Consider the following 245,226-nt stretch of genomic DNA (forward strand, 5'->3'; position numbering starts at 1 on the left):
AAACTATTATTAACTACTGTGCTGCTTATATTCATTAAGAAAAAATTTCAAATTTAAGAGGGTTATATAAACATGATTATGAGACAGTTGAAGCATAGTAAGAACACACATAGTTCCTTTAAACTGGTTAAAGTCTTCAGCCATGGATGAATTACATCCATGGGTATAAAACATAGTACTAGCTGTGAAAGATAGAAGCTGCAGTTAAATTATTATCACTTAATTGACCCTTTAATCCTGAGGTTGATATCCTATTTCAAGGTGTTTTTTTCACTTTGCCTCTTTAAATCAGAAAATAAAAATAAGATTTCTATGTAAGCAGTTGACATTTTTGTTAACTTAGGCACTTCCTCTCCTTAAAAAAAAATGAGCTACATGTTAAACACTCTTCAGTAGTTTTTATTTGACTTCTAGGATACTACTTTATACTATTGGCCAGATTTCTTTTTAATGATTATTCTTCATTTATTTTTAATAATTTCAGTATTCTCTCATTAGCAATGAATTTTGTGATATGTCCCCCATTACCCTCATATTTATGAGAATTAAAGAGTTTTATTTATACTTGCAAGAAAGTACTTTTAAAAACTTTTAAACAATGCATATTACTTTAAAATCATGAATCCTCTGTTGACTGTCTTCTTTTTGTTTTTGAAGGCTGAAATTAACTTTATGTATTGTTTATACTTTCAGTGCTAAGATTGTTAAGGTCGAGGTGTAAAATTTTTAAGTGATGTGTCTTGTTTACAATGTCCTGTGGTCCATTACCAAAGCATTTGAGAGGAACCACATAATTATGGTCTTAGGGGTTGTCCTATAAATATTCTAATTTTGTTCCATTTCCCTACTATCCTTGTCAATAGAATGGCTAAATATCATCTTTCTCTTTTCGTTTTTATTTCTTTTAAAGGACTTATAAGGCTGTCAACAAAAATGGATTAATTTTGTACTTCTGTCATCATAAAATGTTCAGTCCTAACAGAATTATCCTTGAATTGTAACTCATACTTTCACTGTGCAAAAAATTTACTGAGAGATAATGTGCCAACAAATTATTCTAGTCTTAGCAAATCTTTAAAAGTAAATTTCCTGGTTCATGTGGAGTGCTACAGAGCACTGAAGAAGTATGTATATGGTAAAGTAACTTGCCCAGATGCAACTTTTAATGTGTATTACGTGTCTCAATCTAATAATCTGTACTTAGAGTATCAAATCACTCTAACACTGAATCATCTCCAAGTATTATTACCCAATAAAAGCAGTAGTCTGTAAAAAAAAAAAAAACATAGTACTAGGTGATGTAATGACAGAATCATTGTCAGTAATTTTGAGAAATGGAGAAGAACACAAGACTTGCCAGAAGACTGAAGATGCACAGATGTTTCCATTTTCAAAACATAAAAAAATAGATTGCAGAAGCTAAAGGCTAATAAGCATGATACTGAAAGCTGGTAAAATTATAGAAGAGATAAAGCATATATTTTATCAACATCTTTTCAAATGATCACTAGAAGAAAAAATAATTTTTTCACCAAAATTATTAAATTACACACCTGAAAATGGCTAACATAGATCCTGAATGACTGGGACTAGAAAATATCTTTTTTAAAGTAAAACAACCTCATACCTTTCTCTGGGAAATCATACAATGGGAAGAAAGAAAATAAATGAAGTAAAAAATAATGGCATCCAAACAAAATTATTTTTAAAATATCATATGTAATTCTACACTTAAAAAATGGAAAATCTTGATGAAAGGTACTAATCTCAAATTATAAAAATTGATGTCTCCTCTGTGCATGGTAAGTCTAGTGACGCCAAGTATAGACTAAGAAATACCCAGAAGTTGAATATATGAGTTTGGAGACCAGGGAAGAGTTAGGGCTAGTTATATGAATCTGGGACTAGTCAGTGCATTTGTGGTATTTAAATCCATGAGACTGGAAGAGATCACCTAGGAAGTGAGTATGGACAGAGAAGACCAACAACTGTAGAAATTCTCTTTTTATTATTTCCATCTTCACAGTGAAATAATAATCAAAGTCATGGGCTTGAGTGGAAGGAGAGGAGAAGGAGTGTTGGAGGTTTGTGGAAAGAGGAGGGAAGCATAAAATAGTTGAAGAGTAGACCTGTGAATATAGAGGGATTAGGAGGCAGCCCTGATGGCTTAGGAGTGATCGGTGGCCATAAATTTAAAGCAAAATCAGCAGAAGGATCAGGAAAAGAAACAAGAATTATTGAAATAACTGAGGAAAACTTTCAGTGTTAGAATTGAATCTGCCAAGTTAAAATGCCAAAGGCCAAGAAAAATAGAGACCAACGTCTATACATGCTGTCAGGACATTTTAAATTTTTAGATATTTAAAAAAATATTGCTAGCAGGACTTCCCTGGTGGTGCAGTGAATAGGACTACTCTGCCCTCCCAATGCAGGGGGCCTGGGTTCGACCCCTGGTCAGGGAACTAGATCCCACATGCATGCCGCAACTAAGAGTTCACATGCCACAACTAAGGAGGCGGCAAGCCGCAACAAAGGAGCACACATGCCGCAACTAAGACCTGGCACAACCAAATAAATAAATAAATAAATATTTTAAAAAAGTATTTCTAGTAATCAGTCAACAAAACAAGTTATATTTCAAGGAACAAGAATCATGCTGACCTCATATTTCCCTGAAGAAGCAATGGAATAACATATAGAGTTAAAGTTGTATACCAGGAAATTTTTAGTTCCAAGAAATAGAAAATGCAACACAACTAATATAAACAATAAAGCAGATTTATTATCTAACATAAGAATTTCTAAATTGGCTCTGAGATTGGTTCATTTAGTAGTTTAAGGATCTAAGTTCTTTCCATCATTCTTTGCCAAGCTCAGGGGGATCAGTCTTGCCCTGAGTTAATCATCCTCTTGTTCATAAGGTGGTCCTGAAGTTCCAGGCATTACATGTAGACATGACAACATCAAGCAGAAGAAGAATCTCACTGGTTAGTGTTGTGTCACATACCCATTCCTAAGCCAATCACTTATAAGGGCAATGCAGTTGGCTTAGTATCGTGCGTGACTGGGTGGAGAACGATAGATTACCCAAACAAAACCAGAGTTCTCTTAACAAGGAAGAAGGAGAAATGGCTATTGGGTAGGCAACGAACAGTGCCTCTTTCATGAGAGGGAGAAAATATTGAAAATATTTTGAATATATGAAAATATTTCATGAGAGGGAGAAAAACCCGAAAATAAAAAACCCACTTAAAAGGCACTAAAAGGCTTCCCTGGTGGCACAGTGGTTAAGAATCCATCTGTCATTGCAGCAGACATGGGTTCAAGCCCTGGTCCGGGAAGATCCCACATGCCACGGAGCAACTAAGCCCGTGTGCCACAACTACTGAGCCTGTGCTCTAGAGCCCGTGAGCCACAACTACTGAAGCCCGCGCGCCTAGAGCCCGTGCTCCACAACAAGAGAAGCCACCGCAATGAGAAGCCCGCACACCGCAACAAAGAGTAGTCCCCACTCACCACAACTAGAGAAAGCCCACGCACAGCAACGAAGACCCAACGCAGCCAAAAATAAATAAATAAAAAAATTTAAAAACCCAACCCACTAAACTATGAGTTTTTATGAGGACATATTCTCAGACATAAAAATACTTCGAAAAACTATACTACCCATATACCTGTCCTGAAATTTTTTCTTGAAAATATTGCAGATGACTGAGAGAAGAATCAAAACAACTCAAAAAGGGGAAATCATGTTATGAAAGAGCTGGTAATCAAGTAAAACAAAGTTAAGTCTAATTACTTGTTTTTGATAAGTATCTCTGCAAATTATATTAAAAACCAAAGGCTTAAATGACATTTAAGCTGCTACCTGAAAACAATATTTAGACAGGTGAAGAATTGGGAGAAGAGCATTACAGAGAGAAGGAACAACATGGGAACATTTCTTTAAGGCTGGAGATAAACACAAGTTAGATGAGGCAGGAGTCAGATTGTGCTGAGTCTCATGAGCCATGTTAGGGATTTGGAGTTTTATTTTAAGTATATTGAAAATCGGTGATATATTTTAAGTAGAGGAATGACATATCTGCATTCTATTTTAAGAAGATCATTCTGGTTGCTCTTTAAAACAGCAGATGGGAGGCAGGGCAAGGATGGAAACTGAGAGGCTATTGAAGGTAAGAAATCATATTGCTTGGACTGGGAAGAAGTGTAAATAAAAATGGTAAGCAATTGATAAATTGGAAATATGTGTAGAGAGACTCAATAGGACAAGCTGATGGATTGCATGTATATGAGGATAAGTTGAGGGAGATTGGAGAAACAAAGATCCAAACTTTTGGCTGAGTGGGTGGTAGTGCCATTTACTAAAATGAGAGATACCAAAAGATTATCATGTTGCATCTTAACGTGGGGAGAAGAGAAAGGGAAAGGGGGACCAAGAGCTCTATTTTGAACATTGTAAGTGTGAGATGCCTATGAAACATCCAAGTGAAGATGTTAAGAAGTTCAGAATAGTGGTCTGAGCGGGAGATATATTTTTGGAAGTCTTGGCATATAGAGATATTTAAAACTACAGTAAATGAATGACATTACCTAAGAAAAGAAAAATGAAATTCCAGCACACAAAGGTTGGATAGAGAATAAGAAAATAAAGGAGATATAAAAGAAACAAGCAATGAATTAAGAGGAAAACCAAGACAGTGTTGGAATCATGGAAGCCAAGAGCAAGAAGGGAGTATTCAGTTGTGTCAAAAATTGCAAAAAGTCTCATAAGTTGAAGACATGCACATTTTCATTAGATATAGCAACATAGATGCTAATGATAACAAAAACAGTTTCAGTTGACTAGTGTTGGTGGGGGTGGAACTTCAGGTTGCAGTGGAATTGAGAATAAAGAGAATGTGAGGAAGTGGAGACAGCTTGTTTTAGATAACTCTTCTGAGAAGTCTGGCCATGAAGAAGATTGGAACAATATCTTGGAGATAGACTGGAGAGACACAAAGGCTCAAGAGAAGTTTTTTGTTTTTTAATTTAAGGATGGGAGATACAAGTATATATTTTTTTAAAGATGTATTATTTATTTATTTTTGGCTGCATTGGGTCTTAGTTGCTGGCACGCGGGATCTTCATTGAGGCATGTGGGCAGGATCTTTCGTTGTGGCCCACAGGCTCTTTGTTGCTACGTGCGGGCTTCTATCTAGTTGTGGCATGTGCTGTCTCTCTTCTCTAGTTGTGGCGTGCGGGTTTTCTCTTCTCTAGTTGTGGCGCGCAGGCTCCAGGGCACGTGGGCTCAGTAGTTGTGGTGTGCGGGCTTAGTTGCCCCATGACATGTGGGATCTTAGTTCCCTGACCAGGGATTGAACCCTTGTCCCCTGCATTGTAAGGAGGATTTTTTTTACCACTGGACCACCAGGGAAGTCCCCACAAGTATATGTTTGAATGCTGATAAATGATCTGATAGTAAGAGTTTGAAGATGTGAGGGAGATGGGGTTTAATTGAAGGAGTGTCTTCAGAAGACTTTAAACCCATCATTAGATTGAGAGAATGGAATTTTGGTATTTTCACCAGTCAACATAGTTATTGAGTGCTATGTGCCAAGCTCGGTTCCAGGCACCAGTGCTGTGAGAATGAAGAAGACAGCCAATAAACCTGCCCTCAAAGATTGTAATTTCTAGTGTGGAAGAATGAAAACATGTAAACAAGCAAATGAATATACAAGATTATTTTGAATATTGATAATTGCTATAAAGCAGTCAAGAGAGAGTCCATGTGTTAGAGCCAGACCATGCTCTGCAAGCCTCCGTATATTATCCATCAGCCAAAATCAAATGGGGGCTTCCAAGTCTTATGGGATCCAGGCAAGACTCCACTTCTCTTTCCTTTAAGACTCATAGCCTCACCACTGCCTTTATCTCTGGGACCAAAAGAACAAACATCCTTATACCCTTGATCCCTATTTATGTCATTCATCACAAGCCATGGTCTCCTTACACATCCCTCACTCTCCAGCCATTAATCCCTATACTGATCTGTACATCACCTTTCCTGATTGAATCTTCCATCCCTCTCCAGCACCCAAAACCTTTCCCCCGTGAGTCCTTCTGGAACTCAATTATCAGCAAAATCACATTTCCTTAATGTCTCCTTTAAATATTCCTTTTACTGACTTTATCTTACTGAAACCCGTCTCTCTCCTAAGGCCCCTGCTTCAGGTAGTGGCAGTTTTTCCTTCCACAGTCTTCATATCACAGAACCTGGAGGTGGGGTAGGTGTTCTGTAATTTATTAATGTTTCCAGAACATTTTCCCTCCCTCCTCTTTTGAAAAACAGTCACCTTTGAATCTTGTACCATCAGACCACAGCATCCATTACCCACTCTTGTTGACGTTACCTTCCAACCCCACAGTTTACTCCTCCTTGATCCTTGAACATTTTAGCTCCTGGATCACTTCACTCTCTCTAAGACTCCTCCTGTCATTAATCTTGGGGATTTTAAGATTCTCACTGATGAATCATCCAACGCCCTGCCCTCTCAGTTCTTTGGTCTCCCCACTTCCAATGACATTGCTTTTCACTCTTTGTTAGCTATGCATTCCTAAAATCATTTTATTAATAGATCTTTCATTACCATTAATTAACCTCTACATAATCTCAATTTCAAACATCCTATCCTCCAATCTCTACCTTATTTCTAGAATCCCAACTCCAAACACCCTTCAGTACTATTGGGATCTACAATCCATTGATCCTACCACTATTTTATCATATCTTACCCTCTCATATCCTTACTTCTCTCTCTCTACTCAGGTATTATGGGTTGAATTGTGTCCTTTCTAAAGATATGTTGAAGTCCTAGTACTCCCCAGTACCTGTGAATGTGATCTTATTTTAATACAGGGGCTTTGCAGATGTAATCAAGTTAAGATGAGGTCATTAGCGTGGGCCTTAATCCAATATGACTGTTGTACTTATAAAAAGAGGAAAATCTGAACACTGACACACAAAGGGAAGACAGCCATGCAACAACAGAGGTAGAGATCTGAATTACGCTACCGCAAACCAAGGAATGCCTGGAGCTACCAGAAGCTAGAAGAGGTGCATGGCCCTGCCAACACCTTGATTGCACACTTCTAACCTCCAGAACTGTGAGACAATACATTTCTGTTATTTTAAAGCACTCAGTTTGTGGTGTTTTGTTACAGAAGCCCTATGAAACCAATAACCCGGGTTAAACTATTGATATATATGGTCAGATGATGACATCATGATAAAAGTTATTAAATGGCCTAATGATGAAATCATTCCCGTGCATACACTCTGAGTTCCCTTGCCTTTCTCTTACTTTATTGTACTTGGCTAAACAATAAACCCTGGTTAAATCCCATTTTCAGCTTTCTTCATGACCACAGTTGCACAGTAAAACGTGGCTTAAGAAAAACACGCAACCATGTTGATCGATCTTACTTAAAACACATGGTGATTAAATGCAACTGGACCTGAATGGTGCTTGCAATCATATTGTCTTTCTCTACTCCATTCATTCTTTCTCCTATAAAACTATTTCAGGGACTTCCCTGGTGGTCCAGTGGTTAAGAATCTGCCTTCCAATGCAGGGGATGTGGGTTCGATCCCTGGTCGGGGAACTAAGATCCCACATGCCGCAGGGCAACTAAACCTGTGGGCCACAACTAGAGAGCCTGCATGCCGCAACTACTGAGCCCTCGCACTCTGGAGCCCGCACACCACAACTAGAGAGAAGCCCAAGAGCCGCAATGAAGACCCAATGCAGCCAAATAAATAAATAAATCTTAAAAAAAATAAAAAAAAAAAAAACTATTTCATATCTCTCTCTCAAAATCTCCAATAACTTCTCCCTAATCCTCATTCTTAGTAAATGTCCTCGCTATTACAATAACCTTCATAAGAAAATTTCCACAAGCTCCCATGACATCATCTCATCTATGTGAGTTTGTCCCCATGTTCTTTGCCTTCTATCCATGCTCTTGGCTAAAACCAGCCTTTCCCTTTACACAATATACTATCCCCTCTTCCCTAATTAAAGAAATTGCTCTAAAAATGTCCTTTCCCTCCTCTATCATAAAACTTTCCCTCCCTACCAGATCATTTCTATTAGCTATTATTTCTCCCTTCTTAAAAAAACTAATCAACCACCACTTTTTCTTCCACTTCTCTTCCAGCCATAGCCCTCTCTATCTCCTTTTCTCCACAAAATAACATTTATTTCAGTTTGCCATGACAGTTGCAGTTTACACTTAATTATTTAATTAAATCTTGGTTTAATTATTAATAGTGCCCTTTTCAAATGTGTTCCAGTTTGGATTGTAAATTACATAGCTAGCTTACCTTTTGATGTAAAACTCCTTGAAAGTGTTGTCTGTGCTCATTCTATCCAATGTTTCACCTTTCATTCTCTCTTGTGCCCCATTTCAAAAAGGTCTTGTCCACACTACTCCACTGAAGCTGTTTTCAAGGTCACCAGACATGTCCTTATCCTTAAATCTGATTGTCAGTTTTCACTCCTCACCTTTTTGAGCTTTGAGCAGCATTTAACATAGCCAACCATTCCCTCCTTCTTAAACAATTTCTTCATTTGGCTTTTAGGGCACCACTTTCCGGTTTTCCTTCTGTCACTGCTTCTTGGTCTCCTGTCCTGGTTCTTCCTCACCTCTCTGAACTCTGAACAGTGGATTGGCAAACAGCTCAGTCTTTAAACTTCTTCTGCTTTTTATCTATAATCATACCCTCCTTACTCTTCTCCCAAGCTACTTAGGGAAGGAACTAAAACCCATCTCACGTCCCCCACAACACACACTCAGAGTAAAGAGATGATCAAGCCACAGTAGGTGGTTCTTAACTTTGTGTAAGGAAGAGAGTTATCTTCAGGGATTGCATTTTGCTGAATATGGGTGTGCATCACAGCTGAATGGTTCAGGAGCAGAGAAGCTGAACACTCCACTAGGCATCTTGTTGTTGTTATTTGTGGGCGACAGTTACTTTATTATAGAAGAAACAGATGTAATAAAACAATAAGTTATTATACAATGACAACATCACCATTTTAAAATCTCTAATGAAATAATGGATATAGGCAGGGACCACCAATCACTACTAAAGCCATTAGGTGAAAAGTCGATAAGAAAGTATAAATTTGAGAGATTAGGCTAAGAGAATTTGAATCCACTAAGGAAAGTAAGTATCACTAAAAGTGGGGTAAACAGACTTTATGTGCATTTGCTGTGATATAATATGAAGTATACAGGGCCACCTATAAAACATTCTTGCCAAAAAGAAAAAGAAAAGAAAAAAAATAAAAACAAGGACCTGAATTCAAGCAAGACTCTAGCTCTGACTTCCAGTTTTCTGGTTTATTTTTTTAAATCTTTATTGGACTATAATTGCTTCACAATGGTGTGTTAGTTTCCGCTGTATAGCAAAGTGAATCAGCTATACATACACATATATCCCCATATCTCCTCCCTCTTGTGTCTCCCTCGCACCCTCCCTATCCCACCCCTCTGGGTGGTCACAAAGCACTGAGCTGATCTCCATGTGCTATGCGGCCGCCTCCCACAGCTATCCATTCCACACTTGGTAGTGTACATATGTCCATGCCACACTATCACTTCATCCCAGCCTACACTTCCCCCTCCCCGTGTCCTCAAGTCCATTCTCTACATCTGTGTTTTTATTCCTGTTCAGCCCCAAGGTTCTTCAGCACCATTTTTTTTTTAGATTCCATATATATGTGTTAGCATATGGTGTTTGTTTTTCTCTTTCTGACTTACTTCACTCTGTATGACAGACTCTAGGTCCATCCACCTCACTACAAATAACTCAATTTTGTTTCTTTTTATGGCTGAGTAATATTCCATTGTATATATGTGCCACATCTTCTTTATCCATTCATCTGTTGATGGACACTGAGGTTGCTTCCATGTCCTGGTTATTGTAAACAGAGCTGCAATGAACACTGTGGTACATGACTCTTTTTGAATTACAGTTTTCTCAGGCTATACGCCCAGTAGTGGTATTGCTGGGTCGTATGGTAGTTCTATCTTTAGTTTTTTAAGGAACCGCCATAATGTTCTCCATAGTGGCTGTATCAATTTACATTCCCACCAACAGTGCAAAAGGGTTCCCTTTTCTCCACACCCTCTCCAGCATTTATTCTTTGTAGATTTTTTGATGATAGCCATTCTGACTGGTGTGAGGTGATACCTCATTGTAGTTTTGATTTGCATTTCTCTAATGATTAGTGATGTTGAGCAATCTTTCATGTGTTTGTTGGCAACCTGTATGTCTTCTTTGGAGAAATGTCTATTTAGCTCTTCTGTCCATTTTTCAATTGGGCTGTTTTTTTTTTTTTTTGATATTGAGCTGCATGAGACGCTTGTAAATTTTGGAGATTAATCCTTTGTCTGTTGCTTCATTTGCAAATATTTTCTCCCATTCTGAGGGCTGTCTTTTCATCTTGCTTATGGTTTCCTTTGCTGCACAAAAGCTTTTAAGTTTCATTAGGCCCCATTTGTTTATTTTTGTTTTTATTTCCATTTCTCTAGGAGGTGGGTCAAAAAGGATCTTGCTGTGATTTATGTCATAGAGTGTTCTGCCTATGTTTTCCTCTAAGAGTTTGATGGTGTCTGGCCTTACATTTAGGTCTTTAATCCATTTTGAGTTTATTTTTGTGTATGGTGTTAGGGAGTGTTGTAACTTCATTCTTTTACATGTAGCTGTCCAGTTTTCCCAGCACCACTTATTGAATAGGCTGTGCTTTCTCCTTTGTATACTCTTGCCTCCTTTATCAAAGATAAGGTGACCATAGGTGTGTGGGTTTATCTCTGGGCTTTCTATCCTGTTCCATTGATCTATATTTCTGTTTTTGTGCCAGTACCATACTGTCTTGATTACTGTAGCTTTGTAGTATAGTCTGAAGTCTGGGAGCCTGATTCCTCCAGCTCCGTTTTTCTTTCTCAAGATTGCTTTGGCTATTCGAGGTCTATTGTGTTTCCATACAAACTGTGACATTTTTGTTCTAGTTCTGTGAAAAATGTCATTGGTTGTTTGATAGGGCTTGCATTGAATATGCAGATTACTCTGGGTAGTATAGTCTTTTTCACAATGTTGATTCTTCCGATCCAGAACATGATATATCTCTCCATCTGTTTGTATCATCTTTAATCTCTTTCATCAGTGTCTTATAGTTGTCTGCATACAGGTCTTTTGTCTCCTTAGGTAGGTTTATTCCTATGTATTTTATTCTTTTTGTTGCAGTGGTAAATGGGAGTGTTTCCTTAATTTCTCTTTCAGATTTTTCATCATCAGTGTATAGGAATGCAAGAGATTTCTCTGCATTAATTTGTATCCTGGTACTTTACTAAATTCATTGATTAGCTCTAGTAGTTTTCTGGTAACATCTTTAGGATTCTCTATGTATGGTATCATGTCATCTGCCGACAGTGACAGTTTTACTTCTTCTTTTGCAATTTGGATTCCTTTTATTTCTTTTTCTTCTCTGATTGCTGTGACTAAAACTTCCGAAACTATGTTGAATAATAGTGGTGAGAGTGGACAACCTTGTCTTGTTCCTGATCTTAGAGGAAATGGTTTCAGTTTTTGACCATTGAGAACGATGTTGGCTGTGGGTTTCTCATATATGGCCTTTATTATGTTGAGGTAAGTTCCCTCTATGCCTACTTTCTGGAGGGTTTTTATCATAAATGGGTGTTGAATTTTGTCGAAAGCTTTTTCTGCATCTATTGAGATGATCCTATGGTTTTTCTCCTTCAATTTGTTAATATGGTGTGTATCACATTGATTGATTTGCATATATTGAAGAATCCCTGCATTCCTGGGATAAACCCCACTTTATCATGGTGTATGATCCTTTTAATGTGCTGTTGGATTCTGTTTGCTAGTATTTTGTTGAGGATTTTTGCATCTATGTTCATCAGTGATATTGGCCTGTACTTTTCTTTCTTTGTGACATCTTTGTCTGGTTTTGATATCAGGGTGATGGTGGCCTCAGAGAATGAGTTTGGGAGTTTTCCTCCCTCTGCTATATTTTGGAAGAGTTTGAGAAGGACAGGTGTTAGCTCTTCTCTAAATGTTGGGTAGAATTCGCCTGTGAAGCCATCTGGTCCTGTGCTTTTGTTTGCTGGAATATTTTTAATCACAGTTTCGATTTCAGTGCTTGTGATTGGTCTGTTTATATTTTCTATTTCGTCCTGGTTCAGTCTTGGAAGGTTGTGGTTTTCTAAGAATTTGTTCATTTCTTCCAGGTTGTCCATTTTACAGGCATATAGTTGCTTGTAGTAATCTCTCATGATCCTTTGTATTTCTGCAGTGTCAGTTGTTACTTCTCCTTTTTCATTTCTAATTCTATTGATTTGAGTCTTCTCCCTTTTTTTCTTGAAGAGTCTGGCTAATGGTTTATCAAAATTTTTAATCTTCTACAAGAAGGAGCTTTTAGTTTTATTTATCTTTGCTATTGTATCCTTAATTTTTTTTCATTTATTTCTGATCTGGTCTTTGATTTCTTTCCTTCTGCTAACTTTGGGGTTTTTTTGTTCTTCTTTAATTGCTCTACGTATAAGGTTAGGTTATTTGAGATGTTTCTTATTTCTGAAGGTAGGATTGTATTGCTATAAACTTCCCTCTTAGAACTGCTTTTGCTGCATCCCATAGGTTTTGGTTCGTCACGTTTTCATAGTCATTTGTTTCTAGGTATTTTTTGATTTACTCTGATTTTTTCGGTGATCTCTTGGTTATTAAGTAGTGTATTGTTTAGCCTCCATGTGCTTTTATTTTTTACAAATATTTTCCGGTAATTGATATCTAGTCTCATAGCGTTGGGGTCGGAAAAGATACTTGATACGATTTCAATTTTCTTAAATTTACCAAGGCTTGATTTGTGTCCCAAGATATGATCTATCCTGGAGAATGTTCCATGAGCACTTGAGAAGAAAGTGTATTCTGTTGTTTTTGGATGGAATATCCTATAAATATCTATTGAGTCCATCTTGTTTAATGTATCATTTAAAGCTTGTGTTTCCTTATTTATTTTCATTTTGGATGATCTGTCCATTGGTGAAAGTGGCGTGTTAAAGTCCCCTACTATGATTGTGATAACTGTCGATTTTCCCTTTTATGGCTGTTAGCATTTCCCTTATGTATTGAGGTGCTCCTATGTTGGGTGCATAAATATTTACAATTGTTATATTCTTCTTGGATTGATCCCTTGATCATTATGTAGTGTCCTTCTTTGTCTCTTGTAGTAGTCTTTATTTTAAAGTCTATTTTGTCTGATATAAGAATTCCTACTCCAGCTTTCTTTTGATTTCCATTTGCATGGAATATCTTATTCCATCCCCTCACTTTCAGTCTGTATGTGTCCCTAAGTCTGAAGTGGGTCTCTTGTAGACAGAATATATACGGGTCTTGTTTTTGTATCCATTCAGTCAGTCTATGTCTTTTGGTTGGAGCATTTAATCCATCTACATTTAAGGTAATTATCGGTATGTATGTTCCTATTACCATTTTCTTAATTGTTTTGGGTTTGTTTTGTAGGTCTTTTCCTTCTCTTGTGTTTCCTGCCTAGAGAAGTTCCTTTAGCATTTGTTGTAAATCTGGTTTGTCGGTGCTGAATTGTCTTAGCTTTTGCTTGTCTGTAAAGGTTTTAATTTCTCCATCAAATCTGAATGAGATCCTTGCTGTGTAGAGTCGTCTTGGTTGTAGGTTTTTCGCTTTCATCACTTTAAATATGTCCTGCCACTGCCTTCTGGCTTGCAGAGTTTTTGCTGAAAGATCAGCTGTTAACCTATGGGGATTCCATTGTATGTTATTTGTTGTTTTTCCCTTGTTGCTTTTAATATTTTTTCTTTGTATTTAATTTTTGATAGCTTAATATGTGTCTTGGCATGTTTCTCCTTGGATTTATCCTGTATGGCACTCTCTGTGCTTCCTGAACTTGATTGACTCTTTCTTTTCCCGTATTAGGTAAGTTTTCACCTATAACCTCTTCAAATATTTTCTCAGTCCCTTTTTCTCTTCTTCTTCTGGGATTCCTATAATTCAAATGTTGGTCTGTTTAATGTTGTGCCAGAGGTCTCTGAGACTGTTCTCAATTCTTTTCTTTCTTTTTTCTTTATTCTGCTCTGCTGTAGTTATTTCCACTATTTTATCTTCCAGGTCACTTATCTGTTCTTCTGCCTCAGTTATTCTATTGATTCCTTCTAGAGAATTTTTAATTTCATTTATTGTGTTGTTCATCAGTTTGTTTGCTCTTTAGTTCTTCTAGGTCCTTGTTAAACGTTTCTTGTATTTTTTCCATTCTATTTCCAAGATTTTGGATCTTTACTATCATTACTCTGAATTCTTTTTCAGGCAGACTGCCTATTTCCTCCTCATTTGTTTGGTATGGTGGGTTTTACCTTGCTCCTTCAACTGCTGCATATTTCTCTGCCTTCCCATTTTGCTTAACTTACTGTGTTTGGGGTCTCCTTTTCACAGGCTGCAGGTTTGTAGTTCCCATTGTTTTTGGTGTCTGTCCCCAGTGGCTAAGGTTGGTTCATTGGGTTGTGTACGCTTCCTGGTGGAGGGGACTAGTGCCTGCGTTCTGGTGGATGAGGCTGGATCTTGCCTTTCTGGTGGGCAGGTCTGCGTCTGGTGGTGTGTATTTGGGTGTCTGTGACCTTATTATGATTTTAGGCAGCCTCTCTGCTAATGGGTGGGGCTGTGTTCCTGTCTTACTAGTTGTTTGGCATAGGGTGTTCAGTACTGTAGCAGCTGGTCGTTGAGTGGAGCTGCGTCTTAGCGTTGAGATGGAGGTCTCTGTGAGAGCTTTCACTGTTTGACATTACATGGAGCTGGGAGGTCTCTGGTAGACCAATATCCTGAGCTCGGCTCTCCCACCTCAGAGGCACAGGCCTGACACCTGGCTGGAGCAGCAAGTCCCTGTCAGCCACATGGCTCAGAAGAAAAAGGAGAAAAATAGAAAGAAAGAAAGAAAAAAACAAAAGAAAATAAAATAATTAAAATAAAAGATAAAAAAATTATTAAAAAGTAATAAGAAAAAGGAAAAGAAAAAAAAAAAAGCAAGAAGACAGCAGCCAAACCAAACAACAACAAATCCACCAATGATAGCAAGGGCTGAAAACTATACTAAAAAAAAAAGAACAAAAAACGAACAGACAGAACCCTAGGACAAATGGTAAAAGCAAAGTTATACAGACAAAATCCCACAAAGAAGCATATACACACACACTCAGAAAAAGAGAAAAAGGAAAAAAAAAAAATATATATATATAGAAAGGAAGAGAGCAACCAAATCAATAAACAAATCTACCCATGATAATAAACTCTAAATACTAAGATAAACATAAAACCAGAAACACATTAGATGCAGAAAGCAAACCACAAGTCTACAGTTGCTCCCAAGCTCGGAGAAATTTCCCTTTCTCTTCTTTGTTCTCACAGCTCCTGGGGTTCAGCTCTGGATTTGGCCCCGCCTCTGCATGTAGGTCACCTGAGGGCATCTGTTCTTCGCTCAGACAGGATGGGGTTAAAGAAGCAGCTGCTTCGGGGGCTCTGGCTCACTCAGGCCGGGGGGAAGAAGGGGTATGGAATGCAGGGCAAGCCTGCAGCAGCAGAGGCCAACATGACATTGCAACAGCCTGAGGTGCGCCGTGTGTTCTGCCGGGGAAGTTGTCCCTGGATCATGGGAACCTGGCAGTGTCGGGCTGCACAGGCTCCCGGAAGCGGAGGTGTGGAGAGTGACCTGTGCTTGCACACAGGCTTTTTGGTGGCTGCAGCAGCAGCCTTAGCATTTCATGCCCATCTCTGGCATCCGTGCTGATAGCCACAGCTCGAGCCCATCTCTGGAGCTCATTTAGGTGGTGCTCTGAATCCCCTCCCCTCCCACACCCTGGATCAGTGGTCTCTTGTCTCTTGGGCAGATCCAGACTTTTTCCTGGACTCCCTCCCGGCTACCTGTGGCGCACTAGCCCCCTTCAGGCTGTGTTCACACAGCCAACCCAAGTCCTTTCCTTGGGATCTGACCTCCGAAGCCCAAGCCTCAGCTCCCAGCCCTCACCCGCCCTAGTGGGTGAGCAGACAAGCCTTTCAGGCTGGTGAGTGCTGGTCGGCACCAGTCCTCTGTGAGGGAATCTCTCCACTTTGCCCTCTGCACCCCTGTTGCTGCACTCTCCTCCATGGCTCCGAAGCTTCCCCCGCCACCCCCCATCTCCGCCAGTGAAGCGGCTTCCTAGTGTGTGGAAACTTTTCCTTCTTCACAGCTCCCTCCCAGAGGTGCAGGTCCCATCCCTATTCTTTTGTCTCTGTTTTCTCTTTTTTCTTTTGCCCTACCCAGGTACGTGGGGAGTTTCTTGCCTTTTGGGAAGTCTGAGGTCTTCTGCCAGCGTTCCGTAGATTTACTGTAGCAGTTTTTCCACATGTAGATGTATTTCTGATGTATTTGTGGGGAGGAAGGTGATCTCCACGTCTTACTCCTCTGCCATCTTGAAGGTCTCTCTCTTTTTTATTTTTAAAATTCTCAGTCTTGATGGTTGTAATTCAGTATTTTGAGTTTTTTGTTACATCAATAAAACAGTTCTCCTAAGTGGTTGCAAGAAGAAGGTTAATCACTTCACTGTACTCTCTTAAACTCCAAAACGCTCAGGTATATTTCTTCACCTAAACAATCAAATATGTCTTCACATAAAAGTGAAGAATTAAAGTCAAGAATAAGAAATTTTACTTACCATTCAATCAGCTTAATATAAGTTATTGGAAAGAATGAATTGACTTTTGATTGGTGACACAAGCAAAATGAAAATAAATCCTAATGTATAAATTATTTACTATTGCCTTTTAATCTAAACGGTTTCAAAATCTTTTAAAACCCCGATTACTCCTCTTGGTGATTTAGTGATACATTTTTTTTTTCTAAGACTAGAAAAAACTATCCTACTATACAAATAGAAAAAAAAGACATTTAGTTGATTTCATATTTCTTAAAATTTATCCCGTAAAAGAGTTTCAAATCCTCAGTCCTACCAGCCCAGTAGTGTGGGCAGCACTTATATTGAATTTCAATATTGTAACATTAACATGAATTTCCCTCCAGTGTACAATGATCTAGTAGATAATATCTAATGGTTTATAAAAATCATCATGCTTACATTTTTGCTTCATGTTACCTTACTTTTTGTGCTTCTCAAAAAAGCAGCAAAAATTTTTTTTAAATGTCAAGTATTATAGTTTAATGAAGAAATCAGTGTTTAAAAACATTACTTCTTTAATGTTTCTATATATATCCTGCATAATTCCAACTTTGAGTATTTTATTCTAAAAGGAAATTGAAACATAGCTCAAAATTTATTCTCTTTAGCATCCCTGGGTGCAAGGTAAAATGAGACTGTTAACACCTTAAGGATTTAGGCACAACTGATCCTGTGTATCAATTTCTCAAAATTGAAAACTATTTCAGCCGCTACGTTTTTGGCCTTATTTCCACTCTGTTTAGCTGACAGGACTGGCAGATCTCAACAGCCACAACACCATATGTTACAATCAAAGCCAGATGACATTCTGGCACTGCAGTGGCTGTATGAATCAATGTGCTAATTTTCTCTTTTGTGATGATTTGTGATAAATCACCTAGAATTTCAGGTATTTAAAATTCAGAAGGACATAATATGGCAAATTTCTCCATTCTCCATCTTTTTCTTTCCCTATGGACTCAAGGAGTCTGCCACTTTTAATAACTACGACCTCCTACTTTTATGCCTATGTTCCATTTCCCCTCAATCCAACTGAGAGGAAGAACTCAATACCTGAAAGACATCTTTGATACCTCATCCATTCATTTTATTATTTCAACAAATTTATTGAGAACCTACTATGTGCCAGGCACTGTATGAGGCACAAGGAATGCAAAGTTGAACAGTGACAACAAAAACACACACAATTCCTGTCCTCATGGAGTTTACAATGTAGAGGGTCTACATTAATCAAAAACATATTAAGTTACAAAGGTGTTCAATGCTAAGTAGTGGTATGTGTTCGTGTGATAATGTATAACAGTGGGTCTTACTCTGGTGAAAGAAATTAGGGAATGCTTCCCTGAGGAAGTGATGAATGAGCTGAGATCCAAAAGACAAATAGGAATTAACTAAGTGATGAAAGTACTTCAAGCCAAAGGAATAGCATGAACAAAGGTTCCTATGGTGGAAGAGGCACCTTGATTCTCACTTATTCCAGACAGTTAAAGTGCAATGAGGGTAGAACACAAAGAAAGTGAAACATGGTGCAAAATGAAACTAAGAAGTAATAATAATAACTAACCTCTATTAAATGCTTTTTAAGGTGATGTGCCAGTCATTGTTTTAATGTTTTGAGACATTAACTTTTTCAACATTCAGAATTATAATATAAATAGTGGTCCTAATACATAATCTCATAGGCAACATAAAATATTTTTGTTTTAATCATAAGAGCAATGAAACGCCATTAATGTGTTTTAAGCTAGAGGTGAAACTGGGGGTAGGTGGGTTGCCTTGATTAAAACTGCACTTCAAAAAAGAGAATTCTCCCTGCCTATAAAAATGAATCAGGAAGGACAGAGCAGCTTAGGAAGACCAGTTAGGAGTCGACTGCAGTAATGCAGGTAAAAAGTGCTGATGGTAGCTTAGATTAGGAAGGTGGTAAGTGAAGAGAAGTAGACAAATTTACAAGGTAAAATAACAGGACGCAGTAGTGAACTGATTTGGGGGTGGGGGGTTGCAGTTAGGGAGAGGAAGGTGTCTAAGAGGAGTTCTAGGTTACCAGCTTGGAAACCAGGGTGATGGTGGTACCTTAGATTGGATACGTTAATAAAAACTTAAAGAGGAAGTTTTAACCCCTGTATTGACAAGTGCTGAATAACAATAACTACAATAAAAATCCAAAAGGAGTTTCTGGTTAATTTTTTCACATATATTTGCCTGCAATCTTATATAGCCATTCTTACATGGCTTAAATAAAAATAATGTTTCATTACAACTAGTGTCACATGGTGATCTTTTGAATTCTAGGATAAAATGAGAAAAGAAAAAAAATACAAGATGCCAAGAAAATGTTGTTCACATACATAAAATTAAAAAGGAAAACACAAATATCATTTTCTTCCCCTGATTATTAACATCTCTGCTAGGGACTTAGCAAAGACATGGCAACTTTATATCTAATTTGTGGTCATTTAAAAACTCTGGTAAGTTTATTACAAGTTGATTCCTATATTTCTCACACAGCTAAAAAGGTTGAGGTTAACTTAAAAAAAATTCTCCCCTTATCTTTTAAATAGTTTGAATAATACACACATCATACACACACACACTTTAAAAGTATTATTATTTATGTTTAAAAGAAAAACAGATAAAAGACCAACAAGTGATTCCTTTCTCCACCTCAGGAAAAATCTGTGAAATAAGGAATAAGATAAAATAAAAGCATATAATTGGGATTTAAGTAAAAAGAGCAGGTTATTGTGGTTTCAGTCAAGTCAGTTGTTCTGTCTGAGCCTTAAGTTTTTTATTTAACTTTTAAAATGTGAATAATACCTACCTCCCAGGTTTGCTGTGGGAATTACATAATGCTTTTGGAAGTGTTTTATTAATTTTAAATCTCTATAAAAATAGTAATCACTATAAATTTTTAAAAGTCTAACAAAGCATACAGAATATTCAGATCCACATTAATTATCATCTCTACTGTTTATATCATTTTCTTGAGAAGGCCAAGTAAATTGAAAATAAGAAAAACATTCAGCATCTGTAACACTAAATAATTATAACACATAAATTTAAAATTCATATAGAGCAAATAGCTCAAGTCTGAGAAACACTGCAAGCTCTGAAGAAGTTAATGTACCATCAATCCTGCTTTTCTATAATAGAGACTGCTTTTGTTGACTATATACCTACAGATCAAAAGTACTCTACTAAGGATATAAGCTATACATTTAAAATATTTAATTAGACCTTTGCTTTTAATCTAAAACTATATAATAGTCTTAGATTAAAATGGTTTAACAGGATTTTTAAAACACTCTGAGGTAAAATAATAACAATTTAACTTGTTCTTTGCTGTATCCTTAGCTCCCAAAACAGGGTCTGTATTTTAAATAATGTTAATTAAAATGGACATTACAGAAAAAAAAAAAAGGCCAGTACCATTTTCAATAAAATCTAAAATCACTCCAACACTTAATGTAAAATGAAACATGTATTTCCTTCCAAGTACTTAGATAGAGGGATGGCTATATAAGTCATGCCAAACAAGCAAAGCACCATAAAGTGTCCGAACATGGTTGAAAATTTGAAAATTTTCAAGTATCTTAAAGAAAGAGCAGTCCAGCTGTTTCATGTTCTATCTTGGTTATATTTATGTTTAAGAATGTGAATTTTAAAATAGACCCCACTTAGTTTAATTCTATCAGAAATATATTTTAAATTGTTAAAAGCCTCTGTTTCTTAAATACTCAAACTTTTATTTCATAATGCATGATTGAGATTCTCTCTCGTGTTGGTTTCAAACTTAAAAATCCCTAGAAAATAGAATTCAAAATTTACCAGTTTTTCTTATTATAGAAGATAATATATATAAGTCACATAGAACTTTAATCAAAACTAGCATTATAAATTTGACATGTGCAAACATCCACCTGTTGTGATACTACAGGAATGGTATGAAATTGTTTTATGTACGTGAAAAGAAAATTCTCTGAAAACATTCCCTTCCTTAAATAGAGGAAAGATGAAGGTAAAGAACTAATATAAATAGTATTAGTTAAAATTCTTACAGTTACAAATGCTGCTAAATTTAGCAGGATAGTTAAATTACTCTTTTACTTCTAATGATAAACGTTTAAAGGAATGTACAAATAATGCTTTTTAAATCAGTTGGCCATATACTCTAATGTCTTGCTTTTTTACAGTTTGTGCTTTTTATTTTAACATTTGTGCCATCTTCTTTGTTGAAAATTATAGCTTCAACTTACACAGTTTACCCATTACTTAAAATGATTCTTTTTCACATTTTCAAGTTACTTCATAAGCGCAGTAGGGTGATGATTTTCTAGAATTTTCAAACCCAGCCATTAGATATTTATTAATTTGATTGGATTTTTTACAGTAATTAAATATAGATTTAAGTACATAATTTTAATAACATTTAAAATGTAAGCCTCCTTTTATTTTACATTAGCCCTAAAAGCATCTGAATCTTTGTAAATAATAGTAAATTATTAACAAATAGTGATAAATAGTGGGAACACATAGATTTTAATTTTTCTTTTTAAAAAATGCCTATAATGTAATATCAAAATTAGGAAATGACATCTTCTATTCATTAGGCAGGTAATTATCTTACAGTATGCGTTGACTTCCCTATATCACACCAGTTTAAAAGAGGGTTAAACCCCAAAACACAAAACAACCAAAAGACTGTAATGCCCGTACCTAGTAATTTCTAAACTGGCTTTGGAATAGTCACCACTTCATCACATTCTATTTCATTTTATTGTCTTTTCATGAAAAGGAAAGTCTTCCACTAATTGGTAACATCACATTATAAATATAACCACCATACTCCAGAGCTATAATTTAAGTTTCTGACTGCCACTCCTGCTATTCAACTGTCATCTTCTTTATGTGATGGAGAAGAGCATCTTTTTCCAAGTGAGCCTCTGCAAGAGCTGTTTTAGCTTTAGCCAATTCCTGTTTAAGAGATTCATTCTCTTCCATGAGCTGAAATGATAAATTTGGAAAATAAGAAAACTTAACCATTTTCAGAAAACACAAACTCTTTATATAGTATCAAAGGTATGACACATGAGTCAGTAAAATTACCCAATGCTGGTGGGGATGCACTTAAGCTGAAAACTGCTTTGAGAAGTTATTTGGAAACACATACCAAGCACTTAAAAATGTCCATAAGTTTTGACCCAGCAATTCAAAACACTAATTAACTTCTAATTTCCAAATCTAATAGTGATTTTGTTTAATTTCAATTTCTCTTAAGATGCTGCTGACCTCACCACTCCTTGTTAAGCCTCTCTCCTCTTTTGCCTTTTATGCTACAGTTCCTTCTTTATCCCTCTCTACCTATGGACTTTTCATCTCTTCCTCAGCTGTTTAAGAACCCTTAAATTTTTCATATTCTATTAAATTCCATAATTGGTCGCCTTCTCTTACCACTGGAGCCACTCTCTTAGATGCTCTCATCTACTCCTGTGGTTCCAATAACTATAGATAGCCTGATCCAGCACAAGCCTCTATCTTGAGCCCCAGACCCACATTCTGAATATCTCATTAGACATTTTCATCTAGATATCAATAGGTCTCCCCTCATTAAGACTTGGTTCAAGCATTTTATCCTCTTAGAACCATTCCCTAACCCCTAACCAGGAAGATGTGATAAAACTTTCTCCACAGGAAAACACATTTACACAGATATATTAAAATAAATTCGTTCAATTTCAAAGAGTTCTCAGACCTTTTAGTACCAGCTTATGAATGCTTGCCTTACAGACCAAGTTGGGTATTTCACTATACTTCCCAAACTCTAGTACATATAACACATGAAACAGTATGTTCTGACTACCATTTACATGCTCCTGTCTTTCCCACTAAACTTTGAGTTTCTTAATAGATAGGGAGTGGTATACTGTTACAATTCTATATCCTTAGCTTAGAGTTGACATCCAACAAATCCTGTTAAACAGGTGAATGAACTCATTCTGTGGTTCTATCATAGAGAATTAAAATTCTGCTGGACAGAATTTTATAACAGCAAAAAATAAGAAGCAACTCAAATATTAACAAATGTTAAGAGGAACCTTTAGAAATGACAATACATCCACACCCATATTAATCTGCCACTAACAACAAATATGAAGCATCGACTATACTTGAATTAAAAAAACAAATAAAATACATATATGAAGCATACATAGCAATACGGAAAATATCTGTTAAACAATGTTAAGTAAAAAAAAAATACAGTTATATACACTAGAATAGTAATTGTTTAGAAAAATTATGGAAAGAGCCTGGGAGGAAAAATTAAAAAATACTGATAACACTGTAGGAGGTTACAATATGTTAGAGTTGTTTTAAAATATTTTTCCAAAGTTCTGAAATATAACAATACTTTTGCAACTTAAAAATAAGACAACAAAATGAATATATCTTCCAAGAAGCCTTCATAGATTCCAGAAACTGGCACTGTCCCACAGTTACTCCTTTATCTTCCATCAGACTACAAGCTCTGTGAAGGCTGGGAATGTCCATACCTTGCTCAACACTGTATCAACAGCATCTAACACAGTGCCTGGCATATAACAAGCACTCAACAAATGTTAAATAAGTAAATAATGTCTGAACTATTTAATATTTATTTTAATTGCTGAAACTGAATGAGAATGAACTAGTTTTTCCATTACCTGTTCCCTAGTAAAGTCAAAGGAGCACTCAGGAAAGTTGACTGACCGAGAAGGCCAAGGAACCTCTGGGCTCGTCTGAGTGGCTTGAGTGACACTGCGTTGTTTTTTCAGATCACACTTTCCACTGGTAAGCAGCACTGAATCACTTTTGACATCTTCTTTCAAATCATTTCTAGAGTTAAGCATCTGAGAATCTAATACAACAAATAAATACTCAGATAACATTTCTAAATACTTGATAAATCTTAAGTTCTCTTGTGAAAAACTAATTTAAAAATGAGTATCTCTATTAGTAGGAAGACATTATGAAACAGAAAAACAATAAAGTCAATAAAAGAAAAAAGCTCATTCATTGAAAAGATGAACAAAATCAAAACCAAAAGCTCATCTGTTGAAAACATGAATAAAATTGATAAAACCTTAGACGGACCAAAAAACAAAAAAGGAAACAAATTACTAGAATCAGAAATGCAAGAGGGGACGTTACTATCAACCTAACAGAAATAAAAATAATTGTAAAGGAAGACAGTGAAGAACTGTATACCAATAAATTAGATAACTTAGATGAAACAGAAAAATTCCTACAAAGACACAAGCTACCAAAATAGACTCAGTAAGAAATAGATGCAAATACAACAGGTAAAGAGATTAAATCAGTAATCAAAAACAATTGATGGTGCTTCAGGTATAGCCAGATACTGGAATTCATATGTTGTCCTCAGGAGTGTCAATTTAGGAACCTGACTCTCTCTACTTCTCAGGTCCACTTTTCTTCTCTTCTGGATTAGTTCAGTCATATGATGGCAAAGGTAGCCTCTGGTGACCCCAAACAAGTAAGTTTTACAGCCTGTGACCCCTTCTCTCTCAGTGACCTTTTCAATTCACAAAAAAAGACTCAGAATGCTTGGGTCACAGTCCATTCATGTATCACTCAGTGTCCCAAGGGCTGAAATCTTTTGATCGGCCCTGCTGGGTCCCATCTCCATTTTTGTGATAGGGTCATATGATTGCTAAGTCCACCAAAATCATGTGCAACAGTCATGATAGAAAGGCAGTTCACCATATCAAATTATATTGAGCAGACAAAAGAGTAATACTGCTCAAAATAATTTTTCCCCTTAAAAAGATTTCCAGAAGGGGTTAGCTAAGTCAAAGAACAAAAATATTTTTTAAAGCTTTTGTTCATATTGCCAAATTACCCTCCATAATGGTTCTATCAATTTTACCCCTATTCTGTATGTATAAAAATGGAGTAGTTCCATCATCATGGATAAATGACATCAAGTTGAGTTTTAGTCTGTTCTTGGGTTCATTATATTACAGTGGTCTCAAATCAGAAACTACTTTTTACAATATTGTCCTGTACTGATTATGTTTTTAGTAGTATTAACTAGGAAAAAAACTACAAAAACTGTTGTATTGGTTCAGACTAGCATACGATTCAGCTTGGCAGTGACTATAAGAGAAATCCTAAAGTACTATGCCATGGAAAAGCCAAATTCTCCACTCTTTCAACCTCAAAAAATTAGTAACACCCCTAAAATTCTACTTGTTTACAAATTTATAACATACTTTTGGTTTTCAAACTTTTAGAGGAGCAAAACTCTTCTTTTAAATGAAATCTGACATAGAATGCTAATATGAACTAAAAAAAAAAAAGCTGAGTTATATAGGCTGTAGTGACGAAAATAGAGGGCCCAAGGCCCATTCTATTTAGCTTATATCTCACTACTCATGGGATCCTAAGAATAATGAAAAAAACACTGACCAAACAATTCTGAAACCCATTTTATTTCAATCACTGGGAAGTGGAATGAGGAGAGAAAAGGGAAGGAGAGGAAAAGAAGAGAAGAGGAAGAAATATGGGAAGAGAAAAAGAAGGAATGAAATAGAGGAGGGAGGAGAGAGAGCTAGAGAGTGGAGGAGACAGAGGAGTGAGGATGGGAAAAGAGGAAGAGGGATGTAGCTGTAACTGGAGATAAAGACGGAGAGTTAGCTGTGAGTCTGTTTTGCATATACACTCATTGGTAGTACCTTTTAGATTCCACATATAAGTGAAATCATCAGTATTTCTTTTTCTCTGACTTATTTCGCTAAGCTTAATATTCTCTAGGTCTACTCATGTTGCTGTAAATGGCAGAATTCATTCTTTTTTATGGTTGAGTAATATTCCACAGTGTGTGTGTTTTTATATATATATATATCTCATATCTTCTTTATCCATTTGGGTTGCTTCCATATCTTGGCTACTGTAAACAGTGCTGCTCTGAACAGAAACAGACTCACAGATACAGAAAACAAACTAGTGGTTACCAAAAGGGAGAAGAAAGCAGGCAGGGGCAAATGAGGAATATGAGACTAAGAGATACAAACTACTAGGTATAAAATAGATTAAAATAGATAAACAACAAGGATATATTGTATAGCACAGAGAAGTATAGGCATTATCTTGTAATAACTTTTAATGGAGTATAATCTATAAAAATACTGAATCACTATACTGTACACCTGAAACTAATATAATATTGTGAATCAACAATACTTCAATTAGGAAACAAAAAGAGGGAGAGATAAGTAGGGAGGAGCAGGTAGGAAGGGAAAAGGAAGAGATAAGAAGGGGAGGAAGGGGGAGGAAGAGGCAGGAAGAAGCAAGTGTAAAGATGGGAGGGACTGGAAAGGGATAGGAAAGGAGAGAACCTGTAACTGACAAGGGTAATTGGAGTCTATTACTATAGAAAGACATATTTCCTTTTATTTACTTTAAAAGAACTTCTTTCTAGTTTTTAAGACAAATTTTGATGAACAAATCCATGCCCCTCATGGATGAAATGTGCATCTTATGACAATGTACATTTTTCCCCTAGCATAGGCTCTGCTAGTTATTTTCTAGATCTTGTACCTTGGACAAGCCATTCAACTTACCTAAACTTTAATTTCTTCATTTGCAAAAAGGAGATGATAAGAATACTTGCCTTAATTATCTCAAAGGGTTATGGTAAGAATTAAGTGTTAATATTTAATGTAAAAAACTTCACAAACTGGAAAGCATTATTCAAATATTAATTGCTGTTAGTACCACAGTTGGTGTTCAATAAATATCTGACTTTAAATCTAGGTTTTAACAGTTCTCTGTTTATTCAGACAGAAGATGTCTATTCATTTATCTTCTCCGAGTGTCATACAGGCACTCTTCCGAGTTTAGGTTTTACACTTTTCTTTAGGTTTAGTAATTTAAAAATTCTTCCCTCATTCCCAGTGAGGAAGTATTATGGCAATGATTCTAAGGCTGTATATGGCAAAGAGCTGCTCATCACAGACCTTTAAATATACAATGCCCCATCCTACCCCCAACATTCCAATATAATCTATTGGGAGGTACTCCCTCACAACACTTTTGCTGAGAGTCAATGTCACAATGGCCACTGTCTCAGATGGGAGTATGCCAGGTCCTAGGTGTGTTGGGTGCAAGACATGTTGAGAGACAGGACACTACTATTAAAAGTAATTAACAATAGATGGCATAGGATATACACACATACCATATATACACACACACACACACACACAACAAACATTTTCCGTCTTTTTCTCTTATAATAGTGTTATTAAGTTACTCAATTAGTCATATTTCACTGGAGCAACAAGAAACTGTAGTATACCTTTTTAATTTTCTGAAAAATTATTTTAACTTTCTCTTTACTGAAAAACTAGTCTTTCCCAAGAAGTGAGGAGTACTATGATAAGTGGCAATAAATAAATAACAAAAAAACACCTATTCCTTCATGATGAACTTTATTTAATCACATCCAGAGCAGCTGCAAGTATACTTCATAGTACACTAAAAGAACAGGAAGGAGTAAAGAAAAATATTAGGTAAGCTGCTATTATCACAGCAACAAACACCTAAAACTAATTTTTGAAACACCTACTAGTCAGATTATTCTGAATGCTCCTGTTTCCTAAATAAATTTGTTTTAAGGGAGAAAAACTCAGCATACCTTAAAATTTCTTTCCTTATTTTTCTTTTTTGGCTGTGCCACGTGGCTTGCAGGATCTCAGTTCCCCGACCAGGGATTGAACCTGGGCCATGCAGTGAAAGCACCGAATCCTAATCACTAGACCACCAGGGAACTCCCATACCTGAAAATTTCTTAAAGAGCTATTTGAGAAAGTAGGGCCATTCAAATTATTTACCCAAAGTGCTTCAAAATTCTAAGAAGCAAATAAAACTGTTAAATACTTGTTTATCATGGCTAATATATTAATTTGAGTCGTATTTATGATACATTATCATACAAGCTTATGTGCGGTACATTAGACTATGTGTTATATTACGTACATCATACACTAAAGACCCTCATACAATTCATTTCCACATGATAAGAAAAATAACATAATGTAATCTGCTTCATGATATTGCTCTTAGGAATACACTGAAATAAAACATGAGACACTCTGTATAAAACAAAGCATACTTGCTTATGCTTAAAACATGTTGTTCTTTCCAGAGACAATGGAAAACTACTTTAAAATAAATTGTCTTAAATTTTATACAATGCTAATATCCTGAATAACACAACAAACTTTTCCATCGTCTCAATGAGCTTTTGAAAGGTACATCAACAATTTACAGGACTTCCCTGGTGGCGCAGTGGTTAAGAAACCACCTGCCAATGCAGGGGACACAGGTTCAAGCCCTGGTCCGGGAAAATCCCACATGCCACAGAGCAACGAGGCCCGTGCACCACAACTACTGAGCCTGTGCTCTAGAGCCTGCGAGCCACAACTACTGAGCCTGCGTGCCACAGCTACTGAAGGCTGCACGCCTAGAGCCTGTGGTCTGCAACAAGAGAAGCCACTGCAATGAGAAGCCCATGCACAGCAATGAAGAGTAGCCCCCACTGGCCACAACTAGAAAAAGCCTGTGCACAGCAACGAAGACCCAACGCAGCCAAAAATAAATAAATAATTTTTTTTAAAAAGTAATGCTTAAAAAGAAAAATTTACATACATGAGTACTGCTGCTAAATTTAAATAATACCCTGAGTTTTGATTCCCACTTAAAGAAAATCTAGGATATGCTTTTCTCTAACATTTCATCACTACCTAAATGGCTTTGCTGAAAAGATCCAAGTGTCACTGTAAAAACATGAAATAAGAAAAATTATATTCCTAAAATGTAAAACATTTGATAAGGAGCAAGAGTTTTCAAAAATGTAAGAAATGAAGTGTATAAAAATGTGACATATTCTGAAAAGATAAATATGTGATTTTTTTTTTTTTTTTTTTTTTTTGGCCACACCGCGGGACATGTGGGATCTTAGTTCCCCGACCAGGGATCGAACCTGTGCCCCCTGCAATGGAAGCGCAGAGTCTTAACCAATGGACCGCCAGGGAAGTCCCTCATATGTGACTTTTTTTTAACCCATACAACTTTAAAGACAAATCCAAATGGAGTTTCCATATTGAAATGATCTTCATGCAAATATATGCCCTTGCTGGACCAGTGATTCACTTTTGCCTTAGCTACTACATTAAAATACAATTCACAATTGGTAAAATATGTATTGATATTTGACTAATTATAAAATATAGATAAGAAATATAGGAGAAAATACAGAGAAAATTTTTTCAAAGCACCTTGATTTTAAATTAGTTTTTACTCATTAAATTGATGTCTGTGTAATTCTTTATTTCTCCATTATGTGTATGCAAGTGGATATTTTTCTTCAGATATTATAAACCTCTCATTTAAAACAAATATTTGTTTTTGCTTTCTTTAGCAAATAGTAATCAATCTCACTCAGTTGCCAATAAATCCCCAAGAATTAGAGCAAGGATTGTTTTAAATTTTGTCAAGTATAGATATTTTATTTGGGACTTCCCTGGTGGCGCAGTGGTTAAGAATCCACCTGCCAATGCAGAGGACACAGATTAGAGCCCTGGTCTGGGAAGATCTCACATGCTGTGGAGCAACTAAGCCCGTGCGCCACAACTACTGAGCCTGTGTGTCACAACTACTGAAGCCCGTGAGCTTAGAGCCCGTGCTCTGCAACGAGAAGCCCACGCACTGCAACGAAGAGTAGCCCCCACACCGCAACGAACACCCAACGCAGCCAAAAATAAAATAAATTAATTAATTTTAAAAATATTTTATTTTCTGCTACATTTTTATGTCAATGACAAACTTCATTGCACTGATATCAGAGAAATGGCCTGCATGAACTCTATGTTTTGGAATCTGTTGATATTTTCTTTGAGACTGAATTAATAGAGAAGTTTTATGGGTATTTGAAATTACCCGTTTGTTGAATTCAAATATATATATATATATATATATATATATATATATATATATACACACACACACATATTTATATTTATGTATCTATATTTGTACTCTGAGAGGCATGTAAAAGTTTCTCTATGATTGTAGCATCTCAATATGATATGATTCCATTTCTCTTTACTTCAAATAGGTTTGCTTTATATTTTTTAGTTATGTTGTTAGATGGATAAAGGTTTATGACTGAGGTATGTTTTGGGGGATCTTTTATCAATATGAAATCTCTCTCTGAGGCCAATGACTTTAAGAGCACCTCAATAAAGAAGATATATAGATGGCAAATCAGCATATGAAAAGATGCATACATCATATGTCATCAGGGAAATGCAAATTAAAACAATAGCATGCCACTACACACCTATGTAGAATGGCCAAAATCCAGAACACTGACAACACCAAATGTTAGTGAGAACATAGAGCAACAAGAAATCTCATCCACAGCTGGTAAGAATGTAAAATAGTACAGTCATTTTCTTACAAAACTAAACGTACTCTTAACCATAAGATCCAGCAATCACACTCCTTGGTATTTACCCAAAGGGGCTGAAAACTTATGTCCACACAAACACCTGCATGTGAATGTGTACAGCAGTTTTATTCATAACTGCCAAAATATGGAAGCAACCAAGATGTCCTTCAGTAGGTGAAATAAACTGTGGAATATTCAGACAATGGAATATTATTTGGCTCTAAAAGGAAATGAGCTATTAAGCCTTGAAAAGATATGGAGAAACCTTAAATCATATAACTAAGTGAAAGAAGCCAATCTGGGACAGCTACATACTGTATGATTCAGGTCTGACTCTGGATATCTCTTGAAGGTAGAGCTGATAGATTTTAGGTGACCTACTATTTTTTACTTCAAAGATCAGGTTTTTAATTTTCAAGGATTTCTAACTGGTTATTTTCCATAAAAGCTTGTTCTTGTTTTGAGTTCAAAATCCTATCATCTGTCTGAGGATATTAATTATATTTCTTTAAAAGTCTCAACTTTTCTTCAGCACTCTGGAGCACTGGAGCACTCTGCTCTGCTTTTTGTGTAAGACAGACCTGCAGTTTTGGGATCTAAAGCATCTGGGAGCAAGAGCCATACAGCAAACCTAACTTCTCACACCTGAGCTATCTTCACCTGAGCTTTTACCATTAATGAAAATGACATTTTGATCTTTCTTGGCCTGACTTCTATGTTTGCTGTAGCTGTTCCCCAGCTCCAGAGAGGAAGGACTCTTCAGTCAAGAGTGCCCCACAAACTGCTTCTACCTCAGCAATAGTCTTCTCTTTCATGGTTTCTGGCTACAGATTTTTCTGGTTCGCCTCTTATCAGTCCCTCACATTTCACCCTCAAGTAGCTACTAACAAAGTGAGGACTAGAACACCTAGGTCTACCAACTCAAGCTCTTTCCACTACTCCACACTACCTTAGAAGACACAGTCCTTACATGAGGAACCTTAGAAATCTTGCTAGAATGGAGATACAAGCACTAAAACAGAACTAAATACATAGCAATATACTATAAGTAACTAATGTATGGAGAATAAGTACTCAAGAATTTTAAGAAGTCACATCAAGTTATAGAGAAGGGTTCGTTGAAAAGGAGAAGCTTGAGATAAACCTGGAAGGACTTCATTCAAAACACATTTGTAGAATAGATACTAAATCAATTGTAGATGAGTTATTCCTGAGCTAGAGGTTCATACATGGATATTTTAACACAATGTCCTCAAAGTGTGCCTAAATCATCTACTACTACATATGCACACACATATAAAATAGTATATAAAAAGTATGAGTGAAAAAAAAAACAATCGGCATACTAATAATGTCAAATTTCAGTTAAATGTTCACTTAAACTGTTTTCATATATACCTCTGATATGAAAAGAGCCATCATCATTTCTCTCTACCACAAGATGATCAATATGAACAGTTACAGGAGCTGGTTCAAGGGATACTGTACTACTACGAGGACTGTCATCCTATGGGAAAGAGAAATAGTATTGGCATGTTGTTATTAAAGTAAAAGATAAAATTAATCATCTTCAATTAATCATTTTCTTAAACACTACTTCAGCCAATAATATTCTTAATGAGTTCGAAATATATCTTTAACATGCTTTAGTTCATACAGTGAGAAAACTGCTCATTTTATTTTGATATTTTCTAATTTCTATGAAAAATCTCTACATTATCACCACAAAGACCAACAAGTTCATATTTCTAGACATGAATCAAAGTCCAGGTAGGCAAAGTGAACATTTGTAACATGAAAATATAAAAATATTTGTTAACATACTTTTAAATTTATTTTTGTGTTAGAAACTTGTATCTTCATTGGCATCACTGTTGCAACAGTTTCATCTTCCAAAAAATGTTGAATATTCATAAGAGAAGATATAAGAAACTCAGTGCTAAAGTTTTCTATATGGCACTGCAGAAAGCCATTCTTTTCTGCAAGCAAAGAGTGTATTACAGCACCAGGCCCACTTTCAAATCTCAGAGTAATCTCAGGAGAGGATTTAGAATGAATTACAGCTTTATGATCTGAAACTGTGAAAAAAGAACAAATAAAAATTATAACTTTGTAGCACTACTCAAAAATGTCACTCTCAATTATTTGTCATTAAGAGGTACTGTCACTTTGTACAATGTTAAAGCAATAATAAACTTTTAATATTTACACTTAATTTATATTTACAGTACATATACCACATGTACCCAACCCTAATTTTCCCAATTTCCATTTTTATAGACAATCTTTCTACTGTAATGATGCTGCCTTGTCTATACTTTTCTAAAATATTTATTTATTTATTTATTTATTTTTGTCTGCGTTGGGTCTTCGATGGTGTGCATGAGCTTTCTCTAGCTGCGGCGAGCAGGGAGCAGGGGCTACTCTTCGTTGTGCTGCGCGGGTTTCTCACTGCAGTGGCTTCTCTTGTTGCGGAGCACGGGCTCTAGGCGTGCAGGCTTCAGTAGCTGTGGCACACAGGCTTAGTTGCTCCACGGCTTGTGGGATCTTCCTGGAGCAGGGCTCGAACCCGTGTCCCCTGCATTGGCAGGCAGATTCTTAACCACTGTGCCACCAGGAAAGCCCTGTCTTGTCTATACTTTTATATATATTTTTATTTTTTGGTAACATGGAAAAACAAGCCATGATATAAATCTGATGATGCATAACTCAGATATTTTGAGTGTTTCTGAGTGTGTACATATCTATACATTTATAATGGACAACTGTCATGAAGAAACAGTCACGGCATTTAAAGTGACTCAAGCCATTTCTCAAGTAGTGACAAAAGCCTAAAGTTTTGTACATTCTTCACTAAAATTGGGCCCTTAAATAACTGGAAAAGCAAATAGAGAAGACACTATTAAAATGTTACTACTAGAAGACAATCTTGAAACTAAAATAATAGCAAAGGAAATATATATATGTTTATGTTTATATTTATATTTACATTTATTTATGCCTTGGCCTTGTTCCAAAAAAGAATTTGAGGTGGCTTACAGAGCTATAAATACTTGAGTTCAAAACAAATTTCTTTAATTTCAATAAACACCCATAGAATATCTTTAAAAATAAAAGTTCCTAGTGGAACTACTAAAGTGAATTGGCCCTCATGGTAACTATTTTGTTTATTTTACATTACCTAGCTCCAAAAAGAATAGGAGAAAACATGCACATGGTATAATCAGATTAAAAAAATAAGTAGGGAATGGAAAAGTAAAGATAGGTGGTAAGATTATTAACTCAAAATACATTATTTAAATTTCTGTGCCAAAGGTAGACCAAAAATAACTTCCTAGCAGCAAAAAGAAAAATACGATCCGTTTCACAATTCATAGAACCCGTGAGTTAAAAACAAACTGTTCTGGAAAGGTGAAGCTGTTTCAGTTATTGAGGGTCAAAGTTATCTGTCCCATGGGCCCTCATAAGAAGACCCCATTTATCAAATTCATGATGTTTAATTTTCCTCAGTATGCATGTGAATACTCTAGTCTTACAGAAGTCAAATGTATATATATTTATGAAGGGGAGAAAGGTGCAAGAAATTAAAGATACGTATATTTATGCACCAGGGATACATCTCCACATGCAACATAAAGTGGAGAGTTGTTTTTAAAACTTTTATTTCAGGTAAAAAATGATATTTAATTAATGTTAGCACTATTTATTAACAATTCAAAATAAATAAATAGTATAGATACTAGAAAAGATCAAAAATACTCCTAGGGAATCCCCTGGTGGTCCAGTGGTTAGGACTCAGTGCTCTCACTTCTGGGGCCTGGGTTCAGTCCCTGGTCGGGGAACTAAGATCCCACAAGCCGCGTGGGACTTAGCTGCCAAAAAAAAAAAAGACTCCCAAAGAATTCTTTAAACAATTAAGAACTCGATATTTCAATTTTTTAAAATAGAAGGTAAAAGAAATGGTCACAAACTGATCATGGTTAGTGTTCTTTCCCGTACCAAGAAAAACAAGAGTTAACTAACTTGTCTAACAGTAAGAGCAATTGAAAACAAACAATTTGGTAAATGTGATTTTATTTTGCCTTTTATCTATCTATATATCTACATATGTCTATCTACACACACACACACACACACACACACACACACACACACACACACACACACTACTCACTCCAGGGAGCTGAGAGCCATAAATAATTTCAAACAAAAAAGAGTATTTAGAACAGAGATAAAACAAAACAAAATTCTCATTAGTCAAAAATCACTCCTGCTTATTACCTTTTATGCCATGAAACTTATATTAAGGTCTTCCTATTAAAGGAATCCAAAGTCCACCCATTATAGAAAAACAAAAACAAACAAAAGCAAAAACAACTTTGCAGTTTTAACTGTTCATGTCAGAGTGACAGTGTATATAAACTGTAGATCAAATACAATCTTTGTTCATATGGCTTATTAATGTTTTAAATGTTCAAGCTAAACTATTTTTTTCTCCTTTTCCCTTTATTCTCTTTCCCTTTCCTTTCTTTCTTGTTATTTTGTTTATTTTTAAACAACCAAGACAGCTGTGAAAAAACAAGGTATTAGACAGCACTGACTGTATAACCCATACATATAAGGCATTTCAAAATGATTTCTTCCGTTAGGAACAATATGAAACAAAGTAATAAGTGGGACATGGTAATAAGTGGGCTATAAAGAGAAGTAAAAAACTGTGCAAAAAAGTGTTTGTGTTGGGCATAGAATAGGGTCTAGCTTTTGAAATTTTACGTTCAATCTTTTTTTGTTGATCTTTCATTGACTACAAAACCTTTCCAACTATATACTTATCTTCCTCCATTTTGTATGCTATTGGGATTTACACTTGCTAATATGAAATTCTTGAATTTTTTTTTAGGAGATACATTGTAAACTGCAAGGCCTACACATAGAAAAAAGCCAGGAGCCAATTTTTTTCTATGATGCTGGTTTATAGACAAATGGCACATTTACTTGCAACTCCAAGGATGTGAGGTGATAGCATACTTATTTAATATCATGCAGGACTATATGTATTTCAACATGTTATATATCAGATATAGCATTCTGTGTACATAGCAAAGAAAAATATTCCAGCTCAGTGACTTTTCAAAAGAACACTGTCATTTAAATTTCTTAGTATAACTATTTTAATAAATTCATTTCTTTAAATAACTGAAAATCGTGAGTGATAATTCCATATAAAGTTTGAGAAAGGGACAGTTTAATGTGGTATTCCTCATCATACACTGTGTATTTTGTCACTTATATCCCTCTATGTCTAAGTGAATGTGTTGATCTTAGAATGAAAAACCATAAGAACAGGATACGTGATTTTACCAAATATCAAGTAACATGCCAGACTCAGGAAATGTTTGCTTATAAGCAAGATAATGGAATACAAAAACTGACACTTATTCTAGTGTGGAACTAACTTTGACCTTTTAGGATTACTTTATCACTCTTTTAATACAGAAAAGATTTTAGTTTTCTCAGACCTATCATCTCAAAGAATGGGACGACTGAAAAAGTAAAAGATGAACTTAACAGCAGAAACAGAAAGAAATGAGGGAGTACCTCTTCAACAGGTTATGTTTCTAATAACTTAAAGTACTTTAGTGAAATATGGTAATCTGAAAGAACAAATCTCTTGCATTATTATAAATAAATGTCATTTTCCTTGAATTCATTTATATCAAAGACAGAATTGCTGATGAGTCATATGGATAAAAAACAAAACAAGTTTAGGCTTCCTTGGTGGCGCAGTGGTTAGGAATCCGCCTGCCAATGCAGGGGACACGGGTTCAAGCCCTGGTCCAGGAAGATCCCACATGCCGCGGAGCAACTAAGACCATGCTCCACTACTGAGCCTGTGAGCCACAACTACTGAAGCCCGCATGCCTAGAGCCCATGCTCCACAACGAGAAGCCACCGCAATGAGAAGCCTGCGCACCACAACGAAGAGTAGCCCCTGCTCGCCACAACTAGAGAAAGCCCCCGCACAGCAACAAAGACTCAACTCAGCCAAAAATTAATTAATTAATTAATTTTTAAAAATTAAATTAAAAAAAAAAGTTTAAATCACATTAAAGTCTTACCTACTGGACGATTACAAAGGTAATGCCGTAGACTGATATTGCCTAACTGATCTGGTGTCACTTGGTCCACTTGAAGACAGATTTCCATATCTTCCCCTCGGATGTCAATTTCTCCATTAACACCAATAATTTTAAACACCACAACTGACATCTAATAAGGATTGCATAAATAATATTAGAATACCAAATAATTCAAAACAAAATTTAGGAAATAACACAGGACACTACTATAACCTCTAAAAATACAACTGTGACTTAATAAACCAAAAATATATTTGTGATCAACAGAAAGCAGTTATTGCACTACAGTGATAAACTTCTACTTCCTTTCTTCCTACTTAGTCAAGAGAATATTTTTTGGTCACAAAGATTAATTATATGACATTTCTGTGTGAAATTATTTTCACTAAAAGCTTAACTTATTTTCTAAGTCATCCATAAGAATATTTCGCTGGGTGAAGATGGCTTAAAATAAACCAGTAACATTTCTTTTGTAGACAGCCCTTCATAAGGACTGACCACCATCTTTACTATCAAACTTTTTCAAAGTGTATTTAAATTGAACTAAAATAAAGATCAAAATATAAAGAATTGAAAAAAGAAACATAGAACCTTCCCTCCTCAATACAAAAAAAAAAAATTAGAAGAGTGAAATTCAGAGAAAAACAATTCAGTAAGAGCAAAGGAAAAATTTCAAGAGTAGAAAGAGCAAAGTAAATCACCCACAATTTAAGTCAATTCATTTTACATATTAATGTCTTTAAATGTGTACATATTGATATGAGATAAAGTTGGTGGCATTTCTCTTCATAGAATGTCTCAAAAGATTACCAGGTCATCATGATTTTCTTGAGCACCCTCTGAATTTGTACTGATGGCATCTGGAGAGGTTTCACCATAATTCTGTAGGTTTGCACTGGCATTTGCCCGATCTGCTGGGCTCTGGTAATTTGTAGTTGAGTTCTTTTTAATACCTGAAATAATACAGAAATAAACTACTAAATTAAAATCAGTTTACACATGGTCCAACAATGTTACATTTATCTAACCAAAACAGACTATTTCTTCAACACTTTGTCAAGCACAGCCATGTTTAAAAGACAATAAGCAAAGAAAAATTAAACTGTGGTTAGTTAGCAAATAATAAGAAATAACTTCCCACAATAAAATGTTAGAGATACTAAACCCTAAACTTAGACGGTATGAAATCTACCACAGCCGACCACAATCTGTGTTCTTCCCATTGCAGGTGTGGTGCTGGTGTTACTAGCAGGTTCCTGGTCAGCCAGTTTTGCCTCCTCTATTCTACCTGACATTCAGTGGTCCCAGTCTGACCACTTCATTTCCCTTTTCAGTATCCTACGGTTCTTCATCTACATGAAGTTAATGCTACTACTGTCAATGTGATTGTTCTCCATCCTTATCAACCTGCCTTAATTTCTCAACATGCTATATTTCAATATTTCTCAAACTGTCTGTGGTAAAGGGCAATTAAAAAAATTTTTTGTGTCCATAACACATCAATACTTTTTAAAAATACCATAAAAATAATTATTGAAAATGAATCGAGAGAAATCAGAAGAACCAAAGACACAAAACAAAGCCTCAATTTTTTTTCACGTCAATCTTGCATGGATTCTGACCTTATTTTTAAAAAAAAGCTAATAATTCTGAATATGATTTCAAGGATTAATTCACTGAATGATACAAGCAATCAAGTTACTCTTTCACTAAATCCTTTTGCTTAAGCAATAGTATTTTACAAAGCTTTACTTTGTTGTTGTTGTTGTTGTTAGAGACATCTTTATTATAAGTCTTCATAACACTTCAGTGCATGCATTATAGAATGAGTATCACTTCCATTCACTGAAACAACACTCTGCTGAATGCAGCCTGCAAGTAGCTGGTTAAAAATTTCTTTTTTTTTAGATGTACATTATAATTTGATATCTGTATACACTACAAACTGATCACCACCAAAAGCCTAGTTTACCATCCATAACCATACAATTGATCCCCTTCATCCATTCTGACCATTCCCCTACCCCCTTACCCTCTGGTAACCACCAATCTGTCTTCTGTATCTATAAGCTTGTTTTTGTTCTGTTTTCATTTGGGTTTTTTAAAAAATATATCTCACATATGAGTGATATCATATAGTATTTGTCTTTCTTTGTAATAATTTCTTATTATATTTACTGCTATATAATTAGGTTCTAACCCAGTGCCTGACAAAACAGTAGGTGCTCAATAAATTATTTATTGAATGGATGAATAAAATGATTTTTAGGGCCAGGGAAAATGCATAAATACAACTGTGGTATGAGGAGATAATAAACTCCCATTTCACAGGGAGTTCCTAACATTGCCAGAGGTTAAGATTTCACAGATAAAATAATATTTAAGCTAAAGTAAACAGAAAGAAAAAAGAGCACTCTAGGCACAGGTACAAAGGCTAAGGAAGTTTGTCATAGTGAAGAGATTGACAGAAAGACTGAAATATACTATTGTATAATTAAAGTGTAGTAAGCATGTGGGAAAACAGCAGAAAAGGTAAGCTGGGGCCATATCACATGGAGCAACTATCAGTAATGTTAAGTTTTTTAAACTTAATAGTCTTATAGTTGTTAGAAGTTATCAGGACTAAAATGGAAATTGACATGATAGTATATACATTTTTAAAAGAATATTCTGCCTGTGGAATGAAGTATGAACAAGAAATTGACAAGAAGAGAATTGGGGAGACTAGTTAGAAGCCTGTGGTGGAGTGGTACTCCAGCTACGCATCTGTTCGTTTATAAATATGTATGTATATTCAAAAATATGTACTCACAATATACCTATGTATGTATATGTGTATGTGTATATATATGTGTGCATTAGTGTGCATATGTATAAACGTACATGTATATAAAAACACATAGAAAAAGGTCTGGAATTATGTCAATATATACCAAAAGACAGTGGTAATTACTTCCGGAATGGGGAATGGTATCAGGGCAGAGTAAGGGTGGTATTAAAGTGATATTCTAGATATTCCCATGACATCTGATTTTTTTTTAAAGAGAAAGTATTCATATATTTCTTGTAAAATTAAAACAAAACAAAAGAGAACTCAGAAAAAACAAGTCTTTTCCCAATGAAAATCAATTCCTTTGACAGAAAATTATTACAGTTCAGAGAATAACGAATATACAGTCACATATCGTCCAAGTGTTACACATAAAATTAATGCCCTTGTATTTTTCAAGACCCTAAAAACAGCCTACTGCTGGAATCTATTCTAAGACAGTTATTAGAAATGAAGACAAAAATTTATGAACAGTGATATAATTATAGCATTTTATAGCTGTGAAAAAACTATAAACAATCTAAACATCCAGTATCAGGGAAACAATTAAAAGGTCAGGGTACATTCTTATGACAATTTAATATAGACAAGTGATAAAAAGCAGGTGGAAAAACCATATATGTGATGTAATACCAAATATACATATATGTGAATATATATATATACATTTATAAGATAAATTATAATTGATATCTCTAGATTGTGGGACTTTTGGGTTATTTTATTTTCCAAATTGTAGTTGTTTATATTTTCCAAGTTTTCCACATTGAGTGGTAGTCACTTTTATTAATTATTTAATTTTCAGAAACAAGAAAATCACTGATGCTTTTTAAGAGTAAGTAGAGATATTTTCTACAGGAACACTGTTTTTGAAGCATCATTTGATCATAAAACAGAAATCCTCTATTAAAGTAGAATTTTAAGCCATAAGGGGGCAAGGGAACTAGGCAATAGAGCTATCTGTGAATCTAGAATAGATTTTTATGACCCATATCAGTAACTTGTCTACATTTAACTGGTAAAGTATGCTGGAAAGGGGATTGCTATGAATTGCCTATAAAAGTGTTGGGTTAAGGCTTTTAGTTTACATATAGTAATCATTTCCCAAGTCTGGGGTACTAGCATAGCATACTGGTTGGTTAAAAGCTGAGGTTCCTGAGTCAGACTAGCTGAGTTCCAAATCTGCCTCTATTACTTCCTGACTGTATATTCATTTCTCTAAGCTTCAGTTTCTAAAGCTATGAGCCTTTCCTTACCTAAGCTGTTTTCAACTACATCAATAGGTTTATTACTCTTCATACACAAAGTAATTCACATTTGCCTCTGGTCTCTTAAGCTTCAGGGTCTGTGGCAACTATTCTCTGGCTTTGGTCCATGGTTTTATTCCTGTTCACAAAGTCCCCAATGCCTTAGTGATGGGGATGCATCTAATACTAAGTCATTCCTAGTGGTCTGTACTAGGGCATTAGTTGCTTCTGAATAAAATAGGGGAATCATGTAGTTCCATCATACACTATCATGTATGAAAGAGAATTCTGGTTATGGGAATTAACAGATCCAGTCTGGAAAAATTCCAGTCATAGGAGCACATAGTTGAGAATTCATCATGCAAATTAAGCCTACCTAATCAAAATTCCAGATATAGGAGTCCCTGTGATAGAGGCTAGTAGAATTAATGTTGTCTGCTTTACGATCTAAATGACTGTATATAAATAATTGCTGGATGTCGTCCATAAAAAGGAAGGGAGTATCTGGTCAAAAGAAGCAACGAAACAACCATTAGAAAGTTAGGTACAATGCCCTTTGTATTGTGCATGTATGTGTGTATAAATAAATAAGTCTTTTTGGGCTGTGATTGATTATTGAATATAAATTAAAAAACTTAAACACCACTTCTAAGATTTGTGTATATATAATATGAATTCTTAAACTGTATTGCTTTACCTTTTTCCAAAAATATATGACTATCACTTCCATCACTTTCTAACAACTGTTCTTCCAATATCATGCTGTCAAGTGAAATGGTATCCAGTGAGGTTTGTGAGGGGCTTCTTCTCATGTTCTTATAAGAAACAGAGAGTGGAGCCATGTTGGGTGGGTAACGTTCCTTAGGCTTTCTGCTGTTAACAAACAAAATTATCAGAAAATCATCATGTAAAAAGAAAAGAATTCTTTCTAAAGAATACTTCAAACAAAATAAATATGTATTTATATAGTATACACAATTTTTAAAATTATATAAACTTAAAGTATTTTCATATTTTGAAAAACCTACTCTTCCATGTGTTAACTCTAACAATGCCATATTTATCATGGTTTTCTGTCTAAAGCCAAAATATACTCATAAGTACATGCACATGTGTGTGCGCGCATGCATGCACACACACACACACACACACAAATAAAACCCCCCACCCCAAATTCTACACACACACACACACACACACATATACACACACAAATAAAACAAACCTCCCACCCCAAATTCTAACAGTCAGTTGTTACCTTAAAGATGACTGTGATTTAAGTGTTCTGACTGTGGGTGCTTCTTCTTTACTGATTTCCATGTTCTCAGAGAGTGAAACTGTTTCTGGAAGCAAATCTTCAGCTTTAAAGATTGACTCTATGGTTTCATTTCCTTTACTAGTTAAACTATTTGAAAGTATGTTCTGATTACCACCATTATCAAATGACAGCATACTTGAGTCTTCTCTGTAGTTTAAGACACTATTTGAATCTGTATAAGACGAATCCTTTTTGCCACTTGTTTCTGATCCAATTTCTCCTGAGCCACTTTTGCAAACAATTCCACTACTTCCATCTTCGCTTATTTTCCCTAAATTTTTATCTGATAAATAATCCAGAAAAGAAATACCTTTTTGCAGATTTGTATCACTAGCTGATTTAAAAAGCAAAGAATCCTTCAAAGGGACATGGCTAAGGTCAATACTCATAGATCTGTTGTCTGACATATGATTAACAGTTACACTTCTAATTTGTTTTATACCACTATTAACTTGTTTTCTTTTTGAAGACAAAAATTCTCCATTTTCTGTAGGCAAATAATCAGGAACCACTGGACTCACACTTTCAGAAACAGGAGACTTAAGACTATTTGCTTTATCTACTGGATGAAGCAAAAGAGCCACTTCCGCACTTTTAAGTAAAATTCCAATGCAAATGGATGTCTGACTAGCTGGATTGCCAGTCACAGCTTCTACATCTTTCCTTAAATTCTCTGAAAGCAAAATAAGTGACTCGTGGAGGAAAAGCAGGAGCAGATACTGGTAGTGATTGATCTGCATACTGACATGTTTATGAATGTGAACCAGGACATGAATATCTGCATCTGATGATGAAGAGGAAAATCTTAAAAATGTATCTGAAGGTTTCTGACTACCATTTGTCAAGGGATCAGACTCTGTACTATAATACTCCTTCAAGAGCTTTTTCCGCTTCCATCGGCCAGTCAGATCACTGGACTCACTTTGTGATGTATTTAGAGATATCTGATTACAAGTCTGCAGCAATTTTTGTGACAATGCATACCTTTTTGGTTGACAAATCCAGATGGAAAGAGGGAAAGAATCTACAAAATTTATTGGTCGTCCTTTTCCACTTTTCATCCCTTCATAATCTATCCAAAATTGAGAAAAGTACACAGCCCAAACATCCGTGGCAGCAGAAGTTTTAAGAGTGTATTTATTCAACTTAGGAGTAACATTTCCTTTATAAACTTCATGCAGTTTGGTATCTTGTTCATGAGCATGTCTCTGGAAGATTGGATGCAGAAGATTAAAATTGTCACCAGATTTGGGGAAACTGGTATATGTTTTACTGAAAAAATCACAATCTTTGAAGTCTTGAAACAAAGCTTCTAAATCAGAATGTCGACAGTTTGAACAGTATCTTGTATTTGTAGCAATCATTTCTGAACTCTGAATAGAAATTGCATGTGGTTGATCTTGATGACATTCAGAAGATTTCATTTCAGAAGGAATGACAAACTAGAAGAGAAAAAACATTAATCTAGTCTGACTTACAAATCCATATATCTTGAAGATAAAACAATCAAGAGCATGACTTGGTTCAGGAATTCTTTTTAACATTTCACCCCAAAACACTAATTTTCTATCTTCACATAAAATACTCTCCCTCCCAAATCTTATTAAACCAAATGAAAAAGGCTTAAATGATTAACAACTAAGAAAAGAAACAAAGGAAAAAACCCCATAAATAATGAATAAAGTACATAACACACATATACATATTTGTAGACAATATATCACAAAATAAAAGGAACAAAACTGAATTAAATCAATTATTAAATGCTTACTATGCCCTGAGTATATATACGCCCTGAGTAAATAAGAAAGCACAAAGTTTGGAAAAGAGAATTTTTTGTTATGATATTTTAAATCCAAGTGATTTGGAGGATGACTAGATAAGTAAATGGAATGACTGGATAACTGTCATTAGAATCACTTATCTGGGAGAAAACTATTAATAAAATGAACTTAGGAGTATAGGTCAAACTATTTAGTAAAATTATTTTCTACAGATAATTAAGCCCAGTCCTCAAAATATTCACAACAAAGAGTTCAAAGTGACTGATTTTAAAACTCAAACTGCCCATATTCACAAAATGTAAAGATCATTATGTAATTGTGTTTTAAATTATAATTATAAATGTTATAAAGTGTGTCTCTTTATATTGAATATTTTAAGGTCTTTGAAACGATCTTTAAAACATTTCTGCAATGCAACTGTTGAGTATTATTAATCTCATTTTACAGAGAAGAAATTAAGGGTATGTAAATTTAGTCTACCAGCAACAGAGATAGAAACTGAAATATCCATCCATGCCCAAATCTTACTCTATTTACTACACTATACTGTTTTTTTTTTTAAATTTTAGCTTCCTTCCTTTAAAGTTTAAATATCCATGGAATTCTGATTATCAACTACTTGGCTATAATGAAACACAACTTTCTATTATCTTTGGATATTAATAACAATAAATGTAACAAATAAAACCCAGATATAACTTAAAAGCGTCACTGTATTATTTACCCTTCTTAAAAAATTTCTATCAGCTCCAGTAAGAAGTAGAAAAAAAAAGATATTTAAATTTATTTCTACTGCTTACCTCCAAATGGATGAGCTCCAGTAAGAAGTAGAAAAAAAAAAGACATTTAAATTTATTTCTACTGCTTACCTCCAAATGGATGAGCAGGGGGGAAAAAAAAAGAAGAAAAGTAGAGAAAGAAGGGGTGGGGAAGGGCGGGGAAACAGTCTCTTAAAGCTTCCATAATTGAAAACTGAAATTAAAATTCAAATTTCAAAAACAAAATTAATATTGCAATGAAGTTGACTTATATTTGAGCACCCATCTTAAATCCTGGAAATAACTTTTCTTCTGTAAAAATGGTTTTGTTCTCACAGCCACTTGTTTATATGGTACCTTTAGCATTAAGCCATCAACTCGAATATCAACATGCTCATCAGATTTTGAATTGTCATTCAACTTGTACACAGCCATAAACTGATTAAGACTCTGTTTTAAATCCAACAGAAACTGATTTAACCATAGAATACTTCTTTCATCCACAGTAAACTGTAGTGCATTCAGCTGGCTATAAAGGTTGGGAGATGGAACTGTGGAGAAAAAAATTTTTAAAGATTTTTAATAAACTGATAGTTCTAAATCTTCCCTGAGAACACAAAATACATTTTAACCAAGTTTTATTCTCCTTAAATTAAGATTAAAAGGTTTTGCAATGTTATTTACAAGATTAAAGTGATACTACCTGTAGATGATAGCAAACACATTTGGAGAGACAGAAAACATCTTTCATTGCTTCACTAATGGAAAAATATGCAGTTTAAATGCAAATCAATTAAGAAAATGGTAATAGGAACATACATATCGATAACTACTTTAAATGTAAATGGATTAAATGCTCCAACCAAAAGACATAGACTGGCTGAATGGATACAAAAACAAGACCCGCATATATGCTGTCTACAAGAGACCCACTTGCGACCTAGGGACACACACAGACTGAAAGTGAGGGGATGGAAAAAGATATTCCATGCAAATGGAAATCAAAAGAAAGCTAGAGTAGCAATTCTCATATCAGACAAAATAGACTTTAAAATAAAGACTATTACAAGGGACAAAGAAGGTCACTACATAATGATCAAGGGATCAATCCAAGAAGAAGATACAACAATTGTAAATATGTATGCACCCAACACAGGAGCACCTCAATACATAAGGTAAATGCTAACAGTCATAAAAGGGGAAATCGACAGTAACACAATCATAGTAGGGGACTTTTAACAACCCACTTTCACCAATGGACAGATATCCAAAATGAAAATAAATAAGGAAACACAGCTTTAAATGATACATTAAACAAGATGGACTTAATTGATACTTAAAGGACATTCCATCCAAAACCAACAGAATACACTTTCTTCTCAAGCACTCATGGAACATTCTCCAGGACAGATCATATCTTGGGTCACAAATCAAGCCTTGGTAAATTTAAGAAAATTGAAATCGTATCAAGTATCTTTCCTGACCACAATGCTATGAGACTAGATATCAATTACAGGAAAAAGTCTGTAAAAATACAAACACATGAAGGTTAAACAATACACTACTAAATAACCAAGAGATCACTAGAGAAAAGAAAGAGGAAATCAAAAAATACCTAGAAACAAATGACAATGAAAACACGACAACCCAAAACCTATGAGATGCAGCAAAAGCAGTTCTAAGAGGGAAGTCTATAGCAATAAAAACCTAACTCAAGAAACACCTCAAATAAACAACCTAACCTTACACCTAAAGCAATTAGAGAAAGAAGAACAAAAAAAACCCCAAAGTTAGCAGAAGGAAAGAAATCATAAAGATCAGATCAGAAATAAATGAAAAAGACATGAAGGAGACAATAGCAAACGTCAATAAAACTAAAAGCTGGTTCTCTGAGAAGATAAATAAAGTTGATAAAGCATTAGCCAGACTCATCAAGAAAAAAAGGGAGAAGACTCAAATCAATAGAATTAGAAATGAAAAAGGAGAAGTAACAACTGACACTGCAGAAATACAAAGGATCATGAGAGATTACTACAAGCAACTATATGCCAATAAAACGGACAATCCAGAAGAAATGGACAAATTCTTAGAAAAGCACAACCTTCCAAGACTGAACCAGGAAGAAACAGAAAATATAAACAGACCAATCACAAGCACTGAAATTGAGACTGTGATTAAAAATCTTCCAACAAACAAAAGCCCAGGACCAGATGGCTTCACAAGCAAATTCTATCAAACATTTAGAGAAGAGCTAACACCTAACCTTCTCAAACTCTTCCACAATATAGCAGAGGGAGGAACACTCCCAAACTCATTCTACAAGGCCACCATCACCCTGATACCAAAACCAGACAAAGATGGCACAAAGAAAGAAAACTACAGGCCAATATCACTGATGAACATAGATGCAAAAAACCTCAAAAAAATACTAGCAAACAGAATCCAACAGCACATTAAAAGGATCATAAACCACGATCAAGTGGGGTTTATCCCAGGAATGCAAGGATTCTTTGATAAATGGAAATCAATCACTGTGATACACCATATAAACAAACTGAAGGAGAAAAACCATAGGATCATCTCAATAGATGCAGAAAAAAGCTGTCAACAAAATACAACACCCATTTATGATAAAAACCCTCCAGAAAGTAGGCATAGAGGGAACTTACCTCAACATAATACAGGCCATATATGACAAACCCACAGCCAACATCGTTCTCAATGGTGAAAAACTGAAACCATTTCCTCTAAGATCAGGAACAAGACACAGTTGCCCACTCTCACCACTATTATTCAACATAGTTTTGGAAGTTTTAGCCACAGCAATCAGAGAAGAAAAAGAAATAAAAGGTATCCAAATCAGAAAAGGAGGAGTAAAACTGTCACTGTTTGCAGATGACATGATACCTTATATAGAGAATCCTAAAGATGCTACCAGAAAACTACTAGAGCTAATCAATGAATTTGGTAAAGTAGCAGGATGCAAAATTAATGCACAGAAATCTCTGGCATTCCTATACACTAATGATGAAAAACGTGAAAGAGAAATTAAGGAAACACTCCCATTTACCACTGCAACAAAAAGAATAAAATACATAGGAATAAACCTACCTAAGGAGACAAAAGACCTGTATGCAGACAACTATAAGACACTGATGAAAGAGATTAAAGATGATACAAACAGATGGAGATATATACCATGTTTCTGGATTGGAAGAATCAACACTGTGAAAATGACTATATTACCCAAAGCAATCTACAGATTCAATGCAATCCCTATCAAACTACCAAGGGCATTTTTCACAGAACTAGAGAAAAAATGTCACAATTCGTATGGAAACACAAAATACCGCAAACAGCCAAAGCAATCTTGAGAAAGAAAAACGGAGCTGGAGGAATCAGGCTCCTGGACTTCAGACTATACTACAAAGCTACAGTAATCAAGACAGTATGGTACTGGCACAAAAATAGAAATATAGATCAATGGAACAGAATAGAAAGCCCAGAGATAAACCCACACACATATGGTCACCTTATTTTTGATAAAGGAGGGAAGAATATACAAAGGAGAAAGGACAGCCTCTTCAATAAGTGGTGCTGGGAAAACTGGACAGCTACATGTAAAAGAATGAAATTAAAACACTCCCTAACACCATACACAAAAATAAACTCAAAATGGATTAAAGACCTAAATGTAAGGGCAGACACTATAAAACTCTTAGAGGAAATCATAGGCAGAACACTCTATGACATAAATCACAGCAAGATCCTTTTTGACCCAACTCCTAGAGAAATGGAAATAAAAACAAAAATAAACAAATGGGACCTAATGAAACTTACAAGCTTTCGGAGAGCAAAGGAAAACATAAACAAGACGACAAGACAACCCTCAGAATGGGAGAAAATAGTTGTAAATGAAGCAACTGACAAAGGATTAATCTCCAAAATATACAAGCAGCTCATGCAGCTCAATATCAAAAAAACAAACAACCCAATTCAAAAATGGGCAGAAGACCTAAATAGACATTTCTCCAAAGAAGATATACAGATTGCCAACAAACACATGAAAGGATGCTCAACATCACTAATCATTAGAGAAATGCAAATCCAAACTACAATGAGGTATCACCTCACACCAGTCAGAAGGGCTATCATTAAAAAATCTACAAAGAATAAATGCTGGAGAGGGTGTGGAGAAAAGGGAACCCTCTGGCACTGCTGGTGGGAATGTAAATTGATACAGCCACTATGGAGAACAGTATGGAGGTTCCTTAAAAAACTAAAAATAGAACTACCATACGACCTAGCAATCCCACTACTGGGCATATACCCTGAGAAAACCATAATTCAAAAAGGGTCATGTACCACAATGTTCACTGCAGCTCTATTTACAATAGTCAGGGCATGGAAGCAACCTAAGTGTCCATCGACAGATGAATGGCTAAAGAAGATGTGGTACATGTATACAATGGAATATTACTCAGCCATAAAAAGAAATGAAATTGAGTTATTTGTAGTGAGGTGGATGGACCTAGAGTCTGTCATACAGAGTGAAGTAAGTCAGAAAGAGAAAAACAAATACCATATGCTAACACATATGTATGGAATCTAAAAAAAAAAAAAATGATTCTGAAGAACCTAGGGGCAGGACAGAAATAAAGACACAGATATAGAGAATGGACTTGAGGACAGAGGGAGGGGGAAGGGTAAGCTGGGATGAAGTGAGAGAGTGGCATGGACATATATACACTCCCAAATGTAAATTAGATAGCTAGTGGGAAGCAGCCGCATAGCACAGGGAGATCAGCTCAGTGCTCTGTGACCACCTAGAGGGGTGGGATAGGGAGGATGGGAGGGAGACACAAGAGGGAGGAGATATGGGGATATATGTATATGTATAGCTGATTTACTTTGTTATACAGCAGAAACTAACACACCATTGTAAGGCAATTATACTCCAATTAAGATGTTAAAAAAAAAGGATGCAGTTTAATCTAAAACTAACTGTATAAATAAGAGGTATTGTTTTGATTTCTTTTCCTATTGTTACAGTCACCAAGAAGCAAACTTCAAAAACTTTACCTTCTTGGGACTTCCCTGGTGGCACACTGGTTAAGAATCTGCCTGCCAATGCAGGCGACCCAGGTTCGATCCCTGGTCCGGGAAGCTCCCATGTGCCATGGACCAACTAAGCCCATGCACCACAACTATTGAGCCTGTGCTCTAGAGCCTGCGAGCCCCAACTACTGAGCCTGTGTGCCGCAACTACTGAAGCCCACGCACCTAGAGCCCGTGCTCTGCAACAAGAGAAGCCAACGCAATAAGAAGCCCTCACACTGCAACGAAGAGTAACCCCTGCTCGCCGCAACTAAAGAAAGCCCGCGCACGGCAATGAAGACCCAATGCAGCCAAAAATAAATAAATAAATTTATATATATATAAATTTATATATATTTATATATATAAATATATATATTTATATATATAAACAGAAACATCTTATTGGGATGTGGAGGTGCTTATCTCTGAGGATAGTAAGGAAGTGGGTTGCTGAAGCGATCATGTCAAGGGAAGAAAGGGGAGGGAATCTCAAATACAGATTGAGTGATGATGGCAGCCACAGAGAGAACTAGAGAGCAAATGTAGTCCAGGATAGAAGAACCCTGACTGCATATCTGGGATAGAGGAAGAAACCTGGTACACTAAGCAGTAGAGAGATCTAGTTGCAGTTTCTAACAGGGGTCTACTTATGAAATAGATTACTACATAGCTATTAAAGATATTTAAAATGAACTTGTAGAAACTAGGATCATTAAGGGAAAAGGACACGGATGTAAATCAAATATGTTAAAGAAACGCATACATTAAAAACAGGACTAACAACACTGTACTTAATGTTGTGGTCTGAAATGCATCCCCTCAAAATTGATATGCTGAAGTTCTAACCCCTAATACCTCAGAATTAACTGTATTTGGAGATAGGGCTTTTAAAGAGGCAATTATGGTAAAAATGAGTTCATGTGGGTGGGCTCTAGTCCAATATGACAGGTGTCATTAGAAGAGCTTAAAAAATGGACACACACAGAGGAAAAACCATGTGAGAAGACAGCCATCTACAAGCCAAGGAAAGAGGTCTCTGAGGAAACAACACTGTCAACACTCTGACCTAGAACTTCTAGCCTCCAGAACTGTGAGGAAATAAATTTGTTGTTTAAACCACCCAGTCTGTGGTATTTTATTATGGCAGCCTTAGCAAACTGATACACTTATGTTAGTAGAAGTTGTCTCTAAATTGTAGGCTCACAGGCATTTTTCAAATTTTTGGCATTTTCTCTTTTTTTTTTTAATATAATGAATGCATGTTACAATTATAAAAAAAGGTTATATATTTTTAAAGTTGGATCACTTAACAGAAAGACGAAATGTGAGGACTGAAAATGGATCCCTATACACGGGGATTCAGTATACTATGTTCTTTACTTTTGTATCTGTTTGAAAATTTCCATAATAAAAAGTTGAAAACAGTTAAATGTAAGCAACCAATTTCACTCCTAGGTGGCTAAGATTTAAATTGCTGGGAAGGAGTTTTATATTTTTATCAGAAAAAAACATATAGATTATAGAATGGGATTATAATTCCCTTGGTGCATGTTAACAAAACTGATAGAAATAAACCTAGATTAGAAGTCTGAAATCCTGGAAACTATAGGCTTTAGTCTGAAGAAAAGTTACTAGTTCAATGAATGAGACATTATTTAAGGAAAACAATTTGGGGGGTGGGTGTTGGAAACAATGGGATTATCCAATTACAGGTAAATAGTTGTGAATAACCTGGGGAGGCAGTGAAATATAGTTGGGGGGAAGGGTAGGAAGAATTTCTATTTAAAAGACCTATACTTGAGTTTCAGCTGCGCCATTTTATTCTTCACAAGGTGCTGAGCAAATGCCTTAACCTATCTTAATTTTCTCATTGTTTCAGTCAAGGAGGTAGAAGAGAAAACAAATTTGAAATACACAAGAGAATACTGAAAAGCATGAAGATGGTGAGGAGATTAGATCCTAAAAGGTCGTTACAAATGAGGATTAAAATGTTAAAATAGTTTGACATCTCTTTCTCCAAAGTAATTTCTTTCTCCAAAGGATATCTTTTTTTTTTATTTAACAACAAAGGCATGAGCATCAGAAATTCCCTTTGAAACTAAAAACCTATATTAAGTGAATATTAAACAAACGACCTAAGTAGGTCAAAGAATCTGGAGTTCCACTTTAAAAAAATTTTTTTCCTCAAATAATATAACCTATTTCGTTTAAACACTTTTTCTCAACTATGATTTTCAAACAAAATAATGAAAAGGTACCACATAAACAAAGGCAAATTTTAGTTTGAAGAATTAGATGAACTGAGACAATAGCAAAGAATACAAATGTAGAATCATAAAGTAGCTTACAAATGAAAATTCATGTAATTCAATGTTTCTAACAAAAGACAAGTGCCAAAAGTTGTCTAAGGTATACATCTGGGTATCAAAACCTAGCCTCCCAAATTCTCTATAACTAAAAGGATAACTTCACTATTCATTTTTTAATGAAATAGTTTTATGTAGCTGAAATATAAATGAAGTTTTACTAAAGAAAAAAAAATGACCTTATTCTACAATAACCTCTCATTCATTCTTTCATTTAACAACAGCTACTAAGAACAAAAATGAGTCAAACCTCAGGGATAAAATGAAGCACGAATACTACATGGTTCCTGATATCAAGGATGCTACAAGCTAGTAAGGGAAAAGAACATATGAACAAATAATAAGTAAAAATGCTATACTAGAGTTATATACTAAACACAATGATTACAAGGGTAAAGAACAGTGGACTTTTTTCTTTTTTCACATTTATAATACTCGAAAACTTAGCAAGAAAAAATCAACTTCCCAAGTAATGGACAAACAATAACAAAAAAGGAAACTCTCTTACTTGGAAAATCCTTTCCATCTGGATAGTAATATTCTGTGAATTCTATATAGACAGCTGACATTTCTTGTGGAAGATACAGGGATTTTTTATTGCAAGAAATCATACTTTTGGGGGAGGAACGACATTGTTCTGCTGTAGAGACCTGAAAAAATAATTAAGTGTATTGAAGTAACACTAAACAAAGCCCTTTCCAAAGAATTTATGCAACATGGACAGTACTTCAAACTCTTAAAACTACTTCCAATAATTAATTAATTAATTGCCAATGTAATCTTTATCATATATTTAATTTCATATTAAATTATTTTAAAATAATACCAATTAACTTATTCATAAAACTATAACCTCTTTGGATTCTTATTAATTACAAAGTCAATTCTGTACAATTTTCTTTGCAAACTTACTACTTTGAGCCTTACAATAACAGATAGAAAATTTCTGTAAGACAATACAAATAAGTTAAGTGGCAGAGTCAGGACACAGATCCAAGTCCTCAAGACTAAACTGCTTCCCAACTATGTACTTTATAATAGTTCTTTACCATAATTCATTATTATGAAAAATAATATAATTATATACAGAGCTTTAGTTTAGAATAACAAAAAAATTACAGAGACAGACAGTGGTGATGGTTGTACAGCAATGTGAATATACTTAATGTCAATGAACTGTACACTTAAAAATGGTTAAAATGATAAATGTTATGTCATGTATATTTTACCACAATAAAAATTAATTTAAAAATAACAGTACAACTATAAATGCTCCTGTCAAATAGTTCGAGCTCTTAAATTATTTTTCCAATAGACTATTAGTTTTAAGATTCATGTTACACATTTTTCACTCTCTGCCCAAAACAGTTAATTTATAATCACATCAAAAACTTGTATACTAATTTCTCCAAAGTTCAACCAATAGCATTTTATCAGTTTCATTTATTTATGCTTGTTAAGCAGACCCAGGGATACATCTCAAGGTTATTTTTTTTCATTCATTCAACAAACATGTATATTTCTCATGTGAAGTGGAATGACTCTTCAATGTTTTATTTGTTTCCCCTTGTATAAATTGCTAATCAAACCTTTGATTATTTGTACAGTCTTCATAAATTTAAGTCAGTTCCTTACATTGTCTAATAAGAAGCTTTTCTCTGCATACATGGAAACAAATTCTTTTCAAATCCAGAGTGTCAAGTTATTTTATATAGTAGACAATAGCCTTTTTCCCTTTTCTTTTAATAGTTAAAAAGTTATTCAAATTGGGATGAACATACTATCTTATTTTCTTCCAGTTACTTTTGTTTGTTTTGTTCTGGTGTATTCGTGTATGTGGGATTTCTTTACTGTATTTCATTCTCAATCATATGGGATTATGGGTGATTCCCCTTCCCCATTTCCATATGAATTTATTCAAATATAATGCATTATATAGAGAACATTAAGAAAGAAGCAATTGCGCAATAAGAAAGTAACTCTTAAATCAGGGTATCTCAAAATTGGCACTACTGATATTTGGGGCCAGATAACTTTGTTATGGGGGCTGTCCAGTGCATTGTAGAATGTTCAGCAGCAACACTGATCTCTACCCACTAGATGTCAGCAGCAACCCCCTCCAGCTGTGACAACAAAAATTGTCCTCAGACATTGCCAAATGTCCTCTGGAGGGCAAAACTGGCCCTAGTTGAAAACTACTGAGTAAAATGAAAACTTTCCAGATAAAACTAAGTCTCAAAGACATAGACTTATCAAAATATACAAGAACAATTCACAAATGATAATACATACTTGAAATCCTTTATTTAAAAAAAAAAAAAAAGGGTCATAGTTTTACTGTGTTGGTCTCAAGGGTTGTGATGTTAGACCATGTTGTACCGATTATAGCCTGAATAAGAATGTTAGTATAAATAGGACAGAGTTCTTAGCTATAAAATTATGTTCACAGTATAGTCAATACTTAGTAGTTAATTAAGGAAAAATCGTATTTTAGTTTATTCCACTAAGACCTTTGTGTAATAAGTAATCTGGCCTACAAAGAGAGGTCTGGCCTTTGTCCCTACTTTTGGGAGGTAATTCTCTTTTTTCTAATGTTTTCTTTTTAAATTTTTTTTTTTGGCCGTATCGCATGGCAAGTGGGATCTTAGTTCCCCGACCAGGGATCGAACTTGCGCCCCCTGAACTGGAAGGCAGAGTCTTAACCACTAGACCGCTGGGAAAGTCCTGGGAGGTAATTCTAAAGTCTTGGAATTTCCTATTCATGGTAGACCCCTGAGACCACAACTGATAGTTTATGCTCACAAGATGACTCAGAATGGGACTGACCACACTTGATAGTCTTAGTAGTGTTTAAGTCCACTTGTAGAGACTAAGTTCAACTATGTGGGCAATATTTCATACATACTGTTACATGTTCATCCTGGGAGGTTAATGTGTCCTAGGGACAAGGAAATACTGAATTTGGAGCCCTCTGAAACTCCACTCTATGCTCTCTTCCTATGGCTGGTTCTAATTCGTATTCCTGCCTTGTAATAAATGTGACTGAGTATAACTGATTTCGGCGAGTTCTGTGAGTTTTTCTAGTAAATTCTCGAATCTAAGCATAGTTTAGGGAAACCCCAGAAACTACAGTTGGTGTCATTAGTCTTGTGCAGACTTGGCAGTCTGGCAAACTGTGCCCTTAACCTCACAGTTTGCCTAATTCTGGGTAACCATATAAATGAAAATTAATGAACTGGTATTTTCTATTCTGTCTAATTTAGTCATTTCATAAAACTGGTCAAGATGTTTTTAAATAAAATGGTGGCACTGGTTTATAAGAGTTGTTTGCAGGAGATACTAAAGGTGTTTATCAGAAGATTTAATTTAAGAAATAAAACATACCTGGTATATATTGAAATCTGCAAGTCTAACCACAACAGAACTAGACATTAACTTAACTTTGGATTGTTGAGGTAACACTGTAGGCGTTTTGGAAGTCCCTTTCAGAGTTGAGTCTTTCTCTGTGGGAAACAAAAATTCCTTTTAATTTATAGTAAAATTATTTTTTACCAGTCACTCTTTTATTACTAAGGCAGCTACTAGAAATATAGATGAACCCTAATTTCTCAAACAAGGTAACATATGTGGAAATACTTTATATATAAACTGATATAAGAACATAAGTTATTATGATGATTACTCTTTTATTTTGTGATAATTATTCTTTAAATGGGAATCATACTTATATCACATTGAAGAAACTCTCATACAATAACTTTTGGGTGGAATTCTTGTTAAAAAGAGGAATCTACCTGTCATTTAAGAGTCTGAAATATTCTACGTGGGTATTACTTTTACTAGTCATATTAATTTAAAAAGTGCTTTGATCTATAAGCCTATGATCCGAATGAGGTACAGGCTTTTTAGACATTAATTAAACACCATATTTATTTACAGAAAATATCATATGGTGAACATACACACACATTCACACAGATACACACACCCAATTAATATTAGGGGAATGACATAATGTTGTTAGAGGTAAAATACCTGTTTGTGTGTGCTGGGGAGAGGCATGTGTTGGGGATTCAGGAGGTGAACCTACATCATGATCCTTTACAGCCTGTTTAAGCATTTCAACGTTGCACTCAAATTCATGTAACAACTCGTTGGCCCAACCATTTTTTATTTTGGTTGCATCACTAAAATACATCCAATGATTACAACTATCTCCTGTAAAATGAATAACAAGTATTTCACTGAAAAATGCACACTTTTCATTTATTCCATTATAGCAAAGCTTCTAATGATAAATATTCATTTTCTCAAGAGATTCTTTAATCTTCCAATAAATTTGCAGCTTTCACCTACTACAGACATTAATCTTCCTAGAAAATATGAGTAAAACATTTAGAATGGAGGGAGTGTCAAAAGCAAATAACCTGGGAGGGTTTCTCTCTAGAACCCATCCTTGGTAGAACATCACTCAAAGTTTCAATAAGAAGCAGCATTGCTGGTCAACCTTCACTGAATGCTCAATCCCTGGCATGCCTCCATTGAATAGAATCCCAGTAAACACCATACAGGAAAAAGTCTCTTCATCAGAGATTTGTTGTAAACTGCAGCCATATATATATATATATATATATATATATATATATATATATATATATATACACACACACATATATATATATGTATGTATATGTGTATATATATATATCACATATAGGATTTTTGGAGGAAAAATTTTAAATCAGGATTATTAGGTTTATCTGTAGCAATTAAGAAAAGTAGTATCTACATAAAAGGGTTAAGAAAATAAAACCTACTTTATGACTAAAAGTTTTACCTTCTAAATAGGAATGATTTCTATGGTAAAAATTATTTTCAGTATATGTAAGTCACTTATGAATCAGGAGGTCAGACTGTAAGACAAAGCCCTTCAAACAAAACTCTAAACAAATAGTACAACCTTTAAATTCTACCAGGTACTGACACACAAATGACAAACACTGGGAAATTGAAATTTGTGAAGAGAAAATTTTTTATCACATTTTAAAAGTTCTAGAAAACTCATTACAGTTATTTGTTTTTTCTTATTTGTATGAATTAAAAAATAAAAAGCCACATATCACCAAAATGCAGAGATGGGTATAAGGTCAAATTACTTAATTTGGCCATAAACATACATATTTTCGTTTTTATTATTTGGGGGGAATGTGCCTATCAATATGTGATTATTAAAGAACCTATTAACTCTTATCTATTGATGAAATTTAGAAAATACAAAAAAGTTTTTAAAAAAAGGTTCCTGGAATCCTACAATTTAACTAAAATCACTGTTATCCTTTTGCTTTATTTTCTTTTTTGATTTTTGAATATATATAATTAAAAAATTCAAAACAGATTAATAACTTGCTTTTGTCATAATTAAGAAAATAGCACAAATATGTCTTCTATATTCTAATTTTTTTAAGTTTTAAATCAGTTTACAATATTTCCAATTTCCAACAATTATATTTACTAATAATCTACATAAACCTCAATATAAGATTCATGAATATTTTCTATGGCAATTATATTTTCTTGGTAAGATACTGCCGGGGGGGAAATAATAAATGCCTTGATCTCTTTTCTCCTTAAAAAATTAAATTAAAACAAAATAATAAAATAACAACAAAATGAAATAAATTGGCTATATAATTTAAAAGCAAGATTTACATCTTTTAAAGAAATTGTTATACAAACCTGCTTTGTGATAAGGATAATAATCTATAGTTAGCTGTGTAAAAGACAGTTGCATAGCCCCTCCAGTAATACGTCTGTTTGACTCTGGGAAAAGAAAAAGATGAAATTGAAAGAGAGACAGAGAAAGAAGTATTAAGCAAATATAAGAAACATTTCACTTACCATACCTGCAGTCCAAGCAGTGATAACTGTCTCTCTGTTACCAAGGTTAATACAATAAGGATTTTAAGAAATGCAATCCAGGGACTTCCCTGGTGGTCCAGTGGTTAAGAATCCACCTTGCAATGCAAGGGACGCCGGTTCGATACCTGGTCCAGGAACTAGGTTCCCACATGTCGCAGGGCAACTAAGCCCTCATGCCACAACTAGAGAGCCTGTGTGCCACAACTACAGAGCCCATGCGCTCTGGAGCCTGCACGCCACAACTAGAGAGAAGCCTGTGCACCACAACGAAAGATCCTGCGTGCCACACTAAGACCCAATGCAGACAAAAAATAAATAAATAAATATTTTTTTAAAAAAGAAAGAAATGCAATTCAATCTAGTAAGTATTTATTGAGCCCCTATCCCCTGCAAGGTACTAAGCTAAAAGGTGAGGATACAAGAATAGCAGAACTTTTATATTTACAGACCTAACCATATGCCAAACATTGTTTTAAATTTTTTAAGTGTACTTATTCATTTGCTCTTCATGGCAACCCTATGAAATAGATACCATTAATATTATGCCTATTTTCTAGATAAGAAAATTAAGTAAATAGGCCAAGGTCATACAATCAGTTAGTGTAGAGCTGGTTTTGAAACCAGGAAATCCTAACCACTACCTTATATCATCCTGCCTCTTGTTGAAGAAGCAAGTGAATCTACTAGGTTAGGTAAGTTTTCTAAAGTCACACAGCTATGTTAAGATTGGAAGTATCTAAAACTCTGTTTCTGTTTTGTTATGTCTGTTCATTTACTTTGTTTTTTAGATTCCACATATAAGTGAAATCATACAGTATTTGTCAATAGGTGATTGCCAGAGGACAGGGAGATAGGGGAAGAAGAAAAATAGGTGAGGGAGATTAAGTGGTACAAACTTCCAGTTGTGAAATAAATGAGTCATGGGTATGAAATGTACAGTGTGGGGAATATAGTCAATAATTACATAGTATCTTTGAATGGGGACAGATCATAACTAGACTTATCATGGTGATCATTTTGAAATGTATAGAAATAACGAATCACTATGATGTGTAATAGGAACTAACATAGCACTGTAGGTCAACTAGACTTCAAAAGCAAACAAACTCATAGAAAAAGAGATCAGATTTGTGGTTACAAGAGGCAAGGGGTGGGGGAAGGGAGAATGCGATGAAGGCAGTAAAAAGGTACAAACTTTCAGTTATAAGATAAATAAGTACTAGGAATATAATGTACAACATGATAAATATAATTAACACTGCTGTATGTTGTACATGAAAGTTAAGAGAATAAATCCTAAGAGTTCTCATCACAAGGAAAATTTTTTTTTATTTCTTTAATTTTGTATCTATATGAGATGATGATTGTCACTAAACTTACTGTGATAATCATTTCATGATGTATGTAAGTCAAATCATTATGCTGTATGCCTTAAACTTATACAGTGCTGTATGTCAATTATATCTCAATAAAACTAGAAGAAAAAACAAAAATAAAAAATAAAAAGGTAAAAAAGAAATCCGAAGTAGATGAAAAGTCAGTTTAACTCCAACATAAAAATCAAACATTAAAACAGCATAGACAAGTCAAATACAAATTAGTATAGAGCTATGTACACACTCTCTATATTAATTTGTTAACTGCAATTTATCTCAACTGGCAGAATTTCTAGTACAGATCTACAATCCCTTATTTAAAATCCTTGGAGCCAAATGTTTCAGAATTCAGAACTGTTTTAGATCTTATTAAAGTAATGTACGTATATCTGTGTATACATACATATATATGTATGTATATAAACACAAAACTGCCAGCAGGTTCTGAGGCAGCACTAAGTAACAAAAGATAGTAATTCTGCAGCAAAACTCAAGTATTTACACTAAGTGGGTATAAGAAAGATGATAAATAGCAACGTGCTCATTTAGATGAAGTTTTGCCAGCAAATGAATTCTTTACAAACTTGTGAAAAAGCATTTCAGACCCTTCTGGATTTTAGAATAGCAGAGAACTGATTACAGATCTTTAAGATGAGGAAGCTATTTTGGTGGAGGGGTTTTCTCCTTAAATAACATCATTTAGCTTATTCTATGAGGGAATATAGAGGGAGGAACGTAAAAGAGCTGAGAAAACACTTTTCTCTGTTTTTTTGCTGATGACTTAACCTTGACCCCTCATTTTGTTATTTTGGTTTGTTTTAACTTTTTCTGATTTTCCTTTCAAATCACTAAAGCAGAAGATGCCAACTACAAGCCAAATGACACAAAAGGTAGACAAACAAAAGACAGCAAATCTCTCTCCAAACTCCAAATCTTCCTTACCTTTTCTGCTCCACCCTTTTATCTGGTAGCTGATATCTGGCTGCCCTCTCTGAAAAGGCAAGGTAACTTCTATTGCTAAGTATAGGAGCAATAGAAGTTACAGGGGTTGGTCTCAATATTCACTCTCTCAGCTTTAAAAATTCAAAGCAACAACTTTCAAAGACATAGATTCTGATTCAGGTCTGAGGCCCCACGTTGGATGTCTCCATTTAAAAAAGATTCTCGGGCTTCCCTGGTGGTGCAGTGGTTGACAATCTGCCTGCCAATGCAGGGGACACGGGTTCGAGCCCTGGTCTGGGAAGATCCCACGTGCCACGGAGCAACTAGGCCCGTGAGCCACGGCTACTGAGCCTGCGCGTCTGGAGCCTGTGCTCCGCAACAAGAGAGGCCGCGATAGTGAGAGGCCCGTGCACCGCGATGAAGAGTGGCCCCCGCTTGCCGCAACTGGACAAAGCCCTCGCACAGAAACGAAGACCCAACACAGCCAAAAATAAATAATTATTTTTTAAAAAATTTAAAAAAAAAAAGATTCTCAGCTTGATTCTCATGCTCACCAAGGTGTGAGAAACACTGTCCTAGAGGCAGGACTACCTGATGAATCCTTCCAACACTTACGGGCCAGAGACACTCTCTGGAGGAGAAACAGAAATGCCCAGCACCTAGAGTATGGAACCACAGATTTTCCAAGTGACCAAGAGCAGCTCCCTGTTAACCCCATTACCTGTGTTTACTAAATAGGGAAAAATAAGAGAAGCAAAAGCTAAAAGGAAAGAAAAAACCCTCCTAACTGGGATTTAGCTTCCTGACCAAATTTAGGGAGGATCTGGAGTAAGGAGACACAAGAAATGTTAAACAGCCACATAGTTGTGTTTATATGCCCATAGGGTCAGAAAAATGTAGATAAACCATCATGCTGAAAATACATGTGCATCGCTTTTCGGCCTTTTGGCTAAGATCAAGTGAAAATACATGTGCAAATAATTATGAATTGAGTGTGGACTAAAATTTAATTTACAGACAATTTCAAAATTATGAAAAAGTTAATTCCAAGGCAAGTCTAATTTTTCATCAACCTCTAAGGATGTCAGTCGTGAAAAAAAAAATTTAATTTTACCATTAGCATTGACAGCTGACAATTAATTATGCTGAGGTACTAACTATTAAAGCAAAATAAAATTTTATACCAATATACAATGCTTAAAATTACACCTTTCATCTACATACCTCAATGAATGATAAAATTATGACTAGTTATCTTAAGAGTACAGACTACATATTGCATACAATAAACAATCCAGATGTGTAGTAAATTCTAGAAAAACCAAAAATAGTTTCAAATAGCAGCTTTTATTATTTATTACCTTTTTCTTTAGCATGAATATCATCACATATGTGTAGATCTAGATGAGAAATCACTAAATGATGGGAGGTTTCTTTAACATCAAAGTCATTGAATAGTTTCACAATTGCATCATTTAAATCAGGAGCATTTGAAGTCTGTGGTGTCTTCACTTGCTGGGTAGATGGGGCTACTGTAGAGCTCTAAAAGATTCAAAACTGCCTTAGCACTGCAAGTTAAATATTTGACATTCCCCACTCAAAAAAACTTAAATATTTTTAGTAATAAAGTCATAAAAAAAAAGCAAATACATTTTCTTTTGTATCAGTAACTCAGTTTACTAAAATATTTTCTGAATTATGTAGGAATAAAACTAAAACCTAAAAACTGGAGAACTGTAAATAGTTTGAATATGAACCCAATATGTTTTAGTAAATATTTGAATAGCTATATTTATAGCCCTTCCTGTTTTAGAAAATATATTTTTAACTATTAAAGGCAGCTTACTTAAATATTATTAGTTTTATATATTGAAAAAGAAAACAAATGTGAGCCCTGTATACAACAGCTATATACACTATTGTATGTCCTGTAGAAATAAATCATTACTTTGTAAAAGCATTGGTGATATTATTTAGTACTATACGTGTTCTCATGCCTCTTAAGAGGTGTGGTATGTGCTCTGAACTTGGATATCTGAAGAAGCCAGAAAGCAGAAAAGATTCATAACAGATTGTGAGTTCACATTCTTTTCTCCCCAAAGAGAAAAAACAGAATACTGTTGAAGTATAAAGACATCTGTGAACCTCCAACAGCCTAAAATAACTCTGCATACATAAGAATACTGTGAGATGATATGTACATGTTAGCCATAGAACTATACATGAAACTCTGGTAACAATTAACAAAATGAAAACCAGATTTTTTATTAAAAATATTTTAAAATTTTCTAATTAAGAACAGTTTATTAAAAGTATAGTTATTTACAGAAAATTAAAGTACTATATACATATAGCTTGTATACAATATACATATTCTTAATAGTAAGAACTATGGTCATACTGTAAAAGAATTTCAAAGTGTACTTGGTAAATGAGAATCTCTCAGTGAAAATGATTGGGGCCCACAGTATTTAAAGAAAAGCAAAGATGAAATATAGTTGTGAAGGCTTAAATTCTAGGGGCTCAAGTAAGCTTTTTTACTAATTAACTGTTAAACTGATTTCCATCAGAAAAATCACTTTTTCTTATGTTTTCCCCCATCTACTTTCAAAGTCTTACAGACTATTATTTATGTCTATGATGGTACTGTTTTGAAAGAAAACACTCTCCTGTATTTCTTTAATCATGTATCCTCTTTTTCATCAAGACGAATACTGATACAAATAAAAACATAAGCATTAATCTCCCTACAAACACTTTTCTTCATACTGAGGTAATTTAGGTTTTTGGATGCCATTTGTGGGGGGAAAAGTGGGCCACAATAAACTCTTTTGCCTCATGAATAATCTTAAAAAACTCTTAATTTCCAAGTTTGTAAAGCTCTCAAGTTATGAAGTTGAGCAAAGGAAAACTGTCACCTACTTCACTCTCTAATGCACTCTCTTGGTACCTCAAGTGATCAGGACATTCTGTATGATAACTAAAGTAGTGACGTGACAACTACTACCCAAGAAACTCCACAGTAATGTGAATGGTTAAGTACATCTACTATAAAATATTATGGTGTGACAAAAAATACTAATTACAAATACTAATGACATGGAAGAAAACTATAGCCATTTGCTACTACATCCTTACTAAAACTAGGGAAAAATGCAGATGCTTAGGCAAAAAATCTGTAAGGAAATACCCCAAAATGCTAACACTGGTTTTGTTATGGTGGTAGGATTACAGAATTTTGTCCTTGTTTCTAGTTTCCTAATCTGTATCTTTATCTAGCTTCCTAATCTACATTCTATTTTATATAAACATATCCACATATTGCACAAGTAAGAGCTACAGTAACATCAACACATTGTCTATTGGTCTTTAATTTCAATTACCATCTCTGTTAATGACATCCTAAGCTACATAAATCCTTATTGCAAGCCTTAACAGACTAGTGTTTATGTCTATGATGGTAATATTGTAAAATATTATCTCCTGTACTTCTTTAATTATTTTTCCCACTCCAAAATGGAACTCATTATTACCTTTTCTCAGCCTTACCTCCCCTAATCAAACCTGCTTCCTTCTGCATTTACTCTATTGGCTAATGGAATTACCAATTATTTGAAAAGTTCTCAACTCTTCTGTCTTCTTTATCCTCAACTGGTGAAAGACTCAGATATCTCTCCCCAATTTGGCTTGTTTTTTCTTCTTTCAAACCATTACCAGAGGTCCAAGTCCACCCCTCCCCTAGAATCACAATCTTCCTACTCTTCAGTCTACCCTCTATAATACCACTATGTCATACTTGACTTTTGTTTCCTATTTAAAAACTTCCACTGGCTTCTGCATGCCTATAGGAAAAGTAAACATATAATGCTCATCATGTCTAGTTGCCACTTACTTCTGCTTAAGCTCAGGCTACCTGCCTAGGAAAACTCTATTCTATGCTATGGTCCAGTATTCTGTTCATCAAACTTTTAAAATTAGGTTCCCTTGAAGAATTATGAAGACATCTTATTGGATAAATATTAATTATTGGTAGAATGATACAGGGTTCACCATCAATTCTCTGTTTGTTTTTATCATTTAAAGCTCTGGGAAACTTTGTTCACATAAATAAGTAGATTAGAATGAAATGAATTTTGTTTTAGCAATGTGACACAATTCTTTGAACTCTTTCAAGTTACATGCCAGGATTCACAAAGTGATCTATTACAAAAAATTTTTAATAGTCTAGCAGCTGACATTTATTAAACTTCCTTCAACTGTGTTGAAAGCAAAGAAGTGGGAATCACCTAATTTGTTAGTCTGTCATGGGTCATTCACTTCCAACATGGACAGCAATATTTCAAATTGCCTGTCTTATTTTCCAGAAGTTTTTGAGTTAAAACCCTCCCTTCCCCACCCCCCACCCCCAACAAATCCATCAGAGTAAGAAAGAGGATGAGTAAGAACGCCTTTCATTTGTAAAGTAGGATACTAGGATACGAGTAATTATGGAAAGGGAGAACCAGTCTGACATCTTAATACAGAACATTCTCACGTAGCCCAAATTTAAGAAAGAGTACAAATCAAAATGGAAGATGTGAAACAATTTCTTTAAAACTTGGAAAGTTGTCATATATTCACAAGGCATGTGTACCTCACTCTCAGAAATAATGCTCTAGGAACACCAAACCCCTTATCTTTATCAGAAAATACCGGGCTCTTTAACACCATCATACTTTGGCAGATTCTATTTCCTCATCCAAAATACCCTTTCCCTCACCTGGAAACTTCTACTCGTTTTTAAGACGTAATTTCATTATCCTCTTCGTGAAACCTTTCCAAACTCCCCAAGCAGTTGATTAAAACTTCTCTGTGCTTCTCTAATCTCCTCATCCCCATTTTTAATTCTGCACTCTAGCATTTACGTTGAACTGCAATGATTTGTTTTATATTTGATTCCCTATTACACTGAGATCCTTGAGGGCAGGATCAGACAATATTTATTTTTACATTCACAGCATGTAGCCCTGCACCTTATGACAAAGCAGACAGGCAGTAAACAATGTCAATTTGATAGTCACAGGAAAGCCCATGCACCAGCCAGATCACCAACAAGCTATATATCTAAGATGTAATTACTCTGTTCCTAATGAAATAATTCATAGAAGTATGATTTCACAATACCCTTTAAGTCTTTATTGGATAGATATAAAAAGTCAATCGTACTTATAAAATTATCAAAAGACGCTACACTTTGGGATTTTCAATGTCCCTTCTACAAAAATCTTCATGTCAAAGTCTCAGAATTTACTACTAGGAAAGATTAGAAAACCTTTCTCTTTTAAGAAAAAACTAGTAATGCGTCTGATTTTAAGAAAGTGATCAATAAATAGCTTCCCCCATTTTCGTCCCAGCCATCAGACAATTCTAACAGTTTTGTGTTCAACTTCAGCAATTCCCTAGGGCTTTAGTTTCCTATTTTAATATTAATCCTTACATTCTTTCCCTTGACTATAATTACCCAGGTTTTTTCCTTTTGCACTTACTTTAGTAATTTTTAAATTGTATTTTTTTAACTTCCTGAAAAGAAGTATTTATAACATTAAAATACTTTTATGTTATCAGTAACTCTGATGCCAAGCACAGACCTCCAAACAAGGTAAGCACTATATAGATAGAAATACATTTAATATATGCTTTCATATAGATACCATGTAGGTAAAACTAATATAGTAAGATATATAAGAAGATTCCTGGACTCAAAGTATTATAAAGTATTTTGCATAAAGAAAACAACCAACCATTCTGATTTTTAAACCATTTACATGTAAAGTGAAGTGTTTTTCCTATTAACATATGATAGCATACCTGTGTAGGTTCAGGAGCCATACTCTTCCTTTGTTCTGTTGATTTTTCTATTGCTTCACTAAGAGATTTTGCATATTGTACCATAGCCTTCAACTGGGAATCCGTTAAAACCCATAATAAGTCATCCAGCATTAGAACTAACTTTGTTGCAATGACATTGCAGTCCTTTAACTGTCAGGAAAAAATGATTCATAAAATTAAGCCAAGTAATTAAACTTATAATGCACTTGTATCTTTTAAAAATTTAAAATTTTTCAATGGTTTAAATATGGATCCTTCCTTATTCACCAAATATTTATTGAGTTCCTATCATATGGAAGGAATACCTCCTAGCATAGGAGATACAGCGGTAAAAAAGACTGACAGATTCCTGTACTTTAACAGGAACAAGTTATATAGGTACAAGTATTTATATAATTTAATTTTTCATTTATAGCTAATAAATCATGTAATTACCTATGTTAATTCAACCCCAGTTGACCCTTGAACAATACGGGGGTTAATGCATATAACTTATAGTCCGCCCTCTGTATCCAAGGTTCCTCCACATCCACAGATTCAACCAACCTCAGACCATGTAGTACTGTAGTATTTACTATTGAAAAATATCCACATATAAGTGGACCCATGCAGTTCAAACCTGTGTTGTTCAAGGGTCAACTGCAATTCTAGTGGAAAAAGGGGCATTAAAATTAATTAAAGGGACTTCCCTGGTGGTCCAGTGGTAAAGAATCTGCCTTACAATGAAGGGGATGCTGGTTCGATCCCTGGGCGGGGAACTAAGATCCTACATGCGTGGGGCAACTAAGCCCACGCACCACAGCTACCGGGCTCGCACGTCTCAACTAGAGCCCACGTGCCACAAACTACAGAGCCCACGTGCTCTGGAACTCACGGGCAACAAATACAGAGCCCACGCACCCTGGAGCCTGCGCGCCACAACTAGAGAAGAGAAAACCCGCATGTCACAACAAGAGAGAAGCCTGTGCGCCGCAACGAAAGATCCCACATGCCTCAACTAAGACCCGATGCAGCCAGAAATAAATAAATAATAAATAAATAAATCTTAAAAAAAAATTTAATTAAAAACTGAAATGCTATTTTAACCACATTTCACATTTTAGAATATCTGTATTAAATGTCATACTCTGAAAAATTCTTTTCAATTTAATTTAGTACAGTGATTTGTGTCTAGTACTAGAAAACATATTGCTGAGATTTTAACTGAGCCAAGTTTTTAAAAAAGTCATTACTCCCCCTCATTAAATTTCATCACAATCCACAGTGGACTCTCAAATACTGACATCCTTAAGTAGCTATCTTCCGTATTTATCTAAATTACCAGTCATACCTTAACCTTCTAAAACTAGTCGTTTTGGTTACTAATAGTGAAGACTTTACCGTTTACCCACTCCTGAGCAAGATTCAATAAGGAGAAATAAAATTATAAAACAGTTAATGTTCAATAAATATTTGGTAACTGAGAAATCTATTCAATTTATCAAAAATAAAAATCTGCGGGCTTCCCTGGTGGCACAGTGGTTAAGAATCTGCCTGCCAATGCAGGGGACATGGGTTCGAGCCCTGGTCTGGGAAGATCCCACATGCCATGGAGCAACTAAGCCCTTGTGCCACAACTACTGAAGCCTGTGCGCCTAGAGCCCATGCTCTGAAACAAGAGAAACCACCGCAATGAGAAGCCCGCGCACCACAATGAAGAGTAGCGTCCCACTCGCGGCAACTGGAGAAAGCCCACGTGCAGCAACGAAGACCCAACGCAGCCAAAAATAAATAAATTAAATAAATAATTTTTTTAAAAAGACCCTATTTCCACATAAAGTCACATTAAAAAAAAAATCTAAATATTAAACTTAGAAACCTGAAAAATGTTATCATTACACTAGATTTCTTCAAATATTGCTTGAGGCACTATATTTCCTTTTATTTTGCACTGTTTTAATATGCCAATATTTCAGCTAAAAAATAATTTTAAATTTCCCATCAATTCTAATAGTTATCACATAAATCAAAAAGGTAACCCTGTTGACTTACTCTTCTTTTAAGTGTGACTCTGATTTTTGATTGGTTGGTTATTAATCGAACAGGAGCACACATAATTTCAAGATGTGAGCTTTGGGTAGCATCTGCCTCTATTCGAATCATCTGCCAATTTATTTCCTTAAAGGTCAAAACCTAAAGAGAATATAGAGATTAGCTTCACTTACACAAAATAGAATAAGAAAAATGTAGATTTGTAAAAACAAAAAAAAAGTTATTATAAAAATGTATCTCTTCACTAATTTTCATATGACATTCTAGATCTATCCACTATGCTTTAAATTTTTTTAATTGTAGAATTCCAAATTCAGTAACACATCTTCATAATTATATTCATCATCTGTAAAGCTGTTAACAGTTTTATTCTAAGTAATTTAATTTTAATATAAAGCACAAAGAACATTTGAATTATGTAACCAAGAAGAATTTAAAAAACATATTTTAGTTATGTAAATTTAAAATTCAATTCTGAGAAGCTAAGAAGTTAAAATAGGACTCATTAACTCTGTAAGTTGAAAGATTACAGTAAAAACAATAAAATATGCACATTATATAATTAAATAATTAAAAGTAGTACAGAGAAAAGTATAAAGGGCAAAAGTAAATCTAGTAGTATGTGAATATAGGCAACCATAAAAAGTAATTATTTTAAATATACTTTTTTAAAATTTATTTATTAAAAAAAATTTTTTTTTTAACATCTTTATTGGAGAGAGTGGCATGGACATATATACACTACCAAATGTAAAACCGATAGCTACTGGGAAGCAGCCGCATAGCACAGGGAGATCAGCTTGGTGCTTTGTGACCACCTAGAGGGGTGGGATAGGGAGGGTGGGAGGGAGACCCAAGAGGGAGGAGATATGGGGATATATGTATATGTATAGCTGATTTACTTTGTTATAAAGCGGAAACTAACACACCATTGTAAATATACTTTTGTATTAATCAATGACTAAAACATTTTTTAAACAAAGAGAGAAAAGGAAAAAATCTTTACCTCTCCTCTCTGTGGATCTTGAATACGAGCAAATCTTAAATCTCCATGTTCCCAGTTCGCATTTACACTATAGATCCGTAGCTGGGAAAGTTCAAAGGATGCATTGAAGGCTTTTGCTCCAATGCGGATGACAATGGAATTTACAGAAACAGTAATTCCCTCAACTACTTTTTCAGCAAAGCCGTATTCACTGGGAAAACAAAGCAGAACAAAATATAATGCACTAAAACCAAAATAAAATCATTAGAAGTGAAAAGGTTTTGTTAATATTCTCACACAAGTACACAAACTGCCATAATAGTGTTCATTTTTGTTTAACAAAACACATTTTGGTTAAAACAATAATCTAGTCTGGTTACATGTAAGTTACAAAAAAAAAATGTTCTTCTCAAAATGATAAAAGGTTTTTAAAATTGGAAGTTACTCTCTAAATTATTATAATCACCTTCCAAAGTTGCCTATTCTCAAAAAGCATTAGTGCACACACTGGCATCAATGAAGTAAGTAAGAGGGCTAAATTCTTAACACAAAGAAGGTTGCAGAGGCCAAGTGGAATCTCATAATTTAGAAATAAGGTCAGAAAAAGTTCACATTCTCTAATTCAATTCAGCAAATATTGAGCATCTACGATGGGAACGATGCTAGGACATAAAGAAAACCAAAGTAGAGTTGTGGCATTACAGGGTTTGCAAGTTACCTGGGTAGGAAAAAAAACACATATCCTAGCAACTGAAACATGAGGCAGTCTGTAATTAAGTGTTTTTAAAAAGGAATCATCAGTACACTTGGTAGAGGAAGAAACTGTTCATAGTTAATGAGAAATATATCCAGGAAAGAAAGATGAACTTTCCTCAAGGAGGGATGAAAAGGAAGGGAAATCTTAGAATAGGGAAAAGCATGAGCAAAGACATGGAGAATAATAAAGTAAAGGTCACATTTCAAGAATGATAAGTACAGTATGACTTGAATATAGACTATCAGTATATTTTGACAGGGGGGTGGTGAAAGTTTGCCAAATTGGCACCTTACTTCAATTATGACCATTATTCCTAAATCTATATCACTATCCAGATCTCTTGCTGTAACTTCAGATGGTAAAATTCAAATGTCCACCAGATAGCTCTACCTGGCTGCCTCTCACACATTTCAAAGCCAACATGCATAAAAGTGAGGCCATCATTTTTAATGATCATGCACATTGCTCCTCTATACCTATGCTATGCTTCTTGATTTACTATCTTAATGAATAAATAAAATTACTCATCTTTTCTAAAATTTAGATGACTTATCTTTTAAATCAGGATATACTTTGTAGGTTACATGTAGATTGCATGAAATAATGCGTATGAACCACATCGCCCATCTCTGGACTCATGATACTGAAAAAGATATAACTGTTATTTATAGTATTATAAATAGCAGTATATTATTATTAATACTATTGGAAGTCTCTGAGCCTCCGTTTCATCATTTGTAAAATGAAAATCATACCTACTTCAAAAGGTTGCTGTGGTCCTTAAGTGAAATGGTATATGTGTAGTAATTTATACAGTCCTTGGCTTGACTGAGGTAATTTTGCTATAAAAAAAGGTGGTTGTCTACCTGGGGTTTAGAAAATTGAGAACTGAAGAGGAAGAGCTCATCAGCATCCTAGGGAGGAGTTGCTGTGATCCTAAGGACAAATACTGGTCACTTAGACAGAAATATTCCTGGAGTTGGAAGAATATTTCTATTAATATTATCTGAGAATACCCTTTGGAATATCCAAATCCATCTACTCTAATCTATGCACATTAAAAAGTGCTACAATTGTATTGGACGATTTACCATCAGAAGGGTGAAGGCTGACTCACTGACTAATGTCTACATGTTTCTGGTTTATGTCATCCATTATAAACTAAATTTCAGTTTACAAATGAGTCTCTTCTGAGTTTGGTTAATCTTCACATAGATGTTTATCTCCTTCTGTGAAGTGATAAAATCAAATTTCTGAACTTACGAAGTTTACTAGACCATCAATCTGTGGGAGCATTGTTAGCCTACAGGTTCTGCACAGAAGGAAGGGCCACCCTGTTAATTGTTAATTTCCCTCTATTTTAATCTCTTAGCTAGAGATAAAATCAAATAGATCAGTGTTTCCTTAAATTGCATGACTATAAAGAATTGTTGAAAATACATATTCATATTCTTGATAACCATTCTAGACCTGATGAATCATAACTTTAAAAGAGGAGCCTAAACAACTCTGAATTTCATAAGCACCCTAAATGATTGCTACAATTAGTCAAGTCTGGAAAACACAGAAATAGATTAACATACTACCATACAATATAAGGACTACCATCATGTGATTACAAAGCCAAAATTATAAAGCTTGTTGATACCATAAAAACATGAATTGGGAAGAAAACTATCAACTACACTTAGCATACAATAAGAAAATACCTAATTTCTGCCACACCTAATTAAAATAAATCATTTGTTTATAGCAACTTTCCTGATCTTCTTTTGCCCTTTTAATAGTCTTATAAACATCTCAAATTTTTCTGAGTCTAGCCAATTTTAAGATCAACTGCTCCAACCTACTCTATCTAACCTGAAATCATAATCTAAACTTTAAAATCTCAAATTGCTAGAAAATACATAAACTACAAAGAAGTTCATGTGAAAGCTCTTCTCCCCATCACTATTACATATAGTCCAAATATAAACTGTATATCTGGTAAATCTGGCCTTCAGTCAACTCTCAGCAGTGGATGGATCACCATTTGATTCCCACGTGAAAAGCCACTGATCAGACTGCAGGTATTCTCACAGAATGCATTAATAAATGGTGGCTCAACCTTGGTGAAAGAGGAGGAAAATATGAGAGTGCAAGAAAGAGAGTATGTGTGTGTATCTGTATGTGCATGTTCATTCTCAAGAAGAGTTTATCACTGGTTTTATACAGCAGCTAGAATACTGTAAATGTTCAGGGCTGCTATGTTGTACAACTTGAGGAGGCACTAATCACATTAAAATCAATGTAAACTTTTTACGTGAATAGCTGCACCATCCAAAAATAGTGCAGAAAACCTGTTTTGAGGAAATGATATATAATACAAGATCCAAATTTACTGAATGCAAAGATAAATAGGCAAGTTTTTGAAGATCTATTTTTTAAGAACTATTCTAACTTCTCAAGGCAGCTTTGTGAAATGCTCCCCATGCTCCTACTTTATTAACATCTGATTTTTATCTATCAAAATTCAATCTGTGTAAAGTGTGAGCATTCTATATTTAATGAATTTTAGAGTAATCCGAAAGGTCTATAATTTTTTAAGGCATCAACTTAACTCTTAAGAGTCATAAAAGTTCCACTGATGCATAGAACAAATGTTATACAGAGAATGTATTCAGAGACCAAGTAAGAGACTATCTGGTTTAGAATGCCTAAGCTCTTCTTTCATTTTCTGCTACTGCTCTGCATTTGATTGATCATTAGTATTTAATATCAAGGAAAGCAAGATGAATAAAAGAGGCTAAAAATCAATTCTGCTACTTTTGCAATGTATTTACTGAAACTGTAAAATGTTTGATGGGAGAAGTGACTAAAATAGAGACTGAAGTTAGGAAATTTTACTTTATGTCCCATTACTGCAGATAACGGAAAAAAAAATTCCCTTTGCCAGTCATACAGACTAATGGAAATAGCTTACCTTTGTCCTGAAGCAGTTGCAATTGGTGATGGGCCATTTGGGTTTCGTGGTTCTTCACATGTACTCATTTCCATTATTACTTTATCCAAGGACTAATAAAAATATATTAAAAATGTAAACATTAGATATTTTATTTTATGTATATTATGTAGATATTATTTAAGACTATTTTCTCTTTCATTTCTTTAGGAGCAAAGAAAACAGTAAGTAAGCAGAGTCATTTTAAATGTTTCTCTAGAGGTCTAAAAAGAGAAATACTAAAAAAAAAAGTGCTTAGTCCTTTCTCAAGGCACTTATTATCTGGTGGAAAAGCTTATTACAGGAGTATAGGAGAAAAAAACTATAAGAAGTAGCCATATACTGCTGAGATCATCAGGTTTTACAGACGTATAATCGCTAATCCAAGAGTGTACTACATTATTAATTGATAAATTAGGTTATTTATTAATAAATAGGACTAAACCACCTCTAAAAGCTTAAACCTGAGCTTTAATTAAAACCTGGGCTAAATAAAATAAATAGAACTAATCTAAAACCTGAGATTTAAGATGTGTAACTACGAAAAAATGAAATATGCAAGAAATATGAAAAAGTAAATACTCTCATAGTAAAAAACTTTCTTTCTCAGTCTAAGTTTTTTCTTGAAGGAAGATCAAATGTCCTTAGTAGTCATCACTAACACATCTCCAGTCATTCTTCATTCTCTATTTAATATTGCACTTATTATCTGAAACTGTCTTGTTTTGTTTACTTGTTCGTTGTCAGTCACCTTGTAAAAATATGTTCTCTCAGGGCAGAGGGGAGGTGCTCAGTAAGTATTTGTGGTATGAATGAATCAATAAATGACCAAGTGATCAGTTTTCCTTAAAAAGTGAAGTATATTAAAGAACGTATTATATTAGATCAGTAAAAGCAGAAACACAGAAAGTCTGGACCAAACTTTATTAAAAGAAGAATCCCATAAATAAAGTATAATATACCAATAAAAAGTTAAAAGATGCAATAAAACATACCAACTTACAATATAATATTCTAGACCTGAAAAACTTTAAAGACCCTCTCATTTTAAAGTTCAAACTTCTCATTTAAGGACTGAGAAAACTAAGTACCATCAAAATAGAATGAAAGTTAACTAGCAGAGAAGCCATGAGATTATGTTTCTATGGGACAAAATATTAATATTAGCAGAGTTGTTAGATTATATGCATATATAAGTGTTTACTTCTGAAGCAATTCAGAACTTACCAAACAGATGGGATGTGTTTTCAGTTTTGTCCATGGTATCTACAAAAGAAAATTTTTCTTTCTTTAAAATAAATCATTAAAAAAATAATGTAAAACAGTAATCGACACAGATGCTCTCTTAACATAGTGATAGACATACCAAATTATATCAGATGACTTTTTTCTTAAATTGCAAAATAATAAACTGAGCAATTCATTCATACTCTTGAAATCAGCTGCACCTATTTTATATTAAAAAAGACTACTAGCCTTATTTTCTTGGTCATCTTTTTAAATAAAAATTTGGGGTTCTCTTAATATCTTTTTTCCCCAGTTCTGAAAACACATTTTAATTTTGTAGTTGAAGAATTCCCAGCAAAGCATAATCAGTGTTTTGTTCATTTAACAATTTTTTAAATTCTAGAATTCCAACCAATCTCCTTGTAGGTATTCAAGACAAATACAAAAGTGAGACCATTAATGTTAAATGCAAGTAACGTCAAATAAATAATGTTCAAATATATCCTGCACTAAAAATGTCATATTTTTGTAGACATTTGGGTTTATGGAGGATAGAACAAAAATTAAAGGTTACCATCAAAGGATACAGCAACCTTTCCACAGTCTTTTTTTTGGAGCCCAATTTTAATTTTATGAAAAGTTAGCATGCAGTATTTCTACTGAGTAGGCTCTCAAACTCTCTAAGTAGGCTCTCAGGCTCTCTAAGCCTAATCTTTAAGAGAAGGAAATGATACGACGTACGATTAGAGCCAATGATAATAAGAAAGCTTAAGTTTTAATAAGCAGAAATAATATTAAAAGAAAACTTTAGAAACCTCAAAATAAAAAACAAATGAGGAAAAGAGACAGAATTTCAAATAAAAGTATAATGTCCAGAATAAGATAACTTATCAGTCCTTATGTGTTCATTTGAAGTAGTGTTTACTTACTACAAATTTAAATTGTCCCTTTTGACAACAAATCGTGTGAAAAAAATTTTAAATATGTACCAAATTTAACAAATTATTTTATTAGTAAAGCATCAACAATTTTATTTAGATATTAATATTAAATTTTAATAAAAATTAAAACCTATAAATTAATAAATATATATTAGCATTCAATTAAATTCAAAAGGCACACATTCATGCAATTATTTATACAAGGTATCTGTCTTTTAAAATTATGTTAATAAAAATGCTTCTTTTCAGAATTACCTAAAACAAAATATTTATTTTAAAAGATAGGGATGAAATAAATAAAATGAAAACAGAAAATGCCGTGCACAGATATCAAAGTCTCACCCTAATTGATGCTTTATTACAAAAAACTTTGTTGATAGCAAGCCATGTTGGCAAATCCAACATATTCTGGAGCACCTCTTCATCCAACTCCAAATTCTTCAGTTCACCTTCTCCTTTAAGGGTACTTAGATTTATCTTGTCAGGAGATAAATTTTTGGTAAATCTGAAAGAGAATATATATTGACATTTATTTTAGTGTTAGTTACTGTACCCCTGAGTTGTTCTTGCAAATATACAGAGCATTAAGAATGTAACAGCAGCACTAAGAAACACAAAACCACAATGATAGGCTCTACTCTAATCCATGTTTTTCAATGTGGTTTTGTTATTATTGTTTTGATCTCCCTTGTCCATAGCTCTCTTACACAAAGTCTACAGTATTTTTGGTACACATTTAAATATCTTATAACCAGATACAACCAAGCTCTAGTTCTTACTGTCTTTCAAATTTATGAATACTTAGTTAGTATCCACTATTTTTCAGGAACTATGCGAGGCTTTGAGCCATCCCCTACAACATTTTGTTCACTTCGCTACAGGCAATATCACAGAAGTGGATATTCCTATTTTGCTAACCAATCTACAAGTAAGGTAAGGAAATGAGGTGGCCCTTTAGAAGTAGTAGCAGCAGCAGCTGCCACCACTGCCATTTGTCATGCCAAGAGCTTAATGAAAGTGCCAAAAGTCACCTAGGAGACGGGACCCTGAATTCTAATTAAAGAACTCAAATTCTCTATAATGATTTAAAAAGAAAAGTTCTTAAACTCAAAAGAAAAGATTGAAAATAATAATAGTTAAAATAACAGTGAACATTTTCCAAGGGTTTATTGGATACCAAGCTCTTCTCTTTGAGTGCATGCGTTACTAATTTTCATGATAACCCATTAGGGTCAATACTATTTTCATTCCCACTTTTTTTTTTTTAATATTTATTTATTTATTTGGCTGCACCAGGTCTTAGTTATGGCAAGCGGGATCTTCATTGCTGCGTGCGGGATCTTTAGTTGCGTCGTGCGGGATCTTTTAGTTGCAGTATGCGGGCTCTTAGTTGCAGCATGTGGGATCTAGTTCCCTGACCAGGGATCGAACCTGGGCCCCCTGCGTTGGGAGTGTGGAGTCTTAACTGCCGGACCACCAGGGAAGTCCTTATTCCCACTTTTTACAAGAGTAAATATAAAGAGAAACTAACTTATTTGCCCAATGTCACAACTAATAATGATGATAATAGTAATAACAATAAATTACACATGCACTTTAAAGAACTTTCGTATATATTAATTCTTAACACAACCCTACAAAATAAAAAATTGCTAACTTTACCCAGCCTTACTTTTTCAAAAGTGAAACTATTGACAAAGTTAACTACTGGCTAACAAAGGAGTTATTACCCAGTCTTCTACCATTTTTTTGATATTAAATATTAAAGTAACAAAATGTACCGGGTTATTTACATGCCCTACACATCAACAAGAATCAATATGCATATGCTTCTGCACTGACTCTCAACCAGAATTTCTTGAGCCAGATCTTATCTGGATTCATATCTTCTCACAAAATGTCAACACATTGACTTTGTCAAGATAAAGTTCATATTTAACCCATATTTGACCAAAGATGCTGAATTGTTTCACACTTACCACCAATCATGTTTCATTAAATAATATGAAGTTTCCTGAGAGGCTGCCATTTCTAATCATATAGGAATGACCTGCCACCGCCTCAAGGCAGAATATTAGTGCAGAAGGGAGCATTCAGTAAGTACTTATTGAGGATTCACTATTCCGACACATACACTGGCAAGCAGTATACTGAAGGTTTTTGCCTTTCTGAAATGTTCAGTTTAGTTGGTGAAGAGTGAACACAGTAGGGGTTCTTAATCCAGATCTTCATTGAAATAGGGACTTTTGAGCTGATATCTAAAGGATGAGTAATAGAAGTTAACTAGGCAAGGAAAAGAAGGGGGCAGGAAAGAAAGCGTATTCCAAGTAGAGGGAATAAAACATATAAAGGTTCTGAGGCAGGAGGGAGCATGGTATAAAGTGGAAGTGAAAAAAGATCAGCATCTGGAATGTAGCAAGAGAGCCAAGGGAGCAGTAGATAACACTGGAAGGACAAAGAGAGGACTGATTACACAAGGCCTTGACTATTTTATTCATTCATTCATTCATTCAATAAATTTTAACTGATATCTATAATTTAAAAGGCACTAGGCAGGGTGGGCTTCCCTGGTGGCACAGTGGTTAAGAATCCACCTGCCAGTGCAGGGCACACGGGTTCGATCCCTGGTCCGGGAAGATCCCACATGCCACAGAGCAACAAAGCCCGTGCGCCACAACTACTGAGCCTGCGCTCTAGAGCCCACAAGCCACAGCTACTGAGCACACGTGCCTAGAGCCTGTGCTCCGCAACGAAGAGTAGCCCCCGCTCACCACAACTAGAGAAAGCCCGCGCGCAGCAATGAAGACCCAATGGAGCCAAAAATAAATAAATAAATAAAATAATTTTTTTAAATAAATAGATAAATAAAAGGCACTGGGGATTTGACAATAAACAAAATAGATAAAAGTCTCTTCCTTCATGGAGCTTAACTGGGGGGTGGAACACAGAGAATTAAGAAATAAGTTAAACATATAATAAGTCAGATTCAAAGTGAAGAGGTACTTCTTATAGTTGAAATAAGAAATACAAATTTAAGTATATTATTTAACCTCACAAATGTAAGCAATGGAAAAGCTAACAATAGTGATATAATTTATTAGGTATTGTAGGTCGGGAAAATTTGGAGTGGTTAATTTAGTAAAATCCTTACCTATCTTGGCAGAAAGTGAGTATGCAAGATCTAACACTGATACATCTAGAATGAACAGCATAAATATATAATTTAGAGCTAGTAGGGTAACAATGAGGTAAATGCGACTGCCACTGGGGAACAAGATTGGAGGGATCAGGAAAGGATGGGTTGGAGGCTTGTTGCTTTTTGTGTTCAGCCTGCTTGAATTCATTCATTCATTTATATAACAAATATTTGTTGTGTGCCAAAAATGTGCCAGACACATAAATGAAACAGATGAGTGGGGGAGACAGGGTATTTTCTAACACAACAATGCCAAAATTTGAAACTGAATATTAGGCAGCCTTGTTCTTAAAATTTTTTTATTAGGTAATTGAGGCCAACATTTTGCTCCCCTCTTCTCTTACCCTTCCTCTTACATTGTCATTCTGTAACACAAACTTTTCAGTCAGCTGGTGGCCACACCCAGTCTTGTTTTTTGGTGTTGTGGGGAACTTATGAATGGGGCAGTAAAGGAGAACTCTTACCTGTCCTACCTTTCCCCTCCAATGGCATGGCTAGGAGAGGCCCCAGGATTTCTGTGGAGGGGATTTGTGGTTGTGGAGTTCCAGGTAGCTATGAGACACTGCAGTGAGCTGAAGCAGCAAGGATGATAAGCACACTGAGCAGACTACTTTGGAGCCGGAATGAGAAAAGCTGTCTCTTCTGTATATATGCAGGTACCAGAGTAGTGCATACAGAACCACCTGGGAGCACTTAAAACACTCAATGCCCAGGCACAACCCCCTCCCTTCCCACCCTCACCACTACCAATTAAATTTAAAAGTCTCTGGCAAAGGGACCTCAGGCACATGATTTAAATCATTAACATACAGTTCACAAGCGATTTCTGCACAAATGATTGAGTTAAAAAATTAGAGCTTCAAACCACTTTTCATTCTGATATTCATAATATAAAGTCCAAGAAAGAACAACACTCACTTCCTTGACCTTATAATACATAGTTATAGTGTAAATAGAAAATGTATGGCTTTTATTTCATTAATAAGGTTAATTCTGTGGTCAAAAGGCCCCCCGCCACCAGCAAACATACTAGTTTACAGTTCTAATCTCACCTCTTACCCTCAGTGTCCCCATGCTGTTCTCCAAACATACCAGGCAAGCTCTCCTCCTTAGTATTTTTCACTGGCTGCTCCTACTGCCTGCAACACCATTTCCACCATATCCATAAGGCTAAGTCCCTCACCACCTTAGAGTCTACTCAAATATTACCTCCTCAATGAGGCTGCTGATGAAACAAAATTATTTTAAGGCAGGAAAAAAAATTTAATGTGTAATTTTCTCTGCTGTTTGAGCCACTATACCTTCTCCTTAGTGTGCATTGTGCATCTGCATTATACATTAACTAGATTCCCTAAGAAGATGTAGGAATGCCTGCACACACACACACACACACACACACACACACACACACACACACATCAATTTCCTGTTGGCACCAGCAAGGAAATTCCTTAGGAGATAGCATTCCCTCCTTAATCATGTAAGGGGTTATGATGACCCACTACTCACTTTGTTGAACTATGTAAACTGTCAATGTCACCTTGATGTTTAACCCTTTGATGTATAACCCTTTGTCTCAAAAACTTATATAACTGTGCTTTGACTTCTCATGGGCAGAACAGTCCTCAGAGCTTTCTGAAAGACTATCTCCCTAGTTATAATTTTCAGATTGGCTTGAATAAAATTTTCCATTTCTTTCTTAAAAAAAAAAATTAAGTCAGATTCTGATAACTATGGAAAAAACAAAGCAAAGTAAGATAGGAGGTGCAAGCAGAGGACCTTTTAATTTTTAAAAGAGTAGACAGGAAAAGCCTCATTAAAAAGATGACATTTGGGCAAAGATCTGAAGAAAGCCAAGGAGCTAGCTATGCAAATATCTGGAGGAAGAATGCTCTAGGCAGAGGAAAAGCTAAGGGCAAAAACTGAGGTAGGAACATGCTTGGCAGGTCTGAGGAATAGCAAGAAGGCCAATGTGAGTGGAGGAAATGAACAAGGGCAAAAATGAAAGGAGATGAGATTAGAGAAATAACAAGGGCCAGATCATGTGAGGCCTTTTAAGCCACTCTAAGGACTCTCTGGCTTTTACTCTGAGTAAAAATGAGAGTGATTGGAGATGGTTTTTGACAGGAACAGGGATTTTTAAAGGATCGCTCTATTGAGAACAGATGAAAGAAGGACAGGGACAGAAGCAGGGAGCCCAGACAGAAGGTTACTGCAATACGACAGGTAAGAGAAGATGCTGCCTTGGACCAAGATGGAACAGTAGCAAGTGGTGAGAAGGGAACAATTCTAAACATATTCTGAAGGTAAAGGCAACGGGATTTGATAATACAGATTGAACTCAAGGATGGCTCCAAGGTTTTTGATCTAAGCAAACAGAAGGATAGAACCACCATTTATTGGGGTAAAGAGACAGAGGGAGAAATAAGCTTGGGATTAAGGATCAGAATTTAGGCTTGGAATAGTTTAATTAAGAGATGCTTATTAGATATCCAAGAGGAGACACCAATTAGGTAGCTGGATATTCAAATCTCATTCAGTAGTTGCAGATACAAATTTAATAATCACCAATGTTATATATGGTATTTACAATTGCAAGATGGAGACAAAAAATGAAATGGCTCAAGGACTGTGGTCAAGGACCACTAAGAGGCCAAGTAACCAATAAAGGAGATTAAGAAGGAAGGACCAGTGAGGTAGGAGAGAAATCGTTTTTGTTTTTTTCCTTTTTTGGGTGAGAGAAAATTCAGCAGGCTTGTATGTTGACGACCATGATGCAGAGAAAAGAAAACTACTGATGGACAGACAACGGGTGGAATAAAATCCTTGATTAGAAGACAGCACATAGAGTACACAAGAAGAGGGATTGGCTTTGAACAGTTTTGATTTTGGAAAGCATATTAATACTCTATATATGCAAAAAATAAAATAAGAAAAGAATGTGAAGAGGGGAAATACCTAAAACTGAAAGCGACCTGAAACGAATGAACCTAATTGTATTAAAAAATACTGTAACCATATTCAAGGGGAAGATAGGAGGAAAGGACAGAGGGACAGATGGACAAAAACTAATCTGATTAACTCATGAATACAACATTTGACTATATATCCTTGGTGTTGGGCAAGGAGGGGTGATTAGTGGAGAAATCAGGCAACATCTTAATGGGATATGGTACAAGAATGTTCATCTCAATGATATTTACAAAAGGAAAAAAGTGAAAGCACCTAAATGTCCATAATAATTCCTTTAATTATGATACATTATGCCTACATATATATCAAGCAATACGTGTTTAGAATTATATAAAGAAATGGTTATACTATAGTGCCTGGTGAAAATTCAAGGTTCAAAATTATATACTGTGATTTCAATTATGCAAAAGTGGAAGATGGAAAGATTAAAATGTTATTCACAAGAAATTCTATCTTCAATTTAGTTCATACCAAAGGGACAACATGTGCAAGGAACGTGGACCTTAATTAAAGTCAGACAAACAAATCTGAATTCTAGCTTAGCCACCTACTGTGACACCCCTCTGCCTCAATTTCCTCATCTGTAAAATGGAGAAAATAATACCAACTCAAAAAATTTTAGTGAGGATTAAAGATAATATGTAAAGTATCTGATACAAAACAGATAATTAAGAGTTCTCTTTCTCCTGACCTGCTTTTTATTGAGTTTAAATTATGAAGGCATTGATTATAGTTTTAACAGGAGCAATATCAAAAGTTCAAGTTTGGGGGGACTTCCCTGGTGGCACAGTGGATAAGACTCTGTGCTCCCAGTGCAGGGGGCCCAGGTTCGATCTCTGGTCAGAGAACTAGATCCCACGTGCATGCCGCAACTAAGAGTTTGCATACCGCAACTAAGAATTTGCATGCCACAACTAAGCAGCCCATGTGCAAGGAACCAGCAAGCTGCAATTAAGGAGCCCTGGAGCCGCAACTAAGAAGCCTGCCTGCTGCAACTAAGACCCAGCGCAACCAAATAAATAAATAAATAAATATTTTTAAAAATAAATTAAAAAAAAAAAGTTCACGCTCCAGAATTCCCTTGTAGTCCAGTGGTTAGGACTCTGCACTTTCACCACCGAGGGTGCGGGATCAATCCCTGCTCAGGAAGTAAGATCCCTCAAGGGGTGCAGCCAAAAAAACCCCAAAAAGTTCAAGCTTATCCAAATAGGACTTTTAAATGGCAGAGCTGTGGAGCTAATCTTGAAAACATATTACTACTGCTCATCTATTAAAATATTTTAAAGAGGAAACTGAAGATGTATTGGTAACTGTCACATCCACAGCTATTAGAAAGTTGGTTTCTTATACTGGGTAGGCCATGGACATATCAAATTATTTATCTTCTATTATTCATACATGAGGCTTTCATTTAACATGTATTTCAGTTTCACACAAATATTTCCCAAACATTTATTAATATAATTATGTTCCTTCCAAAAACAGAGACAGGAGGATGGTTTTTCAGTCACATTTGTTAACTTAATTGATAGAGGAAAAGCACACTTTCAATAAGTGTACACTAGGTAAACAAAGGGAAGAAAACCCACAAAATAACATTAAGGCATGGACTAGCTATGTGTCTACCTATGCTTTGTCCAAGTGTTGCTATAGGCTCTTTGGACTAAATTGCCATGTGAAATCTCCAGATAACTGTATTATTCTACTAAATATTATAATTGAGAAGGGTTATGATACTGGGCCTGATCCTAAAGAGAATAAATTATTATCTGAAGTAAACCTCTTCAGTTCACTAAAGACTCATATAAAGCTCTAAAAATTATATAAACATTTTAAAACAAACTTTTAAAAAAATGGTAGAAATCTAGGTCAATGAATTAAACTTCTAAATAATTAATTATTTGGTGGAGCTAGGAGTGGGGTGGGAGAATGGAAGCATGAAATCTATATAAAACCAAAGTAGACATGTTAAAGACTCAAAATGAGGATAAAAAAGAAAGCTGGTTGACTTGAATATGTCAAAGTCATAACAACTGTACAGAAGAAAGTCGTAACACATAATAAAGATAAAATTGGCACAATTCTTACTGAATTTTTTATTTTTAAAATTCAGAACACACAATAATATTCCATTACTATGTACATTATGGCATGTAAAGAGGTTTATTTTAAAATAAACATGTGTTCTTTATTTTAACATTAGTATTATATGAAATAAATTCTAATGTGGATGGATATATTTTATTGGTTAACTATATTTTTAACAATGTAACAATTTTAAAGCTACCTTAAAGCATGCAAACAGGCTTCCATTTTTCCAAAATCTTCTTTAATTACATGTAATACATGAAAATAAATTTACTAGGTTTTTCATTAGTAACAACAAAATAGCTAAGTAGAAGAATAAAATTTCCAGGCAAATGGAAAGGAAAGGTTTGATTTAGATTACACATTTTACAGTTAATACATAATTAGAGTCTAAATTATGTGCACAGCACTGTACAAGGTAAATACTTAGGGCAAAACAAAGTAAGTCAGTCCATATAATCAAGATTTATAATTTGCTTACGGGAACACAGCACAAATGCACGAAAAGTCAAGAATCGCAGCTCTGCAAGAAGAAAAATGCCGCTTAATACTTAACCTCTCGTGGATGGACCTAGAGTCTGTCATACAGAGTGAATTAAGTCAGAAAGAGAAAAACAAGTACTGTAGGCTAACACATATATATGGAATCTAAAAAAAATAAATTAAAAAAAATGGTTCTGTAGAACCTAGGGGCAGGACAGGAATAAAGACGCAGACGTAGAGAATGGACTTGAAGACATGGGGAGAGGAAAAGGTAAGCTGGGACGAAGTGAGAGAGTGGCATGGACATATATACACTCCCAAATGTAAAACAGATAGCTAGTGGGAAGCAGCCGCATAGCACAGGGAGATCAGCTTGGTGCTTTGTGACCACCTAGAGGGGTGGGATAGGGAGGGTGGGAGGGAGACCAAGAGGGAGGGGTATCGGGATATATGCATATGTATAACTGATTCACTTTGTTATATAGCAGAAACTAACACAATAATGTAAAGCAATTATACTCCAATAAAGATGTTAAAAAAAAAATTACACCCCCTCCAAAAAAAAATACTTAACCTCTCAGACTTCCCTGGTGGCACAGCAGTTAAGAATCTGCCTGCTAATGCAGGGGACACAGGTTTGATCCCTGGTCCAGGAACATCCCACATGCCGCAGAGCAACTAAGCCCGTGCACCGCAACTACTGAGCCTGTGCTCTAGAGCCCGCAAGACACAACTACTGAGCCCGCGTGCCACAACTACGGAAGCCCAGGCGCCTAGAGCCTAGAGCCCGCAACAAGAGAAGCCACCCCAATGAGAAGCCTGTGCACCACAACGAAGAGCAGCCCCCACTTGCCGCAACTAGAGAAGGCCTGCGTGCAGCAACGAAAACCCAACGCAGCCAAACATAAAATAAATAAATTTTTATTTATTTATTTATTTATTTATGGCTGCGTTGGGTCTTGTTGCTGCGTGCGGGCTCTCCCCAGTTGCGGCGAGCAAGGGCTGCTCCTCGCCGCAGTGCGCGGGCTTCTCACTGCAGTGGCCTCTCCCGCTGCGGAGCACGGGCCCCAGGCACACAGGCTTCAGTAGTTTTGGCACACGGGCTCAGTAGTTGTGGCTTGCGGGCTCTAGAGCGCAGCCTCAGTAGTTGCGGCGCCTGGGCCCAGCCACTCCGCGGCATGTGGGATCCCCCTGGACCAGGGCTCGAACCCACGTTCCCTGCACTGGCAGGCGGATTCTCAACCACTGCACCACCAAGGAAGCCCAAAATAAATTTTTATTAAAAAAAATAAATAACCTCTCTATGGTTCAGTTTCCTCATCATAAAATGGTGATAATAATAATACCTGCCTCATGGGGCTGTTTTGAGGATTAACTGAGTTAGAACATGGAAAATGCCAGGAATTGTCTCTAACACAGAAAATTCACTGATGTTTAAAAACAAAACAAAACAAACACCACCACCCCCAAAACCAGAGCCTTTCTATTAAACAGACTTGTTTAAAAAAAAAAAAAAACAGAAAAGAAAATTCAGTGAGTGTTACTTACTATTAATATGAAGATGCAGGTTAAATAGGAATATGAACAACACAGAGACATTACATAACCAGTGATTAAAATTTTCTAAAAATGATTTCTGGCTTGATAAATCACTAAGTATACAGTAGATCATAAATCAGAAAGGTATAAATTATATATCTGATGTTACTGTAAATTTTAGTCATGATTTATTTGAACTTTCATCAGATCCATTTTATAGCTGTATCATAAAAACAAAGATCATAAAGTTTTGCTAAAGCAAACTGAAACAGATTTGTGAAATGAACCATCTCTAGATTAAATATAGTATTTGGGGGTGGAATCATAAAATCTTAGTGCTAAAAACAATCTTAGAACATAGCTTATAAACCCTTTTCTGACCTACTTACCTTCTTCCACAATTACTTCTTTGTATTCAGATAACAGCCCCTCCCTGGGACATTCTTTTAAAACTTCATCAGCTAATATGCATTTCTTGAATTATTCACCTTGTCCTGAAAGTATTTATGGTTCCTATTATTGTACAGGTTGTTAGAGATTCACATCAATGCCTACTATTCTTCTAAACTTAAGAAGTGGCAAAAAAAAAAAGAAAGAAAGAAAAAGTAGCTATGCTACTTGATAATATTTTTCTCAAATAACAGTTGTAATTAGAAATAATCATTCTCATTCTGATATTTCATGCTATAGCATGAAAAACTAGATTTTACAGGGAATTTTAAAATGCATGTTAAATTGTTTAATATAAAAGTTTAAAGTAGGCACACTTAATCTGAAGTTCTTGGATGGGCTTCAAGGAGTCCAAGATACTTCATAATATTTTCAAAGGGGATTTTTGGACACCGAAAAGGCTAAGAACCATTGCTTTAACGTAATAGGATTAACTGTAACCATCCAGAAAATAAATTACAATACTGTAATTTGATTATTAATATCATTGTTGTTTGATTTAATTAACTTATTATAAACAAACACCTCTCAGGGTGCCTACTCAGTTACCACTGATTCTGTCTTCCCAGAGAAAATCTATAAACATAGGGGAAAGGTGCATACCTAAGACATGTTATATACTTCCTTGGTTACAGTTGATTTGATCTAGAGAATGACAAGGCATTTACACTCTTCAATCAGATTTCTTCCTTCAGAAATTTAAAACTAGAACACTACCTTAGGATCAAACTGACAAACAATAAAGGAGCAGAACTGAGAAACACAAATCCAACATTTAAGAACTTAAAGATACCATAAAGATTCTTAACCCATCATTGTTCTATTCTCTCCAGTTGGGCCTAACTAAAACCACTGAAATGAACTAGTAACTGAAATCACTAGCTAGTATCTCAAGACTGTGCACCCCTACAAGCATTACATTCTCACTGCATATGAAAAGATATAAAAAGAACCAAAATCTTTATGTAAGCAAATCTAACAACAGCTTCAGCTTGACTTTATTAAAAACAATATTTCTAGAAGAGAAAATACCTAAAGACCATATGGTAAAGTTGTACGAGAGAACATGTTACTAGAGCATGTTCCCAAAATCTGATAGTCTGCCAAGTCCTTTGGCTAAAAACATTAAGTTATTAATCTGCACCTAATTACATCCTTTCACAGACCATGGGCTTCATCATGCAGCCATAAAGATTCCTCCACTTAAAACTAAGAAACAAATGAGGTTTTTCTAAAGAAACCCCTATTTCCTTTCTGCCTTACCCAACACCATTTTCTCACCCCAGTTGTACCTCCTTTAATCTGGCAACCTCCTCTTAAGGCTAGTTGCCTTCTTGCCCCACTCTATGCCTCATTATCTTCAGGCTCAAGAAGTGAATTAGTTAATTTCAAAATTTTGGATATGAGATCAAGAAATAGACTTTACAATCCAGTACACACATACGAAACAATAATTTCTCAAAGTGATAGTTTAATACAGTCTGATATTTTCCATTCTATTTCCTCCTTTCAAAATGGTGATCGATTACACTATTTTCACAAGGCAAGCTATGACCCAGTTTAAGAAACAATACATAAGAAGTACATACATCATGACCAAGTATTTATTCCAGTAATGAAGGTTGGTTTAACATTCAAAAATCAACTAATGTAATTCACCATATGAAAAGTAAAATCACATCATGATCTCAATAGAGGCATAAAAAAGCACTGGACAAAAGTTAACACCATGCATGGAAAAATAATTCTCAATAAACTAGGAACAGAAGAGAACTTCCCCAAAACTACAGGGACTTGTACAAAAACCCTACAGTTGCGATCATACTTAATGATGAAAGACTAAAATGCTTTTCCCCTAAGACAGAGACAAGATAAGGATGTCTGCTCTCACCACTTCTATTCAACATTGTACTGGAGGTTCTACCTGACACAGTAAGGCAAAAAAAATAAAATAAAATAATAAAAATAAAAGGCATCCAGTTTAGAAATGGAATAAAACTGTGTAATTTCCCAGGTGACATTATCATCTATGTAGAAAATCCTAGGAATCTTAAAAAAAAAAAAAAACAAAACTACCAGAACTAATAAGTTTAGCGAGGTTACAAGATATAAGACCAACATAAAAAATAAAATTAATTAAAGATACAAAAGCCATATGAAAGAGCTCCCAATGGCCAAAGCTGGAAAAATCTGGGCAACAAAATAAATTAAATATTATTGGATTATAACTCAAAGTATAAAATAAATATACATGAGTCTACACAGATAAAAAAACATGACTGAATAAGTAAATAAGTGGGAGAAAACAGATTAATCTCCCATACAGAAAATTTTTAAATAACTTAATAAGATATTCAAACCTTAGGGAACTGGAGCAGAACTCCTCACTCATTTTGTGTGTGCTGCACATAGTACTTCCTTCCTTCCAAAACGTACAGTATGAAAGTGGGGAAGAGAGTAATTTTATAGTGGATAACCTGACAAACACTACATCAGCCAGGTGATCAAGGTCAATGTCAACAATAAGAGCTCTAAAGACACATACAGACTGAAAGTGAGAGGATGAAAGAAGGTATTCCATGCATATGGAAATCAAAAGAAAGCCAGAGTAGCAATAACTATATCAGAAAAAATAGACTTTAAAACAAAGACTGTAACAAGAGACAAAGAAGGACATTACATAGTGATCAAGGGATCAATCCAAGTAGAAGACATAACAACTGTAAATATATATATGCACCCAACATAGGAAAACCTAAATATATAAGCAAATATTAACAGACATAGAGGAAGAAATTTACAGTAACACAATAATAGTAGGGGATTTTAACACCCCACTTACATCAATGGACAGACTATCCTGACAGAAAATCAATAAGGAAACACTGTTGTTAAATGACACATTAGACCAGGTGAACTTGATTGATATTTAGAGAGCATTCCAACTGAAAGCAGCAGAATGCACATTCTTTTCAAGTGCACATGGAACATTCTTCAGGACAGATCACATGAGAGACTACAAAACAAGTTCATTAAATTTGAGAAGACTGAAAACATATCAAGCATCATTTCCAACCACAATGCTATGAGACTAGACATCAACTACAAGAAAAAAAAAAAAAAGCACAAACGTGGAGGGTAAACAATATGCTCGAAACAACCAATGAATCACTGAAGAAGTTAAAAAGGAAATTGAAAAAAAACCTGGAGACAAACGAAAACAAAATGATCCAAAATCTATGGGACTCAGCAAAAGCAGTAATAAGAGGGAAGTTTACAGCTATACAAGCTTACTTCAGGAAACAGGAAAATCTCAAACAACCTAAAGAAACTAGAAAAAAGAACAAACAAAACCCAAAGTTAGTAGAAGGAAAGAAATTATAAAGATCAGAGCAGAAATAAATGAAATAGAGGCAAAAAAAATAGAAAAGATAAATGAAACAAAGAGCTGGTTATTTGAAAATTTAAACAAAATTGATAAACCTTTAGCCAGACTCTTCAAGGAAAAAAAGAGGGCCCAAATCAATAAAATCAGAAATAAAAAAGAAGTTACAACTGACACCACAGAAATACAAAAGATCATAACAGATTACTACAAACAATTATACATCAATAAAATGGACAACCTAGAAGAAATGGACAAATCCCTAGAAATGTACAATCTCCCAAGACTGAATCAGGAAGAAATAGAAAATATGAACAGACCAAGTACCAGTAGTGAAACTGAGTAAGTAATTTTTAAAACTTCCAACAAACAGAAGTCCAGAACCAGAGGGCTTCAAAGGTGAATTCTACCAAACAGTTAGAGAAGAGTTAACACCTATCCCTCCAAATTGTTCCAAAAAATTGCAGAGGAAGAAATACTTTCAAACTCATTCTACAAGGCCAGCATCACCCTGATACAAAAACCAGACAAAGATACCACACACACACACAAAAAAAAAAAGAAAGAAAAAAGAAAATTCCAGGCCAATATCATTGATGAAGATGGATGCAAAACTCCTCAAGAAAATATTAGCAAACCAAATTCAACAATACATTAAGTGTATCACACACCATGATTGAGTGGGATCTGTCCCAGGGATGCAAGAATGGCTCAAAAATCCACAAATCAATCAATGTGATAAACCATATTAACAAACCGAAGAATAAAATCATATGATCATCTCAACAGATAAAGAAAAAGCTTTTGATAAAATTCAACATGTGTTTATGATAAAAACTCTCAACAAAGTGGGTATAGATGGAACATACCTCAACATAATAAAGGCCAAATATGACGAACCCACAGCTAACATCATACTCAATGGTGAAAAGCTGAAAGTATTTCCTCTAAGATCAGGAACAAGACAAGGATGCCTACTCTCCTCACTTTTATTCAACACAGTATTGGAAGTCCTAGCCACAGCAATCAGACAAGAGAAAAAAAATAAAAGGAATAAAATTGGAGAGGAAGAAGTAAAACTGTCAGTTTGCAAATGACATGATACTATACATAAAAAAATCCTAAAGACACCAAGAAAAAAATACTAGAACTCACTGATGGATTCAGTAAAGTTGCAGGATACAAAATAATATACAGAAATTTACTGCATTTCTATACACATATATCAGAAAGAGAAATTAAGGAAACAATCCCATTTATCATCGCATAAAAAAGAATAAAATACTTAGAAATAAACCTACCTAAGAAGGCAAAAGATTTGTCCTCCGAAAACTATAAGACAATGATGAAAGAAACTGAAGACAACACAAACAGATGGAAAGATATACTGTGTTCTTGGATTGGAAGAATCAATATTGTTGAAATGACCATACTACCCAAGGTAATCTACAGATTCAATGCAATCCCTCTCAAATTACCAATGGCATTTTTCACAGAACTAGAACAAATAATTTTAAAATCTGTAAGAAAAAACAAAAGACTCCGAATAGCCAAAACAATCTTAAGAAAGAAGAACAAAGTTGGAGGTATCACACTCCCTGATTTCAAACTACACTACAAAGCTACAGTAATCAAAACAGTACAGTACTGGCACAAACACAGACACATAGATCAATGGAACAGAACAGAGTCCAGGAATGAACCCACACTTACATGGGCAATTCATCTACAACAAAGGAGACAAGAATATACAATGGGGAAAAGACAGCCTCTTCAATAAATGATGTTGGTAAAACTGGACAGCTGCATGCAAAAGAATCAAACTGTACTAATTTCTCACACCACACACAAAAATAAATTTAAAATGGATTAATAAAGACTTAAATGTAAGAATGGAAACCATAAATAAAACTTCTATAAGAAAACATAGGCAGTATGCTCTTTGACATTGGTCTTAGTAATATTTTTTGGATATGTCTCCTCAGGCAAGGGAACCTAAAGCAAAACTAAACAATGAGACTACATCAAACTAAAAAGCTTTTACAAAGTGAAGGGAACTATCAACAAAATGAAAAGGCCACCTATTGAACGAGAGAAGGTACCTGTAAATGATATATCCAACAAAGGGTTAAAACAGAAAACAAAGAACTCATACAACTCAATATCAAAAAACAAAAACAAAAACCAATTAAAAACCGGTCAGAAGAGCTGAATAGATATTCTCCCAAAGAAGGCAGACAGATGGCCAGAAGGCACCTGAAAAGATGCTCAACATCATTAATTATGAGGGAAGTGCAAATCAAAACCACAATATCACCTAATACCTGTAAGAATGGCTATTATCAGAAAGACCACAAATAACAAGTATTAGAAAGGATGTGTAGAAAAGGGAACCCCCATGCACTGCTGGGGGGACTGTAAATGGGTGCAGCCGCGATGGAAAACAGTAGGTAGGCGCCTCAAAAAATTAAAAACAAAACTACCATACAATCCAGCAATTCCACTCTTGGGTATTTACCCAAAGAAAACTGAAACACTAATTATAAAAGATACACGCACCCCTATGTTCATTGCAGTGTTATTTACAATAGCCAAGATATGGAAGCAACCTAACTGCTCATCAATGGAAAATTACTCAGCCATTAAACAGATACTGAGAATAAACAGGTGGTTGCCAGAGGGGAGAGGGGTAAGGAAGAAGAAAAATAGGTAAGGGAGATTAAGCAGTACAAACTTCCATTTGCAAAATATATGAGTCATGGGTATGAAATATACAGTGTGGGGAATATAGTCAATAATTATATAATATCATTGCATGGGGACAGATGGTTAACTAGACTTACCGTGGTGATCATTTTGAAATATATAAAAATATTGAATCACTATGTTGTGTAACAGGAACTAAAATAGTGCTGTAGGTCAATTATACTTCAAAAACAAACAAACTCACAGAAGAGAGACCAGATTTGTGGTTACCAGAGGGTGGAGGGAGGGGGAATTGGATGAACACAGTCAAAAGGTATAAACCTCCATTTATAATACAAATAACACTAGGAATGCAATTTACAACATGATAAATATAATTAACACTGCTGTATGTTATATATGAAAGGTGTTAAGAGAGTAAATCCTAAGAGCTCTCATCACAAAGAAAAAATATTTTTTTCAATTCTTTAATTTTATATGCATGTAATATAATGGATGCCCACTAAACTTATTGTGGTAACCATTTCATGATGTATGTAAGTCAAATTATTATGCTATACACCTTAAACTTATACAGTGCTGTATGACTTCAGCACAATTATATCTCAATAAAACTGGAATAAAAAAATAATGATAAAACATGCTGATAATATGTACCCTTGATATGACAATAAAAATGCCACTTTACCTTTGTGGTCTTCTTGCCAAAAACCCATAACCCATTCGAATTAAGAGAAAAAGATTAGACAAATCCTGTTTGAGAGACACTGAACAAAATATCTGACCAATACTACTCAAAACTCTCAAGGTTATCAAACACAAGGAAAGTCTGAGAAACTGTCAGAGCCAGGAGGAGCCTAAAAAGAAATGATGACTATATATAATGTGGTATTCACAATGGGCTCCTGGAACAGAAAAAGGACATTAGGTAAAAAACTAAGGAAATTTGAATAAAATATGTGCTATAGTAAATAATAATTTATAAATATTGATTCATTAATTGCAATAAATGTACCATACTAATGTAAGATGTTAATAATACAGGAGATGGGATATGGGATGTATGAAAACTCTCTGTACTATCTTTACAACTTTTCTACAAATCTAAAAGTATTCTAAAATAAAAATCATTGAGCTGCATATGGAAGGTTTATCTCAATAAAAAGTTACTGCAATAAAAGTACTGATTGTGTTTCCATATACTAGCAACAAACAATCGGAAACTGAAAATTTTCAAGTACTGTTTACATTAGTACAACAAGTTTGAAATTTTTAGGGATAAATCTGACAAAGGGTGTATAAGACATACTGAAAACTACAAAATATTGCTGAGAGAAATTAAACAAGACAAAATAAAATGGAGAAATAAAACATGTAATAGATCAGAAGACAGTAATGTTAAGATGTCAATTCTCCCCAAACAGATTTATACTTCCCAAGCAAATATCTAGCAGGCTTTTTGGTAGGAACGACAGGCTGATTCTAAAATGTATATGAAAATGCAAAAGACCTGGAATGTCAAAATAACTCTGACAAAGATTAATCAAGTTGGAGGCCTGTACCACCAATTTCAAGACTTATTTAAAAGCTACAGTAATCAACACAGTTTGATATTAGTGTAAAGATAGACAAATAATCAATGGAACAAAAGAGAGTCCTGAAATAGACCCAAGTTTATAGTTAGCTGATTTTCAACAAAGGTGCAAAATCAATTCAATGAGAAAAAGATGATATTTTCAATAAATTGTGTTAGAGCAATTGTATAGCCATATGCAAAGAGAAAAAAAAAAAAAGAACCTTGACACTTACCTCACATCACAAATAACAAATTAACTCTAAACGGATCACAGACTAAAACCTAAGAACAGAAACTACAAAACTTCAGTAAGAAAATATAGGAGAAAATCTTGGTGACTTTGAGCTTGGCAAAGATTTCTATAACACAACAAAAAATTCACAAATCAAAAAAAAAAATCAATAAGTTATACTTTATCAAAATTAAAAACTCTGTGCATCAAAAGACACTGCTTCTGGGACTTCCCTGGTGGTCCAGTGGTTAACAATCTGCCTTCCAGTGCAGAGGATGCAGATTCAATCCCTGGTCGGGGAAGTAAGATCCCACATGCCACGGGGCAACTAATCCTGCGCACCACAACTACAGAGCCTACACACCACAACTACTGAGCCCACGCACCACAACTAGAGAGAGGCCCGTGCGCTGCAATGAAGAGCCCACATGCCACAACAAAATCTCCTGCATGCTTCAACTAAGACCCGATGCAGCCATAAATAAATAAATAAATAAATAAATAAATAAATAAATAAATAAATAAATATTAAAAAAATAAAAAAAGACACTGTTTCTAAAGAACAAGCCACAGACTGGTAGCAAATATTTACAAAACATATGTCTGAAAAAGGACTTGTATCTACAATATATAAAGAACTCTTACAACTCAAAAATAAGACATCCCATTAATAAAATAGGCAAAAGATTTAAACAGACCCTCAAACCAAAGAAGGCATACAGGTGGTGGATAAGCACATTGAAAGATGCACAATATCACCAGTCAATAGGAAACTACAAATTAAAAACCACAGTCAGATACCACTACTTATCCACTAAAATGGGTAAAATTAAAAAGACTAACTATACTGAGTGTTGGTGAAGATATGGAGCAAGTGGAACTCTCATATACTTGCTGGTGAGAATATGAAACATACACTTCGGAACCACTTTGGAAAGCTGTAAAGCAGCTTCTTAAAAAAGTTATATATGTTGCAGAGAATTCCCTGGCAGTCCAGTGGTTAGGACTCCATGCTCTCACTGCCGAGGGCTGGGGTTCAATCCCTAGTCTGGGAACTAAGATCCCACAAGCCATGAGGTGTGGCCAAAAAATTTTTTTTAATTAATATATGTCAGGAATTCTCTGGCAGTCCAGTGGACTTGGCACTTTCACTGCCAGGGCACGGGTTCAATCCTGGGTCAGGGAACTAAGATCCTGCAAGCTGCATGGTGCAGCAGAAAAAAAAAAAAGAAAAAAAGTTATATATGCACCCACATATAACCCAACCATTCTAATCCTACATATTTATTGAAGAGAAATGAAAAGCATATGTCCTCACAAAGACTTATACATGAATGTTCACAGCAGCTTTATTTTTAACAGCCCAAAACTAGAAAGAACCCAAATGACCATCAACAGGTAAATGGATAAAGAAGTTGTGGAACATACACAATAGAATATACTCAGCAATAAGAGAGAATGCATAGCACTCCCTCTTGCGAGAGCACCAGAATCACAACTGACTGCTGAATGATCATTGACAGGAAGACACTGGAACTCACCAAGAAAGATACCCCACATCCAAACACAAAGGAGAAGCTGCAATGAGACGGTAGGAGGGGCGCAATCACAATAAAATCAAATCCCATAATTGCTGGGTGGGTGACTCACAAACTGGAGAACACTTATGCCACAGAAGTCCACCCACTGGACTGAAGGTTCTGAGCCCCACGTCAGGCTTCCCAACCTGGGGGTCCGGCAACAGGGGGAGGAATTCCTAGAGAATCAGACTTTGAAGTCTAGCAGGATTTGACTGCAGGACTTCGACAGGACTGGGGGAAATAGAGACTCCATTCTTGGAGGGCACACACAAAGTAGTGTGCACATCTGGACCCGGGGGAAAGAGCAGGGACCCAACAGGAGACTGAACCAGACATACCTGCTAGTATTGGAGGGTCTCCTGCAGAGGTGTAGGGAAAAGGGCACTGGCAGCAGAAGTTCTGGGAAGTACTCCTTGGTGTGAGCCCTCCCAGAGTCCGCCATTAGCCCCATCAAAGAGCCAGGTAGGCTCCAGTGCTGGGTCACCTCAGGCCAAACAACCAACAAGGAGTGAACCCAGCCCCACCCATCAGCAGACAAGCAGATTAAAGTTTTACTGAGCTCTGCCCACCAGAGGAACAGTCAGCTCTATCCACCACCAGTCCCTCCCATCAGGAAGCTTGCACAAGCCTCTTAGATAGCCTCAGCCACCGAAGGGCAGACAGCAGAAGCAAGAACTACAATTCTGCAGCCTGTGAAAGGAAAACCACATTCACAGAAAGAGAGACAACATGAAAAGGGAGAGGGCTTTATACCAGATGAAGGAACAAGATAAAACCCCAGAAAAACAACTAAATGAAGTGGAGATAGGCAACCTTCCAGAAAAAGAATTCAGAATAATGATAGTGAAGATGATCCAGGACCTCGGAAAAAGAATGGAGGCAAAGATCGAGAAAATGCAAGAAATGTTTAACAAAGACCTAGAAGAATTAAAGAACAAACAAACAGAGATGAACAATACAATAACTGAAATGAAAACTACACTAGAAGGAATCAATAGCAGAATAACTGAGGCAGAAGAACGGATAAGTGACCTGGAAGACAGAATGGTGGAATTCACTGCTACAGAACAGAATAAAGAAAAAAGAATGAAAGGAAATGAAGACAGCCTAAGAGACCTCTGGGACAACATTAAACGCAACAACATTCGCATTAAAGGGGTCCCAGAAGGAGAAGAGAGAGAGAAAGGACCGAGAAAATATCTGAAGAGATTATAGTCAAAAATTTCCCTAACATGGGGAAGGAAACAGCCACCCAAGTCCAGGAAGTGCAGAGAGTCCCAGGCAGGATAAACCCAGGGAGAAAACACGCCGAGACACATAGTAATCAAATTGACAAAAATTAAAGACAAAGAAAAATTATTGAAAGCAACAAGGGAAAAATCACAAATAACACACAAAGGAACTCCCATAAGGTCAACAGCTGGTTCCTTGAGAAGATAAACAAAATTGATAAACCTTTGGCCAGACTCATCAAGAAAAAGAGGGAGAGGTCTCAAATCAATAAAATTAGAAATGAAAAAGGAAAAGTTACAACAGACACCGCAGAAATACAAAGCATCCTAAGAGACTACTACAAGCAACCCTATGCCAATAAAATGGACAACCTGGAAAAAATGACAAATTCTTAGAAAGGTATAACCTTCCAAGACTGAATCAGTAAGAAATAGAAAATATGACCAGACCAATCACAAGTAATGAAATTGGAACTGTGATTAAAAATCTTCCAACAAACAAACGTCTAGGACCAGATAGCTTCACAGGTGAATTCTATCAAACATTTAGAGAAGAGCTAACACCCATCTTTCTCAAACTCTTCCAAAAAAATTGCAGAGGAAGGAACACACCCAAACTCATTCTATGAGGCCACCATCACCCTGAAACCAAAACCAGACAAAGATACTACAAAAAGAGAAGATTACAGACCAATATCACTGATGAATATAGATGCAAAAATCCTCAACAAAATACTAGCAAACAGAATCCAACAACACATTAAAAGGATCATACACCATGATTAAGTGGGATTTATCCCAGAGATGCAAGGATTCTTCAATATACGCAAATCAATCAATGTGATAAACCATATTAACAAATTAAAAAGAAAAACCATATGATCATCTCAATAGATGCAGAGAAAGCTTTTGACAAAATTCAACACCCATTTATGATAAAAACTCTCCAGAAAGTGGGCATAGAGGAAACCTACCTCAACATAATAAAGGCCGGATACCACAAACCAACAGCAAACATCGTTCTCAATGGTGAAAAACTGAAAGCACTTCCTCTAAGATCAGGAACAAGACAAGGATGTCCACTCTCACCACTATTATTCAACATAGTTTTGGCATGGCAATCAGAGAAGAACAAGAAATAAAAGGAATACAAATTGTAAAAGAAGAAGTAAAACTGTCACTGTTTGCAGATGACATGATACTATACATAAAGAATCCTAAAGATGCCACCAGAAAACTACTAGAGCTAATCAATGAATTTGGTAAAGTTGCAGGATACAAAATTAATGCACAGAAATCTCTTGCATTCCTATATACTAATGATGAAAAATCTGAAAGAGAAATTAAGGAAACACTCCCATGTACCATTGCAACAAAACGAATAAAATACCTAGGAATAAACCTTCCTAAGGAGACAAAAGACCTGTATGCAGAAAACTATAAGACACTGATGAAAGAAATTAAAGATGATACCAACAGATGGAGACATATACCATGTTCTTGGATTGTAAGAATCAATATTGTGAAAATGAGTATATTACCCAAAGCAACGTACAGATTCAATGCAATCCCTACCAAATTACCAATGGCATTTTTTACAGAACTAGAACAAAAAATCTGAAAATTTGTATGGAGACACAAAAGATCCTGAATAGCCAAAGCAGTCTTGAGGGAAAAAAACGGAGTTGGAGGGCTTCCCTGGTGGCGCAGTGGTTGAGAGTCTGCCTGCCAATGCAGGGGACACAGGTTCGAGCCCTGGTCTGGGAAGATCCCACATGCCGCGGAGCAACTAGGCCCGTGAGCCACAATTACTGAGCCTGCGCGTCTGGAGCCTGTGCTCCGCAACAAGAGAGGCCGCGATAGTGAGAGGCCCGCACACTGCGATGAAGAGTGGCCCCCGCTTGCCACAACTGGAGAAAGCCCTCACACAGAAACGAAGACGCAACACAGCCATAAATAAATAATTAATTAATTAATTAATTAATTAATTTTAAAAAAAACGGAGTTGGAGGAATCAGACTCCCTGCCTTCAGAGTATACTACAAAGCTACAGTAATCAAGACAATATGGTACTGGCATGAAAACAGAAATATAGATCAATGGAACAGGATAGAAAGAGATAAACCCACGCACCTACAGCCAACTAATCTATGACAAAGGAGGCAAGGATATACAATGGAGAAAAGACAGTCTCTTCAATACGTGGTGCTGGGAAAACTGGAAAGCTCCATGTAAAAGAATGAAAATAGAACACTCCCTAACACCATACACAAAAATAAACTCAAAATGGATTAGAGACCTAAATGTAAGACCAGACACTATAAAACTCTTAGAGGAAAACATAGGAAGAACACTCTTTGATACAAAACACAGCAAGATCTTTTTTGATCCACCTCCTAGAGTAATGGAAATAAAAACAAAAATAAACAAATGGGTCCTAATGAAACTTAAAAGCTTTTGCAAAGCAAAGGAAACTACAAACAAGATAAAAAGACAACCCTCAGAATGGGAGAAAATATTTGCAAATGAGGCAGCTGACAAAGGATTAATCTCCAAAATATATAAACAGCTCATGCAGCTCAATATTAAAAAAACAAACAACTCAATCCAAAAATGGGCAGAAGACCTAAATAGACATTTCTCCAAAGAAGACATACAGATGGCCAACAAACAAATGAAAGGATGCTCAACATCACTAATCATTAGAGAAATGCAGATCAAAACTACAATGAGGTATCACCTCACACCAGTTAGAATGGGCATCATCAGAAAATCTACAAACAATAAATGCTGGAGAGGGTGTGGAGAAAAGGGAATCCTCTTGCACTGTTGGTGGGAATGTAAATTGATACAGCCACTATGGAGAACAGTATGAAGGTTCCTTAGAAAATTAAAAATAGAACTACCATACGACCCGGCAATCCCACTACTGGGCATATACCCTGAGAAAACCATAATTCAAAAGAGTCATGTACCACAACGTTCATTGCAGCTCTATTTACAATAGCCAGGTCATGGAAGCAACCTAAATGCCCATTGACAGGCAAATGGATAAAGAAGATGTGGTACATATATACAATGGAATATTACTCAGATAAAAAGGAACGAAATTGGGTCATTTGTAGAGACGTGGATGGATTCAGAGACTGTCATACAGTGTGAAGTAAGTCAGAAAGGGAAAAACAAATATCGTATATTAACGCATATATGTGGATTCTAGAAAAATGGTACAGATGAACCAGTTTGCAGGGCAGAAATTGAGACACCAATGTAGAGAACAAACGTATGGACACCAAGCGGGGAAAGTGGCGGTGGGTGGGGGGGTGGTGAGATGAATTGGGCGATTGGGATTGACATGTATACACTGATGTGTGTAAAATAGATAACTAATAAGAACCTGCTGTACAAAAAATAAATAAAATAAAAATTTTAAAAAAAGAATGTCGGGGCTTCCCTGGTGGCACAGTGGTTGAGAGTCTGCCTGCCAATGCAGGGGACACGGGTTCGGGCCCTGGTCTGGGAGGATCCCACATGCCGCGGAGCGGCTGGGCCCGTGAGCCACAACTGCTGAGCCTGCGCGTCTGGAGCCTGTGCTCCGCAACAAGAGAGGCCGCGGTGGTGAGAGGCCCGCGCACCGTGATGAGGAGTGGTCCCCACTTGCCACAACTAGAGAAAGTCCTCGCACAGAAACGAAGACCCAACACAGCCATAAATAATAAATAAATAAATAAAATAAAAATAGTTCTTCCCTTTAAAAAAAAAAAGAATGTCTATATGTGTAAGACTGAGTCATTCTGCTGTATAGCAGAGATTGGCACAACACTGTAAATCAACTACACTTCAATTAAAAAAGGTAATAATAAAATATGGAAAGAGAATGCAGTGCTAAAACTGGCGTGAACTCTTACAAAAAGTAATCAGACAAAAAGTCTGAGTGTGGGGCAGAGAATACTCCTCTATATTAAAAGAGACTAAAAAGACCTAACAACCAAACATGTGAACCTTGCCTCTTGAACTGAAATAAAAATGCTGTAAAGACATTCTTGAGACCAGTAGGGATGACAAGACTGAATGGCCGTTTATCTCCTTGGATGTGATGTGGAGCTCTAATGGTATAGAGTGGGGTCTCTCAGCCTCAACACTTTGGAGACAGAAAATTAATTCTCTCTTCTGGGACTTTAGCAGCATTTCTGGCCCCTGCCCACTAGGTGTCAGGAGCACCACACCCGTTCAGGGGCAATAACCTGAAAAGTCAGTGCTGGTTTAGAATTAGAAATGAAGGTTGCATCACATCATGAATTTACTACAGAAACACCTTAAAATGGTTAAATGGTGAATTTTATGTTATGTGAATTTTTTCTCAATTAAAAATGTAATTAAAAAAACAAAAGACAGAGAACGCATAGGGCTTCCCTGGTGGCACAGTGGTTAAGAATCCATCTGCCAATGCAGGGGAAAAGGGTTTGAGCCCTGGTCCGGAAGATCCCACATGCCAGGGAGCAACTAAGCCCGTGCGACACAACTACTGAGCCTGCCCTCTAGAGCCCATGAGCCACAACTACTGAGCCCACGTGCCACAACTACTGAAGCCTGCGCACCTAGAGCTGTGCTCTGCAACAAGAGAAGCCACCGCAAAGAGAAGCCAGAGCACCGCAACGAAGAGCAGCCCCCACTCGCCGCAACTAGAGAAAGCCCACGTGCAGCAACGAAGGAGGCAAAGGTATACAATGGAGAAAAGACAGTCTCTTCAATAAGTGGTGCTGGGAAAACTGGACAGCTACATGTAAAAGAATGAAATTAGAATACTCCCTAACACCACACACAAAAATAAACTCAAAATGGATTCGAGACCTAAATGTAAGACCGGACTCTTAGAGGAAACTCTTAGAGGAAAACATAGGAAGAACACTCTTTGACATAAATCACAGCAAGATCTTTTTTGATCCACCTCCTAGAGTAATGGAAATAAAAACAAAAATAAACAAATGGGTCCTAATGAAACTTAAAAGCTTTTGCACAGCAAAGGAAACCATAAACAAGACGAAAGACAACCCTCAGAATGGGAGAAAATATTTGCAAACGAATCAACGGACAAAGGGTTAATCTCCAAAATATATAAACAGCTCATTCAGCTCAATATTAAAGAAACAAACACCCCAATCCAAAAATGGGCAGAAGACCTAAATAGACATTTCTCCAAAGAAGACATACAGACGGCCACGAAGCACATGAAAAGATGCTCAACATCACTAATTATTAGAGCAATGCAAATCAAAACTACAATGAGGTATCACCTCACTCCAGTTAGAATGGGCATCATCAGAAAATCTACAAACAACAAATGCTGGAGACGGTGTGGAGAAAAGGGTACCCTCTTGCACTGTTGGTGGGAATGTAAATTGATACAGTCACTATGGAGAACAATATGGAGGTTCCTTAAAAAACTAAAAATAGAATTACCATATGATCCAGCAATCCCACTACTGGGCATATACCCAGAGAAAACCATAATTCAAAAAGACACATGCACCCGAATGTTCACTGCAGCACTATTTACAATAGCCAGGTCATGGAAGCAACCTAAATGCCCATCAACAGATGAATGGATAAAGAAGAGGTAGTACATATATACAATGGAATATTACTCAGCCATAAAAAGGAACGAAATTGAGTCATTTGTTGAGACGTGGATGGATCTAGAGACTGTCCTACAGAGTGAAGTAAGTCAGAAAGAGAAAAACAAATATCGTATATTAATGCATGTATGTGGAACCTAGAAAAATGGTACACATGAGCCGGTTTGCAGGGCAGAAGTGGAGACACAGATGTAGAGAACAGACATATGGACACCAAGGGGGGAAAACTGCGGTGGGGTGGAGATGGTGGTGTGCTGAATTGGGCGATTGGGATTGACATGTATACACTGATGTGTATAAAATTGATGACTAATAAGAACCTGCAGTACAAAAAAACAAACAAACAAAACAACTAGTACTAAACTTTCATTGGGTTATTTGTATGGAAATATGTTAATATAAATGTTTCAGACATTACATGAAATTTCTAAAAATCTTATATGTTCTGGTATAATGTTATAAGTCATAATCCTAGTTATTACTTTAAAATGTATATCTCAGAAATAACTAATTTTCTTGTCAACTGCATTATTATGAACTTTCATCAAATCTTTAACCATGGTCATTTTTAAGTCTTTTGTCATTTACAGACAGTTCTGGGTGTACTCTGATGCTTTTGCAAATATGTTCCTATAAAAGGGTTTCATCTTCAAGAAATTCATGGAAAAGACTCTGACAAGTACAGGTTTCTGGTAACTGACTGTACTGCTGAACTGAATGAATAAGCATTTTCAGAACTCTAATGGAAAACTGATGAATTCATAAAAGTGCTAACAAAAGATCAAGATAAAAAAAAAATTAATTACATGGGACTGAGTGAACTGATGAGGATGAGTATAATTTTTGTGACTTTCTGTTTGAATTAAAAAAAAAATCCCACAAGGACTCAGAGGCAAAGAATATACAAATCAATTTTCACTGCAAAGTAAAGGAGCTGTTACAGTGGAGGATTACTGGACTGAATGTCAATATTATGATATAGTATGAGTGTGTTTCATGTTTGGTAATTGCAATTATTGTTGCTTTTGTTGTGGTCATCCATGTACAATGCTTGGTGTCAGTCTATTTATCTCTTGTAAAAATAAAATACAGTGTGCGTGTGTGTGAAAAAAAAAAAAAGACCCAACGCAGCCAAAAATAAATTAATTAATTAATTTAAAAAATATTATAATTAACATTAAGTACACAAAATAAACTCTTTAAGTCCTTCAGTGAATTGATCAAAACATCCTCTTCATCAAAACAGCCTTCATACCTCATTAATTAAATTAGACTATGATGCTTAACACATTAAAGAGTAGATAATGCTAATTACTATTTTCAAATAGCTGACTATAAGTTATAAAACTCACTCATGCAACATCAGAAAGAACTGGTTATAGCTTTAAGTGCATTGCCAAAGCTTATATACTAGAAGACATTCTAAGAGAATTGCATGAGCCTGTAGCTACATGGTACAAAAAAAAAGGGGGGGACTTCCCTGGTGGCACAGTGGTTAAGAATCTGCCTGCCAATGCACGGGACACGGGTTCGAGCGCTGGTCTGGGAAGATCCCACATGCCGCGGAGCAACTGGGCCCGTGAGCCACAACTACTGAGCCTGCGCGTCTGGAGCCTGTGCTCCGCAACGGGAGAGGCCGTGATAGTGAGAGGCCCGCGCACCGCGATGAAGAGTGGCCCCCACTCACCGCAATTGGAGAAAGCCCTCGCACAGGAATGAAGACCCAACACAGACAAAAATAAATAAATTAATTAAAAAACAAACAAACAAACATGAAGTCGGTGCCTGACAAAAAGAAGAAGAATTAGAAAATATTCTCAAAGTATCTTTATGTGGGGCATAATAAGTGCTTGCATCTACAGAAAGAAAAAAAAAATGGGGAATAGAAGAATTACCTGAGGGCAGGAAATTCAGACAAAAGGTCCCTACTCGTGGTGAAAGCAAGTAGTCAGTTGCCAGGGTTTCTTAGACTCCTCTGGTACTCATTTGGGTGATTATGAAACTCACGGCACACCAATCTCCACCACAGCCAGCAGGGATCGCTGCAGGGAATGGGTACACAGGGGACACAGAAGGGAGCAAGTTTAAGGGAAGGAAGAGGAAAGGAATGATATGATAAAAATATTTAGCTCTGATGCACTTTAAAGAAAATACAGTTGTATTTCACACTGGATTAACTAAAGGCAAATGCTGCTTAAATTCTAAGATAAATTAATCATTTATGATTTTCTTCATTCTCTCTACCACTGGTAGCACTACTACTCTATTAAATCAGTGTTTTAAAATTTTTATAGTAAAAATAATATTTAACAAAAATGAGATAGCTATGTTGTACAAAAGTTATACAAAGACTGGACTGTACAATTCAACATTAAATGAAACCAATTAGCACAAGCACTCTAAAAGACAAGCAATCTACAAATACAAATTGTCAAAATTTTAACTGCCGAAAGGCCCAGTTAAAACTATAATCCTCATTTCATTTCATAGAGAATACTAAAGAGTAAAGTTACCTATGAAAAATAACCCACAAAACCAAGAGATCCAGCAATAAACTACATCTATATACTCAAAAGTAAATTGGAGAAGTAAAGTATTAGAAAAAAGTTTTAATTTAAATTTTTTGGATATGAATCAACTTTTTAATCCTGCCAAAAATGTTATCAGTTTTATGAATACATGTATTTATACCCTATGTGTTCTATGAAGGCCAAAGTAGTATAAATCTATTTCTCCAGTCAGCTAAAAATGTTTCTGAACAACTACTATGTACCACAGTACTGTGGCAGATGCTAAAGATACAATGGTGAATAACACAAGCATAGTTACTGCACTCAGAACTCAAAGACTATCAGGGTTATTCTACCCTTAAAGAGATGATAGTCTATGGAACTAATAAACATGAAGCTTTTGTTTTAATAAATAGACAACAGTAGAGGAAAACAACACAATGCTATGATAGCAGTGGCAAAAGGAGCCAGAGATTCCTCTCTTAATGGTATTTTTGGGTAGAAAAAGAGTACATTATACATATAGCTAACATGAAGTCTTAAAGGATAGACTAATATAGAGATTCAAAATTTATACACAACATTCTCTTTGGCTGGGAGAAGTCTCAAAGTAAGTCAGTGAATTATGAGACAGATCAATAGTAAGTCTAATGCCTGAAAAAAAACCCCAAACAAACAATAAATTACCATATCCTGAATCAAATTTGCTCAGCTCTTAATTTTGTTTTAATAACTTGGTCTTGATATGATAACTGCTCATATTTCACTCGTGGAAATAGTCATAAAGCCTTTCACTTGTAACTTAGGTTCAATGTGAGCTAATACTAACTTGTAAATACCAATATTTAATAAATATTAAATTACTCATCCTAAGTAACATAATATGCAGACTTTAAAACATATAAACTGATAAGAGATCAACTTACTAAGGAAATGTTTAGACTGGAAACTGCAGTATTAAGGCAAAGTGCAATATTGCAAAAAAGTGATATTGCAAAAAAATTATGCAAGTAAAAAGAAATAAATGGAGAAATTGTCCTTCCCCAACTTTAAAGAATTGCTGAGTCAAAAGACTATGTTTCCCAAGCTTCAAAGGACTGCAAAGTCAAAGTATTCCCAAGTAATAAAAGAATCTCCTAAGGGATATTGCAGGAGGATGATAAAACACCATAAAAGAGTAATAAGGGAAATGCCAAAAACTAAAAGAAAAGCAAACTGTTAGGTGGGAACAACAGCCTGAACAGGTAGTATAGAATAATCAAATTATAAGGGTGCTGGATCAGTGACTTAACCACTCAACACTACCTGTTAAACCTTGGGAAAGTCAAAAACCTCAATGTTTCCTGAAGTTTTCAAATCAATCTCCTAAAAGTAACTTTTCCAAGAATCAATATCTGGTTATAGTTGTAAATTAATGTGAAAGAAATAGGCACCTTGCTCAATTTCAGATGCTTCTACATAGCGTACTTAATAGAAAAAAAGAAAAATCCACTCCCTAAAATTCAACTCACAATTCACTTTTCTGTAATTATCTATTGCATAAGCCAAAGGATAACCACACACACAAAACACTGACATTGTTGTTGCCCGACTATAAGAGGTGCAGTCTAAATTAGCTTACAAATAAAAGGGATCTCCATTAAGATATTTAATAGGCATCCAAATTAATGTATCCAGAGCCAAACTCCCGATCTTCTTCCATAAGCCTGCTCCTCCTGCATATCTTCTCCAGCTTAACTAACAGCAACTCCCATCTTGTCAGTTGCTTATGTCAAAGTCATCCATAACTGTTCTCTTTCTCAATGCACATCTTATCAGCAAATCCTGTGGCTCTGCCTTCAAAACACATCTAGAACCTATGTATCCCAACAACTCTACTGCATCCACCTAGCCCCAAGCCAATATTTTTCTCATCTGGATAGTTGTCACTTTTCACTGCGCTCCTTCTTCTGCCCTTGCCCTCCTATTATTTATTTCCCACTTGGCTGCAGTGATCAATGGCTCAAAGCCTTCCAGTGGCTTCTAATCTCACTCAGGGTAAAAGCCAAAGTCACTACAAGGTCCCACAAGATCTGGCCCTTGTTTTCTCTTTGATCTCATCTTCCTCTACTCACCTCACTCCTCACCTCACTTCACCTATATTGGTGGCCTCGATGTATTTGCCAAAAAATGACAAGTAAGCTTCCACTTCTGGATCTTTGCATTTGTTCCCACCCCCACTTTCAGGTCTCTTCTCAAATAACATCTTCTCAATTAAGCCTTCTCCATCACTAGATTTAAAAGTGCAAACTTTGTCCCCGCCTCCTTGCACTTCCTATCCCCTTTCTGTGTTATTTTTTTCAACAGCACTTACCACAAATAGATATAATGTACTTCACTTATTCATTTAATTACTCTCAGCCTTCTCTGATTAAAATGTAAACTCCATTGAGGGCAGGGATTTTTGCCCAGCACTATGGACCAGTACCTGGTACAAAGTAGCACTCAGTAAATATTTGCTAAATAAACAACTAGTATATATAGCATTATTGGAGTAAATCAGCATTACTGGAGATTATTTTTAAAACAATACAATTTAAGTAACCAAACATTACTTCAAAAGATCCCCGAGGGGCTTCCCTGGTGGCGCAGTGGTTGAGAGTCTGCCTGCCAATGCAGGAGACACGGGTTCGAGTCCTGGTCTGGGAAGATCCCACATGCCGCGGAGCAACTAGGCCCGTGAGCCACAATTACTGAGCCTGCGCGTCTGGAGCCTGTGCTCCGCAACAAGAGAGGCCGCGATAGTGAGAGGCCCGCGCACCGCGATGAAGAGTGGCCCCCGCTTGCCACAACTAGAGAAAGCCCTCACACAGAAGCGAAGACCCAACACAGCCATAAATAAATAAAATAAATAAAGATACATGAAATTGCTAAAATTAAAAAAAAAAAAAGATCCCCGAACTTATAAAAGTAAATTTATTTATAATCCTAAAAGGTAATATTTAACTCACTCTTCTCCCAGTTGCCTCATCCAAGTAAACCAAATCTCACAAATTTGATATGGCAGTACAGTTCTAGAAATAGGTTACATTTAGTGATCCTATTCATGCTTCTTATGCCAGAATAGGAATCACTGAAATTTTCCAAGAGCTGAGACCATGTATCTCTAATGCCTAGTTCTCAATAACCTAGTACACATAAACTCTCAAAAATTATTTATTGAACTTTAAAAGTGAAAAATGTAAATAATTAGCCTGTCAATAATTATATGAAATTATAATTTGAGAAAATAATTTCTTTTTTTAAAGCTTTTTATTTTTAAAAAATTTATTTATTTTATTTATTTATTTTTGCCTGCAGTGGGTCTTCATTGCTGCGCACGGGCTTTCTCTAGTTGCGGCGAGCGGGGGCTACTCTTCGTTGTGGTGCGCAGGCTTCTCACTGAGGTAGCTTCTCTTGTTGAGGAGCACGGGCTCTAGGCACATGGGCTTCAGTACTTGCAGCACGTGGGCTCAGTAGCTGTGGCTCACCGGCTCTAGGGCACCGTCTCAGTAGTTGTGGCGCACGGGCTTAATTGCTCCGCGGCATGTGGGATCTCCCTGGACCGGGATCGGACCCGTGTCCCCTGCATTGGCAGGCGGATTCTTAACCACTGCGCCACCAGGGAAGTCCTGAGAAAGTAATTTCCAACAGTCTAAATAATCTATGTTGTATTTCCTTTTAAGAATGTCCGATACAAGAACAATTATAGACCCAGTGGTATTCATCTCCAACTACATGCACCTTAACTTCTCTTCAGCGATGCACTTCCATGGCCTTTTCTGATACCTTGCCCTAAACTAGGCTTACTCTAAAATCTTAAACTTTAACATATATGACACTTTCAGAAAAAACATCTAATCCTTCCAGTTTTCTCATTTGCTCTTCTCAACTGCTCTTCTAGTAGATAAAATTTCCAATCTTTTGAGGGTTTTTTCTTTTTCTCCCCAGGCTATCATCGGCTGCCCCACCCCCCTTCTATCCTTATATAGCCTAAACCATCCCATCAATACACTGTGAGGCACTCAAACCTCGCTTCACTTTGCCATTCAGTCACAAGATCATGCAAGCCCTCAACCCTTCCTAATCTCCTCAACAAATATTCCAAATATTTAACAGTCTTCTCAGGCCACCCTCCCTTTCTACTTGTTCCTTCCGCTTTGTTTAGGGAGCATGTCTTGTTGAGATTGTCAAGTAGTTTCTCTTACCTAGATCCTTGGAGCTGACCTGTATCCAAGCCCTTCCCAAGTCTGTTTCTCTAACCTTCCCATAACCTCTGTGGTATACTGATATCCTTCTACATTACTTTTCTACTTAAGTTAATCAGAGCCCCTCTAGAGACTCTATGTTTCCACCCCAGACAACTGCTCCTGAACCCTGGACTCCAAACCAAACTGATAACCATGCACCTTTAGTGATCATGTCCCTCTTTTGTCAGGAACTCTTTATTAGCAGTCACCTCCTGGGATGAAGTTCAATTTCAATTTCCTTAACATAGCAAATGAGGCCCTCTGAAATCTAATTTAGTTCAGTGCCTATTAAAGACACCAAATGGAGCAGCAAGCCTGACTCAAAATAGTTCTCCCCATGACCATATTTTTGCTCTATAACCCTTTGCCATTGCTAATTGATCCGTGGATAAACAGAACTGGGCCAAACAGATTCTCTCTCCTAGGAATCTGAAATTTGACAGGAGATCAGATTGGGAGTTATGAGAGATGGGACAGCACCCTAAAGCAGTGGTTCTCAACCAGGAGCAATTTTGCCTTCCCGGGGACATTTGGCAAAGTCTGGAGATACTTTTTCACTGTCAAGACTGTGGGAGTGCTATTGGCATCTAGTGGGTAGAGACCAGAGATGCTGCTAAACATCCTACAATGCACAGAGCAGCCCTTCACAACAAAGAACTGTCTTGTCCAAATGTCAATAGTGCTGAGGTTCAAGAACGCTTCCAATTAGGCCCTAGGAGTTGTTTAGTTCCAGATTCTGTGACCCACCCCAAGAGCTTTCTGTTACATTTCCTTTTTCAGCCTAAGTTAAACAGAACAGGTTTTTGTTGTCTGCAGACAATATAATCTTAACTGGCATAGTACCCTAGTTTAATAATCTGACATACATGTGTATACTTTAAACCAGTTTCTCAACCTCAAAACTATTGACACATAGGCCAAATAATTCTTTTTTGGGGGGACTGGGCTGTGCACTGTAGGATGTTTAGCAGCATCCCTGGCCTCTACCCACTAGTCAACACCCCACCCCCACCCCTGCCAAGTTGTGACAATCAGAAATGTCTCCAGACATTGCCAAATGTCCCCTAAGGGGTAAAAACACCCATATTTGACAACTACTACTTAAAACTATACAAAGACTGCACCCAGGTGTGGTGTATGTCTGTCCTGCCAACCCCCCAATAAACCTTGTGCCCAGCATAATATGCCTTGAGCCAAAGGAGTAGTGGGGAGCATGTGTATCTAAATCTTCCCCACCCCTTTTCAGGTCCTGGCTTAAATGTACCCCATCTTTGATCTTCTATTCCCCGCCCTCTGCCTTTGCTGGAGCACGCATGTACACATACCCCAGTAACAGGTAATGAGGCCTTGAGCTGAAAGGTAGCTCCTGCTCTTATTTCTTTTCTTACACTTGTTCTAACTTTTCTTTAGAAGTTTCCATTTCCTTCTGAAAAAAATACTCTCCTAGAGAAGCCTCCAAAACATATTTTATGCTGGTGATGGTATGAAAGATCAGGGTAAATTCTCCTTCAAAGGCTTTTCCTGTTTCACTTCTCTTAAAATGTAACTACTCCAACCCCCATATCCAACACACACACACACACACACACACACACACACACACACACTAACTCTCCCTCTTCAGTACTGTTTTCATTAACAATGAAAGAGATGCTTGGAATACAAACTAAACAATTAGGCAGGGAACAAGTATATAGATTTACACTTCTCAAATAGTTCAGCATTTGCTTAAAGCATTTGTTAATCTCTTAAGAATAATTCCCCTTTCATACTTTTCCAATATACCAGTTTCTTAAGCCCCTATATCTGAGTAAACCTGGTTTTAACCTTACAATTTCACCATACTTCAATCTCAAGGCTCAGAGTAAGCACTCTCTTTCTCCTGTTGCTTCCTAGGTAGTCTTCCTTACTGGAAGACCCCTTATATAAAGGGTCATTTTCCTAGTCCTTCCTTTCTAGGACACCGGCACCACATTTATTCAATGATTCAATTGCCCATTATTCCCTAAAACCACAGGAAAATTGGCCATGCCCAATATCTGCAATAATATTGGTGGCTTATAGTCTTGCCTTAGTTAAAAAAAACAGCAATGTGAGGGAGAGTCAGTTCATTGTTGTCATTCATGCATTCATTCAAAAAATAGTCGTTGAGTGCCTACATTATTCTAGACTCCAAAAAACAAACAACAACAACAAAAATCCCTGTCCTCATGGAATTTACATTCAGTGGAGAAGACAAACGAACTGCAAATAAATAAGTATATATTATGACAGATGAGAATGAACGCTACAGAGAAGAGTATGGTCAGGTAAGCCCTCCATTAAGAAGGTGCCATGAGTTCCATTCACTGGCCATAAGAAAGGTATTGGAAGGTAATATGTTCTAAGTATTTCCTATCAAACTGTGTTCCAGATGATTAGATCAGTATAGTGACATCTTCATTACCGAATAACCTGTAAAATTAAGCTTGACCCAGGTAATTTCAAAAGTTCATTCCTACTTGAGTAACTATAATTTATCACGACATCCATCATTATAGATGACAAATGACAGCAACAGCAGTAAGATTAATATTTTAACCAAGAATATGAATTTGATGCTCTTCAGTTCATCTGACTTAAGGAAGTTTTGAAATGTGAAATAACTGAAAACTCAAGTGCTTCAAAAACTCATCTCAAAAAAATCATTATTATTTACAACACAGCTATTAAAAATCATACAGATTAAAAAGTAATCCTCGAGAGTGGCATTAACATATATACACTATCAAATGTAAAATAGTTAGCTAGTGGGAAGCAGCTGCATAGCACAGGGAGACCAGCTTGGTGCTTTGTGACCACCTAGAGGGGTGGGGCAGGGAGGGTGGGAGGGAGATGCAAGAGGGAGGGGATATGGGGATATATGTATATGTATAGCTGATTCACTTTGTTATACAGCAGAAACTAACACACCATTGTAAAGCAATTATATTCCAATAAAGATGTTTAAAAAATAAATAAAACAAACAAACAAAAAAGTAATCCTCAAGGCTCAATTCTGAATGTGTCTGTTTTGTGAAGTTAGCCATTACCTTTACAACTAATTTTTAAGAGTCCTTCCAAACTGGAGTTCTACAAGAGAATTAAACTCTAATGCCCTAAGGCACTCAATGACTGAACAAACTTTTCCCCTATGCATCTAGAATGGAACTAGCTAAGTACTATCATCCTTGGGAGAGTGAGAAAATAGAAATTCAAATCATTTTCTATAGGTCTGAATTTTCTTGTGGGAACTGAGTATGAGAAAGGCTGGAGGACATCTGATAAGTCAGATCTTACTTAAATCATAAAAAATAATAATAAAGATAAAATCTTCCAAAGTGAGATAATTCATTATTGGACTATATGGACAATTTTAAAAGAAACTTTCCAATTAGTGATAATGTTAAGAAATGTAGATTCATAAATGCTGCTATAATTTGTTACTTTAAAAAAATATATCTTATTCAATGTTATGAGTGAGGAAAATATTTGCTGAATCACAGAAATAATGGTTTTGTTCCCTAATATATAACCTGTGGTATACAATGATTTGGAAAATCAAGAATTGTACTACGAAAGTATATCATCACACCCAAGTGTTTTCCTAAAATCAGTTAAAATTAATCATTAACTTACAGACAAATAACAGAGAAAAGGGTCATAACTAAGCACTTTGAATTCGCTGTTAGCAACTTGCAAACAAGATCCTACATTTAGCCTGTGTCTTGAGACAAATATGGAGAAGTCAGGGGCAGTAACAAACTGCCAGCTTTACTGAGTCATGATTCTGACTAAAACCGCGTTACGAAATGGAAAGAATGACAAGTCTTGGGTTTATTACCACAGATGTTGACTCCCTGAATTTATGGGTCTTAGATTAAAATAAAGCAAAAAACAAAAACAAAAAAACCAAAAAAAATTGCTTTGTACGAATGAAGTGGGGCTAAAACGACTCCAGAAAGAACTCTCCAAAGCTGGTAACTCTGATTATTTACCTAAAACAAATCCTAACTGTGCAAACAGGCACACCCTCTAATGCATCAGACTGGGAACGGCGAGGTAAGGTGAATTCAGAACAATAACAAGGTTAACAGTTCAGTGAGAAAACAATTCTCAGCCCTAACAGTCCACACTGCGCCAGACGCCCTCGGTTAACGGAACCCATAGCTCCGAATGGAGGCGAGCAGACATCGGGCACCTGGGTGACAGACCATCTGCAGCCTCCGCGCAGGACCGCCCGAGAGGGGTCCTCCAAACGCCCCCAGACGCCGTGTCGGCGACGATCCCAGTCCGCAGCCTCCCCCGGCAGCCCAACACGCTCCTCCGCGAGCCAACCGGGAGAGAGAACCCGTCCAGGGGCGAACCCATCCAGGGACGAACCCGTCCGGGGGCGAACCCGTCAGGACACTGACTCGTGAGGCCAGTCCTGGGCGCCGCAGGCGACGGGAGATCCGGGGCAGCGACCTCTGCCCGGACTGGAGCGGGGAGCCCGAGGGTCGCCTCCCGCTCGGCTGCCAGTCCCCGCCGCCCCCGAAGCCGCAGGTTGCCTCTAATAACCGACTAGGGCGGAAGCAGACTGGCGCCCACGCCCGAGGCTCTGACTGACCTGGAGAGGTGCTTCAGGATCTGTTTCTTGATGAGCCCAGCCATGGTGCCGAAGCGGGGGGCGCCGCGCTCTCTCTCCGTTCCTCACTGCCTCCTCTCTTCGTGGCCGTCTCCTCTTTGTCTGGGTTAACCCGGCCGGAGGAGAGGCGCGTGAGCACTCACGCCCGGGACAGACCTGAGGCCCCGGCCGAGGCCACAGCCGCCACCGCTGCCGCCAGGGACCGGGAGCATTGCGCTCAGGCAGCCGCGGCCACCGCCGGCGCCATCTTGGCTGCAGCATCACCTAAGAGATCTGGGGGAGGGCCGGAGCGGGACGGGCTCGGGGCGGGCTCGGGGCGGGGTGGGGCGGGGCAACGCAGGCTCCGGACAGGCTCTTGCTGCCCCGCCTCCGCCCCTGGGACTAGTGCGCTGGTCTTCTGCTGCCCTGACGCTGTTGGGTGCTTTGACCCCCAACCCAGAAGCTTCTTGGGTTTTAGACCTCCGTCACCACGCTCTAGTCATGTTCCCGTCTCCATCACTGAGTTCTTCATCCACATCTTCTCTTTTTCATGTCCCTGTCAGAATTTGCTCCACAAATGGCTCTAATTGCTTTGCTTTCTTTACCTACTCAGCTTTCTTCACATTCTTGCCTCAGTGTCTTATCCTTTGTTTAGATATTCTGCTTTTCCCCCGGCTAAATGCTATAATTTGATGTTTCCTCTAGAAATTCTAAGAGAAGTAAAAGTTGATAATGTGTCTTAATAGAACCCAGGACCTGGGAATTAGAAGGCCTAAATTTAAGTCCTGGCTCTAGTATTTTCTAGCTGTGTTAAGCTGGAGAAAATAATTTACTTACTTTTAGCTTCAGTTTAATCTTCTATACAATAGATTAATAATATCAGCCTTACCCAACTCACTAGGTTGTTGTATCTAAAGAAATAAGGATGTAAAATTTCACTTAAAAATTTCTGTGTAAAGGAAGGAAATTGTTGAAATAGCAGAGAGAATTATTACAGCTCTGCACCTTCACCCCACCCAGCCCCAAACCAACATTTTACAGAGGTGAAAATGACCACCCAGTGACATCTAAAAGTGGGGGAGGGGAGAATAACACTACCTCTGAGGGATGTATCAGAAAATGCTGTGGGTGTCTATGGGGATGGCCAGGGGATAGTTTACACATAGAGTCCAACACCTGACCCTTTTCAAGCAAGGGAAAGGAGATATATGTGGATTGACTGTTTACTCACTTAACATTTATAATGTACTATAAATGAGGCACTATTCAATTAACTAGGTAGCCTAAACAAACAAAACCTGTTCCTGCCATCAAAGAGTTAACAGCCTCAGCGGGAAGGTAAATTCCTAGTGCTAGGACCTTGAGCTCTATCATTAGACTCTTGTTCAAAGCCTTGCTTGACCATTTTGTAGCTGTGTAAACTTGGGCAAGTTATTTCAGTCTCAGCCTCAGTTACCTCATCTATTGGAGCTAATAGTATCTAACACAGTTTTGTGAGGATTAAATGAGATTATGCATATATAGTGTTGAACAAAGTGCCTAGCATATGTCAAGCTCTTAATAATGCTATTATTGTCCTTAGCATAATTGAAAGTAGAAGTAAAGTGCTATGAAAACATAAGGGATGGAGTGATCCTATCTTGTTTAGCCAAAGATGGATTTACAGTGGAGATATTATTTCAAAGGTGAGAATGTCAGTTTAAAGTTAAAAGGACTGGCCCTGAAGTCAGACGTGGATTTGAAACTTTGCTCTGTGGATTTTTAGCTATGTGGTTGTTGTGAGGATTAAGCTAATGAAGTTTAAGTACTTAGAGAAAGCCAGACACAACTGTGGTTTAAATTTACATTTTTGTTAATTGCTATTTAATTCTCAAAGTATGATTTTCAAAAAGTTAAAAACGTGACTGTCATACAAATATATAATGAATGTGCATCAAAGATTTGTTAACTCATATTGGCAAGAACCGACAAGATAGGGTATAAAGTTAGTTCACTCATTAATGTGACTTAAATCTGTTGCACATGTTCATTATGTATTTATTATCAGAGTGATTTTTTTTAAATATTTATTTATTTATTTATTATTTTTGGCTGTGTTGGGTCTTCGTTTCTGTGCGAGGGCTTTCTCTAGCTGCGGCGAGCGGGGGCCACTCTTCATCACGGTGCGCGGGCCTCTCACTATCGCGGCCTGTCTTGTTGCGGAGCACAGGCTCCAGACGCGCAGGCTCAGTAGTTGGGGCTCACGGGCCTAGCTGCTCCGCGGCACGTGGGATCTTCCCAGACCAGGGCTCGAACCCGTGTCCCCCTGCATTGGCAGGCAGATTCTCAACCACTGCGCCACCAGGGGAGCCCCCAGAGTGATATTTTTAACTTTTAAAATTACACGTTGTCAAAATATACATGTATTTGAAAAGTAATAGTTACATGCTTGAGATTCTTTGTACTAAAACCTGGGAGGAGAGAGTGCATGGTGTGAAGGTGAATAGAGCCAGGGCTTTTACTGAACAGTGTGTGCGGAAACTGGCTTATACTGACTCATGAGAACCAGTTGTGTACATCTCTTCCCAACTCTGTGTTCTGGTGTTTGGTGAGTTCAGGAAAGCTTGAAATCAGCCATTGTGACAGTATTTTCACCACAGAAAATGGTAAACACTACAAATCAGGACTTTTTTCTTGGAGATCGGTTGTTAAACATTTACCAGCACACAGTGTAGGATGGGTTGAAGGGGGATGAGATTGCAGATGTATGGACGTTATTTCATAGGCAGTGTCAAGTCTTGGGAGACTTCTATGGTGACTGAATTTGGGGAAGATGATCAGATTTCTGATTTAGAAAAATATTCTGATAACGATACTGGCAGTACAGAGGACAGATCATGAGAAGAGAATGGAGACAGGAGCCTTGAGAAGGCGGCAGCATTACTATTTTTGGTGAGAGATAAGGCAGTATCAGTAAAGGTAAACAAACAAAAAAGGGTCAAGGACAAATTCCAGAGATTAAGACAAGGATTGGAGTTGAAGTTTACTGAGGTTTTTAGTTTGGGGCACTGGGTAGATATTGGGGCACACCACTAATTGAGACAAGTAATATAGGTGAAATAAGCAGTTTTGGAGATAAAATTGTTTTGGATTTGTTACCTTTAAGGTTATCTCAGGACCCCTGGATAGAAACATTTAGGTTGCAGTTGGGGGTAGAAATTCGTCTTTAGGATTTATTGGTATTCAATGATAGCTGAAGCCAAGAACAAAAATGATCTTGATCCAGGATCAGATAAATATGAAGGAAAGTGAAAAGGGAAGCTTTTTGAAAGAGCCTATTTTGAAAGATGAGAGGTGAATAGAAATGATGGTTACTCTGTGATGTAAGACTGATAAAATATTTTTTACATGGGGGATCCTATCAATTTAATATTGTTAGAGAAAATAGAATGACGAAAATTGGACATAACTAACTTTGGACTTTCAATGACTTTTTTTTTTTTTTTTAAAGTGGGATGAATATCAGGAGTCCCACTTTTTTTTTTTAATTTATTTTATTTATTTATGGCTGTGTTGGGTCTTCGTTTCTGTGCGAGGGCTTTCTCTATTTGCGGCAAGTGGGGGCCACTCTTCATCGCGGTGCGCGGGCCTCTCACCATCGCGGCCTCTCTTGTTGCGGAGAACAGGCTCCAGACGCGCAGGCTCAGTAATTGTGGCTCACGGGCCCAGCTGCTCTGCGGCATGTGGGATCTTCCCAGACCAGGGCTCGAACCCGTGTGCCCTGCATTAGCAGGCAGATTCTCAACCACTGCGCCACCAGGGAAGCCCTCAATGACTTTTTGATACAAAGGAATATAGACACCAATAGAGTGCCTGACTTAAAGGAGTTTGCCATGGCAAAGGTAACAGAATGATCACATGATCAAAGGATGATGATGATGATAATTACTAACAGGTACTTGACTTTTATCATTTACTCTTCATAAAACAATTCTGCAAGGGGGCATAATTATAGTATTCCATTCTACAGATGAGGAAGGTAAGGTGTAGAGAGGTTAACTAACCTGTCCAAAACATGTAGTGGCAGAGCCAGGATTTGACCCAGGAGTTTGAATGTAGAGACTGCACTCTTAACTACTATCTATGATTTCAATAATAAGACCTACTTCATAAATTGTAAAGATTAAATTAGTAAATATACATAAAGCTCTTAGAACAATTTAACAACACGCATTAAGCCCTGTGTAAGTATTAACCCTTATCTTTATCGCCCAAGGTTACACAGCCATTTTGTGGCAGAGTCCGGATTCCAACCTAAAATTCGTTCTCTTAACCATTACGATATAGACGAGTGAGCCCAAGACATTGGGGGAACACATAGGAGGAACACCTAATTTCAGGAAGGGGAAAGGAGGAGTGTGTCAGAAGTCGAGAAGCTTTTTTAGATAAATAAGACACAAAGCTCCGTCCAGAAGAACAAGCAGACAGGGAAAACTGTGAGTTAAAAAAGCGAGGTGGTTGACGTGTTGACGTGTTCCGTGTTTGTAACAGGGTGGTTGGATCCAACAGTCAGAAGGGCAGTGGCGGGCAATGAAGCTGAAGAGTCTTCATATCCAATTCCGTGCTGCGTATGGCTTTGCAATTTATTCTTCAAAAGACTTCACTGTCTGAACAATACTATTCGAACACACACCCACCCACAACCTTCCCCCTCAAACCCCCACAAAGATGGTTCGTTATAGGGGTTAGAAGAAACTCCCAAGAGCGACACAACCTGCAAAAGTAAAGGACAATCACACATTGGGCGAAAAAAACCAGCGTTTTCTCTCTTATTGGATCTGGCCAAGACGTAAACGGGTTGAGATAGGAAGCACGGTACGACTCTTGCTGGCATGCTGGGCGGCAGAGCAATCTCTGGCTTCCGGCGTCCTCAGTTGCTAAGGGAGACCGGAAGCGCCCGTACGCTCCGTGGGTGCAACCATAGAGTGCCGGAAAAAGCGTGAGCAGAGGGGTCGGAAAAAGAAAGCAACTGCGGTTAGTGGTAAAATGACGACCTTAGTGCTGGATAACGGAGCCTACAACGCCAAAATCGGTTACAGCCATGAAAATGTCTCGTAAGTGTTCGCTTCCTCCGAGGGACAAAGCATATATGCCTAGTAGTTACGTGTGTTACGCTTCATCTTGGGACGTCTGTAAACTGCAAACGCCCCCGCGCGGCCCTCAGGCACAGGGATGCTCTCGTTGGAATTGGGTAGTTTGAATGCTTTGAAGTGGGACTTTGTTACTAACTTTGGGCTACGTGGCCCCGGAAGTGGGACGTGTTTCGTTTCGTAACAGGAAATAGTTCAGGAAAATAGGCTTCTAAGGAAGCGGTTCCCGACAGAGGGGTCCGTACACAAAGTTCATGAACCCTCAGGAATCGTGGGCAACATTTTGTGTGTATATGCATTTTTGGGGGGACGCGATCATAGCTTTCATCAGATTCTTAAAGGGTTCCATGGCCCCCAAAAGTGTAAAAACCGCTGTTTCAGTGGCTGTAGACTTTGAAGGCTTTGTACTTTAGCCCTTCTAAGTGCTCATTGGCTGACCTGGTTGATCAGACTCAAATACTACACTGGCATTCATAAACTATGTTTGAGTAGAGACTAAGCAAATTAAAAGACACGCTTTTGCTCTAGAGTATTCACAGGGGACTCTTTCCCTTCCTCCCTCCTTTCCTTTTTCTTTTTTTAGAGGACAGACTGCGTAGGAATGTATATTGTTACAGTCTTATTTTGGCAATGTGTATCATTGTTCTCATCCTTTGACAGCAGTTCTGTTATCAGTTACTTAAGGAATAATTTAGAAGTCTTGATAAGAATAGGTGCAGAATACTCTATATCGTGTATAGACATTGTGTATGGTGACACAAAGGTGGGGGGAGAAGCAAGCTAAATAATCAAGAACAGTAAATTGACTAAAATTGTAATACAACCATATGATTGACTACAAGGCAGGTTTTAAAATTATGTCCTTGGGCTTCACTGGTGGCACAGTGGTTAAGAATCCGCCTGCCAATGCAGGGGACACGGGTTTGAGACCTGGTCTGGGAAGATCCCACATGCTGCGGAGCAACTAAGCCGGTGAGCCACAACTACTGAGCCCGCGTGCCACAACTACTGAAGCCCGCACGCCTAGAGCCCGTGCTCCACAACGAAGAGAGTAGCCCCCAATCGCCACAACTAGAGAAAGCCTGTGTGCAGCAGTGAAGACCCAATGCAACGAAAAATAAATAACATAAATAAATTAAAAAATATATTGTTTAAAATTATGTCCTTGAAGACTGTTTAAACATAGAGAAAATGACAGCATAGTAAGTGAAATAATCAGGTATAAAACATTTTTACAGTATTATCCCAATTAATGCAAGGATTTTAATCGCCTTTAGCGCAAAATAATCCTTATACCAAAATGGAATATTTTGGGGTGACAAATTATGCTCCCCTTCACTTTCTCTCTCTCTGTCCCTTTCTCTGTATGTGTGTGCATATATATGCACACACACACACACACACACACACACACACACATACATGTGTACACATGTATGATGGATAATGGTTCTAGTTTGTCTTCCTAACCAGATTGTAAACTCATGGTGCGTAGCAACCATATTTAAAAATAATTCCTACGTCTGTACCTTATAGCATCTTGCTGATTGAAAATCTTTGACTCCATGGAAACTTAATTTTATGGTCAGAATTTTGAACTTGCAAATTTTTTTTTTTTGTTACCAGAATGGTATTAAGAATCTTCCAGGAACTTTACCTCAGCCCCTCTTCACCTCTGTGCAGTGGCAGAGCCAATACCCACCTGTAAGGATGTCCTGAAGATTACTTGAGAAAGATAATGGGTCCAGTACAGAACTGGTATATACTAGAACCTTTAAAAAAAACAAAAGGCATGTAAAAATTTTTTAGAGACAGAATGAGAAACACTGGTTTTGGATATTTTTTGACATCAAGGGTGGTGGTTAGGTAAATGTATTTTTAGGAACTAAGTATTTAGGGAATAATTACATTATTTGTGTCTTTGTTTATAGAGTTATTCCTAACTGTCAGTTCAGGTCAAAAACGGCACGTCTTAAAACTTTTACTGCTAACCAGATAGATGAAATAAAGGATCCTTCTGGACTCTTTTATATTCTTCCTTTTCAAAAGGTAATTCAACTATGTCATTTCTAGCATTAAAGACCTAAATTGAAGGATAATTTGGAATGTATATTTAAGATTATGTATGAAAATATTTTTGGATATCAGAGAAAAAGTTATTTAAATTTTAATTAAGATCTTATTAAAACCAAAAGTTTAATTTAAATTGTCATGTTAAAAAAATGACCATAATTAATTATACTTCAATGAAAAAAATCAACTATACTTCAATAAATAAAAATAAATGACCATGATTTAGTTATTGATTGTGAGTACTGAATTTTACTTGTTTATGTTAAAGCTAAATGTAATGAACACATTAAAGAAAAAGAGTATAGAGAGGTGTCTTTTGAACCCTTGATATTTTGGTAATTGTTAATTTGTAATATTTTGAATTTCTAAAAGGAGAAAAACATACCAATATAATAGGTTTGAAATTCAAACAGCATTAGACTGGTGAATGTGACCATAGAGAGATAAGAATCAGTGATTTAGAATATATTAATCTGATTTTTAAAAAATTGTTCAAATATTTTTGATAATTAAATTCATAAAACAAATTTTTTAGGGCTACTTGGTGAATTGGGATGTTCAAAGACAAGTCTGGGATTACCTTTTTGGAAAAGAAATGTATCAGGTAACAAATTGGAGTATGTATTCAAATTTCTATTTCCATGTCTTATTCAAATGAAAAATTTAAATCTGTACTTATATCTTAAGATTTATAAATTTTTGAATATGTTTCTTATATATATTTAAGTCACTTAATCTACTGTGCTTAGCTTTGATTTTAAAATAAGTGTAAGTGAATGGAATTTCCATTGTGAAGTGGAATTTGAAGTTGAGAAGAGATAGTCTGTATGAAACTTAAGATTAAAATTTTTACTTCAGATTTCTGCTATTCTTAGACCAATTCACTGTCTAATTTTTTTTCACAGTAAAATATTTTTGCTGACATATCTAAATGTGTGAATGATACAATGTTAAAATTTTGTGCTTTTAATATCTTTAGTGTGACTTTAGGTATACTGAGAAAATGTTCAAATTTTAATGCTTCTTAAGAGTGTGTGGGAGAGAATTATGTAAACGTTAAATATTCTAAAGCTTCTCACCTTTTAACTTTTAAAAACAAAATAACATTCCCAGTGCCTGTAGTTGTATCATTTATTACTTTTGCATAATTATCTTTAAACAATTTGACAGTACCATTTTATCAATGCTACCATTAAGAGAGTTAAAATTATATAATAGTTAAAGTGCATGTATTCTGTAACCAGACTTCCCAAGTTCAAATCCTAGGTATGTCACTGACTAGTTATATGGACCTTAGTAACTCATTCAACTCTTTTGTACCTCAGTTTGCTCACCTTTTAAAAGGGAATAATAGTAAGACATGTCTCCTAGTGTTATTGTGAGGATTAAATAAATGTGTTTATATATGTAAAACAAGTACTTATAATTATGACTACAAAGTTACAAAACTTTGGGAATTTTTTTCCTCACATAGGTTGATTTTTTAGACACTAATATTATTATCACAGAACCATATTTTAACTTTACTTCAATTCAAGAATCAATGAATGAAATCTTATTTGAAGAATACCAGTTTCAAGCAGTATTAAGAGTAAATGGTGAGTTAAAGTTTTCATTGAAATTGAGTTATGTGCATATGAATATGAATAGAGTAAAGAAACACTTAAGGTCCAAGAATATTGGGTGACATTCTTTTTGATTTGAAGGAAATTAAACCTGGAATTTAAAAACTAGATGGACCCTTAGAGATTATCTAGTCAGACTTCTCTCACTTTATCTTTTTACTGATAGGATATTTCTCCCTAATGAAGTTACTAGCCACATATTTCTAATCTCTGAAAGATTATTGTTTCTGAGTTAGTTGTCTTTTCTGTCACTGATGTGTCTGCTATTGTTATTATTATTGTTTGAAATAATGTTAATAGCTCAGGCTGCCAATATGAGGGAAGACAATCTGTAAATATTATCTAGAAGTAAGTTTATTAAAGACTAGAATCACATTACATGACTGTACAAAGAAAGTATACACATATTTAGCTTGTAGAATTTAAGTCTATGTAAGCAACAGTATACTGTAATGGTAGGAGCATAATCTCTAAAACAGTGTTCTCAACCAAGGGTGATTTTTGCTCCTGGGGACATCTGACAAAGTCTGGAGACATTTTTCATTGTCACAGCTGGGAGGGTGCTACTGGCATCTAATGTGCAGAGGACACAGATGCTGCTAAACATCTCACAATGCACAGTAAAACCCCCAACAACAAGGAGTTATCTGGCCCAAAATGTCAGGAGTTCCAAAGTTGAGAAACCCTGCTCTGGAGTCACACTGTCTATGTTTGAATCCTAGCTCTGTTACTTTCTAATCATGTGACCTTGGGCACATTATTTAACTTCTCTATGCTTCACTTTCTTCATCTGTGAAATGGGATTGTTGTGAGGATTAGAACACACACACTCACGGAGTTTAGAATAATGCCCAGCATGTAATAAATGCTCAGTAAAATTATCTGCTATTAAAATAATTATCATAAACTGTGAAGTGAATATTTACCTTTAAAAGTTGATCACAAATTTTTTATCATTTTCCGCAAAAAATATCATGTTTTAAAGTTTAAACATTATAAAGAGCTTGTGACAGAATTAAGAATGTTATTTTAAATTAACATTTTTCCTGTAAATAAAGTTTTTGTCTTTCTGCTTGTTTTAGTTTGCTACCTTTCTTTATTGCTTTAAATTAATTATACTCTTATTCAGTGTGTTTATTTTTTCTTTATCTTTATTTTTTTAAATAGCTGGGGCTCTCAGTGCACATAGGTATTTCCGAGATAATCCTTCCGAATTATGCTGTATCATTGTAGATAGTGGATATTCCTTTACACATATAGTTCCTTATTGTAGAAGTAAAAAGAAAAAAGAAGCAATTATTCGGTGAGTTGCATTCAATTTTCATCTTATTTCTTAGAATAAACCTGAATGAAATGTGTAATAAACTGAACCAAATTTGAATTCTCCCTTTTTAGGATAAATGTGGGAGGAAAACTCCTAACCAATCATCTAAAAGAGATTATATCTTACAGGTAATACTTAGCTTTGATTCTTTGGGAGGATGGGTTGCTAGGGGTGAACTTTTTTAAGTAATTTAAAATTATGCCTTACCTTTAGTTCTAAGTTCAGGTGGCAATTCTATGTTATTGCTTAAAAGACTATATCACATATATAAATACTAATGATGTTCAAGTTGAAAAGCTTTCTAACATATGAAATGGTAGTGCCCACCAAAAAGACATTTCCAAATTCTAGAGAGCTTAATACATTAATAATATTTTAAAATTACAAATGTACATGTACCTCGTAAAACAAATTTAAAAATGCGTATAAGGAAATATGGATCCAAAAAGAAAATAGATCTCTGCCTTCCCTTTCCATTTCTCTTGTCAGTTTTACTCCATACACAGCATAATATTTCACCTTTATCTTTTATTCTTTTTTAATCTCTATAAGCCTTAATAATATATTGATATGTTTCTGGATTAGCCAATATTAGTTGACTGTCCACTACTAAAAGATGAAGAATTAGTGTACTTAATCACGTGCCAACTCTTCTCCTGCCTCCTAAATTTTATTAATGCTGTTATTTTTAATTTTATTGTGTTTAAAAACATAACTAGAATTCTTAAATCTCAGTTTTTGCTGCATTAACTTTGGCCGGTATGATACTGTCAGTATCTCTTGGCTTCCCTCTGTGTTATATGTGAAAATAAGTGCATCTACATTTCCTTCTAACTTTCTTCCCTCCTTTTCTTTCTCTCAGATGTATCATTACTTTTTTAAACAGCTTTATTGAGATATAATTCTCATACCATACAATTCACCCATTTACAGTGTACAGTTCAATGGTTTTTAGCATATACATCCATCACCCCAATCAATTTTAGAACATTTCATTACCCCCAAAAGAAGCCCAATCCCCTTAGAGCTGTCTTACCCAGCTCTAGCGCATTTAAAAAAAAAAACTTTTTATTTTGAAATACAGACACAGGAAGTTGCAAGAATAGTACACAGAGCCCTGTGTACCCTTAGTGACATTTTATATAACTAGTACAACATAAAAATGATAAAATTGACGTTGGTGCAATACTGTTAACCAGACTACAGATTATATTCAGTTTTCACTATTTTTTACATGCACTTGTCTGCGTGTAGTTCTGTGTGATTTTTATCCCATGTATAGACTCATAAACACCGCCACAGTCAAGATACAGAACTGTTCCACCATTACAAAGGAACTCCTATGTGCTCCCCCTTTATATTTGCTCCCCCACCTTGTCCCAGTACCTTGGCAATTGCTAATCTGCTTTTCATTTCTATAGTTCTATTATTTCAAGAATGTTAGACAAACAGAATCATATAGTACATAACCTTTAGAGATTGACATTTTTCATTGCTATACCATTTCTTCTTAATTATTGAGATTTATAATATTTAGATAATGCTCTTTACTATAGTTAAGTCTTCTTGCCTTGATTATAGATTAATTTTAAAAATAGAAAACTTATAAATAGTATTTACAATATTATGATTATGTGAATGTTACTCATTATGAAACCAAATAGAATTAGTCTCAGCTTCAAAAAGATTAGATATTTAATTCCCTTTCCCAGAAACAGCAAATTAGAAAGGTAAGGGAAGGCTGATACAGATGAGGACATTAACCAAAACCCAGGCAGTTTGAGTCCAAAGCCTATGTACTTAGTCCTTCTGAATGAAACACTGAATGAAAAAAAATTCATATATTTTTAAAAGCAAGACTGTTGAAGTCCAACTTGAAGAGAAGAAGCTGGCAGGAACAACTAGAAATACTGATGAAAAAGAATGATAATGAAAAGAGACTTCTCTAGTAGATGATAAAAAATTTAAAACTGTAATAATTAAATTAAGGTGACACTTGTATAAGAATTAACTGACAGGGACTTCCCTGGTGGTGCAGTGGTTAAGACTCTGTGCTCCCAATGCAGGGGGCCTGGGTTCGATCCCTGGTCAGGGAACGAGGTCCCACATGCATGCCACAACTAAGAGTTCGCATGCCGCAACTTAGGATCCCACGTGCTGCAACTAACACCCAGCGCAACCAAATTAAATAAATAAATATTTTTTTTAAAAAAAGAATTAACTGACAGATCAGTGACACCGAATTGTTGATCCTAAATCAAACATTATATGTAAAAAAAAAAAAGTAATTACATATTAAACAAAGCATCAGAAACCAATGAGGAGGGGAGTAACTGTTCAAGAAAGGATACAGGGAAAGTTGCCTGTTTGGAGAAAAATTAAGATTTTACTTTGCCTCATGCACTAAAGTTCAGATGGTTGTAAGACTTAAATATAAAAATAAAACCACAAGAAATAGTTAACTGAGTTGCTAAGCATAAAAACGGTGGAAGAGGGCTTCCCTGGTGGTGCAGTGGTTAAGAATCTGCCTGCCAAGGCAGGGGACACGGGTTCGAGCCCTGGTCTGGGAAGATCCCACATGCCGCAGAGCAACTAAGCCCGTGCACCACAACTACTGAGCCTGCGCTCTAGAGCCCGCAAGCCACAGCTACTGAGCTCACGTGCCACAACTATTGAACCCCGCACTCCTAGAGCCCATGCTGTGCAACAAGAGAAACCACTGCAATGAGAAGCCCATGCACTGCAATGAAGAGTAGCCCCCGCTCACCGCAACTAGAGAAAGGCCACGCTCAGCAACAAAGACCCAACGCAGCCAAAAATCAATCAATCAATAAATAAATAAATTTATTTAAAAAAAAAAACAGTAGAAGAAGTAACAAAGGGTGTATTTTCTTACAACTTCTTTTTAAAATAAACTTTTTATTGAAGTAAAACATATACATATATACAAAGAAGTATAAGACCGTGAGTGTACAACTCAGTGAATTTTCACAAAGTGAATACACTCATGTAACCAGAACACAGTTCAAGCAGAATATTACCGGCACCCTTAGCCCCCCTTTTGTCTCTGTTTAGTCTGAAAACAACTGACTTAAGGACAGGATAGATTTTGCCAGCTTTTGTTTTTTAACTATGTAAAAATTTTAAACCTTATGTACATCAAAAGCCTTCGTAAACAAAACTAAAGTAAACATAATCCTGAGAAATAAACCTGAAAGAAATATGACACAGGGTTTTCTTTACTATATTAAGAGCTCTTATCAATCCATAAGAAAAACACTACCCCGGTATAAAATGGTTAGATAATTTTCAGAATACAGATGGTCAGTGGCACAAATAGGTAATCATTGGAGAATTACATGCTGTCAAAGATTATAAAATGGATAATTCTCAGACATAAAAAGTGTTAAACATCTGTAGTAATCACAGATTCAATTCAGATATTTATTGAGCATTTATTTAGGAGCTTGGGATGCAAAACAGAAAAGAATTACTCTTCCTCATGGCACATTCTAGTAGAGAAAATGCAAATTAAAATACTACTCTTACAATCCAAATTAATAGAATTTTTTCAAAAGGTGTTGCAGATTTGTGATATGGACACTCTTATTTGCTGCTGGTCAGAGTATAATTTGAAATAACTTTTCTGGTAAACAATTTTGCAATATACCAAGAGACTAAGTATTTCATATTATGTGTCCTAGAGTATGAATAAATAATGGGATAATCAGAGATAACGATTAAGATGCCTATATTTCGAGTACAGGGACTATGCTAAACACTTTACATGTATGATTAGAATTATTTATTTCTTGCAGCTGTATTAAGTTGGTGAACTTATTACCTTTTTAGAGTTGAAGAGATTGAGTCCCAAAGAGATAAAGTAATTTGTCTACTAAGTTGTGATTAAGCCTGCCTCACAGAGTCCAAAGTCCATGTTTATAAACACATGAGTATTTTTCCTCCTGATCTAAACTTTCAATATTTAGAACATGGAAAAATACATTTTAATAGATCCCTCTGGTTGAAATATGATAGGGCAATAAGAACCTGCTGTATAAAAAAGTAAATAAAATTAAATTTAAAAAGAAATATGGTAAGGCATTAAATCATATTTTTAAAGAATATTTAATAGCATAAGAAAATGTTCATGAGATAATGTTTGGGCTAAAACATAAAAAGTAAAAATCTATGTGCAGAGAAAAATATTCAAAGGAATATTTTTGTTTGTTTTTAAAAACATCTCACATTTTTGTTTGTTTTTAAAAACATCTTTATTTTCTACATTAAGCCTGTGTTGTCTCTGATTCACTCATCAAATATTTAAGCATCTACTTTTTGCCAATTACTGTGTACTGCTGACTAACAGTACTTCTCTAATAGGAAAAGAAAGTGCACATAGTTAAGGCATTTTAGCAAGATTCTATACAGAAAGGCTGGAAGAAAATGTTTCCCTTTAATTGGATAATCCTTGCCACTTAAAACCTCTATTTTCAATTTCCTTCTGCAAACTGGACTGTTTGCCCTCAGAGGGATAATGTGGAGATTAAATAAGATAATGGAATGGGTATTCCATAAAGTTAAAAATATTTTACACATTCAAAAATTTAATATTTTTAAAAAATCAGGTACCTGAAAATTTAATTCCAGAAAAATATTTTAAATGATAATTGTAAATTATGTTTAAATTTTTTCTTTTTTTATTTATTAGTCATCAATTTTTTTTATTAGTCATCAATTTTATACACATCAGTGTATACATGTCAATGTATACATGTCAATCCCAATCGCCCAATTCATCACACCCCCACCACCCCCACGGCTTTCCCCCCTTGGTGTCCATACGTTTGTTCTCTACATCTGTGTCTCAAGTTCTGCCCTGCAACCTGGTTCATCTGTACCATTTTTCTAGGTTCCACATATATGTGTTAATATACAATATTTGTTTTTCTCTTTCTGACTTACTTCACTCTGTATGATAGTCTCTAGATCCATCCACGTCTCTACAAGACCCAATTTCGTTCCTTTTTATGGCTGAGTAATTAATATTCCATTGTATATGTGTACCACATCTTCTTTATCCATTCATCTGTCAATAGGCATTTAGGTTGCTTCCATGACCTGGCTATTGTAAATAGTGCTGCAATGAACATTGGGGTGTATGTGTCTTTTTGAATTATGGTTTTCTCTGGGTATATGCCCAGTAGTGGGATTGCTGGGTGGTATGGTAGTTCTATTTTTAGTTTTTTAAGGAACCTCCATACTGTTCTCCATAGTGGCTGTATCAATTTACATTCCCACCAACAGTGCAAGAGGATTCCCTTTTCTCCACACCCTCTCCAGCATTTATTGTTTGTAGATTTTCTGATGATGCCCATTCTAACTGGTGTGAGGTGATACCTCATTGTAGTTTTGATCTGCATTTCTCTAATAATTAGTGATGCTGAGCAGCTTTTCATGTGCTTCTTGGCCATCTGTATGTCTTCTTTGGAGAAATGTCTATTTAGGTCTTCTGCCCATTTTTGGACTGGGTTGTTTGTTTTTTTAATATTGAGCTGCATGAGCTGTTTATATATTTTGGAGATTAATCCTTTGTCCGTTGATTCATTTGCAAATATTTTCTCCCATTCTGAGGGTTGTCTTTTCGTCTTGTTTATGGTTTCCTTTGCTGTGCAGAAGCTGTTAAGTTTCATTAGGTCCCATTTGTTTATTATTGTTTTTATTTCCATTACTCTAGGAGGTGGACCAAAAAAGATCTTGCTGTGATTAATGTCAAAGAGTGTTCTTCCTATGTTTTCCTCTAAGAGTTTTATAGTGTCCGGTCTTACATTTAGGTCTCTAATCCATTTTGAGTTTCTTTTTGTGTATGGTGTTAGGGAGTGTTCTAATTTCATTCTTTTACATGTAGCTGTCCAGTTTTCCCAGCACCACTTATTGAAGAGACTGTCTTTTCTCCATTGTATATCCTTGCCTCCTTTGTCACAGATTAGTTGACCTTAGGTGCGTGGGTTTGTCTCTGGGCTTTCTATCTTGTTCCATTGATCTGTGTTTCTCTTTTTGTGCCAGTACCATATTGTCTTGATCACTGTAGCTTTGTAGTATAGTCTGAAGTCTGGGAGTCTGATTCCTCCAGCTCCGTTTTTTCCCCTCAAGACTGCTTTGGCTATTCGGGGTCTTTGGTGTCTCCATACAAATTTTAAGATTTTTTGTTCTAGTTCCATAGAAAATGCCATTGGTAATTTGATAGGGATTGCATTGAATCTGTAGATTGCTTTGGGTAATATAGTCATTTTCACAATATTGATTCTTCCAATCCAAGAACATGGTATATGTCTCCATCTGTTGATATCATCTTTAATTTCTTTCATCAGTGTCTTATAGTTTTCTGCATACAGGTCTTTTGTCTCCTTAGATAGGTTTATTCCTAGGTATTTTATTCTTTTTGTTGCAATGGTAAATGGGAGTGTTTTCTTAATTTCACTTACAGATTTTTCATCATTAGTGGATAGGAAGGCCAGAGATTTCTGTGCATTAATTTTGTATCCTGCTACTTTACCAAATTCATTGATTAGCTCTAGTAGTTTTCTGGTAGCATCTTTAGGATTCTCTATGTATAGTATCATGTCATCTGCAAACAGTGACAGCTTTACTTCTTCTTTTCTGATTTGGATTCCTTTTATTTCTTTTTCTTCTCTGATTGCTGTCACTAAATCTTCCAAAACTATGTTGAATAATAGTGGTGAGAGTGGACAACCTTGTCTTTTCCCTGATCTTAGTGGAAATGGTTTCCATTGAGAATGATGTTGGCTCTGGGTTTGTCAGATATGGCCTTTATTATGTTGAGGTAAGTTCCCTCTATGCCCACTTTCTGGCGGGTTTTTATCATAAATGGGTGTTGAATTTTGTCAAAAGCTTTCTCTGCATCTATTGAGATGATCATATGGTTTTTCTTTTTAATTTGTTAATATGGTGTATCACATTGATTGATTTGCGTATATTGAAGAATCCTTGCATCCCTGGGATAAATCCCACTTAATCATGGTGTATGATCCTTTTAATGTGTTGTTGGATTCTGTTTGCTAGTATTTTGTTGAGGATTTTTGCATCTATATTCATCAGTGATATTGGTCTGTAATTTTCTTTTTTTGTAGTGTCTTTGTCTGGTTTTGGTATCAGGGTGATGGTGGCCTCATAGAATGTGTTGGGAGTGTTCCTTCCTCTGCAATTTTTTGGAAGAGTTTGAGAAAGATGGGTGTTAACTCGTCTCTAAATGTTTGATAGAATTCACCTGTGAAGCCATCTGGTCCTGGACTTTTGTTTGTTGGAAGATTTTTAATCAGTTTCAATTTCATTACTTGTGATTTGTCTGTTCATATTTTCTATTTCTTCCTGGTTCAGTCTTGGAAGGTTATACCTTTCTAAGAATTTGTCCATTTCTTCCAGGTTGTCCATTTTATTGGCATAGAGTTGCTTGTAGTAGTCTGTTAGGATGCTTTGTATTTCTGCGGTCTCTGTTGTAACTTTTCCTTTTTCATTTCTGATTTTATTGATTTGAGTCCTCTCCCTGTTTTTCTTGATGAGTCTGGCTAATGCCTATCAATTTTGTTTATCTTCTCAAAGAACCAGCTTTTAGTTTTATTGATCTTTGCTATTGTTTTCTTTGTTTCTATTTCATTTATTTCTGCTCTGATCTTTATGATTTCTTTCCTTCTGCTAACTTTGGGTTTTGTTTGTTCTTGTTTCTCTAGTTTCTGTAGGTGTAAGGTTAGATTGTTTATTTGAGATTTTTCTTGTTTCTTGAGGCAGGCTTGTATAGCTATAAACTTCCCTCTTAGAACTGCTTTTGCTACATCCCATAGGTTTTGGATCATTGTGTTTTCATTGTCATTTGTCCCTAGGTTTTTTTTTTTTTTTTTTTTTTAATAGTAATCTTTTATTTATTTATTTATTTTATTTTTATTTTTGGCCGTGTTGGGTCTTCGTTTCTGTGCGAGGGCTTTCTCTAGTTGTGGCAAGTGGGGGCCACTCTTCATTGCAGTGCACGGGCCTCTCACTATTGCGACCTCTCTTGTTGCCGAGCACAGGCTCCAGACGCGCAGGCTCAGCAGCTGTGGCTCACGGGCCCCGTTGCTCCGCGGCATGTGGGATCTTCCCAGACCAGGGCTCGAACCCGTGTCCCCTGCATTAGCAGGCAGACTCTCAACCACTGCGCCACCAGGGAAGCCCCCTAGGTATTTTTTTGATTTCCTCTGATTTCTTCAGTGTTCTCTTGGTTATTTAGTAACGTATTGTTTAGCCTCCATGTGTTTGTGTTTTTTACGTTTTTTTCCCTGTAATTCATTTCTAATCTCATAGCGTTGTGGTCAGAAAAGATGCTTGATATGATTTCAGTTTTCTTAAATTTACTGAGGCTTGATTTGTGACCCAAGATGTGATCTATCTTGGACAATGTTCCGTGCGCACTTGAGAAGAAAGTGTGATCTGCTGTTTTTGGATGGAATGTCCCATAAATATCAGTTAAATCTATCTGGTCTATTGTGTCATTTAAAGCTTCTGTTTCCTTCTTTATTTTCATTTTGGATGATCTGTCCATTGGTGTAAGTGAGGTGTTAAAGTCCCCCACTATTATTGTGTTACTGTCGATTTCCTCTTTTATAGCTGTTAGCAGTTGCCTTATGTATTGAGGTGCTCCTATGTTGGATGCATATATATTTACAATTGTTATATTTTCTTCTTGGATTGATCCCTTGATCATTATGTAGTGTCCTTCCTTGTCTCTTGTAACATTCTTTATTTTAAAGTCTATTTGATCTGATATGAGTATAGCTACTCCAGCTTTCTTTTGATTTACATTTGCATGGAATATCTTTTTCCATCCCCTCACTTTCAGTCTGTATGTGTCCCTAGGTCTGAAGTGGGTCTCTTGTAGACAGCATATATATGGGTCTTGTTTTTGTATCCATTCAGCAAGCCTGTGTCTTTTGGTTGGAGCATTTAATCCATTCACGTTTAAGGTAATTATCGATATGTATGTTCCTATGACCATTTTCTTAATTGTTATGGGTTTGTTTTTCTAGGTCCTTTTCTTCTCTTATGTTTCCCACTTAGAGAAGTTCCTTTAGCATTTGTTGTAGAGCTGGTTTGGTGGTGCTGAATTCTCTTAGCTTTTGCTTGTCTGTAAAGCTTTTGATTTCTTCATCGAATCTGAATGAGATCCTTGCCGGGTAGAGTAATCTTGGTTGTAGGTTCTTCCCTTTCATCACTTTAAGTATATCATGCCACTCCCTTCTGGCTTGTAAAGTTTCTGCTGAGAAATCAGCTCTTAACCTTATGGGAGTTCCCTTGTATGTCATTTGTCATTTTTCCCTTGCTGCTTTCCATAATTTTTCATTGTCTTTAATTTTTGCCAGTTTGATTACTGTGTGTCTCGGCGTGTTTCTCTTTGGGTTTATCCTGTATGGGACTCTCTGCACTTACTGGACTTGGGTGGCTATTTCCTTTCCCATGTTAGAGAAGTTTTCGACTATAATCTCTTCAGATATTTTCTCTGGTCCTTTCTCTCTCTCTTCTCCTTCTGGGACCCCTTTAATGCGAATGTTGTTGCGTTTAATGTTGTCCCAGAGGTCTCTTAGGCTGTCTTCATTTCTTTTCATTCTTTTTTCTTTATTCTGTTCCACAGCAGTGAATTCCACCCTTCTGTCTTCCAGGTCACTTGTCCGTTTTTCTGCCTCAGTTATTCTGCTATTGATTCCTTCTAGTGTAGTTTTCATTTCAGTTATTGTATTGTTCATCTCTGTTTGTTTGTTCTTTAATTCTTCTAGGTCTTTGTTAAACATTTCTTGCATTTTCTCGATCTTTGCCTCCATTCTTTTTCCGAGGTCCTGGATCATCTTCACTATCATTATTCTGAATTCTTTTTCTGGATGGTTGCCTATCTCCACTTCATTCACTTGTTTTTCTAGGTTTGTATCTTGTTCCTGCATCTGGTCCATAGCCCTCTGCCTTTTCATCTTGTCTATCTTTCTGTGAATGTGGTTTTTGTTCCACAGACTGCAGGATTGTAGTTCTTCTTGCTTCTATTGTCTGCCCTCTGGTGGATGAGGCTATCTAAGAGGCTTGTGCAAGTTTTCTGATGGGAGGGACTGGTGGTGGGTCTAAATTTTTTTCATTTCACGTTACCATTTTTATTTCTGTTTAGGCAGTTACATGTTATGGATGAAACACATGTGATTAATCAAGTGAAAGAAGATGTATGCTATGTGTCTCAGGATTTTTATAGAGACATGGATATTGCCAAGTATGTATAATGGTAACCTAAGAATTGGAAAGTTGATTCTTGGGTAATGTTACATATAGTTAAAATATTTCATAAATCTCTGTTTTGTTTTCCAGGTTGAAAGGAGAAGAAAATACAGTAATGGTAGACTATGTTTTGCCTGACTTTAGTACAATTAAAAAGGGCTTCTGTAAGGTAACTTTTTAAAGTTTATTTTTTATTGGCGTATAGTTGATTTACAGTGTTGTGTTAATTTCAGGTGTACACCAAAGTGATTCAGTTATACATATATCTATTCTCTTTCAGATCCTTTCCCATATAGGTTATTACAGAGTATTAAATAGAGTTCCCTGTGCTATACAGTAGGTTTTTGTTGATTATCTATTTTATATATAATAGTGTACGTTAATCCCAACCTCCTAATTTATCCCTCCCCCCACCTTTCTCCTTTGGTAACCATAAGTTTGTTTTCTAAGTCTGTGATGTAAGGTAATTTTAAAAATACTCAATGATATTTCTTCAAGTGTCCACCTCAGTCAGGTTTGAATAGCATCCAGCTGGGATGGGTGGAATCTCACAGAGTTTTTGATGACTGCCTTCCTGCCTGGTGGCCATTTCTCTAGGCACCAGTGTATGAATGATTAGTTAATATCTCTACTAAAGTTATTTAGAAAAAGAACTATCTGCCATGATAGCACATGGGACAAATCTGGAGATTAACAGTATCATTACCTATATTATGGTTTACCCTTTTGTGTTTCCTTAAGAATTAGTTTAAGTCCAGTTAGAAGTAGGTTATTTGTTGTGAATATTACTGACACAGCTGACCCAATGCTCTGCTATCAGATTGTAGTTGAAAATGGCAAAATCCAGTGCACTTTCAAAGTGTTGAGAAGAGTTTATCTTGGATGTCAAAACAAAGTAATTTCTCCCTATCTTTGATCAGCTCAGGTAAATTATCAGTTCTGTGGTTGGGTAAATGTGAAGTTTGCCCTTCTAGTTAATGGCTTGGTGAGGAATGGTAGGAAGTTAAAAATGTTTGGTCAGAAACTTAAGCACAAGGAGATATTTTCACAAGGGGACATTTATGGTAATGTTCATTGCAGTATACATTAAAAGAGTGAGAAATTGGGAAGAGCCTAGGTAGCCACTAATGGTAGAAAAATAGATAAACTTTGATATATTCATATTATAAAATAAGCAGTGAAAATGAAGTAGAGCTACGTGATCATCATGGATAAATCTCAGAAATGTGTTTCTGTCTAAAACATGATGTCTAAAAGCAAGTTGTAGAAGGACGTATACCATTTCAGGCTATTCAGAATAATTATTATGTTTAGGAATTTATAAATATGAAGTAAAAGTATAAAAACTATGTATGTGAATGATAACACCAAATTTAAAAGGGGGGTGTTATATCTGTGAAGTTACATTAAAATGGTTGATGGATATATGGGTTTTTTTCTTTTTTTTAAAAATTATTTATTTTTTGGCTGTGTTTGATCTTCGTTGCTGTGCGCAGGCTTTCTCTAGTTGCAGTGAGTGGGCGCTACTCTTCGTTGTAGTGCGTGGGCTTCTCATTGCAGTGGCTTCTCTTGTTGCGGAGCAGGGCTCTAGGCGCACAGGCTTCAGTAGTTGTGGCATATGGGCCCAGTAGTTGTGGCTTGCGTGCTCTAGAGCGCAGGCTCAGTAGTTGTGGCGCATGGGCTTAGTTGCTCTGCGGCATTTGGGATCTTCTTGGAGCAGGGCTCGAACCCGTGTCCCCTGCATTGGCAGGCAGATTCTTAACCACTGCGCCACCAGGGAAGTCCGGATATATGGGTTTTATATAATTATTTATGCTTGTTTTTATGCCTGAAATTAAAAAAATTTGGGGGGGCCAGATTATTGAGGTGAAATACACATCAGAATTCAGAGAAAGCTACTCAGGTCCTTATAAAATCAAAATCATCCTGTAATGTCCTTAGAAACATATCCTTGTGGAAGGACCGAGGCTGGCTTTCAGAAGTGGGAATTGTGACAGATTATGGGATCAGGTTGTCTGACATGAACTGGGGAGAGAAACTGGAAGCCCATGTCCCACTTAGGATATGGAAGGTGTATTTTTTTCTTTACAAGACAAGGAAAACTGCCCCAAACATATAGATACCAAGCCGTTTTCTCATTAGGCACATTTGATCATCCTCATTTATTATAGCTGATTAAAACAGTCCAGTGATATAAAACACCTTGTGGAGAATTTATAGCACTCTGGACTCATGGTGGTAAAGTAATCCGTATTTCTACAGGGATGGACCCTGAGTAAAGTCTCAGTAATTCCCAGTTCCTCCAAACCTGACTAAAAATCACCTGGGTCACTTGAAGAACAATTGGTATCCATGTTCTCAGTTCCTGTCCCTGGAAATGCTTAGTGCCTAAGTTTGAAAACTTAAACTTAATCTCTAAAAAAGAAAAAAATCTCTTCCAGATGATTGGACTATCAACTATGTTTGGAAATCTTTCTCTTTTTAAAATGTAGTTCTCTCCTGCCCTGCAAATGAGAACTTATCAGTTTATTGGATGTTATCTGCTGAACTCTGCCAGTTTCTTTCCCAAATCATAAGCCTTGATTTCTCAATCCTACACCTTACATAGTGAGCTAGTAGAGTTGTGATTGTTCCCCCAGTTGATTATTGTTTTACTCATCAGCTTTGGAGAAAAAAGGCAGAAGCCACATTGTATTGTTTGCAGCTCTTTTATTGGCCTTTGGCCTTGTGATCTGAATCTTGTTATGACTGCACTTCACTAATTGAGTATAGACTCCTTGTTACTTGTACACTTTAACATCAGTTGAGTGGACATAGTCAGTTGGACTGGACTTTTACCAGATGATGGAATGTTACATCAAATATTTATTTCAGAAATAATGGATTAATCTTTACTTTGTCAATTAATGTTAAAATTTGTACCACAATACATGTTAAATTGTGTACATCTTAATAATTTTTAAGGTTTAGAAATGGTCATATTTTGGATATGTTAGGATTACTCCTGAAATGTATTTTTTTAATTTAATACTTGATTAACTGGTTTTCATCATTGCCTGACAATCAAAATCTTTGATGAGAACTGTTAAATACTTATGAAACTAGAAAAACAATACTGCATAAGATGAAAGAGAATTATACTTGTTTGAGAGCCTTTATACTTAGGATATTGTTAAACTTGGACCTTGATAGTTTATTCAAGAATATTTTTAAATACTTAGGAAAAACTTACAACCTTGATTTTCTAGTACTGATGATAGTAACAATAATAATAAGGTCTGTAATATTGTTACTGATTACAACTGATAGAAATTCCAGTTTTATTTTTTAACAGAAAGAGAATGCTTACGAAACTGTTAATGAATGCTTTACTGACCTAAATTGAGAAAATTGCCCTCATAGCTAACTGTTACCACTTTCTGCAGAGCCATTGTAGTTTAAACATTTCTTTCATGGTACCGGAATGAAATTTATGAGGGCTGTACAGTAATCATGACTTGCATTGACTAAAATAGCAACTCCCAGCTGCCTTTATAAATTCCTTCGTTTGTCTATGTCTAAAACAAAAATCTTTTTGAAATTGTACTCTTAGAAACAAAAACTACTTGTAGTTCCAGATTATATATTAATGATTAATGGTGGCTTTAGAGCTAACATTCAGCAAGGATATCTAGTTCTAGCTTTTCCCCCAGTTAGATATTTGACCCTGGGTCAGTCACATGATCTTCTTCTGTAAAATCAGGGCTGTGGACTAGATAACCTCTAATGTTTTGTCAAATTAAATTCTCCAAGTCTGTATCTGTCTCAAGTTATTTTGAGTGTTGACAATATGAGTTATATCCTGTACACTCAAGCCAATATCATTTTTAAATGAATTTGTAAATTTATAGGAAGTATCTTCCATTCTGCCTGAGAAGGAAGAATACTTTATCTGTGAAGAAATAATATTCTTCTCTTTGCTAGGGCAACCATAGTTTAATTGGGTTAAAAGTGATGTGTAGTTTTCCTTGTTCTTCCTAGGGTATTGTGAATTTTGTGTAATTTTTAGGATATTTTTATTTAAAAATAATGTTTCAAGGGACTTCCCTGGTAGTCCAGTGGTTAAGAATCCATGCTTCCAGTGCAGGGGGTGCAGGTTTGATCAACTGGTCTGGGAACTAATATCCCACATGCTGTATGACGTGGCCAAAAAAATTAAAAAAAAAAAAAGTTTCAAGCATGGAATTTCCAAATGATAGAAATCAGAATCATTCATATCCAGGTTAAGAGAGGCAATGTAGTAGGAGGAATATATTGCGTGTGCTTGAGTTATTAGTTGAATGATCTTGAGCAAGTCACATAACCTTGCCTAGCCCAATTGCATCATTAGTAAAAGGAAAATATATCTACCTTACAGGGTTATATGAGAATTCAGTATGATAATGTATGTAAAATGCCTGAAACAAACACCATATTGTTGACTCACATGCTATACTGGGTAGTGGATATGTGATGTGAACAGTGTAGATGATGAAGGATAATACAGGGTGATAGTAAGAGTACTAGAGGGAAATTTTATTTGGGAGTCAGAAGAAGCCTCTCTGAGGAAGCTGAAACCTGAACAGAGAGTAGGTGACTAATTATATTAAGGAATAGTTTTTATATACTTTACTCTTTAACAATAAATTATTAATATTTCTTTTCATATATTTTAAGTATTTTTATATTTATATAGAGGATTGGGATATACTCTGTTACAGGTGGAAAATTGCATATACGAGTCAAATGAACTTAATGTCTTTAACAATCTAGAAGAGCTGATGAGTCTTAGTACAATTGAGAAGGACCATTATTTTAATGACGTAGAATGCTGTAGAAGGAGATTATTTTTTTCTGGCCCCTTCAGGAGCACAGCTCACAGAGTGGGTGGGTTAACAGAAAATAAATAGCAAAAGAATTTCAGTGATAAAGTCCATGTATTTGCTTAAATCACTTTGGAAACTGGTTTTTGAATAGAGGTTGAATAAATAATAAAGAAATTTAATGATGTAGGCTTTTTGCACAATGGAAAGGGGAAATCCTAATAGAATAAAACCATAGTGCCCAATAAACATCTAAGGCAAGGCCAGGGGAGTGAAAGTAGATAGCGGTGGAAACATAAGGTACAGTGTTTTTTATTTAGAATATGTTCTTTGTTCTTTAGAAACTGGAATCACTCTGTTCTTAGAGGTAGATTATGAAGTTCCTTCTCTATTCTCCTTTTCTTTCTTTCTGTTTTAAAATGTATGGAATAAAACCACATCATCTTTGGGGGAATAGCTATATTAAGAGTCAATAGTTATTTATTTGTGTGGTTAGGCAACAGCAGAGAAGACCACATTTATCTAACTTTTGAGAATCCTGAAACTTCCAAGAACATGGTTAATATATTGGTATTACATATTACTAAATGTTATTAGTCATGTGAGCTAGATAACATAACTTAAACTTTTCATCTTATTTTTCTTTAAGCCAAGAGAAGAAATGGTGTTAAGTGGAAAATACAAATCTGGGGAACAAATTCTTCGTCTGGCCAATGAGAGATTTGCTGTTCCAGAAATACTCTTTAATCCTTCTGATATAGGAATTCAAGAAATGGGAATTCCAGAAGCTATTGTCTATTCAATTCAGAACTTACCTGAAGGTGCATAAATAATGAGGAGTAATGATATTTTTTTGAAAATCATAAGCTCTGTGAACCCTAGAGAAGTCATCTGTTTCTTCTAAATAATTTGAGCAAATGGCTATTTTATTTGCAGAGATTTCCAGATCTAACTTGAATAATTCTTTATTGTACTTTATTTTACTTGAATAATTCTTTATTGGTCCTAGATTATAAATTTGATATAGGAAGAGTAATTATGGTCTGCTTGAATTTGAAGAAATTCATCTCTTTATAAGTATTAAATTGCTATATACATTTTAAAAGTTTTAATTTAAGCCAAATTTGCACAGAGTAGAAATATATAATTTAACAGTTTAATGGGTTTTAGCTGTTGATGAGACTGGTTTATTCCTTCTGTTATATTTCAATTAATATACAGGAAGTTAGTTTTAATGAGATTGAAGTATAGTGTTTCACAGTGATTTCTGGGTTCTCCTGAAGCATGATTTAACTAAATAATGTTCTAAAGTTTTGGAGTACCTTTATATCTTAAAAATGTCTTCCTAGTTCATAAGGAACAGTGTAGGCATTGGCGAAAATCTTGCCTATGCAATGTCCTTTCCTCCCATTAAAAAAGAAAAAAAGTCAGATAATGCCATCACCTTAATATAGTTATTTCACAACTAATTTCATATTAATATTTCATATTGATTTCTCATTTTATCTAAAGTTGCAGTCATGAGGTTTACAACATTTTGTACTACACTGTTTTAATGTTGTGTTGTAAGACTCAATATTAACGTAGCAGTACTCTGTCCCTGTTTTGTGAACAGAAGCATTAGGTGGGATGGCCAGTACCTATCAATTCCTGATAAATTTCCCAGTGGTGCTTGGTAGCCCTTTAAGATTGACTAACCATGTGGCACTTAATATTTGCTATCATGTAACTTTAATGAGTGTAGAACATAAGATCCTTTCTTTAAATATTATTATAGATTGAGTATTTTTCACTATCAATTGTAAGTATTGCACAGTAAGTATGTGTGTCTCAGAGATAACATGGAAACTTGGATTTTCAAGTTAAAAATGTCACGAAGGACCTCCTTTTCATCTTTACACTAGCTAACAGTCTCAGCCTACATAAAGACCTCCTCCATTTTAGGGAAGAACAATTTTAATTTTCAAATGTCTGCTACTAGAATTTTACTCATTTATGTATAGCTTACATGTATATGTAATAAGTTGCTAGTAGTTCAACCCCTTCACCTTAGCCTTTCTTTTAAAGAACTATGAGGTCATATTTCTGTTTAATATGTTTATTTGTAAAAATGATAACCTCATTACAAAATCTTATAAGTTATAATTTATATGGTTATAAAAAACTATATGGTTTCCCAACCAGTAACTTTCATCCCTAATTGCTTTTATCTAATCTCTCATCCACATTTCTCCAGGAAGATAAGTAGACAGATTTTCTAATGCCTTTTTCTTTCTATTTTTCTCTTTTAAAAGAAATGCAGCCGCATTTTTTTAAGAACATTGTTTTGACAGGAGGAAATTCCCTTTTCCCGGGATTTAGGGATCGGGTTTACTCGGAAGTTCGATGTCTCACTCCAACAGATTACGATGTTTCTGTTGTGCTGCCTGAAAAGTAAGTGTTGGCTTATATAGAAACAAATCATGGAAGTTAGTTTTCAGATAAAGAGGTCTGTAGGCAGACTTGAGTTTAAAGCCTGGTTCTACCAGGTTGCCAGGTTTATTTCACCTTTGGGAAGCTTATTTTTCTCAAAAAATGAAACGATATAGCTGCTGGACAATCATTGACAGGAAGACAGTGTAACTCACCAGAAAAGATACCCCACATCCAAAGACAAAGGAGAAGCCACAGTGAGATGGTAGAAGGGGCGCAATCACAGTAAAATCAAATCCCATAACTGCTGGGTGGGTGACTCACAGACTGGAGAACACTTACACCACAGAAGTCCACACACTGGAATGAAGGTTCTGAGCCCCACGTCAGGCTTCCCAACCTGGGGGTCCGGCAACGGGGGGAGGAATTCCTAGACAATCAGACTTTGAAGGCTAGTGGGATTTGATTGCAGGACTTCGACAGGACGGGGGGAAACAGAGACTCCACTATTGGAGGGCACACACAAAGTAGTGTGCACATCGGGACCCAGGGAAAGGAGCAGTGACCCCAGGGGAGACTGAGCCAGACCTACCTGCTAGTGTTGGAGGGTCACCTGCAGAGGTGGGGGGTGCTGTGGCTCACCATGGGGACAAGGACACTGACAGCAGAAGTTCTGGGAAGTACTCCTTGGCGTGAGCCCTCCCAGAGTCTGCCATTAGCCCCACCAAAGAGCCCAGGTAGGCTCCAGTGTTGGGTTTCCTCAGGCCAAACAACCAACAGGGAGGGAACGCAGCCCCACCCATCAGCAGTCAAATGGATTAAAGTTTTACTGAGCTCCGCCCACCAGAGCAAGAGTCAGCTCTACCCACCACCAGTCCCTCCCATAAGGAAACTTGCACAAGCCTCTTAGATAGCCTCATCCACCAGAGGGCAGACGGCAGAAGCAAGAAGAACTACAATCCTGCAGCCTCTGGAACAAAACCCACATTCACAGAAAGGTAGACAAGATGAAAAGGCAGAGGGCTATGTACCAGAGGAAGGAACAAGATAAAACCCCAGAAAAACAACTAAATGAAGTGGAGATAGGCAACATTCCAGAAAAAGAATTCAGAATAATGATAGTGAAGACGATCCAGGACCTCGGAAAAAGAATGGAGGCAAAGATCGAGAAAATGCAAGAAATGTTTAACAAAGACCTAGAAGAATTAAAGAACAAACAAACAGAGATGAACAATACAATAACTGAAATGAAAACTACACTAAAAGGAACCAAAGCAGAATAATTGAGGCAGAAGAACGGATAAGTGACCTAGAAGACAGAATGGTGGAATTCACTGCTGTGGAATAGAATAAAGAAAAAAGAATGAAAAGAAATGAAGACAGCATAAGAGACCTCTGGGACAACATTAAACGCAACAACATTCGCATTATAGGGGTCCCAGAAGGAGAAGAGAGAGAGAAAGGACCAGAGAAAATATTTGAAGAGATTATAGTGGAAAACTTCCCTAACATGGGAAAGGAAATAGCCACCCAAGTCCAGTAAGTGCAGAGAGTCCCATACAGGATAAACCCAAAGAGAAACACGCCGAGACACACAGTAATCAAACTGGCAAAAATTAAAGACAATGAAAAATTATGGAAAGCAGCAAGGGAAAAATGACAAATAACATACAAGGGAACTCCCATAAGGTTAAGAGCTGATTTCTCAGCAGAAACTTTACAAGCCAGAAGGGAGTGGCATGATATACTTAAAGTGATGAAAGGGAAGAACCTACAACCAAGATTACTCTACCCGGCAAGGATCTCATTCAGATTCGATGAAGAAATCAAAAGCTTTACAGACAAGCAAACGCTAAGAGAATTCAGCACCACCAAACCAGCTCTACAACAAATGCTAAAGGAACTTCTCTAAGTGGGAAACATAAGAGAAGAAAAGGACCTAGAAAAACAAACCCATAACAATTAAAAAAATGGTCATAGGAACATACATATCGATAATTACCTTAAACGTGAATGGATTAAATGCTCCAACCAAAAGACACAGGCTTGCTGAATGGATACAAAAACAAGACCCATATATATGCTGTCTACAAGAGACCCACTTCAGACCTAGGGACACATACAGACTGAAAGTGAGGGGATGGAAAAAGATATTCCATGCAAATGTAAATCAAAAGAAAGCTGGAGTAGCTATACTCATATCAGATCAAATAGACTTTAAAATAAAGAATGTTAACAAGAGACAAGGAAGGACACTACATAATGATCAAGGGATCAATCCAAGAAGAAGATATAACAATTGTAAATATATATGCATCCAACATAGGAGCACCTCAATACATAAGGCAACTGCTAACAGCTATAAAAGAGGAAATCGACAGTAACACAATAATAGTGGGGGACTTTAACACCTCACTTACACCAATGGACAGATCATCCAAAATGAAAATAAAGAAGGAAACAGAAGCTTTAAATGACACAATAGACCAGATAGATTTAATTGATATTTATGGGACATTCCATCCAAAAACAGCAGATCACACTTTCTTCTCAAGTGCGCACGGAACATTGTCCAAGATAGATCACATCTTGGGTCACAAATCAAGCCTCAGTAAATTTAAGAAAACTGAAATCATATCAAGCATCTTTTCTGACCACAATGCTATGAGATTAGAAATGAATTACAGGGAAAAAAACGTAAAAAACACAAACACATGGAGGCTAAACAATACGTTACTAAATAACCAAGAGAACACTGAAGAAATCAGAGGAAATCAAAAAATACCTAGAGACAAATGACAATGAAAACACAATGATCCAAAACCTATGGGATGCAGCAAAAGCAGTTCTAAGAGGGAAGTTTATAGCTATACAAGCCTGCCTCAAGAAACAAGAAAAATCTCAAATAAACAATCTAACCTTACACCTACAGAAACTAGAGAAACAAGAACAAACAAAACCCAAAGTTAGCAGAAGGAAAGAAATCATGAAGATCAGAGCAGAAATAAATGAAATAGAAACAAAGAAAACAATAGCAAAGATCAATAAAACTAAAAGCTGGTTCTTTGAGAAGATAAACAAAATTGATAGGCATTAGCCAGACTCATCAAGAAAAACAGGGAGAGGACTCAAATCAATAAAATCAGAAATGAAAAAGGAAAAGTTACAACAGAGACCGCAGAAATACAAAGCATCCTAACAGACTACTACAAGCAACTCTATGCCAATAAAATGGACAACCTGGAAGAAATGGACAAATTCTTAGAAAGGTATAACCTTCCAGGACTGAACCAGGAAGAAACAGAAAATATGAACAGACCAATCACAAGTAATGAAATTGAAACTTTGATTAAAAATCTTCCAACAAACAAAAGTCCAGGACCAGATGGCTTCACAGGTGAATTCTATCAAACATTTAGAGACGAGCTAACACCCATCTTTCTCAAACTCTTCCAAAAATTGCAGAGGAAGGAACACTCCCAAACACATTCTATGAGGCCACCATCACCCTGATACCAAAACCAGACAAAGATACTACAAAGAAAGAAAATTACAGACCAATATCACTGATGAATATAGATGCAAAAATCCTCAACAAAATACTAGCAAACAGAATCCAACAACACATTAAAAGGATCATACACCACAATCAAGTGTGATTTATCCCAGGGATGCAAGGATTCTTCAATATACACAAATCAATCAATGTGATACACCATATTAACAAACTGAAGAAGAAAAACCATATGATCATGTCAATAGATGCAGAAAAAGCTTTTAACAAAATTCAACACCCATTTATGATAAAAACCCTCCAGAAGGTGGGCATAGAGGGACTCTACCTCAACATAATAAAGGCCATATACGAGAAACCCACAGCAAACATCATTCTCAATGGTGAAAAACTGAAAGCATTTCCTCTAAGATCAGGAACAAGACAAGGATGTCCACTCTCACCCCTATTATTCAACATAGTTTTGGAAGTCCTAGCCATGGCAATCAGAAGAAAAAGAAATAAAAGGAATATAAATTGGAAAAGAAGAAGTAAAACTGCCACTGTTTGCAGGTGACATGATACTATACATAGAGAATCCTAAAGATGCCACCAGAAAAGTACTAGAGCTAATCAATGAATTTGGTAAAGTTTCAGGATTCAAAATTAATGCACAGAAACCTCTTGCATTCCTATACACTAATGATGAAAAATCTGAGAGAAATTAAGGAAACACTCCGATTTGCCATTGCAACAAAAAGAATAAAATACCTAGGAATAAACCTACCTAGGGAGACAAAAGACCTGTATGCAGAAAACTGTAAGACACTGATGAAAGAAATTAAAGATGATACCAACACATGGAGAGATATACAATGTTCTTGGATTGGAAGAATCAATATTGTGAAAATGACTCTACTACCCAAAGCAATCTACAGAATCAATGCAATCCCTATCAAATTACCAGTGGCATTTTTTATGGAACTAGAACAAAAAACCTTAAAATTTGTATGGAGACACAAATGACCCCGAATAGCCAAAGCAGTCAGTGAAAAAAACGGAGCTGGAGGAATCAGACTCCCTGACTGCAGACCGTAGTACAAAGCTACAGTAATCAAGACAATATGGTACTGGCACAAAAACAGAAACATAGATCAATGGAACAAGATAGAAAGCCCAGAGATAAACCCACACACCTGTGGTCAACTAATCTATGACAAAGGAGGCAAGGATATACAATGGAGAAAAGACAGTCTCTTCAATAAGTGGTGCTGGGAAAACTGGACAGCTACATGTAAAAGAATGAAATTAGAACACTCCCTAACACCATACACAAAAATAAACTCAAAATGGATTAGAGACCTAAATGTAAGACTGGACACTATAAAACTCTTAGAGGAAAACAAAGGAAGAACACTCTTTGACATAAATCACAGCAAGATCTTTTTTGATCCACCTCCTAGAGTAATGGAAATAAAAACAAAAATAAACAAATGGGACCTAATGAAACTTAAAAGCTTTTGCACAGCAAAGGAAACCATAAACAAGACGAAAAGACAGCCCTCAGAATCGGAGAAAATATTTGCCAACGAAGCAATGGACAAAGGATTAATCTCCAAAATAATAAACAGCTCATGCAGCTCAATATTAAAAAACAAACAACCCAATCCAACAATGGGTAGACCTAAGTAGACATTTCTCCAAAGAAGACATATAGGTGGCCAAGAAACACATGAAAAGCTGCGCAACATCACTAATTATTAGAGAAATGCAAATCAAAACTACAATGAGGTATCACCTCACACCAGTTAGAATGGGCATCATCAGAAAATCTGCAAACAACAAATGCTGGAGAGGTTGTGGAGAAAAGGGAACCCTCTTGCAGTGTTGGTGGGAATGTAAATTGATACAGCCACTATGGAGAACAGTATGGAGGTTCCTTAAAAAACTAAAAATAGAACTACCATACCACCCAGCAATCCCACTACTGGGCATATACCCAGAGAAAACCATAATTCAAAAAGACACATGCACCCCAGTGTTCATTGCAGCACTATTTACAATAGCCAGGTCATGGAAGCAACCTAAATGCCCATCAACAGACGAATGGATAAAGAAGAGGTGGTACGTATATACAATGGAATATTACTGAGCCATAAAAAGGAATGAAACTGGGTCATTTGTAGAGACGTGGATGGATCTAGAGACTGTCATACAGAGTGAAGTAAGTCAGAAAGAGAAAAACAAATATCGTATATTAACGCATGTATGTGGAACCTAGAAAAATGGTACAGATGAACCGGTTTGCAGGGCAGAAGTTGGGACACAGAGAAGAAACTTATGGACACCAAGCGGGGGAAGCCGTTGGGGGGTGAAGATGGTGGTGTGATGAATTTGGCGATTGGGATTGACATGTATACACTGATGTGTATAAAATTGATGAGTAGTAGGAACCTGCTGTATAAAAAAATAAAATAAAATTTAAAAATTAAAATAAAAAAAGAAGTGATAAACTTTACTTTCAGTGGATTAAAGGGGATGAAGTATGTGAAGTATCATCCATTATGATTGGTACATAATGGGTGCTCAGTTAATGTACGATCACTTCCCTATAGTGAATCAGTCCTCATTACTTGGAGATTTTTTACAGGCAAAGCAGTTAGGTTATTATCTATTCGATTTGGGACTTCCCTAGTGGCGCAGTGGTTAAGAATCCGCCTGCCAATGCAGGGGACACGGGTTCGAGCCCTGGTCCAGGAAGATCCCACATGCTGCGGAGCAACTAAGCCTGTGCATCACAACTACTGAGCCTGGGCTCTAGGGCCCACGAACTGCAAGTACTGAGCCCGCGTGCCACAACTTCTGAAGCCTGTGCGCCTGAAGCCTGTGCTCTGCAACAGGAGAAGCCACCGCGATGAGAAGCCCATGCACCGCAATGAAGAGTAGCCCCCACTCGCCACAACTAGAGAAAGCCCGCACACAGCAACGATGACCCAATGCAGCCAAAAAGAAATAAAAAATAAAATATAATAAATTTTAAAAACTTTATCTATTTAATTTATCTGAGATATAACATTTCTTGAGAGTTTCTATGAAGAATAGAAATATGAGAATTTAACAAAGATAAATTATGTCAATTGGTAAGGTGTTTTGGAATGTTTTAGAATAATTTAAAATAAACTTTTACATTTAAGTAGTCTTTTTTTTTTAATTCAAAACTCTTTTATATGTACCCCTTATCCTGTTTTATAAGACAAAGCAGATAATTAAGGTAGAATTTTAGAGCTGTAAGAAAGGCTTATAGATCATCCTCTTCTGTGTGCTTATTTGTAAATAAACAGAGGCTCATGAGTTAGCAAAGGTCTTATGATAAGTTAATAGCAGTAACCAGACTAAAATTCAGTTCTCTTTCCCTGGAGGCAGAAGTTCTCACCAAATCTATGTCTAAATAATCCCCCGTCACTGCTCCACTTTTTTAAGTGGCAGAGTTGCAAACAAGACCCCACATACCTGATTTTTAATTTTAGAGTTTTGTTTTAAAGCTAAAGAAGAATTTTTCAAAATCAATTGCAGTTAATAGAAGGCCCTCATCTGATCACTTAATTTTATAGCTATCAGATAAAAGAATAAATTACCATTAGATATTGGAGTGATTTTTATCAGCATTAATGTTCATATACTCTTTAGAATATGAAGCATATTGGATTTTTATCCTGCATTTTAAGTGTAAGTCATGCATACATTACAGGACAAGGGATCTATAGAAATAGTTTTTATTCATCAAATCTTTATTGCACATCTGCTTTTATAGATAGATATATATTTAGGTTTTTTTAAGGTTAGGAAATGTAATATAGTAAGGAAAACACTTTTTTCTTTATCATTTTCATATTTAAAACTGAATTGGGGGAGAGGAAGAGTAGAAGTAGAAATACACAAATTCAACCAATTACACAGAATTACAACCAGTTACCTTGGTTGTACATAAAATTAAACTAAAAGTTTGATGTGCTCTAATTTTACTTATTGACCATGTCCTACCATGTAGCAGGTTTATCATGCACTGTGTTTTTTAAATGTCTCATTTATTAGAGGCAACAAAGTATAGGAACAAAAGCACAGAATGTGTGAAAACAGTTCCGAGTTGAATCCTAGTTTCAGTTTTAACCTCTCTGAACCTCATTTTCCATATCTATAAAGTGGGAGTTAAAATATCTATTTCATTGGTTGCTGGGTGAATTGATTTGATGACATATCTTTGTCACGTACAAAAGTTAGACTCAGTTATTACAGTGTTTTTCTTTTTATGCATTTTTTGTACTTTGCTTGTATTCTTGTTTTTTATTAGAGGTAGAAGGTCCATAAATTCAGGGCACAGGGAAAATAAAAAGAACACTTACTTGTAGTGGTGACCAACTTTCCTTTCCGAGTTTGCTTTACTCCTATGAAGTTTATGCTTATTTTCACACTTTAAATGATCTTCTGTTAAATCAGGTTGGGTAGAGATTGCCACATTTTAGTTACTAATTAATGTTTCTGGCATTTCAGTTCTGTAAAATCATCTGGGTTCACTTATTTTACCTTTATTTTTAGCCCTATTACTTATGCCTGGGAAGGTGGAAAATTGATATCAGAGAATGATGATTTTGAAGATATGGTGGTAACAAGAGAAGATTATGAAGAAAATGGACATAGCGTCTGTGAAGAGAAATTTGATATTTAAGAAACGTTTCTGAAAGTTTTGACTGTGGCAAAGGTTTAATTTTCAATGTTCTTTTTAAAGGAAGTTAAGGACCTGTGTTACCTTTCATCCTAAGATAAGATAACATCTTGAACTTATGTAAATACTTTGATCCATGGCTGATTTTCAACGGTTTCTTAGCTAGGTTAGTAAGTAAACTGTAACTCAGCCCAAATTTTCATTTAGGAGCTAGACTTACTATAACAATGCTTATGCTGTTTCCGAGACTGAGTTATCTTTCATTAGAAGATGAAAGAGTAAGTGTATTTTAAGTTTAATACTTTATGGCTAAAAGCACAAACTTAACTGTCTCAGTGGTCAGGTTTCCTTAGAAGGTAGTTTTGTGTGACTGACTAGGAATTGGCCAGAGTATTTTCAGGCTGATATGATTTCTCTCTTTCTTTTAGAACTAAGTATTTTATCTTTAAATTGTCATTTTTATTTGTATATACTAAAGTTGGAAAAACTAATCTATGTGTATGTAATGTTTATTTTTTACTTAGCCTAAGTTTGAAAGGATGAAGACCAAAGCCAATTTATTAAAGTGTTTTTGGTCAGTACTGTGTTGCAGAAATGTATTATTTCACTCATAAAAATACTATACCATTTTTTAGGATGAAATTCTTGTGTCATTGGGCTCATGAATCAAATTCCTGCCAATCTCTTACCTTAGCTTGGATCATGTGCCTACCCCATGGCTTCAGGGATTTTAACAGCCCTACTAAGATAGCCTAGAGTGAAAGAAGGTAGTTTCCCAAAGGAAAATTAAGGTGAAGAGACAGATGCTGGGCAGGGTGAAAGAGCTGTCCACTACAATTATATTTGGATTATATGGACAGTCCCTGATTTACAGTGGTTCGACTTAATGATTTTTTGACTTTACAATGGTGCAAACACAGTATGCACTCATTAGAAACTGTTCTTCAAATTTTGAACTTTAATATTTTCCTGGGCTAGCGGTATTTGGTATGTTACTCTCTTGTGATGCTGGGCAGCGGCAGTGAGCCACAGGTCCCAGTCAGGGTAAACAACCAATATGCTTACAACCATTCTGTACCCACCAACCATTCTGTTTTTCACTTTCAGCACAATATTCAATAAATTATGAAATATTCCATACTTAATTATAAAATAGGCTTTGTGTTTGATGATTTTGCCCAACTCTAGGTTAATGTAAATATTCTGAGCGCGTATAAGGTAAGCTAGACTAAGCTATGATGTTTGGTAGGTGAGGTGTAGTAAATGCAGTTTTGACTTAATCAAAGAAGATCTGTATTAGGTTAGGGCCTGGTCAGTCCTTCCTAGACCTAGGCTAGTTACGTTACTTGTTATCATTGCAGAGTTGCAAATTGATTGTATTTGTGTGATACCCAGGTAGTAGCATATAATCTGTGGAGAGTGTAGCAAAAAGATGCTGGTGGCATAAAAGAAGTTTTTGCAACCATACAGTGTAACAGTGTAACTGTGCTAGAATTTCAGGGTGATGCAATTAGAGGTATAAAGGTAAGTCACCATTTAAAGGGCTTTCCTTGACTTACCAGGACCTCATCTTGCAGGCAGAATACTATCATCAACAACCAAGATGTTTTTTGTATGAGGAACTGGGGCATTCCTCAAAGCTGCATTTCCAAAACATGCCCTAACTTGAAGTTTCCCATTGTGTTCCGCTGAGAATAATGTGTGTGTCACATGCTTACTACAGTACACTAATTTCTGTTTACGGTGTAGGTCTCATAGTGCTCATTTTTGAGACACTAAAAATTCATTTCTGAAATTAATGAACATAGATGCTAATCGTTTATCTCTAGCCTTGAAGCTCCCATCAATTTTAACACCTGCCTAATTTTGAAACTTTATTGCTAGAGATAATGTTTTAATATTATACAGTAAGTTGACTTCAAAGAGAACATTTAACATTAGCTCTAAATAATAACAAAGTTATCTATTTTTGAAAGATGTTAAAGATCCTAATTTGAGATTCACTAGAAGTATTGAGCGAGAACTTAACCACATTAGAGTTTATAATTTTGTGCTGCAAATTGCATGCATGGAAACAGTGTTCTAGCATTGGCCATGCATAATATACACCTTAAGACAATAGAGGATTAGGGTTTACATCAATGACTAATCAAGATAGGATAATCCCCTCCAACACTTTTCTATCTTGGTTTTGAATTTTTAAATTCAGTGGTGATTGGCTTGATGTGGCAAACTGATCATGTTCACCTACTTCTCTACCTGTCCGAAATCCCTTTAAACATTTCTAGTGGAGGAATGCACAGGGAACACTTACTTCAGTGCTTTTTGTGATATATTATTTCTCAAGCTGGGTTGGTGGGCACATGGGTATTCATTACATTAGAATCTTTATTGTGTGCATGAAATAGTTCATATTATATTTTGATAGTAGAGTAAATCCTTAAGTGGACTCTAGGAAATAAAAAGGGTGCCACTGATGAACAAATGTGGAAGAATTCCTAAAAGATGGAAAACAAATGGGATTAGGTTGTTAGAGAAACAAGAAAACCTATGTCCCAGATCAGGGCAGGAGGAATCTACTAGAGACGTAAGAGCAATTCCAGAGACGTTTTAATTCAGGACAAATAGAGGAGATCATGGATTAGACAGTAAAAGAATGAATTAGAAACACTGAGCCCGACTCCCTGTTTTTTGGGGGGGGGGCTGTGCTGCCTGGATTGCAAGATCTTAGTTCCCCTACCAGTGATCCAACCCCGGGGCCCCGGCAGTGAGAGCATCAAGTCCTAACCACTGGACCGCCAGGGAATTCCCCCGACTCCCTTTTTGGAATGGAGGCTCAGCAGTGAGAGAGTTGAAATGTAAGGGTTGGAGAGAGAAACAGAATAGAACCTGAAATAATGTCATATCCACTAAGAGCATCAGAGTAAAACAACAATTTTTTTAAGGGAACAGTTGATTGTGGCACAGACCTCTGGCTAAAGACAAGAGCTCAGACCTAATTAGAATTCTGACAGGGCAGAGCCCTGGGGAGCTTATAGCACACCTTCCTCTTGCCAGAAAAGGCACCAGAATTAGAACTTATATTCACAGACAGGTAAATAGGAATTCATAAATGAAAAAACAAACAACCAAACATTAAACGTTTGAGGGATACTTAACACCATCAAAGGGGCACCAAGTCCAACAATCAAGAATGACCCCTTGGGGGACTTCCCTGGCGGTCCAGTGGTAGGACTCGGTGCTTTCACTGCAGTGGCCTGGGTTCAAGCTGGAAATTAAGATCCTGCAAGCCGTGTGGTGTGGCAAAAAAAAAAAAAAAAAAGTCCCCTTATGGAATAAGGTTTAAAAAGTTTTATAAGTAACATTCTCTAAGAGATTGGTGAGGCAATTGCATCTATTGCAACAAGAATAGGTTGCTATACAAGGAACTATATTCAATATCCTGTGATAAACCATAATGAAAAAGAATATATATGTGTAACTGAGTCACTTTGCTGTAGAGCAGTAATTAACACAACATTGTAATTCAACTATACTTCAAAAATAGGTTGCTATAACAAAGATAAATCTTAGAAATTAAAAATAGGGTTACTTATGCTTAATCTATGGGTTGAACAGCAGAAAGGACACTGCTAAAGACTGAAAAACTAAGCTGATGGAATTTTCCCAGAATGTAACACAATTCAGCAAGCACTGGGATGGCTGCGGAAAGAGGCTAATCAATATCCACAGTATAGGCCATCTCCACCTAAGAGCCTTCCCCACAGAAGAGGCCTTTTGATAAGCTTTCACACAGGACACAAATAGCCTCCCACTTGGGGCCTATTCTTTTTTTTTTTTTTTTTTTTTTAAATAAGGGTTTGGAAATAGGAATACTAAGTTTTTTGTTTTTTGTTTTGTTTTGTTTTTAATATTTATTTATTTATGGCTGTGTTGGGTCTTCGTTTCTGTGCGAGGGCTTTCTCTAGTTGCGGCAAGCGGGGGCCACTCTTCATCGTGGTGCGCGGGCCTCTCACTATCGTGGCCTCTCTTGTTGCGGAGCACAGGCTGCAGACGCACAGGCTCAGTAGTTGTGGCTCACGGGCCCAGCTGCTCCGCGGCACGTGGGATCTTCCCAGACCAGGGCTCGAACCCGTGTCCCCTGCATTGGCAGGCAGACTCTCAACCACTGCGCCACCAGGGAAGCTTGGGGCCTATTCTGATATGTCCCTCCACATACTTCTTTTCTAAAGCTTCTGGTTCCCAGGTTTCTTATCTCGTAGTCTTCAAGTCTCTGATCCTCTAGTCAAAACATTAGCTGTCATCTCCAGCCGTATCTTCATGCAAATTGAACAGCCAGAAATGCTGCTGTCAGTTCTGCTCTCTGACATCATTTCCCTTCCCCAGTGCAGGTTAGGCTTGCCCAGCGGCATGCCATGTCAAGTGGAAGTGGTCTATCTATACAAGATTGGACTCAGGATGGGCAAGTTAATCACATGAGCTCACACTTAGAGCATTTACTCTTCCTACACCATTTACCTTTCCCTCAACCCACATCTGACCAGAGAGAAAACATTCATACCTGGTTTATGAGTGACTATGCATGATACGCCTGGCACCAGCCAGAAGTGAAGTGATGGCGTAAATCAAATGTTGAATTATTACGCCCATGACTAAAGAGTTGCCTAATAGTATCACTGGTCACAGAGTTGTTAAGTGACAGAGTTTATCTGTAACAGCAACCTTTTGATTTTTATGTTCAAAAACCTTTTTAGCACATAAGCAATTGCACAGAAAAAAGGTCTCAAGAATGGCTTTCAGTCTTGAACATTCTTTATGTGTATAAATTATATGAGAGAAAAGTTTTATCTCAACATTTATTTCTTTGAGTTAAAAAATCTTTTATTTACCTGGATAGGACCTAAAAAATGTGAATAATCTAAGAAGTTTAAGCAGTCTTAAGCACTATGAATCAGGATGCTAATTGTCATGAACATAATTTACTGAATATTCTAATAGGAGGTAAGCTTTTCAATGATTGGAAATGGATTTTATTTACACAGGGAAAAAAATACATTGCCCTTAATTTCCTCAAAAAGGCTTAGCCTCAAATTGAATGACAATACCCTCAGGAATTTTTTAAAGCCTAATAACTGTTTGGAGCTGTCACTCGGTGGAGTGGCACTGCTAGGATAGGAGTTTCTCTTTAGGAATTAATGCCCCAGAACCTTCAAAAACCATTCAGTAGCTGAGTAATATTCCACTGTATATATGCACCACATCTTCTTTATCCATTTATCTGTCGATGGACACTTAGGTTGCTTCCATGTCCTGGCTATTGTAAATAGTGCTGCTATGAACATTGGGGTGCACGTATCTTCGAATTACCGTTTTCTCAGGGTATATGCCCAGTAGTGGGATTGCTGGGTCATATGGTAGTTCTATTTTTAGTTTTTTAAGGAATCTCCATACTGTTCTCCATAGTGGCTGTATTGTAAAGCAACTATATTCCAATTAAATTAAAAAAAACAAACATTCAGAAGTCATTTTATTGATACTTTGTAAACAAGTTTAATTGAAGAGTATCAATAGTGTATGTTGATCAAAGTAGGCTCCATTAGGGAATGTTATAGGATATGTCATTCGAATTAAATAATAAACATTTCAAGCATTGCTGAACAACTCAACTTCTAGTAATTCTACTATTTCTAAATTGGATTTTACCTTAATCTAAGGCACTCACTTGCTAACATTTTCCCTTCTGAACCAAAATAGGTCAGGTAGTAAATCCAGGTCTGTGACCCCAGAGCTCAGACCCTTGTTACCTACCACACCACACACTCTCCCTCGTACCTTTGATATTTCTGGTCCAATCTTATACATACAAATCTATGCATGTATATTTTTATTCTAGAGATTAAAAACAAAAAACTGAGACTTGGAAGATATTTGCTGAAGGTTATAAATAATCTGAACAGCAGATCCAAGGACACAGTAATATCTTTAACACATTTTTCAAAGTGCCAGCCATTCATAGTGATAGCAGTTCCCCCACCTGATTCACACGGAACATTAAAATGGAGACTTTCCTAATGAGGAGACTCTCCCCCGCACCCACTCCAATAAAGAGGGTTGGGCTGCATGTTTCCAGTATTTTCCTGTTTTTCTAGAACCACCCTCTCAGTTCTTCTACTGGAGGTATACTGATTTCCTCCCCAGTTCAAAATAACCATACACATTAGGACAGTTACATCTTCTAGTGTCAGAACTGTTCTACTTTGTTTTCTGTTTTCTTTTAAAGGGGCAGGAACTTAGAATTCATCTAGCTAATGCTCTTATTTTAACATGACACCTGAACATTTAGACTAATAGTTTATCCACGAAGTAAAAGCAAAATTTGGAAAATATATAAATATACGTCAGTAAAGGCCTTTAGTGTATTCTCTAAAGACAGAGAATAAATAGTGTTGATTCTCTAACCCAGTGGTTCTTAATGTGCTTGGGTCACAATCCCCTTGGAGAATCTGGTGAAAGCTATGGATCCTCTTCCTAGAAAAATGCCATAAGCACATATACACAAAAAATTGCATACAATTTCAGAAAGTGCAGTGTACTTCAGCACCCTGAACCTTTTCATAAACTCTTAGTTGACAACTTTGACTCTTAAGTATTCAAATTCAACCCTACTGGTACCGTTTTTATACAAAAAGATAAAACTGATGACATTAGTTCAATATATATGTTTTCAAGTACTTATAATATACGCTTCTCTTCCCTGTGATCAAGGCATAAACTAAGACCACAAAAGAATGTATTTCTGGGTAATTTTCAACAGAGATTGAATCCTCAACCTATGTCACATTGAGAGAATGATGCCATAAAGTAAACTAATCAGTTTAAAAATAAAGGAAGAAAGAGAGGGAGGGAGGAAAGAAGAAAAACATATAATACTTAATGGACTAAAAAAGAATTAGAGAAGGCAAAATCATGGTTTTCGATACTTACGAATTTTAAATTTGTGGCTTTTAAAGTCTTCTACTTAATACGTCTTTCCCTACTTAGATGATTCACAGCATTTAAGTTACAGTAGCCTAAAGGTGTAGCTTAAAAATAATATGTACTAAGGAAAATACATGCTTTCTTCAGAGAACTCATGTATGAAATGTTCTTTTTCTGTGGAAAAAACGATTCGAAGGAAATTAACTGTACCAGATCCCTAATAATAGCAGCACATTTAATAAGTGATTTTAGCAGCACAGTAATTAAATGAATCAGCATACATGATTTAACTTGTATTTCCTTTTAAAGTTAAAAACATCCTTAACATTTTTTTAAGATCTACTCTCTTAGCAACTTTCAAATATAAAAATACAGTATTATTAACTATAGTTCCTATGCTGTACATTACATCCCCAGGATTTCTTTCTTATATGACTGGTAGTTTGTACCTTTTGACCATCTTCCTTAACATATATTTTTAAAATTAATTAATTAATTTATTTATTTTTGGCTGTGTTGGGTCTTCGTTGCTGTGCGCAGGCTTTCTCTAGTTGCGGCGAGCGGGGGCTACTCTTCATTGCAGTGCGTGGGCTTCTCATTGCGGTGGCTTCTCTTGTTGCAGAGCACGGGCTCTAGGCACACGGGCTTCAGTAGTTGTGGCACGTGGGCTCAGCAGTTGTGGCACGTGGGCTCAGCAGTTGTGGCACATGGGCTTAGTTGCTCCGCGGGATGTGGGATCTTCCCAGACAAGGGCTCGAACCCACGTCCCCTGCATTGGCAGGCAGATTCTTAACCACTGCGCCACCAGGGAAGTCCCCACATATTTTAAGCATGATTACACTCACAATGCTTAGAGGCTATCCTATCTCTGAAGTGTAAGTATGGCAGTTTGAGAAAACCACCAGAGGAGTTCTTTATATTGACAAATTATAATTTCTTCTCCCAGAAATGTTAATGCAAAGCTTCTGGATGGTGTTTTTGAAATTCCTTAATTAATTTCTTTTTTCGTTTCAAAGAGATGCTGGGGTTACTATTAATCTCAAGAGCCAACTGGTGAAGATATTGGCTTGTCCTTTCCTTTTGTTTTTCAAACTCCTTGTATGTCAAGCGTTGGCAAAATGTGAAACCTAAAAAAAAAAAAAAAGTACAATTGGAAAAGCAAGTTAAAAAAAGAAAAACATGAAAATGTACTTATCCAAACTGGCCTTATCCTGGACTTTTTTTCCCCAAAATATGGTAGATAACATTACTTATGCTCATATTCTCTTTGCTTCAGAGTAATATTGTTTCTTTACACATGCTCTATTCTTTTTTTTTTTTTTAAAGTTGATGTACTTTTTTTATTTTATTTTTATTGATTGATTGATTGGTTGCTATGTTGGGTCTTCATTTCCATGCTAGGGCTTTCTCTAGTTGCGGCAAGCGGGGGCCACTCTTCATCGCGGTGCGCGGGCCTCTCAGTATCGTGGCCTCTTTCGTTGCGGAGCACAGGCTCCAGACGCGCAGGCTCAGTAGTTGTGGCTCACAGGCCTAATTGCTCCGTGGCATATGGGATCTTCCCAGACCAGGGCTCGAACCCATGTCCCCTGCATTAGCAGGCAGATTCTCAGCCACTGCGCCACCAGGGAAGCCCCACACATGCTCTATTCTTTAGCAAAACATACACTGTCGTATTTTGCAAACATTATTTTATTTGATTTCCAAAATAAATCCATGAAGTAGGAGAATCAAGGAACTACTATCCTAGTTTCAAGTGGAATACACAGGAATTTAAGTGAAATGGCAAACAAATTGGAGGTGAAGGGGAGAAAAAAGTTTTCCTTGACCTTCTTATGGTCCTTGGCTGGGTCTGAGAAGTAAACTGACAAAGACAGATTAACAGGAGAAAAGCATACAAATGTATTTAGTGTAAGTTTTATGTGACATAAGAGCCTTCATAAGGAAATGAAGACTCAAAGAAACAGACCTATGTACTTTTATGCCAGTTTGCTGAAGAGTGCACAGTCCTGGAGGAACGTGACAGGTTAAGGAGAATGATGTAATCGTAATAAACTGGGGAAAACTTAGCAAGGCCTGTTTGTTCAGATTCTTCTTGGCCTCCCTTTGTCTTTGGAGCTAAGGATACTCCTTTCCTCTGGGTATAAGGAGGGCATCTCTCATATGAGGGTTTTATGGCCAGTTTCAGGGAGGAAGGACAAGGGGGAAGTAGGTCAGAGCGACCCTCCTGCTTCTGCATTTTCTCAAGCTCTTTCAGCTTAAAATATTCAGTATGTCAGGTGCCATATTTTGGGGTAGTGTGTCCCGAACCCTATCAGAAGCATGTACAAAACATGGACAAAGAATTTCATGAACATGAGCAGTGTTTTTTCACTGCTCTGTGAGCTGTCTTAGCATGTACAGTCAACCAATCAACCAAGCCTCTCCCTACGCTGATCTACAGATGGGGATGCCTTAGCCTCCAGACACACCAAAGCAACTCTCAGTCAGGGTAACCTTTGAAATCCTAAAGCCCATTAATATTCGGGGGTTTGCCTATTTTCACTATAAACACAGCTTCACTTAAACACACCTATGGTGACACCTGGAATTACACTGCCTCTGAAAACTTAAAATCCTACACCTAACTCTCTATTCAGAATCTACTGTCCTTCAAATAATAATATAATAATAACTTACGGGACTTCCCTAGTGGTGCAGTGGTTAAGAATCCACCTGCCAATGCAGGGGACATGGGTTCAAGCCCTGGTCTGGGAAGATCCCACATGCCGCGGAGCAACTAAGCCCGTATGCCACAACTACTGAGCCTGCGCTCTAGAGCCTGCGAGCCACAACCACTGAAGCCTGCGTGCCACAACTACTGAGCCCACGTGCCACAACTACTGAAGCCCACGTGCCTAGAGCCCGTGCTCCGCAACAAGAGGAGCTACCGCAATGAGAAGCCCACACACCGCAACGAAGAGTAGCCCCTGCTCACAACTAGAGAAAGATGGCGCACAGCAACAAAGACCCAACACAGCCAAAAGTAAATAAATAAATTTATTAAAAAAAAAAATAGCTTACAATGAGTGCTTACCATATGTCAAACTTTTTGTACCTTTTCTCATTATATCTTCAATGTTCTAAGGTGTAAGTGTGCAGGTATTATTATTATCAGCCCTGCCTTATCGAAAGAAACAGAAGCTTGGACCACATGGCTGAGCTAGGATCTGAACCTGGGATTGTCCCAGTCCCAGGGTTTGGGGTCCCTATACTATGCCATACTGCCTTTAGCTCTGTCACAACTCTCGTCACTCTCAGAGCGATGTGCCATTTTTCCTTGTTCATCATCTCTTTTTTCCCATCCTGAGTCAGACACATATCTGATCATCTGAACCACTTTCTCACTAATTTGTGTCCTCAATTTTCTTGCACTCCAATCTTTCTGCAACACCTGACAAAGCAAAATTTCAGCCCTTAATCAATGCTTGAATCCACCTTTTACACTTGAACATTCAAGTAAATAAGTGCTGCTGAGAAAATTACACTGTCCAAATTGGCATCACTAAAATTTATAATCTACTTCATCTGGATCCTCAGAATTACTCATCAGTCCATTTATTTGTCTTTTCTCAACTGCTTTTCCCATTCCCTGTCTATTTCAAACTACTCCCCTTTTCTCATGTCATCCATTCAATGGTCCCCCTACAACTCCTCAGACAGTAGGGTCTCCTCCTCCTACTTCGTCAAGGAAAATGGATTCATCATTTAATGATCTCCTTCAACTTTCTACCTTGGACCTACACATTTATTTATATCCATACACACTGTCAACTTTACTCTTCATATCCCTCCCCCGTTCGAGGCAAACCCTTGGTCCTGTGCCCTTGAAGACATTTCCTCCTGCCTCCTCCAGGGCCTGGCTCCATCAGTAATCTCTTTTGACCTCTCAGCTGGTCATTATGCTCAAATCTCTGGCTTGATTTAGCATCGCCCCAGTTATTCCCAGCTTCTCTCTTCCCTTCTTATCATAGATCCACTCTTAATCTCTTACCCATTCATTCCTTTTCATCCCACTTGCAACCTGGCTTTTGCCTCTCAAATTACTAAATCAGCTCTCACTAACTGGCTCCAGAGAGTCCGGAGCAGTCCTGATCTGCTGCCACATGCAATCCTCCTCTTTAAAATGTTACATTTCCTTGGCTTTATGAGAACGACTTCACCTCATTCCCCTTCTAACATTTCTTCTCTGTCTCAGTCACAGGTTCCTCTTTACTCACCCCTTGATGATTAGTGTTCCTTGATGTTTTATCCTGGACCTCTTATATTGCTCAACATACTCTAAATGACCTCAATTTCCACATGCTCCCAGATATTTAGTTTTAGTTCATATCTTTCCCCTGAACTTCAAAATTGCACATCCAGCTGCTCTGCTGAAAATATCAACCAGAATGTCCCACACATATCTTAAATTAAAAGGTCAAAACAGATTCAGTCATTTCCCTACACATGTTCCTCTCCTCTGTTTTTCTATCTGAATTGGTGGCAGTCACCTCACCTGGAAACTTGAGAATTATCTTTGAGTCCCCTTTCTCTCGGACCCCCAGATGCAATCAAGTGTTGCCAATTTTACCTCCTAAATATTTCTCAAACCCGTCCCCTCCTCTCCATCCCTCTTGTCTCTGCTACAGTACAGGCCTACATGATTTCTCACTTGGACCACTGTAGTAGTCACCTAACTAAGAACTCTGCTTCCAATCCCCCTGGCCAACCCATTCTCCAAACTGCTGCTAAGCACTATCTAAAATATAAATCTAGCCATAACACTTTTTAAAAAATAAAAAATGCCTCCCCAGCTGCCTAGTGAATTCCTTGGCTGCTAAATGAGGCCCTTCAAGATCTGACATCTATTTCTCTAGTTTCAATTCCTGCCACCGCTCAGCTGTAATTTCTAGCCCGTACCTATTTTTGCTCACAATGTTCCTCCTGTCCAGAATATCTTCCCCTTCTCCACTCCTCTGGTTTAGCTTGCATCTAATTCTTTAAGACTCCTACTAGGTATCATCTCCTCCACAAGCCTAGCCTGATGCCCTCAAACTAGGTCAGGTAATCCTCCTCCTCCAGTCTTCTATAACCTCCTCTGGCTTGAACATATCCCTCTTATATTTTATTATGATTGATTTATAAATGGTTGTCTCTCTCATACATCAATTCTTTCACTGAATTAATTTATTCAACAACTATCTATTGATATCTATAACTACTAAGTGCCAGTTGCTTTTAACATGGAACATAAACTTATTGCGATCAGGGGCATTATCTTATACATCTTGTATTTTGTGGTGCTTATACAAAGTCTGGCACAGAGTAGATCTTCAAAATGTTTAGTGAATAATTGAATGGATGGATGGATGAATATTTGATATCAGGAACATTTTAAATCAACACATGAATTTCAAGTAATCAATTCAAGCATGCAGAAAAGAGCATACAACACAAAACATAGAGACAATTAAAAAATTCAATTAAGTTGTATACTGATATAATCTGACAATTTTACTGAATAAGGGATAAACTTCAAGAAGAGACGAGAGTTAAGCTATTTAGGGAAAAATATTATTAGATAACTCTTCACTTTCCAAGTGCTTATAGCACACGGCACAATGCAAAGCACTTATATTCATTATCTCCCTTTAAGGCATATTGTTGAATAAATGTTGGATGGAAATAAATGTTAAAATGCCTACAATTCCTCCATTTTCCTCAAAGCCAAAACTAATGAAAAATTGAATATGAAAATCTAATATAGTATGGCAGCCAAATGAAGTTTATCTTGAAATTAGTCAGATGAGATCTAATCTAAAAAGATTCCAGATGTTAGGTTCAGAATACTTCATTAGTATCTCTGTTTAACAGCATCAAACAGACAGTATGCATGTGGCAACAGACCTGTGGCCATATGCCCTATGTTCGAAGAAGGGAATGGGAGGAAATGGCATCTATTAGCTGAGAAATTCCAAATAATCCTGGCAAATAAATGTATGCCCTACTCTATGAATACTTTTCTAGAAATTAGTAATGCCTTAGAAAACTTTTTTTTTTTTAAGGAAGAAATGTTACCTACATTTCTAGTTGGTCAAGTTACATAATCTAAGTTTCAGTTCTTACCTATAGAATGGGGTAATAATAATGCCTACATAATAGGTTATTGTGTAGAATAATTTCATAAATGCATGTTAGTGCTCAGCACAGTCTGACACCAAGTAGGGTTTAATATTAGTGTCAATTAATATTAAACATCAATAGTACTTAATATTTAAATAATAATACAATTTAAATATAGTATCTATGATTTATAACAATGTTACATTATTATTTTTTTTTTAAATTATGAAATCTCATTTTGAGTTTTTTTTAATATATAAATTTATTTATTTATTTATTTATTTATTTATTTATTTATGGCTGAGTTGGATCTTTGTTGCTGCGTGTGGGCTTTCTCTAGTTGTGGCGAGCGGGGGCTACTCTTCGTTGCGGTGCGCGGGCGTCTCATTGCGGTGGCTTCTCTTGTTGCGGAGCACGGGCTCTAGGTGCACGGCTTCAGTAGTTGCGGCTCGCGGGCTCTAGAGTGCAGGCTCAGTAGTTGTGGTGCATGGGCTTAGTTGCTCCATGGCATATGGGATCTTCCCGGGCCAGGGCTCAAACCCGTGTCCCCTGCATTGGCAGGTGGATCCTTAACCACTGTGCCACCAGGGAAGCCCCTAATGTTATATTATTAATATAAATACTAAATATTTAACAACTACGAGGTAGATACTGTTATTCTCATTTTGGAGATGAGGAAGGTGCGGCACAAAGAGGTTAAATAATTTGCCCAGGCAATTTGGCCCTAGCACCCAAAGTTATACCTATTACTTTATTTTGTCTCTCACATGACAATCTTAGGAAATTTGAATTTTAAATATTTTATGGTTTAAAGAAATTAAAAATTAAGGAATCAGATCAATTGCCACAAGACATGGAGTAAAAAGAATCATGGCGCCTTTTCAACTGGGTAGGGGGAAGGGTTTAAGCTTCTCCTCTATAAAAACTTTGTCATTTCCTAGAAAAGAGGAGCGAAAGAGAGAGAGAATGAAAAATAGGAGAAAGAAAAACAGTGTGCACAGGAGCAAGGAAGCAGGCAGGTGGGTAATAAATGGAGGGGAAGGTGAGACCTGGGAGCAGCAATGAGATATAGTAAGTGTTTACCTTTTTAGAAGAAAGGTAATCAAACAAAGAGCTTCCAAAAAGAACTAGAGAAGAACTTGCTCTGGAGATATTAAAAAATAACCTTAATGTAACCACCTTTTATAGCATTATATATTTATTACATACTCACCCTTGGCTCCTTTCCAACTTATGTGGCTATAACAGTCACTTAATGATAAAGAAAGAATAAGACTTTATCAATACCTGATATAGCATCTGGATCTTCTCCATGTAGAAGCTTCTTAAGTTTCTTACTAACCAGATCCAATAAAGTAACTGGTGTCTACATAAAAACAGATATTTTCAAATTTTTAATATGAATTTTTTTCTAGCCAGTAATCCAATATAGAAAAAAACAAACCTCAATATTTTTGACCAATGCATAGGGGAAGAGGATTGCAGATGGGGAGAGGGGGCGGGTAGCAGAAGGCCTCTGAATTATGAAGGTTATAAATACTTGAAATTCTTTTTTAGAATTCTTAAAATTCTATATTCTACTCCCACATATGTAGTATATCTGAAACTAGATTAACCAATCATTAGTGCAATGTTCTCTTCTAATAATAAAAATTATTTGTACTTCCATAACAGCACTGGTCTAAATAATCTTACATTGTAATTACATGATCCATATGTAAATAGTAGCTCTAAAATACATAATAATATCATTCTCTTAAAATGGATAAATACTCCTTTTCCAGTTTTGGTTATACAAAGGAAATCCCAGATTATAACATGTATCTGGGGGAAATAATTCCTCAGCTAATATTGTTACAGAGGGCACCCCCTAGACCTACCAATGTTGAACCTCATATCCACATAGTTCCTTCATCTTGAGCCCCAGGATACCTTTCCATGAGCTTCTATTGTCCTGAAAATTTACAAACATGAAGCCATGCCCATAAATTCATTCTGTCATTCAACAAAAATTTAGTGAATGATTTCTATGTTCCAGGACAGTTCTAGGTGAAGAATAAGCAGATCTAGTCTGAACTCACAGAATTTACATTCTCATGTGAGAGAAAGACAATTTCAAAAAATCAGCAAATACATAATATAGTTTCAGGTAATGATAAGTGCCATTAAGAAAGCATAAAGCAGGATAAGAAGCTAGAATGAAGAAGATGGGTAGCTATCTCAGTAAGGGAAGGCTTCTGTCTTACTGAGAGGGTATCATTTTGAGCAGAGGCCTGAAATGATGTGAAGGAGTGAGCCATAAAAAGACTTGGGAGAAAATGTTCCAGACATACAGTAGACAACACAGGTAAAGCCCTTTAACAGGAAAAAGCTTGGCATGCTCGAGATCCCCTATTATAAATACCCACATCTCAATCTCCCTGAAATACTTCATTCCCTAGTCTCCAGAAACCAGTCATCGGAGCCCCTTCTCCCTGCTTCCTGAATCCCATACCCCCACTTCCTCCAGCCCACATCAAGTTCCTTTTCTCCCTTTGTGTCCTGCCACAATATTTGAACCAGTATGTTTCTTTACGACACTGCTAGTTCTGATATGAGGGGGAGGTAAAAAATGAAAAAAATCCTTTCTAACTTCTCAACCATATGTAGGAAAGAGGAGAATTCATTTACCTAGAGGAGGAGGCAGGGTGAGAAAGTAGAAAGTGGAGAGGCTAAGTGGTAAGGAAGAGGAAGGGAGAGAAGATGTTCTTTCTAAATTCCTGGTTGGAATCTGGGACCCGTTTCACAACTAAGCTATAAACATGAATTTTGGTTTAGTGACTGTAGAATTAAACATGTAACCTGAGCCCTAATCTCCATTTATTATATTTTTTGATGAAAAACTAGGTGCAGAATAACAACTTTTTTTTTTTAACAACTTTATTGGAGTATAACTGCTTTACAATGGTGTGTTAGTTTCTGCTGTATAACAAAGTGAATCAGCTATACATACACATATATCCCCATATCTCCTCCCTCTTGCATCTCCCTCCCACCCTCCCTATTCCACCCCTCTAGGTGGTCACAAAGCATGGAGCTGATCTCCCTGTGCTATGCGGCTGCTTCCCAGTAGCTATCGGTTTTACATTTGGTAGTGTATATATGTCCATGCCACTCTCTCACTTCGTCCCAGCTTACCCTTCCCCCTCTCCATATCCTCAAGTCCATTCTCTATGTCTGTGTATTAATTCCTGTCCTGCCCCTAGGTTCTTCAGAACCTTTTTTTTTTTTTTAAGATTCCATGTATATGTGTTAGCATACGGTATTTGTTTTTCTCTTTCTGGCTTACTTCACTCTGTATGACAGACTCTAGGTCCATCCACCTCACTACATATAACTCAATTTCGTTTCTTTTTATGGCTAATATTCCATTGTATATATATGCCACATCTTCTTTATCCATTCATCTGTCGATGGACACTTAGCTTGCTTCCATGTCCTGGCTATTGTAAATAGAGCTGCAATGAACGTTGTGGTACATGACTCCTCTGTTTCAAGTCACCATATCTCTTGCCCAGGTTATTACAACAGCCTCCTAAAAGGTTCTCCTGCTTCTACCTTTGCCCCTCTATAATCTGTTCTCAACACAAAAGCCAGAGTTATTTTCATAAATATCAGTCAAATGAGGCCACTGTTGTGATCAAAACCTTTCATGATTCCCCATTTTATTCCAAAGAGAAGCAAAGTCTCTCCAGTGGCCTACATGGGCCCCCATATCTCTCACCTCATCTCACAACACTCTCCCACCTGCTCACCACTTCCTTGCTGTTCCTCAGCACCCAGGCATGCATCACCTTCAAGGCCTCTGCTCTAGGAACCATTTTCTCTGCCCCAAACCACTTACCCCCACCCTCATGGCCATTTGGTTGACTCCTCCCCCTTCCAGTCTCTGCTCAAATCTCATTTTCTCAGTGAGCCCAACCTTGGCCACGCTGTTTAATAGTGTAAGCTCCTACTAACCTCCACCGTGGCACCCCAAAATCCCCTTAAACTGCTCTTTTTTTTCTATTGCATTTATTGCCTTCTAGCAAACTATATGATGATGATTTATTGTGTGTATTTTTTTTTAACTGTCTGGGTTTCTCACTTGGATATAAGCTCCTCAAGGGCCTGCATTCTTGTGTTTTGTTTGCTAGTGTATTCCAAGCACCTAAAACAGTGTCTGGCACAGAGAAATAGGTTGAAGAAATTAATCAATATATTTGCAAATATCAACACTGTTTTAACTCTGCTTTCTTCTCTTTAGCGGGTGTGGGGAAAGAGCATTCCTTCAAACTTTGTACATTATAGGTACTCAGTAAATTATTTATTAAGTGAATTATTTGCTTTTTGTCTGACACAAGTAGCTTAGTAATAAATGTGCCCAGGCAAAATGCCAGATACCTTGAAGAGCTCAGAGTGGAACTCCAGTAGAAACAAGACTAGTTGTTCTGCCCGTACTCTTAATAATGATTTGGATTGCAAAACTGCTTTGGCAAGAGTTTTCAGGACCACCGTTTTGTTATCAAACTGTAAACAGAAAGAGTAACATTAACTTGAATCATTTTTATTCAAAAAAAATAGCAGAAGAGGGGCTTCCGTGGTGGCGCAGTGGTTGAGAATCTGCCCGCTAATGCAGGGGACGCGGGTTCGAGCCCTGGTCTGGGAAGATCCCACATGCCGCGGAGCGACTAGGCCCGTGAGCCACAATTGCTGAGCCTGCGCGTCTGGAGCCTGTGCTCCGCAACAAGAGAGGCCGCGATAGTGAGAGGCCCGCGCACCGCGATGAAGGGTGGCCCCCACTCGCCGCAACTGGAGAAAGCCCTCGCACAGAAATGAAGACCCAACACAGCCATAAATAAATTAAAAAAAAATTAAAAAAAAAAATAGCAGAAGATTGTAAAAGTGTTATTGCAATTTTTTTCACCTGTTTTTGTAATTTGTAGGCATTGGGTTCTGATGCAATCACCATAAAAGTGAGTAGCCGTCGTAATTCTTCTCTAACGTTGGGCAACAACAATCTTAGATATAGTTGTGTTGCTTCAAGTGCTTCTGTTCTTTTCTCATTTTCTGTTACATGGGTTACAAAGAAGACAAAGCAAGGGACAAAAAAAAAACCGAGATTATAGTACGTAGCAGTCAATTAAAATGCTATGATACTGTATTTGGTTTGCAGATTCTTTTTTACACTTGAAAGTTTTTATTAGGAAATATTTCAAACACACAGTAAATTATCTATATAATATGCCAAACACCTGCATAATTATTTCCAGCATTGTCAAACAGTAATTTGTTTTTAACATGAAATTATATGGCCACCTACAGAGCTAAAAAAGAGACATGATGTGTCACTCAATTTTTATTTTGCTAAAAGGTCACCAAATTAATACAATATTTCCAGATACCTCAATTCTCTAATCCGCTAGTACTATATCAAAATGTTTCTTAGAATGTCCCTGTGATAGAATTACCTTAGATCTAATTGCTATACTACAGTATTACATTTGATAGTACAATTTACATGGCAGGCCAAGTGAATTGAAAAAAGACTCCATGAAGTACTTTGACATCATAGAAGAAAAATATTAAAATGCAATACTCATATAATACATAAAATTTTCTGCAACTTGTATTATTAAAAAAGATTATGCAAAAAAACTGAAGTTTAAACATCTCTTACCTAAAAGTTCTATAATTCCTGAATGAATATCAAAATACTCATCAGTTAATAAGCAATCTCTCTCTTGATTATAATATTTTACTATGACATCAAAGAGTAACTTCTTCTGTGTATTCAATCTTGTCTCTTCATTTATGTTTTGTACTAACTGCTGGCTGACAGTAACTATTAACTGGTCAGGGAAATATTCCAAGCATTCAATTGCTGCATTAAGCCAGTTATCAATCCTGGAGGTAAAAAACAAAATAAAATAAATCAATGGTTAACGTTTCCATTTAACTGCCTAAAACATTGTTTGATAAAACAATAAAATCTAGTTTATAATTAACCAAGTCTAAAGAAGAAACTAGTTTTGAGAATCTTTTTAATAATTTTTGCTGGATGACTGAAGGAGTAAATGAGAGGGAATAGCTTTTCTCCTCACCACATACCACCACACCTTTCTGTACCTTTACTTTCAAGGAATTAAAATATTTGTGGGCCACCTTTTCATTATTTGTTTCTAACTTTGTTAAATTTTGTTCAGAGGAGTTCATCTGTACTGTTCCATTCCACTGGTGTTTCCTCTCCCCTTTCCCACTCTGATCATTAGGTGCATATGTTTCTATCACTATTTGAAAATAAGATACCAAATATTTCCCCCATTAAGATGCACTGTTTATCCCACCACACACTGTTTTCCCCTTTTTTATCTCCCGACCTCAATAACATAAGCAACTTAGGATCCTTTCACTCCTCCCTCCCTTCAGTGATGATTTTGGAAGGGCTTTAATTCCCCCTTCTCCTCCACCTTCCCCACCCCCAGGTTTTGCTGAGATAGGTTAGTATTTATCATAATTTCCCTTAATACTATGTCCTTCTTTTTTGATATCTTATTTAGCACACTTATATTTTGTACATTCTCACACAGTCTTACCATATCAACTTCGAATATGTTGTGTGCACATGTGTGTTTGTATGCATGCACATATGTGGGTACAAAATTAGGGAGAAGAGAAAATAGTGAGAGCGCACAGACCAAAGTTCATTGCCTACCAATATTTCCTTTCCTCTTCATCTGTCTCCACCTTGGGGTTCTAGTTATTTCTTTGTAGTCAGATTAAAATCTTTCCTCAAATATTTTCCTAGGAGGGGGTTCCTGAGTGATATATTCTATGAATTCTCGGTGATCCTCAAGTATCTTTCCTTCTTCCCTCCTCTTCTCTTTCCCCTTCCATTTCCTTTTTTCTCCCCACCCCCACCAAGCCCTGTTGAATGGAATATATTGCCTAACATGTGTGACTTATTATCGTCTAGCTCCTAGTGTTGCAGATGAAAAAATTAATGACAGTTGGATTGCATTTCTCTTGCAGATAACCTACACTTTCCACTTGGAAGCTCATAAAGGCTGACTGGCTGCTGTCTGTTTCCTGCAGAGGCACCTAAAGAAATCCTGTTTCTTTGCTGGTGTCCCTATATTCTCCCTGACTCAGGGGCTGGGGAAGACTCATTTGCTGGGTCTTTCTCGGCCTGTTGAATTAGAAGCAAACATGTCATGTGCAAACAGGACAATGGTTGACTATCTAAGTGGGTTCACAGGTCTCTGATCATCAAGCTCTTTGTAGGATCTGAAGCTTTCTGGTTCTCAGGTTTGGAGTCTGATGTTCTTTTCTTGTTTGGCCCATGTGGGAGAAAGCATCATATCAGTTCTCTTTGCTGGAATCTCAACAGTACCCAAGATCTTATACTTATGGTTCCTAGAAACTGATTTATGATAGGGCTTATTTCATTGGACTGTAATGTTTTGTTTCATGAATGTCTCCCCTACTAGACTGAGGATTCTCTTAAAGCAGGAATAAATAAACTGGTAGAAACCATGGTGGTTGTTACTTTACGGTTATAAAACGGAAATAATAGAACTTTGAAAAAACACTCAGGGCTGGTGCAGGGAAAGAATGATGGACAAATCATGCCTGAACTCATATGAATGAAACCACTCAGATTTCCAATAATCTTCTCACAGGTCATAACCAGTGACTTTCTATTTTAGATCAAATGAGAATTCACAGTGATTAATTTTTAAATCAATGATGGTGTCTGCTCATACATATGAATATGTTCTCACACCTTAAAATACCAAGGGCAAAATATATGAAAGAACATTTTAGTTATAAATTGACAATAAAAATGGTCACTCACTCAAGTAGACATAAGCTTGGAATAACCTCTCTGTCGAGGCAAGTGTTTGAGATAACAAGATCTTCCTCTTTACTTAATTGGAGATTTTGTGTTTTAACTGGAGGCTCCAAAATATTTTCTAAGAATGGAATGTGAATCAGTTGAAGAATACGTAGCAATGTTTGTTGTTTCCAAACATCTTCCACGGCTTAGAAAGAAAAATAATATAACTATCATACTAATAAATAACATATACATATTCAACCAGTATCATAGAATTCTTCTATTTCTAGTAATACAACAGAAAAGCTACATAATATAATGGATTAATTTGTTAGGACAATTTAAATTTGCTAAATTACAATTTTTCTTTTCAAGATTGACCTTTAAATAGACATCAGGGTTATGAGCCATATTGATTTTATTTTAGGCTAATTATAAAGTGATATTATCTAGCTTTTAAGGTGATCAATAGGTTAATTCCAGATATATAAAAAAACTACTGGTCCTGCTTATAAATTATTTTGATGATTGGAGAGAATGAGATTACTAATTATTTATAATTTTATTCAAAGCAGAGATAATTGTAGTTAAATTGCTTTTAAATAAAAATACAGTATTAGGTTAATTTTAACTTGGGTTTCTGGTCATTCATGTTAAGAGTTAATAAAGTTTTTCATTATCCTAATTATCAGATCATCATTAATATTTTGTTTTTCCTTTAAAGGAAACAAAATTACAAAAGCAACAGCTACAGTAAATCTCTTGTGGAGCTTTACTGCCAGTAGCCTACGTATTAAATTTGGACCATAGTCATGATTTGTTTGATTATAAAGTATTTTGAGTAGAATTAACTTGTATAAAAATGGGAGATTTCATATAAAATTCTGGGTTTCAAGCTTCTCTTTAAAAATATCTTAAGAGGGCTTCCCTGGTGGCGCAGTGGTTAAGAATCCACCTGCCAATGCAGGAGACACGGGTTTGAGCCCTGGTCCGAGAAGATCCCACATGCCGCATAGCAACTAAGCCCGTGCGTCACAACTACTGAAGCCTGTGCTCTAGAGCCTGTGAACCACAACTACTGAGCCCGTGTGCCACAACTACTGAAGCCTGCGCACCTAGAGCCCGTTCTCCGCAACAAGAGAGGCCAACGCAATGAGAAGCCTGCGCACCACAACGAAGAGCAGACCCCTGTTCGCCGCAACTAGAGAAAGCCCACAAGCAGCAACAAAGACGCAACGCAGCCAAAAATAAACAAACAAATAAATAAATAAGAAAAAACAATCTTAAAATCTCATGACACTGGGCTTGAATTAATGCCTGACCAAAGTTAGCTGATATGAATTAGTGGCTACCCTATTTGCATTGGCATGTCATTTCCAGCTCACCACAAACCCCACCACTTCCTACTGTATCCCAAACAGTGAAGTTGAGTGTCAGCTACCATTTTCATGGTATTGTCCTGTTGGTTTTGTTACAGTAGAAATTAATTTCCCTATAGTTATATCTCTTCCTTAAGTGGGAAAAGGAAAAATAGCCAAGAGGGCCCTACATTTCAAGCAAAACAACAATTTTTCCTGCACGTTTGAAAATGAAGTACTCACCCGCTCTCCAATCTGCCTGGCTCCTAAAGGCATCTGAGTTTACTACTTCTGAGTTATTGGCCCCAAATAAATCAAATTAACAATCTTTTAGTAAAGACTTGAGATCATAAGTAGCCTCTAATCAATCAGTCCACATTTGTAGATACCAACCTTTGGGCACAGCACTGAATGAGGTGCTAGAAAAAGATACATATATAAAAATAGTGGCCCTTCAGCAGCCACACCCTATGTAAGGAGGTAAGGATAGCCACATATGAAATGGATGAAGGCAAATTTTATCAAGTGACCAAGAAGTATGAATAGATATATTATGAATACATCCAAAAGTGGAAACAAGACTATTCTTAGCAATAGCATCAAGACAGAACATTCATTTACTCAAATATTTATTGAGACCTGTTTTGTATTAGGCACTGTTCTAGGTTCCAGGGATATAGTGGTAACCAAAACAGGCAAAATCCTGGCCTTAATGGAGCTTATATTCTAGTGGGGAGAGGGAGGCAGGCAATAAATAAACAAACAAACAAAAAGTGAAATATGTGGTGTGTCAGCTAATAGTAAGTTTTATGGAGAGAAATTAAGCAAAAAAGGAGATTAGACTACATTAGGGGGTTAGTGTTGCAATTTTAAATAAGATGTGTGGGAATTATCATTGGAAAGATGATATTTGAGCAAAGACCTGAAAGTGAGGGAGCAGAGAAATGTGCATGTCTAGAGCATACTAGCCAAGTGCAGAGATGATAAATAGAATAGCTAGCTCTGTGTGAGGAAATTAGACTCAAGAAGGAAACTGTAGCCACACATATAGCCACCACCGTCATCTTAATGGAGCACTTCATACTCAATGATCACTGTGCTGAGTGAAGGGGATCCAAGGGGATAGACTCTACATTTGAAGAGCATACAATCCATCCAGCGTTTAGCATAGCCTACACAGACACACACACACATGTGCATGCACATGCACATATGCACATATATGTACATATGAGTGTATGTGTATAGACGCATAAATAAAAAGAAAATATTTATAAAAGGAGGAGGCTGTCTGTGAGCCATTCATCCACTAAATGTAACCTTCCAACAGCTAAGCACTGGGCCATTCAACAGGGATACAACAGTGAACAAGGCAAGGACTGTCCCTGTCTAAGTACCGCACACTCCAGTGGGAAATAAAGACACGTAAACAGGCAATTTCATTCAGTGTGTAAATGTTTTGGTGGGAGAAGTACAGTGTGTTCAGTAGGAATCAAACTTTGTTTCAGCTGAGGAAACCTTTGAACAAACATATTCTTCTGGAAGTCAGGTAAAACAGATTAATAGTGGAATTGCTCTAGCTGATATTGGCATTCCCCTGAGACCTACCCCACAGAGATGACGTGAGGGAGAGGTTCTGCACCTTTAGAACCCCTCACATTTCTAAAACAACACACATATATTTCAAAAATATTAGTCATTATATTATCAGTAAGAAACACCTGTAAAAAATAAATCTCAGCAAAGGTGGTTCACCTTAACTCTACTAGTCACACAAATACAAATTTGCAAAAAGCCTGCAGTCCTGGGACTGCATTGCTTTACCACTGCTGGCAGATTTTTGAACTCAATTCAAGTGAAGTTGGTTTCTCAGTTCTTTGGGAATTAAGAAATGACCTTTCTCAAAAAAAAAGAGAAACTCCATACTTTTATTTCTTGGCTAAAATTTATATAGGTGTGTTGCCAACTGCATACCTTTAACCAGCCATATTTTTCCAAATAGAAAGTGGCTTAAATTTTCTTGTTGGCCAGCTAATTATTTAATCTTATAAAACCAGATAGTTTTATATCTGAGGCGGTGGCTTTTGTGCTTGAGGATCATAGAAGAATCAGATTTCAGTGGATAATAACAACAACAAAAACTCCTTTCATACCTGATTTGTTAGAGTTTAGAGACACTTCCAAATGCACTTTCTCCAAAAAGTTTTGGTATGAAAACGTAAATTCCAAAAAAGTTAACTTTGTTTAACTCATTAAGTACAAGAACAACCAGCCAATTTTAAAGTTAATTCTCTTTTGCAAGCCTTTTTACAAAACAAAAACCAAACAAACAAAAAGCCTACCCTAGCAGATTCAAGACTTTTGAACATAAAGAGATTTCCTATTAGTCATTTATTAAAGACTACGTCTCTCAAAACTATGTTTTATTAGAGAGAACAACTAAAATAGTTTTTTGTGTTTCTCTGTTCTGAAGGCTGACACATTCAGTTGCGACAAAGAGCAAACATACCAACTAAGAGCAAACATACCAACTAAACATAACTTCAGTTGTACCCATTTTATAATTTACAATACCTTGTTGCAACAATAATGATAAAACACTGGGTAAAAGTATGGAAATCTAGGTCTGAATCTTGATGCCATTAGTTAACTGTGGAAACTTGGCAAATTATCTAACTTCTCTGAGTCTCAGTTTCCTTGTCTATAAAATAAACAATATAAACTAAATTAAGTCTAAAGTAAAGCAGTGGTTCCAAGACTTGGCTGATTTTTTTTTAACATAATGTCTCCTTTTTTAGGGAATTCCTTGGCGGTCCAGTGGTTAGGACTCGGTGCTTTCACTGCTGTGGCCTGGGTTCAATCCCTGGTGGGGGAACTAAGATACTGCAAGACGCACAGTGTGGCCAAAAAAACCAAAAAACAAAAAACTCCTTTTTTAAAAAGCAAAACTTAATAGTTATTGTTGTGTGACTTACTGTTTAAAATCTCTGGCTAAACACACTAGTCTTAAAACTAAAGAAATTCCTGTTTTCACCTAACATCTTTTTGTTAAATATGTTACTCATAAGAGTATATAAAAGTATATGTATCATTTAAAGAGTTTGGGAGATAGATGCAAGAAAGGGAAGAGGCCTAAAACCCTGTTTTCCTTTGTAGAAAATTACTAGATGTCCCTAAAACTGAAAAAAGCATGAAGTAGCAGTATAAGCATGACATTTAGAGACGTGAGATACATTTACAACACACATGAATTACAATTTATATGAATTATAAATGGTTGTCTCTGGAGAGGGGGAAATGGGTGAGAGGAGAAGGGTAGGGAATTATTATTTTTTAGTAACAAAACCTGTAGGGCTATTTGAATGTTTTACATTATGTGCATGTATAACAAAGATAAAAATTAAAATGTTTTAAAAAGTACATAAGAGTGCCAGCTTTCCTTCCCTACCATGTCTTATTTATTTATTTATCCTTCTGAGTCTCAGTTTCCCAAACTATAAAACGGAAGTTTTACCCCTCACTTTACAGGGCTATTGTAAAATTACAGACAATAAATATAAAATGCATAACAAATTGCCTGGCCCAGAGAAAGGCCCAATAAATGAAAATTACTTTTATGAGCATCTTTACTGATAAATTATATCCATCTTTAGTTAGAAATTTCTAGAAGTACCCTATATCCTCATGGGAAAATGATGAGACAAGTATTTCTTTTTCATTTGTAATAGGTAAAAACTGAACTTTTGTTGGCTCCTCTTCTTCAGCCTGTCCTCTAAATATTAATCTTTCTCGGAGTCTTCTTCTAATCCCTCTTCTTTTCTCACTCTGCACCCTTTCTTTGGGCGCCGTGCATTTCCCTTATCACACTTATCCTAGTTATTGTTGATAACCTTTGCTCCTCCAGTGTGCAAATCATGCTTGTCTTACTTCCATCATGGTTTGACCACATGCAGTAAAGCGTGTAACCATTTATGAATTGTGTATGCATCCCTCCTAATTGCCCTGGGTATGGGGCTCTTCTTTCAACTGTTAAGTTGCCTTATAAGGACAAAACCACAAGTAGATGAAGTTAATGGTAAAGAGAATTAGAGCAATAGGTAGCCTAGCTAGTTTGTTCTGAAAGGCAAAGAGTAGGGAGATGTTTGGGAGGAGCTTATACAATGGGCAAAGGATATGCTAATAAGAAGATGGTCTTGCATTATAAATAATAAGGACTGGTAATGAGTTTGCATGTTTTTTTTCTGGTAGTAAGGACTGTAGCACCTCCAGTTAATCTGATCATGGTTATTGTAAAAAAAATACACTAAATGTTATTGGATCTACATTGCCTTACCTGTCTTGTCTGATGCAATCACTATGTAGAAGGAAACTCTTTCGGGGAGAGGAGTAGAGAGTAAGTACGCCAAACACACTATTTCTATTGTATCTGAAAAGTCAGTTCTTGGAGACAGTAAAAAGATCAGTGGTTGCCAGGGGGGTAATGGGGAGGGAAGGAGGAACAGGTGAAGTACAGAGCATTTTCAGGGCAGTGAAACTATTCTGTATGATACTATAATGGTGGATACAGTCATCATACATTTGTCAAAACCCACATAATATACACCACCAAGAGTGAATACTAATGTAAATCGTGGGCTTTGGGTGATAATGATATATCAATGTAGGTCCATGGATTATAACAAATAACCACTCCAGTGCAGGAGGTTGACAGTGGGGGAGGCTGGGTATGTGTGGGGGGCAGGGGGCACGTGGGAACTCTCTGTACTTTCTATTCAATTTTTCTGTGAACCTAAAACTGTTCCAAAAAGTAAGGTCTATTTAAAAAAGTCAGCTCTTCTTACAAAGTTCAGAAAAAAATAATGAAAACTGAAATTACCTTCTTTTGAAAGTGGAAGAACAGGTTTGTCAACTGTGATGTTTGGAGGTAAAGCCAGAGTCCCACTCATTGTATCAATAAGTTCCTCAATTCTTTCCTCACCAATCTCTTGTGCTAGAGGATTTGAAATCACTTTGCCTTCTGGTCTGTTAAGAAATAATATGTGAATTTTTCCATTACATACAGGACCAAAATTTCAAATATGCATTTTAATTTACTTATTAAAACTTATTTATACATTTCCTATTTCCAAAAAAGATGTCAGGCAGCTTACAATAAAAGATACAAGTAATAAATGTATTAAATAACAGAATATCACCAGAAGAGGATGTTAGGATTGTAAATAAACAGAAAAAAATATATGTTAATTCTAAGGTTATCATGGCTGCTGTAACAGAGTAGAAAATTTTTGCTCTAGTTTCGTTTCCATAACTTTGGCTTTATCTACTTTGGCTAAGTCATGTTTCAAAAATTAGGAAGCATATAATTCATCAGAGGAGATAAAGTTTTTCCTGGTACAAATTCTGAAATATTTATGTGATCATGTCCTCCATAACAGTTTTAGAGCAAATGCAGAAAAGATTAATTTTTACATGGCTATTTCTTTTACTGACTTCTGAAAAAAACAGAAAGCATAATATTCAAGGTTTGCTCAATGAAGACTGTTCTGCCAGCAACTAAAAACAATATATTAAGTATCTTGGTTAACACTAACCTTAAAGATTCCTTTGCTTTTATTTCATCATTTAACCCAGTCTCAGAATCCTTTTTTCTTTTGCAAAAAACATAAGATGATTTATTCCCTAGAAACCTGTAGAGACTATTGTTTGAATCCTCAAATTCCAATTCCTTTTCATTTTTGAATAGCTTCATTCCTACTGGTTCAAATACTTTATGGTTCATTAGAACTTGACAAAGACGAACTCCTTTAAGACGAGAGATATCATTACTACTCAGGCACATATTTTGCATAAGATGACTTAGTACTACATCAACAGCATCAGAACCAGTAAAACAGTCTTTGTATGTTCGTAAATGATGCCTCCTTCTTTTTATTTCCACTTGAGTCTGAAGGGAGTGAATAATACCATCCCATAGCTGAGTAGCTTGAAAAGGACCAGAGCATCCTGAAAAAAAAAAATTAAACATATGTTTCTAACAAATTTAGATTACACAAAAATATGTAAGTTTTTTTTGTTTTGGCAACCTTATGCTTTTTTATGGCATATCTGCTAACAATGCCTTTCTTAAGTTTCTTCTCTTCCCATCTTGTGTAAACTATAATATGTTTACTAAGTTTGCACATGTTCGTCTGCCAATAAAATCAGAGTAAACCTAGGAACTTGCTTTACTGATATGAAATATACTACTATGTACTATGTGAATTTATACATCCTAATGTTACATGCTTAATAACTAGCTAGACTTAGTCTTGAAGAATATTATTTCAGGCTACATTTAAAAGGAATGTACACACACATTGGAGTCTTGATTATTATAGAGATGTGGCTTCACCAGACTCTGCTTTTCCTTTCTTCTTTTTGCCTTTTTGAACAATGACAAGCATTGCATGAAAGAAATCTATGGCAAAGAGCTGAAAAAACTAATCAATTTATCTGCCAGCTGTTCTTCTTGAAAAATAAAAGTTTGTGAGGAATAATGAAAATCTGAAAACAATGAAAATGTCCAGTGCCTGGGGAATAGTTAAGTAAATTATGGAATAGCCTTATTATAGGATATTAAGCAGCCATTAGGAAGAATGACATTTATAGCATGGAAGGATTTCATTAAGTAGTAAAAACAAAAAAACCAATGAGGTTGGGCAGAACAATTTATATACTATCATCCTAGTTATGTAAAAATGAATTCCCAACCTACATACAAATATATGTAAATAGAAAAGTCTGGAAGGATAAACCTCAAAGTAACATTTAGGAAATAGGTGTAATGAAAGGATACTCACTTTTTATATACATATTTCCAGTTTTTATAACGTACATATATAATTTTTTCAATTAATTGGAGACAGTAAAATTTTAAAATTGAGATATAATTCACATTCCACAAAATTCACCCTTTTAAAACATACAATTCAATGGTTTTTAGGTACATTCACAAAGCTGTGCAGCTATCTCTATTATCTAACTCCAGACCATTTGATCACTTCAAAAAGAAACCCATACACACATATACACTCTTGATACTATGTATAAAATAGATAACTAATGAGAGTATACTGTATAGCACAGGAAACTCTACTTATTGCACTGTGGTGACCTAAATGGGAAGGAAATCCAAAAAAGAGGGGATATATGTATATGTATAGCTGATTCATTTTGCTGTACAGTAGAAACTAACGCAACATTGGAAAGCAAATATACTTCAATAAACATTAATAATAAAAAAAAAAGAAACCCATACAGTTAGCAATCACTGCTCATTCCCCTCTACCCCAGTAAATTTTTATTAAAATTTTTTTAATAAGATAAGGGAATACGTTGAAACACCTAGAATGTTGTTTCTAGATTTTCGTTGTTGTTGTTAGAATCTGAGAATTTAAGCTCTTTCTTACTCTGACTATGAATAACTGGAAACAGGATGTCCAACTTTACATAATGGTCTGATGTTTAGGACAGAAATAAAAGCCCATCACCTTCAAATGCCTTCTGTAACAGAAGCTGTCTGTCTGTCTGTCCTTGAACTATTGGCCCGAGACACTGTGGACAGTGCATAGACAGGAGTAGGGCGTGGAGGGTGAGGAGTTGAAAAGGGGAGGGGTTGAGGAGGGAGTAGAGACTGGGTTAGGGTAGGGTGGGGTGGATAAAGCTAGAAGTCTATGAGCGGAGGAGACAAGGGTATTTTCCATCTGCCTCTCTAAGCGTCATTAAACAAGTAGGCTAGGTTAAAGAAATAGTCCTCGTGCTCAAGGACTTGCCATCTAGTACTTTTAACCCCTTGTTGTTCTAAGTGTAGCCCGCTGACCAGCAGCAGTGGCATCATCTGGGAACTTATTAGAAACGCAGAATATCAGACCCTACTCTTGAATCCAAACTGCATTTTAACAAAGTTCCCAAATGATCTGTGTGTATATTAAAGTTTGAGAAGCACCGCTTTCCAGGACTCCCCAAGGAGAGTAGCTCCTGAAAAGGCCCAGTGCCCGTTCAGCGGGACTGAGAGAGCAGGTGGGCCGGGAAAGGGGTGGGTCCAGGAAAGGGGCGGGCCCCAGAGGCCTGAGGCGCAAAGTCCAAAACGCCCGCTCCCCTCAGCCGTCCCCCGCTTCGGTGCACATTTGGTTAGGATCTAAAGGGGTACCTGTCCTCCTTTTCCGGCAGAGAACATCTCTAGGGCTCACGAAACTCGACACGCTCCGCCCTGGGCCGGGAAGCTGGCTCTGGCTGCCAAGGCTACGGAACCGCGGAGTCAAAAGAACCGCCATAAGCTCGTCCACAGGGCTCCTCCCCCGGCCCGTAACCCCGCCCCCTCCCTGTTCTCGGGAGGCGGAGGCCAAAGACGTCCCGGCCCCGCCCCTTCCGAACAAGCCGGAAGTGACGTCATGCCCGGGCAGGCTGGTCTTTCGGTCTTCTTCCCCCTCCCTTACTCTTCCTCCCCAGTCCCTCCCCTCCCCTCCCCCTTCCCTCCTCCGGTTCCAGCCTTTGAGGCGGCGCGAGTGTGAGAGGCTATGGAGTAAGCCGGCGGCAGTGGCCAGGCGCAGGGGCTGAGCAGGAGCAGCCAGGAGGCGTTTGGGGGGGCGGGGGAAAAGAGCCCCAGCACCGCCCCTCCCGGGGGAGAAGGGGAAGAGGTGAGTGACCCCCCACGGGCACGGATCGACCTCCTTCACCGGCCGTGCTCTCGCTTGGGCTCCCCAGGCAGCGAGAAGGAATGGGGAAGGACCCGCGCCCGGGGTAGGCCTCCCAAGGTCCCCGGGGCTGGCGACTGTTGCTTGGTGACGGGCCTGCCGGCTGCAGGCGGGGCCGGCGGGGCTGTGGGCGCCCGCGCGAAGCCGGGCTCGGGGGGCGGCAAGCTCCGGGGAGCGGATCTGGGAGGCCCGAGTCTCCCGAAGAGGCCTGGAAGCGACTGGAGACCCCGGGCTGGAGCCATCTGCTGGAGGGAGGGCCCCCGGCTCCGGCTCGGGAGCTCGGGTTTCCGTGGTGGAGATCTTGGTTCCCTTTTGGGAAATTGGACACTACTCCGGCACTGGGTGAGAACAGGTCCCCTCAGTTCTGAGGTCCGCCTCTGATAACCTGAGTTACCATCTAGGGCCCTACTGCCCGGCGTCCTTTTCTAACAGTAGCTTTAGTTCTGGAATGGAAGGTTATTGTTTGTGAGGTGGGTGGGGCAGGTGTTTTGTTAAATACACGCTCCGAGGCTCCTGCACTCCTGTTTTTCTAAGCAGGAGAGAAAGGATGGAAGAAGGTTGAGACCCATGAGGCTTGCAAAAACTTGGGATCCGACTGAATACATAACCTATGATCAGTTATGAAGGGGACCAATATTGTCACGTCAACTGCCATAACAGTCTTCCTGAGACTCCAGACTCAAGCGACTTAAAAGCACTATGTCAGTAGTGACTTACAATTGTAAGTTGCAAACTAGTATTTTTGTAGATCAAAGTCAGGAATCATCTGTATGACTTTTCTTTACAAATTGGATTCTATGAGTAAGAAGTTTTCTAAGTCGCATTCGCAAGCCTCTCCATTCTGGAAAATTAATATAGTTTAAGGTTAATGCTCCAAACCAACCTGTCACTGTAAAACCGGTCATGTTCTGGTAACAGCTTTAAAGTCAGGTGATTGAAGCTTCCTTTTGGACTTTGCAGGCCTTTTTTCGTTTGGCTTCTTATTTTTTGGTTTAAATATTAATTTTTTAAAAGTTTTAAAATAATTTATCAGCTGAGTGTATAAATAGAATTCTTGAGACACTATTAAACTGTAGCCATAAAAGACACTTTCGGGGGACCCTAAAGGAAGGATCTTCATTCTGTTCAGATCCACTTAACACACATGCAGAAACCTGTCTCTAAGATCCATAAACACCCAATAAAATAAATAGAAGCACATTGTACTTACATACACTGGAATATTTCTGTAAAAATCAACCCCATACTTGGGAATAACTACTCATACTCACATGTTTGAAATTCATGACTTATCCCCCAAGAAAAAGAGGTCCTCTTACTGTGTTTGACTCAAGTGACTAGCTTAATCATCCATCCCTTTCTATAGCAGTAGAGATTTGACAGCTTCCTGTCTCTCAGGCCTCATATCAGTCTCTCTTGAAGTCTCTTGATTTTGCCTCTTTGAATATCTCTTGAGTCTGTATACTCCTGGTCTTCATACTAGTACTCTAGTTCCAGCCACCATCATTTCTCATTTGAAGTATTTATGGTCTCCTAATTAGGGTCTACCTGCATTTACTGTGGCTCCCTCTGTAGTTTTCCACACCAGACTGAGTGACTTTTTCAAAATGTAGATCTAATCACATCATCTCCATGTTTAAAACTCTTCACTGTTTTTAAGCGCAACTAAAATCTTTAACAGGCTGTTTAGGTCCCTCTTAATTACCTTTGCAACCTCATCTCCACAGCGCCTTCCGGCATTCTTTTCTCCTCCTAGTCACTCTGTTCTTTCTGTTCTGCTTCAGGTATATGGCTTTTGATTATGATGCATCCTTTGCCTGGAAATTCTCTTCCATTCCTTTTCATTCAGTTAATGCCTGCTCATCATTCAGCTCACGTCAGGGAAGACTTTCCTGATTACGATAGATTCCCCTAATTATATGTTCTCATGACACCATTGCAGAGTTGCCATGCTTATTAATACTTAATAAATTAATGAGATTTCCCTAATCTCCTGATACTGTGTAAGTGCTTAATAAATGTTTTTTAAATGAAAATTCATTGATTGCTTACTAAATGTGCCAGGAATTGTACTAAGCATTTTCTGTGTATCATCTTTAATCCTCACAACAGTCACTTGAGGAATGGTTGGCAATTCCCTCTTTAGAAAGATTGGAATTAGTGTTAGGGAGGCTAGTTGGTGGTCATAGTGCTTGTATCTGGCATTTGAACCCAGATTTTGTTGCCACTGAAGATTGTGTGCTTAATTATATAATTCACTGTGCATCAGAATCACCTGGGGAACTGCTCAAAATATAAATGCCTTGACTGCACATTTATGGATTCTGATTCCGAAGGTTTGAGATAGTACATAGACATCTATATGTTTTAACAAGTTACCCAGTCATTTAGATGTTATTAGATGTTTTTAGATGTTCACCAGAGTTTGAAAATCATTGCTTTGTAGTTTGAAAACCATTGTTTTAGACAACACTTCAGTGCTTTATGAGTTTCAGTTTTCATACATTGTACTACGCTGTGTTTCAGATTTTATATGCTCTTAAATCAAGGAAGAACTGTAGTCCTAGGTAAGTGACCTTAGTGATCATTTCGTCTAATTTCCTACCCAGTTATTCCTTTTCCTCTTTCTCTGGCTAGAGGAGCTGAATAGTGAGACACTGCCACCCCAGTGCTGTTGCTACTTTTTTTTTTTTTAATTAATTAATTAATTAATTTTTGGCTGTGTTGGGTCTTCGTTTCTGTGCGAGGGCTTTCTCTAGTTGTGGCAAGCCAGGGCCACTCTTCATCGCGGTGCGCGGACCTCTCACTATCGCGGCCTCTCTTATTGCGGAGCACAGGCTCCAGATGCGCAGGCTCAGTAGTTGTGGCTCACGGGCCTAGTTGCTCCGCGGCATGTGGGATCTTCCCAGACCAGGGTTCGAACCCGTGTCCCCTGCATTGGCAGGCAGATTCTCAACCACTGCGCCACCAGGGAAGCCTGCTACTTTTTTTAAATTTCAATAATTTCCAAGTATCTGGTTGACTCCCTGTAGTAAAAGCTATACTAAGTTCATGGGCTGGAAGTGCCTTCTAAAGAGTTGGATGTAATCTCTCCTCAAATTTTACTTATTGTTCAAATTAGTAGTTTGATATTTAAGTATGTGTTGCCTTATAACCTCTCATTCTGCTTTTAAAATCTTACTGTATACAAACTTAATGATAGAAACAATGTTTTACTTCTTGTTTCTCCTACTGCACCTTAGCATGGTGTTTTCCACCTCTTCTGTACCCAGTAGTTTGTTGAATGGATGTGTGCTTCACTGTACATTGCTAAGTCTTCTTAGTTTTTTATGTTTGTTTCTTAAATCAGGTGTGTCCCCTGAAGTAATCTGTTCTAGCTCAACTTATAATAATTAGATACCTTCTGTAGTTGTAAAGAGAATGATTGTATTGAGCTGGTACAATCTTTGTTTCCTGAGTAAAATTAAACATGGTTTCTGTATAGGCCAAAGAATGTTTTTAACCATGTTTTAAAAACTGTATCTTTTAAAAACTTTTAGTAATCTGTAAGCCCCCCTACAAGAAAAAAAAACATGTATTTCAAAAGTATATCTCAGGATCATCTTTATATCTAAACAGATAAGCACTGCATATAGGAGTATAGGTACAAAACTTTTACCAAGTTTTATGAAGCATTTTGTCAAAATTATTTGTCATGTTAATGTAATTCTTATTTCAAATTATAAAATTTTATGAGTATTTGTACAAATGACTATATAAGTGGTATTTTAAAATTCTCAGACCCTTGTACCTCTTTAAGGACTAAAACTATTTTGAATTCATTTGTAGTTTTTTGTGTTGTTTTTTGTAGTCAATGTGTATTATTTTGTACTTGTTGAAAGTCTAGTCTCTGTAACAGTTACTAAACATAACTTCATTATCAGATGTAATTACAGTAACCTTTTTATTTGCATTATGGTGTTTCCAACAAAAAATGCAAGCTAATTCTACTTATTGTTCAAATTACTAATAAAAGAATATTTTATTCTTGGGGAAGTAGAAAAAGGGACTTTTTGCAGTTTTGCTACTTGAAAATTCACAAAGTTTTATTTTATCCTGCTATATCTAGAGTTTATGAGTAGGCAGAACTGAAAGAATTGCCAGTTCCTTTCAGCCACCTGCCATCAGGTGCCGAATACCCAACTCACCTTCTGCCAGGTGCATGTAAAATCTAGTATGAACAGATTCATCTACTGGTTTTAGTAAAAGCCAAGTGATGGCTGAATCAGATGGTAGGGAGATATAATCTTGGGATCATACTGAAGCTGCCCCAAATCTTATTTTGGCTGGGATTTACAAGGGGAATATTGAATTTCAAGTGAATTCTACTAAATGGTGTACAAGGGACAATCACTTATATGAATAAATATTTCTATCACTTATAATTTTGTCTCAGAGAAATAAGACTTCTTTATTCATTAATCAAGTGAAATTTGAAAAGCTATCATTTTAAGAAAATATATTTGGTCTCTAGGTTTCTTAACATGTCAAAAAGCTATTGCCAATAATTCAAAATCTCATTTAAGCTCAGATCTTATTTCATAAACTCATTCATTTCATTTTGTCCTTAGCCTTCTGTTACTCTCATGATATTCTTTTTTTTTTTTTTCTCCATTTGTCAAAGTAGCCTTCTGTTACTCTCGTGATATACTTATTCTTTTTTGGTCTCCTTGGGTAACCTTTTTCAAGCCCATAGTCTTAACTACTATACTGCTTTAAGCTCATGGTGCCCACATTTTTATTTTCAGCTGAGACATTTTTTTCTAAGTTTTTGGCCTGCATATCTAAAAGCCTCCTAGCTATATATGCATATTAATGTCATTCAGGCAACTCAACTTTAACATGTCCAAAATTGAGTTTTTCCTCCCACAAAACAAGCAATTGTCTCCTATAGCCTTGCCTTGGTAAATGGCTTCATCCTCCGCCTAGGCTCTGAAATGAGAGACTTGATTGGGATTCCTAGTTTTGTCTCTGTCCATTATCTAATTATCTAGTTGGTCACCAAGTTCTCTTAGTTCTAACTTTTCTTAATTTTTCCTTTCCTCTCCTTCCTTACTGCTATTTCCTTAATTCAGCAACCTCTCCCTCTTTTAAAGTTTGTTTAAAATTTGATATATGATACATTAAAATGCATAATGAAGTTTAATATGTAATTATAAAATAAATATCCATGTAACTAACACCTTTAAAACACCCTCTCCACCTATTGTCTCTTTCCTATCTTCCCTATCCCTATTTCCAAGTGTCCTTGCCTTTGTTTTGTTTTTTTTTGTTTGTTTTTATTTTTTGGCCTATGTACATTCTGAATTATGTATGTATAAAATTCCTGAAGTACAAATTGACACACTTCAGTCTTGTCATATTCCCTACTTCCACTCCTAGTATATCTTTCACTTTGCATGATGGAGTGATTGATCATTTTACTCATGCCTGAAACCTATCTGTGGCTTATCATAGCTTGGTTTCTTACTACTTAATGCCCTTGGTAACCTGGCTTTTCTAAGTCTCCTTTGCCATACTTCTCTCTTTTCCTCCAGTTTTTATCCGAACTGCTAGTTTTTACTCCTACACTTGTCCCATTCTCTATCTATCTAGTTCACTCCTCCTCCCCTTTAAAGACATCTATGGTTTTGCTGTTTTGGGGAAACTTTCTTCTGTCTGTTCCTCTTCTTTTTGTTCTTATAGCATCTGTGTATGTATATTCTGTAGCATTTTATTACTGTAGGATAATAATGCTGTGGTTGGTTTAATTCTCTGTCTCTTACCTTTGATGGTAAGCTCTTTATGGCTTATTTTTCCTTTACTTCGTTCTTCCCCAGTTTCTTATGTGGTATCAGGTACATAGTGGGTGCTCAATAAATATTAAATAATTCACCGGATTAATTTCCATGTCTATTTCTACCTTGTGTACACCAGTGTTGACTCTGGGTGATGGATAGGCATCTCAAATTTGACGATTAACTCTGAAAATATCCTTTGTTTTCATACTGAACTATTTCTAGTTTTCAAATCACATCATGTATAGTCTTCCCTCCATGTCTTGGCACGTAGTAATCCTTCTTTCTGGAAGCTCCTTCCCTTTTCTCCTACCTGAAAAACACTTTTTTTTTTATTGGAGTATAATTGATTTACAAAAAACACTTCATTTTTGAGCCCATCTTCATGTTCCCAAAGCATGGTACATTCATACCTCTAGTTAATTGCTATAAATCTTTGCAGGTCTGAGTCTGCTACTGGACTGAGTCCCTAAAGATCAGACATGTTTCCATTTACATCTATATTTCCAGTGTATGGCAAGTGCATGGCATGTAATATGTAGCTACTCAGACAGAGTTAAAGGAAAGTATATGTAGATTTTAAATAGCGTTTTTATGTCTCTTCCACCTCCCCCTCAAAATCAGCAGCAGATGTTCATAGAGAACAACTTGGCATGGCAATGAATGTTTTCATAATGCCAGTAGCAACATTTTCTAACTGCTTACAGAAATGCAGCATTAAATTAAAAAAGGAAAGTGAATTTTTATTTCTATTTACAGATAGTTCAAATCTTTAATAGAAAGTAAATTATATGAATATAATTTAATTAACTGAGAAAATAGGACACAAATTAGTGCTACCTTAGCCCAGTGGCCTTCCAAATATTTTTGCTTGTGTATTCTCTAAATAATTTTGTAAGACGTTGTACTTCTTTTTGTGTTTTAAGTTGATGGCATCTGAATTTTTTTGTCAAGGGTTTAGATAATTACAAAGTATCTGATTTCTAGATTGTGGTATATTATGATTATGTTTTACTTTTATCAAAACCTTGGAGTTTTTGCTTATTAATTGAAATAAATAAACTTGTTCCTATACACCCCTGTGACGACTATCTTGTTTCTTAATTGTAATTCTCTGACAGGTAAGGCATGGGGTTTTGCTGTTAAGAAATAAAGCACAACCCTCTTCAGAATTTCTTACCAAACTTCTTTTTGCTTTACTCTTAAGAGACTTTCAGGACTAATGTATTCTCAAATTGCATTTTTCCTTTTGGCATGCCTGCCAAAGATTTTTATACCCAGGGAAATACCCTATAACAAGACTGGGATGGCTGAGAAAAATATTTTACTTTGGTCAAGTGGGAGAAAACTGTGAAAAAAGAGTTGGTTAAGGAAAATTTTCAGGACACAGACTTGTTCTTAGGCAAATCAATTTTTGGAAAGAATACACATGGCAGGTGAAGGTTTGAAGAGTGATAGGACTTTAAACCTCTTTCTGTGCCATGGACCCTTAAACAATCTAGTGGACCTGTTCTCAGAGTAACATTTTAACAGCTTGTCAGTTTCTTTCTACAAAAGCCTCTGGGATTCTGATTGGACTGCATTGAGTCTATAGATTGATGGGGAAAATTGACACCTTAACAATATTGAGTCTTCCATTTCCTGTACAAGTTTTTAAGTCATCTTCAGTTTTTTGCAGAAATTTTTGTTATTTTCATTGTACAAGTCTTTGTGTCTTGCCAGATTTATCCATAGGTACTTCATGTCCTTGAAATGGTATTTTTTAAAATTTGCTGTGTTTATTTGCATCAATATTTGTCCTTTACATTTTTTACTTTCTTTGCAAGTCAAATTTTTTTTAGTTCCTTAATTTTTTTTTTTTAAGCAGCATTTTTTTTTTTTTCTCTAGTTGCAGTGAGTGGGAACTACTCTTTATTGTGGTGCACGGGCTTCTCACTGTGGTGGCTTCTCTTGTTGCAGAGCACGGGCTCTAGGCATGTGGGCTTCAGTAGTAGCAGCATGCAGGCTCAGTAGTTGCGGCACGTGGGCCCCGGAGCATGCGGGCTTCAGTAGTTGCAGCGCATGGACTCAGTAGTTGTGGTGCATGGGCTCTAGAGCACAGGCTCAGTAGTTGTGGTGCACAGGCTTAGTTGCTCTGTGGCATGTGGGATCTTCCTGGACCAGGGATTGAACCCATGTCCCCTGCATTGGCAGGCAGATTCTTAACCACTGCGCCACCAGGGAAGTCCCTGTGTGCATCCTTTAAGAGTGAAGTCTCTGTTTCCCTCAGTCCTGTGGAGCTCCTGCAGTTGAGACCTGCTCGCCTTCAAAGCCAGATGCTCTGGGGGCTTCTCTTCCCAGTGCCAGAGCGCTGGGCTGGGGAGCTGATGTGGTGCTCAGAACTCTCACTCCTGTGGGAGAACCTTGGTAATATAATTTTTCTCCAGTTTGTGGGTCGCCCCCCCCAGGGTGGTATGAGATTTGATTATGTCGTGAGTCTGCCCCTCTTACCAGTCTCATGGTTCTGTCTATATGTCTTTAGTTGTAGAGGATCTTTTTGGGTAGGTTTCAATCTTTTTCAGTGATGGTTGTGCAGATTGTTGTGATTTTGGTGTGCTCAAGAGAGAAGGTAAGCTTAGGTTCCTTCTACTCCACCATCTTGGCCACTCCTCCCTTCAAAATGGTATTTTTGAAATTTCAGTGTTCAGTTGTCTGTTTCTAGAATATAAGAATAGTCTTTTTTAAAAAAAGTATTGTTTTTGTATTCTGCCATCACGCTATACTCACATATTACTTCCAGTAGCTTTTTTGTGGATTACTTCTGACTTCTCTGTACATGATCATGTTGTTGAGAATAAAGAATTTTACTTCTTCCTTCCCGGTATGTATGTCTTTTATTTTGTTTTCTTTTTTTGCTTTGGCTAGGACCTCCATTAGAATACTGAATAGAAGTGGTAAAAGTAGGTATCCTTACTTTGTTCCCTAATTTAGGGAGAAAGTGATTAATCTCTTATCTTTAAATGTGAAATTAGCTATAGGTATTCAAAGGTGCCATTTATCAGGTTGAGGAAGTTCCTTTCTGTTCTTAGTTTGCTGAGAGTTTTTATTGTGAATGAGTATTGAATTTTGTCAAAAAATTTTTTCTGCCTTTACTGAGATGATCATATATTTTCTATTACCCATTATTCAGTTAATATGGTGAATGACATGGATTTGTTTTTGAGTGTTAAATCAATGCATTCCTGAGATAAATTCCACTTTGTTGTGGGGTTGGATTTGTTGGATGTGCTAATGTCTTGTTGAGGATTTTTACCTGTTGATGATGTATATTGATATGAAGTTTTCTTGTGTCATTATTTGGTGTTGGTATCAGGGTGATACTGACTATAGAATATGAAAGTGTTCTATTGTCTTCTATTTTCTGGAAGAGCTTATATGGACCTGGAATTATTTCTTCCTTAAATGTTTGATAATATTCAGCAGTGAACCCATCCGAGCCTGGAGTTTTCTTTGTGGTGAGAGCTGTAGTTATGAATTGCATTTCTTTTAGGTAGGATTATTCTGACTTTCTCTTCAGTTATGGTAGTTGTACCTTCCAAGGAATTTTTTCACTTTATCCAAGTTGTTGAATTAATTGGCTGGCATAAGATCATCCATAATATAATATCTGATTGATTTAGAATCTATAAGCTCTATATAGGATTAGCATCCATAGGATTTCTTCTATTTCTGATATTGGTCATTTGTGTTTTTAAAAGTTTTCTTAATTTAGCTAGAGGTTTATCTTTTAAAAAAAAAAAGTGTGTGGCTTCATTGATTTTTCTTTTTCATTTTTCTATTAAATAGAGTATTAAATTACATTAAATTCAGTCGTTCCATTGATTTCTACTCTTTATTTCCTTCTTTCTACTTATTTTGAGTATACTTTTCTCTTTTTTTCCTAGCTTCCTAAGATAGAAGCTTATACCATTGATTTTGGATTTTTTTAAAATAAACATTTAAAGCTATAAATTTCCTATGGGGTACTGCTTTGCCTACATACCACAGATTTTTCATTTTCATTCACTTCAAAATATTTAAAAATTTTCTCTGTGATTTCTTTTTTAGCCCTTGGGTATTTAGAAGTATTGTTTAATTTCCAGATATTTGCATTTTTCTAGATATTTATCTATCACTGACTTCTAGCTTAATTTCATTGTGGTCAATGAACGTATTTTGTATTATTTCAGTAGTTTTAAGTATTTTGAGACTTGTTTTATGGCCCAGCATATGGTCTATCTTAGTGAATATTCCATGTACATATGAAAACAAAACGCATTCTGCTTTTGTAAAGTGGTGTTTTAGGTCAGGTTATTTGATAGTGTTCAAGTCTTCTACGTCCTTATTGATTTTCTGTCTACTTGGTCTCTCTGTCCATTTGCTAATGAGAAAGGACCCATGAAGTCTCCAACTACACTTGTGGATTTGTCTATTTCTTCTTTCAATTCTGTCAATTTTTGCTGCATTTATTTTGAAACTCTCTTATTTAGTGTGTACACATTTAAGATTGTTATGTCTTCTTGAGAGTTGACAACTCTGTCATTATGAAGTGTCCCTCTTTGTCTTGAAGCCTGTTCTGCCTGTTATTAATATAGCCACTCTAGCTTGTATATTTTCACATTTTTTTGGTTTTAAATCCTCTTGTAAAGTGTGTTTAAAGTGGGTTTCTTATAAACAGCATATAGTTGGGTCTTGCTTTTCTAATCTAGTTTGATAGTCTCAGCCATTTAACCGGAATTTTAAATCATTTACATTTAATGTAATTATTTATATGGTTGGATTCAAATTTATTATCTTGCTATTTATTTTCTGTTTTTCACATTTGTTCTTTGTTCCTTTCTTCTTTTCCTACTTTTTTTTTATTAATTCAGTTTACTTTAGGATTCCATTTTATTTCCATTGTTAGCTTTTTAGCTTTGTCTCTTTACTATTTTAGTTATTACTCTAGGGTTTATGATATGTCTTTAATATGCCACAGTCTAACGTCAAATGATGTTATACTACCTCACATATAAGAATATTTCAAAAATATACTTCCATTTCCCCCCTCTCTTTTTTTTTTATAAATTTATTTATTTTTGGCTGCGTTGGGTCTTCGTTGCTGTGCATGGGCTTCCTCTAGTTGTGGTGAGCAGGGGCTACTCTTTGTTGCGGTGTGCGGGCTTCTCATTGCAGTGGCTTCTCTTGTTGCGAGGCGTGGGCTCTAGGTGCGCGGGCTTCAGTAGTTGTAGCTTGCAGGCTCCAGAGCGCAGGCTCAGTAGTTGTGGCATATGGGCCCAGTTGCTCTGTGGCATGTGGGATCTTCCCAGACCAGGGCTCGAACCCATGTCCCCTGCATTGGCAGGTGGATTCTTAACCACTGTGCCACCAGGGAAGCCCCCTCCATTTCCCCTCTCTTATCCGTGGTTTGTTTTATCATATTTTTACTTCTACATATATTATAAGCACAATACATTTTTGTTATTTTTGCTTTAAATGATCAGTTGTCTTTCAAAGATAACATGAGAAGTTTTTTATATACCTGCATAATTTTTATTTTCAGAGTCCTCCATTCCTTTTGTAGATTCAGATTTCCATCTGGTATCTTTTGCCTTCTGTTTGAAGGGCTTCCTTTAGTACTTCTTATAGTAAATATATGGTGGCAACAAATTATCTCAGGTTTTCATGAAAAAGTCTTTGTTTCACATTTATTTTTGAAAGTTTTTTTTTTTTTCTTTCCCTCATGGCTTATAGAATTCTACGTCAGCAGTTTCTTTTAGCTCTTTTCATACCTTATTCAGTTGTTCCCTGGCCTTGTATAGTTTCTGATGAGAAGTTTGGGGAAAATTCTTATCTTTTTTCCTCTGTATATAATTTGCCTATTTTCTCTGGCTGCTTTTAAGAGTTTTCTCTTAATCACTGATTTTCAGCTATTTGATATGACATATTTAGGCATGGTTTTCTTTGTGTTCATCCTGCTTTGTGTTTATTGAATTTCTTGGTGCTGTATAGTTTTCATCAAATTTGGAAATTTTTTGGCTATTTTTCAAATATTATTTCTCCCCTTTCCCCCTCATTTTTGAGATTCAGTTATATATGTTAGACTGTGATATTGTCCCACAGGTCACTGAGACTTTGTTCATTTATTTTTTTCCCCAGCCTTTTACTGTATCTTCAGGTTTCACTGATCTTTTTTTCCTACATTGTCTAATCTGGTAATTATATCATCTGAGTTTTTTATTTGAGATATTTTTGTCTCTAGAGTGTTCATTTGATTTTTTTTTAATATTCCATTTCCTTTTATTATAGTCGTGCTTTCCTCTAAATACTTGTTTTGCAGGAGAAGAGAGAAGCAAGAGAATAGTCATGTCTCAGGTCTCTGGTGAGTTCCAGGACAGGCTGCCAAGTGAGGGTCCTTCCTTGGCTTCCTGTATGGAAAGAATTCAAGAGCCAGCCAAAGTAAAGTGAAAGCAGGTTTATTTAGAGAGATAAACATTAAAATTGGCAGAATGCAGACTGTCTCAGAAAGTGAGAGCGGCCCTGGGATATGAAGTTGTTAATTTTTATGGGCTGGGTAATTTCATATGCTAATGAGTGGGAGGATTATTTCAACTATTTTGGGAAAGGGACAGGGATTTCCAGGAACTAGGCCACCACTCACTTTTTGGCCTTTTATGGTCAGCCTCAGAACTGTCATGGCACCTGTGGGTGTGTCATTTAGCATTCTAATGTATTACAATGAGCATATAATGAGGCTCAAGGTCTATGGGAAGTCAGATCTTCTGCCATCTTGGGCCTAACCAGTTTTTGTCATATCCTCAATGGCTGTGTCATTCTTTTAACTGTTGTCCCCTGATCTCTTCCTTCCTGTCTCACTTGGACATACGATAGTTTTTTATATCTTTGCTGTTAATTCTATAAGCTCATTTTGGAGTTTGTTTTTATTGACTGATTTTGGTCTTGGTTATGATCACATTTTCTTGCTTCTTGGCATGTCTGATAATTATTGATTGCATACTGAACATTGTGAATGTTGTATTGCTTAGTATCTGAAATTATTTTTGTCTCCATTTCATGAGTATTGGGTTTCATTCTGGTAAGCAGTTAAGTAATTTATGATTAGTTTGATCATTTGAGGCTAGCTTTTTAGTTTGTTAGGGCAGGTTTAGGATACTTTAAGAATGGTTTATTCTATACCAAGGCATAGTCCTTCTGGGGTTTCTACTGAATGCCTTTAGTGATCAATGAGGTCTCTCCACTCTAGCTTGAAAAATTAAAAGATTTGCAGCCCTGTATGAACTCTGTAACTATTCAGCTCACAGCTCGCTAGTTGTTCCTTGTCTGACCTTCTTACTGAACTCAGGTTCGGCTGCTTGCTGCTTGAAAGCCAATACTTGAGAGGCAAGTGCTGGTAAGAACGGAAAGGTGCTTTATTCAGGAGGCCAGCAACTTGAGGACATGGCAGACTGGTGTCCAAAAACCCAACTCCAAAGATTCTGCTTGATCATGAAAGTTTTTAAAGGGAGAATCATTTGGGGAGGGGATCAGTCTAGTTTATCTTCCACTGTGTACAGATTTTCTTCTGATTGGTTGGTGGTGCGGTAACAAGGTGGTGTTCCAGGAATCTCATGCTCTACCTGAAGTTATAACCCTCTACCTGGGTGGGTGGGGCCTTAGTTCCTGTAGAAGAACTCAAAGGTAGTGTTATGTATATTCTTTGAGGACCAGGACCCTGCCCTGAGGCTGCATTATTGTTTCTTGACTGCTCCTCTTTTGTTTCTGCATTCCCTCCCTTCCCTGATAAGCAATTGTTTGATTTTGCCCTTTGGAACTCAAGGAAGGTCAAGGGGGCTGAATGAAGCCTATTTCCTACAAACAAGAAATGGGGGGACACAGAAAGTATTTGCACCTGAGAGGGCCCCATAGGGTCCTGCTCCGTTTCAACCTGGTGAAGTTGCACACTATGTATGTGCATCTTAGTATTCAACAAAGCATCAGGGGGATCCCTGCCAATTTCTGGAGCTCTTTTTCAGCACTGTTCCCTTCTCATTTTTTTCCTTAAAAAAAATTTTTTTCCTCTTCTTCCCCCTTCTCTTTGAAATTCTATCTCAGAAGTCCCAGCCATCTCAGCATCATTGAATTCCAATTTCTTTCCTCAACTCCTTAATTCAGTTAGACTGTACTTGGGATTCTTTTGTCTGCTCCATGGTTTGCAGTGTGCCTCTAGGCAGAAAGCTGGGGCAACCCTAGAATTCACCTTGTTTGCTTTCTCACTGGGATCACATGGCCTGTGCTGCCTGTTCAATATCTGAAAACATTTGTTTCATATATTTTGTCCAGTTTCTAGTTGTTGAGGAGGGAGGGTAAATATAGTGTTTGTTCCTCCATTGTCACCAGAAATGTATAAAATCTGAAAAATATTTTACTACCTATTGCTTGTTCATGTGTTATTGTCCTTTAGCTTTTTGTTTAGAAAATATTCTTAAGTGATTTCATAGTTCAACAGTGATTATTTTAATAGTGGACAAAACTTTTATGAAATACAAATTTATTGCTTAGTATAACATTAGAGCCTTTCAGGTTTTATATAGTTTTTTTTTTACTGTGAAGAAAGATTCAGACCCTCTACACCACTTTAAGTCTTAAAGGGTCTTATAATATGGACCATGTTATATAGTTGAGCAACATTCATGTTAGTGTCAATGTGAATATGTCTTTTCTCTTATTGGTCTGTGACAATTGAGGTTGAAGCACAGTTTGGTTCCTAGACTTAAATTTGCATTCAAGTATATTGGGTTCTCTGAAGGCAAAACTAACATATAGCTTTTGTTTCTATAAGATTGTTTTGCTCATTGTTTGGGGGTATATTAAGCTTTCAGACTAAATAATGAATAAATAAAGAAGTAAAAACAAATGATCTGTGCTCTCCTATCCCCCTATGTTTCTAGGTAACAATAACTACCCAGAATTGCAGCCATGGAGTCCATGCTTAATAAGTTGAAGAGTACTGTTACAAAAGTAACAGCTGATGTCACTAGTGCTGTGATGGGAAATCCTGTCACTAGAGAATTCGATGTTGGTCGACACATTGCCAGTGGTGGCAGTGGGCTAGCTTGGAAGATTTTTAATGGCACAAAAAAGTCAACAAAGCAGGTAAGTTTTAGTTTAGAGTCCAGTTGGAAAGAACACACATGCTAATAAGTACCATAATGTGCATGTATGCATTTTTATGTTAAGAAATGCTAAAAGTAATGGGTTCTTTAGTTGTCATTTCATCTAATGAAGTCATAGAGAAACAAATGCTTTTAAACATGCCCTTGAATCTCCTGGTTACAAATACATTGTTTGATATATCATCTCATCTTGTACTTTAATTTTGTTTACTTAATAACAAACATATCAGTTGTACAAATGAGTGTATTAGATTTTAATATTTAGCAAAGTGGGGTTTTTTAATTTTTTTTAAACATCTTTATTGGAGTATAATTGCTTTACAATTGTGTGTTAAGTTTCTGCTTTATAACCAAGTGAATCAGCTATACATATACATATATCCCCATATCTCCTCCCTCTTTTAGCAAAGTGTTTTAGAATAAAAATTGCCATGTTCCTTTTTATCTTTATCAATACATTATGACAAAATACTCAGTTAAATTTTTCTAACATTCTTTTTTTAAGCATCCTTATTCCCTCTTTTATTCTATAGCCTTATAGAAAATAGACTTCTATAATATTTTTTCATATTTATTAACACTATAGTTTTTACCATCAGGGGATACATTTGTGGCATATAATCAGTAGTATGTTTGAGGGTATATTGATTTAAAAGTTATTTTAAAACTTCTTTTAGTGAAGAGTAGTTTGAACGAGTTGTATTTTTATTTTTATTTTTATTTGACTTAAGAGACCAACAGACGGTTCTTAGAAATGTGGAGGATTGTTAGTGTTAAATTTTACTAACAACTTTCTGTTGGAATTGTTAAAGAATTGAAAAATCTCCAGGTTTAAAACCTTTGTGGAAATATGTTCTTTAAAAAGAAGAATCAAAGAAGAAAAATCACTGTTTCCAAAAGTACTTTTACTTCCCTATACGTGAAACATATTGAATTTAAGACGTGGGATTTAATACACATATTTTCCAATGACTATCAAAATTGTACAATTGTGGGTATGCATTGTGACTTTTCCAAAATCAACTTATTTCCCAAACAAGTATATTAAAGACGGAATTGGCTTTGGTTATCCTTTTATGAAGGAGGAATCTTGGTTCTATGATAGATTGCTGGTATGTGGTTTGTACCTGACCTGTAAATCTTGTTTTTATTGCCATTTGGTTAGAAGTCTTTAAGTCCAAAGTTGATCTTTATCTTAAATATTGATTGGTCATTTTAAAAATTTATTTATTTATTTATCTATTTATTTATTTATTTATGGCTGTGTTGGGTCTTCATTTCTGTGTGAGGGCTTTCTCTAGTTGCGGCAAGTGGGGGCCACTCTTCATTGCGGTGCGCGGGCCTCTCACTATCGCGGCCTCTCTTGTTGCGGGGCATAGGCTCCAGATGCGCAGGCTCAGTAGTTGTGGCTTACAGGCCCAGCCGCTCTGCGGCATGTGGGATCTTCCCAGACCAGGGCTCGAACCCGTGTCCTCTGCATTGGCAGGTGGATTCTCAACCACTGCGCCACCAGGGAAGCCCTGATTGGTCATTTTTGAACATTGTTTTCTCTTTCACCAAGAGCTCATCCCAAAAATAAATGGTTTCTTGAGTATTGATTACTTAAAAAGTTATGAATGAGGTCATGAAGTTATATAAATGACCAACCTCCAACACCAGCACAAATTGCTTTTATAATCAATTATATAAAGGGAAAATGAAAGAACACCAAATTTACTAAATTTTGCATTGTTTATTAAGGACGTGATAACATAATATAGTGTCTTTGTCCTTAACCAAAAGAGTTCTAGGTGTTTGTGTTTATATCATTAGTTCATATGCTGAAATCCTCTGTTAATGTTGGAGCTTCTGTTGTTGCTCACAGAACATGAGAACCAGGCACAAATAATAGATAGTTGATTAGATATTATACATTAATACAGCATTTCTCAACTGCTGACTTCCGGACCTGAGTTCTCTTATGAAACTTTAACTGTATTCCTTTTTTTCCCCAAATTTATTGCTTTGAGGAAAAAGGTAGTTTTAGAATATATCATTGCTCTCTGTGGATATGGTATTTGAATTTTCTTTTGCCTCTTTCAGACCTCAGAGGGTCAGAACTCTGAGTATCCTGTCTGGACTGCTGGCTAATTCCTTAAGGAATAGCTAAGTCTCTAACCACTTTGGCACTGAAGCCTCGTTTGAATTTCTCCCTTAATTGAAAAGTTTTAGTTCTTTTTTCAATAGCCTCATTTTTATTAAAAGGGAATCAGAGAAAATAGATAATCTAGAGCTATACTTAATACAATATGGTAGCCATAAGCTATATATGGCTTTTTCAATTAATTAAAATTTAATAAGATTAAATGCAGTTTCTTTATTGGACTAGTCACATTTCAAATGCTCCATAGCCACATGTGGCTCATATTACCATATTGGACAGTGCAGGTATAGAACTTTCTATCATCACTGAAAGTTCTATTGGACAGTGCTGATTTTAGAGAAACTGGGAGAAAAATAATGGAAAAGGATACTCTGCTAGTCCTTTTCTTCCCCCTTAAAGGGACATTGAGACTGAAGGCATCTTTCTTACCCTCTCAGCTTTATTTGATTTAGCATACAGTGTACTTGATTGTAGTTGTGTTTTATAGTAGAATATATGATCTCAAATTTGACTTTGAGGTAAACATCGGGTAAGAGACTTTGGGCTAGGAGATTCTCATACCTGTTTTTTTTTTTTAAATAAATTTATTTATTTATTTATTTTTGTCTGTGTTGGGTGTTCATTGCTGTGCGTGGGCTTTCTCTAGTTGCCGCGAGTGGGGCTACTCTTCATTGTGGTGTGCGGGCTTCTCATTGTGGTGGCTTCTCTTGTTGCGGAGCATGGGCTCTAGGCGCGTGGGCTTCAGTAGTTGTGTCACACGGGCTTCAGTAGTTGTGGCATGTGGGCTTCAGTAGTTGGGGAGCGCGGGCTTAGTTGCGGCATGTGGGATCTTCCTTGACCAGGGCTCGAACCCATGTCCCCTGCATTGGCAGGCGGATTCTTAACCACTGCACCACCAGGGAAGCTCTCATACCTGGTTTTAATAGTTAAAAATATGAAAGTGTTTTCTGTTGTTACATGGCAGTGAAATAAATACCATGGTATTTAAACCATTGCATTTAAAGTTTAAATCTTGTTCTTTTCCCCCATTTCACTTTTTTTACATGATCTTCAAAAAAAGTATCATAATTTCACATTGTCCAAAAAAAACCCAACAACAACAACAACAACAAAAAACACAACAGTATTTCCAAGTTAAAAGAATCCTTGTATTAGTATTTTTTGGGTTTGCATACCCCTTTAAAGATTATCTGTGTATTTTTTCCTAGGGTTATTTCAAGTTCACATTAGTACATGATTAATTATAATTTTCGGATCATGTAGAACTTTTAACTTTTTAAAATTTATTTTTATTTATTTTTGGCTGCGTTGGGTTTTCGTTGCTGCACACGGACTTTCTCTAGTTGCGGTGAGCTGGGGCTACTCTTCTTTGTGATGCGCAGGCTTCTCATTGCAGTGGCTTCTCTTGTTGCGGAGCACAGGCTCTAGGTGCATGGGCTTTGGTAGTGTGGCGCGTGGGCTTGGTAGTTGTGGCTCCCGGGCTCTAGAGCGCAGGCTCAGTAGTTGTGGCACACAGGCTTAGTTGCGCCGCGTCATGTGGGATCTTCCTGGACCAGGGCTCGAACCCGTGTCCCCTGCATTGGCAGGCGGATTCTTAACTACTGTGCCACCAGGGAAGACCCAACTTTTAACTTTTTAACCTAAATGTTTGAAGCCGTCTTAGAAGAGTAGTAACAATAGCACCTACGAAACTGATGAGAAAAAGTACATATTTATGAAACTTGGAATGCAGCAAGATAAAGAATTGATAAATAAAAAGTTACTTGCGCCTGGTTACTTGTGCCTTCATTGTACCTGATTGGACATCTGTATTACTATTCTGTCTTTATGCTTCCAAAAACCAATTTCTGTTGCTTTTTATTATTTTTGAAAGACATTCATTGAAGAAACACCTCATAGTGAATAATTTATGAAAGTGAAATTAAGAATTCTAAGAATCTTCAAGACAAGAGTATAGTTGATTTTTTGCAGTAAAATAAATTTCTTAGACCAGTTTTGTATATAAAATGAGCCGTTAAGATTTTTAAAAGTTATTATTTCGATAAACTTAACCAAATACAGCATGTAAACATGCTGAAATGGATAGATCTTTAAATATAGCTTATTAGCACTCAAAGCTACTATTTAGGCTCAAGTGCTATTTAGTTTCCTTTTTGAGTGTTTATTTAGAAGCAGCTCTTAGTTCTTAACCATTACTCTTCCTAGAATGTCTTTCTAGAGATGCTATAAAACATTTCAAGGTGACATTTAGGGAATTTAAATTGTCTAATTTTTAAAATATAAACGTATTTTTAAGAACTCACATATGGAATAGTGCACAAATCATGAGTGAGCAGCTTTCTGAATGTTCACAGTGAACACACCTGTGTAACCAGCATCCGTATCAAGAAAACATTGCTAATACTCATGTCTCTTCACATTTATTACCTCCCCCCACCCCAACCCCGCCCCTTCTCTCCAGGGGTAACTGCTCTCCTGTCCTTTGACACTTAGGAATAATCTTGCCAGTTTTTGAATTTTGTTTAGGTGGAACCATGGCATGTACTTTTGTGTTTGGCTCCCTTTTCTTAAATTTATTTTCATGAAATACATCTATGTAGTTGAACATAACAATTTTTCTTTTCATTGATATATAGAGTACTGCTGTGAACATTGTTGTGTGCTGTTGGCATATATGACATGTTACCTAGATATGGAATTGCTAGGTAATAGTGTATGTATTTGTTCAGTGCCAAAAAGCTTTCCAGAGTGTTTGTACCAATGTACACATCCACCAGCAGTTATAGTTCTCCACATCTCTGCCCAAACCTTTCCACAGGTAGTCTTTTGAACTAAAAAGGGCTATTTAATTTTTGAAAATTCAGTGAAATATTTCCTGCTCCCCTACCTCTTGAACTTTTGTAATGTCTAGTAGATAGTTGCTGGGCTTAGAGTTTATTCTGCTGTATTTCTCTTATAGCTTTGAAACTGACTTAGTCTTTCTGCAGAGTAGCATATTTAGGACTAAAATGGTTTTATAAACATAGACTCTTTTCAAACATATCCTTATTTCCTTTTTAAAGAATATTTAAGAGAGATTTCTGAGACAAATGCTCTGCACTGGATTTCATTAGCTTTTCTAAAATTTTTAATTAGACTTTATTTAAACAAATCATTAAAGGGAAATTTTTTTTGGTCAAACTGTATATATAAGTGAGAAATGTTTGCTTCATATATATGTCCTTTAAAATGGAAATACCATCACCATATCTGTTAGATAGGAATACTATAACTATAAAGGCTGCTAATATATTTAAATAATTTGTAATAAAAGCACTACATAAATAGTTTCTGTCCCACCTGTATATATAACTTCTACTTCTTTTCAAGTAGAAGAATAGCTCAACATTTTGAAATCTCTTTCAACTCTCCTATGTCAAGCCAAGGGATTTATTTGGGGGGAAAATGTTTTAAAAAATACGTGCGTGTGTATGTATGTTTATATATAAAATTTTGCCTGGTTCTCAGGCTATTAACGCATTTATTTATTGAGCATTTCTGTTTATCTTGACACAAGATTCTGTGTTGCCAGGTGACTACTCTTCAAATGGATTTAACATTTATTAGGCGTCTTCTAGTGTCACACATTTACTACAATCTTTTTTATCCAGTTTTGGAGTAGTTCTTTTTTAAAAAAATAAGGCAACTTCAGTCTTATTTTGCCTTTAAAGTCATATTTGTTGGCCTATTTCTTTTGCCTTGCTTCATAAGCTTCGTAACACCCCTAGTTAAATTGCTATTCATATGAGGATAATAAAGATTGATCTATTTTTTTAAATTATGCAGTAAAAATTTACCTATTCATATTTATCCACTCTACCACATGTAGGCTTGGACACAGTCCCTTCCTTATTACAGAATTTACATTATGTTATTCTAGATGCCAGTGTTCATGGGGTAAAGCTTGCTAATACTGTGTAGACAGAGGCATAATTAAATTATTATAAATAGTTAAATTCTAAAATATTAACAGCTTTAATGTAAAGGAAACCATTGTGCAAAGGTGAATGTGCAAGTCAAGTTGCTTAGATCAAAAATGATCATAGACTATCTCTAGTAATTTTAATGAGTATATCTTGTTATCCCTCAGTCATCTCAACTTATTTTTAACTTAATCTAAATAAAAACTTAGATTTTGTTTTATTGTTTTGAGAAAGGAACATTGTCCCAAAATCACACACAAAAAAGTGAAGAACATGATGCTTGGAGTTACCACCAGCCAGTCCTGAAAGGCCCGTAAAATAAAGGATTTCAGGGAATGTCTGTGTTTCAAAAACCATCTCTGGTGGCTCTGAGGAATAGGTTAGTGGAGTTCATGATTGCTATTAGGGAATCCTAGACACATTGGTGTATACTAACTCAGATTTTATTACTTAAATTATCTTGTTTTCAGTGAGAGTTCAACTTTGTAGTTATAGTAAGCAAAGTAGCTTTTAAAAATTATAAATTAGGTCTATATCAAAAGACACAGCCTCCATTATGACAAATATTAATTTTTAGAAAAGATAATTTATTTCACAGCCTTTTTTGTTTAAAGATAGGCTATTGAGAAAAAATACTTTTTATTTATAGATAACTCTCTTTGCCAATGTATTTTAAAAACTATGAAGTGAATAAACAATAGAGTGCCAAATGTTGCTTACATTATTTTGTATTTGGTATTATTTGTAATTTTGCAAAAACAGCCTCACATTGTAATTAGCGTTAACAGTTGTTGAATCTTAAGCGGAAGATATATTGGATGATTGCACTACCTCATTTTTTTTGTATATTTGAAAATTTTCATAATGAAAAGTTGAAAACGGTTTTAATTCAACATGATAATGAAATGCTTCTACTAGTTGCTTATCTTTATTGACCATCAGTAGGCAATGAACATCTGAGTATCTTTTAGGTGAAGATCCTGTGGTGGGTACAGAGACACTTATGGCATGGTTTCTTTCTTCAAGAAGCTTGTAATATACATATAGGTATAGACGGATAGGATTTTTATACAAGTGATATGTGTTAGCAGAGGGGGTAGTATAGTGAAGTAGTAGAGGAAAGACAAATTTAGAAATTAGATGATAGTCTATTCTCTTGAAAGGTTTCAAGGTGCAGGCTAAGAGTTTTCTTTTAGGGAGTCAGTATGAGGCCTAAAGGTTAGTTAACTAGTCATTACTTTGTTGACATTGGTTAATTTTAATTAACTGATCCGAACAAAGAAAATCTTTTTAAGATAGTTGATAACCTTTTCTGATCTGTGTAGGAATCTTTCATTTTTGACCTAAAACAATAAATGAATATCTGAGAGTTGTGTTTTTCTTTTTCTTTATGAACTGTAATGTTCTGCCTTTAGAGTGGTGAATCTGTAGGAGCTCAGAAGTTACTTCATGTAATCTTTTTGTAAAAACTTAAAACATCTTGAAAAAATAAACACATTTAAATTAGATGCATTTATAAAATATGTTGGAACACTTACTAAAATAAAATTGTACGCATGAATAATGAGATGGGAACTTGAACTTGTAGGTCATTTGTTTTTAGTTCAAATTAATATTACATAATGCTCTTAGCTCCTGTTTGTTCTGTGTCTCAAAATGATCAAAAGAGCTAATATTTTGTGTTTGTGTGTGTGTGTGTGTATGTGTATATGTATATGCCAGGTTAACTTGTGAAGGCAATATATATATGAGTGCTATTTAAAGCTCTCACTCAAATAGTTTTCCTGGAGGCATATATCATGTTTTACTAGGGTCTTATTTATTGGCCCTGTTATTTCTGGGGAGACAGAATGGTAATATTGGCTAAGAAAGTGACCCCTAGAGCTGGACTGACTGGGTTTGAATCTTGGTTCTTCATCTTACCAATTGTGAGATCTTAGATAATATGTTTATCTTTTCCACAGTGTCCTCATCTGTGAAGTGAGGATAATAACTTGTCTCATGGGTTGCTGTGAGGAGTGGAATAATTCCTAAAAAGTACACAGGTGCTTGGGGAATGGGGTGTTCAATTTGAGTTACTAAAATAGTCCCTTTACTTTATAACTTTTCAGAGACTTACTCCTCTAAAATCATTAACTCATCTATATATGTATAAGGAGGCTCCAACTTAAAACAAGTTTTGTTTTGAGGAATTTACTGATTTGGATTTCTGCAGTGAATCTCCGTCATGTAAATAGGTTGCCAGGCTAACTTGTGAAGGCAATAATCATAATGTAGCAAAAATAATTAGAAGAGAACAGCAATAAAATGGAAAGATACTGTCTTGGTATCAACTCAAAAGATAGTTGAGTAGTAGTAGGTTTAATTAAAAGCCTTTGAAAGAGACATAGAGCTCTGAAAGAGTCATTCAGAATCTTCCATAGAATTTTGGAGGGCTAGCATTGATTCTTTGCTAATTTTACTTCCAACTTTATCAGTTTTCTTTGCGTTTACGATGGAGAGCTAGCAGCATCACTGATGTATTACGCAGTTGTAATATATCACCTATCAATATGGCTATTTTTTGACTGATTTGTTAAGATTAGGTAACTGGATGGGAACTGTTTTCTTTGTGTAACTGAGAGAGAATGAAAGAGAGAAGGTGGTTAAGGAGGTTGTGTGCTTTTAATAGTATAAAATAAGCTGTGACTGATCTCAGAGAGGCGATAGGGGAGCCATTTCCTGTGCTGGTAACCATTCCCAGTTACTGCCCTTAACAAGAGGAGAGAGAGAAAGGGTGTGGGTTATTCATATGTAAAAGATGCTTACAAATTGAGTTTTTGTATAAATAAGCACTCCCTGACATACAAGACGTTTCTTTTAAAAAGCATTTCAAGATTTTGTAGTATAATCCAGGGTTATCACTATGAAAAGCATTTTGAATTTTTTAACATTTTAACTTTTATTTGAATTCCAGTAAAATAAGAGATTACTACATAGGAGACAACACATTACACACAGTTTGTGTGTATCTCTGATACCAGAGTTCAAAGATGGAGATTTTCCTGTGTTCTCCTTAGATGAGGGTTCTTAGTCTCATACCTCTAAAAATATTTAAATTTAGTAATTATGAAGAAACCAACTTTTTAATATCAGAAAAGTATTACAATGGTGCTAAAATGCACCATTAGTTTTAGTTATTTCTATTTGTAGACTGTTGTGACGATCAAATAAAATTTTATTGCTTTTATATATTCTTGATTAATTAGTTACACATTTCTTTCATTAGGAAGTAGCTGTTTTTGTCTTTGATAAAAAGCTGATTGACAAATATCAAAAATTTGAAAAGGATCAAATCATCGATTCTCTAAAACGAGGAGTCCAACAGTTAACTCGACTACGACACCCTCGACTTCTTACTGTCCAGCATCCTTTAGAAGAATCCAGGTAAATTTTTATGAAAACTTACATAAGAGACTTCCTAAACAAATAGTTTTTTTAAAAAAAACTTTATGTTTGAAATCTATCTATACAGTATACTGTCAGTGAAAAGTTCTTATCAACTGAGTGTTGAGTTCTTATGGATTAGTTACTTCTTTGAAATTTATTTGCATATTCTATGTATATGTCTCTTTTTGAAATATTAATAAAAGTTTTCTTAACATTTACCATGAGTCTGTATTTGTTTACCCTATGTTCAAGACTACAGCAGTCCAAATGGAAGATGTGAGAGTATAGAATACAGTCCCTGCCTGAAAGTAATTTTTCTTGTTAATTTGCTAGAATTCATTGCCCCCTTTTCATTGATTCAATATTCAGAGGCTATTTTTATGTGTATTCCAGGTAATACTGTTCTAGACGTTTAACCTTTACTATGTCCAGTATGTCAGTCCATAGTCCTCAGTTAGTCTACTATCTCTTTTTCTCAAGGTGAGCTTGGGAACTGTTGCTGAGAATAACAAGAAAATAGAATTTATGTTGTGTAATCTTAACTGGATCCTCAAGCCTTGGTGCTTTTAATAACTCCTTTAGATACCCAGCTATATAAATCTTTTCCATATTACTCATAACCCCTAATTTATTCCTTCCTTCCTACTTAGCAGACTGTATTCCCCTCTCTTAAATCAGATCTTAACCAAATGGTTTGCCAATGCGTTCTGTGGACCCTAGGATTTTAAGGATAAGGAAAGAAGAGGCCGGAGGAGGAACCTAGCTGGCAGGGGCCCAGGCTTTCCATCTCCCTTCAACCAGGACAGTTTGGCTTTTATCTATTTTATATTTTGGATTTCTACATAGTTCTTACTTTAGAATCTTCAGTAACCCACTGTCACTTACTCACTTCCCCCAAAGGTACAAGATCTTTTCTTTCAACCTAAAAGAAAAAAATCTAATATTTACCATGTGAAAAACTGTACTAAATTTTTTATATTTGTTTAACTCATTTAATTCTCAACAACTATATAGAAGAACTGAGTATTGGAGCTGCTACTACGTAAACCACATAGTTATGGCACCCTGATTCCTGAGCCTATGCTGTGCCTACCCAGAAATATACTTATTTTATGTCTCTTATCATGATAATATTTTACTGCCCTTCTTTGTGTAAATAAACCCAGAAGAAGACTATAGTTGTTGTCTTCTTACATAACACTCACTACTATGCACCCTCTATCTCAAAGTGGACTAAGTTTTGTTGGTCACACTTGTCCTGAGCTTTCCTGACTCCATGCTTGTTTGTGCTATTTCCTCTAGAGTGTTTTCTATCAGTAGTTATAGTGTCACCTATCAGAACCTACCCACCTTTGTTATTTTAACTTGTATTTCTTTTTTTTTTTTTTTTAATATTCCATTGTATGAATATAGCACATTTTGTTTACCTGTTCATCAGTTGATGGGCATTTGAGTTGTTTCTCCTTTTTGGTTTTTATGAATACTGCTGCTGTGAACATTTGTTTACAAGTTTTTGTGTGGACATATGTTTTCATTTCCCTCGGGTGTACAACCTAGGAGCCAACTTGCTGGATCATATGGTAACTCAATATTTAGCCGACTGAGGATAAAGTAGGATTTTTTAAAATAATTAATTAATTAATTAACTTATTTTTGGCTGCGTTGGCTCTTCGTTGCTGTGTGTGGGCTTTCTCTAGTTGCGGCGAGCAGGGGCTACTCTTCGTTGCGGTGCGCAGCCTTCTCATTGTGGCGGCTTCTCGTTGTGGAGCACGGGCTCTAGGCGCGTGGGCTTCAGTAGTTGTGGCACGTGGGCTCAGTAGTTGTGACTCGCGGGCTCTAGAGCACAAGCTCAGTAGTTGTGGTGCAGGGGCTTTGTTGTTCTGCGGCATGTGGGATCTTCCCGGAGCAGGGATCTAACCTGTGTCTCCTGCATCGGCAGGTGGATTCTTAACCACTGCGCCACCAGGGAAGTCCCTAACTTGTATTTGATAATTACATTTTAAGTCTCTTGAAGGGAGAAAGGCCAGTGTTTTATATCTTTCTCTGTCCCTACAGCTTCTTTTATAGTGATTTAAATATTATAGGACTAGGGCTTTATTGGCATTCATGAAGAGAGATAATTCAAAGATTACTTTAAGGCATTTTCATTGATAGGTTGTAAAAATTGCAGTAGCATTGATAGAAATAGGAACCCTTTAGGGAAGGAATAAAATAACTTCTGGTTAGGGAAGGAAAAAAATAACTTCTGGTTTTTAATGACTTAGTAATGTGGAGATGACACTGGAATCATCCAAAAGAAATGTGCTATAGAAAATAATCCAGGGACTTCCCTGGCAGTCCAGTGGTTAAGACTTTGCCTTCCAGTGCTGGGGGTGCGGGTTCAAACCCTGGTTGGGGAGCTAAGATCCCACATGCCTCAGGGCCAAAAAACCAAAACATAAAACAGAAGCAGTATTGTAACAAATTCAATAAAGACTTTAAAAATGGTCTACATCAAAAAAATTTTTTAAATAAATAAAAAGAAAAGTAATCCAGGTGAAAGTTCAGAGTTGGTGATGTATATGGGGGTGAGTAAAATATAGGCAGTAATTAAAACCATGAAAAAAAATGAATTTCAAGAGCATGAGTCAAAAGAGCAGAGTAGTGAGGACAGGACTTGAAATGTAGCGGGGAAAGAAGAGCCAGCAAAAGAAATGGGAAGGATCATGTCGTATGACAGGAGGAAAATTGGCAACATGGAAGCCAAAGGAGGGAAGAAAGGACTCCCTAACACTGGGGACCACCGAATAAAAAGGAAATAAGGACTGAGAAGAATCCATTGCATTTGACTAGTGAGAGGTTGTTAGTGATATTCAATAATTTCAGTAGGATGGCAGTTTGGAAGCTAGAAAGGAACCCAGCAGAGAAGACATGACATTCACATTTATGTGAATAAAGTCCCATAGGAGGAACTCAAAGGAAATTTCAGGAGGATAGTTGCAAATCACTAATATACTGAGGTAAAGTGTAGGGAAATGAGATCATTCATGTTCGATGAACTTTACTTTTTCAAGATAGAACGTGGATAATAGATGAGTAGTAGGTAAAGGAATAAGGAGTTAATGGAATGAGGAGTTAGTATAAGAGGGCTATGAAGGGATGTTCTTGAAAAATAAAAAGAGCAAGGTTAAATAAAGTATACTATGTATCTTTAGGCTATGAGTCTACAGAGACTTGGGTTTTCTATTTTTTCCTTCAGCTGACGACATAAGCAAGAGAGTAAAAGAAACCTGTGATGGCATCTACAGGGTTAATAAGGGTTTGCCCAGTAAAGGGTAGTAAGGGCGATAGTTTATTGTTGAGTTAGTAGGGAGAAAGACAGGAATAAAGTGTAGTCAGGACTGAATACTTCAAATTTGTTGATTAAAGATACTGGGAAGCTAGGTTAGGTGGTGGTAGTAAAAGGGTAGGAGGTGAATGGCTAGTAAACAGCTACGGTTGGGGGAGGTGGTCCTTGAGAGAGGATATAGCCCTTCTGGTGTGTAACTGTTTGTAATGATGATGGAAATAAATATTCGTGAAAGATAATAAGGCCTTCAAGCTTGAAGAATAATCTTATGAATATTGATATGACCAAGGATGATTTTGGGGACAAGACAAAAAAGGAGAAAAATAAGAGTTGCTAAAATAAACGAGTCCTGGGAATCATTGGAAACTGTAGAGAAGACTAAGGGGTTTTTGAGCAGTTTTCCTCCAGTGCAGTTCAGCAAACGAAAGCCTGTGTCCACTGTGTTAATGAGCTTAGTGTGGGAGTCAAGAACAAGATCAAGATCATCATCTTTATTGATAACTGAGCAGGGAGGACAGTGTAACTTTCTCCTTCAACCTAAGCAGCTCTGTCTTTATCGTTCATACATATTGAACTTCTGCATATGCTTTCATTAGAAAAATGGGTTCAAGGTGAAAGAAAAGTAACTCAAGTATTACTGACAGAACAGCAAAAGGCATATTTGCCATTAAACAGTTACTGTCTAGGTGCAGAGGCTTGGTATAGCTTTGTTACTGCACTGCCTTGTAGTTCTTCATTGCCAGAGCCTAAGCCAAAGTCCAAAATGTTAGGACTTGAATCTCAGACAGTTGGTAATTGCAATAGCAATTGTAAACGTTTATTGAGCTTACATTTTAGTCAACATGCTATGTATTTTATATGGATTTGCTCATTTGATCTTTACAGTAACCTTTCAAGGTGGTCTTTTATCACCAGTTTACAAATGGGCAAAGCGAGGCTCAAAGTGTCCAAAGTCACCAACAAGGAATAGAGATGCTGGGACTTGAAGTTGGGTATATGTCTTCAGAGCTTGAGCTGTTGGTCATTACTCTATAAGGCTTATTCAACGTTTATTGAATGTTTCTAATGCTGGGGGCCCGGGCTCAATCTCTGGCTGGGGAACTAAGATCCTGCAAGCCGTGCAGCACAGCCAAAAAAAAAAAAAAAAAATCAAAGAACAGTAATTTTAAAAATTGGAAACTTGTGACACCTTTAAAAATGATACATAAAACAGATAAAAGCAAAAGTGCTCTGAGATTGAAGTAGTCATCAGGCTAGTCACTCCCACCGGCATCTGGACCTGGCTGCCCGGTCCTGAGCTCTTCCACATGGACCTGCTGCCAGGGAGCTCCCCGAGCTCCAGGTGTGTCCATGTGGCCGTGCTCTGGCCAGGATGTCACATCTCCTGGCACGTCCTGCCCCTCAGCAACCTGGGGGAGCCCTGCTGGTCCTCTGCACACGGGCTCCACGGTCACTCCCACTCACCCACCCAGAAACAGGAACACCCCCCCCGGCCCCCCTCCCCCCCAGCACCGAGCACACACATGGCATGCCGGTCCTGGCAATGTGCTGTGGAGGACAAGTGGACATCAGGGCTTGCAAAGTACCCTAGGACAGTGGTCCCCAACCTTTTTGGCACCAGGGACTGGTTTCGTGGAAGACGGTTTTTCCATGGAAGGGGGTGGGGGGCGATGGTTCAGGCAGTAATGCGAGCGATGGGGAGGGACAGATGAAGCTTCACTCACTCGCCCGCTGCTCACATCCTGCTGTGTGGCCTGGGCCTGGTTCCTAACAGGCCGCGGACCGTTACGGCCCCGAGGGTTGGAGACCCCTGCCCTAGAAGACACCACAGGATGCCATGTTTCCCAAAGCAAGAACAAAAGGGTTTTCACATTGTTTCCAGGAGCAAAAGACAGTCCAAGAGATGCAAAAATGATGTGCCTCCCCGGGTTCCAACAGCTCACAAAGGTCCCAAGAGACATAATTCAGGACCCCTCCCTCAGCCAGGTGTTTGCTCTTAACAGTGAAAAAAAAAAAGTGACCGTCCCGTGGGAGCTGGAGCTATGCCCTGTCCCTCTTCCTGACTCATTGCTCCAGAGGTGTGTGTGGGAAATCTACAGGTTCCTTTGAGCATATTCTGAGATTTAGAGCCTTAGAAATAAGGGTAATATCATAGGTATAATGTAACGATATGTTAATTTAATTCATTGGTTTTCCATAAAAAATATCAATCATTCAAAAAGCACAGTTGATATAATGTTTATTTCCTGACTTTTTAAATTTAAAAAATGTATCACAACTGTTAAAACACTTAAAAGACTGAATGATTTATCCAGTGTAATTCATATACAAAGCTTCCTGACTTTGCTTTGTTGGCCTAAGTGTGTTATATTAATGCTGAAAATAAATCTAAAATTGTCTACCTTCTTGTTGATAGTTAAATAGGACCACTAATATTTTTCTTTTTTAAAACAGGGATTGCTTGGCATTTTGTACGGAACCAGTTTTTGCCAGCTTAGCCAATGTTCTGGGTAACTGGGAAAATCTACCTTCCCCTGTATCTCCAGACATTAAGGATTATAAACTTTATGATGTAGAAACTAAATATGGTTTGCTTCAGGTATGTATTTTTATTCATCATGTGGATGGAATATTTTCCTTCAAAATTGTTTTTAGCCATTTCACATTTAGCTGTATAAAACTGCTTTATGTAAACCTTTAGATCTTTTCAGTAATTTAAAAATTATTTCTATGTTCTAGAATTTTTCTACAGTTTATTGTTGGGCTTAAATTATCTTTTTAATGTATGAAACATAACATTAGTAACCTTTGGAGAAGAGCACTTGTTGACTGGTGGATGTGGTGGTTCCTTTTTAATTTTTTTGAATTTTAAACCTTCACAGTGCATCCATAAGTCCATCCACTTTTTCTGATTTTCCTTCCCCTGCTTACCAAAATATCTTCTGCTTTATAGAGTGAATTTATACAGTAGATTCTTTGTTTTTGGGGGGCAGAGATCATTTTATTCATTACTTTTAACAATATTGCTAAGGCATAATTATTTGGCATACAATAAACTTCACATGTTTAAAATATGCAGTTTTTTAAGTTTATAGGTGGAACCGTCACTACAATCAAAATAATGTACATATCGACCTTCCAAAGTTTCCTCATACCCATTGTAATCCTTCCCTCCTGCTCCTTGCTGTCTTTCTGTCTCTCATCCCAGGAAGCCACTGACTACTTCCTGTCACTAAATCAGTTTGTATTTTTAGAATTTTGTAAATGAAATCATACAATATGTACTCATTTTCTGGCCTGGCTTCTTTCAATCAATCTAATTATTTTGGTATTCATTCATATAGTTGTGCATATCAATACTTCTTTTATTACTGAGTAGTGTATCATAGTTTGCTCATCCATTCACCTGCTGATGATCATTTGGGTTGTTTCCAATTTTGGGCTATTGCAAATAAAGCTGCTATGAACATTCATATACAAGTTTTTGTATGGACGTATGCTTTCATTTCTCTTGGTTAATTACCTAGGAGTGGAATGGCTGGATCAAATGGTATGTGTATATTTCATTTTTTAAGAAACTGAAAAGCTGTTTTCCAAATGATAGTATCATTTTACATTCCCATCGCAGTGTATAAAAGTTACATTTTTTTCACATCTTTGCAAAACTTGGTATGGTTGGCGCTTTCAATTGTAACTATTCTTTTTTTTCGTTGGGAGCTTAGTTCCCTGACCAGGGATTGAACCCAGGCCCTCTGCAGTGAAAGCATGGAGTCCTAACCACTGGACCACCAGGGAATTCCCTCAATTGTAGCCATTCTAATATGTGTGCAGTGGTATCTCACTGGAGTTTTAATTTGCATTTCCTTAATGAATAATGATGTTGAACACCTTTTTATATGCTTCCTTGCCATCTGAGTGTCTTTTTTGGTGACATGTCTGTTCAGATCTTTTGCTTATTGTTTAAATGGGTTGTTTGTTTTCTGTTATTGAGTTTTGAGATTTCTTTATATATTGTGGACACAAGTTCTTTGTCAGATACATGACTTAAAAATATTCTCTCTTAGTCTGTGGCTTATCTTATTCTCTTAACAGTATATATTTTCTAATTGTGGTAAAATACACATAACATAAAATTTGCCATCTTTGCCATTTTTAAGTGTACAGTTTAAGTACATTCACATTCTTGTGCAACCATCACTTCCATCCATCTCCAGAACTCTTTCCACCTTGCAAAATTTAAGCTGTACGCATTAAACAATAACTCCCCACACCCCACCTCTCATACCTCCCAGCCCCTGGCAACCATCATTCTACTTTCTGTCTCTATTAATTTGACTACTCATATAAGTGGAATCATGCAGTATTTTTCTTTTTGTGACTGGTTTATTTCAGTTAGCATAATGCCCTCTGGGTTCATCCATGTGGTAGCGTGTGTCAGAATTTCTTTCCTATTTGAAGGCTGAATAATATTCTGTTGTATGTATTTACCACATTATGTTTATTCATTCATTCGTTGATGGACACTTGGGTTGCTTTCACCTCTTGGTTATCGTAATACTGCTGTGAACATGGGTGAACAAATATCTCTTCAGGACCCTGCTTTCAGTTCTTTTGGGGATATCCCCAGAAGTGGAATTGCTGGATTCTATGGTAATTCTATTTTTACGTTTTTGAGGAACTGGCATACCTGGTACGGTTGGCCCTTTCAAATCCAGTTTTCACTTTTTGTTAACAAATTCCATGGTAATCTCAGGCACAGATATAAAATTACCAAATATTAATCCAGTGTGAGAATGAGTGAACATCAGTTAATGTTTGAAAACTGAGCACAATGGTATTCAGAAAAACTTAATTTCAATATGAAGTATAAGGATATAAAAATATTAAGAATTAGAATCAAATTGACAAAGGTATTTCTTGATATTTACTGTCTTTAAGTAAGAAACCAAAGATTCTCTCACTTTTCAAACTCAGGAACTGAATAAATTTGGGTAGCAAAGTGCTTTTATTACTGTCTTTTCTTTTGCTTTTGTGCATATAGAAGGGAACTTAATAAATAGTTGTACTCTGTTTTTACAATTGGGTTTTTCTTGCTAATGCTTAGAATGCTCTGGCAACTGAGAATATCTACACTTTTGCATTTATGAAATTTAATTGTTACCTGACGTGTAAAAAATTTTTATTGGGAGAAGCAGCAAATTTGATTATTATGAGACATTTATTATTGTAATTGAAAGGAGTTTTATTAAAAATGTCTTTTATTTCCATTTACAGGTTTCTGAAGGATTGTCATTTTTGCATAGCAGTGTGAAAATGGTTCATGGAAATGTTACACCTGAAAATATAATTTTGAATAAAAGTGGAGCCTGGAAAATAATGGGCTTTGATTTTTGTATATCATCGACCAATCCTTCTGAACAAGAGGTAATGAAGGTTTTATTCTTTTCATTTTTTAAAGCTCTGGAAATTTGTGATTGCATCTGGAATAGATTAGAGAATTTATAAGCCTGATAAATGTGTAGAAATAGGCTGTGTGGTACAATGGTATGTTTAAATGTATAGCTTTACAGAAAATTTCTAGTGTTCATTGTACCTACGAATATTTAGCTCATTAATTCCTCAGTAATGTTACTTGAGAAGAAAGTGCTAGAGTTAAGCAAATTTGAGCACTATTGGGTTAAGTAGATTTTTTTTCCCTCAGAGTGTCAGATACACAAACAAACATTGTGAATCTCTAGCAGTGTTTCCCCAGCTTATTGGATCACAGAATCTTCTTTAGGGAGCATGATAACAATAGCAGTGATAATAATGGGTAACATTTATTGAAGCGCTTTTCTGAACACTTTTTGTGTATTTACTTATTATCCTCACAACGACTCAGTGAGGTATGGGAATAATACAGATGAGTAAGTTAGACTCATAGAGTAAAATAATTTGCCTAAGTTTAGGCAGGTGGTAAGTGGTAGAGCTAGGATTTAAACCCAGTCTTTCTGGTTAAAAAGCACCTGTTACTTAGTGATTATGAAACCTGCCTATTTATACTTAGGAAAACACTGCAATATTTCAAGTTTTTACAATGTAGTTGTTACCTTTAACAACCGTGCTTTGACCTAAAATATATTTCTAATTTAAGTAAACATTTTTAAGGGAAGCAGAAAGAATTAGTATTGGTTGAGTCTATACTATGCGTCAGGCACTGTGCTGGCTCTGTTTTCCATACATTTGTTTATCTTACAACATCCCTTTGAACCTGTTAACTAAATCGCATAGCTAGTTAGTGAAAGAACAAGGTCTCAAACAATAATCTATTTGAACTCATAAATTTGAAGCCTGTGTATCAGAAAACATAGGCCAGACCTTTCCATATTCATAATGCATTGTATAGTATAGTGATAATTTGTCTTCTGGGAGAGAGCGCCAATAATCTCAAAGTTGTAAGACTTCTTATTCTTATCTCTTAACTTGTTTCATGCACTTTCTAGTTTTGGGATTCTCGGAAATTTAGAATGGAAAGTGATGGTGACATTTTTACTTGCATGACTGAGTATGAATTTAAAACTAAACTGTTACTACCTGACAGTGGTTTGCTTTAATTTAAATATTTAATCTATGTAATCCTTTTTCTGTCTTTTTGTAGCCTAAGTTTCCATGTAAAGAATGGGACCCAAATTTACCATCATTGTGTCTTCCAAATCCTGAATATTTGGCTCCTGAATACATACTTTCTGTGAGCTGTGAAACAGCCAGTGATATGTACTCTTTAGGAACTGTCATGTATGCTGTATTTAATAAAGGGAAAGCTGTATTTGAAGTTAACAAGCAAGATATTTACAAGAGTTTCAGTAGACAGTTGGATCAGGTATGTGCCTTTAAACATTTGCTTGCATTAAAAATGTATTAAGTGTTTGGTTTTTTTCCAAAATATGTTCAGAAAATTCTCTAAACTGAGATGAGTGTCTCATATTTTAAGTTTTCATAAAGTCAACTTAACAAAAGTAATTCTTAGGATTAATATTTGTTACTACAACTTTAATCATGGCATTTATTTACTAGAGTGAAAATTGAAATATAGTCTAAAGTACTGGGTGTTTTGTTTTAGGAATAGAGACAATTTCAGGTATTACAGATGTGTTTTAATTATCTTGCAACAGTAGAATTAGCCATTTGTTCAATCTAAAAATATATTTTTTAGTAAATTTCAAAAAGTTTTCTTTTTTTTTAATAAATATTTATTTATTTATTTATTTATTTTTATTTTATGGCTGTGTTGGGTCTTCGTTTCTGTGCGAGGGCTTTCTCCAGTTGTGGCAAGTGGGGACCACTCTTCATCACGGTGCGCGGGCCTCTCACCATCGCGGCCTCTCTTGTTGCGGAGCACAGGCTCCAGACACGCAGGCTCAGTAATTGTGGCTCACGGGCCCAGCCGCTCCGCGGCATGTGGGATACTTCCCAGACCAGGGCTCGAACCCGTGTCCCCTGCATTGGCAGGCAGATTCTCAACCACTGCGCCACCAGGGAAGCCCAAAAAGTTTTCTTTTTTAAAAAAAAATTTATTTGTTATTTATTTTTGGCTGCATTGGGTCTTCGTTGCTGCGCGTGGGTTTTCTCTAGTTGGCGGCGAGCGGGGGCTACTCTTCGTTGCGGTACGCGGGCTTCCCATTGTGGTGGCTTCTCTTGTTTCAGAGCACGGGCTCTAGGCGCACGGGCTTCAGTAGTTGTGGCACTCAGGCTCAGTAGTTGTGGCTCGTGGGCTGTAGAGCGCAGGCTCAGTAGTTGTGGTGCACGGGCTTAGTTGCTCCGCGGCATGTGAGATCTTCCTGGACCAGGACTCGAACCCGTGTCCCCTGCATTGGTAGGTGGATTCTTAACCACTGCGCCACCAGGGGAGTCCCTCAAAAAGTTTTCTTAAATGGACTATTGACAGTATAAATGTGTATCTTTTGAATATTTTATATTCATATTTAACATTATTACTCTTTTGAAGTTGAGTCGTTTAGGATCTAGTTCACTTACAAATATACCTGAGGAAGTCCGTGAGCATGTAAAACTACTGTTAAATGTAACTCCAACTGTAAGACCAGATGCAGATCAAATGACAAAGGTGAGTGCATATGAATTCCTGCCTTAGATGGAGGGACAAAAAATGAGTTAAAGTTGATTAAATGCATCTGAAGATTTAATCAGATATAGTCCCCAGATAACATCTGTATTCTTGAATGTATTAAATATTCATCTTCTTTTAATCTTAAAGAGTTAAACAATTTATGCAGGTAAGTGCTCTGATATAAAGTTTAAGATTTCAAATAAAGAGACCTAATAGTTACAGTTAGGCATGCAGAAGTTCTGGACACCCCAAGAATTCATAGCCCTCAAATTCACTCATATAACCAATGGATTTTAATGAATGGTACTGTTTATGCCCTCAAGATATTTTACTTAATCTTTTAATATTTTACTAGTTATGTAAAGAAAATGTTACTGTGCAGCTAACTCACAGGTACTGATTCTGAAAAACTGACCTTGAAAAGAAAAATAATTTATTACTTTCTTATTCTGATTTTTATAACTAGAATTTTTATTAAGTGGTCTTTAGCATTTTGCTAAATGTTTCTGAATATTTTTTCACCATAATGTGTCAGTTTCAGATATGAGAAGCACTTTAATACTTATCAGAATAATTCTGTTTCTCTGTTTTTAGATTCCCTTCTTTGATGATGTTGGTGCAGTAACACTGCAGTATTTTGATACCTTATTCCAAAGAGATAACCTTCAGAAATCACAGTTTTTCAAAGGACTGCCAAAGGTTCTGCCAAAACTGCCCAAGGTTTGTTGTTGATCAGTTTGTTATTATAGTCAGGAGTATAGAATTTAAAATTTACTTTGACTTACTATAATAACCCTTCCAAAAAAAAAAAAAATGTAACTTTTGCCAGAGGTACATAAATGAGTATAAAAGGCTACAGACTGAAGTCACAAAAGTTTAGTGGACCTTTTTTGTGTGGTCCAAAAATTATTAAATAGTGTAAAAAATTAGAAGGATACCACCTATGCAAAAGCAGCACTTGGACATTAAACATCAGAAGAAAAGTCCGTAAACTGTCATTGTGGAAATCACTGCCTCACTAGCAATTATACTGCTGTATTGATACTATTCTCTCCAATTCCTTTACTCTCCCTTTCTGGCTTATTAAATCGTGAGGATAATATGGTCTAAAAATATTAGTGAATGCTAAAGAAGCCATTGGCTGGAAAACTAGTAATTCCTTTGCAGAAATATCTCCAGTGTTGAATCTATGAGATATTCATTGGTTATGCACTGTTTGTCTAGCCCTTTACTTAGATGCTGTGGAGAATAAATGGGAAACAAAATACTGTCCTTGCTTTCAAGGGCTTTACAGTAAGTGTAGATAGGGTTAACATGCATGAAACAACAATTAACAATGTGTGGTATGAATCATAAGTAATGAAGAAATTAAGAGGAGAACTGTATTAGTGAAACTAATTGGGGAAGATTTCCTAAAGGAAGGGTAATCATATGTCCCCCTTTATCTGTAATGTTCCCAAGTTATGTCTTTTGTCCTGGCATAATTAGCAATAGCACCCTATTTTACTCTCAAAAGTGTCCCAGTTTCAACTATAAATTATATAGTCACCTTACCCAAAGGGGTTGGAGATTTTAGACTCTTAACTTCAATGTTAATACTAAAGACCTGATATAAAGATTAGTTTTATGAAAACATTTTTTGCCTTTCAGCGTGTCATTGTGCAGAGAATTTTGCCTTGTTTGACTTCAGAATTTGTAAACCCTGACATGGTACCTTTTGTTTTGCCCAATGTTCTACTCATTGCTGAAGAATGTACCAAAGAAGAATATGTCAAGTTAATTCTACCTGAACTTGGCCCTGTCTTTAGACAGCAGGAGCCAATCCAGGTATGTATGTAGATATTTTTTTCCCTGTTTATCTAGTTAGTCAATGATAACTATCATTGAAAAGAAAAGGAAAGGATATTTGACTTTTTAAAAATTGAGGTAAGTATGAGAGACTTTCTTTTCCATTAGTCAGAAGCTATTTTGCATATGTTTGAAGTGAACCATTCCTAAAATTATAATTGAACTTTGCAAATAAATGTCTATAGCTCTCCACAGGTTGCTGTCTCAGAAAACAAATTGTAATGAGATTTTGCATGTGTTATATTGTTCCCATTGCCTTATTGAAAGTTATAGGTTTAGGAAAATAAATATTTATTTTTCTCCTGCACTTTTAAGTATTTCTGGTTTTTTGTTTTGTTATTAAGAGTCTTTAATTTGTAGATGGTTTATGCCAGTTGTTTCTCTTTATTTTATTGCTAATAAATAGTTTCACCAAAAGAGGAGAAATGCTTCCAGCACCATGGAAGTAATATGTGTGTGTGTGTATTGTTAAGGGAAAATTTAATTAGTCTCTGATATAGACTCTATTAAAATATTTATTTGCCAGATTCAAGGTAGACTTGGATTTAAGAGAGCAGTAAGGTCACATACCTGGGTTAGAATCTTGCCTTCTTTATCTCCTTGGACAAGTCATTACTCTCTTAAAGTTTCTATTTTGCTCATTTCTGAAATGTGAAAAGGGTTGTTGAAATTAAATGAAATTTTCTGGCACATGGTAAATATTATTAAGTTTCTGCTACTCCATGGCAAGAGCTTATTGTTAAACCATTGATTACCTGATTTAATGGTTTTATGACAGACTGTTTGTGGTCCTTCCATTGAAAGGAGGGGAACAGAAGGAAATCTGTGGTAGTAAGACAGGAGTTCCCCTGCTTAAGGAAAGGGCAGGTGAGAGAACTGTAGGCTTCGAAGCAGAGTTCTCCAAACATGGTCAAGGTGTCAGGAGGGAGAGGAGTGGAGTCCCATGTTCACTAAGCTATGCATCAGATAGGATCCTAAGGAACCTATCATCTGAGCTCTTATTTGCCTTCATTCTTTGTATTTTTTTCCCGTAGTAGTAGTAGTAGTAGTAGTAGTAGTAGTAGTAGTAGTAGTAGTAGTAGTAGTAGTAATCTAGCTAAAAATCCCTTCTGAAAAATTTTAACTGAGCCTTGACAAAACTAAGTATTCTGCATGGATAGAAGGGATAGTTTGTTCCTTATTACTTACGTATGTGGTGGCAAACAAATGATCAGGGACAATTGAAAATGTTTCTAGAATTTTTCCTGACAGTCCTTTTCATTTCTGTACCTTTTCTTCTCTTGAACTTCATAGAAGCTGAGTGATGGAATTTACTTCTTTGGGACCTCTGACTTTGCTGCTCTCAGGCTTTTATTTTTTTACCCGGTAGCTTTGCAGGTAGTTGGTACTTGTGGGTGAGTGATGTATTACTGAAGATATGTGAGAGTTAGGAAATTAGTCTTTATTTAAATGTTTAAACTGAGAGCAGATGTTAAATATAGTGCTTCTAGAAACATAAGAGACTTGATTTATATGTTTTTGTCTTCCATGCCTTCAGGCTAGCAACATGGTGAGTGTCAAAATACATAACTTATTCTTTTGAAGCTACTTTAAATTTTGGCATGTATAAAGTGTCATAAAGATTCTAGACTTCAATACATTGTTCCCCTTTTCTACACAGATTTTGTTAATTTTCCTCCAAAAAATGGATTTGCTACTAACCAAAACTCCTCCTGATGAGATAAAGAACAGTGTCCTGCCAATGGTTTACAGAGCCCTAGAGGCTCCTTCCATTCAGATCCAGGTATAATATTCAATTTTTTTCCTTTAATGATGATTCTGATTCTTAAAGCAAAAGAAAGAAGTAAAGTACATTTTAAGTTTGTCATAATTTTTTTAATATAAAGCTCAATAGTATTTATTAATCCATTGAATTGCATGATGTATACTACTACTAGTGTGTTCACTCCTAACTAATTTGAAGAATCAATTGATGAATACCTGTATTAATAAAGTAAAATGATTTGTTGCTTTTACTTATCAGTAATGTACTATTATAGAAGGTTTGATTTGTTGTAGTTTGGATTGCTGTATACCTTCTTCCTAAATGAGTAATTAATATATGAATGAAAATGACAAAGATGTATGTGCCTTTTTCTTATGAAAGCGTTAAGTAGGTACTTCTCATACTCATAATTTTCTTTCATGTTTGGTAACTCAGTCTTCTATTCAGAAATGTTGTTCCTTTTGCATTAAAGTTAATTTGTATAGCAGGTAGGTAGAAAAGTAAATAGTAATTTAGTGTGACCATCCCTAATGCATTTATAGTCATGCTTTTGTGTTACAAAAGTGCTGTTAAAACATCACATACTTTGCCAAACTTTTAGTTCTGTAAGTTTGCTACTAAAATTTTGGTTCTATGGGTTATCTGGAAAAAAATTTTTGGATTGCTATTAAAAGTATAATTTAGTTTGAGCTTTTTTTTCTCACTTTGGAAAATAAATACTTATGTTAAGAACATCTCACTGCATAAAAAGGTGTCATATTTAAAAGTTTATGGTCTCTTCACCAGTGCAAAAGTTCTAGTAAAGAAAAACAAAGAATTTTACTTTTTATAAGTTATTGACCAAAGCTTTTTTTAAAAAAAAAATGTGAACCTAATACCACACATATAAGGTCACTTGTTTGACTCATTTCAGTCCTTATCTAAGTTTTCTTTTATTCCAAGTTGTGAAGTTGATGTTAAAAATTTTCCTTACAACGTCATCTCTTGCTGCCTTTGTCCAAATGACGTGGAATGATTGGGGAAGGTACTTACTATTACTTTTAAGTGCTTTCCAAAGGAATTGTGAATTATAGCTTCTTGAAACATTCCCACAGGCCCTGTGTAGTCAACCTTGTTTTATATTCAGTGAAATTAGGGAGGAGAGGGAGGATCGAGTGATGTGAAAGGTCATTTTTCTTCCTAAGGGGGTTAGTTTGGCCAGCAAGTATTTTATTAAAATAGTTAATATATAATTCAAATTGAGTTGTGCACTTTGCCAAGTTTTAGAAACTAGCATTTCTGATATGATTCAATATAAGTGTTTAGTCACCAGTCCAATTAACTAGTATCAACATTGCTTGGTAAGAGTCTGATAAAGTTAAAGCCTATCTAAGCTTTGGGAGAGAGAGCAAGAGCAGGAAACAAAAATCTTTTCCTCAAGCTTCATGCGAGTTAGAAGGCTAGGAAGTAACTTCTGAGATTCATTTTTGGAATGGTATTTTTAAACTGAAGTTTGATTAGAACTATTTAAGAGGCTAGAGAGAGTTTAGAAAAGCATTTGGAAAAGTAGAAGATGGTTTACAAAAGTTTTAGGGTCATTAGAGGGATTAATAGAAATGTATATGAGAACCAGTTTTTAAAATTATTTACCTTTAAATAAACGTAGAATTTGTTTTCATTCTCCCCTCCCCACCACCAGTTACAGAGAAAGTAGAAAATAATAGGCAGAAGTTCCTGAGAATATGCTAATTGGACTTCCTTTTGTTTGTTTTGTTTTTTTCCATCTCCTGTTCTTAGGTTCTTTACTCTGTCTCCTCCTATGGTTCTCGCCTCCTCTAGCTAAGTGATTTAGACATAATTTAAGATTTCCCTCTGTAACCTACTGCTAGATTATATGGCATAGTGCGTGTGTGCAGTCAGTCTCTCTCTCTCTGTCACTCTGATATCAATTAAGGGCTGAACTTCCCTGTTCCCCTCTGGTAGCAGGAGCACAGTATCTCACTGACTGCTCATCCTTGCTCATTCTCTACCATCTGTGGAAAATAGTCCCTTAAATGTAGTTTGTATTTATTATCCTCAAGTTATATCACCTACTTAATTATTATACTTCTGAATAGATATTAATATTAACTCTTTTCTTTCTTTCTGCCTTTTGGAAGTCTGGGGATAAGTTAAAGTAAATAAAATACTTGCCAGTATACTGATAACAGATTTTTAGTGGTTGATTCATTTCTATCTGCTAACCCAACATGAATGTCTTTAAGTTTACCAAATATCGTCAATAACTCCCTCCCTGATATACATTTATACCCCCATTTTCTTCAGTAATCTCTTTTTTGCTTTCCTACAAGGATCATTCTGCCTTATAAGGTATCTGAGATTAGGTTCTTCAGCCAGTTAGTTCTCAAGCCATTTCCTGTTCTTTTTTTATCTCATTTAATCCTCCATCATCCCCCCTTTCTTCTGTTATCCTTGGAGTTCCCAGTTCCAGTCATTTACACTATGGCGTGGCATTAAGTTAACAAGAATGTTTTAAATAACTTTTGCTGTTTCTGTCATTTATATTTGCTTTAGTTTCAGAATTTAGAAATAGTTAAAAATATAAAGGAAATTAAAATCCTCTGTCAGAGATGCCCACAGTTAACATTCCCAGATATATCCTTCCAGTTTTTTTCCCTAAGCCTGTAGACAGATTTAAAAAATGGGATTATATAATAGTATCTTATTGCATTTTATCCTTGATACTGTTAAACAGTCTTTGAAAATATATTTTAAAATGTTTGTATTATATCCATCATATGGATCTATGTAACAGCTAAGAAATTCCTTATTTAAGAGGAATAGTTTTACGTGACTTTGTACTTGATTTTCCCTTGTTGTGAAAGATAGCAAAACTTAGATGTTACTTTTTTTTTTAGATGTTCCTATTTTTAAAAATAAATGAAGAATTAATTGTGTTATCAGGGAAAGAAACTAGGAATGCGATCAGGGAATTTTGGTATATATGCTAGTTGTATGACATAGCGTGAATTTGAGCAAGGTCTTCTGAGCCTGTTTCCTCATCTGTAAAATTCAAAATTGATAATAAGTATTTTTCTTTCAAACAGTTGTTGAAAAGATCAAATGATATACCATACATAAAAGTTTATTTCAAGCTATGTGACAAATTAGCCATGCAAATGCAAAATGTTTTTTAGTATGTGAGAGAGTCTTTCTCTAAGATTGATCCGATTTATTTTCTTAATAGGAACTCTGTCTAAACATCATTCCAACCTTTGCAAATCTTATAGACTACCCATCCATGAAAAATGCCTTGATACCAAGAATTAAAAATGCATGTCTACAAACGTCTTCCCTCGCTGTAAGTAATCGCATATTAATTTTTGTTTTTCTTTCACTTCTCATTGGCTTAAATAATTTTCTTATTGTTTAATAACCCTTTTGTAGTTTGTTCATATATTTTGTCATGGCTATAAGTAGCCTATATATAGTACTATGAAAGTGAGCAATAGCTGTAGTTTTCCCTGATATATAATTTTATAGTATTCCATCCCTGACATTACTCCCTGTCCCCTAACTTTGAGTGCGTCAGTAGAAAATTTGAGTAATTTTTTTCTTAATCCTTTTCTGCTTTAAGCCACAGTTTATTTTTTTTCCATCTTTCTTGCAGAAATGTGGTGCTTTTTGCTTTTTTTACCAACTAATTGTTTTCTGCTTTTCTTAGTTTACTTTTTTTCTTTTTAAAAAATAGTTTTATTGATATTATGATCCTGACTAAAAGTATTCTATCTTAACAAATTCTAGCTAAAAAAGTAGGATGTGAAATATTTATTAAAATAGTCAAGATAATATAGATATCACAATTGATAGAATTGTGATAAAAGAGCTCCTAAATATCAGGTTTTAGTAACTGTATTAAAGATATATTTAGAAATACAAAACTTTATGTAGGACAAATATACTTTTCACATGTTGTTAAAATATTTAGTTTAAGAATGACTTGAACCTGAATTAGAGGAAAATATTGGAAGCCCAGTAAAATTAATCACTTGGTGGGAAAATTTAGTCCTTTTTTGTAATTCAAATGACCCCAAGGAAATATTCTTAGCAAACAAATGTGTAATAAAGCTTTTCAAATCCTAATTACTTTATTTAAAAAGATATAAAATTAAAATCATTCCTTACCTTTAGCTACCTAGTATCCTGGCAAAGCAATCAAAGATTCTTTCTGAAACAAGTCAGGGGAATTTATAAATATGTGAATTTTCTATATTAATAAAGGACGAGAGCTTTTAAACCTACTTTTATTCTTGAGGTTTTAACATATACCTATATGAAGATTATACTCATACTTAAAATATTTTGGTCTAGATTGCAAAGACTTTAAATGACTAATTCAGTTTACCTCTTTTAATAGGTACGTGTAAATTCATTAGTGTGCTTAGGAAAGATTTTGGAATACTTGGATAAGTGGTTTGTACTTGATGATATTCTGCCGTTCTTACAACAAATTCCATCCAAGGAACCTGCGGTCCTCATGGGAATTTTAGGTAGCTGAAAACTTAATGTCATTTGATGCTACTTTGTTTTACAATTATGCAAGTAAACTTTTCAATCTATAAAACCATTTTGTACTCTTTTCATGTATATAGCATTCAGTAACTGAAGAATGATGGGGTAAATGCCATGATATAACTTTTCTTTGTGTTAATTTTAGCAAAAGCGGTAGTACTTGACATTTATAAAGGAATAAGATATTTGGGAATCCTGGCTTCACAGATATCATGATAGCATGTAGTTTTCTCTATAAAATGGTACTCAATAAGAGAGGCAAGCAAAACTACTTGAAATGCTGATACCAGTCTTAATAGTAATACCTGATGTTTATTTGGTACCTGATTTGTAACAGGCACTGTGCTGAGTCTTTTCTCTGCATTACCTTATTTTGTCCTCTCCAAAATCCAATGAGATAGATACTGTTATTTCTGTTTTACGGTAAGGAAACTGAGGCTCAGAGGAGTGAAGTAAGTTATTCAAGGTTATACAGCTGATAACTGGTAGAGCTGGTTTTTAATTTAGATATGTTTAAGTCTGAACAAATATTTTTCACTGCTAAGTGATGTGCCGATGAAGCATTATTGGCCTTACAGCACATTCTATCCTATCAGCATAATTACAAGTCACTCTGTAAAAAAAACTCTGAAATTGCTTATAAATAGTTAAAGCCCAATCTGGAAATGTTCAGGGTCTGCTGTACTAATAGAGATAGACCTAGCTGTGGAATCACAGAAACATTAACAAGTTACTAAACTTGAAGTTCTTTGTTAGTTTTGAAGAAAAACTATGTTATTCAGCCATGTATCTTTAATACCTACTCTAGTGCCTGATTTATAGAAAGCCCTCAGTAAATATTTGTAGGAATTGTCAGTAAGTAATCTGTTGCGGACCTCTGTAGAAATAGAACTTTTGGGATATGGTATGAAACTCTTGAGCTCAAAGAAGTTAGTCTTCTTGAGAAGGAGTTTGACGTAGTGGAAAGAGCCCTAACCCCAGTCCTGGCTATGCCGGTTCCTCGAGTGACTTTGAAAAGTTTCTTCATCTATCAAATGAGGATAAAAATAATATCATTATAGGAGTTTTGTGAGAATCAGTGAGACCAACTGAAGGGAAAGTAATGAGCATAGTGCCCTGCAAATAAGCATTTAATGGGCACTCAAAGTTATTCTTTGAGTATGTAAGTGAAGTGTGCATTAACAGCAGAATAACAGCAGATGGTGTGTTCTAAAGCTCTGGATTCTATCTATACAAAACACTTATAACACAAAAGCATTCAGAGAATGAGGAGCAAACGTGCTCAGTTTACCAAATGAAGGCTTTGTGCAATAGGTGTATCAAGCAGGGTCCTGAAAGTTGAGTAAATAGGTAAGACAACAGGGAAGGACTGTGTGGAGTTGACTTAAATTACTAAAGTTCAGAGATGTTGAGTCTGATTGGTTAAAGAAGTGAATAAAGTTATAGGACCTATACTTAGACACTTTAAATAGATGTCTCAAGTTTGAATGAGATGTCTGAAATATGTGTTTAGATGTGTTCAGAATAGAGAGACATTCTGTAGCCTTTCTGCTGCACTGTAAGAACTGTATCTCGTTCTGATAGACTTTTAATTTTATACTATCATTAAATGTGTTCTTAAAACCAAAAGAATACAGGATAAATGTGTCATGGTATGTTAAATCTAAACTGACAGTAAAGCTGAAATCATTCTGATCCATATATAAGAGCATCCTTCTTCTAAGCATTGATAAGGAAAATTTTGTAACTACACTGATTATCAAGAGATTTCATATAGATACACTGTTTTTCTGATTTCTATTGATTTGTGGTACTGAATTATAACATTTGTCTTACTCTTTTCTGTCAGGTATTTACAAATGTACTTTTGCTCATAAGAAGTTGGGAATCACCAAAGAGCAGTTGGCTGGAAAAGTATTGCCTCATCTGATTCCCCTGAGTATTGAAAACAATCTTAATCTCAATCAGGTAGGAGTAGTTTTGTGCTTTATTCAATTTATTCAGCTTACTGTTTTCTTGGCATTGAATGTATAAATATATTACATATAAATAGGTAAAACAAGGAAAAATATGCCAAAGAGATAAATGAAGAAAGTTTGTGGGTTCAAAGTAAGGAGTATGTGAGTTGGAAGGATGGATTATTGGAGGCCTAATTGGGAGATAGTAAATGAGCAGAATTTTGAAAGATGTGTAGGATTGGGGACTACTTCAAATTTGGGACTGTGAAATTGACATGAACAAAGGGAAAAAAAATATGTCTGGGCTGTGTATTCATTATTTATTGCTACCTCACAAATCACCACAACTTGCAGGTTTAAAACAACATAGATTTATTATCTCACAGTTTCTGTGGGTCAGTCAAGCCAGGGCATGTATGCTCTGCTCAGAGTTTCTCACAGTGCCGCAGTCAAAGACTGAGGTCTCATCTGAATGCTCACCTGGGGGAGGATCTGTTTCTAAGCTCACTCAATGGTCGTTGGCAGGATTAAATTCCTTTCCGACTGTTGAGCCGAAGGCCTCAGTTTGTTGCTCTCTGTTAGCTGGTTGCCACGGTGAATTCCTTGTTTCATGGGCCTCCAACACGGTATCATCTGGTTTCATCAAAGCCAGAAAGAGTCTGCTAGAAAGATGGAAGTTATAGTCTCTTATAATGTAATCAAGGAAATGCCATCCCATTACCTTTGCCATATTCTGTTGGTTACAAGCAAGTCACAGGTCCTGCCCATGTTTGAAGGTAGGGGATTACACAAAGACAGAGTAGCAGAATGAGGAGTTAATTGGGACCATTTTAGAGTCTATCTGCCACAGGGAATGAATAATACAGTTTGAGAGATACCTATAATATAATCAGGGAGTGATGATATTAAGATAAATTGAGACTAGAATAGGTAGACTTTCGTTTTATTTTATTTTATTTTATTTTGGCCACGCCATGCCGCTTGCAGGATCTCAGTTCCCCCACCAGAGATTGAACCTGGGCCACGACAGTGAAAGCCCTAGAATAGGCAGACTTTAAATGCTCATCTGGTTTAGGTATTTGAACTTTCAAGATGTGGTAAATGTTTGAGCAAAGGAACTATGTACTCAAAGGTTATTATAGAATTACCTCTGCATACCTCTATCACTGTAGTTGTCACAGCTATATACTTGTGTGTCTGACTTTCCCAGAAGGCTGGTTGTTATAGCTTATTCTTCATTATATCCCCAGTACTTAGTACAGTGCCAGAAACAAAAATTTTTATTGAATTGAGAGAAAATTTGAGGTACAGAGTAATGACAAGGCATTTTGTTCACCATAAAACTAATGTTTAATGATGTATAATGGAAAAGATGGGGAAGGGTTACTGTTTAACTGAGAGTGTCAGAAATGGATAGGCTGGCAAGGTTTGGAATTAAAGACTAAAAGTGAATTAGAGCAATGAAGGAAGCAGAAAGCTGAAAGTTAAGCAAGAGAGCTTTTGGCATAGGGGAGAGTGCTGAGTGAATGGAGTTTTCAAATTAGAGAAATTTGTAAAATTAATCAGATCGAAAATTTCATTTGAAGTGGTAGGGTAAGCCCCTGAAGGTTTGTGTCCTTAGATTTCAGTTTTTGTCTTGATAATTTCTTCATATCTTGGATGGCAGGGTTGAAATTAGGATTGGCAAAAAGGGAGGATGAATATTGGGGGAAAATAGAATGATAACATGCCTAAGATAGTCTTCAACTTTCGGTCATTTCTGTTCTTAGTTCTCATATTTATGATTTAGGGTGTTGTAAAATATTCTCAAATGCTTATTTTAGAATATATAATTACGTTTGAAGTGTGTTAGTTTTCTTCAGCTTTATGGTTGATTTTTTTGAGGGGCCTATTTTCATCAGCAGAAATATTTAGATTCATATCATCTGGTATTTTACAATGGTTAGCATGGATGTGGTCTGCTTTCCTATTCATTTCATGGACAGGGTTCCTAATTCAAGACTGCCCTCTTCTGTCAGTTCTGATTTAAAATAATCTAAGTATATTACACATTATGTGAAAAAGATAAAGTAACTGAGGAAAATACATTTTTAGCATTTGATTAAAAAGAGCAAATACCATGCAGCAATCCAAACACAATCACAACTTGTGTTGGGGGACGGTTCCTATGACCACCCCCAGATTCAGTGATTCACCAGGAGGACTCAGGCCTCAGCCAATGGTTGTACTCACAGCTATGATTTATTATGGTGGAAGAATGTAAAGCAAAATCAGTGAAGGGAGAAGGTTCATGGGGCAAAGTCTGGGGGAAACCAGGCTCAGGCTTCCAGAGTCATCTTTTGGTGGAGTCACACAGAATGTGCTTAATTTCCTGGGTAATGAGTTGTGACAGCGTGTCTGAAATATTGCCAGCCAGAGAAGCTCATTGGAGACTCGGTGCCTGGAATTTTTACTGGGGGCTGATCAAGTAGCACCCCCTGCCTGGTACTCAAATTCCAGTTAGGCACAGTGAGCCACTATTATCAGTTAATGGTGGGAACCTCCCAAAATCTGAGTTCCTGGACACCAGCCAAGGGCCAACCTTGCAAGCAGACTTTTCCAAGGATAGCAGTGCAGGCCTACTATGTTAATGCTTCAACAATATAGATGAATCTCACAAACATTATATTGAGCAAGTGAAGCCAGACACAGAGGAGCATCTACTGAATGACTCCATTTATATGAAACACAAAGACGGTTAAAACTACACTGCTAGAAGTCAGAATAGTGTTTTCTCATATGGCGAGGGAGGGTAGGAAATGATTAGAAGGGGGCACGAGGAAGCTTCTGGGGTGCTGCCAATGTTCTGTTCTTTTTCTGGCTACTGGTTAAATTCAGTTTGTGAATTTTTTGAGATGTGCACTTATATGTATACTTTTCTGTGTATGTTATATTTTGTTAAAAAGTTAAAAAAACTAATCAGCAAAGAGTCAGTCATGGTAAACAGCTAAGGAAATATGCCTTTTGTTACTCTCATGGTCAGACAGAGGATAAATGGATGATAGAGCATGGTTGAGAGGCAGCATAACGTAGTAGAAAACAGTACAAGCTTTGGAGACAGACTTAGTATGAATTCTAATTCTGCCATACAAGTTATTTAGTATTTCTGAGTAAGTTGCTTTCTCTCTTGCTGAGCCTGAGTTCCCTCATTTATAAAATAGAAATATTAATAAATTTACTTTGAAGAGTTGTGAGGATTAATAGAATAGTGTATTTATAAGCACCCAGCCCAAAGACGTAGTTGTAAGATTTGGGGAGGGGAAGAAAGCAGTTTCTAGAGTCTTCCTGTAATATGTGGTATTATTAAAATAAATTGTTTATGATGATCCTGAAGTACTATAAGAATTATTTAACTAGGGGCTTCCCTGGTGGTGCAGTGGTTAAGAATCCACCTGCCAATGCAGGGGACACGGGTTTGAGCCCTGACCCGGGAAGATCCCACATGCCGGGGAGCACCTAAGCCCGTGAGCCACAACTACTGAGCCTGCGCTCTAGAGCCCGTGCTCCACAACAAGAGAAGCCACCACAATGAGAAGACTGCGCACCGCAATGAAGAGTAGCCCCTGCTCACCGCAACTAGAGAAAGCCCGCGTGCAGCAACGAAGACCCAATGCAGCCATAAATAAATAAATAAATAAATAAATAAATAAATAAATAAATAAATAAATAAATAAATAAATTATTATTTAAAGTTTAACAAAAGCTTAAACTATGTTTAACTTTGAATTAGATATACTTTATGAATTTTAATTATTTGGAAGTTAGATTATGTATATTTAATATTTCTACTAACTTTTTAGAAAACAAGGCTTATTTTAGCCAAACATGTCATTTTTATAATGATCTGAATAAAGAGTAATTTTTTATGCATTATTAAGCAGATTGTTTTCAGATATGCACAAATTTAGATGGTCATTTTTGGATTAGTCTAGAAAAATCAATATGTAATAACTGCTGGAGTTGAATTTATATAAGACTGCTGAATAATAGCTGTTAGGCAACTCAGGATATAAAACTTATTGAGAACATGTTTTCTGGAACTTAAAAGTCTCATCAACTATATCACCACCATACAGAGATACTGTAAAAGCTTGCTCTGATACATTGAGCTAAAATATACTATTCTTATGTCATCAGTGCTATGAGTGGGTCTATTCTGATAAAAATAGAGAATATTATGAATAACTTGTTGAATTATTTTATTAGATTACCTTTGTGGCTAACTTGAAACATTATAACCATATCAATTTCTTATTACACCAGTTCAATTCCTTCATTTCCGTCATAAAAGAGATGCTTAATAGATTGGAGTCTGAACATAAGACTAAACTGGAGCAACTTCATATAATGCAAGAACAGCAGAAGTAAGTAGGTTGCATATGAATTGCACATGGTCCAGGAGTGACATTAAAGTTATGTCATGGTTGATTTTCTAGAATATGGACTAGAAAAATTGAAGGATTTCAATTTGACTATATGTAAAGCATATAAAAATTTTCCAACATATTAAGTTGAACTGAGTTTAAATAGAATGTTGTTGAAAATCTGATGTCATTTCTGAATACAGAAGCATAATAGGATGTAACCTTAGCGTTTTCTCTGCATAAAGAAAATTCTGCTTCTAAGAAAATCTCTTGTCACATCAGCTACTGGCATTGTAAACTCAGGGTGCTGATTGCCAAGAGCACCACTTAAAAATATTTTTCAGATCTGTGAAATCCTGGTGTTTTGATTTCTCCTTCTTTTTTCTCTAACCCCAGAAACATTTATAGAGAGTTCATTCCTATATGTAGTACCACAGTGTGTACCTCTTTGTTTGTTTGTTTGTTTTTAGGGAGGATTTTCTAAATTATTTGCAAAATACTAGTATTCAAAGGAAGAGGGGAAGGGTAAACATTATTCAGTGGAAAATGCCAGTTTTTATGATCAAATCTCCACTATATTCTTTGCTCCAGAGGCAAAACATGATTTTAGGATGCCTGTTAAAGTTTAATCCTGAGTCAAAGACATCTGAAAATCAGTAAAATTGATATCAATCATGAGCCAAGTCCCCCAAAAGAAACTTTTTAGGTTCTGCTCCAGTGTAAGATGAAGGCTTTATGGAAATAAATACACAAGGTGTAGAATGATGTGAAATAGCCCTTTGTATGCACTAAGTATTCTGTGATGTATATATTTATCATGTTTAATGGATTGACTATATTAACTTAGGAACCCTGAAAAATAGTCTTTAAAAATTACAACAGAGAGAAATTTTCTATCTATTATTTATACTTGAGGTGTAAATGAACCTTCTCTTTTTCTCCTTCCTATCTAAATCTTACCTGTTTTTCAAGGCATAGATCTTGCCCACATCACTTATTCAGTGATTATAGCATTTATTGTTAGAATCACAGATTCTGAACTTAATCACATTAAGTTCCCATATCATATCTTGTCTCTCAGTGAGCTGTAAACTCTTCTATGGTAAGAACCATGCTTGCCTGGTTTTATGACACTATGTTCTCCAGTAAATCTCAAATGCTAAGCTTTAAAAAAAAGACGTGTGTACAAATGTTGGTTTTTGGGGCATGCAGACATTAATAGTAGTAAATAATGAAAAAGATTATGACTATCCTTAAAGAATGAAGTTGCAGTTTGTTTAGATTGTAGTAAATTCCATGTGGATGAACTATTTTTAGTACAAGTTTTATTTTTAAAACATACATTTCCTTTTATTGCTTTGTCATAACTCAACTCTCTCTTACAGATCTTTGGATATAGGAAATCAAATGAATGCTTCTGAGGAGACGAAAGTTACAAATGTTGGGTCTCAGGTAAGAAGATATTTAGATTATTCTAATTTTTGAAAAAAAGTGCTTGATAGTGTGCTCCATTTAGGGGACCTCTGATCTTTAAGCAGTAAAATCACAATCTTGCACGTCATTCAGCTGGTTGACTTTTTGTATTTCAGCATATTGACAAAGTCTTTAACAACATTGGAGCAGACCTTCTGACTGGTGGTGAATCAGAAAATAAAGAGGATGGGTTACAGAATAAACATAAAAGAGTAAGTGTCTTTACTGTTCTTTCAGTACTCGTATTTATATTATATAACTTCTAAAACCACAGATTTTTGTTGGGAAATACTATTTAGCTTAATAAGAAACATTCTTTAATTATCTTTATGAAATTTAAAAGTTATCAGTGGGTCATGCATGACCTGACGCATGTTGAGAATAAACATGCTTAAGATTTTTAACTTCCTTTATTATTCAGTCTCCCATGTTGGTAACATTTCTAGGTTGCCTGACTTCTTTGTCCTTTCTACTGTACTTTGCCAGTCACATCCCTTGATAAATTCTACAGTGTCTCTTCTCTGATTCTGATTTTGAATAACAAACTTTAAAATGATACTTTCCAATTGAAATGTTGGTTAGCATCCGATATAAAAAATATGTCAGTTTTGAATTTCTGCTGAGGGCACTTTTCTTCTGTTCATTCAACAGTTATGAGTACCTGTATGTGTAGAGCCAAGGAACTACTAGACATTGTGGTTTACAAAATTGTAAGAGGACATACTGCGAGCTTATAGGTTGGCAAAGTTGATATGAGAAAAAGACAGATGTTGAATTTGATGCAGACATTAGCAGTGAAAGAAATTGTTCACGTTAAAAAAAACAAGTTGTTTCCTTTTTACTTAGCTTTTTGATGAGTTTCTAAAATATTTTTGGAGTGAGCTAGAATCTCCCAATTTTATAAAATGATATCACCTAATCATATTCTCATTGTCTGGAAAAAGATGATTCTAATGAATGGTTTTAAAATAATAATTTTATTATTATTTTCATACTGGAAATAGTTTAGCATGGATCCTGTGAGTTTCTACCTAAAGTTAAATCTTATCGTAATTCAAAGTATAACTTACGCTGTGGCAATCACCAGTACAGGAGTAGTTTGTAATCTACTTGGTATTGTCAGACATACCAAAAAGAAATCTTCTGTTTTATAAATGGAATTATGAAAGTTGTCAGTTGATGTTTTTGGTTTTGTTTTGTTTTAAGGCATCACTTACACTTGAAGAAAAACAAAAACTGGCAAAAGAACAGGAGCAGGCACAGAAGTTGAAAAGCCAGCAACCTCTTAAACCCCAGGTGCACACACCTGTTGCTCCAGTCAAGCAGGTCAGAGTTCATTTCTTTTGCATAATTCAAGCATACTACACTTTTTTTTTTTATATCTTTATTGGAGTATAAATGCTTTACAATGTTGTGTTAGTTTCTGCTGTACAACAAAGTGAATCAGCTATATGTATACATATATCCCCATATCCCCTCCCTCTTGAGCCTCCCTCCCACCCTCCCTATCTCACCCCTCTAGGTGGTCACAAAGCACCGAGCTGACCTCCCTGTGCTATGCAGCAGCTTCCCAGTAACCATCCATTTTACATTTGGTAGTGTGTATACATCAGTGCTACTCTCTCAGTTCATCCCAGCTTCCCCCCACCGCAAGTCTGTTCTCTACATCTGCGTCTTTATTTCTGCCCTGCCACTAGGTTCATCAGTACCACTTTTTAAAATTCCATATATAAGGCATACTACTCTTAAGGAGTAAGGTAGTATAGAACTTAGTCTACCTACTAGTGTTTTATAAAAATGTATTTCAGAAAATACTTTAATGTGTAATTTCTAAGAAGTATGGGCATCAAGAATTTTCCAACAACTCCTCAATAGCCTGCCTAATACATAATGTTTTGTAATAGTGCTTGTTACCAACAAAGAAGAAGCTAGATTAATGGGAGGGTTCTTAAAAAATATTAGGTCTATGATACTAATTCAACGCTGTTCACTTTGAAATGACCAGGAATATTATATTCATGCATTTATGTATTTTTGAGCAAAAAGCAATTTTCAATTTTTAGCTTTTTTGTTATAGTTATGTTTGTGAATTGATTTAGGAATACTTATCTATATGTCCTGACCAGTATTTATTTCCTGCTATGGTCCAGGCAGTGTTCTAGGTGCTGGTGTTAGAGCAGTGATTAAGGTCTCTGTTGATAGAAAGTTTACACTATTACTGATTTCAGAAATTACTTTATCTTACAAGCTTTCTTTAAATTATTTTTTGTTGTTGTTGTTGCCTCTTAATCATTAAATTTCTTCCTCTGGGAAAAATCTTTGTGGGCCAAGAGGTAAAAATAAAGTATTTTGTAGGTACTTATAAAAGAATAGAGAAAATAAATTTCCACAAAATTTTGATGAAATTCAAAATACAAAAATAATAGAGTATCCTTGTCTGTAATACAGATCTAATGAGAAAAATGCAATTCTGTTTTTTGGTGGAGGTGCAGCGGGGGAGACAACATTTCATTTAATTGGAGTTCAGAGTTGTGTTCCCTGTCATCAGATTGATTGCAAATGTTCATCCTTAAAAAGCCTTACAAAAATATGTGGCAGGCTGGATTTGGCCTGTGAGCTGTGGTTTGCTGTCTTGGTGTAGACTATTGAGCTTAATTTTAACTTGTACTTTATGATAAAATTTATCAAATGTTTACTAATTTTAAAGTAATTTGGAATTCTTGGAGATAAAGTAATTTCCTCATATTTTTCAGACTAAGGACCTGACAGACACATTGATGGATAATATGTCATCTTTGACCAGTCTTTCTGTTAGTACCCCTAAAATTTCTGCTTCAAGTACCTTCACTTCTGTTCCTTCCACGGGCCTTGGTATGATGTTTTCTACACCAATTGATAATACAAAGAGAAATTTAACAAACGGCCTGAATGCCAACATGGGCTTTCAGACTTCAGGATTCAACATGCCAGTTAATACAAACCAGAACTTCTTCAGCAGTCCAAGCGCACCTGCAGTGGCCAAGATGACACTGGGAACACCTTCCACTTTGCCAAACTTCAGTGCTGTGAGTGTTCCTCCTGCTGGTGCGAAGCCGACTCAGCAAAGACCCACAGATATGTCTGCTCTTAATAATCTCTTTGGCCCTCAGAAACCCAAAGTTAGCATGAACCAGTTATCACAACAGAAACCGAATCAGTGGCTTAATCAGTTTGTGCCTGCTCAAGGGTCTCCAGGTGTGGGCAGTTCGGTAATGGGAGCACAGGTGCGCATGATAGGACAGTCTGCCTTTGGTATGCAGACTAATCCTTTCTTTAACCCGCAGAACTTTGCACAGCCGCCACCTACTATGACCAGTAGCAGTTCAGCTAGCAGTGACTTAAAAGATCTTTTTGGGTGAGGTGTCATGCTCCTGTTTTTGAAGGATTACTTCAGTTTTAATCATGGGTAAGCTGATTTACATCTATATAGTTGGCTTGGAGGAAGTACTTCTGTGGGAAAGTGAATGGTCCTGTGACAGAAAAAAACCTGTTGTCATGCCAGCATAGTAGTTATATGGACTCTTTAACAGTTGAGGTTTTTAAAGCCTTGAGGATTTTTTTCCTCTTACCAACTCCTCTTCAGGTTTTTAAAAGACCCAACCCATATCAATCTCAACGAGAAAAAAAGACACCTGAGTATCTTGAATAGCAGAATTTTTAAATCAAATGTTTATTTTGGCTTGTAAATCTTGGTGTTATTTAAAAAATTGAGTTGATGGTAATTGCAAGTTTCATCTGTTAAATACTACATGGTACACAGTCTGCCTTCGCAAGTCATTAGTCTTCATTTTTACTATGTGAAAAATCTTGATACTGTATTGATTTGTTTGCATTTAGTGTGACTGAGTGAGAAAATGATAAGCCTAACGAAAAGGATCGGGTCATTTGCTTTTCCAATCTTATTACTTCTCAGATGAACTAATGTTTAGTGCAAAAGACTGAGCAAACACTGCAGAATTTAACTTAACCTTGATTTCATTGGTTCAAACTAAAGGCATTATTAACTATCATAAATGCAAACTAATCGTTGTAAATTATATTTTAGCATGGTCTGCCTCAAATAGTAATGTATTTTTCTGCATTTACTTGGATATGTTTAGAATCACTTTTTTTCCTACTATATCACAGACAGAAGAGGTATGTACTGATTTGTACAGGTATTTGACAAAGACCTCTGATGTGCTTTCCCTGACTACTGCCTTCATATTTCATTTTGAATTCAAACTTCTGAGGTTGCAGCACATATGAATTGCATTTTCAAAAGGAGATTTGTAAGAATTAAACTATATTTAATGAATATACTTTTGAGATTTCTGCTGTATTGTTTCAAATGTAATAAACTTTACTTCTCTAAAAATGAGCACTTGTATCTTCTGGCTACTAACAGATTAATTTTCAGCTTGATACGTTATGATAACGTCTGACTTTGTCAGTTACTGCATCTGAAGTTTAAATCTTCTCTAGGAATTTCAGGACCCTTTGTTCGAACATTTTTATGTCCATAATTAGCCATTTTTAGGAAAGAAAGAATAAATTCTTCTAACAGGAAACATGCTTTCTTTTTCAAGGCCTTTCTCTGATATTTTTCTTTGATTTGCTGATTAGTCAACCATGGAATCATGCTATAGATGTCATTTGTATTTCGTTAAATTATATTCCATCATTATGTGATAACTTTAAACTGATCTTTCAGAGAACTATAAATGTATTATAATTGCAGCCATAGAGTTTGTGGTTTTTAATTATCTGAAACCAGCAATCATTTAAAATAAATCATATGAAGTTTAGTGTGCTGACACTTCATTTATTCATTGAAAAAATATGTATACACACACTGAACATACAGTACTTGATTATAAAATGTAATTTGATAATATCGCTGGCAGCATTCAGTAAGAGGGTATGTTAAAAAATAAAAAGTCAGCTTAACATCCGGTTTCTGTATGAGCTATATTTTGTTACATGGTTTTAGGAAAAGGACTGATAGGAATGCTAAAGAAGCTTTTCCAAGAAATGAAAAGCACTAGGAAGAGCAGATGCTTTTGGCAGATACATTCATACCTCGACCTGATTATTTGTCTTGTTCGTAACACAATATCTATCTTGAGAAAAGTTTACATAAGGAATAAAACTACTTAATGTTGAAGAATTTTTCTTCGTAACAATTCAGTAGTCACTGTTCATTAGGAAATTGCTTTTTGTTTTGTAAAATAACTTTGTTAGTGTTGAACTCCTAATTAGAAGGAAAACTTAATAGAACAATTTATATAATTTGAGCTTCTAAATATAAAAATAGATTATTTGAAAAAATATATGTGATTCTTAGGTAATTTTCACATCTTGAAATTTGTTCATTCACTGAGGTAACGATGCTACGTTTTTAGAAGATTTTCTACACTTTTTTCTTACTTTCTTGAAGGTATTTTGTTTAAATCATTTCTATCACTCGAACTGTTACCACTGCCTTTCTCTGTTGTGAAACTGCCTCTAAAAAATAGTTCTATTTTTAGGCTTGTATTTCTATGTGAACAAAATTTTCAAAGTACTAGATAGATCACCTTAAAATTATTGTAGATATTGATGGCATTTTAAGTCCCTTGTGCTTAGAGTAGAAAGTTGGTAGGTTAAAAAGCACCTGTAGACAAAAATTACAAGAAAGATTCCCTTTTATTTGAATTGGTTCTTTATTCTCCTAATGCTAAAGTGTGTGATATATTTAGAGGATTCATAAAAAGAAATGGAAATAGACTATGTACTTAGCTGGGTTTTGTTTGTTTTGTTTTGTTTTTATTTTGGAACGCTTATAACCCTCTTTTCACCTGAATAAGTTAAGGAAATAGGTTTTTGTTATTGTTTTTTAACCTGTAAAATACCTCACATGGTTGCTTTTACATATTAAAGGAAAAGGTATATGTGAAAGTACCTGATAGCAAGCACAGAGTATGCACCAAATAAATTTCGGCTTTGATGCAACTTTCCATATTAAGTTGTGATTTCATGCTTTGTTATTTACTGGTCTTGAAATAATTTTAGAACAAAACAAATCTGTAAGAATTTAAACTGTATAGGATTTTAAGAGATTATTTATGTTGCTGGCTTTCAAACTATAACTGTGACACTCAGTAAGAAATATATCTTACATTACAAACCCAGTATATGAAATTTATACCTGAAACAAAAGTTTCAGAAAATCTTTGATACATATAGTATACTTTTTTTAAATTATATCCTATTAATTAAAAAAAAAAATGGTTACAATCCCTAAAGAGATTTCATGATATAGTTTGAGTAAAACTGAAATAATTCAACACCACGCAGATGTAGAAACAGAGGGTCAGAGATTCACATGCCCTAACCCAAGAAAGTTAGAGCCAGGAATAGAAGCTAGATTTTTTTTTTTTTTTTTTTCTGATCTGCAATCCCATGCTTTCTACCATTTATATCCTTTATTGTATGAATTCTGGAGTTGCTTTTGTCAAAATGGTTTAATATAGTTAGTATTATGTGTTCAGTACTTATTTGGTACCATAAATATATTTACATTGGAAAAATTGGCATTGAAGAGGAAGAGGGAGATGATAGAACGGAAATATTCATGGTCAAAATCAGCCTCTGGGCTGCTTCTCTGAATTGTGGATGAGATGGTTGGGGGAGCCAGGTTAGCAGTGCTTGCAGTACCCAGACATGTAGTAGAATTAAAGCATATAACCTTGAGGAGAGAGTGGCATAGTGGAAAAAGCCATTTCACCAAAATGGAGCTTGTTAGATATTAGAAACTTCTATCCAAAGCAGCCAAGTTGCTCTAGCCACTCAGAGAGGATTTAACTACCTGGAGTGCAGAACACATACGTAATTTAAAATTTCCTAGTAACCACATTAAAAAATAAAAATGGATGAAATTAATTGTAATAATATATTTTGTTTAACTTAATAGAGCCAAAATATCTTTTCAACATGAACTGATACAAAATTTAATGATATATTTTACGTTCTTTTTTGTGCTTAGTCTTGAGATCCAGTGTATATTTTACACTTAGGACATATCAATTCAGGCTAGTCACATTTTGAGTACTTGATAGCCACGTGTGGCCAGTAGCTCCTGTGTTAGATATGTAGGTATATATGGAAGGTAAGAAGCCAAAAGAGTGAACTCTGGCAGTTATCAGTTTACTGTCTCCCAGCTCCAAATCCATCCTTCTCTGCCCTGCTTTGTGATACTCGAGCTGGACCCTGTAAACACGTCTCCCTTGCCAGCTTGGCAGAATGTTAGGCTTCGTCGGTAGAGGGTCCTGAAGTGGCACTGCAAAGCAATAGAGGCAAGAAGTCACTTCTGGATTCTGGTTCTCCATTTTTATTCACTGCAGGAGCCCGGCAGCCCCAGCAGAGGACCCCAGCTGTGCCTCAGTCACACTCTCCCACTTGGGAGCAGCTCCGGTGGGCTGCTTTCGGCCACTCCCTCAAGCAGCTGTCTCCCACTCTGGCCCTCTGACAAATGTCTTCACCACTGGTGGCTGAATGTACCTGTGGAAACCACGCCTTCGCCGAAGAAGGCGCTCAGCTTGAGGGGTTGGAGTGGGGAAGAGAGCCTCTCCTAGTCTTTAGTTCCTTAATTTTCTTTTTACTTTCTCCTAGCCTAGAGGTAGTAGCTGCCTTTTTTTCTTTTTTTTTTTTGCAACGGCTACTTCTGAACTCCTTAGAGTCCTTTTTTATGCCTTTTAAAGGCATAAAAGGACAAGTAACTTCTACTAGTTGACAATTACTTCATTAAAATTTCCCTGTTCAAATGTCTGGTTTTGTCTCCTAACCCTACCTTTACTGGTAAGACTCCTCAGTCTATTAAGCCATTTAAAAATGGGGCCAATATGAAATAAGTCAGACAAAGAAAGACAAATGCAAGTATGATTTCACTTTTATGTGGAACCTAAAAAACAAAGGAAAAAAAACAAAACTTACAGAGAACAGATTGGTGGTTATCAGAGGGGAAGTGGATTGGGGTAGTTGGGCAAAATGGGTGAAGGTGGTCAATTGTAATGTGACACATATTAACTAGGCTTATTATTGTAATTATTTTTTAGTGCATACATACAGTAATCGAATTATTAAGTTTAACACCTGAAACTGATATGTTATAAACCAATTTTACTTCAGTAAAAAAAGTTGTCCAAAAAAAAAAATAATGGGGCCATAGGATGGATATATGTGCTGCTAACAAAAGCTATAGGGAATTGTATATATGTAGCCTATATTAAAACTGTCCTTTCTAAAAGTTCTTTTGAAATGTGCCTTGGGTGGAAATATGATTTAGCTACTCTGTACCTATTTGAGCAGTTCCAATTTTCATCTTTTTTTTTTTTCCTGTATTTTGGATATATGTTCTTTTTGTGGTGGCCTAGGTTGCTAGGAAACCCAGTGTTTGGCTTTCATATGAGAATGAGACTCTAATGTCCAGAGTTTGCATGTAGGGATCAGCATTCATGTAGGTCCCTTCCGAGTCCCTGCCAGTCTTTCTAAATGCAATGATCAAACAAAAGTCAAATATGGGGCTTGTCCACGGGCGCATTAGGAGCATAGAGTGCATGGACTTTGGAGCCAGATAAAGTTGGGGTTTGGGAGGGGGGCATATTTTTTTTGAAATTTCAGGCTAAAATTATAGCATTTATGCTCTATGGAGGTGGGATGGGTTGCTTTACACATTTGTTCAGTTGGAACAGATCCAAAATAGTTTTTAGGAAAATCTTGTCTCTAACAGTGGGTGCTCTTAAAATCACTTTTGTGGAGAGATGGAAAGGCCTCTCACTGAGGTGGTATCCTCCTTAGACTGCTCCAGTGTCAGAAGGGGATGGCCTCTTTATCCCCAGCTCCAGTGATCATACAGACCTGCCCCTAATCAGCAATGATATCTGTACCCAGATACTTGTCAAAGAACAACATTTAATTCTCTATTGCCCAACGTTCAAAGTCTCATTTTTGAGAAAGTTTTATGGAGGAGGCCAAAAATTGAGTAATCCATCCATTTCTTTAGAAATTCTGAATGAAATTAAACCCACTGTGGAGACCTTTGTGCCTGGGTTGCGTTGTTTTGGCCACACATCAATTTCTGTTACTGCACTTAGCTTTGGACTGTATTATGAAACATATTCATGCCAAGGATGACGCTGGTTCACTCTAACATAAAATAGTTTCTTTGAGGACCCACAAGAGAAACTTCAGGTTTCAGATCAGGAGTAAATGTGCTTCTAAAAAACTAGTTTGCCCTTATCTTTTAAAGTCTGAATAATGGAGCAAATCACATATTAACAGCTTGGAGGTTCAGGCAAATTTGCAGTCCACCTGTAACAAATATATAGGACATTAATAGTATGCATTGTTCAGTACTTCTGGCTTTATCTGATTTTTAAAATTCTTATTTCTCCTTTGCTCTGATTTCCATTTTAAAAAACAAGTTTTGTATTATGTTCTTAGAAATTCTCATTTTGGAACAAGGTAAAGTGTAAATAAGTATATGGAATGAATGAGTTTACATCTTGTCTCTTTGACCAACTGACCAGAATAAGTTTTCTCAGCTATAAAATGAGGCTCACGTCTTACAGACTCATTAGGATTAAATGAAGTAAACGTGTGTGAAGCACCTGACAAGGCTCCTGACATACTGTAAGTACTCGATAGATATCCTCACCTTGCTTATGCTGGACATAAGCCTCTAAAATAATATCCACTTGAATCAAGAGCAGATACCTCACCTAGCATTATTTGAATACGTTTATTCTTCAAAAAACAAGCCAAAAATAGGTTATTGGCTATGAGATTCTTGGGACACAAATAGTAATGAGATGTAGGCTATGTCATTAAGGAATCTGCACTGTGGTTATAAAAGGTAGCTGAGTAAGCTGACAATTACAGGACAGCGTGGTATATGCTGTGATAAATCTTAACATAGGAGGGACAGCCAACCTAGGCCAGGGGAGTGGGGAAGACTTCTTTAGAGGACATGGGCCCTGAGCTCAACCTTGCAGGGAGCCTTTTAAAAATTGTGTTTGATGCTATCAAATGATTACTTAGGAATTACATTTTCCCAAATTAAGCTGGACACACTGGGGAGAGGATTAAGGTAGGTAACTCCCAAGGTCCTTTTGAATTCTGAGATTACATGAAAATTGCTTGAATTAAGGAAAGTCCGGTCAAATGACTTGATGACCAGGAAAAGTGGAATTAATGTTGGCTGAGTAAGCCAGGGATGACACCAACACAAGGAATAAAATAAGTGAGGAATATTGTTATTTTTTAAGTAATAATTCATGCTTCGTTGAACATTTCAGAAATTTAAGAATCCACACGTGTGAGTTTAATAAACCTACTTTAAAACAGTGGCTGGGGGATTCCCTGGCAGTCCAGTGGTTAGGACTCCGCGCTTTCACTGCCAGGGTTCAGGTTCAATCCGTGGTCAGGGAACAAAGATCCCGAAAAATAAAATAAAATAAAAACAAAACAGTGGCTGGCTTCTGGGGGAAAAAATGTCTGGCATAAATAAATTTAGTCTATAAACCACCAGAAGATGTCACTATCTCCCAAGTAATAGTCCATTACATTAACTCCTTTTCATGTACATTTTTGAACACTGACAGACTGTGACAGACTGATGTCTGGCTTGTAATATTGAGTCTATGAGAAGGATAGGACCTCACAGGAAATACTTGTCGAAGGTGTGTAGGTTTGTTCCATCTTGATTCTTGATGCCCTAGATATGTGAACCCTGTTCTCTACTTCATGTATTGAAATTATCTGGACACTCTGGATTTCATTTGTGCTTTCAAGAAAAATTAAGATGGTGAAAAATCCTCCAAAATATACTCTCTGATCTTGACTTTCTCTCACATTTTCAGGTTTCGTTATTATTATCCAACTGCATTTATTAAATTATCAGATTTTCTGTGTTCTATCTTGGACACAATCTAAGATATTCTTGAATCTTTTTATTTTTTATTTTTTATTTTTAAGTCAACTTTCATGGTGTGTAAAGCAAAACTGGAACATATTTCCACACTGTAATAATACTGGATGAAATGAACCAGTAGTTCCCCAGTTACTCAGAAGTAAGGATTTCAGACTGTCTGAGCCAATATATACCAATATATAACAGGAAGTAACATGTTAAAGAAAAATAAATTATAGCAAGAAAACAGGCTCAAAAATTGATCATCAAGTGTCTTGTGCTGGGGGCTGTGGGAGTGGGATTCTCCAAGATAAAAGGTTAATAATTTGTTAAAGGCAGCCAGTGACAGCCAGCAGATGAGCAGATGGGTATGATTTCTGCTTCAGTTCTGCCCAAACCTCAAAAGAACTAAATACATCACTTGTCTTCTCCATGCCCATTGGTTTCAACAGTAAAGTGGAATAGTCTGCCCAACCTAGTTCTCTAGGTAGTTATAACCTCAAAGGAGCAGTGAAGAATGAAGTTAAAGTGTTTCATAAATATAAGGAATTCATGTAAATTCTTCTAGGAAAAATACAAAATACTCAAATTATTCCATGCTGTGTAAAGACATCCTATATTTCTATATTTTGATTGTTTGACTTTATTTAAAGTTCATTAATAGGGAAAATTTGGGAAATGTTTTTCATTGGGAAAAATTTTAATTTTCATTAATTGGGAAAAATATTTAAGCAGTTACACTGATGAACTGAAAATAGAACTTGATATGTTTCTAGGGTGTCCATGTAGGCAGCCTTATGTCTGCAAAGAATTATAGAGACATTTATTTAATAATGGTATAAAATTATGTTCCTATAACTTAGGAACATAGAGCCAAATTAATTGAATTCCAGTACCCAGCTCACAGTGAGCTGAAATGTAATGGGACTAACAATGCTTTATTGTGGGCTGGAAACAGTGCTGTATAATGAAGTGAGCATTTGTAATTAATTGGTTTAAATCCTGGCTCCACCAAAAACTATGTAACTTTGTAACTATGTAACTATGTAACTTCTTGAGTTTGAGCCTCAGTTTCCTAATATGTAAAATGGAGATAATATCTGTTTGGTCATTCTACTTTGTCATTCCTAGTTTTTCATTCCCCTTTGTGAGTATGAAATGAGATCAGGAAACTCAAGTCAGCAAGACAGATAAGGAAGCAATGACTGCAGAATGGGATAAAGGTTCCCGTTAGCCTCCCCTTAGAAGGGTGGTATTATCAGCCTTGGGTGGATGGTGGCAATTTTAATTCAGGGGCTGGTACATCAGTGTTATATGTTAAATTCTCTTTATTTTGCTATTGGTTTGCCCTATTTTTTAGTGGAACTTTTTAGTGAAAGCAAGCAGATTAGTATGTAATCTCAAAAACCAGCATCCTGTTTTATTTCTAAAAATTTCACTCTTGCTATCACAAACTTACCTATACAGTCACACCTCTGTATCTGTGGGGGGTGTGTTCTAGCCTCTCCCCACGGGCAGCCCCCGCAGGATGCCAAACTCTGGGACGCTCAAGTCCCTTATTGGCCCTCTGTGTCCACAGATGCAGAACCCATAGATATGGAGGGCCGACAGTAATTATGTGCTCAGTGACGTTTTTAAAGACACAAGGATTCTGAGGACATCTTTCCTGAGTTGTTATGTTAAAGGCAGTCTTTAGTACCCACAGTGGGACTTATAGGATCACAATGTACTGTGTAATGTGGTGACACAAGCTCAGGAAATGGGCTTACGGACCTAGTCCCCAATCTCCACATTCTACTGGCCAGGCTACCTTGGGCAAAATTGAGTCTTGGTTTCTCTACCTGCTTATTTGTTACACAGGTGGTTGGGAGAATCAAATGGGATACTTGAATGTGCTTTGTACGTACGTTTGACTATTAATAAAAGAATGTCAAAAATAGAAGTGCAGTGAAAAAAAT

General features: G+C 36.2%; 4 protein-coding genes across 12 annotated transcripts; 2 read left to right on the forward strand and 2 right to left on the reverse strand.

The window, feature by feature from the left end:
- Positions 1-2,762: 2,762 nt before the first annotated feature.
- BLTP3B (bridge-like lipid transfer protein family member 3B) lies at positions 2,763-113,638 on the reverse strand. The gene is given in 22 exon segments (XM_082349563.1): positions 2,763-21,695; positions 21,697-21,804; positions 23,502-23,695; positions 31,715-31,823; positions 32,141-32,394; positions 36,436-36,586; positions 37,267-37,409; positions 41,231-41,406; positions 41,792-43,293; positions 44,751-44,944; positions 52,368-52,509; positions 55,244-55,362; positions 55,895-56,077; positions 57,596-57,679; positions 61,458-61,638; positions 65,944-66,114; positions 67,996-68,136; positions 69,002-69,191; positions 72,700-72,791; positions 73,945-73,983; positions 75,228-75,390; positions 113,367-113,638. Coding segments are annotated over 22 exon segments (4,422 nt in total). The 5' UTR covers positions 113,411-113,638; the 3' UTR covers positions 2,763-21,653.
- Positions 113,639-116,840: 3,202 nt separating this feature from the next.
- Positions 116,841-149,863, forward strand: ACTR6 (actin related protein 6). Of its 5 annotated transcripts, none has more exons than XM_082349667.1 (11): positions 116,841-118,456; positions 120,424-120,541; positions 121,101-121,182; positions 122,040-122,163; positions 123,358-123,493; positions 123,586-123,642; positions 133,713-133,811; positions 133,907-133,985; positions 139,307-139,478; positions 140,952-141,090; positions 149,156-149,863. In XM_082349667.1, the coding sequence occupies exons 4-11, from the start codon at positions 122,109-122,111 to the stop codon at positions 149,283-149,285; spliced, it is 867 nt and encodes a 288-aa protein (XP_082205793.1). In that variant the 5' UTR covers positions 116,841-118,456; positions 120,424-120,541; positions 121,101-121,182; positions 122,040-122,108; the 3' UTR covers positions 149,286-149,863. The 5 variants fall into 5 exon arrangements, with proteins under 5 accessions (XP_082205793.1, XP_082205789.1, XP_082205791.1 ...); XM_082349663.1 differs by having other exon boundaries at positions 121,101-121,169; XM_082349665.1 differs by lacking the exon at positions 133,713-133,811 and having other exon boundaries at positions 121,101-121,169.
- On the reverse strand, positions 135,068-179,990 carry DEPDC4 (DEP domain containing 4). Of its 4 annotated transcripts, XR_014233157.1 has the most exons (10): positions 179,806-179,990; positions 177,209-177,620; positions 176,494-176,639; positions 170,278-170,464; positions 168,100-168,326; positions 167,347-167,489; positions 166,824-166,949; positions 163,689-163,767; positions 153,476-157,387; positions 149,988-153,104 (listed from the first exon to the last, which is right to left on the reverse strand). XR_014233157.1 is itself a non-coding variant. In XM_082349656.1 (9 exons), exons 1-9 carry the CDS (start codon positions 179,927-179,929, stop codon positions 135,499-135,501), a joined length of 1,590 nt encoding a protein of 529 aa, XP_082205782.1. In that variant the 5' UTR covers positions 179,930-179,990; the 3' UTR covers positions 135,068-135,498. The 4 variants fall into 4 exon arrangements, 3 of the variants coding, with proteins under 3 accessions (XP_082205782.1, XP_082205781.1, XP_082205783.1); XM_082349656.1 differs by lacking the exons at positions 149,988-153,104; positions 153,476-157,387 and adding an exon at positions 135,068-135,644; XM_082349655.1 differs by having other exon boundaries at positions 149,988-157,387.
- A 35-nt stretch (positions 179,991-180,025) lies between these two features.
- SCYL2 (SCY1 like pseudokinase 2) lies at positions 180,026-236,698 on the forward strand. Of its 2 annotated transcripts, none has more exons than XM_082349617.1 (18): positions 180,026-180,292; positions 195,111-195,315; positions 204,709-204,866; positions 210,652-210,796; positions 213,472-213,621; positions 214,835-215,056; positions 216,182-216,298; positions 216,896-217,021; positions 217,952-218,128; positions 219,810-219,932; positions 223,141-223,254; positions 224,311-224,443; positions 226,315-226,433; positions 230,726-230,826; positions 232,212-232,278; positions 232,416-232,511; positions 233,506-233,625; positions 235,053-236,698. In XM_082349617.1, the coding sequence occupies exons 2-18, from the start codon at positions 195,139-195,141 to the stop codon at positions 235,695-235,697; spliced, it is 2,790 nt and encodes a 929-aa protein (XP_082205743.1). In that variant the 5' UTR covers positions 180,026-180,292; positions 195,111-195,138; the 3' UTR covers positions 235,698-236,698. The 2 variants fall into 2 exon arrangements, with proteins under 2 accessions (XP_082205743.1, XP_082205744.1); XM_082349618.1 differs by lacking the exon at positions 180,026-180,292 and adding an exon at positions 180,299-180,395.
- The last annotated feature ends 8,528 nt before the right edge of the window (positions 236,699-245,226 follow it).

The sequence above is a fragment of the Balaenoptera borealis genome (genome assembly GCF_965194805.1).
Source record: "Balaenoptera borealis genome assembly, chromosome: 13".
Taxonomy (NCBI): domain Eukaryota; kingdom Metazoa; phylum Chordata; class Mammalia; order Artiodactyla; family Balaenopteridae; genus Balaenoptera; species Balaenoptera borealis.

Bases quoted from the DNA above. Each gene is read 5' to 3' on its own strand.
- DEPDC4 (XM_082349655.1), bottom strand. From the start codon at position 179,929: ATGGCGGTTCTTTTGACTCCGCGGTTCCGTAGCCTTGGCAGCCAGAGC. The intron at 176,640-177,208 runs GTTAGTGTTAAC...ATTTCTTAACAG, and splicing joins AAAGCAAAGGAATCTTTAAG to ACCAGAAGGCAAAGTGATTT. The intron at 170,465-176,493 runs GTAATTTCAGTT...TTTCTTTCTAAG, and splicing joins TCTTCCACTTTCAAAAGAAG to CCGTGGAAGATGTTTGGAAA.
- SCYL2 (XM_082349617.1), top strand. From the start codon at position 195,139: ATGGAGTCCATGCTTAATAAGTTGAAGAGTACTGTTACAAAAGTAACA. The intron at 204,867-210,651 runs GTAAATTTTTAT...TTTTTAAAACAG, and splicing joins CATCCTTTAGAAGAATCCAG to GGATTGCTTGGCATTTTGTA. The intron at 210,797-213,471 runs GTATGTATTTTT...TTCCATTTACAG, and splicing joins CTAAATATGGTTTGCTTCAG to GTTTCTGAAGGATTGTCATT.
- ACTR6 (XM_082349663.1), top strand. From the start codon at position 118,389: ATGACGACCTTAGTGCTGGATAACGGAGCCTACAACGCCAAAATCGGT. The intron at 120,542-121,100 runs GTAATTCAACTA...CAAATTTTTTAG, and splicing joins ATATTCTTCCTTTTCAAAAG to GGCTACTTGGTGAATTGGGA. The intron at 122,164-123,357 runs GTGAGTTAAAGT...TTTTTTAAATAG, and splicing joins AGCAGTATTAAGAGTAAATG to CTGGGGCTCTCAGTGCACAT.